General features: G+C 42.9%; 8 protein-coding genes and 2 non-coding genes across 22 annotated transcripts; 7 read left to right on the top strand and 3 right to left on the bottom strand.

The window, feature by feature from the left end:
* The first annotated feature begins 7,497 nt into the window (after positions 1 to 7,497).
* IFT56 (intraflagellar transport 56) lies at positions 7,498 to 55,185 on the top strand. Of its 6 annotated transcripts, XM_062008049.1 has the most exons (18): positions 7,498 to 7,567; positions 7,683 to 7,820; positions 8,682 to 8,774; positions 15,237 to 15,351; positions 22,576 to 22,625; positions 24,266 to 24,411; positions 25,723 to 25,894; positions 26,285 to 26,359; positions 27,440 to 27,542; positions 30,267 to 30,322; positions 31,817 to 31,870; positions 32,299 to 32,362; positions 38,847 to 38,935; positions 43,842 to 43,925; positions 46,044 to 46,113; positions 48,913 to 49,019; positions 52,621 to 52,754; positions 54,120 to 55,185. In XM_062008049.1, exons 1-18 carry the CDS (start codon positions 7,565 to 7,567, stop codon positions 54,229 to 54,231), a joined length of 1,665 nt encoding a protein of 554 aa, XP_061864033.1. In that variant the 5' UTR covers positions 7,498 to 7,564; the 3' UTR covers positions 54,232 to 55,185. The 6 variants fall into 6 exon arrangements, 5 of the variants coding, with proteins under 5 accessions (XP_061864033.1, XP_061864848.1, XP_061865655.1 ...); XM_062008864.1 differs by lacking the exons at positions 48,913 to 49,019; positions 54,120 to 55,185 and having other exon boundaries at positions 52,621 to 52,743; XM_062009671.1 differs by lacking the exons at positions 48,913 to 49,019; positions 52,621 to 52,754; positions 54,120 to 55,185 and adding an exon at positions 46,739 to 46,783.
* Positions 55,186 to 68,028: 12,843 nt separating this feature from the next.
* Positions 68,029 to 122,448, top strand: UBN2 (ubinuclein 2). Its single transcript, XM_062013752.1, has 17 exons — positions 68,029 to 68,490; positions 73,062 to 73,154; positions 79,135 to 79,236; positions 89,950 to 90,087; positions 90,251 to 90,363; positions 91,629 to 92,127; positions 95,503 to 95,573; positions 96,279 to 96,408; positions 97,667 to 97,785; positions 98,294 to 98,407; positions 99,724 to 99,867; positions 103,373 to 103,423; positions 104,762 to 104,804; positions 105,454 to 106,995; positions 110,943 to 111,189; positions 111,930 to 112,019; positions 113,174 to 122,448. Exons 1-17 carry the CDS (start codon positions 68,029 to 68,031, stop codon positions 113,221 to 113,223), a joined length of 4,008 nt encoding a protein of 1,335 aa, XP_061869736.1. The 3' UTR covers positions 113,224 to 122,448.
* Positions 122,449 to 122,843: 395 nt separating this feature from the next.
* TRNAR-CCU (transfer RNA arginine (anticodon CCU)) lies at positions 122,844 to 122,916 on the top strand. Its single transcript has one exon. It is a non-coding gene; the product is annotated as a tRNA-Arg (tRNA).
* Positions 122,851 to 158,662, top strand: LOC104564046 (putative RNA-binding protein Luc7-like 2). 4 transcript variants are annotated; one of them, XM_062013741.1, is made up of 11 exons: positions 123,115 to 123,586; positions 123,694 to 123,814; positions 136,826 to 136,920; positions 146,164 to 146,262; positions 147,125 to 147,235; positions 147,937 to 148,080; positions 149,030 to 149,206; positions 151,474 to 151,565; positions 152,428 to 152,457; positions 154,011 to 154,205; positions 157,742 to 158,662. In XM_062013741.1, the coding sequence occupies exons 1-11, from the start codon at positions 123,449 to 123,451 to the stop codon at positions 157,932 to 157,934; spliced, it is 1,395 nt and encodes a 464-aa protein (XP_061869725.1). In that variant the 5' UTR covers positions 123,115 to 123,448; the 3' UTR covers positions 157,935 to 158,662. The 4 variants fall into 4 exon arrangements, with proteins under 4 accessions (XP_061869716.1, XP_061869725.1, XP_061869710.1 ...); XM_062013726.1 differs by lacking the exons at positions 123,115 to 123,586; positions 123,694 to 123,814 and adding exons at positions 126,656 to 126,963; positions 135,089 to 135,159; XM_062013718.1 differs by lacking the exons at positions 123,115 to 123,586; positions 123,694 to 123,814 and adding an exon at positions 126,656 to 126,963.
* A 6,905-nt stretch (positions 158,663 to 165,567) lies between these two features.
* On the bottom strand, positions 165,568 to 170,542 carry LOC104564045 (cytoglobin-1). The gene is made up of 3 exons (XM_010210707.2): positions 170,178 to 170,542; positions 167,854 to 168,085; positions 165,568 to 166,653 (listed from the first exon to the last, which is right to left on the bottom strand). The coding sequence occupies exons 1-3, from the start codon at positions 170,270 to 170,272 to the stop codon at positions 166,525 to 166,527; spliced, it is 456 nt and encodes a 151-aa protein (XP_010209009.2). The 5' UTR covers positions 170,273 to 170,542; the 3' UTR covers positions 165,568 to 166,524.
* A 10,033-nt stretch (positions 170,543 to 180,575) lies between these two features.
* LOC133624713 (U12 minor spliceosomal RNA) lies at positions 180,576 to 180,724 on the bottom strand. The gene has a single exon (XR_009818064.1). It is a non-coding gene; the product is annotated as a U12 minor spliceosomal RNA (small nuclear RNA).
* A 322-nt stretch (positions 180,725 to 181,046) lies between these two features.
* Positions 181,047 to 195,446, top strand: POLDIP3 (DNA polymerase delta interacting protein 3). Of its 3 annotated transcripts, none has more exons than XM_062013703.1 (9): positions 181,047 to 181,155; positions 184,054 to 184,441; positions 186,601 to 186,675; positions 188,434 to 188,529; positions 190,300 to 190,482; positions 191,448 to 191,525; positions 192,220 to 192,349; positions 193,193 to 193,259; positions 193,451 to 195,446. In XM_062013703.1, the coding sequence occupies exons 1-9, from the start codon at positions 181,097 to 181,099 to the stop codon at positions 193,623 to 193,625; spliced, it is 1,251 nt and encodes a 416-aa protein (XP_061869687.1). In that variant the 5' UTR covers positions 181,047 to 181,096; the 3' UTR covers positions 193,626 to 195,446. The 3 variants fall into 3 exon arrangements, with proteins under 3 accessions (XP_061869687.1, XP_061869677.1, XP_061869695.1); XM_062013693.1 differs by having other exon boundaries at positions 181,048 to 181,155; positions 186,598 to 186,675; XM_062013711.1 differs by lacking the exon at positions 186,601 to 186,675 and having other exon boundaries at positions 181,048 to 181,155.
* A 215-nt stretch (positions 195,447 to 195,661) lies between these two features.
* On the top strand, positions 195,662 to 199,871 carry RRP7A (ribosomal RNA processing 7 homolog A). Of its 2 annotated transcripts, none has more exons than XM_062005690.1 (7): positions 195,662 to 195,730; positions 195,810 to 195,952; positions 196,132 to 196,254; positions 196,530 to 196,653; positions 197,287 to 197,384; positions 197,890 to 198,088; positions 199,379 to 199,871. In XM_062005690.1, the coding sequence occupies exons 1-7, from the start codon at positions 195,676 to 195,678 to the stop codon at positions 199,462 to 199,464; spliced, it is 828 nt and encodes a 275-aa protein (XP_061861674.1). In that variant the 5' UTR covers positions 195,662 to 195,675; the 3' UTR covers positions 199,465 to 199,871. The 2 variants fall into 2 exon arrangements, with proteins under 2 accessions (XP_061861674.1, XP_061860852.1); XM_062004868.1 differs by having other exon boundaries at positions 196,129 to 196,254.
* Positions 199,872 to 200,634: 763 nt separating this feature from the next.
* SERHL2 (serine hydrolase like 2) lies at positions 200,635 to 210,201 on the bottom strand. Of its 2 annotated transcripts, none has more exons than XM_062013672.1 (12): positions 210,130 to 210,201; positions 208,613 to 208,847; positions 208,428 to 208,541; positions 206,625 to 206,666; positions 205,876 to 205,895; positions 205,594 to 205,668; positions 204,706 to 204,815; positions 204,353 to 204,432; positions 203,981 to 204,015; positions 203,207 to 203,283; positions 201,810 to 201,903; positions 200,635 to 201,499 (listed from the first exon to the last, which is right to left on the bottom strand). In XM_062013672.1, exons 2-12 carry the CDS (start codon positions 208,758 to 208,760, stop codon positions 201,383 to 201,385), a joined length of 912 nt encoding a protein of 303 aa, XP_061869656.1. In that variant the 5' UTR covers positions 208,761 to 208,847; positions 210,130 to 210,201; the 3' UTR covers positions 200,635 to 201,382. The 2 variants fall into 2 exon arrangements, with proteins under 2 accessions (XP_061869656.1, XP_061869665.1); XM_062013681.1 differs by lacking the exon at positions 210,130 to 210,201 and adding an exon at positions 209,232 to 210,031.
* A 25,051-nt stretch (positions 210,202 to 235,252) lies between these two features.
* On the top strand, positions 235,253 to 236,733 carry LOC104552108 (suppressor of cytokine signaling 1). The gene has a single exon (XM_010209774.2). It carries the CDS (start codon positions 235,290 to 235,292, stop codon positions 235,971 to 235,973), a length of 684 nt encoding a protein of 227 aa, XP_010208076.2. The 5' UTR covers positions 235,253 to 235,289; the 3' UTR covers positions 235,974 to 236,733.
* Positions 236,734 to 240,481: the final 3,748 nt, after the last annotated feature.

Genomic DNA, 240,481 nt, shown 5'->3' with positions numbered 1-240,481 from the left:
TTTCTTGGTGTCATTTACTTACGATTGTTATGATCAACTTACGAGTTTCAGGTCACCATTCATTATTTTCTCCAAAGCTGGGAACTTCGATAGTACACAAGAATCTGAAGTTTCATTAAAATAAAAAAGCTGCTGCAAGTCTGCAGCATTGCAGAATTGAGAAATGTGAAGAAAGGACATAAAAAAAAAATCCAAAAAGATACATAAATAAAAAGAACAGTAGATGCATTTATGTATTTAATTCTCACTTACTTAAACACCAGTTTGATTTCCATGGCCATGCCTATGTCTTTTTAAATAAATGAAGTTCACAATATTGTTTCCATAAAATACAGAACTTTTAATATGAAATTTTCATGAGATTTTATGTTGTTGATCACATTCAGCCAACAGGATAAATGTAGAAACACTTTGAACAATGTTATTTTCAAGTCCTACCCACTATTACTAAGCCTGATTACAAACTATTTGATTGTCTGGGGCTTTAACTGCTTTTACCTATCTTTAAAAAGATTTAGAAAATCACATTGAAGAAAAATAAAGTAGAAATGTTTCCATTTCTTTTTTTTTCCCCTGGATTTGTGAGAGATTAGAATCACAAGTGTAATTACAGACAAAAAACCCACCACATTATAATACTATAATGTCTGTGTTTGTTTAATGTCAGTAACTTACTGTCAGGTCTAGACTTTATAAAGATGTCTTTTTTTATCTTTCAATGTTGCAGACACAAGCAAGGATATTAAAACTTTTTTTCTGTCCTCTAAATGATTTTTGTAATATTTCTACTATCCAGATTTAGAAGACAGTAATGTAAATGATGACAATTATAGCCATATAGTATATGTATATAACAGCTTCATATATGTATATAGTATGCATGTGTAGCAGCTGCATAGCAGCAATGTTGACTTTTCAGAACTGATCTTTTTTTTTTCTCATTTACTACACAGGAATATAAAGAAAGATTTTACAAACACTATTCTTCAGGACTGAAACTATCTACCGATATGCAAAAAGATTGTAAAACAGTATGCAAATATTTGGGTCATGTGTTGCTTGACCCTAATAGTACAGCATAATCCTCATCTAGTACAGATCCTGATAAAGCAGAAGTCCTCATTATATTGCCATTCCCATGGATTATCAAGAGTTTAGGTTTGTTCTTGGAATTCATAATTGCTGCCAGAGCCTAGAGTGGATTTACACTGCAAAGAACTGACTGTTCTCATCAGAAGTTATCAATCTAGTAAGAAGAAATCTACAAACAAGAAAAGTTGTAATTAGAACTACATTTACCAGCAGCTTGGGTGGTGGCCTCATCTTCCCTTTGAACTATGTTGCCACTTACTAGAAGATGAAGCTAAATATCTGAGGTATCATAAATACCTAGCTCAACTGAGAACCTCTTCTTCCTTTTAACCCTTTCTCAAAACATACAATCTTGTAGTGAATATTACTCATCCATCTATGTTGTATACTATGAAAATAAACAGTAAGAAGTCTTTCCTCTTAACTGCTGATTTTGTACTTTCTCTACATCACTTTGTTTCCAGAGTGATAGGATATATTTTTCTTTTCAGTGTACGAGTTGGCTTCTGTTCTAGACTCAGCAGGACACAACTCTGTCAAGTGATGAATGTAATCCATCTATAATATGCAAACATCTGTTTTTCCCTATGAAGGCAAATGACTCAAGTGTTCAATAATTTATCTCTTGGATACAAGCTTCAGTTTCTTTTAACTCTTTTTATTAAACATTATACACATCTATGCTACGTGATGAGACAGAGTTATGCAATCTTCAAGCTAGTGTACACTTGATTGTGTAAATTCATATTGCAGTAGAATACTGTGCAGGTATATCAGCACATGTCTTGGACCAGGGCAATGGCCTTCTCCTGGGTGCAGCACTTGCAATAATGCAGCTTTCTGGCTTGGGTAAGTTTGTGTGGATCCAGCTGTAGTAGTTTTGCATGGCAAAGTTTTGGTAAAACGGGGACTACAGGGATGGCTTCTATCAGAAGCTGCTATAAGCTTCCCCTCTATCTCATAGAGACAATGCCAGCCAGCTTCAAGACAGGTCAGCCACTGGCCACAGCCAAAGCCATCAGTGATTAACGTATCTGAAGAGGGGAAAAAAGTTACTGCACAGGATCACACTTGTGACCCGTGGGGGACCCACTCTGGAGCAGTCTGTTCCTGAAGGACTACACCCTGTGGAAGGGACCCACACTGGAGGAATTTGTGAGGAACCACATGGAGACCCATGGAAAGGACCCGTATTGGAGAAGTCTGTGGAGGACTGTAGCCCATAGGAGGGACCTCACGCTGGAGTGGGAGAAGGGTGAGGAGGTCTCCCGCTGAGAAGGGGTAGCACATACAATCTGTGATGAACTGACTGTAACATCCATTCCCCATCTCCCTGAACTGCTGAGGGGGAAGGAAGTATAGACACAGGAAGAAGGGAGAGATGTTTTAAGTGTTAGAAGGGAGAAGTGTTTTAAGATTTAGGTTTTATTTCTCGTTTCCCTTCTCTATTTTAATTGGTAACAAATTAAACTAATTTTCCCCAAGTTTAGTTTATTTTGCCCAGGATTGCTGGATGATCTCCCTGTCCTTATCTCAACCTGTGAGCCTTTCATTATACTTTCTTACCCCTGTCCAGTTTATGATGGAGAACAACAGAGCAGCTTTAGTGGGCACCTGGTATCTGGGCAGGATCAAACCAGCACACTAGCTAATCACGCATTACATTTTCGGTTCTGACACAGTACTGACTTGTGCTGGATTAGTGAATTGTCTTGCCTCCCCTCCTTTGGCTCTACATACATAAATTTCCAAATGCTTACCTAAATGTGATGCTGAAATCCAATACAGGGTCAGCCTTTAAGTTACTTTTACTAACTTGGCTGAATCTTGATGACAGGTTGGGTGCTGGAAATATCAGGAAAATTCCAAAGGTGCAGTTTCAACAAACCCATACAATCACAGCCATAAACAGCAGCAAAAACTAAACAAGGAGTTTCTCCTACCAAAATAAAGATTAAAATTATGAAGTTTAGTTTGACCATTTGGAGGTCTTTAATTGACATAACTGTTGTTGCTTTCTTGAGTTGGGCAATGGGGATGTGACAAAAGCATTAAATGCACACATGACTTGTCACCTCTGCAGGCTAGTCTTTGCTGTCAACTTAAATATTTCACCTTCTTACATTATGGGTGGTCCACTCAGGATATGAGACACAGATGATGCTAACCCCATTCAAAAGAAGCAAATGTTCTTCAAGTTCCAAGTTATTATTCAATTATTCCTTTAAAGGAACATTTTCTCATTTGCTCATCTGAGAGTATCACCTTTGTAGCTTTAGCAGGGGAGCATTTCATTGCTCTCACTTTCACATATCACTTATTGTGAGATGTTGTCAGATGCATTTTCAAAGATATGAAAGACAAAACACAATGAAGCATGATTATTAAAAAAAAAAAACCCAAAAAACAAAAAACAGATATTACCTATACATTAAGGAAATTGAAGCATGTGACTGTTGCTGATGCAAAGGTCACTTCTTAGCCTCTTGCTTTAGTTATATGATGACTTTTTTTCCCTACTTCTTGCTTTTCCTTTCTCTTCCCTTTTTCTTTATTTCCCCTCTTTTGTCTCCTTTTCTTAGACCTCACTTTTCACTCTCTTTTTTTTTTTTTTGTTATTTAAACACTCATTACACTCTATGATGCTTACCTTGGTGCTTAGTCACAGGTGAATGACTTCCTTTTTCCTGCTATCAGTGTAAGTCAATTCTCTCTCTCCCAGCAATTCTGTGTGGGAATAAACATGATCATTAATCATTTTACAGCTCACAGCCTCCAAGACAATGCCACTAGCTAAAATGGTGATGGTAGAAACTGCAGCCACTTTCCAGCATTATTAATAGAGTAGCTGTACTTCTTGACTTGTCTTTAATTGATGAAATGTTGTCTTAGCCTTTTGTATGAGGAAAAGATTACAACATCTCTACCTAGTTTGGTCTGCATCTTAATTTCTACACCAAACACGCTAAAAATATTTTGATCAATTTGATGCTGGTGAAAATTACACATGTCCTCCTACACAATTGACTTTAGCGAACATTAGATATGAATAGAGATTCCTACTGCTCTGAATGGGTTTTAGACCAGAATGCACATCAATAACGACATAATGACAAATTCTAACATTTTGCCCCCTACTTATGTTGCTCACACACTGTGTACAGGCAGAACCTCTACAAGTCAGGAGATAATTTTTATGCGATATTAAATCCACGTCTCACCTGCAATGTATTGTGCAATTTATAATTAGCAAACTTTCTGATGGCAAACTCTATGGTTTTGATTTATCACAATCACAACCAAATTCACCAGGTTTTCCTTTAATACTGCTGTAGACCTCACCTATGAGGGAATGATCTCACAAGTAGAGTCACAGCTTTGCCTGCTGAGAACACGCCAGAAGAACTCTGAGTCATGCTGAAGATGCTAAGAATCCTTGCTATTAAGTGTAACCTACAGTTCCACTTTACATATAACTTGTCTCTATTTCGTAACTGGAAGACAAATCATTATGTCCAGTCAGAATAAATGTCTACCTTCTCAACTTGCAGGTGAGCTGAAGCTATCCCTTATGGAACATGTTATCTTTTTGGAGGCATGCTAATTACACATAAAGAGGTATGTGTGTACAGGCAGTGCTTAGGAGACTTGGATCCAAAGTGTACTTAATGTTAGAAGATGTCTGCCATCTGAATTCCCCCTGACAGGCAGAGAGCTGGCAGCAGAGAAACAGGTCATGCTTCTGAGCACTCTCTGCTTCACATGATCGCAAAATCTTTGGTCAAGAAAATCTGCCCCACTCCCCCCTCCAAAATACACTGGTACTGTGCAAAACACTGTCTGCTAATGAGAAGGAACTGCTTTGGATGATATTACTTTTTATCTCACTTGACATTGTCCTTCCTGTGCCCACAGTTAATCCACTGGCACAGCACATCTATTAAATCTCATGCATTCCCCAGCTTTGGACCCACCACATAAGAATTCAAGAAGTCACTGGGTAATGGACAAGACCATGGAGCAGATGAGAGCTTTCTTTTAGCTGTATTTAAGATGTTGAATCTATATTAAAAACGGAATAAAGTAATGTCATAAAATTATATTTTCAGTTATTCTTTTAAAAACCAAGAATCTTACCTAATTGTACCATCTGTTTGCTTGCATTTCAGTTAAAAATATAACACTTTCATTAGTGACAGCTTCTACTCTTCTCTTTCTTCTCCTTTACACAGTTTACTTCACTTTGTAGAGTAAAAAAAACTCAAACCAAAATCTTAATTTTTCCTGGCTTATGGTACAGAGGCAGAATATTCTATGGCAGTACTGAAAATTACTGCAAGATATTTACAACAATGATTATGTTCTTTCCATTTTAAATTAAGTACTTCTAAGGGATTGTTTAAGATCAGAAAAGAAAAAGGCACCTTACAATATCCCTGTCACTCTGTATGTTTTTCTTGATATCACAGGGTTCTGACAGAGGAGACTCTTAAGCCTTTTAGCCTGCTTTTTTTTTTTCTGTTAGATAATAGAAAATCCTAGGCAACTGATAAAAAGATAGATATCTGTATTATATTAATTAGTCTACGTAGACGATCTTGAAAACATTAAAAAACCCACTTGGCAATGAATTTCCAAAGAGGTAAGTAATTTCAGATTTATTTATGGGAAATTATCTTTCTCCTGATAGAAATAATGTCTTCCTTAATATAGAAGAGCTATAAAAGGAGACCAAATCACTGGCATGCATTCTATATCACTTTGACCAACTAACTCAAAGTTAATTTATTACAGAGCAATCTGCTGTGGGAGAGCGTATTGGTTGCCTCCCTTCTTTATTGCCTGTGGTATGAAAACACGTTCAATAAGCGAGGGATACCATCATGGTGCTGTTGTGCTCCCATGGTTCCTGGCTGCAGAGTAACCTCTCAGGGACAGTTGCAAGCTGAGTGTACCATTTCTAGGTCAAGTCATCTTGAAGTGATCACGAGAAGGTGAACGTGGAACCCGTGCTCTGAAGAGGTGACATGCAGTTCTTTACTGATGGACTATGCTGCAGGTGATTGTAGTGTGACAATGGGTATATTAATACAAAAAAAAAAAAATTTCTTCTGATGGAGTGCAAATTTTTTTTCTTCTCAAAAAAGGAAGAATGGTAGAAATACAGATATCTCATAAGCTTAGCTGAGTTGTCAGCGGTAGCATAATGCGTTCGTGGAATGGGCTGGAATTGCTAATGGTGAAATTCAAGCAATATAAAAATGAAAGTTTGGGAACTCTGCTGCATGGTGTTTCATAGTACTGGGAGATATCTGTTTTATTCACAGCAAACTGCAATGTCAGAGGTGCTATGGTAAACAAGCTATGCTTTAAAGTTATTGGGTTTGACAGAGAGATCAGATACTGCGTAAAGTCAAAATGTACCCAATCCATATACTTGTCATTTTATATTATGCCCTCCATCACTGTAATTTTAGAAATACAATGATGGAGGGTGAGGGCACACTGGAACAGGCTGCCCAGGGAGGATGTGGAGTCCCCTTCCTTGGAGATCTTCAGGACCCACCTGGAACATGTTCCTATGTGACCTGATCTAGGTGGAGCTGCTTCCGCAGGGGAGTTGGACTAGATAATCTCTAGAAGTCCCTTCCAACCCTAACATTCTATGATTCTGTGATTCTATGAAATATGGTTGGAGTGGCTACACTGACTAGAAAAGTGTAAGTATTTACGGGGTTCCCTTCCCACAGGGCTATCACAGGAGGGTGTGATCAGCCCGCCAAGATCAACAGGAGAAGCTCTGTGGTGAATGGAAGAAAACCTCTGCAACACCTTACAGACTGAGGGGGGCTGCTGACTAGAAGCATGCAAAAGTGACTACAGCATGCCAGTGAGAATAATTTGGGGATTACGTTAAACTACTATAGGATGTTTAGAGGAAGGACAAAAGGCTTTGAAAGGAAGAGATCAAGGCGGTTTGGGGAGGAAGCAATATGGGACACAGGATGAGGGGATAAAAGGGGCTGGTGATGTGCAAATGAGTTGTACATTCTATGCCCTACACCTGATCAGCCCAGTCTCTCTGTCATTATCTAAAATCCCATTTCTAAACACTTTCGTGGGCGAGGGGACTCTCTGTTCTGCACATGTGTGTATGTACAGCGGTTTAAGTGCCAGCAGCTGGAATTAGACCCCAACTCATAGCAGCCTATGTGTTCAGTGTGCCGCCACCCGGAGAGATTGCTCAAGGAGCCCCAGGGCAGAGGCTGCTCAAGGAGCCCACCCTCCTCCCGTGGTGGCTGCGGAGGCCGCCGCCCGCCACAGCGGAGGCGGAACCCTGGCGGGTGGTACCAGTCGCCAGCCGGCGCCTGTTCGGCGCCGCGCTCGGGCCTGCGCCGCAGCCTTCCGCCGTCCCGCGGTTACCAGGCAACGGCGCCATCAGCGGAGCGGGGAGCCCGGGCCCGGCGGCAGGATGGTGAGGGGCGGCGGGGAGGGGGGCGCGGGGTGGGCGCGTCGCTTCCCCCACCTCGGGCCGGGGAAGACCCGCCGAGGTACCGCTCTGACCCGGCGCTGCTCTGCTTTCTGCCCAGATGCTCTCCCGGGCCAAGCCGGCCGTGGGTGGTACCCCGCCGTCGGGAGACAAGCGGAGGAAGAAAGGGAAGAAGGTGCCGCAGCTGGAAGAGCTCTTGGCCCTGAGGGACTTCACTGGCGCGATCGCCTTGCTGGAGGTAAACAGCCGCGGCGGGGGCGAACACGCTGGGCCAGAGCACCGCCGGCACCCCGGCATTCCCACTCCGCTCGGGACCATGGTTGCCTGGCCTGTGCCTGGCACGGCTCCGGGGCGAGGGGAAGCCTTCCCCCGCCGTGTGCTCCACTCGTCTCCTTCCGCGCCCGCAGGGCCTGTCACGGCAGCTTTTACGCTCGCTTCGCATAACTTGGTTGGCATGTGAGGGTTGCCTGCTGATTCGCTCGGCAACGGCAGAGCATCTCCACCTCAGTAGCATCCACAGCTGTCACACCATCTGTGATGGAGTCTGTGTTATTTTGTTTAGCTTTGGGGCTTTATAAACTGTGTGGCAGCTTCTCTCACAACAAGAAAGACACTGAGGCTCTGGAGCTTGTCCAAAGAAGGGCAGCGAAGCTGGTGAGGGATCTGGAGCACAAGTCTGATGAGGAGTGGCTGAGGGATTGTTCAGCCTGGAGAAAAGGAGGCTGAGGGGAGACCTTATCTCTCTCTACAACTACCCTCAAAAAGAGGCTGTAGCAAGGTGGAGATCAGACTCTTCTCCCAAGTGACGAGTGATAGGACAAGAGGAAGTGGCCTAAAGCTGCACCAGAGGAGCTTTAGATTGGATATTGGTAAAAACTTCTTCACTGAGAAGGTTGTCAGACACTGGCACAGGCTGCCCGGAGAGGTAGTGGAGTCCTCATCCCTGGAGATATTTAAAAGCCATGTAGTTGAGGTGCTGAGGCACATGGTTTAGTGGAAGGCTTGGAAGTGTGAGGTTAGTGGTTAGATGGGATGATCTTACAAGTTTTTTCCCGCCAAAATCATTCCATGATTCTTACATTCTTTTTTCTCTACAAAGTTTAAGCGACATGTGGGTGAGCAGGAGGAGGATGCAGGCCTTTGGATTGGATACTCTGCCTTTCATTTGGGTGACTACAAGAGAGCACTGGAGGTAAGGTGGGGAAATCCTGCACTCTGAGGTTGGAAATTGTGATTTTGTGATAAAGTGATGAGAACAGGAGGAAGGTGTTCTGTGATAGGGAACAGTTCTACCAGCCAGTTAAAGTGCAAATGTACAGCAATAAGGTTGATACCGTGGAAGCAGTTTGAGCTGAAAAAAGGGTATTTTACTGTGAAAAGAGACAGTTTTTTATGGTTATTGATAGTCTGATTGAAACTAGGCTGGGTAGGGTAGCCTAATTTGCCCTTTTAAATGTCGTGGCTCATGCCCTAAATTTTCCATTTCCTTCTTACAGTTAGTTTTCCACAGTTTTGTTTTTCAGAATTATGTCTTCATCGCCATACCTGCAATATGCATGCTTTTTAAATTCTTTCTTTAGAGATTGATGCCCAGTGCTATTTATTGTACTTTATTATTCTTCTCTATGTTTTCTTGTATTAGGTAATTCAACAAAATGAGACTCTCTTATTCTCCAAAAGCTTTAAGTCACTAAAACGCATGTTGATTATTCAGATGCGCATACATTTTTATTATTTGCACCACACATTTATTGACAGTGTCTCTGGGATCTCATCATCTTATCAGTTGTGCCAGCATAGTTCTGTGTAGCAGTCTTAACACATTTTTGTTGTCTGCTTTTGTTGTCAGCGTGCACACCAGAACAGGGAGTGGTGTGGAGTGATGTGGTTGTACACACAAGGATTAATATAAGTTAGTGAAGATTTGAAAACAACTCAATCTGCCCCAAGTATTGTTTGTCTCATTATATTCCTACAGAAGTGGACTGCTGGGTCCACATACTGCTGTATTGCAGCATTCAACGCTTATTGGTTTCAGTCAATGTCAGCTAGGGGAGGTCTCCATCAGGATTCACTATGAAGTATAGCTGCTTTTGCAGTCTCTTACAGAATCACGGAATGGTAGGAGTTGGAAGGGTCCTCTAAAGATCATCTAGACCAACCCCTCTGCTAAAGCAGGTTCACCTACTTGCTTTCCCTGGAAGAAATATAAAAAACAGATGATAATTTAAAGTGTTAATGAAAGAAAGAAACCATAAAGAAATAGATTATAGAATAATTATGATATTTCCTCTCTTAAATAAAATTGGGTAATTAACTGTAGTAATACATGGTCACATGCACATAATTCATACATGAGGTGGAAAAAGAATTTCTAATGCTTCTGAGTAAATTCACAAGGCACTCTTAAGGGGGAAAAATTGAAGAGGAAACGTCCATTGGAAACATTAGAAATGCACAATTAATCAAATTGACAGTATACATAGTATAGAATGTGGAATGGTTGTAGAGGACATAGTGTTAACTTAAATTGCACAACTCTAAATATGAATATTAAAGATGATGAATGTAACAATGAGTTGCTGTAGTTAATTTATATTTAGATGTTTGGTGCTAGTAGGGGGTGAAAGTTTAAAATAAAGAAAATGTTTGTCTGCAGATGAAAAATATCTTGAGATTTCTCACAAATAGACTCTGCAATTGAAATACCCAGCAGATGTTTTTATAGCCAGAGTCGATTTTAAATGTTTCCTCCAACGAAAGCGTTAACAGCAATTATTTTATCTAGTTTTTTCGAGATTAGGTTTTAGATGTGGTGTTTGATTCACCACTAGGTGATGCTGTAGATTCAGGCTTTTAAAAACTGCAACATAGTCGTCTTTTCCTGTCTTTCTGCCCAACTAGGGACAATGAAAAGTTTGTATGCATGGGAGTGGGTATGGGGGGGGGGGGGTGGTGGTGTTTGGGAGAGATCACAGTGTGGGTGTGTGTGGGGGGTGTGTGTATGTGAGAGATCACACAGCCTATCTTTTCAGATTTTTTTTTTTGGCGTGGTGATGAGTCCTGATAACTTTGTCTTTTTGTAGTGACATGTGGATAATGAACCTGTGCATCTCAACCTAGTTTTCGTTTGGGACAGAACACCATAGTTGTAATTCCCAAGCCTGCAGTAATTGAGAGAAAGAGTACTGACTGTGGAGATTGAATTGACTTTTAGTTATCAGCTTCAAGGCTGGAATGCAATGCTATATCTTCTCTGCTGTATTACACAGGCATTGTTGCTGTACTTTCAAGGACAAATTCCTTGATTATCTATAACCTCTTGATTTTGAAGCACATTGGAATTCTCCAGGGTGACATTACATGCAATCTAAATGATTCGCACTCCTAACTGCCTGGAAGTGACAACAATGCACAGTCTGTGACACCATATTCTCAGTTATGGTTTGTGTACCTGATGAGGGTCTTCAGAAATTATGCTACTTGTTAATCCTTTTATTTATAATACTCTTATAATGAGCCAGGCATACTGGTTGCATAGCAACTTTTGGAGAGGTTTGGGAATTGGGGTGATGTGGCCATCATCCACTACTGAGAGAAGCAGAGGAAGAAAAAAACAAAAAACCCCAAAAAACAGTCAAACCTCCAGCTCCAAGAATATCTTCAGAGAGAATGACAGCAAAATATCTGGCACATTCATGTGAGAGAATTCACATTCTCCTACCACAAGCATGCCAACAGTCAGATATTCTCTAAGTAGAGCACAACAGCTTCACAAGGGTCATGCTTTCTTCTCGGTAGGTAGATGCCTTTCTCAAAGAATATGCCACAGACACAGGTCTGGGGGGATCATCTCTCCTGCTTCATACCAGTTTACAAGTGCTACTGCACTGTACTCTTGTAGAAGTCATGGTAGCAGTCTCTCTTTGGAAACTGACTGCTTCCTTCACACACAAATTGATTTTTCTTGAGAGGCCAGTGTCTTCCTGGCATCATATGGCAACCAGAACTCCCCTAGTGCATGACGACATCTAATTAGTTTTCTGGAGTCTTCCATATCTGCTATCCCTAGTGGCAAAACCCCCATCTGTTTTTCTGCCATTACTTGTTCATAGCACTAATCTTTAGCCTTTCCTGAAGAATTTCCTATGTTACCCAAGAAGAAAAATCAGAGCATCAGTCTGATGAATCTGTTTCTGAGCTGCCTGATCTTATAAATTGAAGCCACCAGGACCCAAGAAAGGAAAGATTATAAGATGTATTTGAGGTATTGACAGTTTAAGAGAGAATTTGACAAGAGCAAGTGCGCTGCTGGGTTGGGTTCAAGAACAGGTTTCACATTTGCACTCTGCATCCTCTGACTGGGCTTAGGCACAGAGGATGTTGGCATGGTACAGCTGCCAGACATGGCAATGCCATTTTGCAGACATGAGAGCAAAGCATGATCCCTAGGCCAGAGCCTTCAATGCATTGTTTCTGTTAAAATCTCTCAAACTATGGTCCACAGTTCTGGTAGTTTCTCCTGTTTGCTGTCTCCCAGAGAATCAGGAGATTCTAGCAGATTCTTGCAGAATTCTAGCAGAGAATCGGGAGCTATTTCACATCTTCACTGGATGTACCTCCTGCCTATCTATTTCAGTCAAATAGTAAATCATGAAAGGAGCAGAGCTAATACTAAGGTGATGGTTGATCCATGAGCAGTATCTGGTCTTGCTTGACTACTTCAGCTGGAAATGTGAGAATATAGGTACATTCAAGTTCCTGACAGCTGAAGCTAGAAAGTAAAATAAAAAATTTGTTCACTGTTCAGGTGAGGGAGCACTGGAAGGGGCTGCCCAGATGGGTTCTGGAGTCTCCGTCTCTGGGGACATTCAAAACCCACCTGGATGAGTTCCCGTGTGACCTACTCTACGTGGCCCTGCTCTGGCAGGGGAGTTGGACTAGATGATCTTTCAAGGTTCCTTCCAACCCTTAAGATTCTGTGATTTTGTAATTTTTGGCCCAGAGAAGTTCTCTAGGCTTGACTGGCATGACACAGCCAGGTTATGAGTATCTCTACACTACCTTTGAACAGTGATGGAACAGCTGTATAGGTGGCCTGTTTATTGGATCTTGAAGGTCTGTGTTTATGGGCTTGAAGAATCTAGGCAAGTAATGAGGGCACTGAGGAGAATCCTGCTGGCTTCAGCATTGTCAGGAGGTGTCCATAGTTGTAGGCAATCAACCTGACAGGCTGCTTTTGGGTACGTATGATTTGTGATAGGGGCGAGAGGTGGAGAAGAGTAAAACAGAAAAAGTTGTTATGCTCCTGGTTGATAAAAATAGACCACAAGTTGACTGTTGGGAAAGGGTTTGGAGTATTTACTTTTGTTGGCTTTTTTGGAGAGGACTGGGGGAAAGCTATTGTGAAGTAGTCTAAGAGGCTGATGTTGAATGCCTTTCAGTGAGGAAGGAGGCAACAGCACATAGTCTGGGCTCATAGCCCGGAACTGACGGGTAAGGAGCACCAATAGTCTTCATCTTTATTTACTGTGTTTCCATAGATTCGTGTTGGTACCGCTGGAGCACTCTTTATTTATTGCTTGTTTTAAATGGCCAAGCCAGAACATGACTTGTGTTTATGCACTTTGTCTTTTCTAATTAATTTGCCTGGAGGCATAGCCGAAAGAGACCTTTGGGTGCATTTAATCTAAGTGGATTTTGAAGGATTCCAGATGGTCCAAATAAACAGCAGTGGCCTGTCTCTCAGAGCTCTGTGACAGGCCTAAGTCAAGACTGAACTGGTCTCAGTAGGAAAGGTTGGCCTTCATGCAAATGTTGGGGTTTGTTTTGGGTTTTTTTTAAATATTTATTTTAAATCTTCTTGAAGGGCAGCCGGCCTCTGAAGTATTAGCAAGGCTGAGCTGGCTTTTAAGGACATATCTTACCATTATCTTTTGTTTGAGAATGCAGTTTGCTTTCACTTGGCAACAGGAAAAAAGAAGAAAAACCTGACACTTGCAAATTAAAAACATTATTATTGTCAGCACATTTCTCTTCTTGGGATTCACCCTCCTTTGAGCATGGCTTATTTTATCTAGTGCTATATGTACATCCGTGCCTTTCCCCCAGAGGTAGGAAATCTTCCACCTGTAGTGGCACAATCTGGTGAACTCTCACTAGGTAGAGGGAAATACCAGTTCATCTGTTTGGAAGAAGAGGACAGAGTCAGCAAAGGATTGTTTGGCTGGGAGGAATGAGAGGCTTATGGTGACTGGAAGCATGCAGATAGCATTCTTTCAGCAGGTCTGGTGAGAACCTTGTGTGACCCTGCCTGCTTTGCCAGTTGCTGCCAGTTGGATGTGACTGGATAGAAAACCTGTGCACCAGCAAGAGGTGCTTTGACTGGCACGATCCATCCTAGGAATTTAACAGAAACCTGACAGAAGGTTTATGATCAAACGATTTTGATTATGCACCCCATCAGTAAAAAAATTTTGAGCACAATCCCCCAATAGATAAGAGGAGACTGTGAGGGGATCTCATTAATATTTACACATATCTAAATGGTGGATGTCAGGAGGTTGGGCATCACTTTTTTTCTGTTGTATCTAGTGACAGGACAAGGGGCAATGGAAAGAAGCTGGAACAAAAAAAGTTCCATTTAAACATAAGGAAAAACTATTTCACTGTTCAGATGAGGGAGCCCTGGCACAGGCTGCCCAGGCAGGGTGTGGAGTCTCCTGCTCTGGAGGCTTTCAAAACCTTCCTGGACACGTTCCTGTGTGACCTGATCTAGGTGGACCTGCCTTTTCAGGGAGGTTGGACTAGATGATCTCTAAAGGTCTCTTCTAACCCCTGCCATTCCATGACTCTATGATTCTATGTAGCTTTAAATTGTATAGGTGTACTACTGTACTAACATATAATGTAATTATAAAACATCCACAAAAATAGAAACTGAAAAAGATGATACAAAGATGAAATAAACCCTATTTTAAAATTATTTTAGTTATTAATCGTACCAAAACAAATTTTCTTCCTTCACTCAATGGTATTGTCTTGCACAAAAAGCAGGGGTATGCATGCCCCACTTTGGAGTCCACTGTTTTAATCTATGCTAAGACCCTACCTTAAGGTTCATAAAAGTGTGTTTAATGCTTCATTAAGTATTCACAAAGATATTTCCCTGGTGTTTTTGGCTCTCGAGCTTTGGCTGGAGGAGCAGTTAGGAAAAAATCAGAAAAGACTGAGGAAAAGTTGGTTATGTTGAAACCTATATAAATTTAATATATTTATATTGTAGATAATATAATATATAATAATACACTATATCCTATTAAAATATTGTTTCATAATTATATGTAAATAATAATGGAACTAATTTTAATATATTTATAACTTCAATATTGACAGAATTCATGTTCTTACAGCAAAGACTTGTAGCACTGCTTGTCCCTGTATGTGCTGTTGTTGTGAATGAGAAAGAGCTAGGGGTATACCTTGGATTAAAATGTAACAGTTTTATTGTAAGAACTGCAGTGAACTTAAAAATAAGTCATTTGATCGCAATAATTTAATGATACATTGTAAAGTGGTGGAAGAAATAATGCTACTTAATACAAGTCTGTGCTGTTACAGGTTTCTAAAAAATCGACCCTCTCTTCTGTTACAGGAATATGAGGCCTTAACCAAACAACCAGCTTGCAGTCCAGATGTTTGGGTCAACCTTGCTTGTACATACTTCTTTCTGGGAATGTATACAGAAGCTGAACAAGCAGCCTTGAAAGGTGAGATGTATGGCTCTGATAGAAAGGACTACTACTTGACTTGAACACTTAATCTTTTTTCTTTTTTTTTTTCCATAGGAATAAATAATATTTTTGAGCAAAGTTTTTTTTTGTTTGGGTTGCTGTTTTTTGTCATTTACCAGGACAGTAATGCTTCCTAAAAATACCTTGAGCAGGTGGAGCAGCTGGAACTAAAAGAAGCATCTGGAAAATAATCTCTCTTATTAAATTCTAAATAAAAAACCCCAGCATATGCTGAGCAGCCACAAAAAGTTACTTTTCTTTTGACCAATTCCATGTCTCTGAGCCAGTACAGATGCAGCTGATTAGGCTAGTGAAGTTGTCAAAAAATAAGCATCTGAGAGAATTCAACATTCTCCCTGATGTGGACAAGAACTCTTTACGTAATTTGAATGACTTCGTAGGTGGTCTTGCTGCCTTATAAATCAGATATTAGGTATCAGATTCTTCAAAGCATAGAGTTCACTGCAGTCACATTGTTACAGTTCTACTTTAATGTGAATGTGCACGGGATCATTTAAAGCAGAGGAATGGCAATTAGATTCCAAAGCAGTTTTTACTGCCTGGGTTCAGTTTTGTTACCCTTCCCTTTCTATTTGTCTTAGTGATTTATGTTGTTTCCTATAATCACAGTATCTCAGTGGTTTCAAAGTAGAATTAATAGTAGTGGTGTTCTCAGTCAACTTATGACTCTTGCCTTTTTAGGATAAAACTGTTATCAAAGTATGGGTTTTCTCGTTTCTTTCTTTCTTTAGTCTTCTAGTCTTGGGCTCAAAATAGGGTAGGGAGAAAATAATTGTGTACTTTCTGCTACTTACTGTGGAAGGGTGCTTTCAAAAAGGATAGTTTTGTGGTATTTTTAGAAATAAATAGATTCTTGTATCCCTTTAAAATCTTCCAAAATATCACAGTGAGTTCAAATCTCACAACTGGCAATATTTTATGTCCATCTGTAGAAAGTTTCGTGCAGAACTTTGTCCTGTGTCTTTCAAGAGGTCCATAAATTTATAATATTCATAGACAGTAAATGAATGTACCACAAAATTGAGCTTTGGAGATTACAATCTAGGATTTGAACTGGAATATAAAAATAATTAACAGTAGAGCCTGAGGTGTCATTTTTGACCTAAAGCATGGTGGAAGCAAGAGGCTGCATCCTGTACCAATTGAAGTCATTGTCATCAGCCTCACATCAAGTGAGTTACAGCAATCCATTCTAGAAGTGACAGATACACAGCTAGGCATGCAGCTTTATTAACTGTGAACCAGGAGTGAGGGAAGGTTAATGCTTTTTTGTGCCCTTTCAGAGTAGTTGTAGAATCATGGTGGCAGAGAACAGTGTGGTTACTGTTACTGATGGAGGAAAGGGCAGGAATATTAAGAAGGGAGGGCAAGATAAAGAGAGTATAGCTGAGGGAGGGACCAGAGAATAACTGAATGTTATGCTAGTAATATTGGTTGCTGATTTTATGTCACTGTTTAAGTAGGACAACATGCCAGCTTTTATAATATGGTGCTGTGAGTGCTGTAATACTGCTGATTTCTGGCTGCTCTGCCTCTGGGGAGGCAATCACAGCCAAAGAGTTATATCACTTGTCCTTTCTCCATTGAAGGCTTCCAAGTGTTGTACATTCTGCTTTCCACTCCCATCATTCTTTCTCACTTTGAGGTTGAACCATTTTATTTTTTGATCAAGACAGATCCTCTTTTGGATTCTTTTTTTTTTTTTTTAAATCTTAGGATTGCAACAGGAATGGCTGTTTGCAGTGAGTAATACCTTGTGATTCTCTTCCATGGTTTTGCAAAGATCCTGAAGAAGCAAAATGTTTTACTGGATATGGGAACAATAGGTGAAGTCTCTAGAAGGAAACCATTTATTCAGTATTGCCTTGAAAACTGCTGAAAAAACTATAGATGTTGTTAGTATTGGGCATCTCACCATTCTTATTTTGGGATTATTTTGCCTTAATTCTTGCAAACTGCTTGCTGTTTATTGCTATAGTTCTTCTAAGCCTCTGAAAGCAGCACAGTGAAGGAGAAAGAATATATTTTCAGCTATAATTCTATATTTCCTCCATGATGGCATCTCTGTATGAAAGGGAACATAAGTGTCAGCTAGCTTTCTGGAACAGGTCTTTCACACAAACATGTAAATATCTAGAAATCAAATAGAAGTTCTTTCTTGCCATGTACTGTTGCTGTTGCTTCATAAAATTACCCATCTGAGGGAAAATATACAAGATACTTAAAAATTAGGAAATTAGCATCAAAAGCTATGAGGTAATTATTGCATTTCATGCAAGATATATAATCCACAATCTCTTGTTGAGGGAGGTTTTACGTTTATTTTATAATAGATGTGAAGTGTTCACTTAGCTTGTCATTACTTAATTAAAACTTCATGGTACGTTCTTTCAGGCAAGAATAAATCTGTATATCAAAAGTCATATAAACCAGAATTACTGCAAATATAACCGAAGAAGTAGAGCAAAAAGGCAATAAAGAAAAATCCTTCTTTGAAGGTTTTTCATTGCAGTTGTAGTTTATCTCCTCTAGGCTTTCTTCCAAATTCCTTTCAGATATTTTTGACTTCTTTTTCTCTGCTATCCCCTTGGTGAAGGCAGAGTTACTTCAAGTCAGCTACTGTTGTTTCATCCCATAGTGAAGCTGCCAAGTGATGCTTTCTTTACTTTTTTTGCATCTGTGCCCTCATACATTGTCTGGACATATGTTTTCCATGCTGTGTGCTAGCCCATTGAGTTTTGGGAGAACGAGGCTGAAAGTCTTCACCTTGGCTTAAAAAATCATAATAAATTACTATTTTCAATTATAAGAACAAATAATCTTATCTTGAATACAATTTGCTGTGCTTTGCAAAAGACAAGTAACAGAAACTCAGCCTGGCACTCTTGCACAGGGATCCTGGCAACTTATCCCAGTGTTTAGAAGTCTACACAGTGCTCTCAGAAGCCGCTGGGTAGCTCTGCATTAAGAAAAATACAAGAACTAACAGTGTTCTTTTAAACCACAGAATGTGCACATAAATGGGGCTGCAGTTAAATCTGTTATGAATAACAGTTTATTAAGGATAAACAGAATTTTACAATGAAGTTTAAGATTCCTGCACAGACAGGGTTGCCTTGCTGAACCATTATAAGTTTTTTGTTTGGTTGAGTTTTTTTCCGTTTTGGTTTTTTTTTTGTTTTCCATTGAAATTTTTGATTGACAAAGCACTGTCGTTGCTTCACTCCTTCACAGCCCTGCATGTGTCAGATCTGAGTGTGGTTTAACTGAGCAGAGGGACTTCTCATTTCACAGCCTATGCTGGAAGGAGCAATGTTGTACAAAAGCAGAACAGCAATGGATTAGTAAGAACAATGATGTTTTACAAACCAGTTTTGCTTACGGCATGTACTAATGTTTGCCAGGTGTCAGATAGTTGTCACCAGTGCAAATGTGCCGTTACAAGTGGGCATGGAAAAGTTGATGGGCTTTCTTTTTCTTTGCATGTTTACCTACATGCAAAATTGTCTGTTTTCTGCTTGATCTGTGCTTCTTTAGAAAAGTAGTTTCATTGTGTAATTTTCATTGCATTTTAGCTGTAGCTTTGAACCAGCAAAGTTTGATGTATGGAACCTTTAAAAGTGCACGAGTAAAAATATGTGTAGTGGAAGTTACAGAGCAATAATTCTGTATATTGTAATAATTCTGTATAAGGAATAATTGATAAGTTTTTTACTTTTATGATCTTCAACTTAACCGTGCTTAGGCATGACTGAGGACATTCATTGAAATTTTCCCATTCTCAAAATACTTAAAAGCCAAATATGTAAGTAAGTGAACATATTTGGCTTTTAAGTATTTTGAGAATGGGAAAATTTCAATGAATGTCCTCTGTAAATTTTGTTCAAGAAAATCCTGAACAGTTGAGCTATTCAAGCTTGTGTAAGCATGAACCTTGTTGGACTATGTTTTTCCCAAACATTTTCCCATACCCTTGCATTTTCCCTCAACCAGTGAGACTGTGGTTCTGAGGCACAGAGGGCTTCATTCAGCTACTGTACTCAGGTGAGCAGGGTGTTTTTTCTCAGGGATGGGAGAATATGGTTTCCTCTGGTTATATTTTCTGTGCTGTCAGGCTGAAGCCTTCTCAGCACTCTTCATACCAACTCCTGTTTTGTATGTTTACGATTTGTTCTGCATCTGTTAATATGTGAATTGCTGCTATAGCATATGCATTATTTCTGCTAGATGGAATTTGTTTGTTCAAGATTGCCTTGAACTCTGCCGAGAGGGTACAAATGCCAGACTGTCCATGAGTGTATTTCATCATCTTTTTGCTGCCTGTGGCAACAATGCAGAACCCACTGAGTCTGAGCTGCCATTTCTAGTGAACTTAATTTTTTGTTTTATAATTAGTGACAGTAACGATCTTCACTCTTGTTGTAACTGTTTATTATATTTTAACAAATACTCTTCTAGGTGCTTGATCAATATCAGCACATAAAAATATACAGATCCCTAAATTTCTTAGTGCTGGTTTTAAACAAAACAAAACAAGACAACCCAACACTTCCCCCCCAAAAAAAACAATTGTCACCTTGAAAAAGTAGGACAGGAAAAGAAGATTGTGCGTCCTTGTAGCATTAATAGATCAGTGACAATGAATTTCAGTTGCAGCAGAGAGTAATAAAAGAACAGGCCTAATGTCCCTTTAAAATCAGTCTCTGAGGCAATTCTATCACTTCCTGCTCCAGTAACTGACAACAGCTTTACCCAAGATTCATAACCAAATTCTTTCTTGAAACTAATCTGGCCTTGTTCGTATGTTTCCTTGTCTTTCTCAAAAAATGCTTTTGGCACTGGGAGAAAAGAAACTGTTGATAGTGAATGTTTCCATGATTCTGCTTACTATACCAACAAGATTTTGGTTTTGTTTTTTGTTTTGTCCCTCTCTCTGGCTGACATGAAGCAAAAGTGTCTTCTTTTAAAGAATATAAAATGAATGATATCATCTAACATCTTACAAAGCAGGACATTTTTTTGTTCCTCCATGTCTCCATGCGCACCATCAGAACTCACATTTCATCTTTCGCCTTTGTTTTTAAGTGTAAAATAATATGGACTAACCCTCCAGCTTTTGCCAAGAAGTAAATAATAATTTTGATGTCAGATCAGATGCCAGGTTTGCGAGGGCAACACTGCAGTCATTGGTTGACCAATGAAACAATAATTCCTCAGTTTAGATTCTTGAGGGAGTATTGCTTGCAAGTCACAATTTTCACAGTGAAATTAATGCTAAAACCCACTCAAAAAAAAAAAAAGGGAACGAAAACCTACTCAAAAAGGGAACATTGATGTCTTTACCCATAGTACTGTGATTATACAAGATGTTATTTTCAGTGTAAATCCCACAATCTGTCCTGCTTGTATTTTTGGAGTCTTTGATGAGCAAATGTTTTGAATTGTGAAGAGTGGTTGTGGTTAGTTTAAGTTTTGCACAAAAGCACACATGGGATCCATGTGCAATCCTTCTAAACTTTGATATTAAAACCTATCAATTAATGCTGGGACACATGTGGAGTTAACACAGTATCATTGCAGACAACATTTTTAAGAACATGTTTTTAAATTACTCTGACTTCCTGACTGAATGGATGAAATGCTTTCTGGAATGTACATTGATCATAGATCAGAAAAACTTTCTGTTCTTTAGTAATTGGGCTAATGAGAATTGCCCCATGTATCTTAGATTGGACACCATTTAACTTCTTAGCAACTTGGTGCTTTGTTAGCAACATATCGCAAGATGATGGGGTTCTGTGAGAACACTTATACCACTCTTGCCATTTGGGACCAATCTGTTCTAGCAGTTCTTTAAGGAGGAAAGGACAGAAGTAATTGCTTTACCTATCAGAAGTAGGTGGGTAGCCATACAATGCCAACCTGATGAGAACGGCCTGGGTTTTGGTATTGTCCACTGTGTTACAAAGTTTCCTGGCTGTGTGGAAAAAGAGGAAAAAGTCTCAAAACCTCTCCCTAAATTGCTTTGAAGGAAAAAAAAAGAAATCTAACTTATTACTAGAAAATTCCATCTTGGAGGGGGAGGGAAGAGTTTTTGGTGGTTTGAGCCCTCTTTCATGGTTTAGGAGGATGTCAGAAGAATTATAGCCTTGTGTTACAGGCCATTGCTTTGCTAACTCTGCACTTTTGTGGCCTCATAAACACTGTAAGTAATTCTGGTTTTTTGTAAAGATTCCGTGTACATCCTTTCTGTGCAACATAGGTTGCCAGCTGGTTGGTCTGAGCGAGAATGAGAGTGCTCATTAACTGAGTAGGCTAAAGAAAACACAGGAAACAAGGAAAGGCTTTTTGGAAGATTGCTTGCAACAGAAATTAATAGCTCTGTTGGATGGGGACCTTTGTCACTTGTGGTGAAGTACAAAGCTCTCTCTGGTAACTAAAAGCTCTACAGTTAACAATTTGTGTCATGGGGCAAGTTAAATGGAATTCCTAATCCTGCTAAAGTATGAAATTTCATGAACCTTAGTGGGTCCAGAAAGGGGATGTTTCCCTTAAATCTCTCGTCATATCTTAGTTTGAATCTTATCTACTCTGACTACAGGACTCTTTCATGTGCCTTTTGTTCCTAAGGACAGAAGAAATATTAGAACTAAGTGTACTTTAATGGGCATGCATAGCAAAATGGTAGCAGCAGTGGGTTTTGCACTACACTGGAAGTTGACAAGATTTGTAGAATTATGAATCACAACTTATTTCAAATGTGACGTATTGTAGAAGGAGCCTTGATTATGACTTTTGTCTGTTGCTGCTTTTCATTTTGTAAAAGATGCTGTTCTGTGTGTCACAAAAATTCAGAGCATTATCCAAAAGGCCCTGCAGGGAAATGATAGTGTAATTCACACAAGTTTTAAGGCTCATGGAAGACAGAGGCCAAGTTGAGAAGTTATTTTTCAATAAGGATTTCAAAAGAAATGGTCAGTGAATGAAGTTAGGAAGAAATTGCTCTAAAATTGGTAGAACCTGCCCCGAGGCATGACCTGCAAAAGCTGCGTCAGTGAAGAACTGTATTTGAGATAATTAAATGAAAGAGTATGGCTGCATGCTTGTCTATTGAGAGTGGTATAAAAGAGACACCCTGAGCTGCTCTTTGCAGCAATACTTACTGCATTTTCCTTTCAGCACCTAAGAGTCGTCTCCAGAACCGTTTACTCTTTCACCTGGCACATAAGGTATGATGTCTTTTCTTCAGTCATGCTTTATTTGTTTTCTTTTAATTTTCGGAATGTGTAATATCTGCTGGCAACCTGTCAGAATAATTAAAATGTCTGTGGTGGCAGGAGAACAAACATTTTCTGTAACCACCCTACTGTATTAAATTGTGGGGGAGAAACGTAAGTGTGAAAACATGATCTCAGAATAGATGGTCTCATGTATCTAAGGAAAGTCTTACCAGCTCACTTCACGTAGATCATACAACAGAAACCTCATGGTATTTTTGATCACAAAGAACCTGGAACTTGAATAGACTCAGAAACATAGAAGCCACTGTTTTCCTTTGGAATATACCAAATTTTCCTAACTTGCAACTGTCTTAAATTTGGCAGTTTGACCAAAATTATCTATACGCTATTATTGATCCTCCTGTCATTCAGTATCCAAGAAGTAATGTTGTTTATCACATGAAATTTACTTTAATTTCAACAACAATTAAATGTTTGTTTCACTTATCACACATAAATTTGGTTAAATTCCCTTCCCTTAAATTTCGTTTTGTACCATCCTGTATTATGCTTCACAAGTACTGTGCTACTGAAGAGACTGAGTTGAGAGAAAGTGTAAGTCCTGAATGTTAGCTTTGGTGTCAGATTCTCTTTACTTTAATCTCTGTTAAGTTTAAGAGAGAAATCTTAAAACGTTTTTTGTACTGCCACTGGCACTTACAGATGACTCTGATAAAGAGAAGTTGGGTAATTCCTAGTTCATCTAGTTGCTGTTTGTAAATAAAGGGTTTTACAAAGCTGTGAAGCCTTTTAGTTCTGTTAAGCAACTTCTTTTGCCTTTGTAGTGCAGTATCATTCTGCTACTGGCTTAGAGAGGAAGGAAAAGAATTTGAAGAAAACTGAGCAGGTAGATGAAAAACAAGTACATAAGATAGAAATTGTGTAAGAAACATTCATAATTACCATTGATTCAGCAGAACCAGCAAAGGGAAGGACTGGAATAAGTGATTTGAGGAGGATGATTAGGTGAATAGCCTCAATTTTATTGTTGTAATGCAAAAGTTACAAATATGTTTAACTCTGTTCCTTGTTTTTATCCTTGTGTGTGTAATGTGCTGTACAGCAATGCTTTTAAAAATAAACCATTTCTTTAGAGGAGATAGAATTTTAAGGGACTGATGAAAGAGATTTTGTTAGTGCTGTGAAAAAGTCTTGTGAAAATTAGTGCTTGTGTGTTGGCAAGTCTTACGTTTTTTGATAATCATCAGAAATAAGATTTGGATCTACAAACAGCAAAATTTCTCCTGGCTCAAATAATAACAGTCAAATCTTGCGTTGCAAAATTCTGTTTGTGAAATAATTAATTCCACTCTTCCCCTCTTATCCATCAAGGCATGTGACGTGTAATTATGTCTAAATCACACCTTAAAGGAAAACGTGTACTTAGTTTTAGTCTCACATTTATCTGGTTTCAACTGGTCTGCCTCTTCAATGTTTGGCTTTCTCCACTGGTCAAATTAAAGTAACAGCATTTTTCCAGATGTGTTTTTTGAATCACCTACTGTTTGCCAGCGAGGACTAAACTAATCCAGCTAATTAAAACATTTTTTTCGCTGAACTCTTCTGAGAATGTGTCACACTCTTTCTAGTTCAACGATGAGAAGAAACTGATGAGCTCCCACCAGAATCTGCAAGACATTACAGAAGATCAGCTTAGCTTGGCATCTATCCACTACATGCGATCCCACTACCAAGAAGCTATTGATATCTACAAACGCATTCTACTTGATAATCGGTGGGCGTCTCTACTCTAAACCTTATTGCTGTCGCCGATACTGTTGGTATCTGAATTCCACTTAGCTGGTTGTTTTCTGAAAGTAGGAATTTTCCCCACTTACTGTGTCCCTTTCCCACCACAAAATGTGCACAAATTGCAGGGTCTCTCAGTTTTGTTCATTGCAAAGCATGATTGAAAAATGCAAGTCTTTCAGTTTTGTGCATTGCAAAGCGTGATTGAAGAATTCAAGTTTAAAAAGAAGTCTGCTCTCTATTGCTTTCTTTTAATTAGATTTGAATCTAATTCATTCTGAGATCTTTTTTTCTTTAGTTACTTAATTCTCTGAATGATAGATAGTTATGTACCTAGTTTGTCTTTTCCTTTTTTCCCCTCTGATGGCCATTCTAGTGACCCTTGCTTGTGATTGTGGATTTCTCCCTCATCTCTTAGGCTTACTAAGAAGGGTACAGTTCTTAGTTTTTATGTAGAAAGTTGTTTGCATTCCTGGAAATCTGAAATTCTCTCTGTTTCTATTTATCCTGCTGTGACACTTGATGTTTTTTTCTGTCATGTTCTGCAAGTTCTTAGTTCAGAATTAAAAAGGGAACAAACTGAATTCTTAAGTGGCTGGCAGTATTGCTTAATGAAATAGAAGCTGCTGTCCCAGAATACATAGCTCTGTTTTGGCAGTGTTTTCTCTTGAATGCTTCAGAGAAGTACATCATAATGTGTATGTCATGTAATGCTTGCGGAAGAGATTTTAACTTCCAAGTCCTGTAGAAGCAGTCACTCAAAGCTAAATGAGAAAACCTTCGTAGCAATTACAATGCCTGTCTTATGTCTGTGTCTAGTTCTTCTGGCTTGATAGCTTGTAATGGCAAGGATTTTTTGGAAATACTTGTACTGAGTATAAGATAATAAGATCCATTACAATGCTTTTGACAATTTATGTGCATATTAAAGGTATTTGCATGTGTTGCACAGAAAATCCTTTTCTGCGAGGCCAAAGACAGTGCTTATGTTCTGTGCATTTCCTTAATGTGAAGCTGCTGCCTTTTCCCAGATTTGCAAACCAAAAGTTTTGTAGGTGATTCTTTAAAGCTGCAGCAGCTGCCATTGAAAATCCTAATGTAAATCTGGATCTGGATCTGTGCAGTCTTAACTAACAAACTAGAGCTCTAAAAGCTCCAAGCATTTCTCAGAATCTCCAGGTTTGATGTGCTTGTAAAAGATGTATAGACATGCGAAAGCTTTATCACTGATTTTAATGTTCTGTAGTATAATTATGTGGTGGGATTTAAATGTTCTCTTTAATCTTCTTTCCTGCAGGGAATACCTGGCTCTGAATGTATATGTGGCCCTATGCTATTACAAACTGGATTATTATGATGTATCACAGGAAGTGCTAGCTGTTTATCTTCAGCAAGTTCCTGACAGCACCATTGCCCTTAACCTTAAGGCCTGTAACCACTTCCGACTTTACAATGGGAAGGCTGCTGAGGTATCTATTGGACAGCCCTTCAGTTCACCTTTTTTTTCAGTACAGGTTTCTTGTTATCTGTCTTAATCTGCAATGTTGATAATGGCCTTTATCTTGTCATTGTGTCCTCTTAGGAATGTCACTTATGTCAGTTTCCCTGGTATTAAGATATCTGTCCACATGCATGCACAATGATCTTACAGTTTTCCCAGTCCACTTTTGACCTTGCATCTATATATATTATCCAATTGCTAAAATCATCACATAGAAGCAGGAAGGCAAAAATCTTGCAGTGACCCAGCACTGCTGGAGATGTCTTTCTATCAGCTTTGGGGCTCCCACAAAGCTCCATTTATGCCTACATGGTTTTTTTGTTTTGATGTTAAACTTTTGGAATACATATCATTCCAGGCAGAGCTCAAGAACTTGACAGACAATGCCTCTTCATCTCTTGAGTTTGGCAAGGAGCTCATTAAGCATAATCTGGTGAGTAATATATTTCTTGGATTTAATATGAACTGCATTCATTTGTAGAGCTTTTCTTGATGACTCATAAAATGGAATATTTTGAGAATTGCAGACCCAGTTGAATCTCTGCTGCTGTATAAATTCTGTTGCAGAAATCCTACCTGTATAATCAATGTGCCATCAAGCATCATTTTCATTTTCCTGGACTTTTTCCCTGTCAGTCTGAGACTGTGTCAAGAAAATAATAATGCTGTTGCTTTTACCCCCGGAGGCATATTGAAATAATTTCTGTCCTGTAAGAGTACCTTTGCAAGATATTGTACGGAGCCCAGTCAATAAAGACACTGTAGAAACAAGTCAGAATGTGTGACCCTGACTGCTATTTAGTATGACAACAATGTGAGTGAAATTAAGATAACTCTGGAAAATGGCCTTCATACAAAAAGTGCTTGATAAGCAGTTCTTATTTAATGATGGGCAGTTGCTTGCCTTGTCGTTTTTCAAGAGCAGACACAACAAGTTAACATTGTTTTTCCTCCAAAAGTAAAACTGCTTTTGAACTGGACTCTTGCAAGCTAACATTCTTTATTTTGAATCTTGGTGTCTTTGCCGGTGATTTATTGAACAAGTGTGTTAGATTTTGTTGGAGGAACTGTCATGTGAACCAGAAGTGTAAAGAATCAACTGCGCCTGATCATTTTAGGGGCTTGTGGCATCCTAAATAAATGTAGAGTTCTTAGCCTTTTTTTTTCCTGTGAATATATGATAAGCAGGTTGTAATTCTGTGTATGTTCCTCTCTTGTCTGAGACTGTATTATTTTTTAAAACCTTTGATACATAATGTATCACTGCTTATTTCAGCTGAAAGCTGAAATAAGTTTATCTTTACTGATGGATTAAATACTTTATATTCTTCAGAATAAAGATCATCTCACGTTGTAATTCTGTAGTTATATTAAAGCAGGGATTATGCTAATGCCAGTACCACTGACCCTTTCCTACTCTTAACATAGGAATTTTAAGGATTAATTTCCTGAATAAAGACATCATAGACAAGATTTCGATGCACAGCTTTCAATATGCTGCTTTTCTCTGCAGGTGGTGTTCAGAGGAGGAGAAGGGGCTTTGCAGGTCCTACCTCCTCTGGTTGATGTTATTCCTGAGGCAAGACTGAATCTTGTGATTTACTATCTCCGGCAAGGTAAATATACTACCTCTGGCTCTTTCATAGCTTCAGGGATGACATTCATTCATCTAATCTCAACTGACTCTTCAATGAAATGCTTCTTTTTTTCTTTGCAGTAAAATGTAATTTATTTAATTTTCTGTTCCTCTGGAAAATAGTGATATAAGAATTCCCATGGCCTGCAGAGAAGGGCTTTAATTGTGTACAGTCAAATCTACTTCAGCAGAGTATTGAATGTTCTTGGGTTGCAGGAGATGGCCTTGGGCAGAGTGGTGTTTGTATGTTTATGAGAGGACTTCTCCTCTCCCCGAATATATGAGAATGGTAGGCATCTGTCCTGTGAAGGCAAGGAAGACCATTTCTGTAACTATGGCACAAACAGAATATGAGCCAAAGTGACTGTGAAAAAGGCAACAGTTTGTGAAGAAGACATTTTATTCCAAGTCTACTTACAACTCTCAGGTAGATAGCCTACACAGAACCAGCTGGAAATTATTTTCTACTTCCCTCATCTTCTAAAGGTGTCAAAATACTTTTAGATAACCAGAGCATCTGAAAGCAGAAAAGCATATTTTCTTACCTTTAAAAATAAAGAAAGCCCACACCTGTGACTTTTTTTACAAAATGATAAAATATTACCAGGAAAAAACAAGATATATTCAGCTGGCAGAAGGAAGTCCCAGCAAATTCCTCTTCTTTGTATCTCAAAATGTTTATCAGAGAATCTGAGCATATGTCAACGTAGTATTTTGAAAAAGCTCTGTGAGCTTTTTGTAGTGTGATTGACTTGTTTACTCGTTTGCTGTCAACCTTGCAGTAATTTTTGTTATTTAGCTTCTTCTCTCTGGTGTACAAATGCCTTGCATACTGACAAAGGAGGCCAAGGGGAATTAGGATTAAAATCTCTTTCCTAGTTAGGCTAAGTTTCCATGTTAAAGTCTTGTTAGTGTAACAACATTAGTTAAGAGTGTGAGAAATCATTAATGACTACAGCTGTCTCTCCAGAACTTACAAGGTCTCCAATAAAGGTAGGGTTGTATTAAGACATGCTCTGAACTGCGGTAACTGAAGCACAAATGTGCATCTCACTTTTTTTCAGCTCTGTAAGGCAGTGACTTTTAGCAGGGTTTGGGGTCAGGTATCCAGTCATAATCTGCTCCAGGGACATTTGCTAGAAACTCCTGTTGGAGTTTGAACAGCATAGACCTGTGTTGATGGTCTTCACTGATGAAAAGAAGGATTGCTGTCATTTCTTTTTGATAGTGATGGAGAGCTGAGACAGACAAAAATACCAAAAACCCTCTTTGTGTATTTTTCTTTAATTTAAAAAGTGATGACTTTTGGCTAGTTTAGTACCTTGTGCTGGGTTACAGTGTGACTGCTCGAGGGAATAAGTAGGAAAGCAGAAGGGTTGGATGGGAACCTGACAGCTCCAGTGTGTATTGCCTTAAGTCACCCTGGAGTACTGTCCCTACAGATGGTAAGTACTAGCAAAAGTGTTTTGTTTGAAAAGGCTTCTTCTTATGGGCAGCTGGTAGGATGCTGCATTAACAAAATTTTGCCAGTAAAAATGGCATCTTCACTAGACTGGCTTACAAAGCCATCATAGAATCATAGAATCATAGAATGGTAGGGGTTGGAAGGGACCTTTAGAGATCATCTAGTCCACCCCCCCTGCAGAAGCAGGGTCACCTAGATAAGGTCAGATAGGAACATGTCCAGGTGGGTCTTGAAGACCTCCAAGGAAGGAGACTCCACAACCCCTCTGGGCAGCCTGTGCCACTGCTCCCTCACCTCACAGTGAAATAGTTTTTTCTTATGTTTAAGTGGAACCTTTCGTGTTCCAGCTTCATCCCATTACCCCTTGTCCTGTTACTATCTACTATAGAAAAAAGGGATGTCCCAACCTCCTGACACCCACCCTTTAGATATTTATAAATGTTAATAAGATCTCCCCTCAGTCTCCTCTTCTCCAGACTAAACAGCCCCAGTTCCCGCAGCCTTTCCTCATATGAAAGATGTTCCAGTCCCCTGATCATCTTGGTGGCCCTGCACTGGACTCTGTCCAGCAGTTCCCTGTCCCTCTTGAGCTGAGGAGCCCAGAACTGGACACAGGACACCAGATGAGGCCTCATCAGGGCAGAGTAGAGAGGGAGATTTGGGTTTTTTTTTTAATTTAGTTAAAGTTTAGGATCTTTTCAGTTTCCTTATTTCTTGTTTGGGAAGGGAGTTGTTTATTGAATTCAAACTTTACATTTATATTCGTATAGTAGTAGTGCTTTTTTGCTTGTTAGCACTAGGATCAGGTAAGTGCTGCTGTTCAGATTTTGAAATATTGATATGGAAAAGATGAAGCTTCCCTTCAGAATCACGTTTCCCTATCCTCTTTGAGGGGTAAATAAATATGAGAGAAGACAGGAAGATGATGGATTTATTATTTTGACCTTGTACTGTTGAGAAGGCAGCCACTAGATTATGAACAAGGGGGCCAAGTCATCTCGACTAGGAAAATTGTAGTAATAAAGAAGCTATTACTCACTCCATGTTTGTTGTTTGAGTTCTAGAAAACCATCACCATTGTGATATAAATTCACAATGATTTATAGTTACCCTTCTCCTCCTGTCTAAATGCTTTATTTCTCTAGCCTGTGACTATTGGGGAATGTTGTAGAAGATGAGTGACCTGTTCTAATGCAATGTGCTATGGGCTGTCATGCATTCTAACGTCTGGTATTTCAGATGATGTGCAGGAGGCTTATAACCTGATTAAGGACCTGGAACCTACTGCTTCACAGGTAATTGGAAACTGATGTCGTAGCACATAAAGACAGAGGTTATAAATTGATATAAAATCTGCCACATACAAAACTAGTATCCTGAGAACAGCTTGCCCCATTCCCACTCTTAAAACTCTTGTTTTGCATTCTTTAAGCAACAATAAACTTGATGTGCATGCATAAAGTATTATATGTGGGCATATATGAGTGCTTAGCATGTTTATTCCTGTGCCAGCTGGGGTCAACAAAGAATATAGCTCTGTTGTGTGCAGACTTGATGCTGGGGAGCTGACCATTAGTGTACAGATAAAAGCCGTCTTCCAACTGCAGCTACTTGTCACTTCCATCCTGGTGATGGTTATCATCCTTCAGAATTGCTAACTCATGTGGTTTGTCCTGAAGCCGTTTCAATAAAAATGAGCTAGATTAAGAAGTTTAAATAATAGCTATTTTGTAATCCCCTCTCACTTTGGCTGCAATGAGTGAAAACTGCAGTGTCCCTTGGCTGCTACTGTAATTTTCTTTTGTGGCTCTTCCAACATCTTTAGGTTCTGATTTATTCCTCTTTGCAGTTTATTTTCCAAAGGTCACATAGCTGGGCATGAAAGAGACCTTTCATGAGTCTGTGTGAGGATTAGATGGAGGGAGGGAAAGGAAAACCTCAAGAACACAGATTTGGTGATTCTGTGCTGAGGACTCTTTTGCTTTTGCTTTTCACTTGTGTTTTTCAGTATAGCAAGACCTCTGGAACAGTTTTCTGCAGCTATTGTTCCTTGAGCCATATACTTGCATAATATAAATATCATCATGTCATTCTTGATCACATTTTCAAATGAGAATCTTTGTGCTTTTTTCCATTTTCTTACATTTGGAAAGTTTGTAGCTATAACTCTTAGTTAAAACACTTGAATACAACAAATGAGTCTGTTACACACAAAAAAAATCTTGCTCAGAGAAAAATTAAACTATAGGTGTATCTCATAGTAAAGACTACAGGTTACACTACTCCTATTCCTAATATCAGTAGCGTAACATGACCACAGAGCACAAACCTCTATACATTTTTGCCCTGATGAGAAGTGCTATGTATTTTGGAGCAAGGACTTTAGTGGGTATGGTTAACCAATGTACATACTTAAAGTGGGATCTGTACATGAATATTAACAATATTGCACTTGATTATCGGTCTTGTGATGGTCAAGAGGGCATGACTATATTATGGTGTTCCTTCTGGTGCATCACCTTTGAGACTTATCAAAAAACACACTACCCCTTTGCATCCCACATATGTAGCAGAGTGACTAGCTAGCAAATAGAATGGATTTGGGGGGGATAACTTTGTACAACTGTGCTGAAGCACTATCACAGTGGATCATAGTAACCAGTTATCTGTTGAACTGAGTTGGGATAGAGCTGAATTTGGGAAGAAAATAATGTACATGTAGGCTTTTATGTGTCCCCTGAAATCCACATCTTGTCTTCTCTCATCCTTTTTACTTTTATTTTTTTCAGGAGTACATCCTTAAAGGAGTGGTAAATGCAGCACTTGGACAAGAAATGGGCTCGGTAAGTGAAGCCAATGAGGTTCTCCAGCTTCTCCAACAGTAGAATGTGAACGGATCTGTAGGGATTGGAATGGAGTGAAAGAGGCAGTAATTTCTCATTTAGATTGCAGGACCTCTGAGTCTCTTAATCTTCTTATCTACAGTACTCAGTCCAGAATGAGTGAAATGCAAATCTCTGTTGCTAGTTTGGACAATAAACCAAGCTGAATTTGGCTTCCCTGTCCTGCTTCCAAAAAGCACTGTGTGCTTTCTACGGTGTTCTTATGTATCTAAGCACATATAGTGGCACATTTACCTTTTCTGTCCTTACATGAGCCCTGATTTGTCTGTTGGTTGCTCTCCATCTGTTCCTCGAGGCCTATTTTCACTGTCTTTTGTAGCACCAAATCTGGAACTCATGCTGGATTTTTTTTTTTTACATTCTCTTAGAGAGATCATTTGAAAATTGCTCAGCAGTTCTTCCATTTGGTGGGGGAATCAGCCAGCGAATGTGGTACGTTGCAAATGTTCTTTCTCCTTTATGTAATCCTTCTTACAATATCTAAATATATACCATCTTATCTTTGTTTGACTGTTAACATGACTATTGGTAGGCATTTTGTTGCTGTAGTATGAGTAGCAGCAAGTCTAACTTCTAGTCTAAAACAAATTTGCAAGTTTAAATTAAAAGTCTCATTTGATTCCAACCCTTGCTACATGAATTTGGCTGGAAAAGAGACTATACTGCAAACTGCTAGTCTGCACTGGTAGACACTGTGGCAGCCTGCCTTTGACTAATAATCCCTATTATAGAAATGGAAGACAACAGCCTAATTAGATGAAGTGTGTGGCTGAAACCTCACAGGTACAGACACTCACAGGTACAAATCTAAGACTGCTAATGAAAGCCTGTTGTGTATGTAGAGTCCTAGCACAGAGTGTGCCCTGAAACTGAGGGTGTTAAAAATGTACAGAGGAGTTTGGCTACAGAGAGAAATGGAGCCTCTGGGACTACCTCCTTGGTTGAATAAAAAAAACCAGAAAGTAAAAACAAACAAACAAAAAACACAATGGAAAAATCAATATATTTTCAATATTTACTTATTCAATAATAGACCAAAACAAGACCTTGTCTTCCCTTCCTTTTGCAAAAGTAAAACCAAAAGTCACAAACAAAAAAAGCCAGTAGCTGAAACACAAAAATTCAGCTAAATTGGGGCTTCTCAGTTTCCTTTGAAGGCATTGTCACTGGGACTATTTCTTTTGGTGCATAACTTATGTATGTTTATGATGCAGACAGCTCATACTCCTCAGAGACAGAATACTGTCTCCTGTGTCCATGGTGACTAAAGAGAAGGAGCTCAAGAGGCAGAGAAGCAGCACTGATGAAACTGTCAGAAATACTTTTGAGCCATTCTGTTTCTCTGTCAGCCCTTGCACTGTTGAGATCATGCGGCAGAGAGCTTCACGGTGGAAGGCTGAAAGTGGTTCCATAGATGAGGCTTCCCTACATTATTCCTGTTGCTTTGAGGCTATCCCTTTGGAGTTAGAATCCGGCTAACAGAAGTATGAACTGCACTAGTGGAGGACTCTGTTAATGTGCATATAGCTGAGTTTGTGATGCCTGTAAAGTCACAGGGTGACGGAGACAGTGGTGGTAGACCTCTTCATACCTGTAGCTGTCATACAGGTGTGATGAGTGACCATAGCACACATGGATAAAAGTAATACAGAGACAATCTGAGAAAAGATTTCCTAAAAATATGTGAAGATGTAGCCCAAAATCAAAATTGAAGTTGTTAGGAAGCCAGAAGTCTGAACTTTACATATACAAATGACATGTTTTTACACCCATGTGCAAAACAAGATAGAGGCTGAGACTTCTGGTATGGTGATTAGGAAGGTGAGTTAATTGAAAAAATGCACCTATGGGAAGGATTGGTTCCAATTAAAGGTAAATGGAAATACTAGTACTGCAAACATCTTATACTCCTGATACTTCCTTGTTAAAACTGCTTTATCATATTTTAAAAAGCTGTGGGAGAGAGCTTACATACAGAAGAGCACACAGCTCAAGGTAATTCCCCCTTCAAAGGCAAAATAGCATGGGGTTTTTTTTGTATGCTCCCATGAAGGACAGGTGGCGGTGAACAAACTGTAGATAGGAAACAGAAGAAGCAAACAGAGTTCAGTTTAGATTAAGACATAGCAAAAACCAAACATATGAAGGCTCAGTATGTTTTTATAAAATATTAGATGTTTTACAAGAAGATTAAGCAGGTGGAACAGCTCTTCATAGAAGAGGAAGCTACAAATCTAATTTTTTTAATGTGATAGGAGGAAGGTAACATGTAGTATATTGTTCTTATTTAATTTACAGTAGGGCATTACTAAATAGAAAATGACAACAGAGATAGAGTTCTAAAAATTATAGAAAGCTTCTCTCAAAATGAAGTAAATGTCTTTATTAGTGAGAAAATTATTTTAAATTACATGCCTAGGTAGGAGATTCATTGTATTGAGGCTGAATTATTCACCAGCCAGGCTGGATGGGAACAGTGACTGGCATATTAAAAAGCTAAGAGATTTTATATAGACAGATAATTAAATAATAGTTGGAGAGTTCTATTCTGCCCTTATTGGCCTAGTAAATGCAATGACATGGCATTATACAGGGAATCAATTTTTAAATACCAACTTTTCATGTTTCTTGGAGAAAACACAAGTGAACAGGTGACTCTAGACCAATGCAAAGATTACGTAGAACCTGATTTGGAATTTTATTATGAAAACACAGTTTTGTTACAGAGATCTGAGTATAGTCAAATTAAAAATCCATGTATTAGCAAATACCTCAAAAATTTTCCATGGTACTAGTTGCAGGAAGCTACATAAAAACCTTTCTCATTTCTAACAACCTTTTCAGTGAAGTAGCAGTGAAAAGGATAAAATGCACCTGATTTGAACACTTGAAAGAACCTTTTATTTCTTTAAAGAAAGGGCTTGGATTCATAATTAATGAGCTATAGGAGACAAATAATGACATGACTAGGTTTGCCAATGGTACCAAATTACCCATAGTAGGAAAAATGAAAGCTTCCACAATGATGAAAGCTGTCAAAGAATAGCTGAGACCGAGTAACATGTACAAATCAAATTTAGCTTTGATAAATGCAAAATAGTACATGGACCCTTAAACTGTGTTTGCAAAATTATCCGAAAAGTTGAAGAGAATCTTAGAAATTGAAAGAGAACTAAAGAAAAATAATTACTGTGTCATTGTATAGAGATAAGGTTTCCTTTCTCGAATACCATCTGCAATTCTGGTTCTTAACAGTTAAAATAAAAATATAGTAGAACAAGGAAAAGTATAATAAAGACAAAAAGGATGATTGGAGAAGGGGATAGCTTCTTGAATAAGGAGAGATTAAATAAAGCAGGGTACATGGCCTGGAAAATGATAACAGAGTTTGGTTATGTTTGTGACACGCAACATCATAAACAAGCAGAAGAGGAATAAAGAAGAATTAGTTACTGTAGTTACTGTACCATACAAAATATAAGGAGCATTGACATGCGTTGTCATGAAAGACTATTAAAACTAACAGCATTAATTACTTTTTTCACATAACACAACTTATTTGATATGGAATCTTACAAGAACCAGAAGGCTTGAAGAAATTTGTAGAAGAAAAGTCCATTGGCTGTTTAACACAGATTTTTTAGTGATTATTCGAAATTGCACACTACAGACAGTTGGGAGACGAGAGAAACTTCAGAGGAAGTGGCATTACATAGCACAGCACGTATTATATGTGAAATTAGAATATATTCTTTCTGTAGCTGTACATTCTTACTCAGCAAGCTTTTAAACCGGATAGACTTTGGATCCAATATGATCATTTTTATGTTCCTAACTTAGAATATTAGCCACTGTGTTGTATAGTTCTGGTCATTTTTTATTCTGCTGACTTTGTTTTGCTGGATTTTGAATGCAGAACAGAATTCTTGCTGATTGTATACTTGGGCTTTTGCTAAGTAGCCAGCCATGTTATTCAAGCATGTAAGTCATACTTCAGCCCACGGGGCCAATCATTGCAAGGAGCTAGTACCACTAGATTGTCTTACTGGGATCTTTATCTTACTTAGCTGCTTTGCAGAGTTACGTTACCAAAGTAGGTTGTGCTTACTACTGAGGAAATGAGCTTACAAGGCTCCCTATTTTAATATGGGTTATAAAAAAATAATGGTTTAAAATGAAGATGTAGACTATTTTTTTCAAAACTAGCTCCTGTCTTCCCGACTTGCATTTGTTAACTGTAGAAATCCCAAGGCTGAATTAAGAAAAAAAAGCAGCAATGGACAATTTAGGAAGAATACAGTGTCATATATTTGTAAAGTCATTTAAAGTCATCAATTAAGCCCTTTGCTATTTTTAATTAGATCTCTGAGTTGGAGGTCCAAGGAACATAAAGAAAAAAGAGTTAATGTGAAAGTCCTTTCCAATACATGTACACATTTCATCTCATGGAAGTTTTGTACTTTAAGAGGAATAGGGACACCCAAAAGAAATTTAAAAAACCCATCAGGAAGCACATACAGCGTAGGAGTCAATATTCACCTCCCTACAGGGATAAATAACACCCAGAACAGCAACTTGGTTTATTGTGTTTTTTAAGCTTAATAGAAGTTCTTAATCCCAATGGCATGAAATGGAACTGGCATTACAAAGGAGGATGTAAATAGATTTTTATAGTTAATTCTCATGCTCTTCTCCCAGGGTCTCCAATGTGTGGAAAATTAAACAGATTAGATTTCTGAGATGTGTTAAGGAGAAAATGGGGCAAGAGGAACATTAGTGAAAGTAAATGAACATTAACATTTGTATTAAACGTGATGTTTCTGGTGCTTAACATAAGTTTTACAAACTACTCTAAAAAACACTGCAAGCATAATGGAGAAAAGCACCCTTTTCATTTTCAGTGGTCCTCTTTTAGGACCAAATCAGGCATATCTGGTGTTATGTGAGAGGAATGAAACATTTCTTCTGGACTTTGTGCAGTCTTTTCTATGAGATATTCTTAGGTCACCCTAAGGATTTTTTTTAAGTAAGAACTTTTTCTTCTTTCTGCGTGAGTCACATGGGAAGAATTAGAACTATAAAACTCCAGTATTCATTGCTGAGTTGTGTAAGATTTACAGAAGTTTAACTTGGAGTTATTTGTTTGAGATTTTTTTTTTATGAAACCTTTCACTCAAAGTATATGGAGGATAGTATGCTGTGGTATCAGAATTGTATGCCAAACTGTGGGCTTAAGAATAAATACCGAAATTCAGAAACTCACCGATCATGTATAAGTGTGCTTCTAATATTTTGTTACTGTGATTCATTTTACCTGAAAAGGTATTCTTGGTTTTAAGTCTTATTTACATTATAAAAATGTTGTTTGGAATAAATTACTGTGAGTTTATGTACTTCAAAAATTGAATGTGAGACAAAAGGAGCACTTTGGAGGTACCTGTGTTCTCATTGCAACATAAAGAGCAGTGGAACACTGAGGAAAACTGTTTATGCTATTGTCCTGTCAAGGCATATATGTGTCATGGTAAGTATACCTGCATGTAAAAAAAAGACAGGTAGACAGGCCAGTTTCTGCTCCCAAGTGCATGCTTCATAAATAACCAAATTTGTTAAGTTGGAGAATGGAACGACATGATTCATCCATAGGTAAGGATAGATTTCATATAGAAGTGACAAGGCATCCAAGTTCAGTGCTTCCAAGTGCTAAAATATAAAAAATGAGAATATTCTGCATTCCTTTGAAATGTAGTTTAAGATATTATCTAGTGCTTTCCAGGAATAATTACTACCCTACCTCATTTAAAGGAGAGTGTACAATTTTCCAGTGGAATGCTGTATTTTCTGCTGTGGTCTGGAGTCAAAATATTGGTGTTTTGGCATCTCTATATACAGAAAAGATATTTTAGTTTTCTGGCATGGATGGATTGATGGTAACTAACCTACAAGGCCAGATTACCTCAGGGCTGTAGATAGCCTTAGGATCTTACCTCCTGTCAACTTACCAAACTGAGCATGGATGCACTCTCATGATCATTTGATATGGTGAAATCGTAGTGATATGACTTCACTTGTGTTTATACCTTCCCACTGCTACTTGGGTTCATCCATCTCTGACCAGTCTCTGCTGGCTGGGTCTAACAAAAACTAGTCCTAATAAGCTTTCGTAAGAATCTCTAAAAAACCTTTGAAATAGTTTTTCAGCAACACAGCTTGCAATTTCGGAGTAAATGACAGCAGAGTATGGTGGCAGAAAAGTTTATGATGACATAGGTGCAGCAAAGATTACTCACACTCATTTGAACTGATGTGCCTCACTTATTTATGGCTTTACCACTTGTGAGCAATGTGGTAATCGCAAATGCATGGAAACTAATTTTCATGTTGTATCTTGTTACTGAGAGGTTTTTTCCTGTGTATATGTTAATTTTTTAAAATAATAATAATATTTTCAGTGTATCAAGCTTGCTCTCTTACTGGAACTAAAATTAAAAATATGTAAAGCTTCTTTGCCCGGGATAAACAAAAAGCATAATTTTAAGGAAAAAAGATAACGAGGTTAGGATAACAAACTCAGGCCTTGTATCGAAGGTCATTTCCTAAGAGTAAGAATAACTCATAGTAAAATTATGCTGCATAAATTCTGTCATGGAAGAGGCTTATTACTTAAACAATTTGTCTCTCTAGAGTTTGGTATTGAATACACACTTGCAATGGTATGCTGTAGAGGAAGTTGGCAAGATGATCCAATAGTTCTTCTAACCTCTGCTATGGTGCTTTGCCTGAAAAGGCAAGTTAGACTATTTTTAGAAGCTAGCTGCTTTCATAGTTGCCACAAATCTTGGCAGTGATTTCCATTACCATGTGATTTCTTTATTTTTTTAATTCTCCAAATCTGCATTTCTCTTTTGAATTTTAGATACCGTTCCAGGGAGACTGTGCATGTCTTCCTGCTTCTTTCTTCTTAGACAGTTTGGTAATGTCCTGATTTACCTCAACTCAGTCAAGGTTAGTATTATTATTTAGTATTGGTAGTAGTCCTATGCATGGAATCACTGCTTATGGATTTAGACGGTTCTGGGAGAATTAGACTGTGAGACACTATGTAAAGATAAAAAGATGTGGGAACAACAGAAAACACAGGAATGACAGTGGGACACAAGGGGTGAATACAGCAAATGGATGAAAACGTAAAGAAGCAGTTTATAAGACAGCATTGTGCAGCACCATGGCCATGATGGTCTCATCACACTTGTGACGTAACCTTTCTGATCAGCCTTTCTGATGGCATTACAGGACATGAGAGATAATAGATAAAGTGATAAAGGAAGACAATGAAAAAAAAAAGTGGATATTTCAGGGTGGGCAGCACAGAAGAAAAAACCCAAATGTTTTCTTAAAACATATCAAGTGAGTGATGGAGATTATTGTCACTGGTTAATAATCGGGGACAACATTTCAATGAACAAGAGTGTGCAAAGAATATAGGACATGGAGGACCTTGAAAGTAATAAGACTTATATTTTGCAAGGAAAATGGTCACTGAAGGGCTAAGTTAGGGCAGTATTACCAAAGCAGTAAGCTGAGAGTATTATTTTTGCAGAAGTAACCTGATTGTACCTGCAGGCAATGTTGCATTTTTGAAAGTACGCAAAGGAGTTTTCAGTTATCGTAATGCAGCATGATCAGATCACCAGTGTTCAATGGATGTAACTTACAGATATCCAGTTATAAGTCAGAGGTGAGGAAAAAGAGAGAGGCTGGAGTTATAGGGTTAAGTGATTGCAGTCTTGTTTTAGTGATTTGAAACTAGAGTTCCTCTATATTTGGTAGGAAGAGAAACAACAAGTAGAAAGAAATTATTGGTGAGATAGACAAGATGAGCACAATTACAGTGCTCTAAGGAGGGTGAGACCTAAAGGAAAACATGTGGTTGTAATGGTGCCAAAAGCAGCTGATAACTGAAAAATTATGAAGGTGTAGTGTTTTTAAACTTTGTCTGGAAAGAGGTCATTGAAGAAATCCCAAGTGGCTGTAGCCACTGGAATGGCTCGACTGTAGTGGAATGAAGAGACACCCCACTACCCCTAAATGTGAGGAGAGGGAGAGAAAGAGAGAGAGAAAGAAAGTGTTTCTTTCTAACTGAGCCATGTGAACTTCAGATTTGTAGTTATAAGTTATCATCTGGTCTCGATCTATAGCTAATTCCCATCTCTTTCCATTTCCTTTAAACAGTTCTTAAAGAACTAGTTCTAACCTGGAAAGATTAATGTTATATGTCATTACTCAACACCTCCCAGGTATATGGGAAAGGTTAGAAATGAGAGAGTAGCATCTGGGGAGGCAAATGGAGTTGCCTTTAATTTTGGAAAGTAAGGCTAGTTTTTGTAAAGAAAGGAGACAGAAACACATAGGACAATAAACATAAGAGGGTGGAAGTGGGCAATAGAGTGGTCAGAGGATAGGTCAGAATCACGAGGTAAGAGAAGTGCAACATGCAGGGGATTAGGTGAGAGAATTCTGTGTCTGTGAGGGTGTACAGTGGAGGGTTGTCAAAAGGGTTGGAAAGAAAATCTGAAGGGAAGAGTAAGACCACAGAATACTCGTTATATTGTAAGATGTTAGTAACAGCCCACACAGAGGGAAATAGATCTGTTCCTCATCTATAATGTTTACAACCTGTCAGGAGGGATGCAGAAACATTGACAAGTACAGGTATGCAAGCCTTCAATCCTGCTGTATTTATCAAGTAGGAGAAAGAGCATTCTTACCTTGTCAGAGCTGGGAGAAATGGTTATATGTGTATAGGAGAGGGAAATTGTTGTCTGACTGTTTGCTGGGGTATTTTGTTTTGTTGAAGGTATATAGAACTACACTTGCACATTATAACATGTATATGTGGTTCTCAATTAGCAAGATGAACTTGTCTACATGCACATGCCTTTGGTATCAGTAACCATATATCTGTTTTGATTTGTCACATATTTAGGCAAAGATGATAATTTTAAACAAAAATGCCTTGTTTTTCAGAGTTGTAACATGAATGTGTTGAGAAAGGTGAAGCAAAGTATTAAGAGAATTCAGTATAGAAAAAGAGTGATGCCTTTTCCTGCACAGTGATGTACTCTTATTTGAAATGCTGGCCCCCTCAAATGTGGAAAGAAAGATGATTCTGGGGATAATTGGAAATTGAAATATTGTCTTAAAAGATTTAGAAGCTTGTTATTATTTGATATAGAAAGAAGTTCAGAAAATAAAATTACACTAAATGAAGATTAGAGTAAACAAGGTAGACTTGAAACCTCCATTTGTATTAGGACAGGCTGAAAACAAGATACAGCTTGCTGAAACTGCAGCTAATTCACTGTGTCTTTGCAAAATAAGAAAAAAAAAAAAAAGCTTTTTGTCCCTCAAAACACAGCTGCTTTATGGAACTCATTGTCATAGTTCAAGGTGGGCTTGAGGTTGCAAGTTTGGAAAGTTTTATAGCTTGTATCTAGCAAATTATGCTGTTAAGTAAAATAGGAATTTATTACATTCTTGAAGGCAATCGTAAGTACTGGCAATTTGAGACATAATGCAGTTGATAAATACCAAGGACTAAAGTTTTTTGCCTACTACCACTGTCTTTGGTGGTTCTTTTGAAACAGTTGATCATTCTTATCATTTTTTAGTGGAGATTAGCCACTGATCAGATTTACTTAGGTCATTCCCCTTCTCTTCAGGTCATGGGGATACAAATAATTCTTCCTGTACCATGTTACAGGCAAGATTTAGGTGGCTTTACGGTCACTTTTGTGTTCCATTCACAGGAATAAATGCCAGTAGAATCTCTGCAGTTCTTTAAATGGAGCTGTGCACTTTGTGAAGATTGTTTACATGATATTCTCTCAGGAAACACCACCTTCATCCATGATTGATTTAAACAGCTTTAGACATGAGAGTATCTCAAAGGATACCTTATTATAAATGTATTGCCAGCTGCTCTGAGGGTGACATTATAACACTGAGGATCAACTGAGAAGACAAGCTAATTCAGGCTCATCTGAGTTCTGGCCACAACAAGTGCTTCACTGTTCGACTGGATATTTGAGCATCTCGTTGAAATGGACATCACTGAGACCACTGTTAGTTTAATGAAAAGATTGAAGGCCACTAAAAAGACCACAAAAGAGTGAAGTCCAGTACATATAACATGGTTAAAAAACCCAGCCAGACAAAAAAACCACATAACATCCAGCTGCTGTGAATGTGTTGCACTATCTGCAGCACTGGTTCGTTGCTACTGGTTTGGGTTTTGCAGATGGTCTGGTCTCTAGTACAAATACAGACAGGATAGAATGTCACAGTTTTTGAGTTTGGTTACTGACAGTTTCTTTTTTTGTTTTAATTTAAAAATACAATGGGGGCTATTTGAACAGAAGGAACTATTTGTGCAGTAAAACTAGGAGGCTGCTCACCAGCTTTGCTTAACCTGGGACTTGTGCTGATTCATACGAAACTATCACTGAGGAAGAGTACAGTAAAGTGTTGTAATTCTCATATGGTGAAACCAATTAGTGCACCCTAAGGGTATAAAATGTTTTCACAAACTGATCTTAAACTTAACTGATTGGTTCATCCTCATGCTTTCACATAGCTTGCTATATTTCCTGTCTTTGGGACCCTAACATAGACTATTTGGATGAAACCTAGACATCTGGAAATGGTGGCAACCCCCACTTCTCCTCAAGGCACTAGCTCGATATATGTGGTGGACTGAGTCAGATGCTTTAACTGCCTGTGACAAAGAAGGAAAGAGGTTCCTGAAGTGCCCTTACATTCTGAAAGAAGATAGAGAGAACTGGGAAATGGTTTTACCCCTGGCTTCCCATATCTTTTGTACAGTCTCAACTATGCTTTTTACCTCCTCCCCACTCTTTAATGAGGGAATAAAACAAAAGTTTGATCTTCCTACACAAGCTCTGTTCCTTTTATAGATGTTATATAAGGAAAAACTTTTCTTCTTCTGCAACAACTTGCTGTTATGCACCCAGTAAGGCTTTTCTTACAGTAACTATAGAGGATAAAAGACCCTGTTGTTTTTTCCCTATGCTCTTTCATAAGCACTGCACCTCTGCTCAGCAGGGATCCTCAGTCCCATCTGTGCTTGCAAGCTGTGGTATTGTGTTCCACCTTACCTCTACCAGGTCTGCCAGCGCAGCAGTGTGGTACAATCCTGAATGTAGAACACACTCTGCCGACTTTTGGTCGTTTGAGTTATATTTCAATCTGGACACCTGACCATGATCAAATCTAAGCTATTTGGATCAAGCCCAAACATGAGGCTTGAGCTCAAGGACATCATATTAGACAGTGTGCTGCCTGGCTACAGCCTGATACTTTGGCTCCACCTCCAGTATGTGATCCAGTGTGTCAGACTAGCATCTGTCATATAACCAGATCCACAGGATCTCTTGCTGAACCTTGAGAAGTCTTGGAAAAACAAACTGTTCATCTCCTTAAGCTGTTTAAGGAGTCACCTACTTATTTACCATCCTAGTGGTGTAATAAGTGCTTGGGAGGTGAAAGAGACCATGGCATGTCTTCACATGCCCCAAGTGAAAATTACAACCACAAAAGCTGCCACTGCCATTTTGAGCTTGGAGTATTCTCCAGATCTCTCGCAGTTAATGCCGTGGAATGTTCCAGCTGTGTTTGTAGTCACAAATGTAGGATGGAAAGCCAGTCTGTAATTTTCTACCTACTGTTTATAAGTGCCGTATGTTCACCATGTGGGTTTCTCTTTCTCCTTCCCATTGTCTCGATATAGTCTGACTCAAATTTAGAGGGGGATACTTTTACTGTTACATACCATAAGAGGAGGGGGTTTGGTTTATTTATTTGGGTTTTGTCTATGTGGATTATTTTCCAGAGTTACTTCTACAATGATGACACTTTTAACTTCAATTGTGCCCAAGCCAAAGCTGCCACGGGTAATTTTAGGGAGGCTGAAGAGGTATGTATTGACTTTCTTAAAAAAAACAACAGTGGAAACATTTCCCAGCTACTCCTCTCTTTCCTTCCTTTTCTCCCTCCAGATCTTCATCTTGGTTGAAAATAAGCAGGTTTCTGGAACATCGACTTCCCCTTCTTAGAGGAACTGAAACTCTCAGTGAACACTATTCAGAAAAGATTATCTTGCTAATCTTGTAATGTGAGGTATATGGGGAGTCATGCTGCTTGTGGTGCATCACAAAAGTGCTTGCAGCTATCTCTAATTGATCAAAGAATGCCCTCTTAATCAGATTTCCTATGCTTTGTCTGGGATCCCGGGCAGTCTTATTGTTCAGACTGCTTAGGGCATGCTGAGCGAAAGACACTGAATAGTTAAAAGCTTCTAGGTGTCCCTAGAAATTTGTGTTTGAAAAAAAAATTCTTCCACTGGGAGATGTGGGAGGAAAAGAGGAAGTGCTCACTATCTTATTCAGCAGCATCCAGATGCAGCTGGAAGAGATTAACTTCTACACACAGCATTTTTTGTGTCTATGTGCAGTAGGAACTTAATTACAACTAAAATATGCGAAACCAAATAGCTATTATGAAGATGGAAGCAACATTTTCCGTAAGACCAGAAAGAAGACAAGCCAGGAAAAAAAAAAAAACCCAACCACGTAGTCTAAAGGGAATCATATAGATTTGATGATGTTGTTGTTTTCTTTTCTTTATAACTTTTAAAATCTTCAGGCTTTTCAACAGAGAGCCTCCCTGTTTTCCTACTTTGTCTTCACACACACCTCCACCCCATCCTCCGCCCTTAATTTTTGTGACCTGAAATTGCATCAGTCTTTACAAGAAATATCCAGGACTATAAACAACATGGATATATATTTCACTTACCATAATTTATTTAGATTAGTGAAAATGCAGGTATATTTAAAACTATGCTGTCAGGCTAAACTGATTCCTGAGACTATATAAAAATTATAATGCTGTAAGTAAGCTTCAGCTAAAGCCGGGCAACAAAGAAACACAAAGGTGTAAACTGACATTAATCCGGATTTTTGCTCTTATCTTCTTACAAATTATTCAATATAACCTTGTGTTATGTAGCTGATGCATTTAAATAACATAATTATGTAATTAAATTGATTAATGTGGCCTAATGTTGGATCTTTAGATTGTGATGACACTTTCATATAAAGATCAGCCTTCCCCAGTGTCTCATAAACTTGTAAAATATCTCCACAATATAGCACTTATTTAAAAGCTTACCTCCCTGGACATAATGAAATAAAACCTGTGACAAAGTGCTATTTACAGTGATAACACTGCTTTCTTTTTATTTCTTCCCTCTTCCTCCTTCCCCTCCCCCACAAAATTAGGAGGTCAGCAATGTTTCACCAATAAAAATGTCAGTAATTTGTTGCACACACAGTTTCAGTACGTACATCTGCTCCTATAAATGTGTCCTGAGTTTTGCCAGTAGCATCCTAATATACCTGCAGAGAGGCATAAATAGCTTTTTTTTTTTGTCTATGAACAAAGGCAGAATTCATTTTAAAATGTATCACTTCCCCTCTGCCCCCCATGCATCCTTTCAGATGTAGAATGTAATAAACCTGTGTTTGTACAGTAAGTTACAAAAGACAAATGTTTTGCCTCAGAACCTCACTGAAACCAAAATGGTTAGAAATGGCTCATTGCTGACCTGGAATGATCTCTTGACACTTATGCAGAGGAAAGGCTCACATATATGTGAAACTTCTAGTATTTCAAGAAGATGCTAATGTAATTGCTTGCATTGCTTTCTAAACAAACACATTCCAAATAGCTTTCCCCACAGGCCCCAGTGTTCCTTTGTGCTGCTTGTGTTGCATGGCCGCCCACTGGCACTTGTTCAGAGCAGGCCGCACCCTCTGTGCAGCTCGGCATTCTGGAGCCGTACAAGTCCCTTGATAAGCACTGCACGGTCTGAATCCTCCACCTACACCACACAGAGATGCCCCTACTCTCCTCAGGAAGCAGTGGCTGATGTGGCTTAAGCCTTAGCTACATGTTGAAATGAGGCAGGTCTGCCTTCTGCTTGTTTAAAAGTACACACATGTTTAATCTTTTCTTTTCCTTCTTCCTGCAGGCGTTCCTTTTGATCCAGAGTGAGAAGATAAAGAATGATTTTGTTTACCTTAGCTGGCTAGCTCGCTGCTGTGAGTCACTTTACTCTCAACATTGCAGAATACAGATCCTCCTCTATTGCATCAGTCTTGGCAATCCACTTTCCTAATTGAATTTAATGTTGTAGGTGGATTCAGGGCTGTGAAAGTGAAAAGCCGATGGCAGGGAGTTGTAGCGTGGGTGGTTTTTGCACCTTTCATACGTCTGGCTTCAGTAAGCAATTACTGCTTCAGTGCAAGGCTGTTAGAGTTCTGTCAATGCAGCTTTGTCCTACCCAGCAAACATTTTTTTCCATTGTCTACCCAGTTTCTTGAGTGAAGATTTTCTGTCTTTAAAGACTGAGTTACAACTCTAAAATGTTCAGAGTAAAACACAAAATAGAAGCATCTGTGCTGGATCAGGCCCAAGCGTCAGTCTGCCTCCAAGAGTAGCCAGGGTCAGATGTTTGGGAAAGAGAAGAATCAAGGAAAATACACAATATTTTTTGCCCTACCACACTACTCTTTGTGTTGTCCAAATTCCTGTGCACGAGGGATGTCTGTTATAATCTCCAGCATGAGGTTGTTGTTGTTGTTGTTGTTTTCAAAAAGCTTTCCCTTTCTTTCCTTGAACCAGGAAAACTTTCGCTATAGTAACAAATTTTATGTTGCTTTCCAGAACTGGTTTTTAAAATGTTGCAGAGTACACCTCAGTACAAATACAGATACAGTACCATGTGCAAAATGATATAGAGGTAGGCTACTCTAATGACTCAAGTCTGAGACTTCCTAGGCTAGTTTGTTTTCCTTACAGTGCCTCAACACAAAAATGGTCTCTTATCAAACAATTTTCAGTAGTTGTACTTGGAATGTAAATATGTATGTTTTGGGACATTATGGCATATCACAGATGCGGTCAACATCTCCAACATGATCTTTCCAGGCAGGTACATCACAACTATGGATGCCTTTCTGTGACTCTATTTTAGGACATGCCAGTTTATTTCCTTTTTCAATAAGCTGCAGTAGCTGGTTGTGTTTGAGTGGTTTAGATGTGAATGCTTCTGTGTTAATTTTTTTGATGGGAGAACTCCCTTTCCAAAGGGAATTCATAATTGTTCAGGAGACAGTGTTCATCCCTTTGATTCTGTGCTATAGTAGTCCTTTGACACATATCTCAGAATGCAGAACTCTTCAAAGGTGCTGCTTCTTATACAAGAAGTAGAATTAACATCATGATATCGATTAAAAATTTTGTAGCTCTTTCGTAGGACTTACTTTTTATTCTGGATTGTGCCTGTTGTCCTTCTGAATTGCTGCTGAACTTTTAGTAGAGCTGCTGCATTCTTTGGTGTCTGTCTTAAAATTCTGATTTTTCATTCCCAAACAGCTGTTAGAATTCTTTGCAGAAACAACTGTTCAGTGATGAATACAGTTATATTTTTGCATCAAGTATGTAAATTGCTATTAAGTACTTCTGGGTAAAAGCAGCTGTAGAAATTACAAAGCATTAAAATACATTCATGTCAGAGTATGATTAAGTATTGAGTCAAACAATTCAATGATGAAATATTTCCAAATGGCAGAAAGAACCAGAGATTCATCTTTTTTGGATGTCAGACAGTGTTTTTATTAATTAATATGGTTCTACTATTTATGCCAAATTCTTCTTGTAGAGGAGATAAAAATCCATTGAATTAGCACAGTACTCCATTTCTGGAGATGGATGTGTTGGCATTTGGAAATTAAGACCTGGCTGTTTGCCACTGTGTATAGTATCTGGAACTGATGGAAGAAAAATCTCATTTGATGTCTTACAGCCTCCTAAATGAGAAATGTCTATAAATCCTGAGATTTAATGTTACATGCTTATTGTTGATGATTGCCACCAAATCTATCTGTAACATAGGTATTGGCAGAGTGGACACAGATATGATAAGCTAAACAGTTCCTCTTTTGAAAGAGCACAAGAGTGGTGTATGCATGAACTGTTTGAGTAGCCGGTTAGACTTGCAAAAGAAAGGAATACTTAATTTCTTTTTTTTTTTTTCTTCCCAGTAGCTGTGCAAGTCTGTGATTACCAATATCAACCTCAGATTCGACAGAAAGGGTTCTTATCTCCAGAATATCAGATTTTAGAGCTCTGTGTTCAAACACCCTAGTAAAAATTCCACTAGCAGAGATGGAAGATTTAGATTATTTTCTTTTTTATTGTGTATGGCAGTGAAGTTTAAAGTTCAAGGCCAGTGAAAAGTTCTAGTCATACTGGCAACTTTAAAACCAGCACAAAATCTGAAGAACCTACAAACTTTTTTTTTTGTAATAGAAAAGTAATGACAAGTTTTGTTATGCTTGGAGGGGCTTTGTGCCCACACTCCCCTTTTAGTTTGTTATGAATTGGATGTTTAGATTGAGGTAGGCAACAAGTATTAAAGACTTCAGTTTGGTGCCAATTATTTATTTTTCTGTGTGTAAGAACACATAATCCTAAATCTCACCATCTAAATGGATTCACACAGTTCATTGTCCTGCATGAAATAACTTCTCTAGTGCTTTCCATTCTGTTCCTTAATCACATCATGAGAGTTGTGCTTATTGCTGTATCTGTGAAATGTAAGTTGATGTATAAGCACCAAAATTACTCCTCTTGACGTGGCTGTTCTCTGATGAATTGGCTGTTAACGGTAGTAAGGCAGAAGATAGGGACAAGTTTCCCTTCCCAACCTCATGCTCACAGGGTGAGGCACACATTTACATTAAGCAGAAAAATTTAGGAGCATTTATTCTGCCTGCCACTTAGTATCATGCATGGCATGTTCTTTTCGCAATCCCAGCTTTTTGTCGTTATTGCAGATATTATGAACAAGAAACCACAATTTGCCTGGAAGCTCTATCTGAAAATGGAGACCTCAGGGGAGTCCTTTAACCTATTGCAGATCATTGCAAATGATTGCTACAAAGTGAGTCTTCTCTTTAGAACTTGGCATATGGCATGTGAGTTCAGTGATTGTACCAATAGCCGTGTTTTTCACAATTTTCCATCATTGTCATCACTACTAAACTTCCTAATAGCAAGACATTTAATAAGGTAGGTGGACTGGCAAGTATTAGTGTTTTAACCTACAGGCCTTCTTGGTAGACAACCTGCTGATTAAAATGTCCCTAAATTACTGCATGCTTGAGCCATCAATAACTGTAACAGTTTCTTCTCCTACCACAGATTAATTATTGGCCAAAATTATAATAAACTTTTAAGAAAATAAATAATGCAGCATAGATTCAGCCAAGAGCCTCATGTTGCACTTTTTTTTCTGAGATGGTGTTATTTTTTTCTTAAAGCTTGTAATGGCAACAAGAGATACTCCTTTGTTAATCTTAAGGAAATATAAAGTGAATTCCCACAACTACTGTCAGCCCAAGTGAGGCAAAGGGACATGGTGTATGTGTAATTAGGAGTAAAACTACTCAGAAAAAAAACGATGAGCTTAACTGCCTACAGCGGAATCCCCATTAACACGTAGTAGTTCTTCTTTGTAACCACTTCTAGAAGGGGCTTTTCAAGAGATGAAGTTAGACTAAGCTGTCTAACATTTTAAAAAGTCAAGATAGACAAGACAATGTCCACTTTAATAAGGGTGCTCTAGGCATTTTAGAACTAGTTATGATACACGTAACCTTACTTGTATTAAGCTTCTAGATTGTTTACTAGTTCTGATGCTCTGTGCAAATACACTGCTGGCACACCTCCTAATTCTAGTTTATACAAAGCCATGTTAATAGTGAAGAGATCTGGGGAAGCTGATTACAATTCCACCTAAATTTCTAACATCTAATTCTTGAGATGGTGTCTATGCACAGTGAGACATAGCTCTGATCCCAGTTTTTTTGCTGTACTGCAAAGCATGGAAAGAAAACATGAGAGCTTCATCCACAGGATGGATGTAGAGACATAAAAGGAAAACTTGTTTGACAAAACTGTAAGAGGATTTCACTATAGGAGAAAGAAAAATTAGTTGTCCTTTGCAGAGTATTGCTGTGCAAGATTTCAGCAGACAAGAATAGGATGCTGTATCCGGTATCCTTTCTGCCATCTACAAGGTTGATTGCACTGTGTTGGGACCTAGAGGAGTAGCAGCTCAGTGGTAGGAGAAGAATTTTTTGAAAAAATGTCATGATGAGACAGAGACCATCCACTTTCCAGAGCCAGAAGTTACTCGGAGAGCAACCAGATTAGATTTAATTTAAATTAAATCTAGAATGTAAAGAGAGATTGTCATTTCGTGATTTGAGCAAATAGAGTAGTTTGCTGTTTTAAGGTGGCAGATGTGAGAAGCAGAGCAGAACACAAGTAGTAAGTGTAAAGCTTGTAGATCTGGTTCAGTGGAGTCTAATGCAAGTGCATACACAAGTGGTAGCAGCCATTAGCATAGGCGTATTACACAGTGACAAAACTTGCCATCACAGAGGCAAGGCAGGAAACTGAGTCTTACTGGAAAGGCTCCCAATGATTCTCAGTTCAGCCAAGCTCTCTAAAGAGCAGCAATATCCACATACCATCAGCAACTTTTTTTTTTGCTGTTTTCCTTCATGTGACAAAGTAACACATTGTCAAAATCCCAACAGATATATAACTGAAAGTTTGAAGATCTGCCTCGAGATCTCAAAAGCATTCTTCTAAAACTGAGCAAATTATCTCTTACATGTCTTTCAATTATTCAGTCCGCCATCTCACCCTAAAAGTCCTATGGCTTGAGCAAGTGCCTATGCCTCTGGTATTTCCCATAGCTGCAATTTGTGTAAGCAAGTGACAATCAGACCTCATGTAAAATCTCTCTCTGGACCGTTTTAAGTCTCGCTTAAATCAGTTGATTACTTTGCCTAAATTCTTCTCAAAACCTTATTGTACTCTAGAGAAGAAGTAGCTCCACACTTTGGGTTCCTCTTAAAGCTCTTAAAAACTACACTTACAGGACTAAATTTTTCAAATTATGTGTCAACATATGGCCATAAATGACCACTCCAAAGACCAAGGAATTTCATTTCAAAAAATATTGCTATAGTGTTATAACTTGTCCTTCTACACTAACAGCTATTTGTACCTCTTCAGCTAAAGGACAAGGCCTACATTGCCTGAGTTTATGTAGCATTTTCCAGTTGTTTCTAAAGCATTAGATAGTATTGGAAGTGCACAGACAGCACCACAGCTGTACCTTAAGAAGGCAGTCACACTACATTTCACTCAACAGAATGCTGAATGAACACATATGGAGCAAGATCAACAGTGTCCTGAGACTAGATGTCGCTGGATACCTCGTTGCTGTGCATGTAATTGTTCAATGAGGAATCTGGGATGGGAGGCTTCTGGCTAATTTCTTACTGCTTTTCATGCAATAGCCCATTTTATCTATATCGAGAACAGCACATGACTTGGGGCAAAGCATTTCCTGCTTTTATGTCAGATAACAGGACATTAAACCAGTATCAGCTGAATGGAACTAGATCAGGTGCCAGTTCAGAGAGATCAGTACTCATTTTTTTCTTTTTAGCTGACACATCTGATAATGCTTGTACTCGCTATCTTTATTCCCATCCATTTAAGTGCTTGCCAGTTACCTGTGGTTAAAATCACCATTTATGATAGTGCTCCTGTAGTACCTGTGTTTCTCTGGTCAAAGTTCCCAAACATAACTCCCACAGCCTGTCCCTTTTTGCCAGCAGATGCAGGCTTGCAGCCACCAAACGCTGGGAGGCTGTGCTCAGTCTACCCTCTGTGCTCTCTCAGGGGAAGTTTGCGGTTGCTATACATTGCTATACAGGCTTGCCCAAGTGAAGAACACTCACAGATAAGGTTTACATGAGCTACGGTGACTTCAAAAGCCACAGTTACTGTAGTCACTCCTTTCACACTGAGTTGCCAACCAACTTGCTTCATGTTCCTCTTCACAAGTAGAGAACCTAAGGCAGAAACGGTAGGGTACACAGTGGATTTTCCTATGCTCAGGAAAATTTGGGATTATATTATCACTGAATCTCATTTTGTATTAAAGCAGTGAAGAAGAAAAAAGAAATAGCTCTAAATTAAACCCAAAAGACATTCAAATATGTCTCTGTGGTCACTTTTAGATAAGGAAAAGTGGTTCCATTTTCAAATGTCTGGACTAGTTAGAAGTCGATATTCTGTCAAGGACTTTGGTATAATCGGCACAACACTAGATAGGACACCTCATAAAAAAGAAGTTCTGTAAGCTGGTGTTATCTATGTGTGATCAAAACAACAGTGCTGATTGTTGCCAACTAATGGAGTTCACAGTGCAGTTTGTCTATAATATGTTCAATGACATAGACCAGCAATGTTATAATACCATCTGTTTCCTTACAGTAGAACTGAGGTTTGCCTGTTCTGTGTCACTTGCTGCCTGCAGAAAAACAGGAAAATGCACATTGCTTCTATGACTCACTGCTGATTTCATAGAATGATTTCAGAAAACCAAGCTCAAAATTTTTAATCACCTTCTGAAAGAAGGTCATATAGTCAGGAATAATGTTTCGCTTTCTGTGCAGATGCGTCAGTTTTACTATGCAGCCAAAGCCTTTGATGTTCTGGAGAGACTGGACAGTAATTCTGAATATTGGGAAGGCAAGAGAGGTGCCTGTGTGGGTGTCTTTCAAATGATCATAGCTGGCCGAGAAGCAAAGTGAGTATTCTGTGTTGTATCTGAATTTATTTTGCTCTTTTCCTATTTCCAGGTAGCTGTAAGCCAGAACCATAGTCTTATGAACCATGTCCTCTTTCAGCTCTTTATTGACCTTTCAGAGAATAGACACTGTGGCCAGTGGTTCCACAGACAGTTGTCACTTTGCAGTTTATCTTCCACACCAAGAGTTATAGAATATATGGTGGAGAGTAATTTATCAGCAAGTACTATGAGTTGCAGGAAACTGAAATACATTAGTTGTTACACTAGGAAGAGCTAAGTTATAGATGTAGTATGTTCATGAACTGAGGGAAAAGAACTTCATTTCCTGTTGGTGGTGTCAGAATGGGAAACTGTCACATGACGTTTTAAGGTTCATAGGACAGAAGTAAAGAAACATTTACTCAGCACTGTAGGAAGGACATGATTTCTCTAAACAATGAGTAGATAAGACCATTCACTAAAGTTTGCTTTCCAAAGGTACTGTCTATGTCAGACAAATATACTTAATTGATGAAAGCTTAAAGAAAATTATTTGTGTAACTGATAAATTTTGCTTTGGGACCATTTCACTGGATGGGAGAATGGTAGAGAACAGTGAGGCTGTATTTAAGAACTGTTCCCTCGTGAATATTCTGCTGTGAAGCCAGATGGCCATTCTCCCCCGGCCAAAGCTGCCGTTTCATATATGACTGGTATGTGTGTATCTTGGCTTCTACACCTTCCTTGTATTCCCTTCTCTGCTGGAATAATCTCATTAACTACTGCACCCTTCAAGTGTCCTTTTAGCAGTTACTGCAGTAGATGCAGTAAAATACACATAGCTTGCCCAATTTTCAGTCTGCATTCGAGTTCTTGCTGTAATGCAGCTGGCAAACTGCAGCTTCATACTGGGTTATCTTACTGGTAACGTTCATTTCCATGTTACTTGTATTTATGTGTAAAGTGATTTGGCACTTAACTAGTATAGCTAGATGCTGCTATACTGAAGACTAGCAAGTGGCATTTAAGATAAATGGGAAAAAAAAGGTTTGCTTTGTCCTGGAGAACTGTTTTGCAAGAGTAAGGGTTCATATATAAAAAACATACACACACACTAACTACACCAAACTAATTACACTTTGATTTTTTTTTTTTTACTTTTTATTCCTCTCCTTGTTGCAATTGTATACAAGACTTTTCTTACTTTCTTCTTTGTACCCTGGGATTTCATCTACTGCACATTTTTCCCTATTCCTGCTCTGCAGATGAAAGGACTTCTCAGGCTCGGAACCACGTTTTGCACAATAGGTTGGGTGTAGGTAGTTGTTTATCATATCAGTTGGGTTTTACCCTCATTTAAGTCCTTGCTTTTCGCCTTTGTAGAGAGACTCTGCGGGAAATACTGCATCTTCTGAAGAGCACCACTAATTCTCAAGTAGAATATATAGTCCGCATCATGCGAAAGTGGGCCAAGGAGAACAGAGTCCCTGTTTAAGTCAGTGCCACAGAACGAACCGGGTCAGTTGTGTGTGTGGCTGCAAGATGCGCATCCTGGCTTCTCTTGTGCATTCTGAGTATCCTCAGCCTGGTTGATGGAGAGAAGCAGCAGTTCACTGCAGTGAGATTGCAAAACGTTAAGCAAGGGTGTTTTTGGGTCATGGTGGTTGCTTGGTTTTAGGTTTTTTTTAGTTAAAGCTTTACTGGTACTTTTGCTGTTGCACTACTCTCTATTCCTCATTCAAAGTTTCAGTTTTTTAGTAGCAATTCCAACTGTCCACAAGTCACAGTGCTCCTCAGATATACCCCATGTTTCTCCACACGAGTTGTTGGACTTCTTTGTGAAGGCTTTTTTGAGCAAGCCTCTGGCCTCTAGAGAAGAAATGTTTGTTAAATGACTGAGATAAATCTACTTCAGCGAGTGATGGAGTGTGGTAAGTAAAGAAGATGGTGGTGACAACCCGATACCAGTATTATGGTATCAGGTGATACATTAAAGACTTCTATCTGTTACGTATCTGGCATAAAATACAAACCATATTCTGAGCAGTGTCCTTTTCTGGATATATCTCAACAAGCAATACCTTAGTTTCTTATTTTTGCCTGTTAAGGATTGTTTTCTTCCTTACCATCTTTTTCAGAGCATGGAGATTTGACTGACTGTTTTGTTCAATCTTCCTTTGAGCTTTGACACTCAAAACATTTATTTATGTTAATTCTCGTGAATAATCCATTTCATTTGGCAGTCTGATGGATAGAAGAAGTGGATGTTCTGAATCATTTTCTTAAGCATTTACCACCCTCATTAGCAATATATTTGTTGTACTTTGGGAATTATTATACGCTCCTGTGTTTTAAGGAGAACAGTTCAGGGAATACATAGTTCTAAAGGAAGGCCAACAGTTGTAACATAGAAATGTATTATATGTTTTGTAGTGAAAAAACATTTTGTATTCTTGTAAAAGAAAAATTTACATTTTGTAAATTTTTGAAATACAAAGTATTTTTTTTACCTTTTGGGGGTAAAACTCAGAATACTGAATTATCTGCTGTCTGTGGTTTGATTAAAGCTCTTAATTCAATCTACAGTTGAATGTCTTGTTGGTCTGTGTTGCTTCATATTGCAAAAGTCACAGAATCGCAGAATCTTAAGAGTTGGAAGGGACCTTGAAAGATCATCTAGTCCAACCCCTCTGCTAGAGCCAGGACCATTTGTTTTGCTGTGGAAGAGGGCAGAGTAGTGACCGGTTGTGAAATGCATTTTCAGTAATCAGCTGAAGGCAAGTCAATGCCTGGTCCCGATTTTGTGGTAGTCTGCTGAAATTAATGAGTCTGGGTGTGTGTATGGAACATATAGACATTCCTGCCATATAATATGTCAATGCTTTAAGCAAAAACTGGGTATTATCATTCAGGTATTTAGAAGTACATTAATAGCAGAATTCATTCACATGCATTCACAGCTAGAAAAGTGATCTAGCAACAATAATTGAGCCTTTCAGCAGCAGCAGGGACAACTTAAGAGGTGTGAAAGAGGCAGTATTTTCACTGAAAACAGTTAAAAACACCTTCTTTTCCCTCCCAGTTTAATTAACTTGGAAACAGATCGGGAATACAATTATGAGTCTTGGTACAAAGCTTCAAAAAATCATGTTGGTGACTTTGTAGCAGATGTTAAATGCATCTAATTACTGTCTTTATTGAAACTTAACCTGCAGGAGAGCTGAAGAGCATCCAAATTCATTGCAGACCATATTACATGTTGGTTGAATCTTCTAAAATAAGTGTGATGGCATTGCAGCATAAGGGTTTGGAGACTTTAAAATCTCACCTTTAGTCACTGTAGTCACAAAGTCATATTTGATATGCTAAATAAAGTGAGGTTTAGCACAGTGCATTTTATTAACTGGTAATAAAGCTTTTGTCATTTTAAGGCATAAAGAAGGGAGACTGCAGGGCTTTGCCTTGAGCAGTGATGAAATAAAAGATATATTACATATTGACCTAATATTTGGAGTCTTGGTAATGGAACAGATATGTACAGACAGTAAAAGTGCTGAAATATCAGTGTGTGTTTTACCTTAGAAGCACATTCTAAGAACATCTTCTCTTGTTTAATCTGGGATCATATTCAAAGAACAGAGGTGTGAATAGGAGTTCCCTTAGCTGATACAGAAAGGGAAGTTAATAAAGAATTTCTAAAGCTGTTTCGTATGTAGAGATAACAAAATTTTATCCCTGCCCATTTCTGTATTTCCCTGAACTATGGAAATTTAAGGAAACAAGGTTCTCTAACCAGGACAGCTGGTAGTGAAGGTAGATGTGGAGACAAACACCAACAACAAAAGGGACCTACACAGAACAAGTAGGCAATGAACAATGCATGTGCAGACTCAGAGAGACAGGTAAGCCTATTGGGTCATGAGTAAGTGAATATAACATTGAAATGGAGGCATTTGAGGTAATGTAGTGGAAGTGAGACTAAGGCAGAAAGAAATTGCTGCATCATTACAATTTCAAAGGAGGTGATAGAAAATACTCTGAATAATTCTTCTGAATAACCAGCTGACTCTGGAAAATGAGCTATAGAGAATGCACAAAAGGTACTGTGCTAGCAATCATATCATTAATAGTGCCCAGCAGAGACAGCCAAACCCAAAACAGCAGGTAACTGCTTTCAGTTAAGCACTGCCCCGTTCCTGGTAGATAAGGAAGATGACCTTTAATTAAACTTGGTAATACCTGAACAACATTTATGCCAATGACATCTAAGTGAATTACACTGCAGGGGAGGACGGTTCTCCTCTCTCCTGCTGCAAGTGAGTTCCAGGATAACATCTGTTTTGCCCAGCATCTGAACTGATCCAATATAGCAGCAATCCTCTTGGATTAATTCTGGCATCCAACATATCACTTTCAAGCCTAACAAGTAACATACTAACCTGAAGGTGGCAAGTTGATTGCGAAGGGTGAGTCACGTCATGTTCCAGCTCTGTGGACTGTAGCAGGCATTTCGGTTTATGTGGTTCCCTCAGCTTGATCTCATTGAGTGCTCATTGATCTTTCTAAGAAGGTTGTCTGAGGCTGAATAAGGAACTTGGTTATTAGCTAGTGAGACACAATTACATATATATCTGTTGCTACACTTTAACTAATTTTTCCCTGTATTATCCCCAGAAGTAATTTCCAGTCATTCTTCCTTGAGTTTCATTTCCAGGCTTCCCTTTCCCCATTTCATCTTCACATGATCACTGATTAAGTAGGCAATTGCATGAATGGGTCAGGAGTAACCATTAAAATCATTAACCAACTACTAGATAATCTGGTCTGACCCCACATCCTGCAAGACAGTAGATTTCATTGGCTAATCTTTGTGTAGAATCCAGCTACCAACTTGGCTTTCTATGAAAACATTTGCCAGAAAAAAAAAAAACCTCTGGAATCTTAATTTGAAGATGGACAACAACAACAACAAAACAACATAGTTTTACTTTGATATTTGTTCAAATGGTTGATTTGCCTTTACTCTTTTGGAATTTGCTGATTTAGAATTTGCATGTGGGCTTCTCATCAGTTGTCCCTGCTCCCCCGTGGGGTCCCTGCACGGGCTGCTCTGACATGCGTTCATCCCAAGGGCTGCAGCTCCTCTCTGCCTCTCGTGTGGGGCTGCTCGGCGGCCCGCAGGCTCTCCAGCACGGCCTGCGCCATGGCCGCCTCCTCACACAGTCTCTTGCCAGTCCAGGCTCACTCACCCGGAGCTGCTGGTGGCTCTCAGTCCTGACATGGCCCTGCATGGGTTGCAGGGGCACAGCTGCATTCTCACCACGGCTTGCAGAGGGGTCTCTGGTCTGCCGCTCCTCTTTCCTTCCTCCTCTGACTGCAGGGTCCACACGTGTGGTCGCCTCCATCTTATACCACTCCTCCACCTCCTCCCAGGCACTTCAAATTCCCATCTGTAAACAGTGCTGGCAGAGGTGCCAGATTGGCCCAGCTGGGCCAGAGGTGAGTTTGAACCCAAGAGCCAGTGGAAAGCCCGAGAACTCTTTACCGGGTTTGCTTGGTTCCCGGTTACCAAGCAAAAGCAGCTGCTCGATAAACCATGATATCCACACATTACTAATCTGTTTCTCCACAGCCTTTTATTAGTGCTGGTTTACATTTATATCTGGATGATGAAGAAACACTTTGGATCCTCCACCCTTCCAGGACCCTACCAAAGTAAACCCCCAAAACGTTTTATTAATGGCAACTGATTGCTACTTTTCATCATTTTGTCAATCTCAACTTATTTAACATGTGCGGTATTACATTATGCTTTTATGACATTAGAGATGTACGGAGTGCATTGGTATAACTGCAATATTTGTATGCAGCTACACTTGTGAAAGATAATGTCATGGGAGCTAATACTTCCCATTCATTCTTTGTTAGATGAACCTTACAGCATCCCAGAAGACTGATGGAGTCCAGTTGTGTAAGGCTGCTTGCAGATTTTGAAACAGCTTTTTTTTTTCCCCCCTGTAATCACTTTTAGAAGCCACACACCAAAAGCTTATTTTTGACTTTGTAGAGTTTAAACTTTCATTTGGAACAAATAAAGCAGGCATTTCACATCTCCAGGCAAGGGACAGTTCCTAAATTCCTAATAGGTCTTGCTCAGCTGATGAATTACACTAGCACCTCTTTATAGATTTCAAAATAGAAATCTGTATTTAGTAAGAACTGTGACTCTTGAGAAGACACAATGTATTCATCAAACAAAAAGACAACTTCTGTTTCAATTCATACTTACACATTGTGTCATGCTTAATCGTTCTGCATTACATTATAGCAATTTTTAAAGATCATTTAAAATACTGAAGGCAGTAACATAAGTAATGGTCTTTAAAATGTGCTTACAAGTAAATCTTTGAGAACCTGCAATATACGGTATTTTGAGAGGAGACATGCGATGGGATAGTTTGTATCAGTTCTCAGATACAGCTAAATCAAACTGCAAAGTGGGGTGCAACCTTTGCTGTTCTTTCTGAATCACACTTTTGTGGACCCAGGCACTGCATTGCTTTTTTTGAGACCTCAGACTGCACTTTCAGCTGGCCCTTAACTAGGGAAGAGTGGTGAGCCTCAGACTTCACTCTCTGTTCCTTGACTACTCTAAGCAACTTCCACATGGTAGGTTCTGTGAGAAACCACACACAACAATGCAGAATTATATCACATATAAAAACATCTTTTAAGAATACCCATAATAATGTTGAGATGGTTTATGTCACACAGAAAAGAGCTGTGCTTCAGTTCCAAGTTACACTGAGCATTGTGAATTGTTACAGCTATAATTTTCTCAGACAATTTTATCCTTCTTAAATATGATAGGGTCATTATGACCATCTACTCTAAAGCTACTGGTAATCTTTTTCTTGCCTCACATCAGTGGGTGAGACCATTATGTGGGTAGCCATTACGTGACAAAACACAATGTCTTACTTTGCAGAGCCACTGAATTAATTCATTTCACATGAAGTAAATGTTCCTCTTGAATATCAATTCACATGTGGCAGCCGTGTCTTAAGAAAACTTCAGAAAAATTAAATTACAAAAACAGATAAACCAGGTCTTAAACAGCCTGGAAAATTCCCAATGCTGATGGCTATCATAATATTGGTACTCTGCAAGTTCAGTCTTACTTTTGCCTGACTTATTCATGATGCCACATGAGCTGAACTTAGTCATTACTGAACAATCTGGGAAGTTTTTTATTTACATAAAACAATGGTGATTTTCCCCACCAATTAAAGGCAGGAGAGCTATTTTCAGGTCACGACAAGGTAATTTCTGAGGCAAGCTTTACATGACTTCCCACTCAGCTTAGTTAGTTCTTCCCAAACAGGTTCTGTGTCCGCTTTTTACTTCTGTACTGAATGTTTCCCTTTCCCATCTACCCACTAACATTACTGGCCTTACAGGACTGCCATGAAGCGCTGCCAAAGTCCTGCTGTTTTCCACATACCTCTTCCTTCCCTCACACCCTTACTGCTCACCTCTCTCTGTTTCAGTGGCATTTGAGGCAAGATTTGCTCAGATTTGTAAAGTATGCTAAGACCTGTGGAGGACTAGATACCAGCATGACACAAAGAAACAACTCAATCTCTTAAAACAGTGGGAAGTATTCAGATAGGTACTCAATGTAAGTTAAACCCAACTGTGTAATTATTTATCATGGTAAGGAGGAATTATTTTACAGACAGGAAAATGAAATTTGAAATCAAGATGTTGCACAGAAAATGTAGTTTGTTTTCATGAACATTTCCGATATATAGCATCCCCTCTACTCTTACAGTCATTGCTGCTACTGCTGCTATTCTACACTTGTTTTAACATGCTCAAAAATCTTTACTTTTCAAATGTAAACTTCAACAACTTGAGGTGGTAAGAGAACAGAATTTAATAAAATTCCATTTGTCTGTTTAAATTATTCATATATGGAAACCCATTTTTCATAAGCAATTTTTCAGATGCTATTTTTAAAGCTGTGGCAACTCAAAAGCAGCTTTGTGTTGAATCTGCAAGCTGGGTACGTAGTTAATTCTCAGTGATGAATATGTGCTTTGCTTTTAGAAGGCAATTTGGCTTGGAAGTAAAATCATGGCAGTATGAAAATGCTGAACTGCACATGCAAAGTATGCTTCTGACGATTCTGATTGTAAGCTTGTATGAATGTTAAAAATGTGGTAATTTGTTTATGCAATCACCTTCAGCTGCCTGTGATAATGTGCACTTACTTCGATGTAGACTTCATGTAAGTAAAAGCAGTTTCCAAAGTTCTCAGAGGCATTGGAAAAAAGAACTAGGGATGGTTAGGAAATTGGAGTTTTTGTAAAATCAGTCTGAAAGTCAAAGAAGGAACTAAAGAAAAAACAAAGAAAATTTCCCCAAGGTCACAGACAAATATTATGTGTGTCTTATGATTTTTAGTCAATTAATATTAGCGTGTCTTTGTGATTCCTGGAAGGTTGCTTTGCAATCTACATATACATTATATGCAATTCTCCATTTTGGGAGGGTGAACATTGCTTGACAGTTGTTTCCCGAACAGTAACTATACTCAGTTTCAATATATTACAGTATTTCATAAATATATTTTGGATAATTATAAAAATATTTCTATTTTTTAAAAAAAAAACCAAACAAATACCCCCCAAAAAACCCCACCAAAATCCAAAACACTATCACAGTGGCAAGTGACCAAGGCTAGTCTGGCCTGCAGCCTGGCTGCGTTTGCATGGGCACTGAGAGAGTGTTTGTCTTGTCTTAGGTCAGCATCCAAAAGAGAAACCCTCAGCAAGAGCAAATCTGTCGTCAGCTTTTGCATGGCCGGGAATTACTTCCAGACCCTTTAACCTCATTAAACAGCATTACTAGTGCTTTTAGCATAGAAATTGCCATTTAGCTGAGAATTCCCTACAGGGCCAATCCTTCTTATTTGTGTTACAGGTGGGTGAGGTAGCTACTTTAAATTGTGACTCATCTATTTTTGTGTGGTTTTAATTACTATTGGAAGAATAAAACCAGTAGACAATAATCCAGAGATAAGACAATAACCTGACTCCAAAGTTTCAGACAGGCTGGTAATCTTCGGCTGCCTCCAGGGATGTTGGCCTGATGCAACAGGCTTTTCATAAGATAAAGCAGCCAGTGCTGCAAGTATCTGTAAAGAAATGGTGCAAATGAGGAAAAACAGTGAGGGACAACTCCCCGGAGCACATAATCCTTCTCAATCTCTGTAAATATCTAGGTGGTGTTACACTGCAAATGAGCAGGTGTGAATCATAAAAGAGCTACCATTAAGGAAATCTTTCCAAAGGCAGATCCTCTTCACTTTCAAACTCAGTTTAAGTACGGTTCAAGTGACATTGTTATCACAATCGACAGTGCAGGCAGATGCTCCTCAGTTTAACTTTCTTCACCAGTTCATTGAATTCCATCCACTCTCTATTTTCAATGAAACAAAGCCTTTTTTAATGTGTATCTGTTACCAAGCACTCCTCTACAAAATCTCTTCTGTATTTATTTCTTATGCAGCCTTTCTCGCTGTCCTTTATATCTACAAGAAAATGACAGGATTTCAGTGAAAAGGTTGTTTAACCCTTGATAATTCAGTGGGTTTAATTTTCTTGTGACCAGAAGGCATCTTTTTTTTTTTTTTTGGTGTCTATTCTGTCCTCCTTCTTAGGGAAGTAAAGGACAAACCTGCAGGAAAGAAATTTCCTAGTGATTTTAGACCTTGAACTAATCTTTGTTGCTTGGCAGAGAAAACCTCTCAGATGCTGACATTCCCAAATTAATTTCAGTTAAGAGACGGAGTCCACACACCACTTCACCAAGAATCATTACTTCTTGAGAGGTTTAAAGCTGATTTATCAGCCTCAGCTGGGTTCACCCTTAACATAAGGAAGGCTTAGAGACAAAAGTAACAAACAGGAGCAAACACAGGAAGCAGAAACAATTATTAACAAGTAAAAAAAAAAAAAGTTGTAACTAGAAAAGTGTTTTTATCTTGTTAGTTGCAATTGCCTTTGCTACCATTATCTGAGGGAAGAAATTACCTGTGTTCTGTTTGGCAAATACACCCACTTAAAGCCTAGTGTTTAATGTCTTTTAATATCTCACCTCCTCTCCAGGATGGAAAACTGTTTCCAACAGCGGCTTCTTTGAGCAGCTTGTTCTTCCTTGGCCAAGGTGTCGTTCTTCTTTCCATTTTCTCTCAGCTCTTGTCTTTTTTTTTCCTAACCTGATAGTCCATGTAAACTCGGCACTTGAGGCTTTGAATTTTCCTTTAACAATCTTATTCTATTTATTAGCTTAAAGGATATTACGATGTGCTGAAAAGGGTAACAATCACCAGACATACAGAAGTTGTGTCAGTTTTTAATTTCTCCTTGAGAAACTGCACAGATGCTACAGAAAACACTCTCACCTTTGGTTAAAGGAACTCACACTGCTGTGACATGTGTACTCCTGTAAAACCCTTTATGGTGAAGACTTGCCTGGTTTCCAGCTTATTTTTCATCTGAGATAAAAGCCAACATCCTGTTTTCGTCAGCCACCTAGTAGTGCCATTTATGGTGTCCTGGCACACAACACGGTATTGGAAGACGATTCCTTATTTCAGAAAGTGAACAAAAGATGCACCTAAACCCACTTCTAAAGGTCAAAAGTGTTTCCAGTTACAGGAGTGGTAACTTCCTTCTGCACAAAAAGTGTTGCTACTTCGTATTGCCAATGAAACCTTGAACTTTTCAGGTTGTTCAAAGCTTTTCTTGAAGTTCTTAAAAGAAGCCCAGGGCTTCATAGGCTCAAACTTTGATTCTCCAAGAAATAGGGTTTCACCTCTTCAGGAGGAGCTGCATACCAACACATGGGATAAAGTTCAAGGTCATAGTTCCTCTGACTCAAAACTGTGATGAGTGTTACTGCCCTGGTAAAGTACATCCAAATTACCTGAAGCTAATGCACCCTTTCTAATCCCAACATCTGGCTTTTATCTACCTTCCCACAGTCCCTCAAAACCACTGTTTACTTCACTGAATAGAGTACTTTGGATGCTGCAGAGCAGCTGGGAACAACTGTCTAAGTACATGTGCCTGAGGAGAGACACTAGAGGTATGTTCTGAGAGAAATGGTATTTTTAATTCAAAGAATAAAACAAAAAATGTGAAGGAGAAGAATCCTGTAGATAAATCAGTTTTGCAAATGATTTGCAGGGCATTGGTGCCTGGTTTTGGAAAAAGGAGGGTTTGGGTGGTTTTTTTTCATTCCTTGATACTGAAACTGTCAGGAAGGCACTTAGTAAAACTGTAGGAGTGAAGACAAGTTGAAAGAAACACTTGAATTCAGAAAGCCTCATCAAATAGAAAACCAGTGTATGTTGGTGGAGTGTATTCCTGGGATACAGCAGCAACTCTGGTAAAAGCTACACTAACACCATCCTACCTGCAGCTCTATCCTCTCCTGAAACAGCAATGAAAATCGCAGCAGGCGTGGCAGCATTTTCAGTGAAAGGACAATGAGGATCATCAGGATGCCTGGTTGGACCATAAGAAATCAAGATACCAGGAGGATATAGTGAGACCAATGGGCCATATGGACAGCAGAGCAGTTTCCATCACGTCCAGGAGAGCAGCTAGCACTGGTCTGTAATGAAACAAGGTACAGCTCTGACAATGAACGCAAACGGTCCAAAAGGAAGAGAGAGTGCTAGAGGTTTGTCTCCCAGGGAGAGAAGCCATCCTAAGGCAGAGGAGAAGGATCCCACTTGCACCAGGGTAGAAGCCTCTGGTGATTTACTGGGCTGTCTCTGTAATTTTCTGTGCTTGAAAAAAAGTCAGGTCAAAAAACTTCCACTCACTGATGTGGCTGTAGCAGCTGTAGGTCTGAGCATCCACTTTGTATGGGCTGCTCATACTGGCTTTCACCAATTAAATAAAAAGCAGCTTCAAATCCACCTCAAAATTACTCTCTGCAGTTATTTTTTTTTTAACTCTGAAAGTATCTTGTTCAAGAGCCATTTTCCTTATTAAGCGTCTGGCAACAAACAAAATAATCTGTTCTATGTTGGACTCTTCTAGTTTGGTCATAGCCTGAGAAAAAGCAAAATAATCAGCAAAACATATCTAATTGCTTTTGAAAAATGATATTATTTTGTGCTCCTCTGACAAGTGCAGCACTGACAAATACTGTATGACAAATACACAATACTATACACAAACAATACCTGAGACAGAGCTTAACGCCAAAGAACAAAACGGGTAGCAGAACAGAAAAAGAATGATGAAAAAATTACAAATCTAACTTCACTTGAAACTGTTTGATATGGTGTAAGCCTGGAACTCTTCCATGTATTCAAAACTTACTGGAGAAGTTCCTGGAGAACTTAAAGTTTAGTGGCTTTGGTTTGTTTCTTGGGAGTCTTTCCTGAGTGTTTCCAGTATCTTAGCCCAAATGTAATGATAACATATTCCAGTAACTGCTATACTTGGATCTGCTGCCAAGTTTCTTTCTGATTAAGTTCAGATACTCAAATTGTTTGTTTTGGTAACTTAACTTTAAATTCAAAGGTCCAGAACTAGTGTTTGTCTAGTTGCGTAAACAAATATTGAGCCTCATAAAAAATGATGTGTGGTCCAAGATGCTCAGGCGTTAGATGACATATCAATATGAGAGTTTATTTGTCTAATTAAACTTCCAGAAGAGAGAGAGGAAGAGGAAGTATATAAACTAACCAGTAAATATCTTTAAAAACCTTAGATGTGAAAGGCTGCTTCTTCTATCAAAGTCTGCAATCTCATAACTTAGAACAACTGGCTACCTGAAACTATTTCCAAGAACTACTTCTGGTTTTCTCTGTAACCCTACCGTGGGTCAAATGAGTTATTCCTAACCAGCAGGGTTTCTTTCCTACTTAAAAACAGCATTAAAAATATGCCCAGGATGTGCTTCCAGGTGTACCTGCACTACAACCAAGATCATATAAAGTACTGAATTCAGATACTTGAAAGACTCATTTTCTTGTGGAATACCCGTCCTGCATTCATTACTTCAGAATACATTTTTAAGGGACTGAAAGACTGAACTGAGTTTTATATTTTTACTTAAAACACACAACTTATCTTCACACCTTTACATGGGCATGTCCAAGTACTACCTGCAAAAAACAATTGTATTCCTGTTGTACTTATTTCAACATCTAGTCTCCCGTTTGGTAACTTGCAGATGAGCATTCAGCAGAGTTGCAGAAAACTCTGTGATTTCCACAGAAGACTTTTATTTGTTGTGAAGTAAATCGCTCTTTCGCTAAGGAAAGGCCCCTTTTTTATCATCACAAGGTGTAATGACGTAGACTACACAGAACCTTTGATGAGAACTAGAATCTTCCTGGTAGGATCTGCAGGTCTGGAGCTTAGCGATCTTTGGTTTGAATCCAGAAATACATTAAGTGTATCATCAGATAGCTGTTTGCAGTTCTCAACGGGGGAACAGGTGGGATTTCCAAATAATTTTTTTATGACACTTAAAATAAAAACTTATTTGAGGAATACCTCTCCTGACCTTGCTAGTCATACTTAGAACATTCAAGATTTTAAGATAAACAAGCCCCTTAGACTACAAAGCTCAAGAAAGCCTTTCAAGCTTCAAAAGGAGACAGCCTACGTTTCTCAGATCAGGTCAGCCATCCCACTTACTTCCTGCTGCAAACAGGAAGGCTTCATGTGCAACAAAAGGAAGACATCAAGCTCCGTGATGAATGCAGTTTGGAAAGTGGAGCAATGTGCTGCACAGAATGGTCTGCTATAATTATCCAAAGTAATACACATACAAAAATCATGTTTGCTTTGCATCTCTTACCTATTTCTGAGGCTAAAACAAAAAATAGCATAAAATGATCACATGTTCCTTTCTGCTCCAATAAAGCTGGAGAATACAACACACATGGGGATGTTCATAGCTTCCTGAAACTTAGTGGTGCCTGGGTGGTACACCTCCATCTGGAAACACCAGCCATCAGTCTGTCAAAGTAGGTGGTGACAGACTGAAATGCTTGCACCATTTGACAGAAGGAAGGAAGTCTTGCCGCCGCTGCTCATACCCTGCCTTCCTCATGTTGTCCCCTGTCTAGAGGACAAGTCTTCCTCACCAATTCACAGCTGCTTCTTGCAACCAGAACTGGTACCCTGCAGACCAAGCACAGATGCAGAATAAGCCACTTTCCCTCAGAGGACAGCCAGGCGGGCTGGGCAGCATGTTTCACTGTTCTGCAGGGGCAGTCTGGGCTCTATCTTTTGTGGAGCGATTTTGCCAAACCCTGATCCTCTCAGCTGGTCCAGCAATGAATGCTTCATACAGTGTCTGTTGATGCTGCTAACACAGGATGTGTTCACACTATCGTTGTTGGGGCAGGTCACTCCCCCCAGCAACCGAGCTCTCGATCATGTTTAGGATTTAGGGGTGTTTTATTTATTTGTTTCTGGTGACTGACCTACAGCTGCTGACTTCAAGAGGCCTCAGAGCACCTTCCTCTAAGCAGGCCGTTCCACGCTGCCCCGAGAGGACGAGCGCTGCTCAGCCCCGTCAACACCCGCTGCAACGGCTGGGGCAGCCGCGGTCCCGCCGAGGGCTCCCGCCGCCCCGTCAGCACGCAGCAGCCCGCGCCGGGGCTGCCCTTCCTCCGCTCCCGCCTCGGCGGGGCCGCGCCGCAGGGCAGGGAGGTCCCTGCCGAGGCCGCTGCCCTGGCACCAACGGCCGCGAGGCGGAGGGGGCAGGGGAGGAGGCGGCGCGGCCGCCATTGCCCCGCGAGGCTCAGGGCTGCCGGGAAGCGGGCGGGCGGCGCGGCGGGCCGCGGGCCCTTTAAGGCGCCGTCGGCAGGCAGCGTGCACATCGCCAAGGCAACTGGGGGCGGGCGCCGGCGGCCGCGGCGTGTGGGCGCCGGCGGCCGCGCTGACGTCGAGGGGAAGCCGAGCAATAACAACAGCGACGCGGGGCGGCGCGCCGGCGTCGGCGTCCGCCGTGCGCTTGCGCGGCCTGCGGGCCTGCTTCTATTTATGTGGGGGGGAGCCAAGATGGCGGGGGTGGAGGCGGCGAGGAGAACGTAGGGGGCAGCTCCGACCGGGCGGCGGAGGGGGGAGGGGAGAGGGAGGAGGAGGAGCCGGTGGGAGGGAGCGCGGAGAGCGGTGTCACCGGACGCGCGAGGCGGGGGCCGGCGAGCGGCGGGCGGGGGGCGGGGGGGGGGGGACGGCGGAGGATGGCGGAGCCGCGCCGGGTGCCGTTCATTAGCCTGTCACCCGTGAGGCGCCGCGAGGGCGAGAGCCCGGCGCTGGAGCGCGAGCCCGGGGCCCGCGAGCCGGAGCCGCCGCCGGCGGGCCGCGAGGCGCCGCTGTTGGCGCCGCCGGAGCCGCCGCACGAGCTTTCCCGGCCGGAGCCGCCGCCGCCCCGCGAGAGCGCCGCCCGCCTGGAGCCGTCCCGCGAGACCGGCCGGCCCGAGCAGCAGCCGCAGCGGGAGCCCCCCCGGCCCGAGCCGCCGCCGCTGCCGCCGCCGCAGCTACCGCCGCCGCCGCGCCAGGGCAGCCGGCAGGAGCCGCCGCCGCCGCAGGAGGCGCTCCCGCTCCGCCAGACGGTCCGCCTGGAGGTGGTGCTGAAGGACCCCACCGAGGAGGGCTGCGTGGAGTTCAGCTACCCGGAGCTGCTACTGTGCGGGGACTCGCGGGTACGGGACCTCCCCTTTCCCTTTCCCCCTCCCTTCGCCGCCGCGCTTCCTCCCCTTCCTCCTCCTCCTCCTCCTGCCGGCCGGCAGCTGCCCGCGGCCCCTGCCTCGCTGATAGCGTTAGCGGCCGCCCCGTGCTGCTCGGGGGTGGTCTCGGCCCGGCGGGGCGGCGCCCTGGAGGGAAGTCCGGCGGCTTTGCCGCCGTTCCGGACTACTCTTGGTGCTGAGACTGTGCCTGTGCCCGTGGGGGCAAGGGGAGGCTTCGCGCTTGTCCCTGAGCTGGCCGAGCGCTCCCAGGTGGCTCTTCTGGGAGCTCCTGGCGTTTGCTGCGGGCAGGAGCAGAGAAGCTCCGGTGTCTTGTGCCGGGCTGAGCCCCAGCTCTCCTCCCCTTGCCTGTCCGGGGAGCAGTAGTGTTGCATCCTCCCTGCCTGGGAGCCTTTTCCGGCAGCTGAAGCGAACTGTTACCATGCCGGTCTGATTGTCTGTGGGCTGTGGGCAGGTAAACGAAAGAATTATTAGCCCGACTCAGCAACAAGCCTTGAGAAGTAGTAAAGTGAAAATTAGCAGACTTAGAAATAAGTTTCTGCAGTCTTAGGGGGGCAGGGGTGAATGAGAGTTAACGTTGTCGAAACTATAATCTCAACTGTAACTGCTAACAGCTTCATTCAAGAAAAAAAGGTGCTTTTTCTCTTCCTTCCTACCAGAAAATATTTGGTGCTTGAATCGCTTTGGTTTTTCAGGAGAAAAGCTTGTGCAGACACCGTGAAGAAGCAAGCAGTATTAGCAAATCAACAGGACCCAGGATTCAAGTAGGAAGGAGAGACATGTGTCCTTAAGCTGGACATGCTTAAGCCCACTCATTTAGTGGGTAGAGGATGTCAGTGAAGTTGCACTTGATTTAAATAGTTGTGAGTCCTCTAAATTCTGGTATGAGGATAGTTTTAGAGAAAGTTTACATCTTGTTGCAAAAGGCAGGGAGCAAGGACTGCTGCTGAGAAGGGCTTGATAGCTCTGGTGATTAAAGCAAACCTCAGATACCAGTACTGATACTGCCCTTGGGGGTTTTACATCTGATATGAACTAGAGAATGGTTAAAACTTTTGCTTTACAAACCAAAGTGTTTCTAGGTGCTGGTGAAGCAGTAACTATGCTTAGCAGCCTGCTTGCTTTTTGTTCTTGAGAAGAAGGAGTGTGCACATGGGGTTGTGTTCAAATGTGGAAGACAGAAAAATCAGTGACACTGATTTTACTCCCTCTGAGATCTTCTGATGCGAGTTAAAAGGTGCCTTCTGTTCAGCTTGTCCTACAGCTGTTGTGAGCAAACAGTGCCAGTTATGACACCCCTACGTTGGTGCAGCATAAGTGTGCTGCTCTGAAGTGTCATCTTTCCAAGCAGTTCCTGTATGAAGGTGCAAATTGTGTTAGTCTTTAGAAGTGGTTCAGTCTGTGAAGGTTGACTTTTCCCGTTGGCAGCTCCCAGTTCTGTAACTGCCCTTTTTTTATGTCAATTGACAATATGTTTGTCACATAACTGAGGGAAAACGGCTTTTTTATGCAGTTCGGATTCAAATTCCGTGTCTTCTGGGAGGAAAGCACTGATTTAGGAACTTTTTGTTAGAATTAGGATATTGCTTTTAAACTAAAAGTAGTGACAGAAGTGCTTTATAATAAATTATCTGCTTTCCATCTGTGTAGAGTCCAAATTGAAATGAATGGATCATAGTGGCCTGCCTGTTGCTGGATCATGTGGAACAATCAGCTGATTGTCATAAATACAGTGATCCATATAAAACAGTGTCATAAACTGTGATCCTTTTAAAGTGATTCTGGACTTCTAATCTTGTTTAAAAACTGGTGGCTACTGGGCCTCTCAGTTTAACATCTTGCTTGCTATATGGTAGAAGCTGGAAAAGCTGCTCTCATATAGTAGAGAGGATTTAAACTATTGTATTAATCATCATGAAAAGAGAAGGGAAGCACATTTGACCTAGCAATAAAATTAGTGTATGCTGGTTCCTCCATAGTTAAAGCCAATACATGCGGAGAATGTGTTCTGAACAGTGCAGGAGGCTTAAGGTGACAGAAGTATGTCGTTTGCCCTGGTGTGTAACCAGTTCAAAGTCCTAAAATAGAAAAGAATTGTGGAAAGAAAAATGATCCTGTCTGTGGAGTAGAATAGCCATGGTGATTTATACCAGTTGATGCAGCAGAAAAAAATACCTTGTTAAAATGAAGCTTTGACCAAAAAATGCCTGCCCTTGACTACTTGTCTGCAGAATCTGAGATTTGCTTTTTCCAAGAAGGTAGCAACTAGTCAGTCGTTAATGCTGTGGCTTTAAGTGAAGTTTTAGATTTTCTTGTTTCAGTAATGACTCAGTTTAAAGTGAACAGTTGGTAAAAACTTATCTATGCCAACCTTTTTTTTTTTCAGGGTGAAGATTCGCTAGGTTTTCTGAAAGCTGTTGTTGGCTTGTTATCCCTTAAGTTGTTCATCTTCCTTAAAACTATCCCCATTGAAGTTTAACAAAATTAAGAGCTTGTCTGTCTTTCTCCTAGTTTTGCTTGAAACTGTAGCAACAAAGAAAGGTTCTCCAGAGGCAGGCTGTTCTGGGAAGGACTGGTGCACAGGAATAACTACAAACATTTAATTGGTCTTTTGATGAAACAATTGAGAATCCTAAAACTTATTTAACAGGATAAGTGCAGCTTGTGGGGTTTTTAGTTCCAAATTTGTATTCCTAGCCTGAATCAGAAGCTGGTGGAAATGTTTATGTTAGAAACTTGTGATGTCCTTGTCCTGCTTTTTTGCCTTGATAAAAGAGAACATCCTTTGAGGGTTGTCGGTAGAGCTAATCTCAATAGGAATTTCTTATGTGAAGTTTTTGAACGAGATTAGTAAGTTAGTGTGGCTGAAGAGTTTATTTGCCTCTTAAAAACTGGCGGAAGTGAAAGTGTGCTCCCTTTTCTGTTGGTGCAACTGAAGCTTGATGCATGAAACGTAACTCAAAGCGGGTGAACTAGAAGCCCAAGTTGGCTTCTGTCAAGCAGGCTGTAAAGGTGATAAAGTAGTAATGTCTTTAAGTTCCTGCAAATTCTTCAGAATTTGCCTTCCATCAGAGCCCTCCGAAACTGTCAAAACTAAAACTTGCTTGAATTTGAGACTCCAGTAGTGCTTAAGTAATGGAAGTGACAGCTTAGAGAGCGTGGTAGGGAGAAGCAAGTTAACACTGAAGTACTAAATTTTATTTGACCACTGACTTCAACCTTGTTTCCTTTCACAACTAAAAAAAAATGCCTAGAAGATGTGGAATGGGTTTCTCCAGCTAAAGGTAGAGAAAACAATGTTGCAAGTATTGAGTGGTATTTTACATGGTGTCTGGGGGAAATACAAATGTAACTTAAACTCCTGTTTTCAGGACTAACTGTAACCTCTAATTTTTTTCTCAAAGCACTCAGGTTAGAAAGTGTAAGATAATTATACAGTGTTTGCAGTTTTGCTCAACTTACCTTCCTGGTTACCTTGGTCTTGATACTGTTGTTTGTCATTAGTTGGTCATCATTTAGTCAATATATTGGCTGTTCGTACTGTGAAGGAAGGGTCTGGTTTTCCTAAACTTAAGCTTTTTGTTCTGTCTTAGTCTAGAATAAATCTTCATCTACTCACTGAATGGTCTATGTGCAGTTGCTGTCCATAAAGTTCTATAAAAGGGAGCCCCATTCCACCATATTTTAGCATCCTAGTACCTTTCCCTTCCAACAATTACTGTGCTTTATGTGAACTCTAATTTGAAGAAATCAATCTTGTTTTGGTTTTTTTACGTACCTTATTAAAACCACCCCCAAAAGCACTATATATGCTGTGTGTACCCTTGGTTATTCTTCATTGACTTCGTGTCATTGAAAACCTTTCTCAAAAAACCTGACTTGGGGGAGTAGGGAGTACTTCCTGCTTAGTTGTACAGCTGGCATATTAAATCCCTGTTGTCCTAGCAGCTGCCATAGGGGCAATCTTGTAGAACTCGTGCTATGATTACTGAAGTTATCTGATGAAAAAAATAACAGTATTAAGAGTTGAAGGCGCTACATTAGTTATGACTGTAACTTACTGCGTTTTTCAGGCTTCTGGCTGCTTCCCTTCTGATTGTTGTACCAGGTACATCTTTCTATATTGTATCTAGAAGGATCACAGTACAAATAAGAGGTATCAGTGGGAGCAGAAGTGAAAAGCAGATGTATTCAGAGAGTTCTTTCTCTTTGAACCTCAAATGGCCGTAGTTCCCTCTTACGTTTACGCTTTCAGTTGAGGTTGTAGTGGAATGCTTGGGAAAATGTAAATTGGAGTCTGTCTCTTAACTTTTCTGTTTGTGTTCTCATTAGAAGAAAATTACCTGAGTGATAATTGAACGGGTCAAACTAATTTTCAGGGAATAAAGAAAACATTTGGACTCATTGTAAATTCTGATGCCTTAGTCATCAGAGCATTGTTTAGTGGCATTTAATAGTTTTTTGTTATGAAATAGGTTTTATTATGTGTCTTATGAAAAAATAATTCTTAATAATTCTGTGTTTTTCAGAAGAAATCAGTTCACTCAGAAGATCCATTTAATGATGAACAACGTGAGCGGCACGAAGTAGAAATGCTGGCCAAGAAGTTCGAGGCAAAATACGTGAGTTGCTGTACCTGTATTAAAAAATACAGATATTTAGTAGTGATAACTTACAACGCTGAGGAGATGTTCATGTTAATTTTTTTTAATGTTTTCCTGACTAGAGTTGCTAATGTAGTGTCAAAGGACTTCTGTACATTTTGGAGCTGGCTGTCTCATGTGTCATTTTAGCAGCTTGAGACTGCCACAAGCTTATTAGACAAGTCTGCTAAATAGCCTTGTCTATAGGATGTTATAGCTTGTGAAGCTATTTTTGGAAAAGCTTCCTATATAAATACAAGTGAGTAGTAGATGCAGGTTGATATTCGCGCTAAGTACTGTGACAGGGGAAAGGATTTTTATGTAATGCTGTTGTGCAGTATTGAACAGCTCTTCTGTTTGGGCTTAAATACTGATGAATCTTGATGAATTTCTGACTAGTTTGGAATGCTTCCATAGGAAGTTATTGTTGAATAAGTAGTCACTGCTTGATGAGTTCCTTCTAGCTGCCAGCTGTCTAAAGATACTCCACTGACTCCTGAAAGTGTAGCATGAATGACTTGAACAACACTAGGTAGTAACATAGAGGCTTGCACTCGTAAACAAAAGTAGAAATCAGAAAATGTTGGCTAAAACCACACCCAAACAGGTCTTTAAGAATTCATATGGGTAGGGTTTGGTGATTAATTCTGAGCTGGCAATCAAAACTCATCATCATGCTTAGGCATGTTGGTCTTCTGGATTACTAATAGAGCACCTCAATAATAAAGAAAGGAAACGAGCAGTCATTTGTATCTTCTGCTATTAATATACACTTTGAAATCTTTCTTGTCTGATTTACTTGATTTTTTTTTTTTTTTTCTGGCAAAGGCAAATTTCTTTGAGTGCCCAGTCTATACATGCTGTAGAAGTAATTATTGTTCAGGGTGTGTTAGCTTTTATTTCTAATAACAGAAACCCTTAAACTAACAAGAACGATTTTCCCTCTTTGGAGGGATTGAGATAACCCAATATACCCAGTGAATTGCAAAGGCAGTCCTAGAACACTGTTTGCTTTTTGTTTGAATGATAAATTATTTTTTGAACACGAGGAAAAGGTTTCCACTGTGTTTTTCTAGAAGACTCATTTCTGTAACACAAGTTAAGGATTTTATAATGTCCTGAAACAAGATGCTTAGCTACAAGCAGATGAATGTCAGTATAAAGCATTCTGAGCAATATATGAAGGAGGGAGTGGTAGAGGGAGCAGTCTAATACATCAAAGCTGAACACGTGCATTTATGGACAAAACATGGTGTTATTAGACTTACGAAAACTTGAGTTCAGTGTTCAGTTGTCGATAAAAGTGACAAATAGATACTTCTAACTACTAGAAAACGTAACAAAAAGTATCATTTTACAGCAGTCTAAATTAATGATGCACTTGTACTTTAGTTACTATTGTGCTTCTGATTTCTTGTCTTTCTCATTCTCTGCCATATCTTGTTCCCCTCAGCCTCACAAAATTCCTGGAAAGGAAAATGTCTTCTATACAAAGAACAACCTACTAGGTTAGGGCCACTAAGGATGGAGTGTGACAAGGCATTAATAGTTCTTGTGTTGGGTCCTTTCTGTCTTCCGATATGAGAAGCATCAGTCTCTACTTACCATCCATGCTCAGAGAAATTGCATCTCTGTATGCTGACCCAGTACAGTTGCTTGTGTTCTGACAGCATCCAGTTGTCTCCTGATTCTTGTGGTGAGACATTTGCTCCTTAGCTGAAATTAGCACAGGGATCCCGTGAAGTAGATACACAACCCAATGATTACTTTACACTAAAGTTCTGTTAAAGAAGAGAATGGGTAAGACATAAATGGGTAGTTTTTTTTCAGATCTGCAAGTTACTATATGCGCCTTAAACTAATTAGGTATTACTTGTCTAAATCCTTTTAAAATAGATTCAGATAATCTTTTTAATAATAGCATGTGTGGCAGTATTTCTGAAAAATGTGGTTCATGAAGAGCAGTCTTCCTTGAAGACTTTACATCTTTTCAAATAAATTCCTGTACTGATATCAAATCAGTACAAGAGTCAGGGCAAGATATATCCAATACTTGCAGAAAAAAAGCCTACAAATAAATGTTTTTGTAAAACAGTAGTCATAAAGTGAATGTACCATTTGTTTTGTTGATGATTCAGAAATTTTTTTTGCAATTGCTACACACTTTAGACACCAGCATAAAAATCCATTCCAAATGGTTCCCATTTGCGTTCTTTAGATTATTGTTATTCTCTAAACAGAATGAAAAATTGTGTTGTAAAATCATATTGAATCTCAGACACTATTGCACATAATGTAGGAATTTTTATGGGATCAAAACGGGAGTTCATCTACTGAATGATGGCATAGTCCTCTAATATTAGTGGAATCTCATAGCAGAAAGTATAACAGAGTAAGTGTGCATTGATATTGCTTCATTCTGCCTGACTAGCAGTTTGTGGCTTAGTTTCTCCCAGAGCCAAAGGCTGCATGTTTAGCCTTCATATATACAGCTTTCTGCCAGAAATTTGCCAGATGACTTTGAGTTCACTGGATTTCACTTTGTCTTCCATGGCACCGAGTACCATAATGACCGTTGTATGGAAACATACTTTGTGTTAAAGCCGGATGAGTTGGTGCTCTGTAGTTTCTGTATTGTAAGAAACAGTGATATATTTCCTGTTCTTCCGTGTTCTGCATGTGATTGTAATGCTGTCATCTCAATTCAGTCCTTTTGTAAACCCTGGCTCAAATGTCTTAACATTCTGTTTTTGTATGGAAGCGATGTTGCTTTACCTTTAAACATCCTTGTCGGCTTACTGTTCCCTTTTTTGTTCCAATTTCTTTTTTTAAATGAAAGGATATTAATGGTAGTATGCCCTGATTTATCAGTAATATCATGATGACTTCTGGTTTAGTTCTCTGTTCCCTTTATTTGTAAGTCCCAATTATTTTTTTTGACCGTTCTTCATCATTGAGAAAATGTCATAGGGCTTTGTGTAACAACTCCAGTGCTTCCTGAGCAGCTTAACAAAAGTGTGAGCACACTGTGTATTTTTTCATGTTTGGGTTGTACTAGTTTTGTGTGGATTACCTTGCTTTTGCTGAAACTGAATTCAATTGATGATTAATCCAATGAAGTTCAGGGCAACTATGAAGTCTTCCCGTGTTTTGTTTTGTTTTTTTTTCCCCAAGTTACCTTTTCTCAATTTATTATCCTCACTAATTTTTGTCATCTAATCCCCTAACTGTTAGCCCTGTCTGTTTTCTAAAGATATATGAATACACATTGCATGGTGACTTCACTGATTACTTTCTTTGCAAAGATGAAATGTTTATTCCTGACCTTTCTTTCCTAGAAACCAGACATTAATTTGAGTGAGCCTTCCCTCAGATCACCTGGTAGTTTCTTGTCTTTGAACCTTTTTGAAAGCATTTGAAGTAACACTTCCTTCTACTAGAATTCTTTCTTGCTCTGTAATGTATTTTCTTGTACCTGCTGGTTCTATTCTTTCTAACTTCTATTAACCAGCCTGATGTAGAGATCAGATTTACTAGTTTACAGATTCTGCTATGGCTCTTGGAAAGTTCTTAAAAAATTGGCATTATGTACCACCTTTTCATCCTGTTGGGCAAAGGTTGTTCACACCTTGGGTTACGTGCCACAGTTAATCTGTTGAACTCTTATTTGAGTTTTCTGAATACTTTCATAGGTACTATTTGCAGATTCAGGAATTAGACATCTCAGTTTAATATCCTGATGGCTTTTGTTCTGTGATGAGAAGATTGGAAGAGCTCTTTCCAGGAAAGGTGAAAAGCTTCAGCAGAAAAACTTTGAACTATAGCAAACACTGATGCAGATAATCCCTTCAGTTCATCTGCTGTGGTCTTACGTTAATGTCTTGATTGTACAGACTTTCTGATCTAGGTGGACCTGCTTTGGCAGGAGGGGTTGCACTAGATGATTGCTTAAGGTCTCTTCCAACCCCTGCCATTCTATGATACTTAAACATAACTGGGTAGAATGAGGCCTGAAGGAAATTCTCTAACTATACATACAGTGGTTTGGATATTTTCATAGATCTGAATACAGGACACTATTTTAATCTTGCTTTTATTAATTGGGCTATTATGAGACTTCTTTTTTGCTATTAACTTTGGTCCATATCTGCACTATGTTTTTATGAGTAACAGGCAGTCAGAATGTACTGAGAATTTTTAAGAACATTTTTAGAGCCTGTACACTGAAATCATAGAATAACTATTGCTGCAAAAGGATCTGGGTCTCGGAAACAAGGATGTTGATGGTTACTCAGACTTAGTGAGAGATGTGGTACATTGCACATTAGTAACATCAGTAGAGTTTATGTAGCAGTCCTCTGACAGCCTGCTGGCATCTCAGTTACAACTGTGAGAATTATGCAAGTTTTTGCACTGGAGCTTTAAGAGAATCATAGAATCGTAGGATAGTAGGGGTTGGAAGGGACCTTTAGAGATGATACAGAATTCTTAAGTGCTACCTTTGTTTCCAATTTTTTTTCCCCTCATTGAAGCCCTTTTTAAAAAAGACAATAAGGGACTGCATATTTTCAGAATATGCAGTCATTCAGTTGTTCTGTCAGGTGAACAACTGTAGGAGATGGTGGGACTGAGAAAAGGAGTTAGGAATACTTTGCGTGGAAACCCGAGGCTTGGCATGTTGTTTGGAATCCTGACTTAAAAACCAAAACTCACTTTTGAGGTTTTTCTCCTAGGACTATTGTATTTGTATAATTAAACTGAGAGTTTCCTATTTGCTTGTAAGAGCTTTACTAAATTTGAATTCTTGCAAAATATTGTTAGAATGGAGGTGTTTAGATGCTTACACTTCTCATAGAAGAGGAAGGATGAAACCTTTGAACTATGCATACTTACAGTAACAAGTGGGTTGTGATACTTGGACGTCACAACTGAAAAGACTCATGTTTATTCTAAACAAGCTTAGAACTGTAGAGTACAAGCAGAGAACTTCAGGAGCAAGGCTTCCTGAATGCATGGAAGAACATTGGATACCATTTTAGTGAAGATTTGTGGACAATTTATCTTCTAAGCCTTGGATATTGACAGTTTTGACAACATGTGGGACTCTGAAAACTAGACCTGATAGTCTATGCAGATTGCCATTGTACAGTGAAGTTTAGATTCCCTGAGTGTTTAAGCTGGGTGTCAGTTTTGTTTGACTTAGTGAAACTTTTCACATGAGAAAAATACTTACAGGTTAAAACGAAGTTTACAGTTTCCTGTGGGTAAGTGAGCCCACAGCCTGTGATGCAGCTGCTGTCTCTAAGTTACTCAAGTAACCACTTAATGTCCAGTCCTATCAACTGAGATGATAGCTCTTGCATTTCAAAGGGTTTTATCTTAATATGTTTTTTCTTCAGTTATGTCATATGAATCCTGTAACCTCTTGAAAACTCATAGATACAATATCTGCAGTTACCATATCAATATTTTTCTCTTTTGACTTAGGCTTCAGTTTTCTGTAGAGAAGCAGCCCATCTTGTGTGGGGAAACACTTTACTGAATACTAGGCTATCAATATTTTCCTTTGTAATGAGACTGTAACACACTGAAAAACTTAATGCTTTCTAAATTATCCTTGACCTTCAATCACCAACAGTCCTAGCACCATCTTTTAAAGACACAGGAAAATGAAACAGCTCTAAATAGGAAATGTTAGAAAGATCTGTCATGCAGAAACAAGTGACTACTGAATACTTTCCAGGGATAGTTCTGGTGGGGCAACAGTAAAGCATGTTTGCCAGAACTCAGTCCTGTGTGAGGGTTTTTTAGACATCTAGATCATCTTCCAAAGAAGCATCCAAGAAAGCAAAACTTCTGATGTCTTCAATGACCATCCCTCCAAAATCTTACGTTTTGTAGACTTCAGTACATTGCTTCCCTGTTTCCCAAATGACATAACAGTTTGCTTTGTTTTCAGGGTGGAAAGCCCCACAAACATCGGAAGGATCGCCTGCAGGATCTAATTGATATAGGTTATGGTTATGATGAAACGGACCCTTTCATTGATAATTCTGAAGCGGTAAGTAAGCCTCATCAAAGCAGCAAAAAGAAGACAATGCTTGTTTTGGGGTGTTTTTTATAAGAAAGGTAAGGGAAAGTGCCTGTCTTTAACTCTTATGGATCCAAAGAACATGCTACTTTGGGAATCCAGTGAATTATTGTATCTGTAGTGTCATTCAGATATCATTATGCACCACAAGATTTAAGAAAGCTATAGCTGTGTTGTAATTTTCCATCTTCAGAAATTAAGTTCTTCTTACTTGTGCCCTTCATTTACAGTAGGCTCAAATTACACTGGCTCTGTTTAGTTTCTTGTACAAGCTGTCTAGATTATTTGTAGATTATTTGGTTTAGATTTCCTGCAGTAGATCAGGAAGCTATTCTGCCCTTAAAACCCAATAAGAAGAGGATGGTTACTCTAAACATACACCAAATAGATCTGAAAAAGGATGAGATAAAAAAGCTTGGTTAAACAGCAGGATAATACAGCTTGCTTTGTCTGAATTTTTTTCAGAAATGAATGTACATTTCAAAAGAAAAAGGTTTTAGTTAGGTGCTGGCAATATTGGGGATATCAGGTGGTTTATAAGAAGGAATTTGAAGATACCTTAGATGTGATACATAAAATCATGAAATTGAGAAAGAAATTTGGAAGACAGAATGGATCATACAAAAGCTTGGAGACCTTCTATAATTCTCCTTTATTAGATGTCAGGAAGAATTAGGAAGTAGGTGTACTGTTCATTCAAGTAAAAAGCAACAAAAAAACCTGACAAAGCCGCCTGACACTTTAGCCAGACTTCAGTTTCCTCCACTGCTGAGTGACACTGGACAATGCAGCAATGATCTGCTGCTCTGAAGAGAAGGGAGCTTAAAGTCTTTAGTAGGAGCGGAAGGATATGAAAAGGAGTTGTGAGAGAAGACTAAGGAAAGCACAGAAATGAAGCACATTTCTTAGCATACAGTGTGTTAAGCCTCATTTGAATGTGGTAGTAGATCTGGGAAATTATTAAAACTTTCTAAAGTGAACACTGAGCGGTGAGGTTTCTAGATGTTGTAATGAATGTTGCTCTTGAGAACTGTGTGAGGTGTGCACAGAAGGCATGCTGCAGAACTGATAGCTCTTGAGCAAAAGAAGTTCAGTTGCTAACCACAGTGAGCTCATCTGTATGTATTGTTGGTTTCTGAAGTAGATCTGAAGGCACGTGAATGAGTTGTTTGAGAAGTGAGTTTGCTGTAGACACTTATTGTAGCTTGTGTTAATTTGTCCTGTTTCTTGAACTTGCCAATATTAAATGGTCCTATCATTATTCTCATCTTCTGGTTGTGCTTGCTGGAACAAGTTATATCTTGTTCTTCCTGGATTTATTGTCAGCTATCACAGATCTGATATGTGGTGCAGAAAACTTTTGAGTACTCATAGTACAGGTCTCTTATCAAATACCTACATGAGTCTGTCAGGGTTGAGCACTCGCTGGTGTGATAGTACTCCTCATGCTGTGCCTCCTTCCAGTGCTGTTCTTGTTACCAGCAGCAGATCTGTTAATTTGCAGGAGCATTCACTTCTGATATCTCTTGCCAGACTCCTTGCAAGAACATACAAAGGGCAATTGTTAGAGGACCAGATGGTTGCATCATGTGGTAGCTGTGGAAGCTACTGGGGAGAATGGTGTATTTTCTAAAGATTGTTCTCCTGAACAAATCATTATGCCTTGTGTCTGCATTACAAATACTGACTAGTGAGAGACCATCTCTGTTTTGCTTTTTTTCCAATTTCTGTATAGAAAAGACAAAAAAAAAAAAGAAACCTTCGTGTCTGGCTTGCTCATCTTCTCTGTGGCCAACTATTAAATCACTATGTACCCTGAGAAATGTCAGAGGCAGGCCCAGCCTGGACTCACTTCCTTTTGGAAGATACACTTTATTACACATAAAAAGCTATAATATCCTGGCCACAAACATTTGAAAAATAAGCATGAGTGTGTCTTGAATTGCTCCAGGATTGGCATCCTGTTGTCTCCCTCTGTATCTCAGAAAAAAAATAATTGGAAGCTTCCTTGGAATTGTAGTCTGTTTTCTTGTCGCAGTTGTGAAAGAAACACTGAGCTCTTGGGTACCGAAACAGATTTATTACATAGCTTTAGAGATGTTTCCTTTCTAAAAACAGAAGGTTGAGGTAACACTATCAAATCAAGAAACCAAACCAGTAAAACTCTTAAGCCTGTTTTTAGCAAGCATTGTAATTGAGTTAAATTATGTGTCTTCGGATCCACTTCCAATTAAGCAATTTTTTTAGATGTAACATGCATATATAACAAATAGTATATGCAACAAGAGAATTTGGTTTCTCCAAGGGTACAGGAAGATAATTGTTCTGCTTGTTTTCTTGAGGGTAAGGATCAGAGTCAAGTGGAGGGAGTCTGCTAATGGCATGGTTGTCAGATAATGCATTTTAATAGAGTTGGAGTACAGACAGGTACAGGACATGCTTTTCTGGAGGAAAGTTCTTGGAAAAAGTGCTGATAGAAGAGAGTTTCTAAGCAGAAAGACTTCTCCTCTAAGGGCACTGGGCCCTGATGAAGTAGGGTAAATTTGGTCAGCTTGGTAGGCTAGATTGCCACCGTTTACCTTCTGTGAAAATGAAAACTCTGCATGGAATTCTTAATTTGCTTTCATTGTTTACTCTGGAAAAAGTCAGTACTTCCCTACAGCGTAGTAAAGACCTCGGCAAAATAGCTACATTAAGACTATCAAAGTCCTTGTGACTACTGAACACAGAAAAGTAAGGGCTGCTGAGGAGCAATTCAGTGGACTCGGACATGAAGCCAACTAAACTAAAATACTAGAAAAAATATCTTGGGTGCATATTACCGTCAGTGACACAGTCAATTCTTCTTTCCATCTTCTTCCAGACTTGTCTGCTCTTACAGGAATAAGTATATAGTTAGAGATTGCTGTATGCTTTGGATGTATCTGCTATATATACCATTCAGTTTTCTACCTTGCTGTCCTCCTTGGAAAACTTTAAGCTGGTTCTGTTTGGAAGAAATCACTTTTCCTCTTTGAATGCAATTGCAGGCAAGTGAGAAATCCATGCTTCAGTCTATACACTGGATATTTTGGGGCTGAGCACTTAGTCAGCAGGTTATGAGCTATTCATTCCAGAAAAACATGTAAATCAAGACCATCTTACTGTTTTTTTTCTAACTGCTATGTATTGGTTAGTCTGATGGCCAGTCCTAATATTTGCTTATCTTAATGGACCTCGGTGGTAGTAATAAACAAAATGTTCATAACCTGAAAAGAAAGCCAACCCTCTTCAGTGTTTCCACTACTTTGATGTTAAAAACAGGTTTTGCTATAAACTGCCCAGATCTACATTCTTCTTGGAATGGTATTCCTGTAGATTTTTTGCTTCTCCTCTGTTTTTCATGCATTCACACATATGTATGCACGTGCATATCTAGCCTGGTTTGGCTGGATTACTTGCTCTTATAATGCCTTCTGAATGTTTGGTTGGTTGGAATACCTTCCTGACAATGTAAGCTTTATATAGGTAGAGATTCCAGGGGAATACAGTGCTTTCTGTGCTTTCTGTTATGTAATATAGAACAGGGATTTGAAGTAATACGTGGTGCTTAGTGAAAAAGGATGCAATTTTCTCTTACTCAGAGGTAATAAAACTTGCACATTCGAAACAACACCAACTAGCACCTTCCCCCATGTTAGACAGATGACCACAGAGGAAGAATCATCCACCTAGAAATCTGTGAGCAGTGCAAGCTGTCTTTTGAAGCAATGATACTGAATAGCCCCACTGACAGGAACTGAAACAAAACGTGAATGCCAGGAGCAATGAGAAGCACGCAGTTCAGTACTTTAGATGCCCAGGACAGATGTCAATATTTAACCCAGTCCACTGTATTCCTGGTTCCACAGCAGCCTTCTCAACAGTGGTGTAGGAGTCGTGTGTTGCTGAATAGAGAAAACTAGCCTACCAATGGCTTCTCATAGTTGGAAAGCTTTTTCAAAACAAATGCTTCAACTTAAAGGAAAAGCTTATTTTCCTTTAGCTTATTTTCTTCTAGCTTATTTTCCTCCTGCCTTGAGAGCTCAGACCATCTTAAAAGACCTTTCAAGGACTGTATGTTGATTTTAGTAATTCTGAGCATATTGGCAAAAGAGCAACTGTTTTTCTGTCTGGGTTCCCTAGAATACTTTCCATTATTTAAGGTCCTTGGCTTTGCGAAAACTGTCATAATATACAGTTTTCACATGTTATCAAGATAAATTTGGACTAATTAATCTAGTAATCACCAGGCTTATAAAAGATATGAAAAGCTTAATAACCTCTTCTCTTCCACCCTGACTTCCCCTTGAGTTCCTGCTGTTGTAGTCTGAAACTTGAAGCTGATAGATTGCAAGTAAGAGTCTTGCTCAAGATTCTTGAGTATCTGAGATGCGTTTCCCCAGTCAGAATGGTATCTGTTTGGCGAATGGCAGCGTTCAATGTGCTCATGGTAATTTTTACCTCTTTTGGGGGATACTGGATAGATGTGGATTTAGACCACCTTGATGATACTCTCTCATCCTTCCCACTCAGGGGAGTTTGGTTTGTGCATAACTATGGAGTGCAGTGTTGTTGCTTCAGAAAGATTAATATATCTTCAGAAACAAAACAACCCAGAAAAAACCTGTCAACCTCAATGTTAGAGGCATGTACAGAAAGATGCTACGTAGGGTTATTAAACATACTTTCATGTTGGATTGAGAGAGAAATTTAACATTGCGACATTTTTCATATGGAAAAAGCTGTCTCTGTGGGCCTCTATCACAAAACTCATCCACGCTGAGTACGTGAGGGTGCATTAAAGCTGTTCTCTAGATATTATCTTACCAGGCTATGGATTAGTGTGTTTAAATTACCGGTTTGTCTTCCTTGTTCATTGTCTTGGAAGTTCTGTGATCGGGGAGTAGTGCTCACTTGGATGAGTGTACCATGTCACCTTTAATAAAACATGTCTTACGTGCTTCCCAGGTGTCTTCATGGTATATCTGCCGAGTGGCACCTGACATGTCATATGCATTTGAGTGAATACAAGGGCAAATTTCAATTAGGACATTCTTTCTTTGCTTTTTATCCCTTGTCACTCCAAGGTAAATAAAGGTGTGAAGTGGAGTACCAAACAAATAAAGCAGATACTGTTCTGCTTAATGTAGAACAGACGTGTTTAAACTATATACCCAGCAGTCCTCTAGTACAAGAACCATTAAGGCTAGAGGGGTAAAAGTAGTTGAATTTGTGGAACAAGTCTGGTGTTTAAAGCAACAGTAATATTCTCTTGCCCCTTCCACAAAATGCCATACCCTTTTTAAAGGAAGAAATAAATAATTTATTAAGTAATTTTTAATCCCGTGTTCAGGTAGCTTAGGATTGCTCTTGTATTTAATGACCTCAGTGGAACAATTGGGAAACTGATAACTCAGCATCTGCATAAGTACTTTAAAAAAAGAAAACGATACACTTTTGTTTGGCCTTTATGTTGCTATTGTTTAAATTTGCATACATCAAGAGTTTAGGAATAAAAGTAAGAATGAATATTATTAGTTTATTAAGAAAAAAAGTATTGCTAAGAAATTATTAAGAAGTAATGTGTAGCAAATTCTTGCTCTTTGCTGAATTTAACTTTTTCAAAGAGCACAAAATCACTTTTCAAAGTAATCTGAGCTCCTAGAGGAGTAGATCATGGCCTAGAATCAACTATTCATAAGTAGATGAGTTTATTTAAGCAGCACAAGGAACTTAAGTCTTTTTCACAAAGATATATAAACAATATAGTTATTAATATACTCTAAAGGACGGGTTATAACATGCTAAAATAATGGGTCTTTGATAAAAGCATTTGTCTTCCATGTCATGTATGTAAGTCTGCTCCTCATGTTAAATGAATGGAAAAGGAAAGTGTAACTTCTTTCCACAAAATCTTCTAGTAATTCTGTAACATGAACTGTAGAGAGGTGAAGTAATACATTACATATGTATTTGTAATTGAAACACTGAGCTCTGACCCACAATGAAAATATAGTTCAGTCTCTGAAAGAGTTGAACAGGTATGGATGGTCACATTTTATAACTTAAATGGAAATATTTTCAAGGTAATAAGAATGACATCTTGTTGCACTGAAGGTCACTTAAGCTAATAACCTCATTTTGGTGATTGATAGAAGGGTATTAAATGTATGGGTTATGGTGAGAACAAACAAGCCTATAGCTACAGATACTTCTCTCAAGGCACTCTGTTAGGCTGATGGCTTACAATATCCTGCTACTAAACTAGGATTCTCTTAAGAGACTGTCCTATCTTAGTCTAGACCCTGAGCCAGGTATTATCTTTATTTAATGGTCTGTTAAGTTTTTTTCTGTCACATTGCCAACTGTCCTTTGCCCCAAGGTTACAAAACTAAAGCAACTTGCCCCTGGATTTTGGAAAAAGAACCTCCTTTACCATTGGGAAGCACTTTCTGCTTGCTTTTTGATGTTGTCTTGGATTAGAAAACCTTAACCTTGTTCAGTATTTCATTTGTATAGTCTATTATGCCATTTTTTTTGGAAAGAGAATTCTGGGTTTTTGTTTGAAAACTTATCCTTAAAAGGATAGCAAAGCTAGAGAGCGTGTTTCAGTTCTGTGTGTCTTTGAGAAGCATAGAGATTGATCAGCTGTGTTTGAGGTATCTTGGAAGCATGTAGTGAACTGTATGGATATTCAGTCCATTTGACTGAAGCAACTATATTTGATAGAACTGCAGTAGCGTGACTTCATTCAGTGGACTAATGGTGATAAAAAATAAACAGCGTCTCCCCTCCAGCTGATTAGAGCCATCTCAAAAATAAACTGAACAAGAAACAAAAATGATCCTGGCTTTCTATCTAAATATACCAAATTCAGACAAATAATTTACAGGCTACATTTCTTAAAACATTTGAACATGTTTGTAGCAAATCCCATTCTCAGGACTTAACAGAGAAGAGTTTAAAAGTCTTTTTGCGTGTTTACCTTTATAATATAGGTTGTTCTTTGGAAGGGAGCTGAATGAGGAGGATCATGGTCAAAATACCTGAACATGAATAGACTATATTAATACAAGATACCGCTGTGTACTGTGGGTCTGGTTTTCAGAACTAAATTATCCATAAAATTTCAGTATTCTTCTTGGGACAATAATCAAGTTGAAACTGGTTAACTTATTTAAAAAAACCCCAAACCCTCTCAACATTATCTTTCACAGCTAAACAGTTAATTAGGTTAATGGCACTAGAAGCACAGTCATATAGCTCAAGGATAGTAGTTAAAAGTAACTTATGTACTGGTCTGAGTTTACATGATCTGACAATATATTGGTCTTTTTTTTATCTGCAGAATGTTTCTATAATCTTATGTGAGACAAATCCATGTTCACAGCAGTCAGTCATAATGAAGTCCTGTCTGTTTGTAGATCTCAGCATTTTAACTCTCAGTCTTGGAAGGTAGAAAGAAAAGTGCAGAACACTGAAGTGGCCTTAAACTGCTTTCCTTAATAGGAGCAGTTCCATGAACAGAAGCAGCTAGTACAAAGCAACAGTCTTGAAACTACTTCATCAGAAGATTTAGAAGTTGCAAAAGCCATGTTCCCTTTAACTGGGTGCCCTTTAAAATGAGGTTTAATCTAACTGTTGACAATATCTTATGAAATTATATTGAGATTTTCTGCTCAATTAGAGCTCTGAAAGTAGTAAGCTTGCCTTGAAGGGGTCAGGGGGTTACATTGTGGTTTGCAGGCCCTAGTTTTAGGTAAGTTAAAAAGAAATATTGAGTTGCAAGTTATACCTTGCTCAGTAGGCTGAGGACAAACCAAATTTTGGCAGGGAAAACTAAGGAGAACTGAAAGTCTGAGTAATGTGATATTCCTCAGCAGAAGTTGTTGAAACCTCAACTGGTAAGTTACACACACGTGCACATTTTGCTGACCTCGTTTCCCTACTGTCTGTTAGGGGATAGTTTGTTCATCTGTATATTGAGCAAATCTGCCTTTCTGGTTGTCTTATTCCTATGTATCTGCACTACATAGCATGTTGATCTTTCTGATCATCTGCTGTGATTCATGGCTTCCTCACTGTGGACTGTCTTTAATCCTTACTTTTTCTTGTGTTCTCCAGAGTTTCCTTTACTGCTCTGCAGCCAAGGCTTTACTGTGTTTCCCTTTACTTGTTCTTTGCTTCTTACGATAACGATCCCGGCTTTGACCGTGTGCTTTCTCCTTCAAACTTGGCAACTACTATATTCTTCTGGTTTGATCCTATACTACTCCAGCCCCTCTAGTTCAGTTCACACCCTGTCAGCTCGAAAGGGAACTGTCTGCTCTGTCTATTAAGCACTGGGGATAATAATTTCTTTTCTTTCCCTTTCATCTTCCTTGTACGTAACGAAGCTGGTTCTGAGAGCTGTGGAAAAACATCAGATTTCTCTGAAATTCTTACCCAACCTCCACTCTCAAGTTTACTTTGCATCTTCTGCATTGTGTGATTGTCCTGGTCTCTTAAGATGAATGACAAGTCCACAACTAAGCCACTTTGCTTTCATTTTGTCCAATTAATAGATTCTCCTCCTTTCTTTTACTAGTCTTTCATATGATCTTAGACTATTTTATAGATCCTGTCACTACTTCTCCTTTTCCTTTTCTGTCTCTCTGTACTGCTTGTTAAGCCTTCCATTCCAGGAAGATAAAAGGTGATGACTCATGGAAATTTCTAACTACTTATTCAGGTCAAGTCCACATAGGTCTGTAGTTCAGGCTCTCTCACCAGCTTTCTTGTTGAAATACACATTCACTGTTACCTTCTCCTAGATAACTCTTCTTCTTGTCTTAATGCTTTTCATAGCCCAGACTTTTTGGTTCTTAAACCGTTTTATCTTCATCATATTTTGCATGATGTCTGGGGGAAATGAAACAAGCTGGTGGCTGACAGTCCACTTTGCACTGTGTGTGTTCCCTTTGTGTAGGTGATCTCAAGTCTTCAGTTAATGTAGTCGTAGTTAAAACTGCCTACTAATTTATTCAGCCTGTTGAATTCCGACTTAACAGATGTGCAGTGGAGGGCTTGCTGGTTCAAACTTCAAAGTAACAAACACATTGTTTCCTTCTCAAGTATCTTACTTAATTCTTAATCGTTTGGCTGCACTACCAAACGTTTATCGCTTGCAGCTGTAACTCAAAATAGACGTTTTTCCCTGCCAGACTGCATACTTCAGAGGTGTGTCAAAATCTTACCCTTTCTTTCAGAAGGGCAGAAATTGATTCTTTTTTACTGCACTGTTACTGTGTATTTCAGGTACTTTGGTAACACTTCATAGATACTGTAAATGCTTTGTCCTTATCTTCGTTTGCAGCTACAAGGCTCATGCATTATGCTTTTATGCTTCCAGACAGACTATAGCTTCAGAATTGTATTTGTTGCTGAAGTGCACTATCTTACAGTTTTTCAGTATTTGAAAACAAAGAATGCTAGTTGAGATGTGGAGTAGTTTGGGACAACCTTGTCCTTCTGCATAGTGATAACAGCATTGTCAAGATGACCCTCCCCCAGTTCTCTTGCAAACACTTCCAGGGCTTGCTTTGATACTTACACATAGAGCTAGAATGAATCTATTCATCCTCCCAGCCTTTTTGAGAGCTTGCTGTTGAAATATTTCCAAGAGATTTAACAGTTTTATGGTAATACGTGAGGAAGAATTGTCATTCTGAGGAGGCTGCTGGTCATGAAACAGGATTTGTGTTGTCTTCCACTAGACCACTTTTCCTAAATCTTTGGATTTCAATATGTTTTAGATACAGCTTTGTAATTCTAAGTTGGAAATTACTTCATAAATACCAAGTGCTTTTCAAAATAAAGGGTTTTTAAGAGTTTAAAACCTTTTGTGGTTTTAAAACTGTCTAAAGAGAATGAGAGTATTTCTGACTTAAAATGAACCCAATCCTGGCACTGTGGTATTTGTGTAAGATGCCATGTCGTATTCAACACCTGAAACTGGAAATAAGATAATACATACTGTGGCTAAGTTTGTAATGTTTGGGGTGGTATTTTTTTATTTTGGGTTTGGTTTGTCTGGGGTAGTTTTACAAAATTGATTTTCAACCAGTGATGTTGCTGGCGTGCTTGTAAGGCTGTTGTTGATGAAAAATAATTGATGATGTGCCTGCCTACTTCCTGGACAAAACCAACCTGTGAACTGTTCAGTAAAGTCACTTGTAAGCAGATGGTGTGTCATTGTTCACGTGATTTATGTATCATGAGACTTAACATCTAGCATAATGTAACGTGATCTCAGACACAGAATATTGGAGGGGGAAAAAGGTTCAAAAGCTTTTAGGCTTTTTGTCTTTCCTTCCTTGGAGGTTTTGAGGAGGGAAATGCCTGTGTGCCCATCCTCATGTCTTTAAGAAAGCAGTAGTTTTAAGGCTATAATCCCGTGTTTTCTTCTTAGAGGCATTGTTGTAAAAGTAGAAAAGTTATTCTGTAATATTAATGTTCTGTGCCTTGGTCAGTAAGTTTTCAATAGCTTTACTGTTCTATTTCTCTTCTAGCAAAGTGTTGTTTGTAATTGTATATAATTTTTCACGTATAGGGACTGGTAAATGAGCTATATTCAGTTTTATTCAGAAATGCTGATAAACTTATCTTCGTTTTCCTGCCTAGTATGATGAATTAGTTCCTGCATCCCTGACAACCAAATATGGAGGGTTTTATATCAACACTGGTACACTGCAGTTCCGCCAGGCATCTGACTCTGAGGATGACGACTTTGCAGAAGACAAAAAGCATAGGCCACCTAAAGTGAGTGATCTTAATTATGCTTTTTATACAGAACTTATAGCTAGGTGGATGTTGGGAAATACCTGATATGCCTAGAATGGCTCAGATGAAGAAGCTGAAAAGAAGAATGATGCAGTACTTTAGATTTTAAGAATCATTGTCCTTTATTTGATTTCTCCTCTAGATAGCAAAGTTAAAAGAAAGTGAAGATCGTGGGATGAAGAAGCGCAAACGGAAAGATGAAGGGACAGAAAAGGAGAAGAAGCCTCGGAAAATGAAAGTTCCTAAGCAATTGGGGTAGGTTTCTTTCTTTAAATGAATACTTGAATGGTATGTGAGGTTTGTTTGGTGTGCTGTAGCAGGATTATCACAGCTTTTTAGAATATTGCATTTTAAAATTACAATTAATAGCTAATAGATTTGGGGTTTGGAATTTATGTGGAGTTTTTTCATAAGGAAGTTCAACAAGCTGGGTTTTTTTTATCCCCCCCAGTTTTGAATAAGGAATAATAAAGCAAGATAAGACAAATTGCAGAAAAGAAACGTTCAGTCCATGAACAGCATTATCCATCACCATTCTGCCCAAAATTTTATATAGCACTAAGAATTGTGTCTTTTAATGAAAAATAATTTTCTTGCTATCCCTTCATTTCTAATCAGGAAAACCATCTTCTTGCTAACTCTGTGTGTGTTTTCCTGAATTCTGAAACTTACACGGAAAGATTAAGGTGATGGGCTTTTTAATTGGCTTCTAGAAAAACTGATGTTGAGTGAAAGTCTTATTATGAATATGTGCATTGGTATTGTAAATTTATTGATAATATTCTCCAAGGTGATGAATTGCCAGAACATGCTCAGTTTGAGTAGCATGTGGATGTTGAGCCTGCATCAGACATGCAGTCACTCAGACAGCTGACCAATGCCCAAGCAGCAATCCACACCTCCCTGCCAACTCCTCCTAGTTGATGTACTGGGAATTACGTCCTATGGTATAGAGTAGCCTTGTGGCTAGTTGGTGCTGTCTGAGCACTACTCAGCAATAACTAAGACACTCTATATTACCAACACTCTTTTCAGTGCAAATCCAAAACACAGCCTTGTACCAGCTGGTAGGAAGACAGTTGACTCATCCAAAACCAGAACAGTGTCAAAATTATTAGCAATGAAGAGACTGGGTTTTTCTAATGTATACAATGTGTCTAAACTTAAAGCCACTAGACACCATTCAGAAGCCTGAGAGGCAAAGTAAAGTGTTTTAGTAGCATAGGTCAGCCATGAGTTTAACAGCTGTGCCAACTTCTCCATAATTGAATCAAGAAAACAAAAGTAACTAACCTTTACCTTGTTTTTCTAAGTTTTGTACGCAATAAATCACCTGGAGAGCGTGAAAAAACATGACAGGCAAAGGTTTATGGTAGTTGATAGAACAGTCTGAAGATGGAAGCACCAAGTTTTTGCTTCCCTCTGAATTTTTAAGTGTACTTATCTCCTGGGTTTTGTTAAAGGTTACAAAGGCCTTACAAGTCCCATGCATTCTGATGAAGGATTTCTTTCCTCTGCAGAGTAATGGCCTTAAATTCACACAAGTCTGAAAAGAAGAAAAAGAAACTATATAAAGACTCACTCTCTCTGGCTGCCATGATCCGTAAATTTCAAAAGGAGAAGGAAGCCATGAGGAAGAAGGAATCTAGTCCAAAACCGCCAGTGACTGTTGTAACCTCTACCCCTAGTAAAATACCTTCCTCCTCTCTCAGTGCAGGAAATGATATCTCTGACTTGAATCTTAGGATCAGTGATCCTGTCCTCTCCATTTTTGGTAGCACAAATGAACGTGAGCTCCTGCAAGAAGATGAAAGTGCCCTGGAGATGCTGGGAGACATTGACTTTGACAAGTTGCTTGATGGCATTTCTGATGGCAGCCCGGTATCTGAGCTGTCAGGAGAAAATGGAAATGTCACTCAGGCAACCTACACCTCTCAGGTCATGACACCCAAGCAGGTGCCTGCCCTCCCAGAAGGTCTGCCTGTGCTACTTGAAAAGCGCATTGGAGACCTTCGAACAGTAAGTATGAGTTCACTGGTAAGGGATTGCATTGAAGAATCTTGAGAGAATGAGGAGGAGTAATTGGGACCTCAGTTGTCATCTTTCAATTGCTGGCTGAAAGTGTAAAAAAAATGTCAAATTGATCTTAAGGTCAACCTTAACGGCTGTATTGAGATGAAAATAAGCACAGAGATGATGCAGGTCAATTGTTAAAGTAGTGTTTATCTCACAGTAGAGACAACGTTTTCTACATCTTCTGTGTACAATACCTTGTACTGTTTGTTTTTTCCATAATGGAAATATCAGTGTTACTTTAAGCTGAATTATTATTTGGTGAAATGGATATGTGTCCTCTTATTTTGGAGGAGGGAACCTGAAATATGACTGCAGCTTACACCACAATGTCTTCATTTTATGACTTTGTTCCATAAATGCTAACTTGCCAGTTTAAAAAACAAAACCAAACAGCCCCAATAAAATCCCACCAAACACTGTCACCCAACTACAAACAAATAAAACACCCACAAAACTGTATATCTTCTTTTGGAAGGTTAGAATGGATTCTAAGCTTGTCTAAAATATTAAAGAAAAGTATTAAATCTGCAGGTTACAAACATCCTAATAGCTTATTGAAAGGGATCAGAGCTGTTAAAGTATTACATGCTCCCTTGTTTCAGTTGTCAATGTTATCTTAATTTGAGAATTTGATTGTCCAGATTCTAAGGTTAAAGGTTTTCCTTACTCAGAATAAAGTGCATCATTTCTACATTTCTGGGAAAAAAACCCCAGTAGCAGAGCTTGCTTTGCTACAAGTTAGAGTAATGATAAAACATAACATTTCTTCTACCTGTATGTAAACATCTTATAGTATTCTTGATCATTTTTAAATATACCAAGCTGAATACAGCCAAGGGGTTAAAATTTTCAAAGATGAGAGACTATTTTGTATGAATATTCAGGTTGATTTTGCTATGAATCAACAATAATCTTCTAGCAAAACTGTGAAGAACTGGATTAGGCCAAAAGTCAGGAAGCGTTAGTGGCCTGCTCCAAATTCCTGCTGCTTCACTGTATTACAAGCCCTACCCAGCTAGAAGAAAGCTTTCATTCAGTGACTGTTGGACAACCTAACTCTTCCATCTTCTGCTTTTGATAATGTCTTCTGGAAGTTTAGTGCTGTCTGAGCAGAGGAACTCTACTCATACTTGGAAGAAAAACTAGACTGTGACTTATAGATTGTACCTTCCTTACCTTCTACAAATTGCAGCCAACTGACATGTTATAAGTGGGGGAAGATATCTGATAAAGAGCAAGAAAAAAGAAATGGGTCTTGTCAAATAACTTAGCAGGCTTTTGAGTAGTCTTTAGTGCAAAGAAAGCGAAGAAGTTTACAAAGCTATATACAAAAGCCTGTGTTTCATGAGTGGAGTATGATATATCTGGATTTAGAAAAGGAAGAAAAAATAAAAATAGAAAGCCACTGACTAAACACAGTAAAAATTTCCTGACTTTCTTTTGTAGATTAATGTCCTCTAGTTCCTTAAATGGGCAGTTCTGAACTACTAGACAGAAGACAGTGTTGTACACAAGCAGAAAAGTAAAAAATGGCTTTTTATTTTGTGAAATTCTGTTAAGATAATCTGTCCGTCTGTGGGAGGAAAAACTGCTACAGTTCAGTGATAGTAGTGCAGTTTTGAATCTGTCACTGTTGCTGTCTTGAAAAGGCAGCAGCACTGTCCAGGTTGATAGTATAATGTTAAAATTGCCTTTTAAGGTCTAACTTGGACTAAAATGTCAAAGCATATCTTTCCTTCCAATTTATTTAAACCAGAAGATTATGAGAAGCCTTGTGCTAGTTATGCTTAAAAGTACCAGATTTAAGATACTCAAACGTTTATTTTTGGGATCCTCTCACCTGTAAATGTCTACAACCTTTCTAATACTTTTTTTTAAGCACGACAAAGACTTCAGTATTCTTAAGCAGGTAGCACTGTCCCCTCAGCAGCGGAATTTATGGTAGAAAGTAGTGAGCAGGATGCAGGAACTTCAACTGTGGTATCATGACTGAAGCAGTGAACCATCCATAAAATGTGGTACCTGGTGATTTCTGATAATGTCAGACTCCTGTTTTCCTATGCAGTGTAGAATTCACAATTCCAGAATATGTTTTCTTTCAGATTTAAATAGGTTAGCTACAAAAAGGAAGAACAGTAAGTATTCATAGTAATAAAGGATTTTTATCTAGTTAACAGTTGTATTTGAGCAATCTAGTCTAGTGGAAGGTTTCCCTGCCCATGGTGGGGGGGCACTGGAACTGGATCTTTAATGGTCCCTTCCAACACAAACTGTTCTGTGATTCTGTGTTGTCACAAGTCGCTTTTAAAGACAGAATTAGAGACTTTCAGTTTATTTCAATATTCAGCCTTGTAGCATATTGGCTGCCTCAAATATTTGTCAGTTGCTATAATGATACCACACTTGCCCCAGTGCCTAAGTACAGGATGGCAATAAGCCTCTAAAAATGGCAGGGGGGAAGCTCCTCTTGACTTCTGTAAATTTGCAGTGTGAATGGACACTAGAGCAAAGATCTTACTGATTTTAGTAGAATGGTGCAGGGAATTTTTTTCTCCTACAAGCTGTCATTGCTTGTGAAAATAAGAATCTAGGTGATAAGAACAAAGAGAAAGGGATTCGTCATAGGAATTCCTGTGAGGTCAGTAAAAACTTCTAATAAAAGGAATAAGTGGAGGAATAAGGCTGTCTTCCTTTTAATTTTTTTTCCCATCCCAAACAGACTCGGGAAAAGACAAAAGTATTAAAGAGATACAGTCTAAAGATGACAGGAATGCTGGACAGCATCGGAAAAGAGGGCTGAGGTATTTCTCTAGCATAAGTAATCCCATTGTAGACATTGCAATGAAGGACTGAGATGGATCTATGAGGCTGGGAAGTTGTAACTTGATGAGGCATGTAAGAGGTAGAAGAGTAGCCTTTTATAGACTAAGAGTAGAACTGTGTTGATACTGTTGCCTGCTTGACTTGCCAAGCAATGCTCTTCTTTTTAAAGCCAACAGAGGTAGCGGAATGTTGCTGGTGGTGAGATAATAAAACATCTCTACCTTTTTCTTCGTGGTTATTGCAAAGATGTGTGTGTTTAACATCAGTGATCCAGGCAGATTCTAAATAGAATACCCTAGAGCAAGGCATTTTTATTTCAGCGTAACAATCTTCATCTTTCTTCTAAACAGATGAGTATAATTTGGTTTAGTTTTTTCCAAATAATGCTGTTTACTGGAAAATAAGAATGATGCAACTGTAAAAGTAAATACATAAAGGTTATTGAGACAAAATGCTCTATGAACTCTTGGATACTCTTTGTTGCTGTATTTTCAGGCCGCCAAGATGTTTGATGAAGAAGGCAGGAAGAAGTTTTTCACGCAAGACATGAATAATATTCTGCTGGAGTAAGTGCTTATCTGTACAACCTTCCCTTTTTGGAAAGGGGGTGAAAGGAAAAGTACAGAAGAGGAAATATTATTGAGGTTGTTCCAACAAAGCCCTTAAAAGTCAATGAAGGTAGATCAGTCTAAGATAGTTATTAGCTAAAGAGATTTATATATGAATACAATTCCTGTCATGACTATCTGTCTGTCTTTATCCAGTGTAAAGTGTTTTGTAGTACCCTGTGTCCTTGACTTCATGTGTAAAATTCAACAAAACTGCCATTATTTCTTCCTGTCCCCCACTTTCATAACTCAAAATACCTTCAGCTTTTGTGAAGGAAAAGGCCAGCTCTTTTTTTACTCTGTAATCCTTCAACTAAGTGTTCTAATATAGAATGTTCTACGTTCATATTGTAAGAAACAAAAAGTAATCTCTAGAAGACTGTAGCAGTCAAAATTGTATCAAGATTGATGTGCAAATATTGGAGTAAACGAAATTTGAATAACAGTATTCAACATTGCTGAAGAAGTACATATATGAATGGTTTCTTCCCATTAATTAAGCTTCTTTTGTAAAAAAGTTTATCTGAAAATATCCCAAGCTGCTATTTTTAGTGTGCATAGCTAGAGTATGTTATGGATACAAAACTTCCTTAGGTTTTTGTTCAGTTGACGTCTTCATCTTGGAGTGCCTCGCTGATTGACTGTCTCTTGTTTGTCTGTCAGTATTGAGCTACAGTTACAGGAGATAAATCCTGCCATCCGCAATGGAGTGTATTCTCACCTTGAGGCTTTTGTGCCATGCAATAAGGACACACTGATAAAGCGTCTGAAGAAGTTACACCTCAATGTTCAGGTAATGACAGGGAGATTAGGTCTAGCATGAGTCAGTTAAGTCATAGTGGTGAGGACAGAGTGTAGGACAGTAGAACAACAGCCACACAGTCTCCAATAATGCTAAATGCTGTTAGGTGATCTTAAAAGCTTTTCTGTGTGTACCTGCTATTGTCATTACTTTAGGAACAAATATACCAAGGATTTTGGACCCTTAGAAAAGGAGATGTTTTCATCTTGCAAGCTGGGAACAGGGTACATACCAAAGTAGCAGACCTAGAAAGTCACAATAAATCATTATTACAGGCTAAGAAGAAAATTACTGTTACATTCACTTTTGTGTTGAGAAAAATGAAAAGCTAGATCAATAATAGATGACTCAGCCTGTACTGTTTGTGCAAATTTGCTTTTGTGGCTAGGTCTTACAAATGCCTTACATGCAATTTGCAGTTGCTTTACTCTTAAAGAATGTTTTTCTTTTGGATAAGAAAGTTAGCTGTGAGGTATCCTGACCCAGTTCTTCACAGGAAATCCAGGGCTAAATCTTTCAGGGGATCTGAGGATCAGGAATGCAAAGGTCTCAGAATTTGCTAAGAAAGCAAAGATATTCAAATGCAATTTCTAAGCAAGAAAGGTGAAATAGCATAGAATATTTTAGTTCTCCTCAGTAAGCAGTTGTTATTAAGAATAATATGTCAGAAGATGTACAAAGATAATTAAAAGTTATAGGGAAGCATATAGTATCTTGCTTTAATGATTGAAGCTCTGAATATTTGGAGACAATTCAGAATACATATTCCTCACCTTTTGAGGTACATAAATTATGTATAATAATAACATAATACATATATTTTGTTCATTGCCTAGCATGTTTTTATATCACAAAGTTTTTGAAGTGTTGAGATACTCATCGGTCAAGTCATCTTGCATTTTCCTCTCAGGTTTTCATCCCTTCCCTATTTTGATTAAAAAGCATTATTTATTGATGTCATGCCATAATGTTTTGGGATATTCGTGATAGGTCTCTTTGTGATTATCTTTCCTTGTTTCTGGTCTCAACTTAGATGAGTCATATGCAGAATTTCAAGTGTATACATTTCTCTGATTTTGTTGTACTTAACAGCATTCAAGTGCCGTGTAGGGAAATGGGTGTTGCAGTCAATAGCTAGTACTGGGAATATTTTCTCAGGAGCAACTGGGGAAGTAACTTTTGTGATACTGTTTGAAACCCTCTTTACATTGCATCTAAAAGGACTGCTTTGGTGTTTCTGTTTTCACAGGATGACCGCTTGAGAGAACCACTGCAAAAGCTGAAGCTGGCTGTCAGTAATGTCATGCCTGAACAGTTATGCAAGTATCAAGAGGACTGTCAGGCCCGCAGTCAAGCCAAGAATGCCAAGTAGGTATTTCTGCAGTCTCTGTGTGTCCATTTTAGAGGCCAGCTGGAAGATTGTCTCCCACATTGTTCAGACCCTGTGCATAGCAAAGGAAGAAGTTATTGTGAGAAGGGTGCTGGAGATTCTCCTCATATAGGAGGATAGTATATTTGGGTTCTTGATATACTTTGTCCTTTCTCATTGTAATAGTTTCCCTTATAGTTAAGTCATTCTAGACTTGGAGAAGCATTTCTTGATAAGCATCCTGCCGTTTCCCAGTAGAGGTATGACACGAAGCTTATAGCCAGCATCCCTTGATAGCATGCAGTATGGCCTCTTCCCTTGACTCTGACGACCTTGAAACACTGGGGAGGGGAAGTTGAACTGTTTACCATTTCAGGAAGGGTATAATGAGAATCTGAAGACAGATCTGTTTTTTAATATTTCCAACACCTAAAATGATACTTCTTTCTCAAGGAAACATGTTGTCTATGTTAATATGTATAAGGAAAACAATTGTTCTAATTGTAGGTTGCAAGCAGAAGATGAGCGAGAGAAAAATGGATCAGAGGAAGATGATGATGAGAAACCTGGAAAGAGAGTTGTGGGACCCAGAAAAAAGTTTCACTGGGACGACACAGTGAGGTGAGACAAGACTACCTTTTCCACCGAGAGTTTTCACAGACTTCATAAAGGGACCTCCAAGGGGATGTTAGGATATGGTAATGTTTAATAAATATTTGTTCTCAGAAGTACACCTCAGAAGTTTTGGAGAGTGGGGCTAAATAGAAAAACTAGAATGTTGCAATGATATAACACCTTTTTCTTTAACCCGAAAGGCAAGATCATCTTATGCCCAGCCCTTTTTCACTGCTAGTTTATTTTCTTTATCCAAATATGTGAGAATTTTCCTGGTCCTAGGACTTCAAGCTTCTTCAAGTACAGAACAGAGGCATTAAGCAGCAGAGGCATTACCTGCTTCCCACCATTCTAGGAACAGGTCACAAAACAGTGTCACTCAATGAGTAGTAAAGATTTCTGTCACATAGAGTAGACAACCAAAGTTGTCAATGCTGGTTTGGCAAGTCTACCAGACCTTGGACAAGCCAGCATCAAGAATGCATGACTCTTAACTTCTCCTGTCCTCTCGGAACACAAATTTGAAGTTATCCCTCAAGAGCGACACAGATTCATGTCTGAAATGATGAATTCTCACTGTTCTTAAAACAGATTTTACTATTACATAAAGATATTTACTATTACATACAGACTTTTAAACAACTAATAATGGGTAATTTCCCATGCAAGATCTGAGCTAACTTTAGTACAAGTATACATATTATTAAAAGCAGCTGTTGGATTTCTCACGATGAGTCTTTTCAGTGTGTTAAAACAACAGGGAAAGACGCTTCATGGAATATATACAACCAGTATAGCTTGGACTGATCTGTACAGAGATGTTTAGATCTGTTACTGTTTTCATTCAAGAGACTCTGAAAGGCCAATGTTACTTAACTGAGTGCACTTTTTTGTTTTTAAGGACAGTAAAAGACAGGATCTTCTGTTGAAACATTAAGCATAGAATGTATTTCACTTGCTTTCAAGCATGCTCCCATCACAAGTGAGGTAGAGGTCACTGGGCAAAGTGAGAGATGTTTCAACTGCAAGGAAACCATAAAGAAAATATAAAACTAATTGCAAAATGATAGTAAGGATCAAAAAAAGAGAGCCATATGGTCTGTTGGAAATGGAGAACTGACAGTGGCAGATCATACCAGTTGTAGTAGCAAACTTGTGTAGTGGCGAACTTCCAAAAAACTGCAATTGGAATGGAGCTCTTCTGCAATTGGCAAGGGACAACAGCTGTTTAGCATCAGTATTTCAATTTCTCAGCCTTTTTCTGCTGAGCTTTTTTAAAAGGTTGTTTCTTTCAGTGTATTTGGTGTGTTTTCTTTCTGCAGGTCTCTATTGTGTAATCTTGTCAAGATCAAGCTGGGATGCTATGAGCTAGAGCCAAATAGAAGTCAATCTGCTGAAGATTACCTCAAAACCTTTATGGAAACAGAAGTGAAACCACTTTGGCCTAAAGGCTGGATGCAGGCAAGGTAAGATACCTGCTTTATATGTCTACACATTTTGTTGTCAACTATTTATTGGATCTTACTTTTTGTCATAGATTTAACTCAGCCATGTACTATTAATACTGGTATGTCAGTGGAACTGGGATATTTTAGAAGAATGAATGCTTTTCAGAAGATAATTTTCAGTCTTGTTTGCAAGCCTGAGAGCTAAATACCCCCCTGTTTTCCTTGGAGAACTATTTGCTTTTGTCATCTGCTGGAGACCGAGTTTACTGAAGTTTATAACACAGTGTGTGATCCTTAATTTGAAGGGAAAGTATGAGGCTGGGGTAATTGCTTGGGAAGACCATTCTGTGATACAGAAAGTGATAGTGATATAGAGAGGAGTTTTGCCTATATGTTGTAAGCAATTTGATAATGCATTGAGACTTAGACTTGAAAATTATATGCCGGAGTTTCAACAGCAGAGTTCACAAAACACTTTGTGCTCTTGATTACCTGTATGCAATTAGGATGGTCTGTGTTGCTGCAGTTAAAATACACTGGTTTCTTGAGGAAAACTTATAGCTGCTTCCTACTGACTTGGGAGAGAACAACCCACACGAAGAAATAAATAAAGTCAGAGCAATAATTGTGAAATACAAGTCTGACGAAGTTTTCAAACCCTCTGAAGTGGGAGGAGAGAAGCAAATACAGATCACATGAGTTCATTCCTTCTGTAGCACCCACTGCAGAAGACAATTTCCCATCAAGTCTTGACCTAGCTGTAACAGCTGAATGATACAACAATACTAATAATTTTGCTCGAGTACATTGATTGTAGATTAATCAAATCTGTATCAAACTGTAAAAATAACTATACTGAGATATTTCCTAGAGTAGTTGATATAGAAAATGAGGGTGTAGTAAGATACTTGTGAAGTAGTAATGAGAGGAACAAATGAAGTTTTACAGAGGGGTTGTTCAGTCTCCTTCCTTGGAGGTCTTCAAGACCCGCCTGGACATGTTCTTATGCAACATGATCTAGGTGAACCTACTTTTGTAGGGGAGTTGGAGTAGATGATCTCTAAAGGTCTCTTCCAATGCCTACCATTCTATAATTCTATGATTTGTGACATACAGCTGACATTTCTGTTCAAGTATCTAGTTTTCTCAAATGAAGAATCCCAGTCTAGCTTAAGAAACCGATATGGAGACCACTGATGATAGTGGTGAAATAGTCAAGGGATAGTATGAGGTCATTCAAGAATATGAGTGAAACGTTGAAATTTTGTGTTTGGAAGCTGTACAGTGTATATAATTCTCTCCTTTCCATATGACAAAAGTGCTGAAAACGTCAAGCTTTTAAACTATCTGTAAAAGAGGTTTCAACAGAAAAAGACAAAAACCAACCAAAGAAAAACCCACAAATAAAAACCAAAACCAATACACATACCACCACCCTGCCCTCCACAAAAACAACCCAAAAGCCAACCAAAGCCTAAGAGCTGCCTTATGATAACTTTCTGTTGACTAGCAACATTTACCAACTGGCCAGTTCTGGCACCATAATAACTTACAAAACATCCTATATTTCTGGAGAGGTGCTTCCCTGCTTTGTTGATGAAGTGAGGTATCATAATTTGTATGCAAATGGTTATGCAGGGAAAGAGGAAAAGCAAGTATTTCATGGACTCTGACAGTGATAACTCCTAATAGAACATATCATTCATATGCTGGATGCTCATGTTGTTAGGGTATTAGGGTGGGGATTATCATGTTGAAGGCTTATCATGTTTTACTTTTCTAAGTGAGAAGGAGCTATGTAAACTGGAAAAAAAAAATGAGGCATTAATGTTAAAAATGCCTTACTGACTGTATTTTGTAAGAAATTCTTACTAATAAGAGTAGGTCTATGGTACCAGAACTTTGTAGGTTCAGCACAGAGGTAAAATTTCTTGCTCTGTGCTGGTTAACTGTATTTCATGTCCCATGTAGTTTAGTTACAAAGCATGAGTAAATATACTGGTCATAATTTGAAATTAACTTTTAATTCATTTGTCTGAGTATCACAACTACCTTTGTCATGTGAGTTTTCTATATGTGTAACTTCCATACTCTGTCCCAGGGATTTGGAGAAATATTATTGTCCTAAATGATCCCAAGGCCTCTTTCAAAGAATTTAATCCATGTTTTGTTGAACTGAGTTGCCTATTTTTTCCATGTATGTATGGAAAAAGCCTGCAACCTGGATATGTATATGTCCAGAAAAGAAGTGTAAGGAGCAAGAAATCTGTTTCCTTTATTTCAGAGTTTCAGCATTTTTGGAGGTGGTCATGTGACTAGGCTTGCAACACATTTATTTTGCGCTGGTCAAACAGCACACTTGACTTGAAGTCATAATCAGAGAGAAACAATCTAATACTGATCTCTCATCAACTTTTACATCTCAGTATGTGTTTGAAATGGAGGGATTTTGTGTCAGGAGGTTGGAACATCCCTTTTTTCTATAGTAGCTAGCAACAGGACAAGGGGTAATGGGATGAAGCTGGAACACAAAAAATTCCACTTAAACATAAGAAAAAACTATTTCACTGTGAGTGTGATGGAGCAGTGGAACAGGCTGCCCAGAGGGGTTGTGCAGTCTCCTTCTTTGGAGATCTTCAAGACCCACCTGGACATGTTCCTATGCAACCTGATCTAGGTGAACCTGCTTCTGCAGGGGGATTGGACTAGATAATCTCTAAAGGTCCCTTCCAACCGCTAACATTCTATGATTCTATGATTATTTTCCATGCATGTTCTTGTTTTTGGACATATACTACACTGTCCTTTCTTTGTACTATACCTTTGATTTCTTTTCCTATAGTAGTTAGACTTTTGTCTTGCAACTTTAAGGATAATTCTACAAATAATTGGGGCCTGGGATTAATTCTGGATTTTCATTCCCAAATGAAAAAGATGGAGTAGGCAAAGCACGAGGAAGGAGGTGGGAGTGAAATACTCTGGAGAAGCTGGATAGGTCAGACAGTGCCACAGTAACCTTCTGATAAGGAGCGTTCACTTTGCTCCATGATGTTCTTTACAGGCATTTTATAGTCTCATGAGGAACAATGTAATACAGATTTGGGGGTTAGTATGGTGAAGTAAATGTGAAAATAGAGCTGAAAGTGGAATCTGAGAAGTAAGGCAGAACTGTAGTGAGAGGATGTAAATGTTTTCTTACCACATGACATGAGATTTGTGGATACTTGGATTTTTCATAACACATCCTGTAAAGCTGCAATAGTTATCAGTGGTGAAAAGCTCCTGTTTAGACAGCTGTTCATGATGTGGTCAGTGATGGCAGTGATGTAGGAAAATCTTGTCTGTTCTAGTTTGCCTACCTGGCAGCAGGGAATGGGACTAAGTTTTCATTGTCTGTTTACAGCTACATTTGGGTAGCAAGTTGTAGGATAGACAAAAAATTCAAAGAGTACTTGTGTATTTGGTCATATGTTGGTCATCCCTGTACAATCACCTTGTGTTTCTTTTCTTGCCACTCTTCTAGGATGCTTTTTAAAGAAAGCCGAAGTGTTCACAATCACCTCACTTCTGCTCCGTAAGTATAATATTGACAACTTACTAGAGTCTTTAGGTTGTCCATATCATCTTTTGTCGTCTTCATGCCGATTCTTGTGGACAGAGGGGAGGAAAGGGAGATACTTGGGGATTTGTTTGAATGTACCTTACAATGTTAATATTTCTTATTTTTTTAATTTAGACTCATAACTGAAAGGTTCTTGTGGCATTATATTTTAACTCGGCTATGGAGTGGCTAGATAAGTGGATATTCATTCTTGGATTAATGCCTTTTACTCAAAGTATTTCAAAGCACTATACACTACTTAAATTTTGCTGTGCAGCACATTAAATTAGATGGCAGTACTTCCTGCTCTTTTCCTCATAAATATCTCTAAGCAGAGAAGACTATGTATCTTACTGGAATTTTACCACCTTAAGAGCTGCCTGCCTTCAGACAGAACTCAAATAAACAATTATGACTTTGAATAACACCCAACCCTTGTGATAAGTATGATTAACATAGGATATTTTTCTACGTGATAGCAAAACTGAGTCATAGTCCACCTACAATGAGGACTTTTTTGAAACCAGGAATATTCCTATTTGTTTAGTGAATGAGAATAAATGACCTAGAAGATGTAAATCAAATCTGTTGATGCTCTTGAAGAAATAGAAATGAGAAAAGAAAGTGTGAAATGCTTAACTTCTAAGTTGAAGCTGATGATTAGCAATCCTTAATACTGTCCTTGCCTGCATAACTGTGGTTGGTGCTGTGATGTTCACTCCCACTGCAAAAGAACCTGGAAGTTTGTTAAATGGCTTCTTGCAAGAAACAGAAGTTATATCTAACTGTTTCACAGCCAGAAAGCAAAACACTTTCTTTTGTGTGGGGGAGTATGGACATGGACTGGTTTTATGTGATTTGAAATAGAAACAAGAACAAGAAGTATATTCCTCACTGGCAAAAACATCAGTGTAAAGTGAAATTATGTAGTTATTAGAGATTACTTGTTTAGACAAAGCTCTGCAAAGCAGACAAATTCCTAAGATTATAAAAGGCTGAAATGCCTTAATATTTTGAAGTGTCTTCAAATCAGAGAAGCAGAAAATAGCTCTTGATACATCAGGTTATATCAGCAATTCAGTGAATTTTGCATCTAATTTACTTAGAGATATATGACAGGAAAAAAAGAACAAGTGTGCTTGTTCTCCTCACCTCCTATATTTTAACCTATTTTCTGTTTCAAAGAAGTTTTGTTATTAAAGCTGGACTCTAGTAGTCATCCTTCTATTTTAGTGGGACATAATCAAGGTAACAGTTTAAATTACTTGTTTTTCGTTTGTCTTATACGTATGTATATCCTCTCTGTTTTAGGGCAAAGAAGAAGGTGATTCTGGCACCTAAAGCCAAAGTGAAGGTAAATACCTATTTTGATATCTGATTTCTATATGAGCATTTGGTACAATCTGTTTCCTGCATCTGACACTGAAAAAAATTGTTTCAAAAGAGTTCCACCAGGAAGCGCTATAAGAGCTGATTCAGTTGATGGTGTATTATTCTAAAGAAAGTAGTATGAAAGACTTCTGTACAACCTTGCAGTCAATTTTTTGAAAACTAATATGGCTTAAAGTTACAAAGAGATACTTGTTCCAGTAAACTTTCCCTTTTTTTTTTTTAATGTGTGCTTTGTGTTTATTTTCAGTTTGTGTTAAACTTGGCATTGAAAAAATATGTGGTTGGGACAATAGTGTAGTAAGTTAATAGAGATTCTGATTAGGCATGACTAGGTCAGTAGGAGTTTTACCTGGTGACCAGATAAGCTACTCTCTTCTACAGAGCATTGCTTATTCTTAACTGTATGGGGCACTTTTAGCAATGTGGAGAAACAGCACTAGGTTTTTAAATACAGATATTAAATTCTCACACAGGACTTAATCTGAAAATTTGAATAGTAGATCTTCTGTTCCTCAGAATGTACAGAATAATAGTATTGCACTAAAGAAGATTTTATGTCTACTCCAGAAAGGTTATTAAACCTTTTTTTTTTCTTATCTCTTGATTCTCAGGACTCAAGTCCAAAGAAAGAACAGAAAACCTGCATGTCTTCAGTCAATTCGAGTTGTGCTACTGTCCTGAGCTCCAGCACACCTGTCTGTACCCTAGCCAGCTCCAGCTGCACACCAGCTCCAGAGACGATCTGCTTGGATGACTCACTGGATGAAGACCTCTCTTTCCACCCACCGTCACTAGACTCTATTTCTGATGCTCTGGCAGTTATCAATAATGGTGCCAAGGGATCACCTCTTGGGTCCACCATAGACACACCAACATCCAGACCTCGCCCTGGGCTGAGGGAAGAGAAACTAGCGAGCATTATGAGTAAGTTGCCCCTGGCAACTTCAAAGAAAGTAGAGCCCACTCAAACGCCCCATTCATCAAGTCTTATTGCTGGTCACACAGGGCCACTACCAAAGAAACCCCAGGACCTAGTTCACACTGGTATCTCTTCAGGCCTTATTGCTGGATCTTCAATTCAAAATCCTAAGGTTTCCTTAGAGCCTTTGCCAGCCAAACTACTTCAGCAAGGACTACAGAGGTCAAGTCAGATCCAAGCTGCTTCCTCTTCTTCGCAGACTCATGTTTCTTCCTCTAAGACCCAAGCAGCTATTTCCACCTCTTCTCAAAGAACCAAGGATGCTAATATCCTGGTATCATCTTCTGAGGCACAAGGTGGTTCTTCCTCAGCATCACAAGTGACAAAGGTGCACCAGCATTCAGCTGTACAGCAGAAATATGTATCTCCCTTACAAGCAACTATTAGTAAATCACAGACCAATCCAGTGGTAAAATTGAGTAGTAATCCCAAACTGTCTTGCTCATCACCAGTCATCAAAGCTCAAGATAAGCCTGTAGTATATCGCCTGCCTTTGTCGAATCCTTCATCCGGAAGTGGCTCTCAACAAGTGTCTCACCCACTGGTTTCTCGGACAACATCCAGCACCTCTACCTCTAGTAACTATTTAGCCAAGGCTATGGTGTCACAAGTTTCTTCCCAGGGTTTCAAGCCCCCCTTCTCCATGGCTGCCTCTCCCAAACCTGCTGCCTCTCCCAAGCCCACTGCATCTAAGCCCTCTGTGACACCCAAGCCCAATGCATCACCTAAATTCTCATCCAAGTCCACCTCATCCCCTAGGCCTGCAACAACACCCAGTTCTTCCAGTTCAAGTGCACTAGTTTCCCAGAGTAGTCACTCCAGCAACAACCCCCTTCATAAACAGACCAGTGGTGTAAATATCAGCAGGCAGTCTCCCACAATGAATTTGCTGCCCTCTAATCGCACCTCAGGCCTTCAGCCTGCAAAGAACCCTCAGGCTTCTTCAAAATTGCCCAACTCTTCTCCTACTGGACCTGTTGGTAAAAGTAATTTGGGTGGAGTTGGAATGAATGTACCTGCCAGCAGAGGCAGTAACCTTAACTCAAGTGGAGCTAGTAGGACTAGTCTGTCTGGGGGAGCAGGAAGTGGAACACAGGGTGCTACTAAACAATTGTCAACTCCACACAGACCATCTTCTGCCTCAGGGTCTCCAGTTGTCGCAGCCAGTGTGCAGGTACGCATCTAACAACATTACATTTAAACCTTACATTACTGTTTATCACAGTTGTTGTGTAAACATTCTTTCTTGCAATATCTGGGTTTGAAAATGCGTCATAAATTTGATGTTTATATTTCACTAAGCATAAAGGCTAATAGTAACGAAACTATTTTGCACTGGCAAATAGGTATTTCAGCCTGATGAGAAATGCAAGAATCAGTGTGGAACAAATCCTCACTGTAAAACGTTGGTTGGGTTTATACTGTGGAACAGAATTCACTTTTGTTTTTCCTTTTCTAGCAATTTAAAAGCTAAAAAGAAAAAGCTTTGTGTTGCCATATTTTCGGGGGGATGTGGTTTTTTTGTTGTATTATTGGATCTGTGTATTCTTGCATATTTGTTTTTTTGTAATGATGGTGGTAGTATGAAAAGGTGTCTTGCTGTATTTGTTGCCAAGCTTCATAATTAGCTTGTAAAACTGGAGCCCAGTTGCTTGTGGTTTGAGTATAGAGCGAGACTTGTCTTTAAAAATTAATGCTTGTAAGGGCTTTTGGTATTTGTGATTAAATATGTATTTGTAGTATCTAGTCAAACTTAATGAGACACTTCATTTATATAAAGAGATGCTAGAAATTGTTTGAGAGACTACTTATGCAGAACTTAATAGCTGGAGATAAAACAAGTCATACAAAAAACCCCTTTGAAAATACTGTTGTTCTAAAACCTATGAAAACCTATTACTTACCCAGAAGACAAGCTGCTTTCACAAGTTGTGTGTTCTTACTGGGAATGATTGAATTACTGAGGTGATTTGAGGTTTTCCTCTGTGTCTCTATTGCTGTCTGTCCTGAAGTCTTCACTACTTAAGAATGTTGCTGTAAATCAGAGTCTTAGTGTACAGCAAATGGAAAAGCTTTGTATTTTTCTGAACGATGTACATAGCTGTTGCATGGTAGTGCTGTATACTCAACTTTTAGCAATGGTTTATAATATTTGTAGCTTGCCATCAAATTTTTTCTTAATACAGTTAAATAACAGGAGGAAGATGACTTTTACAAGGCATTTCAATGGTCTTTCATCTTGCTGTACTTTAAACCTGTAAATGTAAAGAAATGTCTGGCAGACTTTGACACAGGTTTCTCATTTTGGCTACTTTGAATGAAAAAAACCCACAACTCAAATGCTGTGTAAGGGCCACTGAGGTACTGCACAGGGCCTAGAGAAGAGCTGAGTCAGATACAGTGCAGTTTGGTTACTCTGAAAGGTGCCTGGAGGCAAAAAAAGCTACAGTGAATGGATTGGGAACAGAGTTGTTTCTTCCTGATGCCATCAACAGAACCCAGTGACTACAATTGCTGTGATATAGAAGAAAATGTGAAATGAATGTGATAGTGCTTAAAGGTGACAGATGAGGGAAATAAGTAGTATGTATTGGATGATGAGATGAATTCTGGCAAACCTTTCTGTAGCTAAAGGCAAGTATGTTTTTATTTTTTTAAGAAGCACTGATCATCTGAGGAATGAAATGCATTTTGGCATACAGTAGAGGGTTGAAAGGGATGTTGTGGATAACTGAGTAACATGAATGCACAAGGTGTGTTGGTATATAGAAGGGGAAAATCAACTAGAGGTACTGAGCAGCATGTGGTATCATTAAAATAATTATTATGACTTCACATGTGGGGTTTTTGACACTTCAGGAGTTACTTTAACCTAGAAATGATTCAGAAGAATGATGCAAGGAAGATAAACAATGGAGTAAAGCTGTTGTTAATATGCAGACTGAGGCTTAGTCAGTGCAGTATTTTCAAGAGAAGATTACAATCAAATTATCTCCCAAGTCCAAGAACACTGAAGGGGAAGAGTAGTAATATAACATGAATCTTTATTTAGCCTTAAAGATCTAATGACTGGCTGCTGAACTTAATTCCACAGTAGTTATTAGGTACAACGTACTAAGGAGTTAAGTCACCTCTTTTAAAACTTTGCATATTACTGAAAGTGAATCTCCTTGCCATTAAGGGTTTAGAAATTTAATTCCTATCTGAGATGCTGTTAGTCAGTCAGTAGATGAGTGATACCTGAGTTGCTCATTAGAATATCCTGATCTACTTACATTGAAGATCAGACTAGGTGACTTCATGCAATAATGAAGATGTTCCTAACCAGCAAGAGTTTCCAAGTATTTCCCTCCTTTCTCCTTTTGATTGACACAGTCACCTACCAGAATATAAGCCTACTCTTGCTGTAGTTCTGTGGAAATTTTACTCTTAAGATACAACTTAAGAACACAAAGCCAAAGTCATATCAAATTCAGTAGTTATCAAATGTGATTTCCTTAAAAAGCTCTACGTAGCGTCAGTACTCTTAAGCAGAATCTGTCTTAGACTTTTAAGGTTCATAATGACTCAGATTTGTGTGAGCAGGATGAAACACTTTATGAAGTGCTGTCATGGGCGAGAAATAGAAATATCTGAACTACAACTTGTTTAAGGGCATTTTCTGTAGATCTTTCCATCGTTGAAGTTCTCCTTTTTGAGAGAGTAAGCAAGATATTGGCATGGCATGTTACAAAGCTTTTTTCTGTTTTCAGATGTTTTACAAATCTACAGTTGCAACGGATTACTGTATGGTTTTAATTTTGTTGCACAGTGAAGATTACATAGACAGTGAGCAGTTGTAATTTTTTGTACATAGGCTTATTGTGAAATTTAAAGGCAGAAGAGAATAATGTATGTTGAAGTTTTTTTATCCATTTTTTTGCAACTTGTGGGATAGAGTATGTCTTAGAAGCTGTCATTCCGAAAGTGACCAATACAAGTACTCATTTGTGGTTGTTTACACTTACAGGGTTACTGTTTGAACATTTTGTGCTTCCTCATTAGCAGCAACTAACTTCTCTTTAGCTGCCTTTATCTGAACACCTTAAAACCAAAACTGGTAATAGAAACTTTGTCCCTGCTAGTTTTCATCACTTAGATTTTCTGCAAGTTGATGTTACTAAACACAAGGAGATTTCATTTTCGTTTTAAGCTCCCATGTTTATTAAAATTATTCTAAGTTTTGGTTTTAGTTCAGGCTTACTTGTATAAATGCACAGGTTTGAAGTCCTCTTCAGTGAGAGTCTCTTTATCTCAAACATCTGAACTATCTGAGCTTGAGTCTGACCCAAAATGCTTTCCATACTGTTTTGTAGTAAATCGTTAGAGAATTTGAACATTAGCATATAAAATTATTGCATGTATAGTAAAGGAAAGATTGTTAAACAAGAATGAGCTAATGCTAGAGGAATTAATGTGATTAGGGAGCTGTTGTAGGTAAAGTGTTCTGGCTAATCTTGCATTTTTGTTTCTATGGCAAATTTAACGTCATTGTGGTATATGTAGAGATAGTTTCCTTTTGTCTTTTGCTTTGACACGTGGATATGCACCTATGCATACATAAGTATGTCTGCATCCTGGTAATGTGACTTCTGACAGAGTGTGGGGGTTCTTCTGCAAGAACCTTAATTTTCAAAAATCATTGCTTCTTAAGCAACCTTTTTAGAAATAAAGTTAATGTTTTGTTAAGTCGCAGATTTGGAGAGGAGAGATTAATACTGTGATTCCAAAGAACTTCAGATACATATCTTATAACTTCCTATCATTAATCTAATAGAAGATGTATCATTAGACTTTGTATACTCAGTGCATAATTATAAAGGAAATAGAGGAAATTACCTGCAAGGCTGATGAGAAAAACATGAGATGAATTATACTGTTACATCTGAGTATGAGATAGAATTCTACTTGCTTAGCAGATGAGCAGTGGGAAGACCTCCTAGGTAGATAAGTGGATGTTTATTAATAGTTTAGTACACTTCTAAATAGGGCCATACTTAAGAGTAAATAGTTGATTCTTAACTCTTTAAAGAACACAATTAAAAACTTTAAAATCTTGAAGTACTCTTTTTCTTTGTACAGTCAACAGCAGGAGCGTCGTTACTGGCTAACGCCTCACCTCTGACTCTCATGGCATCACCCCTGTCTGTAACCAGTCAGAACGTGACGTCTGCACCATTAACTCCTTTCGGGATGCTGGGTGGCCTTGTTCCTGTGACCGTGCCCTTCCAGTTTCCCTTGGAGCTGCTTGGATTTGGGACGGACACGGCTGGAGTGACAACCACCTCGGGATCTACCTCAGCGGCTTTCCACCACAGCCTAACTCAGAGTGAGTGGAATTAGTTACCACACTGTGCTATAAGGGAAGATCCATCCTGAAAATGGAAATTAAGAAGGGATGCAACGTAGTTCGGAGAGGCTCAAATTTGGTTCATGAAAATCTCTGCAGGAGAGTAAATGTGACTTTTTCACTGGTAGAATTTGATGTGATTATCCAAATGTTATGAGTGACCTTGAAGCTTAACTTCATTGATATGTTCACAGTTTGTATTTAGTTGGGTTCACTCTTAATCCCTTATTTTTAGAAAGGGAATATAACTTAAAAGTCTCTAAATGTCACAGGACAAATAAGACCCTTAATACAGCCGTGATTCCTCAAAATATCCTTATCTTGGTAGTCTCAGATGTCAAATGTGATACTTCTTTTATGAGAAGGTAACAACCAAGACAACATTTACTTTTTTTCTGATTGCTTAAAAAGAATTTCTTAAGGTTTTATCCTATATAAGTTTTTGATGTTTCTGCCAAAGGAAATGATATGAAGAGTTACGTCTCAATAGCAAGGCATCGTCTTTGTTCTGACTTTAGATTAACTGTATCTTAATAGGTGTGTTTCTTTTGACTTATTTGAGCCATCAGGGTTGCTATTGTTGTGTTTTTGTTCAGAAATCTTGTAAATTAGCATGCTAATCTAGCTACACTATAAAAACAAACCCTTTGAATTTCATAAAAGCTGCCTCTGTCCGTAAGATTTATTTTTCATCTTTGTTCTCCTTTTTTTTCCCCCAGACTTACTGAAGGGTTTACAGCCAGGTGCTCAGCACGCAGCAACGCTGTCTCACTCACCTCTGCCTGCTCACTTGCAGCAAGCTTACACAGGTAAAGGTATTTTTCTTCTGACTTAGCTTAAAAATAAGTAATATTTCTTCCCGAGACTGAATTAAAATGTATTCCAGAACAGAAACTAGTTTAGAGAAGACAACACAGGGATAAGCTTCTGTAGCAGTATTTTTTGGAACAGGAACAACTTTTTTTTTTTCTACTTGTCATAAATGTCAGGAACAAAAAAAGTCATTAAAAAATCAGTAATACTGTATTGTACATGTTGGTTTCTAGAACTTCTACAAATTCAATTAGTAGGGAAATAGTATACTATTACTGGAAGCTAACATGATTGTTTTTAGGCTGCATAAAATCCATGTTGTTGAGATTGGTTTTTTTCCACTCAATTTTAATTTCTCCTTGGAGAAGAAACTGACTTTCCAACTAGAAGCTTCTTCATGTTTCTTGTAAGAGTGTATACATGTGTGAACAGTGTGTGGTTTCCTTATGGGAAGATCTGCCTTCCCTGGGAATTTTATCCTTAGAGTTGCATATTTTGATTGATAAGAAAAGCTCAAAGTGGAGCTTTTTTCCTTTTTCTGTTTGTAAGGCTTAGAGATGAAAAACTTATCCTAAAGTAATCCTTTCTAAGAAAGGACAATTTAGAGTGTACTCCTTTCTTTGCCAACTCTAGGGTTTGGGATGGGTTTGTTTTTTTGCCAGGGGAAGGAACAGCAAGGGTGGCAGGGGCTTGATGGGGGTTCTTCATCCTATTCTAAGAATCCTCAGCACCAAAAAGCTGTGCGATATTGCTCTAAGAGACTGTGAAAACAAATCAATTGGCTATATTTTGTACGACCTTAATTTTTGTCACAATGAGTGCCATGCATTGAATACTAAAAATGCTTTATTTATTACTAAAACTTTATTATTAGTAAAGGTTTTGTTTCACTACTTTTTTCAGTATCCCAAGCTGGAGCTTAGTCTTTAGAAAGATGGTATCTTTTGATATGAAGCCTGATAATCTCAGGTTTCAACAGTTTTGTTGCTAAAAAATGAACTACAGGGAAGGTGCGAAGTTTTACACCCTATAAAGACAATGTAGTCTTTGTTGATGCTGAAGTTGAATGTGCCAAATTCCTGTCTCTTATTTTTACAAATAAAACTTCACTCATGCTTTTATTCTTCCCTTTCTTTTCCTGTCTTTACAGATGGAGGCCAAAGTAAAGGGGACACTAAGTTACAGCGGAAAAACCAGTGACTTCTGGACAAGCAAGGGAGCTGAAGCAGTTCTGGTTGGCTGACAGAATCTGCCCAGTTGGGAAAGTGCTTATTGTCACAGGGCTGCTGTTTCTGTCGATGTTTACATATTCTGATCCCAAGCACTGTGGTGAGAGGAAGAAGAAAAAGAAAACAATACTTGATCAAAGAGAGAAGGAAAAGGAGGACTGGTCCTCCTGGTCATGCAGACTGGTCATAGTTTGATCTTGCCTAAAGAAACAAGCTTTTTTTATCTGCTCTGATTGGCTTTTAAAAGAAATTGATCGTCAAACCCACAGCAGCACAAACTTTTTTTTTTTCTGGGCTATGTCCAATGATGAGTTGAAAGCGTGAGAGGAGCTAGAATAGGTTTCTCCATCCATTGTGTAAGGTGGGATAATCCACTTCATTAGTTCCCAAAGTGCCCAGTGTAAGGTCTGCGTAGGTCCTGAGTGTACCATATGGTTGCAGACCAAAGGTTATGTAGAGTAGAGGTGTTGCTGGGATACTTGGCATTATAATTAGGCCCTTACACAAATGCCATTTCTGATATGGGCATTTTTCCAGCTTTACAAGGCTGTTTGGCTTTAGGGAGCCTACAGATGTATGCTGTCTCTTTTGGGAGTCATCTTCAGAAACAGATCTCTTGGTACATTGAGATGTGAGACACACTACTGGGAAACCCTTTGCTCCTTGTTTAAGTTTTTATAAATAAAGGTTCTTATTTATGGGAGGAAGAGGATGGACATTTTTCCATTTACATGAAAAGGAAATTGACATTTTATTGGTCAGACTAGCATTTTTCCCACTTTTTTTTAAAGGCACACTGATTTTTTTTTTTTTTTTCAGTCTTTCCATTTGTTAAATTTTCTCTTCCTTTGCCTTGTGATTATCTGCTACTGAAATTAAGTCATGTTCTATTCATGACTTCTAAAACATGACTAGTTCTTTACTCATTCAAGATCTTCCTCATCTTTCATCTAACTCCTCCCAAAAACCGTGCATTATCCTGATTTGCTAGTTTGAGAAAGCTGATTGTGACCTATTCCAGAGCCAGGTTAATACTGCTTCAGGCATTAGCCAAAGAGGAGTCGTTCAAAAGCGACCAGAGGTGCCTTCTCTTCTGGGGGCTGAATAGGTTGTCTCCAGCATTTCCAGCCCCTGCTGGCCTGGGGGGTTCCTGACCTGAACTCTTCCTTATATGGTAGCACAAGACTATAAAGCTGGCTTTTTGGGGTTTGTTTGGGTTGTTGTGGTTTTTTTTTGATAGCAATACATCGACTGGTTCATTTGTAAGATTAGGAAGTATCCAGCACATGTTGCACTTTCAACACTAAGACAGAACTTTGCTGTTGAGTCCCTTGCGCTGTCAGATAAAAAAGGTGAGAATGGCAGAAACTGAAATAAATCATAGGGGAAAGGAGGAAATAAAATAGTATGATGCCCATCTCCTTCAACCCCAAAACATTCCTTTGGTCAGAGATGCTGAAATTTCTAGTACCTAGTGTTTCCAGTAGTTTGATTTGAGATTGAACCAGTGACCACTGGTCATCTCTCACTTTCCAGAGACTTTGGCCCATGGATAATGAATCTTCAAGGGTTTTTGCTAGATTAACTTATAGCTTTCAGGTTTCTTTTACATGTGATTTATTTTTCTTAGACCAGACAACAATTTCTTTTCTATTTAGAGCTCATTTTAATTTTATATAAATATATATACGTGAATTTAAAATAATATATATTGTGTATTTAGTATAAAAATGTTGGGTTGAGCTCAGCAATAAATGTTTTTGCACAACACTTCTGTGAAAGACAGATTGAATTAAAATAAGATGCATTACTGCGTTAATTTCACTCCACAGCATCTGCCAATTAAATGCTTTTTAGCTAGTGCTAATGTTTTGTATGTGGTGTGTTGATTAGATAAGCTTGCATCTCCATCAAGGTTACTTAGAGTTGAAACATACAGCTACATAGACTCTGGCATTCTTACTACTGTGCAAATTCTGTCAAAACACCATAAACTATTTAGACTGCAAGCTTTATCTGATGATTTTTCTTTCTCTTTTCTCCAGGAAGGGTTGAACGGAGAAAGCTTTTGTTTTTTGAGGCCTAACAGTTCTGGCAGGATAGTAATTCTCTGAACTGTCTCAAACCTGATACTTTTTAACAATGCATGTAGCTAAGGGAGTTGCAGCAGTGAGCCATCAGGCGGCAATATGTTTGAAAGACCCTCTCCTAAGAGTTCTACCTCTTCTGTGTTTTCCTCATCAAGGCATCTCATTCAAATTGGCATCTTTTTGTCTTCATACTCAATGAAATCTCAGACTGGGAGACTTAGAGCCCCTTATAACTACAGCACAAATTTCCTTTTGACATTCCTCTTTTCCTGGAAGTACGCCTCAGCTTGGGTTGAGGAATATCCGCTCTAAATCTTGACGAGGGTAGGAATAGTCCTGTCTGTGCGGCCTATTGAGCTTTTCAGTCCTGGGAAACAAGTAAACTAATACTTACTGTGGAAATAGGTAATAGGATGATGAGAATAAAGATGACCATATGTCGTTCGTGCAGCCAGTTCAAACAGCCCCCCAGAGAGTAGCTGCTTTCAAGCATTATGCTCCTGAGCTTCTTTGGAATCAGCAACATAGCGATTCCCTATTCTCCCTGGTTAAACCTAGCAAGGCCACATCCAAAGGAAGTAATAGGGTGGCTCCCAGAGATCTTGGCAGGTGGCATAAACAAGATGGGGAAGTGAAAGATTTCTGCAACGTCCAAATGCAAAATAAGGTTAATGTTTTACTGTTTTCTGCACAGCAGCTCTTCTAAAGACATTTTGCCCCCAGGTTTTTACTACTTTTTAAGGGCCTTTGTTAATAAATAAACTGTAGTTGTACATACTAAATAACCCTCAGTATTCACAAGCAATAAGAAAGCCAAGTACAGCTGTCTTTTCCAGGCAGCAGGGCTGAACTTGGTTTGGGGACTGTATATGAGCTAACATGTCAAGCTCACTGAAAGCCCCAAACAAATGCAAGCAATAATTTCAAACACAGGTTTTAGGTGTTAAAACCATCTAGGTGATATTTTCTGCTACATGATCCAAAGTCCCAATAGTCATGGTAGCTATTTTAAGTTCTTTCAAGACACTTGTAAAGAAGGAAGGTAGAATAGATGAAAAACAGGCTTCAAAGTTTCCTGATACTTTGGACTATAACTGCAGTATTCTCCCACTTCAAGACGCAAATGGCCTAAACTACTTTGTCCAGCCTTCACTGTTGATTTGAGATACATGACTAATACCAATCAACTAAGTCACAAGTGTGGATGCTGTGGGTTTCACATCTGTTTTCTGCTAATCAGAAGTAACTTTTAATTACATGGGTTCTGCTTCTTGTTTGAATCCGATCAAAGTTGTCTGATGCACAGATTTGGGAGTGGGACAGGTGGCAAGAGCCTATTTCCTTCCCACAGTCCCATCATCTGACCCTTCCTCCACACTCCTTCTCCAATTGGTGCAAGACCCTTGAGGACATGAAAACAGAGAAAACCTGCAACTCTCCCAAGCTGCCATCAGTTGTGTTGAACCATTAACCCTCTGGGAGTCATCTTGGACTCCAACTAACTTTATCACATTTGCTGCTACATTCATAAAATGAACTTTTGGCTGTATTTATTAGCAAACTTTAATCTAGTTTACAGTTTGTTTGGTTTTCTTTTGAGTAGTTTTTGCCCACAGATGGATTAGAAGCGTTGGGGTGTTCGGGTTGTTTTTGGTTTGTGGTTTTTTTGGTTGGGTTGGGGTTGTGGGGTTTTTTTTTGAGTGAGTTGGTGAAGGCACAGTGGTCCCTCTTCTGCTTCTGTTTTGGATTTTTTTTTAAAGATGGCATTGCAGGGAACCTGCAGCCAGGCCAAGCTGTGGAAGGCTTCCTCCCACACCTGGCTGTCATCTTTTCCTGAACTGGGGGGGAAATCGTTCAAGGGACACTTGCTTTTTGTTTGGGGATTTTTTTCCCATAAAATGATCCAGAAGGTGAAAGCAGTAGGTAAACGACTGATTAACACTTTATGCAATTTTAATTTTATAGAAGTTTTAAAAGTTGGTAGATTTTGATTGGTCCTAGCTCTGGTGAAATGGCTGTTACCCTCCATGACTGACTTGATTCAGGCCTTTGTCCTTTGTTTAAGTGCCTTTTTTTTTTTTAATTTTATTTCCCTACCCTCTTTAAACTGTTCTCAGAGATCCCGAAGTGCTGGAAGGCATTTTTGGAGGAAAATCTTAAGCTTGCCAAGATGGCTTTATGCTGTTATACTATTTTTTTCCCTTTTGTAAAGAAGAAGAAGAAAAAAAGTGTGTAATGTGTGTACCTTCATAGCTGCTGTACCATGGTGTTGGTTTTATGTGCTTGTGCGTTCTTTCTCTCTCACACTTGACACGTGCACACACATACACACACACACAGAGCAATATTCCTGAGAAACCTGTTCATCCTTCTACATTCTGCTGTCTCTGTTAAAGGTGAACATTTGTGCAAAGAAGGCAGTACAATAAAAGACCGTGTGTGTGTGGGTGAGTGTGCATAACTGTGCATGAGAGAAAGGAAGTTGCTAATGGAAATGAAACATCTTGCATTTTTCTCAAAGTTTTAAATTTGGATCTTAAGTCAGAAGTAAAACATTATGAGCCCTTTCTGCCGATCTTAAGTACTGGACTGTTTCACACAACTACTGAGTCTAAGGCAAACGTGTGGCTGACAGCCCCGAAGAAGTGGCAGGGACGTTGGGAAGGAGGTTAAAATAGCAGCTTGCAACAAATTTAAGATGAATTGCAAGGAATCTTCTGTGTGGCTAGTCCCATCTACTGCGTGACACCAATTATTTCAAGGATTGCAACCAAAGTTGTCACTTTACATCATGCATTATATGTAAGTAGGAACTTGGTAAAACCTGCAAAAGCGCAGCTGCTAATGGAAGTTAAACGTGGCTATGCTTCACATGCTGCCTAAACCATTCACCACGAAGTACTTTTCTAGTTGTGTTTTTTCTCTGTTTGCAATTTCATTAATGGTTTGTTTTCCTTATAGAAACAAACAGTAAGTTCATGTGTTGTTAGCTGCAAGTGAATCCTCAGAGTCTGTGCTTGTTTCTTTGTTCTCTGACAAAATTAGCAATCTGCAATAGATCATCTAGTGATTTTTGACAATTCTGTGTTGAAGATCTATCTTAACCTATGATTATTATAAACATGCATATCTGAAATTAGCAATTCACTAGGTGACCTAGTGCTAAACTTAAGGTAGCATACATACACATCACTAGATAGACTGCGCTAGTTCTATGATGTGCTTCCCCTGGGGAACATGTAATTTTGAGTTGCAATACAAAGAGGAAACATTTACTTTCCAGAATGGAATAAAGAGTGTTTCAATAGGTAGAAAACTCATTTAGCAAGCAGAAAATAAGATCCCAAATACAACATGTTCCTGTGGCAGCAGAGAAAAGCCTAACTGCTACTTCAGTTCTTAGCTTGTCTTCACATGTTTGAGTGAACCTGTTTATGTAAATAAATTAGGCCATCAGTGTTATTTCTTCTTACCCATCTAAGAGTGCCAGTCAAAGACAGGACTTGCTGGTAGCTCAGCCAGTTGGAGTGATAATGCTGCTTAATCTGCCTTAGGTGCAGCAGTGAAGTTACTTCAGTACAGTTTGCCACATCCATGTGTGACAGTAAACTGAGTTAACCTGGCTCTTGTCTTGCTCTTCAGTTCATTTTGGGCACACATGCTCTTTATCCTAAGCTGATTTGTGAGGTGGGGAATTGACAGCTGGCAATGATGCTTGACTGTTGCAGTCTTTGTTGGTGTTTTTAACAAATGCAGTTCTGTGAAAATCTGTGTCTGTCTACTGCTTAAGAAATCACTGCCAAAATAAGCAGCCAGAAGTATGCTTACTGAGCCACTGGAAAGATAACTATTGTGTAGGGGAATGCTTTGTGGAAACTTCTGGTGTGGCTTCATCATCCTTTTTCTATGACCCGATGATCCCTTGCTGCTGTAATAGCCTTTTGGGGCCATAGAAAGCCCTGCTGCTGCTATGAGTTATGCTGAGAGATCAGCATGGCCTGGAACTGGCCCAAAACTGAGGAAGCAGAAAGATTCCCTAGAGCTGTTTTTGCACACTCCTCATAAATAAAACTGTGCTAATCTTGTCAGTAGTCAAGGATATAGGTCTGTATTTTGTAGCCATTTTTGACAGCTATAATTCTACACAGCAGCTCTGGAAAAAAAACAAAACAAAACAAAACAAACAAAACCTAAAACAAAACAACATGTTTTCTATCTAGAAGTGAATTTCAGTCTCTTCCCCTGCTATCACCTCCTGCTTAAATAATAACTATTAGATCTAAGTTTGTCTTTATGGTAAAGTAATCCAAAGCAAGCAGTGTACACCATATTGACTCCCATCACGCTCAATATTAAGAGGATTTGGTTTTAATTGTTTTTTGCTCAACAGTGTGTGCAGATGTATTTTATCCACAGATAGTTATACTTCTTACCATCTAGTCCCTAAGAGAAAAGGGAGGGAAAGAATCAACCAAAACCAGTCAGGAGATAGCACCACTGTACACTAAACCGAGTAGCTGCAGAGGCAGCCAGAGCTTCTTTGAGACTTGCCAGACTTTACCAGAGGAGTGGGGAGTGGGGGAAGAAACTCTCTTGTGTTCTCAGCTTTTTCCAGATAAGGCCTTAGTTTGATTAGTAGTCACTAATGTCAACTATGCAGATAAGTATTTAAGTGTTTCAGTGTTACATGCATTCCTTCCCCCAGCTACCCCTCTTAAAACATGCTGAAGTTTTACCCAAAGAAAATGGATATTTTTTGAATGTCTGTACTGCAGAAGTCTTTTTGCTAATGCAAAGAAAGAAATTTGTATTTAAAAAACAAAGCCCTTTCACTGATGCAACACGTAGTGTCAAGCTTGAAGAGGGAAGTTAAAATCACCTCTTGTGACAGGTTTTAGTCTGAGAGTTTATTAGACTACTTAGCTGTCAAAATTGGTTTAAGAAGGTGCAGCAGTGTTTTTTACATACAGATTGGATTTGGGGAGAAACTAAGGGGACATCCCAGGTTTCCTGCCAGTATCAGAATTAAATCCATTTATCACTTAAAGTTGCTTCTAAACTATGGAAGTTGCCAGCTACACAACAGCTGGATCTCTAAATAAAAGCTAGATTGCGATCTCCAGGTATTTCTCACTGATCTTTTTAGTCTTGTTGTATGTAACTACAGTTAACAATTTAGCTCAGCGGTGAGAACAGATAGTGTGTGTTTTTATTGCTGGTGATACCATCATGTAGCAATTAGTACCATGTTTTTGCATAGTTCTCAAGTTCCATACTGGAAATAGGTAGATAAATTTTATTTTTGGACTACTGTTTAAAAATTTACAAAATGAACTACTTCTACTGAGCAGCATTATATTTTAGCAGTTAAACTTAGTACCCTTATGTGATTTGTCTCTTGTAGTCTTCTTTTAACTGAGGCTTAGAAGCATTTCATGAGTAATCCTAAAATGTCGGCTTAAGGTCAGGTACTTCTAATAAAAGGGCATCTGTGATGTTAACTTCTGATGTTACAAAAGCACTACGTTCCGAATATTTCATTGGGAAAAAATATGGGTGTGAGTGCAAGTCCCTCTAGTTTTGCTTGATAAAGAGGCTCAGTCAAGAACAGAGTATCCAAATACCTGCCTGCACAGCTATTGGTAGTGGGGGATCACCACCTCGACAGAGGTTTGGTCTCAGATTCTTTTGGTATCGCTTTTATTATATATGTATTTTAGCAAGTTTGGATATAGCCAGCTTAATGCTACCTGGCTTGCTGTGATCCTCCAGACAGTGAAAGAAACAAATGGGCAGAGTGTGTTCCTGCCTTTCACTAGGTAGCTCAGAACAAACAGCTGGCCAAGTGTTTTGTTAGAAACAACTGATAAATTACAGCTGGAAGTCTTTGCATTCCTCAGCTTCAAAGGAATATGCATTTATTGTGGCAAACCCGTTTTGAGTTGATGATTCCTGGGATGCTTTACGCAGTCCAGCCTGAATTTGTACAAGGTAACCTTCCTCCTTTAATACTCGCATATTTCAGATCATAGGGCTTTGTGATGGAGAGAGAGGATCCTAACAACTCTGTGCTTACCTGACAACCTCCCCTGTGAAATGCTCCCCTCTTGTGACAACAAGCCTGAACAACAAAATGCAGCTACATTTGGGTGGTTAGCACCACTTTCATTTGGATTTTTAGGGAGATGTGTTCCAATAACTCCAAGGGATATACTGTGTTTTAAGTGTGTGATTTATTTCCTCTCTCCTTATAAAACTGGACCTGAACGCAAGTTTTGAGTTGTTGGGTTTTTTTTGTAATAATCTCAGGACCTGAAAGATTGTAGCATTTAGTGTGTCTTAAAAATGATGTACTGTACCAGCCATGGATTTTGTAAATACACCTGTCTCCCTTTTTTGTATTTTAATTTTTTAAAAGTGTGTAAGGCTCTTTGCCAGAGGAACTGGTGCCTGCTTAATTTCCATCCTGAACTGAAGCAGGAAAAGGAAGAAGCTGCTGCCACAAAAGCCCGCATCAGTTCCAAATGTGTATATTGTTCTGGTCAGTTTAATGGCTGTTAGTCTTTTTGTTAGTTGGGAAAGCCGGTTTGTTCCCCTGCACGTTCCCATTTGTGGCTAGCAGAGCCCCATCAGGGAGACTAATTTTGTGACTACTTGATGTTTTCATTCCTTCCAGCTACTCAGGTTTGCTATCCCTGAGAAGTCTGATGTTTTCAGAGGTCGGGACTATTGGCTCTCTGCAAGAATAGCTGGAGAGCATTTCTCACTTTGTCCGTGCTGTGGTCCAAACACAGTAATAGGGTTTGTATCCTGCAGACCTTGCAGATGATGCCACCTCTGCCTGTTCCCAGAGGGACTCGCCCTTTTTGTTTTCTGCTTTCCTGAAAGGAGTGTAAAGAGGTTTTTTTTGGCAGCAGACTTTGCTCTGGGATCTAACCTTGCCGGCAGACCCCTGTTCTGCAGTAGGAGCCTTACTCAATTCGGCGTAGCTGTTCCCTGTCCCAACAGTGACAGGCTTTTTTCATGAGTGTACTTATCCTTTTTTTTTTCCTCTCCTGTGTCATGTGTTTGTGCTGTATTAAATAAAGAGGAATGTACATATTGGCCTCGACTCTCTGTGCTTTCTTAGGGAAGATGGCAAAAGGTTTCACGGGAAAGGGTGTGAGGTGGGGGGGTTCATTGTTGCGTGGGAGGACGGGAAGGCCTGCTCTACTTCTTCAGGCACCCACACATGCACGGGTAATGCAGCGAGCAAGGGGTTTCAGGGGTTTAGTACAGAAGGGCTCCTCCCCTACCAGGGAAGCTTGTTCCAAGGGCCACCCTGCTGCCCAGGCCGCATGTCCGAGGTGCGGGAACATGGCCCCGCTCCCAGCGGAGCCCTCCCGAAGGGCCGCGCGGCCGACAGCTTCCGGCCTGCCCCCGCAGCGAGGTCACGTCCTCAAAAGGTGGAAGGGCGGGGATGAAAGAGAAGCAACGCCTCACAAACGACTCCACCGCGGCAGCCCCAGTGGCCTAATGGATAAGGCATTGGCCTCCTAAGCCAGGGATTGTGGGTTCGAGTCCCATCTGGGGTGAGCGTTGTTTTTTTATTCCCCTCCCCGCCGGGGTGTGATGACCAAACCGCCCACGGCGCTGCGACCCTCACACCCGGCCGGCTTTCCGCAGCGCGGGGCGTACGTGCCTCCCGGCGTTTCTGACCGTCCCCCGTCGGTTCTAAGGGGCTGGAAATTGTTTCAGGAACACACACCTCCGAAGCGCCAGCGGGGGGCGGGCCCACGGCCCGACTCAGCCTCCCGCTGAGGGACGGGTCCCTCCGGGTCCCTCCCGCTACCTTCGTCCAGCGCGGACGTTCCGCACGCGCCGCGGGGAGCGCGTGGCTCCGCCCCCAACCCAACGGCGCGGCGCGCGCACGGGCCTCGCAGCCGCGCTCAGCCTTCGGCCCCGGAGCCCCGCTGACCGCGCGGCGGGAGGCGATGGGAGGGGAAGGTGACTGTTGGACTCGGCGCTCCACTGCCCGCTCTGGCGGAGCCGCGCCTCCTTCGCGTCTTCATTGGCCGCCGCGGCGAGGCGGCGGCGCGCGATTGGTCGGTGGCCGAGCGGCGGAAGATGGCGGCGCTGGGCTCTCCGCTGCGGACGCTGCGCGGGCTCCTGCGCGAGCTCCGCCACGCCGGCGGCCAGGCGGGCCGTTCCTATCGCGACACGGCCGCCTATCGGCACATCCTCGCGGCCTTCCGCGCACACCGGGTACGCGCCACGTCCCTTCACCCGCCCTTTCCCCTTCCCCCGGGCGCCCCTGTCCGAGGCTTCGGCGGGAGGTGAAGTCGCCGGCGCTTGTTCCCTCCGTTCCGCAGGTCACCAGCGAGAAGCTGTGCCGGGCTCAGCAGGAGCTGCACTTCCAGGCGGCCACCTACCTCTGCCTGCTCCGCAGCGTCCGAGAGCATGCAGCCCTGCACCAGGAGTACCACGGCAAAGGCGAGCGCTCGCCTGAGGAGGTCGCCGGCCTGGTGGGCTTCAGGTTGCCCCAGCAGCCAGGAGGGAAGGGTTAAGAGGACCCCACTCTCACACCTATTTAATTCCTGAATAAATATCCTGCAACTAGCTATTCGAGGTGGGTTTTCTGGCCCGTGGTTTCTGTCAGGTTTAGGTGGCCCCGGTGTGGTGTGAAAGAGCCGGGAGTGCCTCTCAGCTGATGGAGAGCACCAGACCCGGCCCGAACAGGTGGTTTGACAGGCAGCCTCCACGGGATGAGAAAAAGGCTGGTTGTAGTGGAAAAACTCCACAGCCTCCACTGCTAAATTGTCTAAGGAGTTGCATGGGTGGTTGTTGGTTCTCACCTCAAAATCTGTAGGTAAGAGGATTTGTTCCGTCTGGGTTCCGAGTGTGGGCAGTTTCCTACTCTTCCAAGAGCAAAGGCCCTTTCTTTGGAACACCACTGAATTCTGGTGAGTGCTGCAGCAGCACAAACCTATTTCATCTTGAAGATTTTTTTTTTTTGATGGTGAGCTAGTGGTAACAATTCAGAGATGAATGCTACTTAATGAATTACCTGTGTCTTAGTGTCTCTGAGCTGTCAATTCTGAATTCTGTCAATTCTGTCTGAATCTGCTTCCTATGTTGTTGTTAACCATCGCTCTCAGAAAAAAAACTGAAGTTAACTGGTTACTACCAGTTACACTAGATTCACAATTCAGACTACCATTTTCTTGCTTGTCCTGCAATACAGCTTTTTATAGGAAGAAAAGACATACTGGCTTTCTGCTCTCTTCTCAGAAAAGGTTTGAATTATATGCAAGACATAGTAACGGTGACTTAAAATGGCTGTAAACCCCCTCCCGCCATAGACATGGGGGAGAAGCTTTAAGCAAGGCTAACAAAAGAGTGCTTGTTGCATTTTTTTTCAGTACCAGAGAAAACAAAGTGTTCTGCTAGAAAAACATTACAAAATAGAATTTCTTTATCTAAATCTATACGTTTGGGATAGTTTAATCATCAAACTATTGTGGACAGGCACACAATAGATCCTTAAATCTGGAGAGATTTGGGCTACTTAGGTAAGGTACAGAGATGTGAACTACAAGTTTTTAAGTTCTGTAGACAAAAAAATTGGTTTGCAATTCTTGCAGCGTCTCACTAGTTAAACAGTGGCAAGTTTTTTTGGAACAGTGTTGCTATCACAGGCGAGAAAGCACCAGCCTGTTGGCTCAGTAGATGAAAGTCCTGGGGGTCACTGTACCCTGAGAATGGCTGTGAGGTATTTGTTGTTCTGAGTTATATAATGCAGCTACTGTGTTTGGGAATTTACTTTCCAGATAGATTGAAGGTTCGCTCTGTCCAAAGCCTGTAGTATATTACTCCAGAAGAAGAAGGAATGGCTCTCTGAAACCAGTTCTGGAAGACAAGCTGAAATTTGGCTAGAACCAAGCCGTACGATGTGGGTACAAAGAGCAGCTAAAGTTCCCCAATTTCCCCATAACATACAAATGTACTAAACAGAGGAAATTTTAGCTGGTGTCTGTATCTCTTTGGTTACTTGTCCCTCTTCGGTTACTTCTCCCTCAATCCAGGGTAATGTAATGACTAGCAAAAATAAATTTATATCATTGAGGGAAAAAACCCCATAAGGCTGGGACATGTTCTAAATAACTGAGTAGTGCTGGGTAGGGAATAATTTCCTAAGCCGGTTACAGAAGACTCCCGTCTTGCAGCTTGTCTGCAAGCCCTTGTGAAATCCAGATTAGTTGGGGTGTATTTTTATTAAAAAATGGCTTTATGTTGCCTTTTTTCGCTCATCTTAAGAGTTGAATACAACCATGGTTGTGGGCAGATTTGATCCATGTGACAGTTATTGACATCTTTACAGCACTAGATGGCAACACAACGGTTAAGAAAGAATCACGGAACGTCAGGGGGTGTAAAGGACATCTAAAGATCATCAAGTCCAACCCCCCTGCTAAAGCAGGTTCCCCTTGATCAGGTCACACAGGACATGTCCAGGCGGGTTTGGAAACCTCCAGAGCAGGAGACTCCACACCCTCCCTGGGCAGCCTGTGCCAGGGCTCCCTCACCTGAGCAGGAGGAAAGTTTCTCCTTGTGTTTAAAGTGGAACTTTCTGTGTTCCAGCTTACATTCATTACCCCTTCTCCTGTCACTCGGCACTACCGAGAAAAGTGCCACCCCATCCTCCTGACATCCACCAGTTAGGTACTTATAAGTGTTAATGAAGTCCCCCCTCAGAAAGAAAGGCTGAGACTTGGGGCTGTTCAGCCTGGAGAAGACTGAGAGAGGTGTTCCAGTCCCCTGAGCATCTCGGTGGCCCTGTGCTGGACTCTCTCCAGCAGTTCCCTGTCCCTCCTTAGCTGGGGAGCCCAGAACTGGACACAGGATCCAGACGAGGCCTCACCAGGGCAGAGTAGAGGGGGAGCAGAACCTCCCTCGACTTGCTGGCCACAGTCTTCTTGATGCACCCCAGGATGCCATTGGCCTTCCTGGCCACGAGGGCCCGTTGCCGGCCCGCGGTCAGTTTGCCGCCAGCCCGGCGCCGCTGCTGCCGCCGCCCCGGCTACCGGCGCGTCACGCGGGCTGCGCGGGGCCGCTCAGCCAATCGCCGCGCCCCAGGCGCCCGAGGCCGGCGAAACGTTCGACGGCCCAATCGGGGACGTCTCCGCGCGCCGGGGACCAATCGGCGGGCGCCAAGGCTCGGCCCCGCGCGCTGACGTCGCGGAGCGGGCGGGGGAGCCTGGTGCGCGTGCGCGCGGGTTTCCGTTACCGCCGGCGCGCGCGCGTGGCAGGCGCGAGGGGGAGCGGGAGGGGAAGAGCGGAGGGGGGGGAAGGTGGCGGCGGCGGCACCGAGGCCGGCGCGAGGCAGGTTTTCCGCCCGTCCGCCGGGAGCGCGGGACACAGCCAGCGGCCGCTTCCTCCTCCCTTCCCGCGGCGCCGGGGGAGCGGCTCCGCCCGGGCCCGCCAGTGACGCGAGGGGGAGGGCTGAGCGCCGCGCCTCGGGCCTTGTAGGCCGCTGTCGGCGTGACTCGGCCGGGCCGCGCCGGCCCTCCGCGCGTTCAAGATGTCGGCGCAGGCCCAGATGCGCGCCATGCTGGACCAGCTCATGGGCACGTCCCGGGACGGTAAGTGCCCCCCGGCCGGGGCGGGGGAGGGGAGGTAGGGGGCGGAGCCGCTGAAAGCCCCGGAGGTCACGGCGGTACTGGGCAGGTCGACCGTTCACCGTGATTGGCATGCCCGAGTCCCGCTCTCCGCCCCCCCCGCCTCCGTGGGGCTGGCCCTGCCGAGCGCGTAGGTTAGCGGCGGGGCCGGCGTGGGGAAGCTTTCGGCCGTGCCGCTCCCGGGGCCCGGTGGAGGCCGGGTGCCGCCGACTCCCGTGGAGCTGCTAGCGCCAGCCCTCGTGCGGGCAGTGGGAGGCCATGCTGCAGCCTGAGTCGCGGTGTAAGATCCGCTGCCAGGGGTGCCTGGGACTCGCAGCGGAACCGCGCCGGTAAAGGCGCGCCCGCGGAGCCTTCCCGTGCGGCTCACTGCTGAGGGAGGCAGCAGCTGGCTAGATTCAAGTCATGGAATGGGGGGAAGAAGCCGAAAAATACCCACAAATCAGCAGCCGCTTCAGTTGAGCAGAGTTGGGGTATTTTTTCGTTTATTACACCATTGTCTAAGGTCTGACCCAAGTCATCGTTTCAGTTAGCAGGTGGGTATGACCGTTGCTTTTTGAGAGTGTAGTTAAGCCAAGTGGACGATCTCTTAAAAAACAAGTCTCAAACAACTAACTAAAAGCTTAACATTTGGGGGCAGTAATCCCAAGAGGGAGACGTACAGTCAGGTTTCAGATTGCTCTGTGGTCACATAGTGAGCTGACGATTATTGCTGTTTAAAGCTTCTCAGAATCTTTGTGAGGGTGCATGACAATCAACGTGAAAGTGTGAACTGTCAGTCACCTATAAATCCAGGTAGTTTCAGGGCTGCCTGAAAAGAGCAGTTCCTGTTAGGCTGTATAGTAGTTTATTTACAAACAAGAGAATATTGCACCGGAGGGTAGACAGCAATTAGAGATTATTTAAATATTCTGCATGCTGTGCTCACTCCTGCAGATGTGTTATATGTTTGTTGAAGCTTTGTGCTAAATTAATGGTTCCCTGTTCTATCCTGAGTAGGATGTATAAACAGGGATGTTCCTTATGTGCCAGTCATCTGTCGGTACTGGAGTAACATGATCTGACAAGTTTTTTAGCATAATCTAGAATTTAAAATAAATGCAGCTAATTTTCACATACATGATATATCATGAGTTATTTTTGTTACGTGCATATAAGCATTTTTAAGCGGGACATGGTAACCTCATTAGAAAATTACTGTTCTGCAGTGGTTGCCTTCCACAGCAAGGCTGGTTGGTGACTAGTCATCACGCAGGATCTGATTTAGAGTGGTTTTGTCTTATCCTAGAAGATTTTCAAATATGTCCCATTGCGGCTGCTCATGTTTAAGTGCCTGACAAAGAAATATTCATGAAACTCAAGTCTTTCCAGTGCTGGCACCTAGATCACTGTCTCAGAACTACCTAGGATTACACAGAAGGTTTAAGGGGCCTGAAAGGGGTTGTGTCAATGGATTGGGTGGTGGAAGAAGAGGGCGATTTATCTGTGAGAGCTGCTTAAAAATACAGACTAAGGTCTGAATTTGGAAAAGCAGTTTCAGGCGAGATTTCCTTCAGCTTTGTGAGAAAGGAGTTATTTTATTGATAATTGTAGTACCCCTCCCACCCACCGTGTAATTCCCAAATCATGTGTGCTAAACTGTGTAGAAACTGACTGGCTAGAGAGAAAGCATTGAAATGAAGTTGGTAGGATGAGGAAGGATAAGGAGGAAAGACTCATCTCAAAACTGATTTCCATTATTGGATTAAATGGAGATCTCAGGATCTTGGTGTAAAACCATTATAGTTTAAAAAAAAATATAATGAGTCCAGTGGAGCATTATTTAAACTGAAGTGTGCACAAGGATTGAAAGTCATCCTTTTCTGCAGAGCTGGTACTTAACTAAATTCAAGGCCAGGCCCAAGGTCGTTGAAATATTGCTAACCTTGAGAGTAGTGGAGTTGGTGGTCATTTGGGGGTTTTTATGTTACTGTCCCCTTTGACAAATATTCTATTTCTAGTGATATACAAATCATGGCTTTTCATGAGAATGTGGCATTTTTTTTCATTTCCTGATGAATTGTGCCTCTCATTTCACCACTTGTCTTCATTGCTCTCTGCTTTGCAACACAATAGAGTTTAAAATGTTTCCCCAAGAATTCTCTTTCTTGAGTGATGTTTGTGTTTTGTGTTATTAAAATACCAAGGTACTTTTTAATTTCCCAGTTAACAGAACATTATCATTTACACAGTTCAGAGTGGGAGGTTTTGTTTGTTTTGCTTTTAGTTGGGTTTTGTTTTGAGGAGCCTAGAATGTGCAAGTTTAAAATTCTTACCTATATTAGAAAAAAAAGGCAGATGAAGCATTTGATGTCTTCAGTGGGAATAGAACCAACTTGGGAAGTAAATTCAGAGCCAATGATGGTGCCTGAAAATGTAGTCTGTGTAACTTTTCAGAGCTTGTAGTATCATTCGTAGAGAACAGGAACATGCTCTGAAAATAGTTTTGAAAATTCCACAGTGGGTTGCCCAAACATGATTTTGGGAGATGAGCTGTAGGCTATAATTTGTGGAAGTTTGTGCACACTCAGTATAACTGGTGTCCCTGGGGCCAAAATGGCTCAGGGGACATAGTTATTAACTGGTTTTGTGGATTTGCTGTTCAGGTCTGAGAACACCTAGAAAGCAAATACAAATCCATATTGGACAGATTGATTCAGAAAATATGCACTGAGCTGTAAGAATATTTATGAAGCTTAAACTCTGTTAATAAGGAACCTTTTAATTTAAAATGGAGCTGCCCATGTCTAGAACCAAAGGTCTGACTGTTGGGCCTGTCCCTTACCGTATCCTTTTCCAGAGGGCCCTATGCTTGGAGGACGGGAAAAGTGAGAGCTTTGTGACTTGCTTTGGCAACCTACTCCTTCCTTTGTCTGAATTTTGGTGGTGGGATACATACAGATGTAGGCACGTGGCATCGCTCAACAGGTGGTGACCTGTCTGGTACCTGCCTGGATGTGAGGTTCAGGCAGCCTCTTGCCAGCTGCCGAGCTGCCCTACTGGTTTTTGCTTGTCTTTGCTCATGTGACAGATGCCTGACAGAGATGTGAAACAGAGGGACTTGGCAGATGCTCTTCCGGAGTTTCCAATGAGTTGGAGTTCCCTGAACTCATCTGGGGTATCTAAAAAGCAATCGTATTGTTAATGTCAGTACAATGAAATGGCAGACATGCTTTTGCTACACACCTGGAAAAGCACATTGCTTAAACACAACTGAGTTTTTCAGAATATCTTAGATATACCTAACTTAAACTTCCCTTGCACTCTTCTCTAATAAATGTGGAAAACTCACTTGAATGTAGACCATGCTATTTTTTCTTTTTTTTTTGTTTTTTTCTTTCATTTTTTTAGAAAAAAAGTGGCTTTAGATTTTGATGTTAGTAAAAAGCTGGACTATTTTAATTTAGTCATGACTGCAGGTTGAATAACATTTTTCTGGAGTATGTCATTCAATGTACTGATAACCTGACATACTTAAATAGAGAGGCTTAAATATAAAGTACTGAATACATAGGGTGGATTTCCCAAATACTGAGAAGTAAGGAGTGCTGAAGAGCAAGTGCTAATCTTATGTACCCACATGTGAATGTTTCCTTAGTACTGTTCTTTTTTACTGTTAGCAGTTAAACTAAAGGGCTCTTTATTAGATATGTCAATAGTTGAAAGTTTAGAACAAATTGATTTTCTTGTTGATGATCAGAGCTGTGGGAACTTGTCACTCTGAAGTGTTGGATCCGAGCTGATAACAAAGTATGGTTTAAATTTTTTTAAATAATATTTTCAACTAAAATGGATTAAATAATTGTAAATAGGAGATTAGTTAAGCACTGTTTTAGCTGTCCCTGTTCTCTGGAAAGCAGGGCTAATCCTTACAAATAGGATCATAACTGTTTTAAATAAATCAAGTACAAATGGTGTGAAATGTTAAGAATTTGTATTAGTGCCCCAGGATTTTTTTTTTTCCCAAAGATAGGTGAAATGAGCAAAGATTGCCAAATTTTCTTTAGAAGGCCTGATTGTAAAGGTGCTGTTTTATGTTCAATCAGCTGATCTTGGCTGAACTGGTTCATTTTCTGCCAGGTCAGTTACCTGTTCTGCCTTGGTACTTGAGTGCTAGATTCAGTGTCAGGAATCGTTGAGAAGCAGAGGGTGAGCAGGATCCTTGCTTCTGACAGTGTTGCGCAGACAGAGCAGGTCCAAATGGCCCTAAAATGACACAACATCTTGGAACTGCAAAGACTTGACTGTTGCAAAGAAATGTAATGGTGGTAGTTGTTTGAGTTTTCTAATAATTGCCACTACATCAAAATCAGGTTATATTCTAAAAATATGAATTGTTATCAAAGGTAGTTAGATTCTTCTTAAGAGATAGGTAAATTTCTGTGTGCTTCTGAGACTTGCGTGTGGTCACGAAAATGTTCTCCCAAGTATCCTAACATACTGTGCTATGTGACTAGCAGAAGAATCTTTGGAGCCTTTAGATACACAGAATCTGTAAGTCTGAAGTGTCAGCCAAGCATCTTTTCTTGCTTCAGCTGCTAAATTTTTGAGATGAGCTGTGTTGGAGTCTTTAACTCTGTCTTTAGCTGTTACTAGCAAAGCACTTGTTCTAGATCATCTTCTGGCATTGAAACGTAAAATACATTTTTGCATCTATTCATGCCTTAAGCACTTTTTCTGTTTTACCCTGAGGACTTCAGATATCCTCAGTAGTGGTTATTTATGTGGGACTTTTCTGTCCTTGTTTTGGAAATGTTGAAGTGACACCCCTGTGTTCATCTCAGTCGTCTATGTTTGGTGATGTGCTTTATCTGGAACTTGTAACCCATTTTTTAATTTGTTTGTTCCCATGTGGGATTATTAAAAGGCTTTTTGTATACCTAGGGGTAAGTGGTGGTTTGAAGTTGGTATTTTCAAGGTACGTAGATTTTGTTTTCCACTTTGCTTTACACATGGAGGTGGAAGGTAGCATGTTCTTTTGAAGTTTCAAGTTGCTGTCCATCACTGGGGGACTGCTAACCATTTGGGTAGCTTCAGGCTGAGCACCAGATTAGGGAGCCAAGAGCCTCCTCTGAGAGCTCTTCTTTCAGATACAGATCAGCAGCAAAGGCAGAAAAAAGTATCTTGTATACATTAATTTCTGCAAAACCTGTCTGAAATGTTGAATTGTTATCAACTCAGCAATCTAAAAGCGGTAGCAACACAAAAACTTCAAAAAGTTTATTTATTTGTTAATCAAGAGTGATCAGAAGGCTTTAAGAGCAACAATGAATTGTGCCTATTTGCTGTCTTTGTTCCGATACTTTAGCTCTTAAAAATGAGGGAGCACTGAAGGACTGGAGGAATTTTTCTACTCTGGGTTTGGTACACCATATGAAAGGCATTTATGAAGAAACAAATGGGCATATTCATACCTCATAGGAAATAATTCCTGTATTTATTCTACTTGTAATGCATTAGCTAAAAAAGGATTTCATTATATTCTGCATTCCCAAGTATTAATTCAGTCATAGCGTAAACCAGAGGCAATCCTGCTTAGAAATGCATTATGGTAAAGGTGTGTTCAATATTAGTGTCAGGAACAGCAGAATTAGCTGAACATCCAGGGTGTAGCAGGAACAGAATCTCTGTGACTGCATAAACCTCAATTAAATAATGATGTTGAATATTTGTTATACAGGGCTTGCTTTGCTGTTGAAATTTGATATGCAGTCTTTAATCTGATATTCCACCCAGTTAGTGGCTCTTCATGAGTAAAGCTTTTGGAGTCACTTGCCAACATATTGGGACTCATGCTTCAAAAATTTGAGTGGAAAGCTAACGGGTTTTGGTTGATGTAGCTTAATGTAGGAAGTCAACGGCATTACAGATACGTGTTGTTTTTGCACGGATTGCACCATTGGTTTGTGTTTAGAGGTTGCAGTTGGATTAGAAAGGGTAATTCTCATCAATGCACTAGGATTGTTGTTAGCAGTGTATTAGATACATCAGAATAGCAAGAGATGCTGGATCAAATAAATCATTGTTATCAGCATGTTATAATGCCAAGCATTGTTGGTTCATAAGTGTTCATTCTGCTGGATTGTGAGTAAAATACACTGAACAGCAATGACATTGTGGAGGCTTGTTAAAAGGTTAGACTTGTGCTATACAATTCACTTTGAACTCCAAAGTGCACATTGTGAGCTTAACCTCTGGATGGTCCTTAGTCAGCAGTATGTTGGTCTCAAATATTGATGTTACTTTTGCTGTCAGTGTGTTTAATGCAAACTAGAAATTTTCTTTTGGACAGTTTGCAGACATTGCTGCAGTTGTCTCCTGATATTTAGTGTGCAGCTTCCTTATGCTTTTAAAGCATGTGAGATGTGCAAGTGTAGAAATTTCCTTATGTTTGGGTTTTTTTCTTGAACAATTTCAATTCTGTTTTAGAGTTCTCCATTCATCTGGAAAGTAATCTATTACAGAAATGTCATTTGGGCCAGGTACTTTAAGTAAAAACTGAAGCTGCTACATCTTGAGGAAAATGTAATTTTTTCTGTATCTCCATGGAAATCTTCTCAGTCGTATGATTATTATTTTTTTTAATGGAGAAAACCTAATTGTAAACATATGTAAGCATATAGTAGTAGGTGTTGACTACTGTCATGCCCTGCTAAGTTACTTTGATTTCTTTAATGAATGTAAGCCCTAAAATCAAGTAGTTGACTACTCTGCTATTCTTCAGAGGCTGGGGTAAATAAGTTACTGTTCTGAGCTAATGTAATTATTTAACTATTAAAATAGAACTTGTAATAAGGTCATATCAGTGATAGTGTCCCCTTTACAAACATTTAAAGATACTTCTGAAGTTTAAATGACTGCAGCTGCGTGGTACCTAGATGTATTATTTTCTTCTTACAGAATACATAAAACCTTTCTTTAAGTACTCATAAGTATTTTTTAGCATGCACTTGATCCTTTGGCTATGCAAAGAATGAATCGACCTAAGCACAGTTTGACAAAGAGAAGTAGTGTCTTGATTATCTGATGTCTTGCTGAAGTTCTTGGCTTAAGACACAACTATTAATGTTGTTTTAATTCCTGGAAGGCAGCTGCAAAAGTCTCTTTTGCTGTAGGCTGAATATCAGGTATGTAATGGATCTGTAGATGTATTCTGCCCCACCTCTCAGCAACGCACATAGACCCCAGGTCATGACCTACTCAAGGTTCGTCTGTAAGACAGCAGCAGAATGCATTTTCTGTCGTTGCCAGTGGGTCCACACCATTTAGTCGTATGGGAGCTTTCAAAGCTCATGAAGAAATAAGTGTTTTATTCTGAGACTGTCAGTCTGGGGAAGGGACACAGAATTCATTCAGTGTTAGGACATAGTATATGATTTTTTTCTGATTGATAAACCTTCCTTTCTGAAAGAGCATAGATTAAAAAGAAATGGGAATATATGAAACTGCTTTTCATAGGAAGGAAAAGGTAACTATCCAAATGTTCTGTGTATGGGAGCCTTTCTGAAAATCTCTTAAATACTAGACTGAAGGCAGAGTGCAGAAAGAATAAATGTTTAAAATGTAAGTATAGAACCTGTTCTTGAGGCTGTCATTGATCAGTTCCCATTACTTTATTTTTTAGTTTGTTTGTTTGTTTTTTCCCTACCTGTCCTTATCTCAATTTGGTAATTGTGCTTGTCATTCCAGCTTCATAGGTGGGGAAAAAAAGCCTCTATTGCAGCTCTAGCATCAGTTCCTATTTGTGGTAGAGATGTGAAAGAGCTATGTCTAGATATTTGGGTTATTTCTGTGAAAATACAACTTCCCAACTTTACCTAAGGATCTTTCAGCAATTTTCTGGTCTCAATAACTCCTCAACTCCTGATAAATTAGTGCTCTTAGGCCATCAGCTATATAATTTTTTAATACTTTTCTTGATTTTGTTCATGTGTCTTTATATAGAAGAATCTTTACAGTCAAGATGTATTTCTAGATGCTGTGTTGAAATTGCTGGCAGAGTCTATTATTCTATACAAACTGAACAATCTGGCCCCTTGTTTTATTTATAAAGGTTCAATGTATCTTTGCCTGCCTACATCAATCTGCAAGGGAGTGTCAGAAAGGCCCCGCATTCGCCGAGCCGTGAGTTATCAATAACTTTTCAGATGTGTTAATGAATGTGGAACAAACGGAGTTATGTGTTTAAAAAAAAGTGGATCCACCTCCTAAAAAGCAAATTAAAAAACCAAAACAGAAAAGCAGTAGTCTGAACTTTTAACTGCAGTAGCAGGCATGATTTTAAAGGAATTGCTCTAAATTTTTAGTAGTGCAAGTATAAGCAAGCAGTGAAGTCACCCTCTAGAAAACCTATTGTTGAACTGCTTTGAAGCTGTCTTAGTCTGTGTGTTACAAATGTTAACTATTGTATCCTGTAGGCAAATTAAGCATGGGGTGTTCTTGGAAATTTTTGTTTACTTAATAATCTGAAACTTGGCCCATCTGAAAATGTTATATCAGCATCCTGTATGCAGAACTGATATTTAAAAATGTGATTACAAAAATAGTAAGAAAGGCTTGACTAATAAGGTATGGATATTTTATATTCCTCTGTGCAGTTACCTCAGTAATGAATTTGGCTTCTTGAATTGTTTAACAGATTCAAAATTCTCAGTGTTTCAGGTCATGAAGCCATAAAAAAATGTTTTAACTGCAAATTATATCTACACTCTTTAAAATATTTGATGAAATGGAAAAGGCTGCTATTTGAACCTGTATATCTCTTTCCCCTCAGCGGCCCTCCTTGCTTCAGTAATTCACCAGTAGGTTTTCGAATGACTAGAGATTTTTACAAGTTGTCATTTAAAAATCAATAAATAGATACATCGTGAGAGAGATGAAGGTGTTTTATCATGCCTGTGTCTTAACAAGAGAGCCATAGCAGTGATCTCTCTTCTGAATCTCAAATAGTGTTAATTATGTTATGACTCAAAGGAAAACATCCACCCTCATCTCCAAAATACCAGCTGATTACATTGTTCTGAAGACTTTATTTAAACTTGCAATTGGACCTCAGTGTGTGGGCAGGTTGATGCTTCTGCTGATGCAGGATCTACAACCTGCCATGATGAAGATACAATTAAGATGTTGTCAGCCCAACAAACGACATGTAGAAGAGAAAAAAAAAAAAAGCTTGTGATATGGAGATATGCAAACATCTGTAAAATAACTTTGCATATAGGCTATGGTCCATATGTTTGACTGACGTTTTTCAGGTTTGTAAGCATTTAAAATCATTCTTATTCTGCCAAGTCAGTGCTACTCCCATCAGAAGTAAGAGGGTGCATTGCATCCAAGGGAAAAATCATAACAGAGTATCAGGTGGGATTCGGTGAAGACTCAATGCGTATCATTTTGTGTTTATGAGGCTGCTTTTATATGCTAGTTGTTGCATAGAAATACATCACTATTTCATGCAAAATCGTAATAAAACTTTATATAGCCCATTTAACAAATGCTGTTGTAGCAAAGTGTTTTTAAGCTAATGCTGTCTTTCTAGTTTCAAGCACTTTTCACGCTGCATTTTTGAAGGGGGAGCGTGAGAGGAGTTTTAAATAGCATTATAGAGCATTAAAACATGTATTTGTGTTTTTGGTGTTATTTGGCAAAGAAGCATACAGTCTTTTAAGTTCTAGTTTCCATAGACCTTCATTATGTGACAGGGCAGTGTTAACGCTTTGCATGTAACCTGCAAAATTTGCCTGACTTCCTCAGATTTCTAACCTGGGATGTGCTGATTTCTGTATTGCAGGTGACACGACCCGTCAGCGAATCAAATTCAGTGATGACAGAGTGTGCAAGAGCCACCTTCTCAACTGCTGCCCTCATGATGTGCTCTCTGGAACTGTACGTAGCTACAATTTGTGGTTTCTTTAGATAAGGATGGGAACATTGATTTAGGAAACATTGAATTATATTTGTTCTTTGCAATATCTCTTTTACTTTCATGGTTTTCAGCGAGTACTGATCTAGTACTCTCTGCTAGTTCAGATAAATTTTTATAAACTAGTTATTTATGGGTTATGAAGTTAATTTTTAGAAGTTTCCTGTCCTACATGCTAATTATTACTTAGAAATTTGACGTATTTGCTATAACATTAAAAAAAAGTTAATGAAATATATAATTTTACCTACATGAATTGTGCTGTAGCAGAGTGATTTTAAGCTGGCACAGTTGAATTTAGTGGGAAAAAAAGGAAATACAATATATGTATAAATTACGAAGTTACTTTTTCACTTCAGCGTAAGAGTTCCAAGAAAGTATTCCACACAAATATTTGATAGGGAAGAGAGGTGATTTTTCTTTATTCAGCAGTGTTTTAGTGAGAACAATTGAAAGTTCAAAAGTGCGTTTCTAGAAGCTGAGGTATATTGAATGTGATAGTGACAGTTACTGTACAATAGACAGTTACTGTGCCATAGTCACAAATTCTAAGGCCATTTGAAAATCTCCATTTATAGTGTATTCATGACTTGTTTGACTTGGATTTTTGTGTATTCCTCTGCCTGAGAATAGCACACAAATGGCTTTGTCACATGCCAGTGGCTTTGTCAGAGTGCATGTACTTTACCTTGGGGTGCCTTCTTTGAGGTAACCTATTCTTTGTGAAAGGCAAGTGAATTATGTTGCATAGATAGTTTAACCTAATGTTCTATGGTGCTATAATTACCAGTAGAGAGATGTGGGATGATGGTGTGTGGTATCACGTGCTTACCAGTGGTAATGTTGCACTTCATTAGCTTTTCTTACTCATGTTGTCACATTTTCTTACCCTGTGACAGAGGAGAAAATTAGGGACTGGAGAACATGTCACAAGGATTATTTGAAGGATTATTGAGTCTTTGTGCTGTATCATTGCAAATGGCAAACTTGGCTGGAACCTCTTAATGAAATACAGAATTAAATTTCTTTGCAAAACAGAAAACTGAAATATGTAGACTTGGTAACTGACTTACCTGTCACCTGACCTCTAATATGCTTCCCAAGTAGCTGTGATTTTAAATTACCGTAACATTTTTGGTTGATCAGAGGGCTTGAAACATATGTGCATACTCTAATTTTGCTTGGTTTACTAATTTTTGGTACTTGTACTCACAGATCAATAGTTATATAGTATATTCTTCCCTTTTCTTAACAATCCCTGCAAAAGCAGACACAACTGTAATTGCTAAGAAGCACAGGAAGAAGAACAGTTCACACTGAAGATAATGCGTCTTGCACATATTTCTTTACCTTCAAGTCTCATGAATGTTTATAAATACGTAAAGAGTGGGTGTTAGGAGGATGGAGCTAGGCTATTCTCAGTGATGCCCAGTGACAGGACAAGGGGCACCGGGTACAAGCTGGAGCATAAGAGGTTCCAAAGAAACATAAGGAAAAACTTCTTCACTGTAAGGGTGAGGGAGCACTGGAAGAGGCTGCCCAGATGGATTATGGAGTCTCCTTCTCTGAAGACTTTCAAAACCCACCTGGATGAGTTCCTGTGTGACCTACTCTATCTAGGTGGTCCTGCTCTGGCAGGGGAGTTGGACTAGATGGTCTTTTGAGATCTCTTCCAACCCTTAAGGTTCCATGATTCATTCTTTTTTTATATGTGATAACAAATTGATAACAATGCTTTGTGTATTAGTGGATATGTAGTTTTAACTTTTTCATGCTTTAGCATTCAAACAAAATGTTGAGAAAAATAGGAGAATGTTTTCTTCTGCTATGTTGTTCGGTGTTCTTGGTTGTGTGATAAGCAAAATAGCTTATCATAGTGGGTTATAACTTATTGTAGTGGGTTAGGGGGGAAGATATGGAATGTAACAATATGCTGTAAAAACACAGAGTCATTGGTCAGAATCTACAGGAAGATACCGTTAAAAGATTCATTTGACAGCTTTTCAGTGTGATCTAATTTTGATAAGCTAAAGATTTCTAGAATGGCTGTCTTTAGCAAGTAAGAAATGTTTCTCTTTAGAACTCTGAAAGTTGGTAGGTATCATGCAATAATGGCTCTTGTGGTACAGAGCAAGCATATAGGTTAGGCCTGTTTACCTCGTTTAAGTCCTCACTGTCTCATACTGGGATTCTGCTGCTGCTCTTTGAAGTACTAAACTAAACTACTTATTCAATGGCTATCAATATATTTTTTTAGTTCCTCATAAGCAGTTAGTCATCATACCACAAACTGTATTCCATGATGTAATTCTGGGTCCAGAGAAGCAATGACTATTTAAATCCTTTTAATGAGAGTAGTGGAAAAGGACTCATAAGAGACAAGGCCCCATGTGTTGTTCCACTGTTTACCTGGTCTTGGTCCTGAAGAAATGGAGCTTCTCTCATAATTGCAGATTTTGAAAGGACGAGAAGCATGTAGTGTGACTAAACAGTTTACTGCTGATTTGGAAGATAACCATGGAATTTTCTCCAATCCTGATAGGAAAACTTTGATGCACCTTTCATATTCAAGATCTGTAGGTAGCAAAAGATTGAGTGACTTGATTTTTTTAAACTCAAATCTGAAATCTTATCCTTCCGAAAGAGGAAGTTCTTTGGGGACATTTTATGAGGTTAAATCTCTCCATTGACCAAATTATCAATAAAATACTGGACATGAGTTTTGATTTCCTTTTGGTTTGGGTTTTTTGGTTTGGTTTGTTTTTTGTGTCATAAGATAATCTATGCCATTTTTACAAACTGCGTATTACTGTTGCTGACAATCCACCCACTCTGAAAAGCACTCAAGGAGGACATTCACAGATAAAGCAAGACAAACAAAATGATTCATATGAGTAGGCTCTTTTAATTTAGTGTGTTCTTTTCCTTAATGGCCAAATACCCCTAACTGCCTGGGAATTGATTTCTCTTGACAATAAAATCACATTCCCTAGGCTGCGATATGTCTTGGTAAAAGTAGTGCATATATACTTTTCTTAGAAGATTGGAGACGTTCTCTTTGTTGTGCAGACTTCTGGATAGAATGTCTCCTCTCTTATTAGATGAAGTGTGAGCTTATTTTTAAAGGTACTGTATGAAGTCTTTTGCTATTTCTAGACTTTTCCAGAACACCGTAGTAGGTATTTTCCTCAAATACCTTTGCTCAGTTTTATCTCTTGGTTAACATTAGAAACATTGGGGGGTGGGAAAGCATTCATACAAATTAGTAAACTTTTGAAGTTTTCCTAGAAAACTTGCATTGTCTAGATTGGCAACGCTTCCTACTTTTTTGAGCTTTGGGATGGTTTTTTTTTGAGCTGTGTCTTACTCAGAGTAGTTTGTATTTAAAAGAACAACAAAGTTGTTTTTAAAGTCATCCTAAATATTTTCTCAGGAGTGTAAAGCCATAAGAACTAGCTGTATTTTGAAATTAAATTCTTTCCTCTGACTACTGTTGCAAACAGAACTGTTTATTCTGGATCGGTTACCCTCTTCCACTTTACTATTCTGGATAGACTTGTCTAGTTGACTGTTAATGAGCTTCAGTTGTTACCTACTTAAATCAGGAGCTTTTGGTTCCCATTTTGTTTAATTTTATTTAGGGATGTGGTTTTGTGCCACTAGGTTTCTGGTTTTGTAGACTTGAAAATTCTGATTCAAGCAGTCAGAGGTGCCTCAGTGGCTGCAGCTGGTGATCTTGTGTTATTTTTGTGGGAGAGATGGGGAGAGAATGGGTTTGGATTTTTTTGTGGTCTGCTTCTAAGGGCAGGGGGAAGAATGGGCTACATGGAAGATGTAGGTAGAATAGTGAGTCCTGACAGCAGAAATACAAAGATAAAATTCAAGTATTCTCTTTCAGTTTATTAAATTATAATTCCAAAGCTATTGTGCTCTGCAATCATATTTTTATTTTAAATGTGTTTTGAAGTTTGTGTGAGGCACATAGTAAACTCAGGTCTCAGAAGTGATGTCATGTTCAAGGTTGTAGCACAGTATCTGTCCAGAACCAACTTTTCTCAATGCCTCTCATAAAAGTCCTTTTATTTTTAACTGACTTTATTTGCATGTTTTGATGCTCTGATTTTTCATAATGATCACTTAGGCACTGGTTCGCATGCAGTCAGTGGTTTAAGTCAGTTTGCTCATATACTTCAGGTTGAGAATTTTCTAATGAGAGATTAATAAGACTTTGTAAACTATGGCTACTGGGACATTGAATAATTGAATAATTTACCACACCAAGTTAGCACTTTTTATTTAAACTTTTTTGTCTTAAAGGATTGACACGCTTACTTAAGCTGTTTTTTATCCCTAGTAGTTGCTGATGATCAGGACTGTAGGGATTTTTTTGATTGGTTTTGTGGTTTGGGGTTTTTTTTTTAAACCATGGTTCTTTCGTTACTTTGTCATCAGCATTACGAAAGCATTTGTTTATGTTTACCTGTATTACAAGATCAGGACTGAAGCGACATATGTAGGAGTGAGATGACTCCCCTCTAATGATATGGACCCATAAACAATGTTCTCTGGATATAAGCTCTGTGCTGTCTTAGGTGGTTTTTACAAGGTGTATAAGAATGAGTTTTCTCTGTCTTTGTTTCTTAATGAATAGCTAAGCTAAAGGTGGGAAGATTTAAAGCAAACACTTTTAATAAGATTCAAAGTAGTAATGTCGTGAATCTTTATAGTAGCTCGCCAGCTGTCTTTGAAGAGCCCAAGCAGTTCAACATTTGAGCAGCAATCTGGCATTTTTAATAGCTTGATTGTGCTTACCTGTTGAAAAAATATCACAAATACTGTATGTGGTCTTATAAAACCACACTTGAGAAACTCCTTTCTACTCAGTGGATTAACTTTGTGTTTATATTTATGTGTATTTTTGAGGAATATTGCTTCTTACATTTTATTTATACAGACCTCAAAGTATGCTCTGTCAGCTCAGTCCTGCAGCTGAGCATATCTTTAAGCGCTCGTGAGTTTATGGCGCTCAACTCTTGAGGGTTCTTGCTGACTAAAGCCATATTGATTGAAACAGTGGTTTAGCAGTGTACTGTAATAAATGATTAACTTTAAGCTTATTAGGGGTGGAATTCAGCTCCAGATTAAGACATCTAAATTTAGGTTTCAGCTGAAGAGCTAGGTGTCGAAGCTTGCACTGGAGATAGGAGGGATCTAGGCAGCAGAGCCTAGAAAAAGATTCGGTTCACCTGCCACTGGATAGCCCTCTCAAGGGAGCCTGAGTCCTTTTTAGGCTCACTAACTGTGCTGTCTAGATCTTTTCATTGAGGAAGTCTGGATAGTTCACACATCTCCAGATGAGTGTTAGTAAGATGTTTTAATGTGGAGTTAGTTTCTTTGCTAGTAGTCTCATTGGCTTGGTTGAAATATTTCAGCGGTAAAACTTAGGTTGTGCCTATGCAGTTCTTTGCTGAGTATTACAAAAAGCATGCAGTCTCTGTAAGGTATGGGCTTGTCAGTTCAGGACTGATTTTATCATGTGAACTGCCACAGCTTTGCAAAGCAAATTTAATTAGGTTTGCATAAGCTACCTTGATTGGTAGCTTTCAGCCCAGTGGTAATGAATTGTAAAGTGCTCTGTTGTCCCAGCAAGTTATCACGTCAGGCTCTTAAAACATATTCTTTAATTTCTTTGACCAGTATCAGGAAAGTGAACTGATGGTACAGTGTTCCATTTTAATGTTTTTATCTAGGTAAAGGAAGATTTTGTTACACTCTGTATGGTTATCTAGCTTCATTATTAGTGTATATGTAGTCCATAAGGCTATACAACCAAAAACTGTGTAAACACTGAAATATCTCATGTAAAAATAAGACTACTGCTGGCTTTGTCTTTTGGTGAAAATCTATTCTAATGACTTGAAGTCTTCAGAAGTGAAAGTATGGCTAAAAGGAGAAATGTGTTCAGAGTTCAGGTTCTGAAGGTACCTAGAATTTTTAATGAGTATGAAGAACTCTAATAATAATTTCTGCCTGTGTTTAGCTCAGCTTTTTTTTCCTGCTAGTGAAGTTGCATAAAATTTAGCTCTGTTAGTGGAGTCAGGAGGACTTAAAATAATGCATAATTTATCATAGAATAGGTTAGGTTGGAAGGGACATTAAAAGATCAGCTAGTTCCAACCCCTCGTCTCCTTGGGCAGAGACACCTTCCGTTAGACCAGGTTGCTCCAAATACCATCCAACCTGGCCTTGAACACTTTGAAGGATGGCACATCCACAGCCTCTGTGGGTAACCTGTTCCTGTGCCTCACAACCTCACCGTGAAGAGCTTGTTTATGTCTTATCTAAATCTACACTCTTCTAGTTTAAAGCCATTACTTGTCTTGTAGAAAGTCTCTCCCCAGCTTTCTTTTAGGCCCCCTTTAGGTGCTCCAGCCCTCTGAAAGTCTTCATAGCCCCCAAAATAAGGACTCGCTTCAACAAGTGCTTGTCCTTATGTTGGGGGCTGCAGAGCTAGATGCAGTACTGCAGGTGGTGCCTCAAGTCTCGAAATCTGTCACACAATGCTGTTAGCACAGAAGGAAAGTAAGGAACAGCTCAGGAAAGAGTCTATCTGCAGCTGCTTTTTGTCAATAGCAAAGGTAACTACACACTAAAAACTACACACTATCTACATGCGAAGAGCTACATGCCAACAACCATGCTAACTATGTGCTAACAACTACATGCTAATGGCATGCCAACTACATGCTAACAGCTACATGCCAACTACATGCTAACAAATACATGCCAACTATATGCAAAAACCACATGCTAAACAGTAACTACATGCTAACTACACACCAACATGCCAACTACATGCTAAAATACACGCTGTCTACATGCTAAGAACTACACAGTAACTACATACCAACTACACAGCTACGTGCCAACTACACCTTAAGAGCTACACGCCAAGACACTAACAACTACAAGCTAACTACACACTAACTACATGCTAACAATCACATGCTAATGACAAGCTAGCTACATGCCAACTACATACTAACACCTAAATGCCAACAACACGCTAACAGCTACACACAACATGCCAACTACATGCCAACTACATTTCAACTACGTGCTGACAACAACATGCCAAGTACATGCTAACAACTACAGGCCAACTTCCTGCCAACTACTACACACTAAGTGACACAACTACACGCTAAGTGACACACTAACTGCATGCTAACAACATGCTAACAGCTACACACAACACGCCAACTACATGCCAACTACATTTCAACTACGTGCTGACAACAACATGCCAAGTACATGCTAACAACTACAGGCCAACTTCCTGCCAACTACTACACACTAAGTGACACAACTACACGCTAAGTGACACACTAACTGCATGCTAACAACATGCTAACAGCTACATGCTAACAACAACTTCTGATAATTTTTAAGTATTCTTTCATATTGATTTGCTAATACTGCAGTACTTTCACGAAAGAGTCCTGCAATTTAAATAATGTCAGCATCTAGTAACTTGGAAATAGACACCTGCAGTACATTTGTCAGTTGCAAGGTCTTTGTGGATTTGCATGGGTTGTCAAAATTGCTGAGATCCTGTGTAGTTGCAAAAAAAAAAACCCACCAATCTTTTTCTTTAGTGTAGCAATTAAATGTTTTCCAGAAAACAGATTTATAGCAACTGAAGGGTATTTAAATATCAACAGTCTATTAAAAAGTTTTCACATGCAAAGTTCTGTGTTTTAACAATGTTTTTATTCTGTAGCATTTGAAATCAACCAACAACTTCAGTGAAAATTGCTTGAATTGATTTATTGGAACATCTGCGTGATGGTTAGAGGAGTTGGAAGCAATTGATGTTTGGTTTTTTTGCTATATTTGTGAGGCATGAATTGCTACTTTCATTTAAGTATTTTATTTCCTTAAAAAAAAAAAAAAGACAAAAAAATCCCAAAGCAACAAACTAACCTGCAGCAGTTTCTGAGTTAATACTCATCTTTTATTTACAAAACCCACATCAGAAGTTATTAATACATTTTAGTTTTGGTTCTAAAACCGTTAAACTACAACTTTTTCTGTCATAGTTCTACTTTCATGGTATGCTCTCAATGTTTAGAAAGGATTCATTTTCCTTAAGTGAGCAATGTGAACAGCAAAATGATGCTGGTTTTAAGCGACACAAGAATCATTTTCAGTGATTATACATCAACCACTGCTTTTGCAGAGAGGATACCTTGGTTTTGTTGAGTTTTATTTTCATTACAAATAATTGGGGAGTTTTGTTTTTCACTTTGTTGTTGTTATTTGTAGGGGAAGTTGATTTTGTTTGCTTGGTTTGCATTTTGTCATATGCACATTGCTGTGTCTTGATTATCAAACAACTTTTCAGGGAGCAGATTGAAGTAGAATTGCTCGTGCCATGTGGTACGCAAATTTCAGTTTAAAACCAGTGGATTTTACCTAATAAGATTCTGGGCACTCTTCTGGGCCTTGTATGCAAGATACATGATACAGCCTGCTTACTTTAGGTTCATGCTTCCTTCCTGCCCCTTCTGGAATGGTTTTAGAGATGACTTGTAAAATATCTATACTTTTTCTTCCCTGACTCTTGACCATAGTCAAACATTCAGCTCATCTTCTCTCATGTACAAAATGTTTTGATGAGATTTAATTTTTGTCTTGTCTTACTTAAAATGCTTCAAAACCAGTTTTTAAGCAGCACTTAGGGTGGTGGTGTGGTTGTAGCTATTTCAGGTGATGAAATAACCAGAAAAAATACTATAGAGTCTGCAGGCAGCTCAGATCAAGCATTTGAACATAGAATTGCCAGTGATTTGCAGGGAATTTGGTTCTCCTAAGCTATTTTAAGTCAATACAGGATGTCCTGTTTCAGGCACTTTTTGAACTTTCAGTAAAACATTTTTGCAGAGCATTAAGGATACTTTATAATGCAAACAGCCATCGTGGTAAGATAAAAAGCAAACTGAATGAACAGCTTATTATTTCAGATTTGTGCTTACTTATAAAGATCTACTATTGTCTTACAGTTTTATTGAACTGTCTTTTCATTTCCACGGGGGAAATTATTCACAATATTTGACTGTTAAAAAAAAATAATGCTAACTTCATTCTTTGCAACACTTCAGAAAAGTCATACTATTTTCCCTCTGTCTTTTTATTGTCTTTAGAGAATGGACCTTGGAGAATGTCTGAAGGTGCATGACCTGGCATTAAGGGCAGACTATGAAATAGCATCCAAAGATCAAGATTTCTTCTTTGAGCTTGATGTATGTATTTTGTCTTAATGGCAGAGAGAAAGCATAATTTGTGTGCCTAAGTAGATAAAGTGAACACAAAAGCTAAGTACACATAGAAGGAAAACTTTTGGAAAGTAATTTTGCAGAAAGAGGCAGAGAAACCTTTGGCAGAGTTACATAAAAGATAGATGCCTCTGCATGGTTAGAGGCAAGTATTTTATTTGTGTTGGTAGCCATTTCTAGGTAGAACTGTAATACCCTTCCACAGAACAGATTATCATCAACTTGGATGCTGTCTTAGTGTTTTCAAACACCAAGCAAATGTCAAGGGTGTGTAGACTTGGAATAGAGTCTTAAATTGCTTATTGAAGAAAGGAATTTTGTGTTGAGGGTAACAAATCATATGCTATGTCTTAGTACACAATAACTTGAGTAATACAGTTTTGAACTCAACTAGGAAGTTGAGTCTTCACCAGGGCAGAAAGGTTTGGGGTTTTTTGTTGTTATTAGGATGTATGGGGTTAATAGGCTTGGTAGCTTAAAACCCTAGTGAAAAAAGTTGCAATATTACCTGTATTGGCTGAATGAGGTGAACCTGAATATCCTTTGAAGAATTTTAATGCATGTTAGAAATGTTTACTACTTCTTAGAGAACGCTTAAGACAGATTCACTTCCAAATTTCTGCAAACACAACTATTGACAGCGTGTAGACAATGATTTTGAAAGTGATGTGTATTACTGTTTGTGATTATTTACCACAAACTGAGATTATTGAAAGGTTTCACTAATAAAAATATACAGAAGTTAAAGTTTTAAACCTGGAAAGTGTTAAGGCTAATGAAATATTCACATTCTTGACAGCATTGGTCAATGTTCTTATTGATGTTTTAGGCAATGGACCACCTGCAGTCATTTATTGCAGACTGTGACAGGAGAACAGAAGTGGCGAAGAAAAGACTTGCAGAAACCCAAGAAGAGATTAGTGCTGAAGTTGCAGCTAAAGTAAGCATGTCAAACTAGTTACTGAAGTCTCTTTGGAGGTCTCTTTTTTTTGTCTAAGGAGACAACTTAAGGCTATGGCAAGCTATCTGATCTGAGACCTCATAGTGGGGAGGGGAAAAAAATGTTTTCTCTGTCCTTCCCATAACTGCTGTTAAAGCGTGGAGAGGAGGACACAAGGAAGAGACCTCTCTCATGTTTTTGAGCTCAGGAAACTTGACTATCTGTGATGTCACACCATACAAATGTTGGTCGTTCTCACACTTTGATCAGAAATTCATCCATAAAATGAACAAAATTTTATATGATTTTCTCTAGATACTTTTAATTGGACTTTTGTCAAAAGGTTTTTTGTCAAAACCCCTTTTTTCAGTTTTCTGCACATACGTGCACGTGCTGGGACGAACGGTTGTACAAATATTAATTTTGCAAGACTATGTGGTATAGGCAACAATGTGAATTCCTTGATGTTTCTAAGCAAAATGCTACTCTGGAATTGTTACAGAGATTTGACATCTCAGCCTTTCTCTCTGTGTGTTTTCACATGAGGCAACTTCTGTTTCACTTTACCTGGAGAAGTAATCTCTGTGTGTTTTTCTTTAATCCTGTCCTACTGATTTTGCATATAATGGCTCAGTAGTAGTTCAGGTTGTTTTCCGTAATTAGAAGCATTTCCTGTGTTAAGCATTTCCTCGTCTTTCAAGGCTGAAAGAGTTCATGAATTGAATGAAGAAATTGGGAAACTGCTGGCCAAAGTGGAACAGCTTGGAGCCGATGGGAATGTGGAAGAATCTCAAAAAGTAATGGATGAAGTGGAGAAGGCTCGGGTAAAGAAGAGAGAAGCAGAAGTAAGTTGTCTGTGTGAGGCTTGGGGAAGGGACAGGGCAGGATCTAGTATTAGATTGGTTGGCATCTGTGTAATGCAAGCTGGTTTAACTGCTGTCACTTCCTTAGTTGCTTCATATAAAACTAAAGAATTCGCTCTGCAACATTCTGTAAAGTTAAAGATTCTACCCTTAAATATATTGCTATGCTATCAAAAATATATGCATTTCCACATGTGATGCATTTACCTTGGTTTAGCTGTGTTGACCGGTTGTATTTGTGGACACTACAGTTGTGTGTGTGTGTTTGCTGGACTGACTAACCTCATTCAGTCTGACAGCTCTTGCTGTGACAACCCTGTTGTGCCTCATGGTGTGCTGATGTGGCCCATACTGGAAAGTTTCAGTGAAGTGAACCATTGTCTTTGTTGAAAGTCAATGATTTGTGTATGAGGCAAGTGACATTCAGGTGACAAAACTCACCAAGAGCTTTTCCTTTATCATATTTCACCAAAACACTTAAATTTATAGAAACAAATGTCTGCAGTTGTTTTAAAGGTACCAGAGGGGTTGCTGGCAGTCTTGCTTGCCTGTCATGTGTTCACTGCTTTAATTACTGTCTAAAATGCAGGCAGATTTCTCAGGAAGCTGCTATTGTTTTAAACTGGCTTCAGAATTAAAACTAGTGTAATATTTTCATAGTTTGTAAACATAGTAATTTTAATGTTAACAGTTATTCATTGTTGCATATGGAGAAGTTGCTCACCTTTCTAAGTAGTATGATCTTAAAGGTAATAATCACCCCACTTTGTTTAATTTACAAAACCAACTGCTTATCTCTTGCTTTTAAATGTGAACTACCTCCAAAGTAAGGAAGCTGTCTTGTGTGTTAATGAGAAGGTTGACTTATGAATAGTGTGAATTAACCCCTTGAAACATAACAGCAAATTCCAGGTCTCTTTTTCTTTTCTAGGAAGTATACAGGAATTCTATGCCTGCCTCCAGCTTTCAGCAGCAAAAGCTCCGGGTTTGTGAAGTATGCTCAGCTTACCTAGGGCTTCATGACAATGATCGACGACTTGCTGACCACTTTGGAGGAAAACTACATTTAGGATTTATTGAAATAAGAGAGAAGCTTGAGGAACTCCGGGTAAATGATTCTAAATTTTCCATATGTGTGTGTGAGTGTGCTCTTGTTAAATTATTTGCCAGGCAGCCTTCATGGAATAATTCTTTCAGAGTGTGTGAATTTTTTTCACATTACTTTCAAATTTGTAATTTCATTAGTCTACAAAACACTAAACATTCTAATTTAATATCAGTTATCTGAATAATTTGATGAGATGGCCTCTTTTGCACTGAAGTATGTTAAACACGTGTTCAAAGTGATGCATCCTGGGAACACAGAGTGCAATTCCACTTGGAAAAATGAAGAACTGTATTTTGAATGACAGCAATGTTGAAACTTATTTAACAGTCATAGGAGATAGCCAAATGCACTTTACTTTCAGTCTGTTGATTGGCTAAAAGAATAATGAGGCTCTTGAAAAAACAAGATCATCTAGTGGGCCTAAGTGATCATTTATTTATATAGTTGGGATAAAACGTTAGTAGGGCTGCTGCTGAAATCCTCATTTTTGCTACCAAAATATAAGGAGGATGATAACACTCGGCAAAGTTATCAAGAAAAGATGTGCAGCAATTCTTGGAGCTCAAACAGCCTGTTTTATGGTGAAAGACTAAAATGCAGTTTGTTTATGTTATCTGGACAAAGATTAGGAGGTGACTTCCATACCATAGGTAACCGACAACTAAAGGAGATTTCTCTTTTATTAAAAAAAAGAAGTCGTTTTTGAAGGCTTAGAAGCTTAACTGACAATAGATAAAAAATAAACTTCAACAGCTCAAGGCTGTAGCTATCCAAAGTCAGAATACAAAAAGATGTATATCTCGAAGTCAGGCTAGCTATTCAAATAATTGGTACAGGGAGGTTGCATGTTCTCTACAGCTTCAATGTTTGAAATGCAGTTGGAATATTATCCTAAACAATCTATCTTGACCAGAAGTCATGTGCTGGAAGAAAGTCTTACTAGAATTATATTCTAGACTTAGAGTATTCAAATGGATGGATTTGGACACTAATTTGGATGCCATTTATGATTCTAAATTATTATTATAATAATTAATATGCAAACTGTGGAGTTCTAGCCTGAATTAAGCATTTAAACTGTACAAATCGCTAAAGAGAATAGCTAAATGAGTTGATGCCCTAAAAGCAGAAAATACTGCTACTGGGTTTGGGTAAATTGGCTTGGTTTATATTTCATAATATTCCAGCTGTCTTGCTTGCATACTGTGACTTACCCTTTTGAAAGCTCAGCTCTTTCTGTTGACTGTATTGGCAACTTAGGCTCCTAAATATAGCTGCTGTAACTTAAACCTTGGATGCCTAGAATAGATTGTGTGTGCTTCCTCTCATCCCTACATGAAATTATGCAAAGAGTCAGTTGAACAAGAAACCTTGCTGTAGCTTAATTACTGATACTGTGCAAGGAAGTATAGATAGAATTTGACATAAAGAGTTGAAATAATTTACACCATTCAGAAAAAAAATGCATGGATAATTATTTCACATTCCCAAGCATCAATAAATAATCTTTCGAAGTACTTCGCTAACAAAAAAAGAAAACAATAACTATCCCTCCTTCCTCAGAGCTCTCCTCAGAGATCTAATCAAGATGCTGCTGTGGCAATTCCACATCTCAGAAGAAGGTCTTTACAAAGAGTTGAATTTCTTGCATCATGTCCAGAAGGTGGCGAGACTTGGGTTTGGCCAGATCTCCAGTTGTGAGTTCCACATCTGAGGGCGCTCTACTGAGCGTGCCTTGTCCCCAGGAGTAGTGAGTTCATCCTGGGGGCTGTCAGCTGAAGCATCCTCTTTAATTACATGTCTCATGTTCACAATACAGAAACAAGTAGCCCAACCAAGTCCTTTAAGACAAAGGATTTCATTGTCACAGCATAGCTGAAGGAGTTAATAAAACAATTAACTCTCCCAGTTCTGATTCTACCTTTCCCCAGCGACCAAAAGATAGAATTGGCATGGACACTCAAAATAAAGGCATGACTTTTATTGCTCTGAATTCCCTTTTGTGGAAAACTTGATTTTATTATACATATTTCAGGTCTTTGTGTAACAACCATCTGTTTGCTGCAGCTCTTCTGCAATAACTACTGTTTCTTGGAGAGACAAAAAATACATATAGACTGAGGAAGAGAGAGGGAGTAATATACACAAGGGAAAGGGAATATACATGAGGGAAAGAACTGACTACTACCTATCTAGATTATTTTTATAACACCTTAATCTGAGAAATTTTGAAATGTAACTTAATGAGTCTATTCCTTTGCTTTCAGAGGATTGTGGCTGATAAACAGGAGAAACGAAATCAGGAGCGTCTGAAGCGTAGAGAGGAGAGGGAAAGAGAAGAAAGGGAGAAACTAAGGAGGTAAGGATCTATTTTAATTGCATATGCATAATGACGTGTTTAAGTGTAATGGGAAAGCTATGATGTAGTTCATACACGTTTCTCAATCTGCCGAAACACAAGTCTGCATTCCCTGGACACTTAACAGAATTGAGAGTGAATTTCATATCCTAACTCAAAACATGAATTGTTTTTATAAAAAGCCCTTTTAAAAACCTACAGATAAAAGTGTCTCTACATGTTTGAACAAATGGCCTTTACATAAGATTATTTTGAGGGATGTACCTTGTTTTGAGACCTGACAGATGTGAGTTTGCACACATGTGAGTTTCTAACATGTTAGGTGTTAGCTATTCTCTTTATGGATGTTACAGATTTTCCTTATTGAAAGTAATTGAATTGATGACTGAGGAAAAGTAATTCCCTGTTCTTCTATGAAATAGTTGCTTCCAGGCCTTATAAGGCTATATACTGGAATGGAATCTGAACTGAACATGTTAGTTTCAGAGGTTAACAGTGTAAACTTTTGAAATCTTAATACATGCCTAATAAGAAATAAGAGAATCCTGACTTGAACTGTAAGATTTTTCTATGGGCGGGATGGGAATACAAAAGCAGATTAGATATTCTTTTGGGGTTGTAGTGAGGTGAGCTCAAAAATACGTGAAAAAAAACAACAAACAGAAATCATTTGTCAGAGGGATGTGTTTCCTGGTAAGTCTTAGAGATAGTAACATCAAATAAAAGACCTTTAAATAATTGCTAGTAAAATAAGAAATACAATGACAGGTCAACTAGTCTGGTTTATTATTACTAAATTGTGCTTTACTTGATGATAAGATTCTATAAGAAGAATTGATTTACTGTTTTCCATTTATTCCAGGTCCAGATCCCACAGCAAGCATACCAAAAGGTATATAAATCTGCAGACAAGGAATACCATGAGTGAAGCCAGCCTTTCACAACCTAGAATATCATTTTGTCTGGCACTATTAGTTTAAAATGTCCATCTTTACAGGCAAAGCATTGTATTACGTAGTCATCTGACTGTGTATTTATACAGTATTTATCACCATGCTGCTCATAACATGTACATCTATTTTGTGACTACTATAACGCAACTTTTTATCCCAAATAACACTTGAAACACAGAGAATTGCACTTTCTTCAAAACAAAAGTTTATGGTTAATACCTTTTGATGAAGACCCATGTTTTTGAAATCTTTAGCACCAGGTTAACTCTCAACTGTTTTTTTGCTGACTTACGAAGTGGAAGCTCACCAGAGAGGTATTACTGAAAAGTGGGGTTTTTTTAAAAAAAAGGAAAGAAAGAAAACTATGAGTTTGTATACTGATTATAACCTTCCAGGCTTATTTTAGCATAGAGGCTATAGGGAAGGATATAGTCTTGTTTTCTTAGAACATCATAATACATAAATTCCGTGAGATGATCCCTATCACTGTTTTCAGGATGGAGAAGAAAAGGGTCCAGGAACACCTTATAGCAGCCTGCCAGTACCTAAAAGTGCTGACAAAGCTGGAGAGGAACTTCTTCCAAGATGATGTTGTGACAGGACAAGGGCTTCAAACTGGAAAAGAGTAGATTTAGGTTATTAAGGAACAAGTTCTCTGATGTCAGGGTGATGAAAGCACTGGAACAGGTTGCCTAGAGAGATTGTGTCTACTCCCATCTCTGGAAGTGTTCAAAGTCAGGTTGGATGCGGTTTGGAACATACTGGTCTAGTGGAAGGTATCCTTGCCTACGGCAGGGGAGTGGGAACTAGATGATCTTTAAGGTCCCTTCCAACCCAAACCATTCTGTGATCACTGTATCTACAACTACTACTGTTCTACAACTTTGCCCGAGAAAGATTTTGAGTAGCAGATTTCTACCCATAATTTTAAATCTTTTTGGAAGCTCAAATTGACTACGCTGTAGCACTCCGTACAGTCCTCAGTTAACAGTGAAATTGTCTACAGTCATCACAAAGGAGACTGTAGGATTGGGACTTCCCTTTTTTCTATTGTATCTAGCAACAGGACAAGGGTTAATGGGATGAAGCTGGAACACAAAAAGTTCCATTTAAATATAAGAAAAAACTCTTTCACTGTTGAGGTGAGGGAGCCCTGGCACAGGCTGCCCAGGGAGGGTGTGGAGTCTCCTGCTCTGGAGGTCTTCAAAACCGGCATGGACATGTTCCTATGCGACCTGATCTAGGACCTGCTTCTGCAGGGGAGTTGGACTAGATGATCTCTAAAGGTCTCTTCCAACCCCTACCATTCTATGATTCTATGATTGCTAATGTTGCTTCCCCTTTTTTTGCTGCAATAGGGCAATGCAATAGCTCTGAATGCTGCAGACTGTTCTCTATACAGACTTGTTTTGCAGAGTGCCTGATACTCCCAGTACACTGATGGAGCAGGCAGATGAATGCGCAGTGTGGTTGAAGTCCTTTCTGTTCCTAGATCTAGGTCCCGAGATCGCCGCCGCCATCGATCTCGCTCAGCCTCCCGGGAACGAAAGCGAAGGACTCGCTCCAAATCCCGGGAGAAGCGCCACCGGCACAGGTCTCGCTCCACCAGCCGCAGCCGGAGCCGCAGCCACCATCGAAGCAGGCACAGCTCCAGGGAGAGGAGCCGAGAGCGCAGCTCCAAAAAGAGGTACCTGATGGCTTCTGATGAAAATAAATATTTTGGTACTATGGTTCAGTCTCTGTTTACTACTTGGTCATTTAAAAACATTCTGAGACTGTCTCAGGTTTGTTACACTTTGAAAAGCCTGTTTATGGTTTGACATACCGTATTTGTTTTGGACAAGTGATAGAAGGTGTTGCCTCTTGTAGTATAGGTAGTGAAACGGTTGATCTCCGTTTGAACCCAAAGATATCAACTACCACCTTACTGTCACACACTGGGTTTCTCCCTTGGGCTCTTGTTCCCACTGAAGCCCATCAGTTGTGTACCATGCTAGGTGAAAACAAGTTCAGATATACCTGATAATGAACTTATTGCATTGCATCTGAAAATATTGCTTTGCAAGGAAAGTCACTCAACCCCTCTTTGAAGGATTATTGAAGAGAGCAGTCTGGGGGTGTTGCTTTCAAATGACTAAATTGCTGCCTGCTCCTGAGATTTTGCTAGATTATTTTAGAAAAGTGAGGTAAGCATAATTTAGAAGAGTGGTGGAATTTCACAATGAAGCATCTGGCAGGGACGTCTGCTAATAACCAGGATTCCTTTCTTCTATAGGTCAGCCACCGTGGTACAGATTTAAGTACAATACAGTGAATGGGGCACCCAGTCTTAAAACCCTGACATGACAGACTGTTCTTGCAGGAAAAAAAAATCTGGTTTTGAAGTGGCTGTACTTGCAGAGTTTATAAGTCAAATGATTTTAGGAGTTAAATCAACAAGAATGGAGAAATGTGTTCAATGTGTTCAAGTATCATAAAAATGATGTTTTGTCTTCCTGGAGTAGATAGGTGACTGTAGTCCCTGTAGTCCCTCTCTGTAGGAGAGCATAGAAGACAGACTTGGTCCAAGTCTTTCCTTCTTTTTTGTAGCAGATGGATAAAATATAGCTGTCCAGAACTCTAGCTGATATGATCAGTAGTGCCTCAGATTTAAAACTCCTCAGGGTCTTCTTTAGTGTCCTAAAATCAACATTTTGGTCTTGGTAATTTCCAGCTTGATTGTAACCTGTCCGCAGTTATCCTAAAGAGCTTGCCTCTTCAGGACACTCACAATGGCAGCTTAGAAAATCTTCAAACCTGTGATCTTAAAGTAGTTATTCTTCTTTGAATCTACACATCTGTTCAGTTGGATGAACCAACGTAGAGAGCATATGCTCAAATTACCTTTAATTCTTCAACTTTGAAGTCAAGCCTTGCAGGACTCAATTTCAGTCCTTCAAAGAAAACGATACTGATTGATTGTTCTGAGATTCTCCTCATAGTTGTTAAAACTCTCCAATATGATATGCAGAATGTAAATGCTGCATTGTCTTCTGTATGTTGGCAGATAAATATTTAAGAACAAAGAAATGGGGTAGTCCGTATAACAGTTGGTGCTGTCCATATAACAGTAAACCTCTAAGTCTCAGCTGCCAAAGGTGAATTGAAAAAGCACAAGGTGATTTAAATATGAAGTTGGTGTCCTTTTGCACGATGCTGTCAAAGGATAAGCCCTTCAAGCCTTGGTGTGTGTGAATGAGTTAAAAAATGCAACGTACTTCAGGGTGCCAGGTTTCAACCTTACAATATGCAGTACTGGAAACACATCTGCTGATGTTGGTTTCTGCCCTGAAGGAATGGAGACACACGTGTGTTGGAAGAGTCCTTGGTACAAAGATTACTGTGCATTACTGTGAACTTCAGAGAAACAATTGCTGTGCTATCATTAGCAGCTCATATGTCTTATTTCTCCGAGTAGGAGCAAAAAATTGGCTTGACAAGTATGTATATTGTGTTTTCAAGTGACTGAAGAACCTTTTTGCTGTGGTCTTGCTTCCCTGGCACAACTTGAGGCCATTTCCTTCTGTGCTATTGCTTGTCACTAGGGAAAACAGACCAACCTCAGCCTCACTACAGTTTCCTTTCAGGTAGCTGTAGGGTGGTAAGGTCTCCCCTGAGCTGCCTTTTCTCCAGGCTAAACAGCCCCAGATCCCTCAGCTGTTCTTCATAGGAGACGGACTCCAAATCCTTTACTAGCTTGGTAGCCTGCCTCTGGATCCTCTCCAGCACCTCCATGTCCTTCTTGTAGAGAGGGGCCCAAAACTGGACACAGTAGTTGAGGTGCGGCCCCATCAAAGCCAAGTACAGGGGAATGATCACCTCCCTACTCCTGTTGACAACACTGTTCCTGATACAGGCCAGGATGTCATTGGCCTTCTTGGCCACCTGGGCACACTGCTGGATCATGTTCAGCCACTGTCAGTCAACACCTGGCACTAGGCCTTATTGAAACTCATGGCATTGACCTTGGCCCAGCCATCCAGCCTATCTAGATCTCCCTGTAGAGCTTCCCTACCCTCAAGCAGATCAACACTTCCACCCAGCTTGGTGTCATCTGCAAACTTACTGAGGGTTCACTCTGTTCCCTCATCCAGATCATTAATAAAGATGTTAAACAGGAATGGTCCCAATCTCAGTGTTTGCAACAATTAAGTCTTGCAAAACACTACATTGTAGGGAAAGTATTTTTTCCAGCTGAGGAACTAAAGTGAAAGATCACTTCTTGGTGAGCTTATAAAAGGAAATTGGTGCTGGAACATTTTGCAAATGTTAATTTTGAAGCTTTGAGGTGATGACAGTAACTTTATGTAAGTGGAGAGAGAACAGTCTGATACTGACCAGTACATCAGATTTTTTGACTAAGAAATTAGTGTCTAGCTTCATAGCATGCTGTTAACATTTTCTGTGAAATTATGTATAATCATAATCTCTTATGATTTCAAGCACATCTTCAAATGGAGATGTAGTTTTTCAACAGCAGGTGCACTCTCTGAGGGAATGTAAGGGAGGGTGTCTAATACAGTTCAGGTAGCTCATTTAACTTAAAATGTTGTGGATTTTTAACAGAACAGCTCCCTTCTGACTCTGTTGTAGAGGTTCTGAAAAGGCCTATTATCAAATATCTAAAAAAACCAAAAACCCAAACAACCACAAACCCACCACCACCCCAAGTGAGACAAAGGATAATCCTTCTACCAAAACTTAATTGTAGCACAGATGACAGATTTGTTTTGAAATGAGCACTATGCTCATTTCAGATGAGTGCAAGTTAATTTCCTCCTGCTTTTAGTCAAACTCCCATTTTTAAACATGTTAGGCTTGTAATTTGTTATCTGAGAGAGGCTGGACTTTCAAGCTAGAGACTAGAGGAGGGATTTCAATTAAACTTCTGTTAGCAAGAGCTGGAGGACAGAGGTTGAAAATAAGATTTAGTGAAGCACGTTGACCTTAGTGTGAGCTCTGTATTAAATGTTAGAGGACAAATTTAAACTACAATATTTGTCTTTTTAAATTGGAAGCAAGAAAGGGAGAAGAGAGGAATGATTTCTGATGTCTTCTCTTGTGCTTCTATTGATATAAATCTGAAGTTGGGTTGGGAGAAGCAGAAAAATCCAAAATCAAAATGCTGTTTGGTAGCTGCAGATCTGTGACTAACTTGATGCTCAAACTCACTGCACTTTTCAGGTCCTCGAAAGAAAGATCTTCCAGAGACAAAGAGCGTTCAAGAGATCGTGATAGAACGTCCCGTGACAAAGAGAGAAGCTCCAGAGAGAGGTCACCGCACGATTTCAGAGACAAGAAGCGTTCGTACGAAAGCGCTAACGGCCGGTCGGAAGACCCGAGGAGCTCGGAAGAGCGTGAAGCAGGGGAGATATAACTGGCTGTATATTCACCTGATCTCTAGCTTCCTATGGAGTTGCATACTATGGTTTAGTTTACAGTTGTTCAAAGGGACACCAGTGAGCAGTTCCAGACACTGATCCAACTAGGGTAGATGTACAGTATATAAAAGTGGTTATAACCAAGTCAGAATTAAACCCCGTCAATTAATGATGCCTAAAGCTGGGTCCTGGACTTCCACCAAGTTGTAAAACTTTTCTGAAAGATTTCTCTTTATTCAGGACAGCAGTTTTATGTACCGAGTTGCAGATCTCAATGTTTTTAATCTCCTTTCCAATACAAGTTAGTGAACAAATTATATTGTACTACTTGCCTTGGGTGCTTTTGAACCTTTGTAAATTCTCCAATTCTGCTCCAGTCAAAACAGCAGCATTGAAAGGTTGTATTTGGGGGGAAGTTTTTTGTTTGCTTTTTTTGTAAGGAGGTGGGTGGATGGATGGCTATTAACTTTTACTGTAATGTTCCCAGCGCTTCTTATTTTTGTTTGTTTGGGAACCTAGAAGTTGGTTTCAGTGGGAGCGTTTAGACAGGAATGTGTGCTGGAGAAAGCGGAAATGTCTTTTTACAGTGCCTATTTAGACTTGGAAATTGAACAGCTGTTGCATTACATCTTTTTTATTTCTACTTAAATTTTGAAATCAAAGCCAGTCCCATATCTGTACCATTTGATTGGTATGTGTTCAATATATTTGTTTTTTTCCATAAGGACTCTTTCTGCTTTTTCTTGTGGGGTACGTCCTTCGTTGTATTAAAAACAAACAACCAACCAGCAACAACAGCAAAACAATTAAGAATTAAAAAAATAAATAAAACAAAAAAGGAAACCACATTGTACAATAACTTGAGAAGGATATACTGCTCTCCAGGTGGTTACTTAGCAGTTGACTCACTGACAAGCTTAAGAATCCCCTCCCTTGATCATCACACTGCTCTTGATGCAGCCCAGGATACAGCTGGCTTTCTGGGCTGCATGTGCGCATTGACAGGTCATGTTGAGCTTTGTGTCAACCAGCAACCCCCAAGTCCTCCTCCTCAGGGCTGTTCTCGGTTCATTCTCTACCCAGCCTGTATTTGTGCTTGGGATTGCTCCGATTCATGTGCTGGACCTTGCACTTGGCCTTGTTAAACTTTGTGGGGTTTACACAGGCCTTCAGCTCAAGTCTGTCAAGGTCCCTTGGAATGGCATCACTGTCCACTGCACCACGCAACTTGGTGGCGTTGGCAGACCTGCTGAGGTGCACTCAGTCCTATGGGCCTTGTCTCTGACAAAACAAAGGAGTTACTGTCCATTCTATCCAAGTGCCTCTGTAGAGGCCCATTAGTTACAGGTGTAGAATTTTGTCTTTTAAATGTCTCTTCTGTAGCCTCTTCAGTATGATCAGGAGTCACTGGTAGTAATTCTGAGGCAGTAGGTGATTCAGCACCATTTTGGCTGGCAGTGAAAGGCAGAACAGGACCTTTACATCTCAACGAGGGTGTGTATCCAACATGGCACCTACACTCCCCAGTAAGTCTCCATCATTGTAAGCTCCTAAAGAAATAGTGTAATAAAGATGGCCAGCTACTTAACACCTATTTTATTGAGCCATTTGAAATCTGAATGTGAGTTTCCTTGCTTGGAATGTTTTCTGACTTCTACTCAACCACATGATCAATGTCAGGTGCCAGCATTTGTCCCTCTGGTATGAGGACACTGTATAAGTATTTGTTGAATCTTTGTTAATAGAGTTCTAGTAGTATGACAAGGTGAACAGTTGCTTTTAAATGTGTTTTCTATAGCAGAATTGCCAGTGATTGGATTGCTAACTCCTTTGGAAGTCCTTTCTGGAGTAAAGGCATTCCAGAAATACTGAGGACCTTTCTTCCCCTGCAGCCAGCAACTAGAAGTGTTGTAAAGGCAGGGGCAGCAAGGTGGATTTGTGGAACTTGCATCTCGTGACAAAACACCAATTAGACTCCTCGCTAGAAAACTCTGGATACAATGCCATTGATTTTACAAATGGCTTTTAAATTTTATTATGAAAAAGTGAATGGATTTGGGCCTTCCCTTATTTATAGGTTTTTCTGAGGTGGTGAGCTTTGTAATATCCAAGTGCCACACCAGTGTTAAACAGCAAAAAGGTAAGTCTAACCTCTGATTCTCTGATAAAGTAATCAGAATTACCTTTGGAAATACATACCTGCAGTCTGAAATGAGGACTGGGGTGCAGTTAGGAAGAGAACTGAATTAAGGTTCCAGATGACCCATTTCTGATGCAAGAGATCTGGAACATCTGCGAAAAAGGGAGACTGCTTTATCATTTGTGCCTGAGTGTACACATGGATCTTCCACCCTTCTATCAGAACCAAGCTGCCTTAATTTCTGGGAGGATGAAGTGAAGAATTCACCATCCAGGTATTTCCTGCTGAATGGCTGAAGAGTAACATTGATACATTAGTTGGGAGGGTGAAAGTGATGATAAAGGGATCTACGGGAAATACATCTCTGGCCATCTCTGCTGCACCGTGTAAGAGAAACAGCTTTGGCACCAATCAAACAGTTCAGCTTCATTCCTTGTAGTCTTTCATTTCCCACTCTCCAGTAAACAGTTCAGCATTTGTGAAATCTGAGATCTGGTCTAGAACCAGGTCAGAAATACAAGGGTTGAAATCATTCGGAAGACAAGCTACTCAGCCCCCTAACCCAGATCCACTGTGTCCTACAGGCACAGATGTACAGCTCCATGTCACACTAGGTATTCTCTGTGCCATAGTTGCAGCTTCCCCCACAGAGCCCAGCTTCTCTCCAGTTGTTTGTTTAGTCACTGATGATTACAAGGCTTTGGGAGCCAGAGGCGGCCTCCTAGACCCACAGGATGCCTGTGGGGTTGCTGCCATGCTGTAATCTGTAGTTGTCCTTTGTTGAGCAAACAGTAGAGGTTAGTTTCTCCTGAGGCATCAGTGCTTAAAAAGTGTTGATGCAATCTTTATTGATTCTGAATGGTTTTTGCTTTTTTTTTTTTTTACTTTGATCACTTTTTTTTCCCTACTTGCTTAATAAATTCTTGCATCATTATTGCTGACACAATTCTTCATTTCTTTTCAGTAAGATCTGTTTTACGACAGATGGGCAAGCAGCAGACCTCTGGGCAGGAGTTCTATTGGCAACTGGAAATACAGGCAAGGAGAGGAAAGAATGATTGTTTCTAGCCCAGGCTTTCTTTATCCCTGCTTTCTCTTTGGTAGGTATGTAAGGGACAGCCAGCGGGCCAACAGAAAATTCTTTCATTACTTGTCTCTCCAAGCTTTGGCTTTTCACCTCTCTTGCTGGGGAAACCACAGTCCCAGATAACATCCCCAGGTAGTCCCCAGTGGTGCTGCGCAGAGCAAGCAGCGTCCTAAGAAATGCACCAAGTCAGGGTTAGCTAGCAACAAGGCAGGGCAGGATACTGGCGAGGTCAGCAAGGGCCTGGCTGTGGCTCTACAGCCCTTTCCCAGGCTGAAATGATCTGATGAATGGTGACTGTAGTAAAGTATTGATGGTGATGCTCAGTTAGGGACACAAAGGTTAGAAATCAGTCCTGATGCTGTCTCAGAGAAGGCAACTTTCACAGCACTGGCTGTCAGGCACCATCAGCATCACAGGCTGCTCCAGCCTCGCTGCAGCAGCACTAGAAGGTAATAAGGGAATGGGGGAATTTGTGTTCAGCTACTGTCATTTTTCAAACTGTTGACATCTTCCTAAGCTCAGATTGGTTTGGGACAGAGCAACTGGTGTCCCACATGAGTCAGCAACTGCTGATTTCCAGCAAGCTGTGGCAACTGCTGCCTTGATGGAGGGTAGGACCATAATGCAGATGTCTGCTCCAATGTTCTTCCTTGTCCTGAAGTTCTTCCTCTGCTGGTAACCCCATGCAAATCTCTGCTGGTGGCCTGTGCTAATGGGAAGTGCCAGTACGGTGTCAGCCTTCTGTGCCTGATGTCTGCAATCAGTGGCTGCCAGGTGTCCTGGGGAGGCTGGGTGGAGACCAGCACCAGCAGCATGTCCCTGACTCCTGTGCTGCCACGGGGTAAGGTGAAACACCGTCTTGCTACCTGCAAGAGAGACACCGCTGCACTGCTTCTTTCTGGAGAAGTGCTTCCAGGGACCTCAGCAGCAGAAGCCTGGGCTCCCCACACAAGCCCTGCAGGCCCAGGCTCAGGCTGGTGTGTTTAATACTGACCATGTGCAATCTGACCAGTGTAGCCATGCCCTGAACTGGCTGAAACCCGCCTCGCTGCATAAGCCAGAAGTGCTCAGCTGTGGCACATAAGGTTAACTAAGGCTCAGTGATAATCTAATTACAAATATTAATTTTCTCAGTGTTAGCTTTAGCAAAAGTAAACAAAAGAGGAATATCATGTGTAGCACCTCTTTTCCCTAAAACAGGTGGTTGTAATTAGAGAAAACAAAAGGATTTTGCAATGTTGGAGGTGAGAATTGGTCTGGGGCTTTTTGTTTTTGGCTTGATTTGCACCATAAGTCACACCTGTGCTTTTATGAGACTCCTGTGTGCCATGCCTGATGGATGGGCATTGGTGGCTGTTCTCTTCTTCCAGGACCACTGGCTCCTAGTGCCAATCCAGATGTCATTGTTGGCTTGTATCTCAGTATGATCTTCTGTAAGCAGCTTTGCGGTACCTTCTGCTTAACCAGGAAGGCATATTGAAGGTCTAATGAGGCTCCTCTGCTGCTCTCCAGCTGTAACAGAAGCAATTGTTCTGTCATTGAGCATGGGATAGAAACATTGCTGCTCCCAGCATGTTCCCATCTAGGCTGTACCATCACCACCTTCTACCCACCACTAGCTGTTTTCAACAACAGAAGCCCCTATTCAGAGTTGTAAAGCGACACCTCTGAGGGTTCTATCTATACCTACACTCATAGCTCTACAGCAAACGAGATCAAGCAGCCCTTCACTTCACCTTTAACAGGAGGAATGGCTGTAAGGGAGGGTTTTCTTCTGAACCCTGATAGAAGAATTTCCCAGAAGCTTCCCCAAACCCTTTGCAAAGTCTCTAGTCCTGTCTCTGGGCAGCTCTGGGATATCTGAGATGACCTCCCCAACTTGCTCAACTCACTGAGCCCTTCTACTGCCCATGCCCCAGGCAGAAGCAGGAAGGCTACGTGGTTCAGACTCTAGCAAGAAATTTATTAGGCTTAAATGCCTTGACAGCTAGGGCAACTGCTTCTGTAAAACACTCCCTGTCATTTCAAATTGTCTTGGTATGTTTTTAGTCTGAGCGATTTGGTAATACTGTCACACACCACTGGACTCTAGGATTTTATCCCAACCTTGATTTGTATTTGCCCAGGGATGCCTTGCAAATGTACTCTCCTCCAGGAAAGTTTCTGCTTTGTCACCACAGCAACTGGAGTTTTGCAAGTTCAATTTCATCTCTCTGCCTGTGATCCTTTATTTTCTGTCCCTTGTTCTTTCCCAAAGCTGCCCGTATTGGAAGGTCGGAGTTCACTCAGCAAACCTTATGAACTATTCTTAAGTACACGTGTGTTCTTGTAGTATTTAGGTATTGTTTTGAAACAGGAAAGTATTTGGTTGTCTCCACAAGGTCAAGTTTTGCTTGTGCAGATGCTTTTTTTTCTCCAGGAACATGACCAGCACTTTGATTTTACTAGCTATGGGGGTCAGCTTCCTCCGTGAGCTCCCTCTCAATCCTCTTCCCCTTTCTCGGTATTTTCCATGTTTGCACTGTCCTGGTTTAGGTCAGACACAAAGATGACTTGGTGGCACTTAGCTGATTTACCCTGTCATAGGCACTTGGCACGCTACCCACTGTGCTATGTCAGAGATTTGTTGTCTCACCCAGATCTTCCCGATCTCCTACAGACTGTAAAAAACCCATGAAGCTTAGTGTGAGGGCATTGGTCCTGCTCACTGGTGGTGCTCCGTGGAAATATCTTCCTGTTGCCCTTAAACATGATGTTTCCCTTAGGTTTCTCTTCAGAGGATCAAAGTTATCCCTATGAATGCATACAGTATGTCTGTGACCATGTATTTATCCATTCAGTAATACAGTATGTATAGCACCACATATTTACTGGTTCACTAAGTAAATAGTGTGTTTTGTTTGCCTCCCAAGTACATGAATGTTGCTGTTTTGCAGAGGCACAGTAAGATAAAAGGAAAGTCAGGATTGCGCTGTAAGGCCACTGGAAAACTGGGAACTCAGCTCAGATATCCTCAATCTCAAGATGTTATCCAATCTATGCTCTGTGTTCAGTTTGAGTGATAGAGAAGTTCTGGAGAGTCCAGCAAAGGACCACAGAGATGATTAGGGAACTGGAACATCTGTCTTATGAGGAAAGGCTGTGAGACCTGGCGCTGTTAAGCCTGGAGAATGCTAAGGAGAGATCTTATCAACACAAATACTAAAAAGGTAGGTGTTGTGAGGATGGAGCAAGTCTTTTTTCCGTAGTGCCCAGTGATACGACAAGGGGTAATGGACACATGTTGAAACACAGGGAGTTCCACTTGAACAACGAGAAACTTCTTCCCTGTTCAGGTGAGGGAGCCCTGGCACAGGCTGCCCAGGGAGGGTGTGGAGTCTCGTGGCTGTGGAGGTTTCCAAACCCTCCTGGACACATTCCTGTGTGACCTGATCAAGGGGAACCAGCTTTTGTATGGTCTTGGACTATGTGATCTCTGGAGGTCGCTTCCAACCCTTACATTTGGTGATTCTGTGTGACTCTGTGTTGGGAAAGCTTCCTGCTCTCCTTTGAAATCTCAGATAAACAAAACCAAAAAAAAAGGGCCATGTACTGACATCACACAAATTCTTATATGTGAATGTGTCCCCCTTTTGTAAATGGATTTTTAAAATAACTCCCTCTTTACTTAAGCCTGGGTTTGGTTTGTTTTACCTGCTTTGATTTTGCTATGCCTCTACATCACAGGAGCAGGGAACACAAGAGCCTTAAACCATCCGCTGGTGTTGTCAGGCCCTTGTCAGCCCAGGGTGTTTGTGGTGTCTGTGAGCAGTCATTACAGCTGACCATCCTCTTTTGTTGCATTAGAGCAAGTAAATAAAAAGGGGAAATCTTTTGAAACTTTTCAGACTGTTAACTATTTGTACTCCCTTGAAGGGATTGGAGACTATAAATACATTTTTACAAGTCTTGTTCTTTCCTTACGAGACTTGGCAGTGCTGTGCAATGTGCTTCCCCTTCTCCCCAAGATGGATAAAATGATGAATCAAATACAGCAGCCTGCTCCATCCTCCCTCTCCAGCAGGAGTTCATCTTCTGGACTTTGGGATTTCAGCATCCTTCACCAGACAAATGGGATGGGTGAGGAAAACTACGTGTTGAATGAAGGCAAATTCAGCATTTTTAGCTGTTTACAAAGTTGTTGTTTCCGGCTCAAGTAAAAAGCTTCCTTTCCCATCACCCAAGGACCCTGATTAGTGCAAATGTGATGGGTGCCTGGGTGCGAGCTTGATCCAGTTTTGGTAAACCTGCCAGTACCACCAGTAACTGTAACCAGTTACCCTTGCTGCCCATTGCAAATGCCTTTTCCATGCTATAAAGGAGAGGACGCATCTGCTTTCTCTCTGTTTATTGCGTTACACTGAAGCAAAATGGCATGTGGCTATTTGCAGTTGTTAGCTGATGATTTCACCGCCTCTAAGGAATACAGGGAAAAGCAATTAAATACTTTGGGACTCGGTTACCACTGAAGGGAGAGGCTCAGGCGCTGCAGCAGGACAGGATGAGGGCACTGCCGTAGAAATCCCACTCTGAGCTGAGCCCTCCTCCCTCAGCTGGATGCATTTTGGGTAGCATGGGAACTAGTCAGCTCAGCACTATTTCCCTCTCCTGAGTACGTGGCCAGAGCAATTTGCTGGGAGTAGCACCGTGAAATCCAGGCGCTGGAGATGTTCATCCCTGCCCAGAGGAGCCCAGTGGTGAGCCCATCCAATGCTGCCAAGACTTGCACTGAAAGCTGCTCTGGGAAACCTCTCCCAAGTTTGGGGAACTCCACTGGCTCGTGCAGCTCTTTCTCAGGTGTTAGTCTTTCCCACGCACCACTCCCCACGTTGTTTCAGTTCAGTCGCGAAACAGCACCCAAGCATCGCAATAACAACCTCTACAAAGTCCCTAGTGGTGCTTCAAAACGGTCTTCTGCTCAGCTTTCATGAGGACGGAGAGGTGTCAGCTGAGGTAAAGAGCTGCTGGTGCCTCTCTGGGCTGGTGCTGCTAGAAGGAGCAACCTTTTCTCTTAGGAACATCAAGCTTATAGCCATCATCTTAAAATGTAGTCTTCAAGGAGCGTGGCTGTAGGAACCCACCTGGAGCACTGAAGCTGCAAAGCACGTCGGGATTTGTTGGTTGGTTTTGATGTATCTGAGGGGTTTGTTTAGCTGTAGAAACTCAGTTTGCTAAGGAAATTACTGACATTGAAATCTATGTTATAGAAGCCTTTTCTTGCCTTTTTTTAACTTTTCCATTCTTTCAGCTGTGGCTGGAGACCCAAAAGCAGCAAATCAGTGTTGGCGAGATGTTTGAAGAGGCGGGAGGTTGCACGTCCTCACCAACCCTCCTCTTTGTAGATGTTGTTCAGGTGAGTGCAGATTTCATTGGTCACCTTCTCAAAGGAAGCTTTGCAGTCCCCACCAAATTTCTCCTCCATCAGTTGTAAGATAATGTCACAGATAATCTAAACAAGGAGAAGGGAAGAAACAACCAGTGTGAGCTTCCCTCCGCATTAGAGGTGTGCGAGCAAAATACGTGGTTTTGGTTGGGGTTCCTGGAGGGTGGAGAGGGGCACGAGAGCAATTCAGCAGCATGTGGCACATAGAGCTTGTAATGAGCTGTGGAAAATCAGGTGCATTCTAGAATTCGCTCAAAAATACAGTCCCCTCTGCTGGGTTTTGTGGTTTTTTAACTACTCTGTATCTAGTTAATGTTGACTGTACCTGTCACTTAAGCATGGCTGTACAGAAGTGGTTCACTTGGTCCATCTGCTGCAATTCCTTCTCCTGGCAGTGGATTGTTCCAAAAGTTTAGAGGGCCATGTTGGACACTTATGGAACATATGGCTCGGGGGGGGGTTCTTCCTGATCTTTCCTGCTTGTTAGTTATCTAGCACTCTGTGGCAATGAGTGTTTGCTTGTCTTTATAGTCACTGGGTAGGTGGTGTACTTTGAAATGTCAACTCCTTTTCTGTGCAGCATTGATTATTTTGTGTGCATCTTCACCCTGAAAAAACTTCTTCCAGGGACAAATCCTCACTCATTCTCCCACTGTTTCCAAAGCAATGGGCCCAATTTTTAAACCACCCTCCTGGTGCCTGAATGACCTTTGCCAGGAGGTGCCTCTTTTTGCATTCTGTGCTGTGTAAGGCAGACAAAATGGTTACAAATGCCCACTGCTGGTGGCCTTAGGTGGACTTGGGCAAGTCATTTGATCTCGTTTTTATTATCTGTGTGTGTTTAGTGATGACAATGCTGTTGCTATTGTTGCTCAATAACAACTGATGTCCTAGAAATGCTTCGTTTCTGTTACTAGAGAAACAAACACCAAGGACAAGATACCAGTGTTAAGCGACTTTCTTGTGTCTTGTTATTAAATGATGTGTGTAGGAATCCTGTTGTACTGAGAAAACCCACTACAACTCGTGGGCAGCTCAGCAGCTCCCACCTGAGCAGACCTGCCTGCATTACCTCTGCTTCCCAGCAGATGCCAGAAGTGTAATTCCTGCTATCTTCCACCATCAACCCTCTCACCTACCACCATCTCCATTCTCTGAAGCATATATATATATGCATACAAAGCCTGTTTCCTCAGTTGTACCCTTAAAGGGGAAGTCATCCTCCCATCACAATTACACTCGCTGGAAAAAGGGCTGCTGTCTCACCCTGAAGTTTTTGGGGTCAATCTTCAGCTGGGTGGCATGTTTCTTGCCAAGTGGGTTCAGGATCCCAAGAAAAGCCTCGGAGTTGTCCAGGTGTTGCACCATGTCGTTGATGGCAGTGAAGACCTTCTTGCCATGGCCCCTGACCTGCTCCGACTGTTTCATGTCGTCGGCAGAGTCCATTCCTTTGAAATGTGCAAAGTAGGACTTGCTGTCTGGGTGCTCAGTAAACATCCTGTTGAGAAATAAGAGACATCCTAAGTCGTGGGCAGAGGCATCAATGGAGATTCGGCTTCACATTCCAGGCCTTGTCTTATGCATTTATTTCCCTTTATCTTTCTCTTTGTTAGAACAGACACCCCTTTCCCCTACACTTCTTGGTTGTCCTTTGCTCTTCCCATCTATGCACAGCCCCTCTGCCCACAGCAGCCTGTCTCCTCTGTCATCTCTCCTCAGGCCACATCGCTTTGCTCACTCCACCTTAAACCCTACCCATCCTGAATTTATTCCACTGCTTCTAAAGCAAATGTTTCCTCAGTGTTGACTCAGTGTTAGCTGGAGAGAAAAGATGGAGAAAAGTAGGAGCACATTCACACGGGGTGAGTGTGGCAGCACAATATTCCCAAAGACGTTCTGGACAGCAGATATGTCCACTGTGCTCCCAGTGGGTGTTTTCATGGAGAAATCCTACTATTGGTTTTGCTAATTAACCCCTTCCTAAAGTCCATCCCAAAGCTTTCTCACTGCCTGTGATGGATTGTTGGGTACTACTCATTTCATTTACTCAAAAGTAACAAATTCGATGTCACTCATAAAGGAATTGCCTTTATAATACATCAGTTACAGTCACCTTGGTCAAGCTCTTAAAAAAGCAGTTTACTTCATTAGGTAAACCAGGTATCCACCTGAAACAGCAAATTCCAGATGGTATTTCACAGAGTCACAGAACAGCTGGGCTTGAAGGGACCTTTGGAGGTCATCTGGTCCAACCTTCTTGCTCAAGCCAGCTGCCCAGGACCTTGCCAGACAGCTTTTGAAGCCCAAGGATGGAGACTCTCTGGGCAACCTGTGCCAGTGCTCAGTCACTCTCATAATGAAAAATGTCTCCTGATGTTCAGAGAACACCTCCTGTGTTTCAGTTTGTGCCCATGGCCTCTGATGCTGTCACTGGGCACCTGTGAAAAGCACCTGACTTATTTGCATCCTCCTTTCAGGTTTTTATATACACTGATAAGATCCCTCTCAGTCTTCTCTTCCCCAAGCTGAACAGTCCCAGCTCTTTCAGCTTCTCCTCAGAGCAGAGATGCTCCAGCCCCTTCATCGTTTTTGTGGCCTTCAGAATCACAGAAGATGTCAAACTGGAAGGGATTCATAAGTATCATTGAGTCCACCTGCCTGCTCATTGCAGGACTGCCTAACACTAAGTCAAACATCAGCTGACTCCCTCCTGTCCTCTCTCTCAGGGCCTTTGGCCTGCAGCTGCCACTTTGTACTGGGATGGGGGCAAGGAGATCCAGTTTATACTGGGACAGGTCCCAGCCTATATAAGGAAGAGGCCAGAGGATCCAGTTTGTACTGGGGCAGGAGCCAGTCTGTACTGTGTTTGGGCCAAGGAATCCAATAATTGCACTCTTTCCAGTATGATCATGTCTTTCTTGTACTGGGCTGCAGAAGGAAAGAGCAGCTGATCTAGGCACAAGATGTGATATACAAGAAAGCCAGAGGTAGTGGCGAAGGTATGATAACCAGCAGTGGTATTTGGACTGGTCAGTGCACCTGGAGGTGATTTAAGTCCCAGCTGAGAGAGGGGTATATGAAAGACAAGTAGAAGAAACTTCTGTCTTATGGAAGAATAGAGGGGTACAGAGGAAACTAAGAGAGGAAAGCCGGCAGGAAGGGTACAAACAGTGAAACAGAGGAGCTCTGCACTGGAAAGGCTGAAGGAGAATGAAGATGGAAATACTGAGAATGTTCAAGTTACAAAAAGGAATCATTAAAAGAGTTTAGAGGTAAAGGAGAAGAAATGAGGCCCATATTTTGTTCCCCTTCTCTTTCATGGCACAGTTGCTTCTCTACCTTAAATGGGTAGAGAAATTGTTCTCGTCTCTTCTTCCTTTCCCACTCCCTTCCCCCTTCACTTACCTTTGTGTGGATCCCTCCTTGTCCCCATTTCCTCCTTGAGGTGGGATAAACCACAACAAATCAAAATGTTCCCATCAAGGGCTGTGTGAAAAACATCGAGACATGCTCCTAGGTGGTAACTCCGTCCTTCTTGCCATTCCTCCTCCAACCCTCTGGGGCAGCAGCGGGATGGGCTCTTTCCTTACCTGACCAGCACAGTTGTCCCGTTGTCCTCAGCATTCACAAACAGCTTCTCCCAGGCGCCACGGGCACTTTGCACCTCTGCTTCAGAGAATGACATGGTGGAGGAGATGTTGGAAACGATGGGTGCAACGGGAGAGAGAAGGACAGGGAGATCCTGGTGAGGTGGTTCTGCTCCAGTACTCTCCTCAGGGCTCTCTAAATACTGCCCTAGGGATTTAAGAGATCCTGAATGGATTCTTTGTCTTCATTCCTCTCGGTCACATTTCTGCAGGCTTTAGGGCTGCCTAATCACTTTTAATCAGGAAACCAACCACATGAGGAGGGAGGACTAGCCCTCTCACCATGGCATCAGCTGCCAGAGCAAAGATCTCACCATCTGAGAAGAGAAGGGAAGAAAGGGAGTTTTCAGCAGGGAAGAAAAAGATCAGCTCTCCTCCCCTCTCACCCTGCCAAGGCCAGTGCTTGGCTTCCCTTTGTTGAGGGTGATCTTTGCCGGAACACTAATTTCCCCAGCCTGCTCCCAAGAGAGCTGCTGTGCTGAGGGCACAGTGATGATCCCTCTTCCCGGCACTTCTTGGTTCTCCAGTTCAAAGATCCTGTTTCCAGCTCCAGAAACTATCTCCAGTCCTGCTTTCTTGCCACAGCCACTGCTTTCCCATAGCCTTCTGGTTTAGCAGGAGCTCACTCCATGGCTGCTCCCAGTTCCAGTACTGGGCAGGCAGGAGGAACTGACAGCCCCAAACAACAGTGTTGCAGAGAGCACAGGCATGGCATCCGTGGCCACAGGGCCCTGGAAGCCACTTCATTTTATTGCAGAGAGAAATGGTGCAGGAGAGCCAGGCTGTGAGCACGGGCATTTCCCTTGCAGCTGGGATCTCTGTCCTGTCCCTGAGCCCTGCCTGCCTGGGAGGGAGAGAGGAAGAGGTAAGAGGCAGGAGAAGGGCCAGTGTGGAGCTGCAGGTGGTGTCTATGGGCCCATTATCACCATGGCCACTTGGAACCAGGGGTGAAAAAAATCATGGATTATCCACACAGCTCCTGGGCTTAACCTCTGGCAGGAATGTTCTGGTTGAGTCCAGGGCATGCACACATGAAATGAGAGCTAAGAGGCTTGAGGAACTGCTGCTGCCTTTGGCTGCAGAGTTCAGACAAAACCATCTATTGTTTGTGATGGCATAGAGGAGGGAAGGAGCGGGCATGAGGGGTAAATGTGTGGAAAGACTGACAGTAAAGCCAGCCCAACGGCCTGGGGCAAAGGAAAGTGGTGGTTGTAGCCTCACAGAGACCAATCAATCTTTGTGAGGTTGTGTCCCACTGCTGCAAAGGGATGCCTCAAATGACTCCACCAAAACTCCCCTCAGCTTTCCTCCCTCTCCCTTTTCACCACAGGAAAGTGGTCTGATAGAAAACTGCAGCCTTCTGCTCTCTCCTCCCAAAACCCTTGGAAAAACGTGCCAGATTTCTGGAGAGCTCAGGGGAGCCACACTGTACTGCTGGCACCATTTATTTTGAGTTGGCAATTCCCAAGCTTTGGGAACCAAAACTGCCAGGAAGGAGATTGGTGGGGAAAGAATCAAGTTTTTGGCCAAAAGCAGAATGTGCATCAGGTGCTTGTCATGGGTGGCCTGGGAAAGGGTGAGCTCCTGAAGAAAGAGTGGCACCAACTTTAGCCAAAGGAAAAAGTAATGCTGTTTTTTCTTTGCATGTGAATGTGTACAATTCCTTGCTTTGCAGCTTTTCCTCCTCTCTCTAGGTGTCGTGTTCTCCTTGCATATCCTGGGGCACCCTGACCTCTGCACACTTCACCTCCAGCAAAGCCAGAGTGCAGTGGCAAGTCCGGCTCTCTGACCTGAGCTGTGGTAGCAATGCACATTGCTCAGGATAAGTCTTAGCCTTCTTAGCCTTTTCATCTCCTTTGCTCACCCTTTGTTTCCTTCCCCTTTGGTTTTTGTTTGAAGCAGTTCACAAGGAAACCTCAGCTTCCCTAGGGGACTTCTCTGCTCTCATCAGCTCTGTCTGGGACGTTGCAGCACAAAGGTGCTCATTCACCTGATGTATTGTCAAACATTTTATCATGGTCCAAAAAAATACCTGTTTTGAGTTGGGAAATTTCAACCACATTAATTTATTGCCAAGTAACAAACCAACCAACAGTTAGAGCCTTCTCTTCCCCACCGTGTCCTGGTCCCCCACCCCTGTGCTGTGTGTTTCACCCAGGCCCTTTAGTGAGACCATGGTGCAGGAGCTGGGGGATGGTACATGGGAGCCTCTGCTTCTTGTGCCCTACTCAACTGTGCCAGCACAGTGTCTTCCACCAGTCACTGTGCCTTTAGGTGCTGTACTCGCCCCCATCTTGCCACTCCTTTTTCAGCATTTACTGTCTTAACTATGTTTCTGCAGAGGAACCAGATACACATTTGGTTGGTCTAGTTTTGGGGTGCAATGCATCAGTTTTGGCTGGTGCAGAGCAGCACAAGGCAGTCCGTGACTTCCTCCTGCACAGACAAAAGAAACAGTGATGCCCTTGAGCATGTCTCCATGCTCTCTGTAACGTGGTTTTCTGTTCTTTCACCTTCCAGCCTTACTTCTACTGCTTTGGAAAATTGTCTTCTATCTTCCCCCTGCACAATTTGCTGAGTTCTTGTACATTGAACACAGAAACACCTCATAAAGTTTTGACATCTCTAACAGAGATTGAAACAAAAGTGCTGCAGAAGCTGATTTTTGGGGGCCTTGAAAATGGAGTAGCTGTGAAAAAAATGTGCTATTTAATTATGAAGTCATCATGTTGTTGCCAACACTCACCCCCCAACCCCAAGGGAAGAGGATGCGTGCTTGGTTTATTTCTTTTTCCTCTCTCGTGGTTTGTTTTGTTTAATATCCCAAAGGAAGTGAATTCTCTTAAGTGTAATTTCTGATGAATGGGGAGAAATATTTTCTAACAGGGGTGCTGGGCAGCCCTGCAGAGACAGGCTCAGCCACCGATGGGCTGCTCCTCAGCAGGCAGGGTCAGGCCATGGGGGCAGAGGGCACAGGGAAATCCCAAGCAGGGAGCATAGCAGTGGAATTTTGAGCTCTGTATGGTGGACAAGCTTTTCCTGGCTCTGTCCCCAGCCAGAGACATGGAGAAACAGTAGCGGTTCTGCAAAGTGGGGGTTGTTCCCTTTCAGTTTCTGAGAAACCATGTGCTTTAGGCAGAAGGCAGTCAGCAAGCTCTAGCAACAGATTGCGGCTTTCACCCTTCCAGCCGTTTTGGCTGCCTGCAGAGGTCATTGTTGCCTGAGTCACAGGCACTGAAAAGCTGCCCCTGTTTTTTTCTCCTTGAAAACTCATGAGCTTAAATAAGTTTAAGCTCTAAACTTAACACTCATGTTTAATCTAAAGAAACCCACCCTATTTATGATGCCAACGGGGGTTAATCTCCCTGTTGGAGAGGATGGCTGGAAAGGGCTTGCCAGCTTTAACTCCCATTTTCCCAACACCTCCTGTACGATCAGACTGAGGTTAGAGCCCCCACAGCCAGGTTTCTAAGTTGCTTAGCTTGAGATGCTGGCACTCAGTGCTGCTTTACAGAGATGAAAGCAAAGGTGATGGACTCAAAACAGTTCAGCTTTCAGACATGGTGAAGCACATTATATGTACAAATTCATCCTCTGAATGCTGCTTTGATGACTGACAGCATTAGGTACAAAGCCAGCAGTGATTCCAGCAGTCATTACAGCTGGTAAAGATGCCTGCGCCGCGTTTTCATCAAGACACTGAAAGACGAGGCTCACAAAGGCTACGACGGACTCTCACAAGGCAGCTGTGCAGAGGTTTGGGTACCCAGAGACAGAGAACTGCTCTTGTATGACAAAAGGCCACTTGTCCCACACAAATGCCACCTGCCTGTCAGCACAAATGCCACCTGTCTGTCAGTACTCATCTGTACAACTTACCCGTCCATAGCCTTTCAGCTACCTGACACTGCTCTTGATCAAAGTGCTCTGAAGGTTGTATTTCACAGCGTAAAGGGAGTGCAGTGAAGGCAAACACATGTTTCTGTGCTCATGAGACCAAATAGTGAGAATCTTGAGATTTGCCAAGTAAAAAAAGACTCCTTTCCTCTACTTCTGCTTCCTAGTCCAGCAGTTGCCTTGGCTGCACAAACTCCCTGGCACTTTCTTGAGGGTCCTCAAAAAGAAAAGGGGACTTCCGTGCAGCTCTCTGCAAGCAAATGTCTCTGCTTCTCTCAGGAATCCACCACTCTGAGCATGTTACAGGCCACCGATGACATGAGCTGGGACCCAAGTATGTGCAAGAAAACTGGCTTTTAGAAAACCAGATTATTCTGAGAAACTAATTGTAAAAGAGCTTTACTGGAAATATTTATTATGGAGTAGAACAAGTGAATTAAAACTACATATGCAACGTATTTCCTACAAAGAAAAGAACCACAATAGTTGGTTTGTAATACCTTGCAAAGTGTTGCAGACTAAGGTGAGCAGTGCATCCACACTTCATCTTGTCCAGGCTTTAGAAGGGAAATGACAGGGAAGTTATCCAGTACCAGCAAGTAGGAGCTTCAGCATGACGCTGAGCCAAATGCCATGTGATTATATATGTGTATAGATATATAGGTGTATATTATATAGATTATGTAGCACACATATGGCAACTGGCCATGCTCTATTTGTTACCTGCTTAGAAATTTTGTTAGCCTAATTTTTAAGACCCTGTGACTCTGAGTCAGTCTGGTCCAGTTCTATGAGTCAGTTCTGGTCCTTTTCTGTGAATCTCTGAAGTTCGGTGCTTCTGCAGCTTCTCATGTACAGTCTGTTCCTTTGATTTTTCTTCCCCTAACATCTTTTTTTTGCTGGCTTTAGGCTAAAACATTCAAGTTACAAAGCTTTATGCTTCAAAGGCTGATTTAAAAGCCTTCAGAAGGCTGAAAGCACTGCTGCATCCTTTCTAGCTGGCTTCACACACGCTTCCTAGTGTCTCTGAACAGCAGGAGCAGAGTCTTTGCTCTGTCTGTACAGCACCTAGCAGAATCCAGCAGACCTGGGCTCTGAGGTACTGCTGAAACATCTTTTCCCTGTTACATCCACTCGGCTGATCTCAAAGGAGCAACAATTTCCACCTTCCTAGCCCCAAAACAGTGAGTGGGCTGCCTCCTTCCTGCACAGCTACAGGACTTTTAACCTCTCACAACAGACCAGGTACTCCATCTGTTAGCAACAGAGGTCCACTGATTGCCACCGAGTGTCTCTGGGCATGGAATCTCCCTGCTTGCTGCTAGACCCTCACATCTGCTGGTGCAAAGGACAACATCCAGCCTGTTATTCAACACAACTTCTTTCCTCAGTTTTTGATGTTTGAGGGTGAGATTTCACCTGGGAGGGTCATCCGGTGCACAGGTCTGGTAAGTTAGGCCACACATGTGGTACTTTTAGTGTGTGTTGCATTCCTTAAACCACTCCTACCAGCAAAGTGAGATTTCAGTATCAAATGTCCCGCTAAGTCTAAGCACTTTGGAGCAAGAAACAAAACACCATTGTTATGGAAAGGTCACTGGGGGCAGGGGTGATGTTTATAGCTGCTGCTGCTGCTTTGTCCTGAGAGAACCTGTAGCCTCTGAACAAGAATGTCCCTGAAGAACAAATTGAGTCACACATATACATCCCACCTTCCTCCGTGTTTTACAAGATGAAATAACCCAGAGTTGGCTTCCCTTCCTTCTTTCCTTCTATACCATCACTAAGTGTCGTAGTGGCCAAGAATCATTCGTAGAGACAAGTTCAGTTCATGATGCAGCAGACCACAGCAACTAAGAGATTTGAAGAAATGCTACTGCTACTGCTGAAACGTTATCCCACAACTTCTTCCACCCTGTACTTCTTGGGGACAAGCAGACTCTTCCATGGCCTGAGAAGTGTGCTGTATTTCCCATCACCTCCTTCTGCTCCTCTTCTCCCTTTTCATCACTCAACACAACCTAATCTGACCTAGACTTTGAATCTCAGTAAAGACCCTGAGGCCCTTTCACTGCTCATTAAAGTGGGGCAATCTGCCCACATCTTTATACTTGGAGGGAGGTTCTGCTCCCCCCCTACTCTGCCCTGCTGAGGCCTCATCTGGAGTCCCGTGTCCAGTTCTGAGCTGCCCATCTCAAAGAGGTATGATAAATGAAGTATCCCCGAGCAGGATTCCGGTTGAGTTTAGAAATTTATTGGATGAATAAGAGCAAGCAAACAGCGCTGGGTGCACTGAGAGCCTCTGCTCTATCAGAATGCACACCCGTCACATCCCGAGTTCGCATTAAGTAGGGTAGGCCTTATACGTATTCATGACTTTTCCTCGAAGGGGCTGAAAAATGTTAATCATTTCTGGGAAAGGGTCCTCTGCTTCTCGAGCAAGCTTTGTTCCATCTCGGAGGGGGGTCTTTTTCACCCTCCCTAGGTGGTCATCAGCAGTCCTCCTCACGGTGTCCCCCAGGCGACCTCCATGTGTATATCTCTGCAAAACCGGTTCAAGCCAATCTCCCCAAAACATCTGCCAAGCTGCCGAAACAAGAAGCAGAAACACCCTCCTTATCAAAACCTGGTTCAAGCTAGTCCTCCAGGACACCTGTCAAGCTGCCGCCACGAAAAGCAAGAACAAGTTACACAAGAACAAATAAAGTTACCAAAAATTATCATCCATATTCGTTGATCCACATTGACACGAATCAAGGGAACACATTTCACAGAGGGACAGGGAACTGCTGGAGAGGGCCCAGCGCAGGGCCGCCAAAATGATCAGGGGACTGGAAGCATCTTTGTTACAAGGAAAGACTGTGGGACCTGGGGCTGTTTAATCTGGGTAAGAGATAACTGAGGGGGGATCTTATTAATTTTTACAAATATCTAAATGGTGGGTATCAGGAGGTTGGCACATCACTTTTTTCTGTTGTATCTAGTGACAGGACAAGGGGTGATGGACATAAGCTGGAACAAAAAAAGTTCCATTTAAATATAAGGAAAAACTCTTTTGATGTCCAGGTGAGGGAGCCCTGGCACAGGCTGCCCAGGGAGGGTGTGGAGTCTCCTGCTCCGGAGGCTTTCAAAACCCGCCTGGATGTGTTTCTGTGTGACCTGATCTAGGTGAGCTGCTTCTGCAGGGAGTTGGACTGGATGATCTCTAAAGGTCCCTTCCAACCCCTACCATTCTGTGATTCTATGGTATCATGAACTTCTCTTTAGGTTTTTCACTTTTGAAAGTGATGACCTGATTCTGGTTAAGTGCATGGAGATACATCTCACATACTCATCTTCCAGAAGGGTAGCTGGGCAGGCGAATGGCAGCTCTTTGAACAAAAAGTCTCCTTTAAATTTGTTATCCCTCATGACAGACTCCTGTGAGAATTAAGATCACTCAGATACCAGCATGGGTGATTTTGAAAGTGCAAATGGGTAATCGACCTGAGGAGCAGCACTCAGGTCTTCCATAGGTGAAGCTGAGATGTTTCAAGCAGTTTGGTTTACTGTAAGTGCTTGTCTTGTAATACTGAAACCAAATTCTGACAACACAGGAAAAACAACTGGGAGGCTGTTTACCCATGAGCAAAATAAGTGACATATCCTCTCCTCTTTGCTTCCATCCCCTCAAATGCACATAAACCAAAGGATCAAAACAATACACTGGTGAGAAATTAATAGTTTATCATTTCTCATTACCTACTTTTAAAAAGTAGACTGAAAAGGAACTCAAAGGGCAACAACATCAGCATCATAGAGTTGATGAACGCATGCTATTTTATATTAGGATTAGCTGTGCTTCTGAGCAAATAGCTGCGGTAAGAACTACATGACAAACTTAAATGCCATTTGACAACTCAGACATTTACCAAGCACATTTACCTAGCTGGAACCGAGCAGTGCAGAAAATATGCTAAATACATATACAAAACACTGGTGCAATTTGAATTCTACCCTGCCTGGAAACCACTGCACCACAAAGTTTTTATTTGAGTTGATTCTTTGATTTAGGAAGCCCTCAATACGTGCCACAAAAGCAGAGGCCAGAGTGGTTTAGGTGAAGAGGACCAGGGAAGTGATTGTCTCCCTGTACTCAGCACTGGTGAGGCCGCACCTCAGATACTGTGTTTGGTTTTGGGCCCCTCACTACAAGAAAGACACTGAGGTGCTGGATTATATCCTGGTCTGGGTTTTGTCCAACACAAATAACTGAAGTGCTCTGGTTAAGAAGTTAAGAGCAGCCAGCCAGTCCTGTGTATTTGCTAGTAGTTTCATTTTTCAGCGTAATAAGAATATCCCGGTATTTCTGCAGATGTTTGGTTTAGCCCAACCTAAATCCCAAAGTTGGTCCTTTTTCTGTTCATATTTTGTACAATGAATTTGTTCCTGCTAGGAAATACGTGTCTTAGTGTGTGTTAACAGAGTAATGAGTACCTCAGTTTATAGACATAAAGAAGTAGAACTCAAACACAATTCACATTAACCAACCTTCCTGGTATAGCTTTCAAAAACGTTAATGTCACCACACCTTCAGTCTGAACCAAAAAGGGACATATAATAAGTCAGGAGATTGTAACTGTAATTATTAGGATTTTACTTCAGTGTACAAAATCTGACATAGAAAAATTACCCCTAAGGCAGCTAATTCCCCTTTGAGTTTAATTACAAAATCATCTAATCATTTCCATACCAAATGTTTCTGTGTCAAGCTAATGACCGTGGTGATGCCGTTAATGCAATCAAGGGGGAGCACGCTGCCTACATACCGAATTGTTAATGGTTTTGTTATAATTAATAGAGAAGAATTAAGGTCCCTAACAGCTTAGAGGGTGAGGAGATGGCTGATCTGAAGTCGAGTAGAACAGTTATTTGGATCCAGACACACCGGGCAGGAGGGTTTCTGTCCTTTGAGGAGTGAGGAAACACATGGAACGCTGTGGGCAGCCATCCTGATGGACAGACTTCTGTCTGGACCGAGCAGTGATTGGACCTTGCTCCACGTGTTTTCTGGTAGTTTCGGGTATTTTCTGTGATCGTGCCATTCTGCTCTTAGCTGCTTCGTGTACCTCTGTACGACTCAGCAAAGGCAACGTTTGAAGTTTGATGCTGTGCCTGCCAGGTGCTGTGCCAAGGTTAATATGATGTCTTTTGCATAATCCCTTAACTAATATTTTAAAAAGGAAATTGGTGTGAGGCGGGGAAACAGCGTCCTCTGTTCACAGAATCAAAGAATCACAGAATGGTAGGGGTTGGAAGGAACCTTTAGAGATCATCAAGTCCAAGCCCCCTGCTAAAGCAGGTTCCCCTTGATCAGGTCACACAGGAACACGTCCAGGCGGGTTTTGAAGACCTCCAGAGCAGGAGACTCCACACCCTCCCTGGGCAGCCTGTGCCAGGGCTCCCTCACCTCAACAGTGAAAGAGTTTTTCCTTATATTTAAATGGAACTTTTTTTGTTCCAGCTTATGTCCATTACCCCTTGTCCAGTCACAAGGTACAACAGAAAAAGGGATGTGCCAACCTCCTGACACCCACCATTTAGATATTTGTAAATATTAATGAGATTCCCCCTCAGTCTCCTCCAGACTAAACAGCCGCAGCTCCCGCAGTCTTTCCTCATAAGGAAGATGTTCCAGTCCCCTGATCACTTTGGTGGCCCTGCGCTAAGCTCTCTGCAACTGAGGCCTCAGGGCAGAGTAGAGGGGGAGCAGAACCTCCCTCAACCTCCTGGCCACATTCTTCTTAATACTCCCCAGGATGCCATTGGCCTTCTTGGCCACGAGGGCACATTGCTGGCTCATGGTTAGTTTATTATCAACCAGGACTCTCTGGTTTCCAGCAGGTCAATCCCCAGCCTATACTGGTGCATGGGGTTGTTCCTTCCCAGGTGCAGGACTCTGCACTTGCCCTTGTTGAACCTCATGAGGTTCCTCTCTGCCCAACTCTCAAGCCAGTCGAGATCCTGCTGAATGGCAGCGAATGGTGAATCAGCCAGTCCTCCCGGTTTGGCGTCATCAGCGAACTTGCCGAGATGCTGCTGTGACGCCTCAGGGTCACAGCGGCTCAGGATGTTGTGGCAGGGACATGGCAGGATGCCAGCGGGACAGGCACGGAGGGGACCCACAGAAGGGAGCCACCTGACAGCTGCCGGGGAGAGACGGAGCTATGGGCAGATGCGACACTGCGTTTCGCAGCGCCGCGGCCCAGAGCCTTTCCCCACTTCTTACACAGAACGCTGAGGCTTGCCTCAGCCTCACGCGAAATGGCGTTACGGAGGAGCACTACTATTGCGCGTTCCAACTCCGAGCGGCTGCACACGCCGCGAGCAGCAGATGCTATGAATACGGCAGCCCACGGGTAACGCCGCCCACCCGATCTGCTCTTAAGACGCGGTGCTGAGGGTCGGGCAGATCACGGCTCCCGGGCATCCCGCGAAGTAAGCGGGTCACCTGGGGACGACCTGTACCCGCGCAAAAATTCCTCTCACATTGGCAGTGAGGACCCGGGCGTCACCCCGGGTCGTTATTTTCCTTACTCATAAGTTTAAGGCATGCCTTCCGCCTTCCGCCCCCGTAGCCCGAACCGTAGGCGACAATTCTTCGGTCAGGGCGAGGGTCTCCGCACGCCGCCCCACGCCAGGCGCTATCCCTGCACGCTGCCTCGACGGCTCCGGGCGGTCTCCTTCCCTCCCTGCGCCCCAGCACCGGCCGCGGGACGAACCGGGACGGGACGTGCCGCCGCCGTATGCAAATGAGCGCCGCGGGGGGTTGTGGGACTCCACAGCACCGCCCCGCCGCGCCGCGCGCTCGGGCGGGGCCGGGGCGGGGCCCGCCTGCCTCCCGGAGGCGGGGAGAGGGGCGGAAGCGGTATGATGTCACGTCCGGGTCTCGCTGGCTGCGTCTTATCGCTGGGCCCCGCGACAAGATGGCGGACCTGTCGCTGGACGAGCTGATCCGGAAGCGCGGCGTGACGGTGAAGGGGAGGTGAGCGCTCTGGGCGGCTCGGGACCGTGCCGCCCGCCGCGGCTGCCTCTGCTCTCCCGGCGCGCTGCGGAGGCGGCAGCCCGCAGCCTCTCTTGGCGCGGCCCGGCCCGGCCCGGCCCCGCTCCCGCCCTCCCATTGGCTCAGGCAGCGGCCGTGGCTCAGGGCTCCGTCCGGCCCCGGCGCGGCCACCACTGCGCCGCCCGCTCCCAGCCCTGCCCCGGCGGCTCTTCCCCTGCACGGCACGGCCGGGCCGGGCCACCCCTGCCCTGCCTCTCCCGTTCCGCTCCGCCGCCTCCCGCCAGCACAGCCCAGCCCAGCCGCCTCACTAATGTGTCGGGCCTGCGCTTTCCCCGCCACCCGCCGCCTCTCTCCAGCGGCGCTCCCCGAGCCGGGATCAGTAGCGGGATCTCGGTCCCCGGGCTGCCCTGGAGCTGCCGCGGGGGTGCCCCAGTCCCCCGCAGCCCGGCGGCCGAGCGCATTGTGGGGGAGCCGTGGGAGGCGGTTGTGCCGCGGGCAGCCGCAGCCGTGGCCGAGCCGTGGGGAGCCGCGCAGGGCGAGGCTGCTGCGGGCTGCGGCGGCTCCAGCGCAGCCGTTGCTGGGCGCCGGGAAGCGCTAGCGTCTGTAACGCGGTTAATGGTGCTCTGCTGGATCGTTGCGAACGCTCGCGGGGATGTGGGGTGTGTTACATCGGAGCTACGGGGGCAGATTGGTTCTTCGTGGGGCAGGTGCCTGCAGTGTAGGCCTGGCAGTTTCCTCTGGCACAGCTGTTAGCGGTTCTTAGGTCAATTACCTTTGTTAGCCTTTCATCTTCCCATTTGCTGTAGGCTTCTGATACTTTTGAAAAGCTTCTCCTTGGATTTCTCCCCACCTGTGTTAGCTAAGGGTGCCCCTTTTTTGTTGTTTGGTTCTTATTTTTTTTACATGTAATCGTCGTTGAGGAACCTGAGGTTCTAACTCCCTTTACACTTGTGTCCAGGGTAGCCTTTCAAACGTTTTCTGCTAATGTACACTCACAAGATATTCAAAAATGTATTTAAATCCTAGTCTAGACGAGGCCTTGGCTCTGAGCTTTCATTCATGTTATCCTGCACGGTTGGGATACTCTTAGGCTGCTTAATATGCCAAGCACCTCCTTCCTCCTTTGTCAAATCCCTCCTTAACTCTTATTTCTTCCAGGAATTCTTCTTGCTTTTATTTGCTGAACAGTAATCCCTGTACAGCACTGTAAGAGGGATTTTTTTTGTGCCTCGCATTTCTCTCGTTTGGCCTGTTTGACTCCATAAGGTTTCAGAGGTTGCTGCCTTGACTTTGTAAAGGCTGGATAAACGGAATAAATTTAAATTATGCTGTTCAGTAGGCAAGATGAAATAATGGAAGAATCTTCACCTGTACATAAACTGTTCAAGCCAGAACTTGGAGTTCTGGCAAGTGAGTGAAGTGTTTGAGATTCCCGTTTGTTTTCACAAGTTGCCTAGACAGTGAATGGTGTCACAGAGTAAGCAGCTCTCTACCAAAGAGGGTTGCTTATTCACATAAACATGAGTCTTCAGAGCTGGTGTCATCCTCAGTACAGAATTTCCTAACCAATTGCATTAGTTTATGTCATTAACAGTTTTAACTAATACTGGCTTAAGTGCTGATACATACACTTCTGGTTTCACTTTGACCTCTCTTTTGCTCATTAAAAGGAGGCACTCATCAAGGCCTTCTGAAGCATTCTAATCAAATGCTTTCAACAGAGCTAAATTAATGCTTTTTCAAATGGCAAAGGAAGTCTCATTCTGTGGCTGTTGCTTTATGAGTACTGGTAGTCTTCTATGTTGTTCTGCTTTGGCTGTATGAGAGAGCAGCCATAGAATGCTTAGCTAGGTAACAAAATGGGACCGCAGTCTGAGCTTTTACAGAATCTTAAGGGCTGGAAGGGACCTCAAAAGATCATCTAGTCCTACCCCCTCTGCCAGAGCAGGGCCACCTAGAGTAGGTCACACAGGAACTCGTCCAGGTGGGTTTTGAATGTCTCCAGAGGAGACTCTACAACCCATCTGGGCAGCCCCTTCCAGTGCTCCCTCACCTGAACAGTGAAGAAATTCTTCCTGGTGTTTCTTTGGAACCTCTTGTGTTCCAGCTTGTAGGGGAGATTTTGAGAAAGTGAATCAGACCTGTAATGAGAAACTAGTTTCAGCTTTCCTAGGGAATGGGCTGCTTCTTAGTAATCCTTGTGTACAAGTGTTGTGCTTTCTGTAGGCCGTTATCCTTCTGTGCTCCCTGTTGTACTGATGATGTGCTGAAAAGATAAAGGCAGCAGTTCTGTTGAGGGATTAAAGAAGAAGCAGGGATGTTAAAAAGTAATTTGACTGACAAGTGCTCTTGCTGGCGGTTAATCAACTTTGAAACTAGTGACTTTGAACTGAGACTGGCACTCGTGCTTGTGTGTCCTGAGATCCAAGCCTCTACACTCCCACACATCTGAAGTTACAGCCTAGAATTCTTGAAATCATATGTTGTTCCATGACTTCTCTGTATCAGGATACAGTATTGTGTTACAGAAGATGCTTTAGCAGATCTGCTCCATTTTAAAGCTAGGAAGTCTCTCTCTTTCCCTCTTTGTTTAAATGTAGCCCGTACTTAGCACAGCACAAGTCAGACCCTTTGCTTTGGTGTGTCAATGGGAGCTTAAGGATGGGTTTTGCAAACGAGTTCCTCAGCTGTCTATGTAGAAAGTAAAATCCAGCGTCAAACAGCTTAGGAGCTCTGCTGTTGTATTTGACCGTCTAACCCGAGTGGATTGCTGGGCAGTCATAACGAGCTTTTGTTTGCAGCAACACAAATGCTTTTATTGATGCCGTGTCACGTCTTAGAATGTCTCAAACTCTCTTTTTTTCCAATGCCCCCTCCCAGGCTTCACACCAGGCCAGTGTTTGGAGGCGTAAGATCCCGCATTGGAATCCAGCAGAATCTTCTGAGCAGGTCGTCCCCAGCAGTGAGCTTCCAGCGGACGTTTGATGCCCGGCAGAAGATCGGGCTGGCTGATGCCCGCCACAAACTGGGGGTCAAAGATGCCCGTGAGAAACTGGTTCAAAAAGACGCTCGGTTCAAAATCAAAGGGAAGGTGCAGGATGCTCGAGAGATGTTGAATTCCCGTAAGCAGCAAAGTACTGCTCCTGAAAAGGTGACCAAAGTGGTGGATGCCAGAGAGAAGATCAGCTTAAAAAGGAGCACTCCAGCTGCCATCAGCCCGACGATGGGGACAGTCAATCCAGCCGTCAAAATCACCAAGACTATCCAAGTAGGTCACATCGGTCACCTCTGAGCCCCTCAGCTGCTCTGCAGCAGTCCGGTAGCGATGGTGATGTTCACATGTATGCCAACAGAGCTGATGTTGATGCAGCTCAGTCCAACCCGTAGGGCAAGATTCAGAGCCTTACATTTCAGGTTCCGTTTGAATTTGGGGGCCAATAAAAACCGAAGTAGTGTTCCTGTCAGCCTTAGTTGTTGTTTGGAATGGTTAAGTTGTCTTTCCCACCTAAATCCAAAGAGAATGTGTGCGTTTCTTTGGTCGCTCTTACAGCACCCCTCTCCGCAAGTCTGATGTGGTGATTTGTTCTGTCTAACTAACTGGCTTATCTTAGTGGTGGGACAGGAGTTTAGAGCGTACAGCTGTGTTTGTATCTGAGAGGATCTAAAATGGAATGAGCCCTTCTACAGTTTCTCTTTCTAATTTTCTAATTTCACTTTGCTGCGTGCACAGTAACTCGATTCCTTCCTTGATTCCTTCTGATTCAGAAGCAGCTGGGATTGAGCTCTGTATGTGTGTTAGGTACAGTGGGTAGAGCCAGAAGAGAAGTTTGCAGACTGCTCAGGTGGTTGTTTGAGGAGTGGTGTTTGTTCCTCACCTCTGCAAGCATGTAACTGAAGGTCCTAGCCTACCTCCTCCCAAAGATAAACAGGGTGTGCTCACACATACTCGCAAATGTCTTGCGTTCTCATCAGTTTGAGTCTGCCCTCTGTTTAGCTGTGGGATTAGCTCAAGAGTATCAAACATAATTCTGCTGTAAATTAGCTTAGGAAATTTCCCATTACTCAGCAGATTTTCTGCCAGACTGACCTAAGAGAGAGAAAGGACTCTTGTGGCAGTAAGAAAGGATAATCACGGAGCAATAGAGCAGTCTGTTCAGTAGTCTTTAATTAGTAGGGTAATTAGTACTCATGCTGTCCTCTTAAGGCAATGTCAGCCATCAGGAGTTGAACATTTTCTACAAAGTTTCTAGAGTTAACATAAGTTTCCAGAGACTTGATACAGTAGCAATTTGCTCTGACCTGTTTAGGCGGTTTTGTATGACTTACTTTGACCTGTAGTGTTTACTCTTTGTTGGACAATACAGGGCAAGAAAAAATACTGTAGGGGTATAATGGGGATTAAGACTGTAGACAAAAGTGCACACAAATAATTATCCAGAGTTTTTTTAAATGATTTATACCAAAATTCCAAGTTGGCCTTGACCCTCCTCTCTTTCTAAATACAGAAGCAAAATCCAACTGAAGTGTCTCAATCTGAGCTGCAACACACAACTATAATGTCTTGCTTCTCATAAAGAAAGGAGGAAAGTGTTTGAAACCCACAGAATCTCCATAGCTCTGCTGGTATTCCCAAAGGATGGGTACCCTTGTTTCTGAGTGGATTGGCCAAGTGGAACGTGAGGGAGCGGTGGTATAAGTTACAGTCTAGAGAAAGCGCACCTTTGAAAATGTTACTGCCTGTATGGAGTTGGGGTTTTTTAAAGGCTCTTTTCCGTAATGAAGAGCTTCCAGCTTTTTCAAAAAACAAAAGGGCATTTTAGGAGGGAGTTGCTGCCTTGAGTTGTTGATTAAAACAGCTACATTCCCTGGCTACATCTGTTGTGGTTTTGCTGTTTCACAGGCTGCAGAAGGGCCAATGACACTACTCTGTGCATCATTTTATTCCACTACAGTTTATCCCAGCTATAGAGTGAAGGGACAGTATCTATATCTCCTCTGAAATACAATATAGTTTAGGTGTGTTCTATCCCAGGTTGAGTTTGATGGAATCTGTGGATCCTTGTAGCATGAAAGAAGGAAAGTTTCCTGTTTATTGTTTCATATAAACAGAAGCGTAGATCTAGCTAGTGCTGGCAGAATGGAAAGTCCCCTTTTTTGAGTTAAAAGTCAAGTAATCTGAATCGGTTTCTCTCTGTGTGGCCATAGGTTTTCATTTCTTTGATTAAGTGAAGCAATCTCATGTACAACCTATTAGAAAACACCTCAGTTTCCTGGAATAGCATATTGTGGTAACATATTTCAAAGGCAGAAGGGTGAGTTTCATTGAAGTGGTCTCAGAGTATGAACTAACAGCTCTGATCTTCTGAAATGGGGACCTGGTGGACTGCAGTGTTCAATGCTTTGGTTCTTTCTCTCTAACTGTAGCAGAAAGCTCCAGCTCCTGGGCACTCTCATCCAGCAGGAATGAGAATCAATGTGGTGAACAACCATACCCACAAACAGGTGTGTGCTGCTCTGTACTCTCTGTTGGATACTTCTGGGGGAAAGGAAGGTGCCCATAAACACTGGTGGGAGAGGAAAGTGTTTGGAATCCCTCTAACAGCTCAGCTCCCTATTCTTGCATGGTTAAGATACTTTCACGGTAATTGAGGTTTTCATTTAGTCTGGTTGAGCTTCATTCCTTGTGTGTGACATGAATGCAAAGTAGATATTCCCAGATTTTTATCTGTGTGTGCTAATGTTTTATTTTCTAGAGCCTGTGACCTTTAGCTCTGATGTCTTTCTGTAAAATTTCTCAGTGACACCACATCAGATCAAGTTGTTGGTTGTTTTGATTCACCATCCTGCCAGCCTCTTCAGAGAATGGATATGATTGTACATGGTCAAATGTTCAACAGTGAGGTGGGAGAGGGTACAACCTTCCTGTGAAATCCCAGCTGTGGGGCCCTGCTGGAAACCTGATGTTAACTGGTATTCTGATGTACTTGCAAAGTTGCCATAGCCCTGAGCAAGCAGGACTTGAGGAGGACCCTGGAATCTGTGCTGTCTCTCCTGGGATCAATTTTAAAGGCCTCTGTCATAGCCCCCAGCTACTCAGCCACTTTACCAGCTTGGGTGCTTTCAGAAATGAAGTACTCTTGTTATTTTAGTCTGGCCCGTGTACATCCACTATTACGTGAAGTATTGGAAAACTGACAGTCACAGTATCATGTCCTGAGTTTTTTTTGGCCTCGATGATGGTAACTTTAGCTATTTGTGCATGTTACCTCTACATTGACCTGCTGCCTTCACCTGTTGCAGACACTGTCACTTAAGGAAGTGTCTCCATTATTGTGACCCTCATCCCTCTGAGCCTTGAATCTGTTTCATTTGTGTCAATCTCAAGTCCATTGTTCTTGTGTTTTTCACAGTTCTTTTCTACACAATTCGTTGGGGTTTTTTTTTCACCCTTCACAACATTTCTGTGACTGCAACAACTTTCCTGTTTGTAAACCAGAATCTTACTGACTATGCAAACCCATTGCTAATCCCTCCATTTTTCTTTACCTTTCCACCGAGCTAATGGGAAGCTGCTTTGAATTGTGACTTCGTATGTTCTGGGCAGTGCCAACGTGTAGAGACTTTTTCTTAATGTTATTTAGAGTCGATGAAAAAATATTGGTGTAGGAGTTTGCTTCAGTATTTTAAGGCAGGGTTATGGTGTGAAGTTGAACTGGGAAGAATAAATTATTCATTCAGTCAGCCTCCTAGTGCAGTGTTTTCTAGTGCCAGATGGATGTGTGCTGTGCTGAGGAAAGCAGGCTACTCAAAAGGAACGTTTGGTTCAGATGGATTTGGCAGGCATCTGCTTAATTTAACAAAAAAAAAAGTCATTAAAATGGAATCATATGCACAGGCTTCAACTTTAAAGGTAGCAGGGTGCTAAAGTAAGGCACTGGGGTTTTATTCCATCAGTGTCATTTCCTCGGCCCTGATAAGGTTTAGGGATTAAAGAAATCTCTATGTGGTTTCAGGACACCCAGAGAAACAACTTTACCGTGGCCTTTTTGGCAAAGAAGTTTGATAGTGTTTGTGCTGATGTTTGGAAATGGATTTGCTGTACCTTCAGCCTTGTGTCCCCAAGCTGAAAGGGCAGGAGTAAAGTCCAACGTAGTCATCTTCATTACCTGAAGAAGGCTGGAGACAAGAGAGAACTTATTTTGGAATTGATGTTTGGTTTAAGTCTGCCTGCTTATAAACTCTGACCTCGCTTCTCTTTAGGGTCTGTATGACATGGAAGATGACGATGAAAGCGTCTCTCCCCTCACTAGCAAACAGATGAAAATCACCACGACCAACAGTTTCCTGCACAACGCGGTAAGGGATGATCTGAGCAGTCCCCACCATGCCATGCTCACACAGAGTGGACACAAGCTGCAGCTTTACAAGGCTTATGTTGTCTTAAAGTATGTAAATGATGCTTTCTCCTGAGATGTTTGCTCTTCACCCCACCTGTCCCTTTGTGTCGGTGCTTCTAGTGTTATTTTTGGGACAGTGGCCTTTTAGGCTAACTGTGGTTTTATAGGCTTTTTGCAGCTAGAATGTGTGCTTTCTCCCCTGCTGGCGGCTTGGCAAGTGTTAGCTCTTGGCTTTCATCTTCTTGGGGAAGTGCTTTGAAACCTCTCTCATTAGTCTTTGAGCAAGCAAGCAAGCTAGAGAAGCTTGCAGCTCTAGCTGCTTCTAGAGACTGGATGTCAAAGCAGGAAATCTCTTGCTGTGCAAAACCTCAGTTGACAGCTTTTTGGGGAGTACCGATGCTCTGGAGAAGGTGGGATTTCAACATAGGGAAGTGTGAAATCCTGCTCTTAGGATGGGATAACCCTCTGCCACTTAAGCTGAGAACTGACTGGCTAGAAGGCAGCTTTGTAGGAAAGAGCCTGGGTATCCTTCTGAGTAATATACTGAGGATGAGTTAGCAGTGCATCCTTCTGGCGGTGAAGGCCAACTGTAGAGGGCGTGTTGGTAAGATAATAGCCAGCAAATCAAGGAAGAGAATAACTCCCATCTGTTTGGCCTTTTGAGAATGCATGTAGAGCCCTGTTTTAGGGCTCTGAGAGACAAGAAACACACTGACAGACTGGAACCAGTACAACAGGGTGGTCAGAGGGCTGCAACCTGTGATGCGTGAGGAGACGGAGGGAGTGCAGTGTCTCTTAAGGCTGAGAAGAGAAGGCTCTGGTGAGATGTGTTCACTCTTGCTGCCTAATACATGATCTTAGAAAAGGCAAAACCTAGACCCTTTTCAGGAGTAATCAGGCAGAAGATAGGCCAACAAATATGTTACAGCAAAATAAATTCTAGTTGGATGGAGAGGGGACCATTTTGTGCAGTTCTTGGGGTACTGATCAGCATCTGGCATGGGGATCCAGGGAGGCTGTTAAATGGCCATTCTCAGATACTCAAAGAGATGGGCAAAGCCTTGAGCCAGCCTGAGGTATCTTTGAAGTTAGCCCTGTTTCAGACATGGAGATTGGACGTAGATTTGCCCAGATTTATTCTGTGGTTCTGAAAAAAAACCAAATTCATGTGACTTTACCATCACGTGGGCAGTACAATGGTCATCTCACGTCTTTCTGATGTGAGCATCCAGAATAGAGCTCCTGGGCATTGGTGATCCTTAAAAGCAGCCTTATGGGTGGTTGTGGGCCTTTTCAGGAATAAATGTGTTCTCTCCAGTGTTCACAGCAGCTGCCAAGCACAATTTTTCATCTGACTTAAAAGTTGGGTAGTTGTAACCAGAAAGGGCACACAAAGACATGGAGTGTAACCGAGCTTGGTGTTTCTGAAGATGTCTGTACTAGGGCAGCTATTCTTGTCAATGAACAATCTTTGCAAGCACTTTGTAAAGGACTTGAATATTTGGTGAGGGAAGTGCCCTTTTGGGATAAATGTGTCTTTTTGTGTTTACGCCCAGAAACTTGTCTGAAAGCAGAAAGTCTCCAGCACTGTAGTAGTTTTGACACTGGGAACCATGTCTAGTTCTTGGTACCTGTTAGCAATGCTCTCCTGCTGTTGGTGCTTGAAAAAGAAGGGTGATTTTTTTGTAACCTACAGCTCTGGGAGATACTTTGTTCCTTCTTCTTGTAGACTGGGTTGAGCGGCAATAAGTTCTCCCTGTCCAAGACTGTTCCCTTGACTAAAGTGGTCCAGAACGATACGTACACAGCTCCACCTGCACCTCCCTCTCCTGCACGGACAAAGGCCTTGACAAACATGTCCCGGACCTTAGTGACAAAGGAGGAGCCTCCAAAAGAACCAGCGCCTGTTGAGGTGAGCTTGAGGGCAGGGGGAGATCCTCCTTATAGATGTCTTTGAAACATCTGAGACTTGCTGTTCGTTGGTCAGGGGTGCATCTTGTTTCTGCCTGCCTCCTACCGTGATTTTTGGGGACTCCATCAAGCTTATTCTGATAACTACAACCTGTGTCCCAAGAGTTTGAAACTCTCTAAACATCTTTTTCTTCAGTTTGATTGGGGATTCTCAGCCAATGCTTCTCAACTTTTCTGCCTAGCATGTGAGCACGTGGTCTTGAGGAGTCTGTTTTGCAGGGAGGTGGCTGTTTGGATGGTCCTTGGTGGTTTCCACATCCCTACAAATACTGTTTAAACCCTACTAGATATGTGGTGTTGTCTGCTGCTGTTAGCAAGGAGAAAAACAAGCTTCTTCCAAATACAACTTTTTGCTGTTCACACAAAACCTCTCAGGCAGTTTATGGACATCCTGCCTGGAGCTGTTTTGCCAAATGCCTGATGTGTGGGTAACCCACTGGGTATTCCCAAGCATTTTGAGTCCAGCGTGCTCTTGGGGCTGGAGCCAGGTTTCAGGGTTTGCTGGCTGGTGTGGACTGCAGCTGAGACACACATTTAACATGTGGCCACAACCAGAGAGCACTGTGTCTGTATGCAGATTAGATTCGTGTTGTGTATGGGAGTGAAAGGGAAAAGTTACTTCAGAGAGAAACCAGCCTGGACATTGGACTCCTTGTCACCATGAGAGGAGCTGTGCTTCTGTAAGCATTGATAGTTCCCATTAGCAGCTGCAGCTCTCTGGTGTGTGGGTGTGTGTGGGTGTGTGTGGGTGTGTGTGGGTGTGTGTGGGTGTGTGTGGGTGTGTGTGGGTGTGTGTGGGTGTGTGGACTTCCCCAAACATCCCTTTAGTGACTTTGTTTTTTTATGCTTTCTTTGCTGTGCTGTCTTGCCTGCTGACCTTTGTGATGCTTTTGTTTGTGTTGGCAGCTGGCATTCAGTCCTCTGGAAGGCACAAAGATGACCGTAAACAATCTGCATCCTCGAGTGACAGAGGAAGACATCGTTGTGAGTGTTGCTTACTGCCAAACCATGTATGAGTGACACTTCCTTCCCTTGTCCTACCCCTCTTGATAAATCCACGAATGCACTGAAGAGGGCTGTGGTGTGATTTGGTGGGTGGGTTTAGTTTCCTTGCAAAAACTTTGAAGGTTTCTCATTGTTTTGTGTTTTGTTCCAATTTTTTTTGTAAGTGTGTGGTTCAGATGGGCCAAAATCTCTTCCCTAGAGTGTACTGAGGTACCTGGCATCCCTTAGAAGGGTTCATGCCAAATGATGCTTGATGTTCTCCTTGAACTTATGCCGTGCTCCTCCCCAATCTAAGTTATCTGAGCACTTCCATTCTCAGCAGGGACGAGTTCCTTTGTGACCTACTCTAGGTAGCCCTGCTCTGGTAGGGGGGTTGGACTAGATGATCTTTTGAGGTCCTTTCCATCCCTTGTGATTCTGTGAGAATGATCCTGCTCTTCGTGTGTGAGACAGTACCGAGTACTACCCTTGAACCTTCTGCTTGTGCAACCTCTGTTACTAATGCCAAGTGCTTGTCCCATTGCAAGAACCCTAAGACGAGTGTCAGGGTTCAGCATGTATTTGCTAAGCAGGGCGAGTGGCACAATTAGGAAAGGAAGCCTTTCTCACTCAATGCCTTTGATTGAGGTGGTGTCTTTGAGGTGACCGTAGCCATGCCTAACTCTGCCCTCAGGAGTTATTCTGCGTGTGTGGCGCTCTGAAGCGAGCCCGGCTCGTGCACCCTGGAGTGGCTGAGGTGGTCTTTGTGAAGAAAGAAGATGCTATCACAGCATATAAGAAATACAACAACAGGTGCTTAGATGGTAAGTTCGAGGGAGGCAACAGTTGCTTTTAGGATAGTTAAATCAACAATGACTTTTCCACCTCAGTGGAGAGTTTAAAAGCGTCTCAGGTACTTACCTGTTACTAAGAGAGAGGGAATGCCACAAAATCAGTTCAAGACTAGGGAATATAATATACTGCTATGCAACCAGCAGAATGTATGCACAGTTTAAGAAGGAGGGTGTATGCACACCTAGGAGGAGGGTGCTCAAAGCTAGAGACAGAGTCCCAGTGAGTCTGCTGGCCTGACTTCCACATTAAATGGAATTTGTTTCTAATCCAGTGCTGAGAGATAGCTACCCTTCAGGAAGGCTTTACCTGCTTACAGAGTAGCTATTTGCAAAGTACAAGGAAAACTAATATTTGCAAAAAAATCTCAAAGCATAGTCAGAAACATTTAGAGCTGGACTTGTGAAACAATATCAGCTTCTCCATAAACTTTAACAGTGCAGTTTTTAATCTGGATCTACCTGCAGTGTTGTTACAGACAGAAATCAGCTGGGGATTTTTAGCTGTTTTTCTTTCCGTAGATGAGTGATGTGTTAGGAATGTCAGATGAGGCAGCTCAGAATGGGAGATTCTCTTCTGTCTCTGCTAAGGGTTTTGAACCTATTTGTAACAAGTCTTGATTAGTGTGATTCTTTATGTTGCAACGAGTGTTTCAGTGGCTATTCTGTTGCTGCAACAGCAACACATGTATCAGCTGTTCCTTCACATTTCCCCAGCATGTGGAACACTGCTGCTTGCACTGTTGTGTGGTGTTTCTGGGGTCTTGCCTTACCATAATTCTGATAGAGGGACTTTTCTATTGTGTTTTTGTTTAGGTCAACCAATGAAATGCAATCTTCATATGAATGGGAATGTCATCACCTCAGACCAGCCTATATTGCTGTAAGTGTCCCTTGGGTGGGAGGAAGAACCAAACACACCTGTAGGTTCTGTTTTGAGGAGAACCTGAGGGGAGGGAAGCTGTTGGCCAGTTGTTGGCCTGTGAATGTTTTCCTTCTCTTCCTCTCTGTGTCATTCTGAGTTGTACTGAGGGCAGTACACCTTGACTCCATAGTGGTTTTTTAATCCTCCAGCCGATTGAGTGATACTCCTTCAGTGAAGAAGGAAGGAGAACCACGCCGGTCAAGTGCAAGCACCTCCTCAAATCCCCCAGCTGAAGTGGACCCTGACACTATCTTGAAGGCACTCTTCAAATCCTCAGGGGTCTCTGCCTCTGTGCAGCCTACAGAATTCAAAATTAAACTCTGAGAAGGGGCAGCGAGCAGTGGACTGGAAATCTCATTGAAGCTGGGGAATGAGAAGAGTGCAGGAGTGCAGATGTTATTTGCATTTACCTGCCTTGAGGGTTTTTTTTTTTGTTTCTATGAGCGCTACCTTACTGTACAATAGTGTTTCCTCTTGTGTGTGTACTTTCTGTTTTCATAGTTGGAGTTTTCTTCCATGTTTTTTTTGTTTCCAAAAGAGTAACCTCCCCCTTCTGCCGGTAATGTATTACTAAGCATATACCATGTAACTCCCTCCTTTACTCCAGAGCCTCTAATGGCCATTAAAAGTGCACATAGACTTTGAGGGAAGGAGTGGTGACCTCCTTCTCTTTTCTTCTGCCTGACCTTTAACTCAAAGGTGCATCCCCTTGATTATTAAGAGGTGAGAACACCATGTTGTCTCTGAAATTGCTGCACTGGGTACAAAGTCAGGTGTGGCTCCATGCAGGAAGCACCGTCTTGCATCTTTGACTCATGTACCACGGCTGCACTCTGGCTCTTGGACGTTTTTCTGCTCAGCAGCTGTGACATGGAGAAGTGTGGAAAACTGAGCTTTCCGTGGTGTGTACCAGGCAGAAAGGACACATGCACACGTGTACCACCCATTGTGCTTGGGAGGGGTGCTTCAAGTCTGGGAATGCAGAGAGCTGCGGGGCAAAAGAATGCTCTGGCATTTATATGATGAATAGATTGGCCCTGTAGGGTCAGGCTCAGTTGCCCTCTTCCTTCTGGACTGAGAAATTGGAACCAGTCTTGTGTTCAGAGCTAGAGGAAAGCCAAGTGTTTCACTCCCTTTAGACTGTGTTGCATCCTCCTGGTGACACAGGGACATGAATTTGTTTCTTACTTTCTGACTTTCCCAGCCTCCTATAAAAAGGAAGGAGCTGGGGCCTTTCTCGGATACTGCTGTATAGGGAGCAGTCTTTCCTTGCACCTGAGAACTCACTTCTTTGAGAGATGTCATTTGGGCAATGTTTGGCTGCCATGCAGGTGTGCTGCACGCATGCGTGGCTTGGGTACACATGCACGGCTTGCTGCACTTCATGGCTTCTTTAGGAGAGGAGTAGTTTGCACTCCCTAAGGAAGACATAGGAGAGAGGAGTGTTAAGCGAGTCCCATGCAGAGCAGCAAGGATGTAGCTGGGGCCAGTGAAGCGTCTGTAAGGAGCCACAGGCCGTAGGTGGCACTTGCAGTACTTCCTCAGTACAGCCGTCTCGCTGTGGGCATCTCAAGCCCCAGTAGCTCCCTTTGTTTCTATTTGTTCAAACTGTATTATAAGAGAGGAAAGCTGAAGTGGTTGGGGTTTGAACTCGATCCTTGTAGCTAGAAGACAAACTGAATCCATTTTGTTTGGCTCCACTGAACTCTAATGAACTCTGGGTAACTGTTCTAAGTCCAGATTCCATTTCTTGGTCAACCCTCTGTTTCTTTGGCTTTCTTGTTCTGTATTAACTCTTTGCTCTGTCTAGCTTGTGCAGGCCATTCCTCTCTCTCCCTGTATCCCTTTTAGCCATGACAATAACCGAGGACTGGGCAGGACTAGTTTTTTTTCTGGAGTACTCTCTCTTGATTGGGAAGCCAACGACACCGTTTCTGGTGCGGTGCTTCACATGAACAGCAGATGTTTATAGGGAAAGGGACCCGAGACAGTTGTTCTCTTTTTTTTTTTTTAATTTTTAGATTGCCCATCCAACACCTGTGTTTTATTAAAATAAAAAAGGCGAGGGGGGAGGGGGAGAAAACATGAGGGGCTGAAGAAGATAATGTATTATCTGTTTCTGAATAAACGTTTGTTATACTGAGAGTGGATTCTAAGCCTTGTTAGATGCAGTGAAGAAGCTTAGAAGGGAGAAAGTCTACTCTGGGGCTGTGAAAGGCCTGGAGCGGCGGCGGCGGCGGGTCCCCTCCCTCCCCCTGAGGGAACTGCTCGGGCTGAGGGGACCCGCCGCCGCCGCCATTATCAGCGCCGCCCCTGCGCGGTAAACTACATGTCCCGTCAGCCCCCGCGCCCCGCCACTTCCCGCCGAGCTAAGATGGCGGCGGCCGTCGAGCAGCGTGTGGGCGCAGCGGCGCCGGCGGGTTACACGGGTGAGGGGGCTCGGGAGGGCGGGAAGGGAGCGGGTGGCCGAGGCGGTAGCGGGGTCTTTAACCGGTGCGTCGCTCGCAGCTCTGACCGTGAAGTTCGGGGAGCGGCAGCGCTCGGCTCACTGCCTGTTGGTGAAGGAGCACCAGGTGCGGGAAGGGGCCGGCGCCGCGCACCCGCCTCGCCGCACGCTCTTCGTCCTCAACGTGCCCCCGTACTGCAGCCCGGTGAGTGCCGGGGGCGAGGGCACGGCCTCGGGGCCGCGGTGCCGGCGGCTGGGCAAAGGGGCCGTGCCGGCCGCGGAGCCTCCCGCCGGGCTCCGGCGTCCGTGCGTGAGGGGCCGAGGAGAGGAATCGCTCCCGCTCCTCCCTACCGCTTGTTCTCTCTCCTTCCCCGCCTCGAGGAGTCTCTGTCAAGGCTGTTCAGCCGCTGCGGGCAGGTCCAGGCTGTGGATATCTGTGACAAGCCGGAGCCGGGGGAGAAGAAAGAAAAACTGACGTCGAAGTTCTTCAACCGCAAAACTGCAAAGGTAGAAGCTCGGCGGGGGGAGAGGAGCGCTGGTGCTGTGGTGGTCGGAGTGGGCAAAGATTGCCAGCAGCGAATGGTGCTGTTTGGAACACGAGATACGGCAAGCCAGTGGGGGCATTGGGCGGTGCGATTACTTCTGTTTGCCTTACCTTTTGTTGCTGTCCCACCACAACTTGTAGTTTGGCTTTTGCTTCGTTTGCTCTGTACTGAAGCTCTGTTCAGCATCACCAGTTTCCCCACTGTATCTGACCGGCCTAAGTGCCTTTCTTCTCTTAGGGATTTCAAGTGGCATATGTCGTGTTCAGGAAACCAGCTGGCGTCCAGGCAGCCAAGGCCTTGTCAGGGGAAGGCCCCTTGCTGATATCAACTGAGAGCCACCCTGTGAAAACTGGCGTTAGCAGTAAGTCAGCCCAAGCTATTTTCCTGATGGCTAGTTCTGGTGAAGAACTACACTTGTTCCTTGCTGAATCCTACCCAGCATGTCCTAGATTGTCTGAGCCAGGAGATATCCAGTGTTTCATTGTCCTGCTTTTGTTATTCACAAGGTAGCAATCTTCTTGTACTGGATGGACGTTGTGGTCTGGTCCAGTTACCTTATGGGAGAATGGAGTCACTTGGTACAATGGAAGGGCAGTTTTTCCCCCTGACGTCTTTTCAATATCACATAGATTCAAAGAAAATGCCCATTTCTTGCCCTGAAAACAGAACCCAGCTTCAGTAACAGGAACCAGGTGTCTGTCAAAATGACAGCACTTCTGATATGGCCCCTTGTCAGGAGCACAGGCCTGAATGTTACCCCTCTTGGGCTCCAGGCTGGCCCACTCCTGCTTGGGAAAGTTGCAGGCTCTTCCCGTCGCTTCCCAGCTGTCACCAGGCCACAAGCCGATTGAGCTGTGGCAGAGGGGAGGCTGAAGAGGAAGAGGAAGGAGTGTGTCCTTCCTGACAGCAGTTCTCTGTAGAGCTGCCCAAAGGCATCACGCTGGGGCTCGTCTCTAACAGAGGCTGCTGCTGAGTTCTGCCCTGTGTGTCTCAGAGTGGATCGCCAGCTATGAGGCCTCAGTCGTGGATCCGGAGGAGCTGAAGGCTGAGGTGGATGCCTACATGGAAGCCTATGACAAGAAGATAGCAGAGGTGAGGCCAGGCTGGGCAGGGAACCCACCTAAGTGGTTTGTGTGGAGAGAGGGGAGGAAGAGGGAAGATCTCTCGGTGGAAAGGGCAGAGGGAAATACACTGATTGGCAGGGTGGTTTTACTCCTAATTGCTGGGGGACAGTCACATCCTGGTTTGGACCACAACACCTGACCCTTGCACCCAGGACTTACAGTAGGTGCCACAAATGGACTGGGCCCTGGCTGGTGTGCAGCATGGTGACAGATGGCCTCAAGTTGCTCCAGGGGAGGTTTGGATTGGAGATTAGGGAGAACGTTTTCACTGAGAGGGTCGTCAGACACTGGCACAGGCTGCCCAGGGAGGTGGTGCAGTGTCCCCACCCCTGGAGGTGTTTAACAGATGAGGTGCTGAGGGACGTGGTTCAGTGCTGGGCTCGGCAGCGTGAGGGCGGTGGTCGGACGCGATGGTGTTAAAGGTTGCCTCACACCCTCCGCACTGAGCTGCGTTCCCCGTCCTGCCGCCGCAGGAGGAAGCCCGAGCGGCCGAGGAGGAGGGTGTTCCGGACGAGGAGGGCTGGGTGAAGGTGACGCGGAAGGGCCGCAAGCCCGGCCTGCCCCGCACCGAGGCCGCCAACCTGCGCCTGCTCGAGAAGGAGAAGCGGAAGAGGGCCCGCAAAGAGCTGCTCAACTTCTACGCCTGGCAGCACCGCGAGACCAAGAGAGAGCGTGAGTGGCACAGTCCTCCCGCCCCTGCCCGGGTCTGTCAGCTCTCACGCTGCGGCCCAAAACTTGTCCCTTTTCCCTCAGTGGAGGCTGTTGGCTGAGTGGCTGCACAAATGGCCTCGCCAGCCCGTGGGGGCCTCTTGCCATCACCTTCCTAGCAAGGGCCGCTGGAATATTTTGCGGGAGAGCACGTGGGTCACGGCTTTCTGCTGGGTGTTTCCTCGGTCAGCATGAAGGCAGCAATCCCATTCAGCGGGATCTCGACCGGCTTGAGAGTTGGGCAGAGAGGAACCTCATGAGGTTCAACAAGGACAAGTGCAGAGTCCTGCATCTGGGAAGGAACAACCCCATGCACCAGTACAGGCTGGGGATTGACCTGCTGGAGAACAGCTCTGCAGAGAGAGACCTGGGAGTCCTGATTGATAATAAGCTAAACATGAGCCAACAGTGTGCTCTCATGGCCAAGGAGGCCAATGGCATCCTGGGATGCATCAAGCAGAGTGTGGGCAGCAGGTCAAGGGAGGTTCTGCTCCCCCTCTACTCTGCCCTGGTGAGGCCTCATCTGGAGTCCTGTGTCCAGTTCTGGGCTCCTCAGCTCCAGAGGGACAGGGAACTTCTGGAGTGAGTCCAGCACAGGGCCACCAAGATGATCAGGGGACTGGAACATCTTTCATACACGGAAAGGCTGCGGGAACTGGGGCCTGGAAAAGAGGAGACTGGGGGGAGATCTTATTAACATTTACAAATATCTAAATGGTGGGTGTCAGGAGGTTGGGACATCCCATTTTTCAATGGTATCTAGCAACAGGACAAGGGGTAATGGGATGAAGCTGGAACACAAAAAGTTCGATTTAAATATAAGAAAAAACTCTTTCACTGTTGAGGTGAGGGAGCCCTGGCACAGGCTGCCCAGAGGGGTTGTGGAGTCTCCTTCTTTGGAGGTCTTCAAGACCCACTTGGACATGTTCCTACACGACTTGATCTAGGTGAACCTACTTCTGCATGGGGGTTGGACTAGATGATCTGTAAAGGTCCCTTCCAACCCCTACCATTCTATGATTCTATGAATGGAAAGGGCGAACTGGCTGGTTTCCTCCCCAAGAGGGAGCTGCAGCACCGCCGGAGCCGAGCGGGCAGAGCCCCGGCTGGGCACTCCCCCCGCCCGACAGAGCCGCTCAGGGAAGCGTGTGTGTGGGCCGGTGCCAGGACTGAGCTGAGCCCTCCTGCTGCGCGAGAGGGAGCTGTGCTGCTCCCGTCTGACCTCTCCTCTGTTTCTCTTTCTGCGCGTTTCAGACATCGCCCAGCTAAGGAAAAAGTTTGAGGAGGACAAGCAGAGAATCGCACTGATGCGAGCCCAGCGCAAGTTCCGGCCGTACTGAGCTCTGTGATGCCTGTGGCCTCCACGTTCCCAAGGATTTCAAGGACTTGAGGCAGCTTCAGGTTATCCCTGCTTGGATGGGAGATCCCAGCATCTGCTGCTGGAGGAGGAGTTCCCTTCGCTCGCATCCTCCTGCTCTCTGGCACCACTTCCACGGGTGCTCAGGTCAAGGGGCTGAGGCACTTCTTGTGACAACCTGTGTCTCCTTGCTGCCTGAGGCCCTCCTAAAGCTTGGTGAGATTTGGGACCGACCTAGCATGGACTCTGCAGGGACAGGGAATGGCTGAAGAACTCTGAGTAAACTGCTGCTATGTTCTCAAAGTGTGGGGATGCCTGTCTCCCCTTTGGCCTGCCATGGGGGACAGCTGCTTTTGTGCTGGGTTGGCAATAAAAGTCATGGCTTCTCTGCTGGCGCTCTTTTGCACGTTTTACCTGGGGTGGGTAAGAAGAGGAGGGAAGTGACCTTGGGAAACGCCCAACTGGCAAGTTCCTAGACCTCTGTCCCGAGGAAAGATGAGCAGTTTGGTTCAGAGCTCTACTGCTTCCCTCAGTGTTTCCCTCTCAGCCAGGTGTTGAAGCGTCCAGGCTTCCAGCTTCATGTGGACTTCTCCAGCTACGTCCAGGGAGCTTCTGCTCTTCAGCAGCATCACTAGACTGAGGCGAGACAGCAGCTTTCCCAGGCCTGTGCCCACTGAGCCTGTCCCCAGCCCCCAGGAGGCAGGTAAGGGGGGCAACAGGCACAGCCACCTGCACTGCACACAAACAGCACCTAACCCTTGCTCCCCCCTGGCTACTGTGTGGTCAGAAAGGGGCTGTAACCCACCCCCTCCCCAGTCCAGCCTCAAGGCCTCCATCTGGCCATAACCATGAAGGCAAGGTGGGAAATGGTGATATATTCCAGAGATATGGGGTAAAATGGATTTACCCTCCCTAGAAACCCCACTGCAAATGCAGTTTCCATTGCATGGGGAAACTGCCAGGCCTGCTTGCTTCAGCTGGCTTTCTGCATCAATTTAAGGAGGAGGCAGACAGATCCTTTAGATGCCCTGTCTCAGGCAGGCTGCATGTCAGAATCACTGCCTCCTAGGCAGGTGTGTTGGCATCCAAGAAAGGAGGCTCAGTCTCCTAGAGAGTCAAGACAGCAGCGTTAACATGGAGAGATTAATCTTTATTTAGAAGGACAGAAATCATCTCTGCCAACTTGCCCATTAGTAGTAGTTGTCCCAGCCGCTTCAGCTAGAGGATTAGTGACTCATTCCCTGGGAATTCATGAAAATGGCCTCCTGGGCCCAGGTGAACTCTTCTTTAAGGCTTTTAAAAAGCAGCAGCTCTCACAGTAGAACAGAGATGCTGAGACCCTTTGGCCACGTTCCTGTGTGACCTGACCGAGGGGAACCTCCTTTAGCAGGGGGTTGTGCGATCTCTAGAGGTCCCTTCCAACCCATACCATTCTGTGATTCTCTGTGCTCTGGCACCCGTGGAAGCAAGTGGAGAAGCAGAACACTTCCTGTTTTTTCAGGTCTGATCCTGGGAGGAGACTGGTCAGACTGCCTTCAAGGAAGAGATGAGATGAGCCACTGGTGCTGCTGGTCCCCTAGAGGATGCCTCTGCCTGTATTCCTGCTCCACTTAAGGATGCAAGATGGCAGCAAGCAAAAGGAAGGCGACTCTGGGCCTCTCTCCCTGTACTCACAGAGCTGGAAGGGGAGGAAGGACTCTTCCCTTTGACCACTGAGATAATTTGCTCAACTCTCCTCCAGGGAAGCCCTAGCAGACCTGCTCCCACCCTGCAGTGAGCTAAGTTTAGGAAAAGGTATCGTGAAACTGATGTTGGATGCCAGGTAGGAATGGTGCTGGTTCCTCCAGAGACTGCTTTTATAGCTCTGTGTTCTCCTGGACTGCTGCAGCAGCGAGGGCTTCCTAGAGCCTGGCTCTGGCGTTCTGTGCCATCAGGAAGTTGCTGATGATCCCAGACACCACCTCAGGCTCGTTCAGGTGCACAAAGTGACTCCCAGGCACCTCTACTAGCTGGATGTGCTGGAGGAAAAAGGTATGAGAAGATGTGGACCAGGCAAGTGCTCCCTTGGGCAAGCTATGCTTGCTGTGTGGCACTTTGTGCAGGGCAGAGGGGTGAGCAAGGCAGGACAGGGATGACAGGACCAGGGAAGAGCTGGGTGCAGAGGGCAGCACTAACTCAGGACTTGTGCAGCAGGGGCAAAGGCAGCTTCTCCCTGCATGTGAGGGCTGTGCCCTGCAGGAGGAGGGTGGTGGGGATGTCCACCAAGGTAAGCTGCTGCCAAGTTGTTGGCAGGTTGAGTTCAGATGTAAGGAAGGAGCTGGCTCTCACCTCTTTGAGGGTGGACTCAAACTCCTCCTGTAGGGCTTTGGCAAAGTGGCTTCTGCTGTCCAGCTTCTGTGGTACCAGGAGTCCCTCTCGTGCTCTGGAAAGGAACAGCAGGGCTCAGATCAGCAGCGTGCCCCCCCTTGGCATTGGCTGCTCTCCTAGGCACAAACAGTGTCCCTAAGGCAGCAGTGGGACAGACCCAGCTGCTCTTTCCAGGATGTTTCTAAACAGCAGGGTTACAAGGAGCAGTCAGAGGAGCACGGTGCAGCTTGGCCCAGCACTTCTTTTCTATCCAGCTGTCCATTTAAAACCTTGGGTGATTGCCTAGTAAAGGCAGAGTGGAGACTGGTCAAATATTCTCCCCTCAGGACTGGCTCCTTAACTGGACTGATTACATCATTCCCTGCCCCCATCCTGTATTTTACTCTTAACTTTTTCCTCCCATACAGCTTCTACATCTGCCTTCTGTCCCTTTTCCTCTGCTCCATGCTGCTGTTTTAGGCAGGGTGTGCCCTGCTTGGAGAGGGAGGGACCAGGGCAGCCCTCCAGGAGAAGCCAGCATCACACCTCCTGCAGAGCTAATACCATGCTGTCTCCTCCCATGCTGCAGGGGATGGGGCAAGGTGACATCCCAGGCTCCAAGGCATGGACTGCACCTCATTCCTTATCTTCTAGCACTTCCCCCAATTTTTGAGAGGTTTTTTTAGCACCACCATCCAGGCCAAGGTAGCCAGAGCCTTGCACACCTTGCCCTCAAGGAGATGGGAGAAGTACAGAGCACTGACAGAACCAGCCACCTACTCAGACAGTTTAACAGCACGTGGAGCTCTGCATAAGCCCCTGGCTGCCTCCCAGCTTCTCCCTGCCCGGGCACCCAGGAGAGAGCTTGCAGGAGCCTGAATCTGGCCGAGGGGCAGCAGGACCAGGTGGAGGCTGCCACGATCTCACCTGTTGGCTCAGGTGAGGCATTTCAGGGTGTGGAGAAAGGGGCAGGCTGGGTTGCTGCAAGTGGGGAAGAGCCAGGCCAGGAGAACAAGCAGGAGCAGCGCTTGCCAGGATGGCCCCCGGCCACGGGGCCAAAGGTGGGGACGGAAGTCGTGGGATGGGAGCGTGAGGGCAGAGCACAGGGCAGGACTGGCATTTCCTGTCAGCACCAGGCTGGGGAGAGGATGTTCCAGCTGCTCTTTGCCTGCTCCAGGAGCCTGCCCAGCCCAGGGCAGGGGTAGGGAACTGGGAAATGCTTCTCACATTTGAGGCAGTACTGTTGTGCCAACTGGCCCAAGGGTCTGGGTGGCAGCTGCAGAGCAGGGGGTAGCAGAGGACTCCTTTCTGACCTTCATTCCCTCCACCCAGGGCCGCAGGGAGGCAGCGAGGGGTGGCTTGGCTTGTGCTCCACTCACACAATGATGAGAACACGGTCCTGGACCTTCTGCAGGAGCTTCACACACTGCTCCACCGTCAAGGACTCTCGATTTTGCTGCAGGTGCAAAGACAAGGAGAGTGGTAAAGGTGAGGGACAGCAGCTGGGGCAGAAACGTCCCCACAGCCTCGTGCTGGGCCTCGACAGGCAGCCGGGCTGTGTGCAGAGCAGCTGGCCCTGCACAGGCTCCTGCTGGCCAGCTGCATGTCAGGGCTGCCAACACCACTGCTGCTGGGATGCAGCACATCTGGGAATGATCTCATAGCAGAGAAAAGCTTTCAAGGTCCTTTTACCAAAAAGGAAGCAGCAGCCTGCTCTGTCTCTCACAGCCTGGCAGCAGCACAGGTAGGGGAGGCCCTACGTGCTCAAAAGTGGCACAAACTGTCAAAACATCAAGCATAAGGACCTGGCTCCACTCTGTCACCCTTTATGCTGGTGACCTGTCACAGAAGCTGATTGAAAGCATCCATCCATCTGCTGCCTGAAGAGTTACAATGGCAGGAAAACAGGGCCAGGAGGCTTTGGGACAAAGGAACTGCTAAAAAAACCCAGTAAGATTTTCCAGTGACTCCGTAAGCCGAGGCAGTTAATGATCCAGCTCGGCCTCTTTTAACAGCAGCATTTAAAAGGGGTGTGGGAAGCAGAAAGCAAACGCCTGGGTGGAGGCAGAGGCTGGGCTCAGTGAACAGGCCTCCACTCTGCCTGGGTTTCTCAGGAGCAGGAGGAGACACATCAGAAGAGCACATCAGCTCACCGTGCGGACTCTCATGTCTCTGTTGTACACCAGCCCTGCAATGAAAAGAAAACCAACAAACCGAGAGAAGGATTTAATGTCTCACAGGAGCTGCTGTTTCTCCACAGCTGTGGAGTCTGCCTACAACTCTTTAAGATGGGAGGCACAGGATTAATTCAGATTTCTCCCATTTTTCATTTCTTTTCTTTAGCTGTCCTGGGACTCGAGCACCAAGCCCAGTTGCTCTGCCTCTAGATTTTTAATTGATCACATTCAGACTGTGTGTAAACTTGCGTCCCAGGCACACTGTGCCCTGTGGGAGACCAGGGCTGCTGGCAGGGCTCTCCCCACAGCCTGCCAGCACCGTGAGCCCAGGCTCCAGCAACACCTTACCAGCGGGTGTCTCAGTCGCTCCTCGCTGCAGGAGGATCGCCCCTCCCTCCGCTGTCAGATGTCTGTTTGCTTCTAAGAGCCTGGGGGAGACACGACAGAGAGATTGTACTGCTGGAAAAGGGAGGAAGCCAAGCGAAAACGGCATGACAAGGTGACAGCAGAGCTCTCGGGCTGCTTCAGCAAAGAGCAGGAAGCAGCAGCTTCTGGCAGCAGAAGCAAAAGGTTTTGTTCAGGTTCCAGAAGAGGACTTGAAAGGGGAAATGTGGGGACTGTTTCCCTTTCTTGTTCATGCAGCGATAACTCTGTCCAAGGTGAGTGCAGGCATCAAAGGAAGAGGGCATGTGGGAACCCACCTCTGCAATGCTTCCTGGGGACTCCGTGCTTTGGGGGTTTGCTGCTTTGCCTCTAGGCTCAGTAATCTGTCAATCACCACCCGTTTGGATTTCAGCCATGCCTCAGTGTCCTGAAACAAAGAGAGGTAGGGAACAGGAGAAATCCCTCTCTTCTGAATCATTTTAGCCCTTATTGTCAGAAGGTAGAAGAGGACATTTCACCCTTCAACATCTCTCAAGAACATCACATTAAAAATGCCCACCTCTGGGGAAAAGGGAACGGTGATATTTAAAGAGGTAAGGGAGGAACAGAAAGATAAGGACTGCTGTGAAGAGCTTACTGCTTTTTACCCTTGCAATCTTTTCTACCCTTTCCTACCTCACCAGTTGAGGACAACTGTCTGAAAGAACAAGGGGAGTCTGTTATCTTTTGTGTTTCTGACCTCAGACCCTGTCCCACTTCTGCCACCCAAAGCCCCAGCCTCTGGTAGCAACGATGGCAGGTTGGGAATGTAGCTTTTGGTCCTGCCAGGAACAGGAAAAGAAATCCACCAGCAGCCTTGCACCCAGGTCACACAGCACGCTGTTGGCAAAAAGACAAACTCAGCTGGCAGTTGCTTGGTCAGAGGTTCCAGTTCCCTTTGTACAGGGGCACAGTCCAGACAAGTCAGTTCCTGTGCCAGCCAACTACAGGATGTGGAACACTACTGAGTGTCCCCAAGGGACACCCTAAGCAGGGACCCTAAGCCCATGCAGCAGAGAGCAGAGCTCTGCCTGCCAAAAAGAACAGCCCTCAGATTTGTGTGACCTGGTCACATCAGCACTGTCTCTGAACAAATGAGGGAAAGAAAAAACCCCCCACATCTATTTTTTAATGTAAAGAGCGGGGAAGGATGTGTGAAATCTCACCTCTGGAGCTGGCAGAAAGCCAAGACTTTCCAGCAGGATCAACTTGTCCACCATCTCAGGATAAAGGAAACAAAACTGAGGAGGGACAAAACAATATGAGAGAAAGAAAAAAGCTGAGCGTCGAGTGATGTTTTCATCTTGATACGGTGGAGAGAGGGGAAGAGAGGCCCTTCCCTGACCTTGAGATCCAAGTCCCATACAGGCTTTCCCTTCATCCCTCTCCCCTTCATTGTTCCAGCTGCAGAAATCATAAACCCCATCGTGAAGGGATTCTTTACTCACCATTCCTGCCACAGACCCACCTGCAAAGCAGAGAAGGGTTCTCAGTTATGCACAGGACAGCCCCTGGGATAAGAAACTCCCCTTACCCACAGCAGGAGCTGCCTTGGAAGCAGAAATTCACATTGTACCCAAGTACAAAGCCCCAGCTAGAGAGCAGGGCTCTCCCAGCAGGCAGGATGCAGGCACAGAGCAGGGCTGTTGGCCAGCTTTGACTCCCCGTCCTGCACTATCCCCACCTTCCTCTCAGGCACCAAAAGGCAAGGAGTTAAAATGGTGTGGTTTGCAGGTCCTGTGTGCTGTGGCCAGAGCATCCCTGGGGAGCAAAATCCAAACTGGGGGCAAAACCCAATCACATCTGCAGCACAAAGGGAGAGAGCCTAGAGTCTGGTTCCCCTCAGCAAGCTCCAGCAGCCACCAAGAAGGGCCTTGCAGTCCCCAGGCTTTGTGGTGTTGTGGGGACCAGGCAGGAAGGTCTGCTATGCATTCTCCTGCCCACGTTGACCCCTCTTTTGGTCCCTCCTAGGGGTGGGGGAAAGGCTCTTAGCAAGAATTACCACTGCACTACAGGGTCTTGCAAGCAGAGGCATTCCAAACAAGAGCACAGAGTTTTGAATCACTCAAGCAGGAACCCAGCACTTGACACAATATAATAAATATTCCAAGCCAGCTCCTAGCAGCATGTCTTGCAAGTTAATTACCTACTCCTATTTCCATGAAGCTCACAGCTTACAAGGACAAGAGCCACTTACCCATACTGTGACCCATCAGGGTGAACCGTCTCCACTGCAAAGCTAAGTGGCAACAGACAAAAACAGCGCTGCGTTAGAAACCAAGAGCGGCAGCACTTTGCTGCTTCCCTACCAGTGCAGGCCCCTTCTCCCAGGAGGCCTTCTGCACTGCTTGATTTGCTTCCTAATCCAGAAATGAGGTGGCTAAGTAGGCCAGCTTTAAAGAAGGAGAGCATCCACCACCTCTGCTTCTTTGATACTTAAGTCACACAGCTCTTGAGCTCTCTCTGGATGGCACACAACCTGCAGCAAACTCCCATTCGTTGGCAGACATGAGACTGGGCAGAAGCAAAGGAATCTAACCGGGCAGCATCTGCTGGAAGACAGGGACCTTGACAGAGCATCCTGCTGCAGGGCATTCTGCAAGAGCCCGTGAGGACAGAGCTGGCTTCGCTGCCTCGAGGAAAGTACCATTATCCCAAGTGAAAGCTGTCTGCAGCATTTAACACACCGGGCTCTTCAGTCCATTTTTAGGGCACTGTGAGAAGCTTATGGGAAAATACTTCTCCATCAGAGCTGCCCATCTGAAACACACCTCACTGAAAGATGGGCGTTACCCTCTAGCATGTCAAAGAGCTTCTAGAGCCTCTCTGCATACTGGCTGAGGGATGCAAAACTGCACGTGCCACAGCCTCCTTCAGCACCCAGACAGGCAGTTAGAGTGGGAGTTAGCAGGAGCCCGAGATACTCGGCTTTCAGATTTCCACATATGATACTACAGCAAAGCAGCAAGCTGCCACTGGGGAGAGCCACAAGCTTCTCCAGCTCACACCTAACACTGGCTAGAGGTCAATGGCTGCTTACAAAAAAAGTCAGGCAAAGCTAGTTGGATCCACCACTTCTGTGCATCCACCCCTACTGCTTTTTAGTCTAGAAACTTGCTTCCCGGGGCTTACTGTTTCCTCCTCTCAGTGGGAAAGAGGGAGGCTTATTCAGTCTGTGGTCACAAAGCACCAGGTAACATAGAATCATAGAATGGTAGGGGTTGGAAGGGACCTTTAGAGATCATCCGGTCCAACTCCCCTGCAGAAGCAGGGTCACCTAGATCAAGTCGCATAGGAACATGTCCAGGTGGGTCTTGAAGATCTCCAAGGAAGGAGCCTCCACACCCTCCCTGGGCAGCCTGTGCCAGGGCTCCCTCACCTCAACAGTGAAAGAGTTTTTTCTTACGTTTAAATGGAACTTTTTGTGTTCCAGCTTCATCCCATTACCCCTTGTCCTGTTGCTAGATACCATGGAAAAAAGGGATGTCCCAACCTCCTGAGATCCACTATTTAGATATTTGTAAACATTAGTGAGATCCCCTTGGAGTCTCCTCTTTTCTAGACTAAACAGCCCCAGGTCCTGCAACCTTTCCTCATAGGGAAGATGCTTCTGTTCCCTGATCATCTTGGTAATTGAGCACTCTCCATCAGCTCCCTGTCCCTCTTGAGCTCGGGAGCCCAGAACTGGACACAGGACTCCAGATGAGACCTCACCAGGGCAGAATAGAGGGAGAGCAGAATCTCCCTTGACCTGCTGGCTACACTTTTCTTGATGCACCCCAGGATGCCATTGGCCTTCTTGGCCATGAGGGCACATTGCTGGCTCATGTTCAGTTTATTATCAACCAGGACTCCCAGGTCTGGGGACAGCAGGCTGAGGAGAAGCAGAGGGAACTGACCCCTGTCCTGGCAGTACATGCTACCTGCTTGTTCTACAGAGCATGAGTAATAAAGCACCCCTGCAAACACCTTCCTTGGAGGGTGCCTTGCAGCTACCCACCTGCTGCCACCCGGCGCACATCCATCACGTAATCCAGAGAGTAGTAGGCGGAGCCAGCGGGTCGGTGGGATGACAAGCCATGGCCAGAAAAATCCATTGCCACATAATAGCAATCTGGAAGGGAGGGAGTATCAGCCATGCAGCCCCACAAGGCAGCAGGAACCACGCTGATGGGCCAGGCCTACCTCTGGGAAGCAGCGGAATGAGCTTGTCAAAGGTGTTGGCGTTGTCCAGCCAGCCGTGCAAGCACAGCACAGGGCGTCCGTCTGAGGGGCCCCAGGCCTTGGCTGCCACGTGGCCCCAGGGCACAGAGAACTTCAGCTCTGAGAACATGCCCAAAACAGAGCGCTCGCAATCGATGTTCCTGGAGAGCCACGTGCTCGGAGCAGGTCCCAGGGATCTTGTTAACGGCCTGGAGCTCTGAAAAGAGTAAAACAAGTCTGTAGTAACTCAACAGCCTCCTGTGGTCTTAATTAGCAGCTTGCTGATTTATAGCTCCCCATTCAATATCCCAAGCTGCCATCCCTGCCTGCCTGTTTGGGAAATCCTTCTCTCAGCACGTACTAGCAATGCTCCTCGTGAGAAACAAGCTTTCCCTGCGCAGGAGGAGAAAGCCTCCTCTCTGTGTCTCTGCAGCAGCTGCAACCCGACCAGAAGGCACAGGAGATCTGGCAAGAGGGAACCACACAGAATTCCCCTAGATAGCTCCAGCCAGTCAGACACCTGTCCTGGACCAAACAGGCAATTTTGGGAATACAGATGCTGCTTCCAGTACTAGGCTGTAACCATTTTCCCCTCTTTTACCTTGGTGCTTCTCTTTCACACCACCAGTCGGCACCTTTGAGAGAGCAGCTGGCTACAAGCCACAGCGCAGGTCACTGCTGTCCCCCTCCTGAGCACCCCTCAGGGCCATGGGATACAGGTCCACAACCTGTCAGGCACCTGCTTGACCTCAAAACCATCTCATCCTTGCCGATCCGCCGGGTGATTGCTGACCTGCCTCTAACCCTTAATCAGCCTCAGGCTCCTGTGCTCCCCCTCCCAGTACTATCCAGCCCCTGAAGATCTCCCAGGAGTGGTCTTAATACCTCCCCTTTTCTTCCACGCCCTTCTGACCCCTAGGCCAGCCTGACTATCCTCTTCCGTGTAATTTGTCTCTAGTCTTCGCTCCCTTAAATAGCCTCCTGAGACACTACAGCAATTAAATCAAACCAAAGTGTCTTCTGAGCCCATCCCTCTGCAAGGTCGGAAGCTCCTGTCAGGGCCCTGAGAGCGCTGACAGCTCCTAATGGTGCCGATCAGCCACACCTGGGACCCCCCTACACCTTGGCCTCAGGAGCCGATATAACAGCCCAGGACAGTCCCGGTAGCCTGTGCTGGGCCTCATCCTGCCAGCCGTGGCCTGCCTTCCCGGCGTGACCACGGCCCGGCACCTTGGCTGCTGCAGAGCCCGACTGCCCTCTCCGGGACCGCCGGGGCTCCGCTCCCGGGCTGTCCTCCCGGGCCTCCCCAGGCGGGCAGGACGGGCCGCTACACCGCGGCCTTCGCCTCAGGGCGCGCCGGGGCAGCCGGTGCCGGCCCGGGGAAAGGCTGCCCGGGGACCGGCCTCCGCCCGGCGCCGACAGCGATCCCCGGAGCGCGGCGACTGCCGGCGGCGGCCCCGGCCCCGCCGCCCTCCCGCTGCGCCCCGGCCGCCTCCTACCGCTGCGCCTGCCCGGGACGGCCGCGCAAGGCCGCGGCCGCAGGACGAGCCCGGCAGCGGGGTGGGCCGGGCCGGCTGCGCCGCGCCGCCTCCCGGCGCCTCCGCCCGCCCGCAGGCCCGCGGCCCGCCCGGCCCAAGGGAGGCGGTGCGGCGGCAGTGCCGGTATCTCGGTCCGTCGTCGTCCTCACGGCCCCGGGGGTCTTGCTGGGGACTGAGGTGGGGGCACAACACGGCGACCTTCCGCACCTGGGGAGCATGTCCCGGTTCCACAGCGCTCCCCACCTTTGATGCGGGCAGGCGAGCAGCACCGCTCCTGCTCGTTTCCCTCCTGCATGGGCTCTGCCCTCAGTCACAGCAAGCCAGCCTGCCTCCTTCTCCAGACCCCGAAATCCCTCACCTGAGAAAACAGGTGAAATCGGGGCAAGTTCCAGCTGGTCCTGGAGCCCCTGGCCAGACTCAGGCTCCTGTAAGCTCTTCCCTGCGTGCCCAGGGCGGGGAGAAGCTATGGAAGGTAGCTCTTGGATGGGGCTCAGTAAAATTAATGAGGTGTTAATGATGTCCATGGGGTCTGAAGCTGCTATCAATCTACTGGGCATGATGAGGGCCTGCGAGGACTCACAACCATGGAGGTACGGCTGCGTCCTTGACTACCTCCAGAAGACAGACAATGGAAACTGGCTGTACTGCAGCAACACAGTGTGAGATGTTTTAACTGTGACCCAGGAGCATTGTAGCAACATCAAACAGGCTCAGTGCTTGACACCAATGCTGAACTTCTGTTGCTCTCTGATACAGAAGCTCTTCTGAACTCTTTAACACTTGCTGGAATCGTGTTGCTCCAGGGACAAGAGTCACTCTCCCATACTGTGACCCTTCACAGTGAACTGACTCCACTGCGGGGCCAAGGTGCAGCAGAGAAACGGCAGACAGCATTGCCTTACCTGCTCCGCTCTTCTGCAAAACCAGACTCATCTCAGCCAGAGGTTTCTACAGTTTTCCTCATCAGTTGCCCAGAAAGGAGTGTCTGCGTAGACCAGGCTTCAAGAAAGCCAATACCCAAGTACGACTGGGAATACTGCTTGCTGGTGTCTCACGTTCCTTCCAGTAGTCAGAGTCTACCAGGCCTGACACAGACCACAACCATTCCCCTTCAGTCAAGGACTTTGCAGGCAATTGAAGCAAAGTCAAACTGTGCAGTGAGCACTGAGACGCCTTGTTGGATCAGTTGGGGAGAGCAGAATGAGTGTCTGTTCTTAGGGAGTCATTTTTCTATTGGTAATTGAAAACTCACTGCTCAGTTCAGCACATCAGTCTCCTAAATTGCACAATACATTTTCAGAACAGCCTGTAAAGCCTGAAAGAAACCGGTGTAGAAGCTTGCAACCCTGTTTCTCCTGCCTAGCTTGAACTCATCCTGGCAAAATAGGGTCTGCACCACAGCAGTTGAAAGGTAACCTTGGGGACCTATCACTGGGAAGAAATGAGAGCTATGCAGCCCAAACCCGCCTCTCTGGGTGAGGCATTAGAAAGGAGCACGAACTCTTACAGCTTTGGGAAGTCCAGCACGTTGCTTTTTCTTAGGCCTCCTTGAAGGAGAAGCAGGAATGGAGACCAAAAGTGCTGGGAAGCCACATGGAGGCAGAAAGGTCACAGTACAGCTTCTTTCTTACAACTGCTAGAGGTGAGTGTCTGATCAGAAAAGGTAAAAAGCAAGAGAAAGGTTTCCAGAACAGGTTTGTGTAATGCACTTAATAATCAATTGCTGCTGCTGCTATGGAAGGCAGTGTCCTCCAGTAAACTGCTGGGATCTCTTCATGACAAGCCAGCAGAATGCGGTGTATTAGGCAATGGCTGCTGGGCTTGTAGTTCTTCTCTCTGTGGCATGGCTCTTGAGGAGGAGAACCTTGTGTCAGGAGCAGGTGCGATGCAGACCCTTTGCACAAACCTTGCAGTTGGTGGGAGAACAGGGCATGCCCAGGAAAATCCATTGCCACTTAACTGCCCTCTGAAAAGGAGAAAGAATCAGGCACATGAGGCATGGCACAGCTCAGCCTCGCAAGCCAGACCCACAGCTGGGGAGCAGCAGAATGAACCCGTCTCAGGCAGTGGAGGTTTCCGGCCAGCCGTGCAAGCACAGCACAGGATGCCTCCTTCACAGTCCCAAGGCCTTGTCTGCCCCTTGTCCTTGGAGCATGGGGAACCTCACCTCTGAAAACTTGCACCCACATACAACATCTTGTTGCTCAATGTTGGTCCCAGGGAGTCTGCGAACAGCCAAGAGCTCTGGACAGAGCTTCCAGGTAGGTAGTAGTTACCAGAGTTGTTTATCTGGCAACCCTGGCCTCTACCTAATACCAGGTTTTGGGCACAAGCTTTGTTTGAAATAACTTTGAGATCCCACTGTAAATGCTTGCCCTGAAGGTATGTGCATCACCACTCACAGGTATTGGACCTTGTCCTCCACCACCTCCATGGCTCCAGCAGCTAGTAGGACTTGGAGTCTCTTTGCTTTGAGCCACAGAGGTGACCTCTGAGGCTTAGGTGGGAATGATGCATTCTCTGGGGAATTCAGACTCCTATGACCTGCATCTCAAGTCACTACTGGTAGGAGGGGCCATCAGCAGGCACCTCACCACAGGAAAGGAATAACTCATGACAGAAATCATCAGTAAACGATAAGCCATGTAGGATAAAGCTCCAAATGGAGAAGGTTGCACTGGAATGCAACCCTGGACCCTCCCTCAGCAGCAGGGACGGTGATCCTATAGCCAAAGCCAGACAGTTGAAATCTTCTCCAGGTCTCTCATGTCTTCTCTAGAAATGCTACTGACCTCTCTGAAAGAGGAGCCAAGCACAAGACTCTCTGTCTGTCCCTGCACTGCCTGGCAAACCACCCTGATGTGTGACAAGATTTGGATGGCCCACGGAATTAATTTTGCTGCATCTTCTTCTAAGATGTCACAAGTTACTGCTTGTGGAATTGCTGCCCATGGAGGACCAAACTAGACTCCACCTGGAAAGGTGTTGGCTGGGCTGGTGCTAAGAAAGGTTGATTTTGCATAAAGAACTGGGAGTTGGTTTGCGATATCCCGTGTGCTTAGCAAAAGATAATTGAGCTTCTGTGTCCTTGTGAAGGAGGAGACCTGCGAGGATGAGTGTTGGGACATGCAAAGCTGTCACGCTCCACCGACTTGAAACAGCATTGATCAGTTTGTGCTAGCTGCAGATCTGGTGAGGAAACTTTAAGTACAGCAGATTGATTGTTACCAAGGGACAAATTCCCCATAGCTGGTTGGATTCTAGCACTGAACTGCTGGCATGTTGATCTATTTGTGGAGATTTATTAGTAATAGGCTTGTACCCCAAACCCCCTCGTGTGGTTATACAAGCAAAAAAGCGTGCTATTGCTACCTGATTTCTTTCAGAGGATATACCTCTATATGAAGCTCCACAGTGTAAGCATAAGCAGCAATCTATAGCAGACAGGAAAATAGAAGTGATTACTGTGCAGTACATACCACGTAACCAGCCCCAGCACCCTGCTCCCAGGCATTAGGCTTGCAGGGAGGTCAGGGGTGCTGGCAGGGATCACAGAGTGGTTCTTCCTCTGTGACAAGGACCAGCTCTTTCCCTGTTTCAGCAGCTCAGAAAGGAGCTCTGCAAGGAGAAGAAGGAAATCTGGTGAGTGCAGAGCTGTTGGTGTTGGGTGCAGGCACTACTTGGGCAGCGTGCTGTGGGGTTGTAGGGTCGGTGGAAGCAGAGAGGCACTGAGTGACCACAGGGAAGCCCCAGTTCTCTAGTGCGTAGATCCCTAATGGGTCTTCTGCCCTTTGCCATGCACAATGCTTCATGTCCCCCTGCCTGAGGAAAGCTGCCCTTTCATCTCTGCCCTCTGCACAAGGTTCTGGATGTGAGGACCTTATCCCCTAATTTGGCTTGTTCTGGCAGGAGGACAGGACTTATGAAAAGGAGAGACCTCAATGTGGGGCCGAATCACAGATCTGCACCCAGTGGCTATTTCCCAGTGAACATCTCCCATCCTCAAGCCTTGCTTGCCTTGGAGATGGTCCCAGAGAGTCACAAAGGTTTAAATGGGAAGAATTAAGGTAGGGTATGAATGTCGTGCCCTTCCTGGGCTCTGCTCAGCAGCAGCAGACCCACCCAGGTACCTCATGCAGTGTACTTTTCCTTTGTGTTTCCTTAATTCCCTGTTGAATTTTGGCAATGTGAATGAGTTTCTGATGGCTGAAGTAGACACTGATGTATTGAGCTCAAAAAAAAGTACTCTGATGGCTTCAGTTGGTTCCTCCCCCCCCGCCGCTCTAGGCTCATGCCCGTTGTGCTCATTCCTTCCTCCCCAGCCCAGCAGAAGGTGGAAGAGACAAATAGATGCTGGCTCTTTACCCACAACAGTCTGGGGCCAATGTGATAGTTTAAATGGAAATCTTTGTTTAAGTTAATAAGCCAAGCTAGGAGTGGTTGAAAAAGTGGCATGCATCTGCTCCAGGGATTAACCTGCAGCAGAATTTGGATAGCGGGGCTGCTGGAGTGTTAAATCATGCCGACACAAACCTCGGCCATTCAGCTGGAAGCAGCCTCAGGCACACGCCATGCATCAGCTCCAAGTGGTGCGCATTTGTATCACTTTATTTGCAACTAATGAAATAGCCAGAAACGTTTATTGCGTATAAATTATATATGAGCACCCATCATACAAGTAAACTCTTTCCTGTCTCAGCTTTCCATGTCCTCTTGAATCAGAAAGTCTTTTATATCTGGGACAGATTTGAGGAGTCTCTGTTGGTTCCCATCCCCTGAGCCTGTTTTGCTTAACACTTGACGTGAGCTACTCTCCAGGTCTCTACAAAACCAGCCTCACGCCTTTAGAGTAAGCACTTATTTTAATATATGAAATGGCAGGAGAAGGAGAGGAGTTTCTCTCCAGCTCTTGTCTAGACTTAACTTACCTTCACATGGAAAATCTGGTGGATTTCCCCATAGGCCGAGACAAAATAATAGCGAAAAGCAGAAGTAATCTGACACTTGTAACTAGCAGCTCCTTATTGACCTCAGACAGAATAAGGAAATAGCACATAAATGGATCATTTATAAACCAGGCAATAGTTCTAGTTAATGTTAAGTCTCACATGTTTATGGAAAAGAACTCTATGAAATTGCTCGGTAAGTTTCAGAGATGTAAGTTACAGGTTTGGGTTATGCATTTGGCTGATGAATATAAAAGCTGTTGACATAATAGATCTCTAGCAAGGAAAATGATGTGGTCTTACACTGTGGTTTGCTCTTTAAAATACTGGAATGACACCAAATGAACAACATTTGTAGCGATTGGTTTGAAAATGGACTAGTTAGCAAGTGACAAAACGTTAAAGTTGGTACAGGCATGTAAGGGGTTTTAGAAACAGCCCAAGGGTGAGTTACTCAACGCGGGCCACGCTTCTGCTCTGGCAGCTCTCCTGAAGTGACGGCAGCGAGGGCTCAACTCATGGTGTAGGGGCAGCTGAACGTGAGCTCCCAGTGCAACACTGCAGTCAGAAAGGCTAATTCCATCCTCAGATGTATAAGGAGGGAATGCAGAAGCAGGTGTAATCGGGTTATATTGCAGGAGATTATACTGCATCTGCTAACTCCATGGTGTGAATGAATTCAGTTTTGACATTCAGTTTTGATTCAAGGAGGGATCCTTGGAGAGGCTTCCTGCAAGAGCTGTAAGGCCTGTTAAGGGGCTGAAAAGCATTTTATGAGGGAGCAGTGCTTAGGACTGATCAAAGGCTAAATATACCTACAATAGGATTGAGTTTTTGCTCTTCTAGTTACTGCTCTGCCTAGCAATGGTCCAAGAAAAAACAGTCTAGAGATGAGGTATACCTTTTATAATGGAGAACGGAGTTAAATACTTTGGGTGGTGGCAACTTCCCAACCGTTGGCAGTGTTTTAATTAAGATGGGATGTTTAACGAAACAACAGTGATTACTGTGACAGAGTCCTTTGTCTTGTGACCATCTGGAAAGCAGACTGATCTGGAAACTAGTGTAGGGCAACAGACACCACTGTCAGATGGTAGAAGCCTGCAATGCTTCTGCTAACCACTCCCAAAGTTACAACCCACGGCTGTACTCCTCCTTGCCTTCTTCACTTAGAGGCTCATCTTCCTCAGCTAAGGAAGCCACTGCTTCTACATCTAGCTATGACTTAGGACCTTTCCACTATGGGCTCTGTGTCTCCTTCAGGGTGGCCCCTCATGGCTGTTTTTGTTTGCTTTGGGGAAAACCCCACAGCTGGTGGACATAAGCCAAAACTTGGCGCCTGCCTCCTGCAGTGAGGTTCAGCATCACCCGCCATCTCAGCATGAGGGAACAGATCTATCTGGAGAAGCACAGGCAAGGCCGAGGCTGCGTATTTCAGGTGAAGGATACTGAGTGGAAGGCTCCAGGTAAGGTCTACCACTTTTGGAACATGTGCTGAAAATGTGGGATAACAGGGAGAAGCAATAGGCCTTGGTGACATAATGAAATCCTTAACTGAGCTTCTCCCTGTGTGCCTGGTGGGCAGCAACATGAGGAGAAGTTAGCCTAGATGGTCACAGATTTATGGGGCCAAGGAGTCCCAGGGAGCTCACAGCTGAATCCATTGGTGCAGCGGGCCAGTACCTTGTTTGCCCTGTCCCAGATCATCTTCTGTTACTGTTCTAGGGCGTTTGACATATAGACCAGATTCAGAGGCGAGGGAGTGGTTTGCCATACAGTTATAAAAGGCTGTTTGTTTTCTCTGCAGCTGCCTAAATTTGACCTAAATACCTTCCAGGCTATGCAGCCTGGTGCTTTCTTCGAAAACCTAGCAGGTCATTGACTGCCGGATCATCCTCCCTCAAACGAACCAGGGACACGTACAGAGCCATAACCACACTGGCAATGAGTGACAACTGCCCTCCCTGTTTTCCCCTCCTCTGCTTTTAACATACAAAGAGTTGCCAGACTCGTGTCCTCACAAAAATAGTGGTGCACATTATAAGAACCTGGAGCAGAAGAACGGGTATACTTTTATCTCAACTTTTTGAGCCTAATGTGATTTTAAGGGAAAGGAGCTGAAGCAAAGGGAAACCTCTTCCTTGAAACAGTAGCCTGAGGAGCCACCAGTGAAGCATCCAACCGTCCTCCTGCACTGCCTTTGCCTCTGCCCAGCACTGCAGTCATTGCAAGCTGCAGCCCAGTTCCAGGCCACTGCAGCTCACAGCAGCCACCCTGCAAAGCCCAACCTCCCGATGGCAACTGCTGTGCCTGGGCTCAGCAGCAGGCCCATTTGCTCGCCTTCCAGCTTCCCTTCCTGCAGGGTTGCTCGTTGGTGCCAGGAGAACGGGCCCATGTTCCCTGCTGCCCTGTGCACCTCAGGCCCAGCCAAGGGGCACGCAGGAGCCTTGCGCTGGGAGCACTGTGCCTGCCAGCGCTGTTGGGGCAAGCCAGAAGAGCTGAGGGTATTGCAGACTGAAAGGAACATGAATTGGCAGCAGCAGCAGCATGCAGGGTGCCCGTGGCACAGGAGGCCATCGCTCCCACCCTCAGCCCGCCGTGGCCTGGCTCAGGGCGGGGTTTGGAGATGGGCAGCCTGCGAGCAGCGGCACACAGCTCCCCGCAGCTGCACAGGGTCACTCCGCTCTGGGCAGCCCCTGTGCCTTCGCTTTCCTGGAAAGCAGTTTCTCTTCGTTACTGAGAAGAGCTCAGAGAGCAAGGAGGGGCCTGGCCGCCACTTCACACAAAGGGGCCACTACTTGTGTTAATTTTCTCTTAAGAGTGGAACTAATAGAGCCTCTGCTCACTCTAAACCACAGAAAGGTGGTTTTGTTTGTTTTGTTTGGTTCTGTTTTTTTTCTCGGAGAGCGGAGGAAGGGGGCTGGGGGATTTTTGTGTGTTGATTTTGTTCTCCTGGCTTTCTCTTTTTGTGTTGGTGTTGGGTTTTTTTCTCTTCTTCATCTAACAGCTTTGCTGTTAGCATCTCCTAAAGGGAAGCTTTAGGAATGTTAGGAGAGGGACCACCTGGCAAGGGGAGGAAGTCAAAAGGGAAAAATCACCTAAGACTGTACGCAGTCTAAAGTTGTACATTTGTTATTGTTTGCAGGCTGGACTCTCAGCGTATCAGTAGATTGTGGCAGTTATTTCCTATTCACCTCCCAAGCATCCTTCTATCCTCCTCTCTGTAAAAAATCTCATGCACTACCTGCATCGCCTCTCATGCCAGGGTATCCAGGCCTGCCCCATTCTTGCTTCTCTCCCTTTCCTTACCATTTGACCACCTGTCAGGAACTCCTCAGGTTACATCTTGGCCTCTTGGATCACTCCATCACCAGGGCAGCTGGCATTCCCACTCACCTGCCATCCACAAAGTCAATGTGCACACCAGGAGGTGACAGCACATTTGGGTCTGGCAGGGGGCCTGATAAAGACCTGAGCACCTAAATAATCAGTCACTCATCATCTGGAGACGATGCTCCAGCCCCAGCTGAGCTTCTGCTCACAGATTTGCCGGTTGAAAGACAAAGCAATACTGACACATCTACAGTGTTCATCCATCTTCCCACCCCCATGCCCTCTATATTCTTCTCTTTTCACTTCTCTGTACCTCTCTCTCTTTCTTCTGCAGATTTTCAGTGTTTCTTTCTTTCCACCTCAGTTCTTTCCCTCACCATATCACCTTCATCCATCCTCTGAGGCAATGCACATCTTCTGCTTTCGCAGAAAACCATCTTTATGCAGCACTTTGCAGTGGCTTGCCCCAAAATACCTTTCTTCTTCCCACACCTCCCAGACAGGGCTAAATAGGCATCTTGTGGCTCTTTATACCTTGGCCGTAAGGAATCTGTGTGTAGAGAAGGAGCAAAGTTCTCCGGGTGTTATTGGCTCTTGGGCTGTTGGATATCAACGTCTTTAAACATACCAAAGACTTGGGGGCTGCTGAAGAACAAGTAGAGAAACACCACAAAGCAGAACTGTGATCCAAAGGTAGCGTGAGCTCAGAGCCTGCAACTCTCAGCAGCTGGACTTTGGGCAAAACTCTCTGGCAATGGTTTGTTCTGTCAGCAGCTCTACCAATTAATCCTTTTGTGTTTAATGTTCTTTGAAGTTTTAGTGTCAGGGACGGTGAGGGCATGTGTCTCCTTAAGAAGATGTAAAAAGCAAGGGGTAGGATAAAACTTGTAAGAACAAATCCTGAAGGAGATCAAGAACAAATCTCCTCAGAAGGTATTCGTCTCCACTCTGTCATTAGCACCCTGAGCATCTCAGAACCCCCATCTTTAGGATGGATCCAGCTCTCTCCAGAGATGCACCAACAGGCAGTGTTCAAAGTGAGTTGCTCATGGCAGGACCATTAGCCTGCCTCCACCCTCACTGTCATTACACAGAGCCTTTCAGGTAGGTGTCTGTGTGCTGAAAGCAGTTGGGGGGGAAAAAAAGCATCAATTCAGTGGTGAGAGCATGAGGAGTCTCTTGTTTCTAGGGAATTTGCTTGTATTCTTTTTTGGTTTTCTCCCTTAAGAAAACTCACTTAAAGGCAGAGTTTATTTTTCACCTCAGGTACATCCAGGCTTGGTTTCGGGCTAGAAGGGAAGAAATGTAGTGCCAGCAACGCCAGTACTTGAACATGGTTTGGTCACCATGTCCTCCTTTACATCACAGGACCCGAAGTTGCTTCAGGATCCTCGTGTTTTCCACCTATAATGAAGCCACCTCAGAGGTACCTCAATCTTGAACACAATTTGGGCCCTATGAGTCAAATCTGAGCTTTGGAAAATTGTGGTCAATTATGGCATCAGGACATGTCTCACCAACTTTTCCTGCTGAAGAGGATTGCTGCAACAGGCTTCAGCAGGAACTGCTGTGAGATCACCGCTTCAAGTGGAGGAGAGAGAGAAGACCCACAAGCAGCCTCCAAGCTGCCAGGCTGGTTGTTAATTTTCACATGCAAAAACAAAGAGGAAGAATGAAAGGCAGAATTAGACCAGTCCATGTAATGTTAAGGCAAGGTGGCTGGCAGAGCCTATGAAGTCACCCAATAAATTCTATAAATATCCACAGAGGGAAACGGACTCCCTACTAGGCAACTGTAAAGCAAACCACAGGATATTTTTGAAGCTGCCATTCAAAAATACAAAGAAAAGTGTGACAAGCCTACTTAAAAACCAAAAATGGAACAGACGAGCTCCTCGTCTCTGCTGTGATTTAGGGCTCCAGTGGCAGGTCCTCCCACTGAAGCCTTCCTGAAAAAGAGTGAAGCGCTTTGCCCAGACCCTAATGGAAGTTCAGAAATTCTTCTGTGGTCAGCAGCATCTTCATGCTTGGCTGAAAGAAAAAACATGATGTCTCAATACTCAGTGAAACTCCTGGCAAGGCTGCAGGCCAGATTCAGTGGTGTGTTCCTGACTGCTTCATGCTCCCTAGCAATGCAAAGCAGCTGTAAAGCTCTTTCAGTCAGCTGCTCAGCCCCGAGTTCCAGCTGCTTGGCATCGCTGGGCTGGTACAGAGCAGCCAGCGCGTGTCTGTGTTTGATGTTTGCAGACAAGTGTTTCCATCAGGGCCACTCACCTGGCAGGCACGCACCGGGGAATGGCTGCAGCGCGCTCGCTCAGCGGGGTCCCGAGAAAGTATGTAGGTGAAGGAGAGCCTCGATGGTGCCACCAGGTCACAGCCTAATTGCAGCCTGGGCCTTTAACAACCGCGGGGGCTGCACGGAATTCCAAAGTTTGTCTTCTCTCTTGTTACATCTGTTGTCTCTGGGCAGTGACATGCTTACAGTATGCACCATGTGGCGCACTATTTATATTTTACATCATAAAATCTTTGCCGTTTTCTCATTTCCCTCCTGATTTCCAGTATTTTCATTCCAACCACCGAGGCAGCGGCGTGTGTTTTCAGGGACGTTCCTCCAGCGAGCGTTACGTCGCCGCACACGCAGCCCGGCCAGTGTGCCCGCAAGTGCCCTTCTAGGGGCTCCCGCAGTGCCCGAGAGGGGCTGGGGGAGCTCTGGCAGCCAGGGGAAAGGCCGGGACAACCTCCAGGTTCTCCGCTGGTGTAAAGGGCCCTCGCTTGCTGGCTCTGCCCCCTGGTCGCAGCCCTCAGCCATGGGCATATCCCCCACTGCCCCGCCACTCCCAGCTCCGATGCCCCAGCCGGGTGCCGGCGGGCAGCGAGGGGGCGGAGGGGCCGAGCCCCGGTCCCGCGCCGCCTCCTCGGGGCGACGCGTGGCTCCGACGCGTCCCGATGGGCGCTGGATGCTGCGGTGCCATCCCGGTGTGGTTTCTTTGCCAATCTCCAGCGGAGAGGCTTTCACAGCTTTCCCCCCCCCCTTTTTCTCCTCTCTCTCCCCAAGCCCGTCCAACTTTTGATGAAAAAAACCCAAACTTTTTTCTTTACTTTCCCCCCCACCCCTGCATGAGCCACGCCGTGGAAAGACGGGGTGGTGGTGGAGGAGGGAGAAACCCCTCCCCTTCCCCTCCCCCGTGGCTCCTTCCTCGGAAAAGAAACACTTGGGGGGTTTCCTCCCCTCCTCTCCTCTCCCCTCCCCTCCACACCGCTCCGCTCCCCGGAGCCGAAGCCGCCGCCGCCGCGGCGCCCGCCCGCCCCGCGGCCGAGGAGGGCCCGGCGGGCAGTCCCGCCGCCCCCGGTAAGCCGTGCACCGGCCTCTTTGTGAGCCGAGGGGCCGAGGGGGTGGGGGCGGGGGGTGGAGGATGCGGAGCGGGGCCGCCTCGGTTTCGCTTCGAGGCGGGAGAGCGGCGGCGGTGGCGGAGGGGGGCAGGGCCGGGCAGAGCCGCTGTCGCCCCGGTACTGAGCGCTCGCTCACACCGGCCGCCCGCCGCCCCGGAGGTGCCGAGAGTAAGTTGTGCGGCGGTGATTCAAAACAGCGTTTTTGTCTGTCTCCTCGGATCCCTTCTTAGCTTCTTAGAAGGGCGGGAGCCGGGGGTGCAGCCCACCCCCCATTCCACCGGTGGTTTGACTGCGCTGTTGCTGGCTGGGGAAGAGAGGAGCGTGTTGGGACTTGGGGTGCCTTCCCCGCGGCGGAGGGGTTGAGGGAGGATCTGAAGTGCTGGCAACTCACGGCCGGCCCTGAGGGGAGCCATGTGTCGCCGTGGTGTGGTGATGTGGTGCCTGAGAGGTTCCGAGGGGCTTGGCCTGCCGTCAAGGTGTTCTGTGCAGCATCAAGGCAAGGAGATGCTTATTTTAGAGTGAAACCTGCGAATTATGTAATGTCTCAGATGGGTCTGTAGAGAAGCAGCCGCAGGGGTCTGGGGAGTGGGTAACTTGGTCTTTATGCCACTCCTTCCCCTTAACATAAACCACTGGAGGAGCGGCGTGCAGGGTGCTACACTTTAGTCTGCGCTGGGGCAGCCAGCTGCCTGCCAGAAACGAAGGCGTTACAGGGAAACGGGGCAACCGTGAACCTACGTGCCCCTTGAAAGGCAGAGGAACTCGCCACCCTCCAGACCCGGTACAGTCAGAGCACTGCCTCACACCTGCTTTTTCTCAGAAGATCAGTGCTGCGCGCCCGTGAAAAGCCTCATCGGCAAAGGTTATCTTTGAAACCTCCTCCTTTATGCCGTCTGAGTCATGGTGCTCGCAGCCATGTAGGATCCGCTACTCACTTTTTCCCACAAACACACACGCTCTTACTGAGAATTTTGGAATAGTTATCACCTAAAACCACAGCTTGTGCTGCTCTTAGGATCTTCTGTTTCTTTTTTTCTTTCAGGGTAAAAAAAAGAGAGGTTAAGTGTGTATTTCTTCCTGCTCAGTAAAAACTTGGAAATTAAGTCTGGATGAACCCCAGAGGTAACTGAGAGAAACTCAAGAATGTTAATGTCCCTGGCTTTTTTCTTCCCCTGCATGGGTGAAGGAGGGGGATGTGGCTTAACCATTGTTCTGGAAAGTTGAGGGTAAGAGTATTGTTAGCAAGCTGCTATTTAGGACTATGTGGTCCAGACAGTGCCATTTGCTAGTTCTAGCCCTTGCAGCTCTCAGACAACTTAAATGAAAAACCCAGTCACATACTGACCATCTCAACCCTGTAAAATGGAGAAGGATGACTACAGTTTCCTGATGCTTCATTCTCTGTTGACTATGCCCTTAAGAGGGTACATGCAGGCATATCTTCTTTCTCCAAACAATTACAGCTGCAGTTCAGATACTGCATGAACGTCAAATAGCCCATTCAGTCACAGTGGGACTATGGTCATGTGCTTTAAAATTATGCACATGCACAGAAGTTTGTGGGACTGAGGCTCTTTTATCACACATAATGTTGGTCTTGGTTGAATCAAGTTACAACGAGATGTGGCCAGTCGCTGCAGATGAAGCCAAGCTTTGTTTCTGTGTTCGTGAGCGATTCTGCTGGGTATGTGGTTTAAAATGTAGCAGTTGAAGTACATATTCTTGTCCCCTCCAGAGTGGAAAGCCCTTGGGCACAAACCCGTCAGATTACTGGGATGCCAACGTCTCCCACACAGGTTCCCATCTTTTCCTGAGCTAGACTAGGATCTGGGCCTTTGTTATTTCTGTGCTCCACGTTTTCATTCTGTATATCATATGTCCATCAGTAACCTGCCTTGCTTATCACTGAAACGTAGAGGGCTTGAGAGAGGCAGCACAGGGCTTTTGTTTGATATGTATTGGAAGACACTAGTAAACTGTGCTGGGCTCCTGAAAAGTAGGCATAGAGGAGCACCATGCTGAGCTTCTACAGTTCTTCCTAAGCATGTGTCTCTGTCCCTGCCATGCCTGCTCAGAAAGGGCCAAATTCCAGTTTCCAGATGACATCTTCAAACATGCAGTCAGTGCCTCTTACCCTCAGTCCAGCTGGGATTTCTGTGAAGTTGGTGGTCGGTTTGCGCAAGGATGGAGCTGGAGTTGGGTGGTGTAAATGCTCAGTTGCTGTCACTAATACTGTGGTTACATTGCTGAGAAACAAAGGAGAAAGCGTGCCTTTGGAGCTGTGTTTCTTCCCTTGCTCTTCTTTCTCTCTGTCCCTGCTGGGGTTTTGCTCTTTGGTCTAAGTCTTTTGCTGCAGCTCCTTGCCACCCCCATCTCCCCCCTACCACCCACAGGCTTCTCCTGGTTTTCTCTACCTTAGTTTAGTCAGCAATTAATGGATAGTGCCAGTACTTAAATATGACATCATTTGGGTCAGGTTGACACTGTGGTTAGATTAATAAAAGCTGTGGGGAGGTGGCATGTTCCTGAGTCGTTATTCCAGACCTCGGCCGGCGGCGTTTGCCAAAAGCTCACAGGCTGGGAGAGATGGGCACCCGCATCCCTTTCTGTAAAGCAAAGTATGGGTGGTGCAAGAGCTGAGTAGGCCATACACAGATGCTGTCATTTGACAGAGTGAAGGTATTAAGTGTGTGTCGTTAGGAGGCATCATGTATTTATTTCAAATGATGCAACTAAATGCTACATTAATTAGATCCTTGATTACATGTAAGTAGAGGCAAAAGGCACGCCCCTTCAATCCTGTCAGTCTACTTCACTGCTGCTTGCTCTTCTGGTTTGCATCTGTGCATATCCTGCAGCCTTCTGCCTCAGTAAGGTATTCATTAGCTCACCATTTTGCTGAAACCAGTCTCAGACCCTTAAAAGAAAAAAAAAAACAAAGTACAGCGGTGTTTGATGTAGGAGGGTTTGGTGGCTTTGTGTTAGTGAGTGGTCAAAAGGACTCGAGTAAAATTACTTCCCTCCCCCCCTTCCAATGAAGAGCAAGATTTCAAGTTAAGATTTAGAAGTAAGAGGTGGAGAAAGTCCTAGTTTCTAGACTTCTGAGAATCTCTGCTTCTGTTCATTAAGTGTTTCATGGTATAAAAATGTTAATTCTGTTCTAGTAAAATCACTAAATGCTGGATTTGTGTTGTCTTTGGAGACTTTAGAGCTGCCCACTTATTTTCGTCCTCTTCAGTGGAGAAATGAAAAGGCCTGTGTGCACTTCACAGGAAATGAGTGTCTGATACAGGCTTGCAGGCTGCACATTTCCAAGAATTGCTCTCAAGGTATTTTGATAATGCACATTCTCTCTGCCTTCTCCCTTCCTGCTCCCCAAGCGCTTTCTGTGTCTCTGCTTGTTCACAAACACATGTGAAGGACAAGGGAAAGCACTGAACAGTGCCAATATTAAGTTTGCAAATAGTCTGCTGCAGCTTTACATCAGCTCCTTGGGAGCCGTGGCTGGCAAAATTGGGTTAAGCTGTCAGCATTCAGTTGCCTTTGTCTAAGCAGAGAGTTTTCGTCCTCCCCCTCATCTCCTGCAAATGCTGAAGAAAAATTTGGACTTCAGATTGTGACTTGTGCAACAGGGGGGTTTTGTGTGTGCTGTGTGTGTGATTCTGCAGTTCAGAAACAGTTTGGATCTACTGTGCTTCCTCAGTAGAAAAGTTTATTTGGAAACTGAGGCTAAAGGCTGTCAGGGAAGAAAGTAAGTGTGGCTGTTAGCAAGTGGAAAGTGCCAGAGATCTCCATTGCCGTTCCTGCAGTCGGAACTCTGCAGCTGAGCTTCTGCTGAAGGTACTAAAAACTGAGAGGGGATCAGAACAGGTTTGCGTGGGTCAGTGCAATGTCTTGTCATTCTTGATGCGTATTTGAGTTCTTCCTTGTTTTCTGGTGAGAGATTTTGGGATGTGGAAGGAGGGAAGCCAGAGCTGGAGAAACATTCTCCAATCCCTCCTGCTAAAGTTCTGTTCGTCCTCGGCTAAGTGACACAACGGACCAGGAGCCCAACTCAGGGGAATGCTGAGACAGAGGGAGTGTTTCTTTGTAACCTCATTGCCACAGCCATTCCTGGTTCAGAGCTGTCTTAGAGGTAATCACTGAAATGGCCCATTCGTGTAGGATGCACACCATTGTTCAAGTCAGCACACAAAAGGTCTTTTTAGTAATTTAAAAAACAAGGAGAAAAAAAATGGACTGAGCTGCTTTAACCACTCTGCAGCAGGTCTACGGTTGATTCCTTGTAGTGACTTTATAAACCCTTGTTTACTTCTGAAGTTTTGCAGGGCTAGAGGGTGTTTATGCCTTGTGATGGGCTCCTCTTAGTCTTCTGTAAAGTTTGAATGGTTAAGAGGTGGCTTTGAAAGGTGATGCCAAAAAACCCCAGGCCTTTGGGGGTAGATCACTTTGCCTAACATCTGCTGAAACACAAAATGGTGAGTATGGAGACAGAGACCTTTGAGAAAGAAGAGAAATGAGACTCCTCAGATCAACTCTCTCACTTTCCCCAGCAGCAGCATTTTAATGTCTGTGTGACTGGAGTTTTTCCTTTTATGAGTTTTACAATTAGTTACTTTTCAATCTCGGTCACCTTTGAACTTCCTCTCTTCTAGTTTTATGAAAGAGCATGAAAAGAACAGCCCAATTGTATATTTCTCGTGCATCCCCTTGTATCCATCTGCTCTCTAAACTGAGCATGTTTCTTCAGTCTCTGTCTGAACATTTACATGTGATTTCTTATCACCCATCCCTAGGCCCATCCCCTTGGTTTCAGCTCTGTCTGTTTTTATTTAAGGTGACTGGAAATGAACATATAACCTCAGGTGGTGACATTACCATTGCGTTCCCACCCATCCATTTTACAACCCCAAGCTCGCGTTTGCTTCTTGGTTTTTAATGACTGGTTTTGCATTCAGAGCTAGAGCTTTCTTAATGAACTCTCGCCGTGGTTACTCTGCTCATTCATCAGCTGCGCCACTTAATTTATCGCTCCTCGAAATACAGACCCGGTTTGTTTTTCCTACAAGTCCATGCCCACTTGTGTTTGGCAGACCCTCTTGATGTGTGCCAGCCCGTCGAACTGTGAGTAATCTCTGATGTCTCTGGCCTGCAGTAAGTGATTTTGTCACTGGTTGCTCCAGGAAGGTGATGAAGGGGGCTCACTGCTTTTCCAGCTGGCTGCCAGTGAAGCTGTAAGCCGCCTGCTGTAGGACAAGGTTAAACCTCCGATGGTTGAGGTCTCTGGGGCAATGGTGGCTTGCAGACAGAGGAGGAGATTCCTAGAAAGGGACCTGGGTCAACATCTGTGTTTGCACAGGCAGGGGGAAGGAAACCGCTGGCACCTGAGTCTCTGGAGGCTTTGGGCCACTTCTACCAACTGATCTGTCAAAGGGGAGAGACACTTTGCCAAGTGGACTGGGTCGATGCAGGGGAAGACGCAGTGGCTGAGAGGATGGCAGAGAGGTGATCAGATGTCCAAGGGCTATTTAAGCCTTTTCTCAGGACACCCCTTTTCCACCTCCCATCAGCCTGGGGACACAACTGCTCCTCATCTTCTGTCCATCTGCTCTATGGGTCTCAGTGTGCAGCTGGCTCTATACGTCATCCACTTCATCTCACTTTTTTTACTTGCTTCTGCCATGGAGGCTTTGGGGAAGCACAAGGCATGTCCTGGCAGCTGTTGCTTCTTCAGATACCATCTTGATGGGGAGCTCTGTCTGGGGATTGCCTCTCTCTAACAGTCAGGTAGTTGTGTGCTCCATCTGCCTTAGCAGCACATGGCAAAAAGTGTCCCTTACAACATGTGCAGCCCTCTAGCACTTGGTAGTGGCAGCATCTCAACCAGCCATTTCCAAATTCCTTTAAAATTCCTGGGCGTATTCCACTGTCTCCAGCTGACTTTCTGCTCTTTAGTGTCACTTTTCCCCATCTCTTCTGAGAGAGCACCCTCTTTTCCCTCTTCAGGTAAAACACCATTAAATACTGGGGAATCTCCTCAGCATCCTGTGCAAAGAAAAAGAAAAAATGGTCATGCTCATGTAGTTTTTCTGTAGTGTCCTTGTCCCCACTTGCTGGTGTCCCAGTCGGCTAAGTGATTATTCCCCCAGAGGTTTTCTGGTTTTGATAAACTGGAAATGCCGTTTGTTTTTGGTTTTCATTTTGTTTATCTTGGCTACCTGCTGTCACAGTTCCATGACAGCCATCATGTAAATTTGTTCCCTACAGTCAGTAATTTATATTCCTTTATGCTGTCTCCACCAGGGTTAGCTCTTCATCTTCTGAAGGAGTGTTGAGGTTACAGAGATATTTGGGCAGTGACTGTGGTTTTGCGTTGTGTATGTGTGTGTGTTTGGTGCCTCTGATGCATGGCAGAGGCCCTTGCAAGCTGTTGCACCTACAGCTAATACTTATGGTGTGACCCATGTTGTCCCCTGTGCCTGTCCTCTTAGCCAGGCAGTGTCTCTGCTCCATCATCTGAGGAAAGTTTGCACACTCTGTCACTTTAAGATTTCCTAAATGACCTCTCATGACTTTATGTTTTTTTTTCCTTTTCACTTTTGACTCTCAGGACTAGTTTCTTTATTTTGTGAGTTGGAAATCCCCCGTTATAAAACTTGATGTCATGGTACTGGTACTGCTTACTGGTTCTTGCAGCTTCTGAAGCAGGTCCTTCTGAAGAGTTGAGGGAGGATCTCTCTCTCTCTCCTCCATGCCTCTGTGCTCTGGCTCATGTTGCTTCAGCATCTGGGACTCTTCTCTAAAATCCCAGTTCTGACCATGATACTGAACCAGTTCTAGCTGCAGACACTGCTCATTTCTTGGAGTTAGCTGCTTCTTTGAATTCCTTCCCTGCAATGGTTTCAATAAGAGGCCACAGCCATCACAAGGGAGGCTGATGGCCTTCACTTCTCAGGATTTACTCATTTCCTCAAGCAGGGTGCTGCGACAACTGAAAAAAGTCAGTTTAGCTGAGGGAGACTGGAATGGAGGAAATATACCTTTGCTGCTGGTCTGGGGATGGGGGGAAGCTGGTGAGGCTGAGGAGCCGTGACTGGTAGGTGCAGAGCTCTGCTTGAATGAATGGAGGGTGAGGATGCAGCCCTGGACGTTGCTGCTGCTCCTGTCCCGTTGCTCCCCCTCTCTGTGGGGAGACAGGACAGAGCATTTCCCTTAGCGAGCCATGAGAGACTCGCGTTGTCTTGGCCTCTTGCTTCCTCCTCATCACACCCTCTCCCCATCTCCTCATTTCTGCCCTCAAACTGGGGAGGGCTGTAGCCACCTTCCTGGAGGGCTGCTTCCCCAGCCAGCAGGCGGTGGGGAGGGAGAAGCCCTGTGCAGAAGTTGTCTTCCCTGGCCGAGCATGGGGCTGAGGCCTTGGCATAGCTGTGCTACACCAACAGCCACAGGGATGGCTGCTCGCTATGAAACTGAAAGGGTCAAGAGCAAGGCATCCCTCACTTACCAGAAAATGCTGTTGTGTTGACTAGAGGTAAGCAACAACTCTCTTCCCTTTAGCCATGTCACGCCAGTCTCAGCTACTGCATTCACTCTTAGAGGTAGCTCATCCTGATCTCCTTTTCCTCACTTTTTAAAACCAAAAATATCTTCTCTCCCATTACAGAAGGTGGGGGGGGGGAAGGGGGAGGGAAAGAAGTCAGGCTCTAGAGCTAGAATACAGTTTCCAATAGAAGCTGTTCCTTGCCAGAAGTCACTTGATAGTTTTGGTAGTTTTACTTGCCATGAGACAAACTGTAGTTGCTCACAGCTGCTGCACAGCGGCCTTTGAGTTTAGGGAAGCCATGTGGCTTCTCTGTTGCTCTGGAATGGCAGGATTACAATGTAACACTGGGCTGTTTCTTTTGGAAGTAGCTGTTTTGAATGTGCACAGTGTTTCCAAGGTGTGAGGAGGGGACTCTGAAAACAGTCTTTCTAGCAGCTCCTTTGGTTAGCTGGGCAAGAGCGATGAGTTTTCCCTGTAAACTGCCACCTTCCTATTTTATTAAAGTTAGAAGCATACTGTGCAGAAACCATACATGCTTGGAAACTTCTCTGCTTTGAAGAACATTTCACACATGTAACGCTATCTTGTGGGTTTTCTTGAGGTGAGGATCTTTCAGCCTGTATCAGCAGCATGTCACATTAATTCAGAGAACACATAGCATAGCAAAATGTGATAAGAAGTACCAAACCTAAATGTTGGACTTGTGGCAAGTTATTTGTACGTTTTCTAGTATGTTCTCTGACCCCAAAGTGTTGGGAAGACTCTGATAAGACCAGTCCTCTTGCAAGGTGTCCAGCAGCTGGTTGCAGGATGCTCCCTGCTCAGCATCTCTACCGTGTGGAAGCAAGAACTATTCCAGTGTGTGTGCTGCCCCAACTTATTCTATTTTATGCAATGTCACATCCCCAAAGGCTAGTTGTGTAGGGAAATGCAGCTTTGGTTTGGGATATGTGTGTGTGGTGTGGGTTCTTGTCTTTTTTTCCCGTATATTCCCTTATGTGTCAGATGTAACGGCAGCTTCTCACCAAACTCTTATTTATAGCCATGGCATAAAAGATAAAGGGAACTGCAACATCTCCTAGGCCTGCTTCAGGACGGAGAAATTGGCTGTGATTAACGTGGGTCCTCTGAGTTGAGCTACGCCACATTCCTCATCTGACCACAGCTCCCTCTGTGCTCCTTGGTGCACGTCTGTCTGCGCCTCTCCTGCCCTTCCCTTCTCCCTCTACAAGCCCTTTCTGCATCAGCCCTGGCCACCTTGGCCATGGCAGGGTTTGTTGGCATGGCCACTCACTGTGGCGGTGCCAGCGTGTGGCAGGCAGTGTCAGCTGTGGGAACTGGGCTGGCCGACCACTAACACACAGTGCAGCCTGCTTGGCTCTTACCAGCAAGGTTTCTTCCAACCGTTTACTCAAGCTTTCCTTTGAAACATCCTCTCCAGCCACAAATCAGTAGGCAGTGCATTTCTGTGGGATGCAGACGTGCAAGCAAGAGACGTCTGCTCAGGCTCTGCTGCCTGCAATGGGGACACTGCTGCAAGGGCTTGCAGGGTACCTCGGGGAGAGCTCTTCCAAATTATCCCAGCCTCCATTAAACTGCTCTGGGATTGATTACTGGGAGGTGTTGAAGCCAAGTGGAGTGGATAGTGTAGTGATGGGATAGACCCACAATTTTGCCAGCTGCAAGTCAGAGTGGCTGTGGAGTGTGTGCCTGGCCTGGGCTGTGCTGGGGACGACTCAGTGAAGTCATATTAAGTAACGGACTGTAAGTATAAGTGAAGCCTTACAGGGGCTGCCTCTGAACGGCTTGCAGAAGGCTGGCTTGGTTTCTTCAGCTTGCTGATGGACCCACCGACAGACATGCCATTGCACACGTGGTGGGCTGCTGCCCCACCAGGTCACCATTTTCCACCCACGAACTGAGAAAGAAAAGCCTTGAGAGCTGAGGAAGCAGGGCAGAAGAGTGTGGGCCAGGAAAGACTGGGTTGCTATTTGGGTAATTCAGCAGTCAATGGCTACCTACACAGTTTCAGATAAGATACTCTACATGTTGTATGTTGCATCGAGCACAAGTTTGAGTTTTCTGGTCTGAACCCTTAAGCTTATTCCTGTTGCCGTCATCAACGTTTAAGAAACGTTTGGGTTATAACGGTTCCCTCTTCTAGAAGGTGATGGCAACTTCATGATCTTTGCATTTGTCCATAGGTCATTTGTGAGCTTTGTGGACGTAACCAGCTCCTATCTTTGTAAGTAGCAATAACAACAACAGTAATCTGTTGTCTCTGTTGCTATCTGAAGTGCTGTATACTGGTTTCTACAACAATACAGGTCAAAGAGGTTGAAAATACAGAACCTGCCCCCAGATCTGTTGTAGTTTAGATTCACCTTAAGGGCTTAGTCACCTGTTTGATGGATGTCTCTTTCTTTTCAAAGGATGGATCCGTTCTTGTGTAAAGGTTCGCGAAAACTGGCAAGTGCTGCGTCGGAGCTTTTGAATTTGGATCACTCCCAGGCTTGGCATCCAGAAACTCATCCCTATGGGTGGTAAACATAAAGAGGTAAGCTCATTCAAGTGTCCCGGAGGAAGAGTGCGAGGATGCATCATAGCTGAGTACTCGAAGCTGCTGTTGAACGTGCCAGATTTGTCAAGCCCCAGGGTGCAGGGCTGGCTTGGCTGACACTGGGGCTGTGTACAGTCCCCTAGTTGACTAGCATTGTCTCCTTACATGAAACGCACTGCTTTGCCTGGCTAATGAGCGAGGAGAGGAGCAGAAGGCCCTGTGTCAAGAGCATTTATTTTGAAAGGCTCTCGAACTTGCAGTAAATCAGAAGGTCTGGGGAAACTTATCCAGCTTTTTAATTAGCGGGCCGGCAGCTTTCTTTGGGTATGTTGTTTTGGCTGCAAGCACTGTTCCGACGGCCTTGCAGTAGGGAGTTAGCAACACGTTTGGGCGTTGGGGGTTTTTTGGGCTTTTTTGGAGAGGTGGGGAGGGAAAGCAAATTGTGGTGTGGCAAATCAGAAGCAGAACTAATTATGCATGTGTATTTCATTACCCTGGGACTGGCTGTTCCTAATCCTGAAAGTCTACTTATACTCCTTGACATTGGAGGCCACATACACATAGGACCTGATCACCTATTAAAAGTGAACCTTAAAGGTAATATCAGGAAGCACTTCTAGTGCAAATATTGATGTAGCTATCACTGCACCGAAGGCCCAGCAGTCTTCTGTTGGAAATGGGTCACTGAAGCTAAACAAATTCACGCTGTCTGAGTCTCTGACCCATATGTAGATGTCAAACCAAGGGAACAAATTATGAGGGTGCTATTTTTGCATTTACTTTGAATTCGAAACGATGACATGGTGTCAGTTCTTAGTCAGTCAGACTTCTAGTAGCAGTGGATTTTTCTTAAAGGACTTGGGAGAGTGACTCAAGGTTGAAAACTGGGACAAACGAGTTTAGTTGTTTTTTTGTTTGGGTTTTTTTTCCTGTCAAATAGCATCTGCAGCCTTAAACAAATTATCTATTTGTTATTTTTAAAACTAGCCTGTAAATGAAAGACAGCTGCCTGCTTCTGTTTTCCTACTTGAATTCATTTTCCAACCTAGATTTGCGACATTGGCAAAACGTCCATTTGGACCCAAGAGAAGTTGCTGTTTGGGAAGAGTGGCTGCTGGTGGGAGGCCCCGTCTCACTCCCCTTGAGGCCATGGCTGTGGCCCTGGAGGCATCTGGCAGGAGCGTGGCCTTCTTTTTCTGTAGTAGCTAATATCAGAGGGCTCTCTAGCTTCCTCACCCAACAGAGAGGAGGAAAGGGACAGAGATGCTACAACTTCTTGTGGCGCCTGCAGTGCTGAGTTTTCGGTGGTGACAGATGGCTGTAGCTGCTGCACGTGGTGACTGTGTTTACTTGCATTCTGCTCCTTAAGTCACCTTCCCCTAAGATTTATTCTGACTTGCTGAACCATCTGAGCAGCTTTCAACTGCTGCCTTTTCTTTTCTAAATGGAAAAGGAAACACTCGACTTGATTAACTCCTTCCTACCCTCCCACCTTTCTGGAATTTCCCTCCCAGTGACGTGTTGCTAAAGGGCAGGATTGCAGGACTGGCAGCATTCAAAGCTGTACCAGGGGCATTAGCAGCTTGTGAGCTGCAAATCACAGGGCTAGAAACTGGTGAAGCTTCCTAGGCTGTTCTTGGAAAGGGTGTTTACGGCTCCACATGTGGAGATGTGTCTGACAACAGTAATACCAATAGTGAAGTTAAGTATTGAGAGCAATGTTAAGAGAGAAAGGAGGGCTGTGTGCAAGGCATTGCCAGGCAGATGCCTCCTTTCCAAAACTGCTGTGCCCAGGCAAGGGAAAGACATTTGGTGCCACTGCTCCATGTCCTCTCCCCAAGCTCAGCAGGGCCAGGCAGCAGATACAGCACTGAAAGGAGCTGGAGGGAGGCTATTGAAAAGCCTCGAGGCAAAAGGTGTGTGATAAGGGGAACCTCATAAGGAGCTAAGCCAAACCTAAAGCTCTCCCTCCAGAGCAAGCCCTGGGGTGCTGCCTGCCCACTTTTAGCCCCAGCGCTCCCACCAGTCTTTGGTGGGGGAGACAGGAGCGTCTCCCTCTCTGCTGCGGGCTGCATGTCAGCACAGGCTGTGTGCTGTCAGCGAGTGTGACTGGGTTAATGGAGTATGTCAAGGGACCCAGGGCAGGGCTTGGCAGTGAGCTACTGACTTGTCAGGCCTGGGGAAGTGGTATGTAACAGCTCAGCTTCTCACACAGAATCAGCCTCTGGCTTGGGGCTGTGGTTTTTGTGTTTATGCGTATATACACACACACACACAGACACACAGAGAATATGTTGGGGTTTTGGGGTTTTTTTAAGAGATATATAATTGAAATGGCTTAGATGGCTGATGGCAACACTGTGTCCAGGAATTTGCAGTTTTGAAAACGTAGCCTAATGGTAACATGAGCTGCAGGAGATGATCGGGGTCATGACAGTAAGGGAAGGCACTTGGAACGCAGCACATGAGCAGAGAATGGTGCCTGGGAGAGGGCAGCATCGTCTGCTGGCGGGGGGAGATGTCCCTCCAGCAGAAACAGAAGTTGAGGGGTTGGAAGGGCCCGAGCAGAACTTTTCCTTGGGCACCATCAGCTTCTGGTACCAGCTTTAACTGATCTCATTCGTGGCAATCCCAGCTGTGAACTTGATGGTATTTTCTTGAAGGGTTCTTGACTGGAGACCTTTGCTTTCTCCTGGCACAGTGAAACAGGCATGTCCTGGGATGAGGGAATGCGTAATGGGGTTTGCTGGGAAAGGCTCATTCCTGTTTGCTGCTTTTTCTAAGTCCTGTTGTCTGTGCTTTTATTGGAGAAGCACTGAGTGACAAAGTAAGCAAAACTCTCCTGCTTTGGGAAATGACCAAGCAGATGACACTTTCCTGCTTTTTTTTCCCTTCTGATTTGGAGTGTCGTTTCCCCTTTGCAGTCTCAAGGCCATTCTGAGAAGCCCCTAAGCATCCAACAAGATGGAAATTCCCTCCCAAGAGGGAAATCTTGAGATACTGAGACGTGCTAGGTTCAGACCAGCCTGCTGAAGGGCGAACTGGGTAGCCCTAGCTGGGAACCACACAAACCCAGTGGATGCAGAGCTCTGTAAGGCGCTCCCTTGTGCTGGTGGTGACCCAGCTGGAGCCCTTCCTGCATGTATATCCTTGGTTGTCTCAACAGCTGGGAGCTGGTGACATACAGTAGCTCCTTGATGATCTTTCTCCCTTGTGAAGTGCCTCATGGCCCGGTTAGAAGAAGATATTGGGTTTGCCTCACTCTCCTTCTGTCCCACAGGCTGGATGCAAAGGAGGAAGCATGGTAAAGGCAGCATCTTTCCAGGATCCATGGGCTCTTTGAGAGATGATCAGAGGGAGACCAGATGATCTGCACAACACGCACAGCACCGTTTCTCACCCGCCAAGGCAGCATCGGAGCGTCCTCCCCAGCCCCGCGCCGCCCGGCTTGCCCGATCGCTTCCGCATGTTTCGCAGCTGCGAGTGGGAGGTCCTGGAGCGATCCCTCAACATCCTCCAGGCCAGCGACTTCTACTGGGGCCCCTTGTCCGTAGGGGAGGCTCATGCCAAGCTCCAGCGGGAGCCCGTCGGCACCTACTTGGTGCGGGACAGCTCGCAGGGGAACTGCCTGTTCAGCCTGAGCGTGCGGATGCCGGCGGGCCCCGTCAGCCTTCGCATCTCTTTCCAGGAGGGCTACTTCCGCCTGAAGAACTGGTTTTCGGACTGCGTGGTCCGGCTGCTGGAGCTGGTGGTGGCAGGGACCCGCAACAACCCCTTGCACTTTGATGAGATGGGGGGAACTCCCTTGGTCTTCTCTGAGCCCCTGTGCCGGAGCCGCCGGGCGGTGCCCACGCTGCGAGAACTGTGCTGCCGGAGCCTGCCGGCTGGCACCACGATGAGGGGTGGAGCGGGGCTGGGGGGCTCCTCCAGAAGGCGCTCGGGGGACGAGATGGTCTCGCCCTCCAGCGGAAGGGGAGAGTCGGAGGGGAGCATCGTCCCCAGCCCCTCTCTGTCCTGGGCTGGGAGATGATGCGGTGTGTGTGTGAGATGAAGGGAGGTGCCCCTGTGGCGTGACCATGCTGGTGAGACGTGTGCCATGCACGTGGGGCTGGACTGGCTGCTGGACAAGAAGGGCAGGGCAGGGGAAGCGGGGCTTGAACCCACCAGCTGTGACAGCTGTGTCCTCGTACGTGCACAGCGTGTGTGGCCTTCTCCAGAGATGCCTGAGGAAGCCAGACCTCAGGAGCAGAGACTCCCATGTGTCTCGCCTTCCCCGCCCCCAGGTCCTGCTCTTTATCCCATTTATAACTTAATAAGCTCAAGAACAAGGCGAGTTGTTCTTGCCTCCCAGGTCAGCCCTGCATTTTCCCTACCCCAAAGTGCCTGAGCTCGTTTCTGCTGCAGACATGCCCTGGTGCAGCGGTGGGGCTGAGTGCAGCCCCACAGCAGTGCAGCTCCGGTGCCAGCGGGTACGGCCTCGGGTGCCCACGTACCCACGCTGGAGCCAGAGTGCAACACCTGCCACTTCAGGGGCCAAGGTTTGCACCAGGAAGAAACAGCCACAGCCACGGGTGATATGTGTGGCTTCACTGGCTTTTGCATCGCTTTATTTGAACAGATCTGGGGGAGTGCAGACGGGTTACATTGTCCTAAGTGCATGTGGTGCTCCTGCGGAGGCAACCCTGGTCTGGAGGGTCAGGTCTGCTCTGGGAGGGTGTGAAGAGATGGGATCCAGCGCCCTTTCTTACGCTCATCTTGTAGGATGCTGCTGCCATCTACAGAGCACATAAAGATGGTTTCGTTTTGCCTCCAAAAAGGCAAAGAATTTTTTTATAAAAGACTTTAAAAAATTTTAATAAACACGTTTTTATACTTATTTTTAAAAGTCAATGAATACATGCTGGTGTTTTAATTCCTTTGCAGAGCTGGAAACCCAGTTAGTTTAGTGCCAAGACATGGCAATCAAACTGAAACTGAATGAGTGAATTTCTTAGAAGGACCAGACGCGGAACATAAATGCAAGGTCCTAGGTGCAAACAATCAATTCATCCTGTAGTGTAGCCAAGTAAGGATTTTTCTAAAGAGAAGACACTTCCTAAAAAAATGGAGAGGTGGGATTTTCCAAAGTGGATTTAGTACCTTAAAACTTGCACTGAGTGTTTGAAAGAAACGTGAGTAATTCCAGATCCCAGAACAGGGCACAGCGTCAGTGAAATCGAACCGATGAGGATGAGTGAAAATGAGAGTCAGCCTCAACAGGGCTATGGTTCATTTCAAGGGTGCAGGCAGGTGTGATGTCTTTGAAATAAATGACTGAAAAAAGCTACGTGAAAGGAAAATTCAGACGCTGTAAAACCTGAGGCAAGACGCTTTGCATGCCAGCCAGCATCCGTTAGCCAGGAGCTGCTCAGGCAGCCTGCTGAGCTCACGCTGACTTTCCTCTTCAGGCTTGTACAGCGGGGAAAAAGCCGAACGTGAGAAGAGATTACTCTGAATTTGCTCTTTTGGCTTCAGGTGTCTTATCTGGAGAACCGAAGCGTGCGATCAGCACAGAGAGAGAGATACAGGGTGTGATTCATCACAAGAGCCTAGCTGAGGCACTCTGAATTATTCTCGGTAGAGCTCTGGCACTATGCTGACGGCAAGGTGATGGCTTGTCTCAGGGCATTGGCTTACAAACCAAATGCCAGAGAAATATCCATCTTCTCTTTGCCACCTGCTCCTCTTGTTCTTGGGGTGGTCAGGGGCAGCTAGGTGACCCCACAGCCACTGAGACCTATCCCAATGCCAAAGCACGAGCTGGGCTCGTGCCCTGTCACGGGGCTCGCGTGCACCCTGATGGCTGACACGTGTGTGGTGTTGCTACTGGAGCTGTAATTTTCTGCAGGGCCAGGGCAAAAAGCTAAGCAGGTAATTGCATCCATCATCGTCGCTGGGTCTGTTAGAGGTGGTGAGTTGGAGCCCTCAGATGCCAGAGTCAGGCTAAGATGTCCTGGGTGAGCTGTTCTAGGTGCGCTGTGTCAGTCCAGGCAGTGTCATGAGTGGGGCTGAGGTTCAGCCAGCCCAGAGAGAATGATCCTGTGCATCCCCTGCTCAAACACACACTCTTTTGGTCAGGTACTGGTGTCTGAGGCTCCTGAAGCATTCTGTACTGTAACCCATGCTGTAACTGGGGGTCCTGGCAGGGGGCCAGGCTGAATCCTTCTGCAGGCTTCTGCAGCATCCTGGGCTGCATTAACAGAAGCACCGCTGGCAGATGAGGGGAGCGACTACCTCCCTTTCACTCACCATTCTTTAGACCCTAGTTAGAATGTTGCATCTGTTTTGTGTCTCCCTGGTGCCACAAAAATGTAATACATTGGAGTAAAATCAGGGGGATGGTGGGACCCAAGAAGCTCAGGGGTCTGGAGCGCTTGCCCTGCGAGGAGAGGCTGAGGGAGCTGCGCTTGTTTGGCCTGGATAGGAGATTGCTCTGAAGGGACCTAACAGTCGCCTGCCTGTACCTAGGAGGAGGTCAGAAAGGAGCCAGGCTCACCACTGCAGTGCACAGGGAGAAGGAGACACAGCAGATGTAGGGGAAACAAGCCCAGGCTGGCTTTGAGGAGCCCTTTTCCTGTGAGGGTAGTCTGCATGCAAGGTAGGCTGCCTGGAGAGGTTGTGTGGAAGTTTTCAAGACCCAGCTGGGTCAAGGTTGGAGCAACCTGGTGTGACCTTGGAGCTGGACCTGTTGTGAGCCCCAGGTTGGACTAGAGGGGATCTCATGGGATCCCTTCCCTGGAACAGCTCTGCGGTCTTGCATTTTGTAGGACAGAGAGGTGGGACTGGCTGTGGAGGAGGTGAAGGGTGGCCACTGCACCAGGAGCGTGCTGCCAGGATACCAGACCAGGATGGTGGCACGGCACTCTGATGGAGGGAAAACCTCCCATGCTGCGTGGAGCATTCCCCAGGCCACACAGGTGCTCTGGGTGCTGCTGCCTGCCATGGATTTGTCCTGGTCTCAGGCCCCTTTCTGTTGCTCACCCTCAATGCTCTTTGTGCAGAGCTGTGGCAGAGCACACATCTCCTGTATCTCGTACATGTACCCTACCAGCCCCTGTGGGCATCTCAGGTGACTATGGGCACCTGTGTTATGACGCCGTTCTCTGGCTCTTGGATGCAGTCCCTGCCCGAGCAACGGGGTCAGCCACACAGCTGCCCTCCTGCTCTGCCTGCTGCAGGAGGAGCGGGACCAGGTCTACCACCCCCAGGACACCCTGCCCAGCCCATCCATCTGTTTCTTCCTTGAGGGTGTTGGTGCTGAGGCGCCTTGGCCGCCTTCCTGCCTTCCCTTCAGAAACCAGGGAGGGGGGAAGGAGTGGGCTAATTTCTTGCACGTTCATAACCAAGCACAGGAATGCTTCTGTTTTATGGCCACGGTTATAGCTCACTGAGGGAAGAGCTTTCTAACCAGATTGCTCTGACCTGGCTGTGAACTGTTCTCATTTGGCCGAAAACGAGCGTCTTGGGCTGTGTGGCTGGGGGCTTCAGAAGAGCCTCATTTGCAGCCGGGATCGTGCTTTAGAAAAATCACACCAAGGGAGGAGGAAGTGGTTTGAATTTTGATAACGTCTGTCTTATTTTGTCCATTTATTTATTTATTTATTTATTTTAATTGCACAGCAAGTGGTGGTCTCCATCTTACAAGTAAGTCAATTCCATGCAGGGCTGTGGCGAATTGATTTGAGATCTGTGGATGAAAAGCAGTGAATGTCTGCCAAGCATTGTTACATTATGGAAGTTTAAAGCATATTATGGATGAGAATCCTCATTATCCCCCAGGAAAGGTCACTTTGCAGATCAGGATTGTTGCAAGAAAGGAAACCAATTTGGGAAGAATGGGAATGTGAAAAGTGCATCGTCTGTGGTGGGCATTACAGGCTCCTCCTTCATTTTCTGCTTGAACATTGGAAGAGAAACCTTTTCCTCTCAGCTCTTGAGAAAAAGATGCACAAGGCAAAACTGTAAGAGTTTACTTGCATGGATTGACTGCAAAAAGACATCCTGCTGCTTTCATTAACGAGCGGGAGATGTTCACTTCAATCACCCTGCCTCTGAACCGGCCCGTGTGCCACCTAGGAGCAGGTCTTGGTGGTCTGTATCCAAACGTTTCTTTTGGTGGCTCCTGAAGGGACTTATAAAGAAATTATAAACTTCCTCAGAACCTTTTGATCATCTTTCAGGGAGTAGAGGAGAATTGTTTGCATTTTTGTATGTTATGTTATAAATTTCTCCAGCTGACTCGTTTCAGTTTGTCGAGGAAACTTATACAGCCTCGCAGATGTGGGGTCTTTTTTTTCTTTCAACTGATCTTCCTAAGAGCAGAAGTTGAAAAGTTTAGCCCTTGCGAAAGGGGCTTCCTCTACCAGGCTCCAAATAGCCTGGATTTCAGTCCCAACACATTGCAGGCCTCCAGCAGGAAACTGCTCTTCATCTGCTCCCAACTAGCAGTCTGTTAGCAGCACTCTGGGGCCCCAGGGGTTAATTTCCCAAAATCCTTCA

Source organism: Colius striatus, chromosome 1 (assembly GCF_028858725.1).
Source record: "Colius striatus isolate bColStr4 chromosome 1, bColStr4.1.hap1, whole genome shotgun sequence".
Taxonomy (NCBI): domain Eukaryota; kingdom Metazoa; phylum Chordata; class Aves; order Coliiformes; family Coliidae; genus Colius; species Colius striatus.
This window is presented reverse-complemented; position numbering and strand designations above follow the sequence as displayed.

Bases quoted from the DNA above. Each gene is read 5' to 3' on its own strand.
- IFT56 (XM_062008049.1), top strand. The intron at 8,775-15,236 runs GTAAGGTGGGGA...CTTCTGTTACAG, and splicing joins ACTACAAGAGAGCACTGGAG to GAATATGAGGCCTTAACCAA. The intron at 30,323-31,816 runs GTAATTGGAAAC...TATTTTTTTCAG, and splicing joins TGGAACCTACTGCTTCACAG to GAGTACATCCTTAAAGGAGT.
- UBN2 (XM_062013752.1), top strand. From the start codon at position 68,029: ATGGCGGAGCCGCGCCGGGTGCCGTTCATTAGCCTGTCACCCGTGAGG. The intron at 98,408-99,723 runs GTGAGACAAGAC...TTCTTTCTGCAG, and splicing joins CACTGGGACGACACAGTGAG to GTCTCTATTGTGTAATCTTG. The intron at 99,868-103,372 runs GTAAGATACCTG...CCACTCTTCTAG, and splicing joins AAAGGCTGGATGCAGGCAAG to GATGCTTTTTAAAGAAAGCC.
- LOC104564046 (XM_062013741.1), top strand. From the start codon at position 123,449: ATGGCGGCGCTGGGCTCTCCGCTGCGGACGCTGCGCGGGCTCCTGCGC. The intron at 123,587-123,693 runs GTACGCGCCACG...TCCGTTCCGCAG, and splicing joins CGGCCTTCCGCGCACACCGG to GTCACCAGCGAGAAGCTGTG. The intron at 149,207-151,473 runs GTAAATGATTCT...CTTTGCTTTCAG, and splicing joins AGAAGCTTGAGGAACTCCGG to AGGATTGTGGCTGATAAACA.
- LOC104564045 (XM_010210707.2), bottom strand. From the start codon at position 170,272: ATGTCATTCTCTGAAGCAGAGGTGCAAAGTGCCCGTGGCGCCTGGGAG. The intron at 168,086-170,177 runs GTAAGGAAAGAG...ATTTCTCAACAG, and splicing joins GGGACAACTGTGCTGGTCAG to GATGTTTACTGAGCACCCAG. The intron at 166,654-167,853 runs GTGAGACAGCAG...CTCCTTGTTTAG, and splicing joins TTGACCCCAAAAACTTCAGG to ATTATCTGTGACATTATCTT.
- POLDIP3 (XM_062013693.1), top strand. From the start codon at position 181,097: ATGGCGGACCTGTCGCTGGACGAGCTGATCCGGAAGCGCGGCGTGACG. The intron at 188,530-190,299 runs GTAAGGGATGAT...TTCTTCTTGTAG, and splicing joins ACAGTTTCCTGCACAACGCG to ACTGGGTTGAGCGGCAATAA. The intron at 191,526-192,219 runs GTGAGTGTTGCT...CTCTGCCCTCAG, and splicing joins TGACAGAGGAAGACATCGTT to GAGTTATTCTGCGTGTGTGG.
- RRP7A (XM_062004868.1), top strand. From the start codon at position 195,676: ATGGCGGCGGCCGTCGAGCAGCGTGTGGGCGCAGCGGCGCCGGCGGGT. The intron at 196,255-196,529 runs GTAGAAGCTCGG...TTCTTCTCTTAG, and splicing joins TCAACCGCAAAACTGCAAAG to GGATTTCAAGTGGCATATGT. The intron at 197,385-197,889 runs GTGAGGCCAGGC...CTGCCGCCGCAG, and splicing joins ATGACAAGAAGATAGCAGAG to GAGGAAGCCCGAGCGGCCGA.
- SERHL2 (XM_062013672.1), bottom strand. From the start codon at position 208,760: ATGTTCTCAGAGCTGAAGTTCTCTGTGCCCTGGGGCCACGTGGCAGCC. The intron at 205,669-205,875 runs GTGAGTAAAGAA...GTCCCTCCTCAG, and splicing joins GTGGGTCTGTGGCAGGAATG to TTTTGTTTCCTTTATCCTGA. The intron at 204,816-205,593 runs GTGAGATTTCAC...TCTTTGTTTCAG, and splicing joins GCTTTCTGCCAGCTCCAGAG to GACACTGAGGCATGGCTGAA.
- LOC104552108 (XM_010209774.2), top strand. From the start codon at position 235,290: ATGATCAGAGGGAGACCAGATGATCTGCACAACACGCACAGCACCGTT.